Consider the following 288,358-nt stretch of genomic DNA (forward strand, 5'->3'; position numbering starts at 1 on the left):
CTGTATTTTTATTGCATTTTATGCTTCGGGCGTTGACTTCTAAGGCCCTGACTATTCAATCTGTTGTAGCAACGCCCTAGAGTGAAGCCTAGGTTGCTCGGAATGTAGAAATAACCATAGCTTTCACACTGGTTGCAATTATTCGTTTTATACGATGGAAAAACTGTTGTATTTATATTGTATTTTATGCTTCTGGCGTTCACTTCTTAGGCCCTAACTATTGGATCTGGTGGAACAACGCCCTAGGGTGAAGCCTAGGTTGCCCGGAACGTAGAAATGACCATAACTTTTACACTGGTAGCAATTATTCGTTTTATACAATGGAAAAACTGTTCTATTTATTTTGCATTTTGTGCTTCGGGCGTTGACTTCTAAGGCCCTAACTATTCAATCTGTTGGACCAACGCGCTAGAGTGATGCCTAGGTTGCTCGGAATGTAGAAATGACCATAGCTTTCACACTGGTTGCAATTATCCGTTTTATACGATGGAAAAGCTGTTGTATTTATATTGTATTTTATGCTTCTGGCGTTCACTTCTTGGGCCCTAACTATTCGATCTGGTGGAACAACGCCCTAGGGTGAAGCCTAGGTTGCCCGGAACCTGGAAATGACCATAACCTTCACACTGGTAGCAATTATTCGTTTTATACATGGAAAAACTGTTGTATTTATTTTGTATTTTATGCTTCTGGCGCTGACTTCTAAGGCCGTACCTATTCGATCTGGCGGAGCAACACCCTACAGTGAAGCCTAGGTTGCTCGGAACGTAGAAATGACCATTACCTTCACACTGTTTGCAATAATTCATTTTTTACGATGGAAAGCTGTTGTATTTATATTGTATTTTATGCTTCTGGCGGTGACTTCTAAGGCCCTATATCTTCGATTTGGTGGAGCAACGCCTCAGAGTTACGCCTAGGATGCCCGAAACGTCGAAATGGTCATTACCTTCGCACTGGTTGCAATTAGTCATGCTATACGATGGAAAATCAGTTGCATTTTTATTGTATTTTACGCTTCTTGCGTTAGCTTCTGAGGCTGTAGCTTTTAGCTGCGGTGGAGCAGCGCCGTAGAGTGACGCCTAGGTTGCCCGGCACGTAGAAATGAACATTACTTTCACAATGTTTGCAATAATTCATTTTGTACGATGGTAATCTGTTGTACTTATATTGCATTTAACTCTTCTGGCGTCGACTTCTTAGGCCCTAACTATTCAACCTGGTGGAGCAGGGCCCTAGAGTGAAGCCTAGGTTGCCAGGAACGTAGAAATGACCAGTACTTTCACACTGGTTGCAGTTATTCGTTTTATACAATGAAAAACTGTTGTATTTATTATGAATTTTATGCTTCGGGCTCTGACTTCTAAGGCCCTAACTATTCGATCTGGTGGAGCAACGCCCTAGAGTGAAGCCTAGGTTGCCCGGAACGTAGAAATGACCATTACTTTCACACTGTTTGCAAATATACATTATATACGATGGAAAAGCTGTTGCACTTATATTGTAATTTATGCTTCGGGCGTTGACTTGTAAGGCCCTAGCTATTCGATCTGGTGGAGCAGCGGCCTAGAGTGAAGCCTAGGTTGCCCGGAACGTAGAAATGACCATAACATTCACACTGGAAGCAATTATTCGTTTTATACATGGAAAAGCTGCTCTATTTATTTTGTATGTTATGCTTCGGGCGTTGACTTCTAAGGCCCTAACTATTCGATCTGTTGGAGCAACACCCTAGAGTGAAGCCTCGGTTGCCCGGAACGTAGAAATGACTATAACTTTTACACTGGCATCAATTATTCATGCTATACGATGGAAAAGCTGTTGCATTTATATCGTATTTTATGCTTCTGGCGTCGACTTCTTAGGCCCCAACTATTCTATCTGGTGGAACAACGCCCTATGGTGAAGCCTAGGTTGCTCGGAACGTAGAAACGACCATTACTTTCACAATGTCTGCAATTATTCGTTTTCTACGATGGAAAAGCTGTTGTATTTGTATCGTATTTTATGCTTCTGGCGTTGACTTCTTAGGCACTAACTATTCCATCTGGTGGAACAACGCCCTGGGGTCAAGCCTAGGTTGCCCGGAACGTAGAAATGACCATTTCTTTCACAATGTTCGCAATCATTCATTTTATACGATGGAAAAACTGTTGTACTTATATTGTAATTTATGCTTCGGGCGTTTACTTCTAAGGCCCTAACTATTCGATCTGGTGGAGCAACGCACTAGAGTGAAGCCTAGGTTGCCCGGGAAGTAGAAATGACCATAACAATCACATGGTTGCAATTATTCCTGTTACACGATGGAAAAACTGTTGCACCTTTATTGTATTTTATGCTTCTGGCGTTGACTTCATAGGCCCTAACTATTCGATCTGGTGGAGCAACGTCCTAGAGTGAAACCTAGGTTACCCGGAACGTAGAAATGACCAGTACTTTCACACTGGTTGCAGTTATTCGTTTTATACAATGGAAAAACTGTTCTATTTATTTTGCATTTTATGCTTCAGGCGTTGACTTCTAAGGCCCTAACTATTCGAGCTGGTGGAGCAACGCCCTAGAGTGAAGCCTAGGTTGCCCGGAACGTAGAAATGACCATAACTTTCACACTGGTTACCATTATTCGTTTTATACGATGGAAAAGCTGTTGTATATATATCGTATTTTATGCTTCTGGCGTTGACTTCTAGGGCCCTAGCTATTCCATCTGGTGGAACAACGCCCTAGGGTGAAGCCTAGGTTGCCCGGAACGTAGAAATGACCATAACTTTCACACTGGTTGCCATTATTCGTTTTACACATGGAAAAACTGTTCTATTTTTTTGTATTTTATGCTTCGGGCGTTGACTTCTAAGGCCCTAGCTATTCGATCTGGTGGAGCAACGCCCTAGAGTGAAACCTAGGTTACCCGGAACGTAGAAATGACTAGTACTTTCACACTGTTTGCTGTTATTCCTGTTGTACGATGGAAAAACAGTTGCATCTTTATTGTATTTCATGCTTCTGGCGTCGACTTCTAAGGCCCTAACTATTCGATCTGGTGAGTAACGCCCTAGAGTGACGCCTAGGTTACCCGGAACGTAGAAATGACCATCACTTTCACAATGGTTGGAATTATTCCTGTTATACGATGGTAAACCTGTTGTATTTTTATTGTATTGTATGCTTCAGGCGATGACTTCTAAGGCCCTAACTATTCGATCTGGTGTAGCAACGCCCTAGTGTGAAGCCTAGGTTACCCGGAACGTAGAAATGACCAGTACTTTCACACTGGTTGCAGTTATTCGTTTTATACAATGGAAAAACTGTTCTATTTATTTTGCATTTTATGCTTCAGGCGTTGACTTCTAAGGCCCTAACTATTCGAGCTGGTGGAGCAACACCCTAGAGTGAAGCCTAGGTTGCCCGGAACGTAGAAATGACCATAACTTTCACACTGGTTACCATTATTCGTTTTATACGATGGAAAAGCTGTTGTATATATATCGTATTTTATGCTTCTGGCGTTGACTTCTAGGGCCCTAGCTATTCCATCTGGTGGAACAACGCCCTAGGGTGAAGCCTAGGTTGCCCGGAACGTAGAAATGACCATAACTTTCACACTGGTTGCCATTATTCGTTTTACACATGGAAAAACTGTTCTATTTTTTTGTATTTTATGCTTCGGGCGTTGACTTCTAAGGCCCTAGCTATTCGATCTGGTGGAGCAACGCCCTAGAGTGAAACCTAGGTTACCCGGAACGTAGAAATGACTAGTACTTTCACACTGTTTGCAGTTATTCCTGTTGTACTATGGAAAAACAGTTGCATCTTTATTGTATTTCATGCTTCTGGCGTCGACTTCTAAGGCCCTAACTATTCGATCTGGAGGAGTAACGCCCTAGAGTGACGCCTAGGTTACCCGGAACATAGAAATGGCCATTACTTTCACACTGTTTGCAATTATTCGTTTTATACGATTGGAAAACTGTTGCACCTTTATTGTATTTCATGCATCTGGCGTTGACATCTAAGGCCCTAACTATTCGATCTGGTGGAGCAGGGCCCTAGAGTGAAGCCTAGGTTGCCCGGAACGTAGAAATGACCAGTACTTTCACACTGGTTGCAGTTATTCGTTTTATACAATGAAAAACTGTTCTATTTATTATGAATTTTATGCTTCGGGCTCTGACTTCTAAGGCCCTAACTATTCGATCTGGTGGAGCAACGCCCTAGAGTGAAGCCTAGGTTGACCGGAACGTAGAAATGACCATAACTTTTACACTGGGAGCAATTATTCGTTTTATACAATGGAAAAACTGTTCTATTTATTTTGTATTTTATGCTTCGGGCGTTGACTTCTTAGGACCTAACTATTCGATCTGGTGGAACAACGCCCTAGGGTGAAGCCTAGGTTGCCCGGAACGTAGAAATGACAATAAGTTTCATAATGGCTGCAATCATTCGTTTTATACAATGGAAAAACTGTTGTATTTATATTGTATTTTATGCTTCTGGCGTTGACTTCTTAGGCCCTAACTATTCCATCTGGTGGAACAACGCCCTAGAGTGAAGCCTAGGTTGCCCGGAACGTAGAACATACTATTACCTTCACACTGGTTGCAATTATTCCTGTTATGCGATGGAAAAACTGTTGCACCTTTATTGTATTTTATGCTTCTGGCGCTGACTTCATAGGCCCTAACTATTCGATCTGGTGGAGCAACGTCCTAGAGTGAAGCCTAGGTTGACCGGAACGTAGAAATGACCATAACTTTTACACTGGGAGCAATTATTCGTTTTATACAATGGAAAAACTGTTCTATTTATTTTGTATTTTATGCTTCGGGCGTTGACTTCTTAGGACCTAACTATTCGATCTGGTGGAACAACGCCCTAGGGTGAAGCCTAGGTTGCCCGGAACGTAGAAATGACCATAAGTTTCATAATGGCTGCAATCATTCGTTTTATACAATGGAAAAACTGTTGTATTTATATTGTATTTTATGCTTCTGGCGTTGACTTCTTAGGCCCTAACTATTCGATCTGGTGGAGCAATGCCTCAGAGTTAAGTCTAGGATGCCCGAAACGCCGAAATGATCATTACTTACACGCTTGTTGCAATTATTCCTGTTATACGATGAAAAGACCGTTGTATTTTTATTGTATTTTATGCTTCAGGCGTAGGCTTCTAAGGCCGTAGCTATTCGATATGGTGGAGCACCGCCCTAGAGTGAAGCCTAGGTTGCTCGGAATATAGAAATGACCATAACTTTCACACTGGTTGCAATTATTCGTTTTCTACGATGGAAAAACTGTTGTATTTATATTGTATTTTATGCTTCTGGCGCTCACTTCTTAGGGCCTAACTGTTCGATCTGATGGAACAATGCCCTAGGATGAAGCCTAGGTTGCCCGGAACGTAGAAATGACCATAACTTTTACGCAGGTAGCAATTATTCGTTTTATACAATGGAAAAACTGTTCTATTTATTTTGTATTTTATGCTTCGGGCGTTGACTTCTAAGGACCTAACTGTTTGATCTGGTGGAGCAACGCCCTAGAGTGAAGCCTAGGTTGCCCGGAACGTAGAAATGACAATTACTTTCACACTGTTCGCAATTATTCCTTTTATACGATGCAAAAGCTGTTGTACTTATATCGTATTTTATGCTTCTGGCGTTGACTTCTAAGGACCTAACTATTCGATCTGGTGGAGCAACGCCCTAGAGTGAAGCCTAGGTTGCTCGGAATGTAGAAATAACCATAACCTTCACACTGGTTGCAATTATTCGTTTTTTACGATGGAAAAGCTGTTGTATTTATATTGTATTTAATGACTCTGGCGTTGACTTCTAAGGCCCTAGCTATTCGATCTAGTGGAGCAACGCCCTAGAGTGAAGCCTAGGTTGCCCGGAACGTAGAAATGACCATCACTTTCAAACTGGTTGCAATTAATCCTGTTATACGATGTAAAAGCTGTTGTATTTTTATTGCATTTTATGCTTCGGGCGTTGACTTCTAAGGCCCTGACTATTCAATCTGTAGTAGCAACGCCCTAGAGTGAAGCCTAGGTTGCTCGGAATGTAGAAATGACCATAGCTTTCACACTGGTTGCAATTATTCGTTTTATACGATGGAAAAACTGTTGTATTTATATTGTATTTTATGCTTCTGGCGTTCACTTCTTAGGACCTAACTATTCGCTCAGGTGGAACAACGCCCTAGGGTGAAGCCTAGGTTGTTCGGAACGTAGAAATGACCATAAGCTTCATAATGGTTGCAATTATTCGTTTTATACGATGGAAAAACTGTTGCATTTCTATTGTATTTTATGCTTCCGGCGTTGACTTCTTAGGCCCTATCACTTCGATCTGGTGGAGCAACGCCCTACAGAGAAGCCTAGGTTGCCCGGAACGTAGATATGACCATAACCTTCACACAGGTTGCAATTATTCGTTTTATACGATGGAAAAACTGTTGTATTTATATTGTATTTTATGCTTCTGGCGTTCACTTCTTGGGCCCTAACTATTCGATCGGGTGGAACAACGCCCTAGGCTGAAGCCTAGGTTGCCCGGAACGTAGAAATGACCATAACATTTACACTGGTAGCAATTATTCGTTTTATACAATGGAAAAACTGTTCTTTTTATTTTGTATTTTATGCTTCGGGCGTTGACTTCTAAGGCCCTAACTGTTTGATCTGGTGGAGCAACGCCCTAGAGTGAAGCCTAGGTTGCCCGGAACGTAGAAATGACCATTACTTTAACACTGTTTGCAATTATTCCTTTTATACGATGGAAAAACTGTTCTATTTATTTTGTATTTTATGCTTCAGGCATTGACTTCTTTGGCCCTAACAATTCGATCTGGTGGAGCAGCGCCCTAGAGTGAAGCCTAGGTTGCCTGGAACGTACAAATGACAATCACTTTCACACGGATTGCAATTGTTCCTGTTATAGGATGGATAGACTGTTGTATCTTTATTGCATTTTATGCTTCTGGCGTTCACTTCTTAGGTCCTAACTATTCGACCTGGTGGAACAACGACCTAGAGTGAAGCCTAGGTTGCTCGGAACGTAGAAATGACCATTACCTTCACACTGTTTGCAATTAATCGTTTTATCCAATGGAAAAACTGTTCTATTTATTTTGTATTTTATGCTTCGGGCGTTGACTTCTAAGGCCCTAACTGTTTGATCTGGTGGAGCAACGCCCTAGAGTGAAGCATAGGTTGCTCGGAATGTAGAAATAACCATAACCTTCACACTGGTTGCAATTATTCGTTTTTTACGATGGAAAAGCTGTTGTATTTATATTGTATTTTATGACTCTGGCGTTTACTTCTAAGGCCCTAGCTATTCGATCTAGTGGAGCAACGCCCTAGAGTGAAGCCTAGGTTGCCCGGAACGTAGAAATGACAATAAGTTTCATAATGGTTGCAATCATTCGTTTTCTACAATGGAAAAACTGTTGTATTTATATTGTATTTTATGCTTCTGGCGTTGACTTCTTAGGCCCTAACTATTCGATCTGGTGGAGCAATGCCTCAGAGTTAAGTCTAGGATGCCAGAAACGCCGAAATGATCATTACTTACACGCTTGTTGCAATTATTCCTGTTATACGATGAAAAGACCGTTGTATTTTTATTGTATTTTATGCTTCAGGCGTAGGCTTCTAAGGCCGTAGCTATTCGATATGGTGGAGCACCGCCCTAGAGTGAAGCCTAGGTTGCTCGGAATATAGAAATGACCATCACTTTCAAACAGGTTGCAATTAATCCTGTTATACGATGGAAAAGCTGCTGTATTTTTATTGCATTTTATGCTTCGGGCGTTGACTTCTAAGGCCCTGACTATTCAATCTGTTGTAGCAACGCCCTAGAGTGAAGCCTAGGTTGCTCGGAATGTAGAAATAACCATAGCTTTCACACTGGTTGCAATTATTCGTTTTATACGATGGAAAAACTGTTGTATTTATATTGTATTTTATGCTTCTGGCGTTCACTTCTTAGGCCCTAACTATTGGATCTGGTGGAACAACGCCCTAGGGTGAAGCCTAGGTTGCCCGGAACGTAGAAATGACCATAACTTTTACACTGGTAGCAATTATTCGTTTTATACAATGGAAAAACTGTTCTATTTATTTTGCATTTTGTGCTTCGGGCGTTGACTTCTAAGGCCCTAACTATTCAATCTGTTGGACCAACGCGCTAGAGTGATGCCTAGGTTGCTCGGAATGTAGAAATGACCATAGCTTTCACACTGGTTGCAATTATCCGTTTTATACGATGGAAAAGCTGTTGTATTTATATTGTATTTTATGCTTCTGGCGTTCACTTCTTGGGCCCTAACTATTCGATCTGGTGGAACAACGCCCTAGGGTGAAGCCTAGGTTGCCCGGAACCTGGAAATGACCATAACCTTCACACTGGTAGCAATTATTCGTTTTATACATGGAAAAACTGTTGTATTTATTTTGTATTTTATGCTTCTGGCGCTGACTTCTAAGGCCGTACCTATTCGATCTGGCGGAGCAACACCCTACAGTGAAGCCTAGGTTGCTCGGAACGTAGAAATGACCATTACCTTCACACTGTTTGCAATAATTCATTTTTTACGATGGAAAGCTGTTGTATTTATATTGTATTTTATGCTTCTGGCGGTGACTTCTAAGGCCCTATATCTTCGATTTGGTGGAGCAACGCCTCAGAGTTACGCCTAGGATGCCCGAAACGTCGAAATGGTCATTACCTTCGCACTGGTTGCAATTAGTCATGCTATACGATGGAAAATCAGTTGCATTTTTATTGTATTTTACGCTTCTTGCGTTAGCTTCTGAGGCTGTAGCTTTTAGCTGCGGTGGAGCAGCGCCGTAGAGTGACGCCTAGGTTGCCCGGCACGTAGAAATGAACATTACTTTCACAATGTTTGCAATAATTCATTTTGTACGATGGTAATCTGTTGTACTTATATTGCATTTAACTCTTCTGGCGTCGACTTCTTAGGCCCTAACTATTCAACCTGGTGGAGCAGGGCCCTAGAGTGAAGCCTAGGTTGCCAGGAACGTAGAAATGACCAGTACTTTCACACTGGTTGCAGTTATTCGTTTTATACAATGAAAAACTGTTGTATTTATTATGAATTTTATGCTTCGGGCTCTGACTTCTAAGGCCCTAACTATTCGATCTGGTGGAGCAACGCCCTAGAGTGAAGCCTAGGTTGCCCGGAACGTAGAAATGACCATTACTTTCACACTGTTTGCAAATATACATTATATACGATGGAAAAGCTGTTGCACTTATATTGTAATTTATGCTTCGGGCGTTGACTTGTAAGGCCCTAGCTATTCGATCTGGTGGAGCAGCGGCCTAGAGTGAAGCCTAGGTTGCCCGGAACGTAGAAATGACCATAACATTCACACTGGAAGCAATTATTCGTTTTATACATGGAAAAGCTGCTCTATTTATTTTGTATGTTATGCTTCGGGCGTTGACTTCTAAGGCCCTAACTATTCGATCTGTTGGAGCAACACCCTAGAGTGAAGCCTCGGTTGCCCGGAACGTAGAAATGACCATAACTTTTACACTGGCATCAATTATTCATGCTATACGATGGAAAAGCTGTTGCATTTATATCGTATTTTATGCTTCTGGCGTCGACTTCTTAGGCCCCAACTATTCTATCTGGTGGAACAACGCCCTATGGTGAAGCCTAGGTTGCTCGGAACGTAGAAACGACCATTACTTTCACAATGTCTGCAATTATTCGTTTTCTACGATGGAAAAGCTGTTGTATTTGTATCGTATTTTATGCTTCTGGCGTTGACTTCTTAGGCACTAACTATTCCATCTGGTGGAACAACGCCCTGGGGTCAAGCCTAGGTTGCCCGGAACGTAGAAATGACCATTTCTTTCACAATGTTCGCAATCATTCATTTTATACGATGGAAAAACTGTTGTACTTATATTGTAATTTATGCTTCGGGCGTTTACTTCTAAGGCCCTAACTATTCGATCTGGTGGAGCAACGCACTAGAGTGAAGCCTAGGTTGCCCGGGAAGTAGAAATGACCATAACAATCACATGGTTGCAATTATTCCTGTTACACGATGGAAAAACTGTTGCACCTTTATTGTATTTTATGCTTCTGGCGTTGACTTCATAGGCCCTAACTATTCGATCTGGTGGAGCAACGTCCTAGAGTGAAACCTAGGTTACCCGGAACGTAGAAATGACCAGTACTTTCACACTGGTTGCAGTTATTCGTTTTATACAATGGAAAAACTGTTCTATTTATTTTGCATTTTATGCTTCAGGCGTTGACTTCTAAGGCCCTAACTATTCGAGCTGGTGGAGCAACGCCCTAGAGTGAAGCCTAGGTTGCCCGGAACGTAGAAATGACCATAACTTTCACACTGGTTACCATTATTCGTTTTATACGATGGAAAAGCTGTTGTATATATATCGTATTTTATGCTTCTGGCGTTGACTTCTAGGGCCCTAGCTATTCCATCTGGTGGAACAACGCCCTAGGGTGAAGCCTAGGTTGCCCGGAACGTAGAAATGACCATAACTTTCACACTGGTTGCCATTATTCGTTTTACACATGGAAAAACTGTTCTATTTTTTTGTATTTTATGCTTCGGGCGTTGACTTCTAAGGCCCTAGCTATTCGATCTGGTGGAGCAACGCCCTAGAGTGAAACCTAGGTTACCCGGAACGTAGAAATGACTAGTACTTTCACACTGTTTGCTGTTATTCCTGTTGTACGATGGAAAAACAGTTGCATCTTTATTGTATTTCATGCTTCTGGCGTCGACTTCTAAGGCCCTAACTATTCGATCTGGTGGAGTAACGCCCTAGAGTGACGCCTAGGTTACCCGGAACGTAGAAATGACCATCACTTTCACAATGGTTGGAATTATTCCTGTTATACGATGGTAAACCTGTTGTATTTTTATTGTATTGTATGCTTCAGGCGATGACTTCTAAGGCCCTAACTATTCGATCTGGTGTAGCAACGCCCTAGTGTGAAGCCTAGGTTACCCGGAACGTAGAAATGACCAGTACTTTCACACTGGTTGCAGTTATTCGTTTTATACAATGGAAAAACTGTTCTATTTATTTTGCATTTTATGCTTCAGGCGTTGACTTCTAAGGCCCTAACTATTCGAGCTGGTGGAGCAACACCCTAGAGTGAAGCCTAGGTTGCCCGGAACGTAGAAATGACCATAACTTTCACACTGGTTACCATTATTCGTTTTATACGATGGAAAAGCTGTTGTATATATATCGTATTTTATGCTTCTGGCGTTGACTTCTAGGGCCCTAGCTATTCCATCTGGTGGAACAACGCCCTAGGGTGAAGCCTAGGTTGCCCGGAACGTAGAAATGACCATAACTTTCACACTGGTTGCCATTATTCGTTTTACACATGGAAAAACTGTTCTATTTTTTTGTATTTTATGCTTCGGGCGTTGACTTCTAAGGCCCTAGCTATTCGATCTGGTGGAGCAACGCCCTAGAGTGAAACCTAGGTTACCCGGAACGTAGAAATGACTAGTACTTTCACACTGTTTGCAGTTATTCCTGTTGTACTATGGAAAAACAGTTGCATCTTTATTGTATTTCATGCTTCTGGCGTCGACTTCTAAGGCCCTAACTATTCGATCTGGAGGAGTAACGCCCTAGAGTGACGCCTAGGTTACCCGGAACATAGAAATGGCCATTACTTTCACACTGTTTGCAATTATTCGTTTTATACGATTGGAAAACTGTTGCACCTTTATTGTATTTCATGCATCTGGCGTTGACATCTAAGGCCCTAACTATTCGATCTGGTGGAGCAGGGCCCTAGAGTGAAGCCTAGGTTGCCCGGAACGTAGAAATGACCAGTACTTTCACACTGGTTGCAGTTATTCGTTTTATACAATGAAAAACTGTTCTATTTATTATGAATTTTATGCTTCGGGCTCTGACTTCTAAGGCCCTAACTATTCGATCTGGTGGAGCAACGCCCTAGAGTGAAGCCTAGGTTGCCCGGAACGTAGAACATACGATTACCTTCACACTGGTTGCAATTATTCCTGTTATACGATGGAAAAACTGTTGCACCATTATTGTATTTTATGCTTCTGGCGTTGACTTCATAGGCTCTAACTATTTGATCTGGTGGAGCAACGCCCTAGAGTAAAACATAGGTTACCAGGAACGTAGAAATGACCAGTACTTTCACACTGGTTGCAGTTATTCGTTTTATGTAATGGAAAAACTGTTCTATTTATTTTGCATTTTATGCTTCGGGCGTTGACTTCTAAGGCCCTAACTATTCGCTCTGGTGGAGCAACGACCTATAGTGAAGCCTAGTTTGCCCGGAACGTAGAAATGACCAGAACTTTCACACTGGTTGCCATTATTCGTTTTATACGATGGAAAAGCTGTTGTATTTATATCGTATTTTATGCTTCTGGCGTCGACTTCTTAGGCCCCAACTATTCCATCTGGTGGAACAACGCCCTATGGTGAAGCCTAGGTTGCCCGGGACGTAGAAATGACCATAACTTTCACACTGGAAGCAATTACTCGTTTTATACATGGAAAAGCTGTTCTTTTTATTTTGTATGTTATGCTTCTGGCGCTGACTTCTAGGACCCTAACTATTCCATCTGGTGGAACAACGCCCTAGGGTGAAGCCTAGGTTGCCCGGAACGTAGAAATGACCATAACTTTCACACTGGTAGCAATTATTCGTTTTATACATGGAAAAACTGTTCTATTTATTTTGTATTTTATGCTTTCGGCGTTGACTTCTAAGGTCCTACCTATCCGATTTGGCGGAGCAACGCCCTCGAGTGAAGCCTAGGTTGCCCGGAACGTAGAAATGACCATAACTTCACACTGGTTGCTATTATTCGTTTTATACGATGAAAAATCTGTAATATTTATATTGCATTTTATGCTTCTGGCGTTGACTTCTTAGGCCCTAGCTATTCGATCTGGTGGAACAACGCCCTAGAGTGAAGCCTGCGATGCCCGGGACGTAGAAATGATCATTACCTTCACGCCTGTTGCAATTATTCCTGTTATACGATGAAAAAACTGTTGTATTTTTATTGCATTTTTTCCTTCAGGCGTTGACTTCTAAGGCCGTAGCTATTCGATGTGGTGGAGCAACGCCCTAGAGTGACGTCTAGGTTGCCAGGAACGTAGAAATGACCATTACTTTCACAATGTTTGCAATTATTCACTTTATACAATGGAAAAACTGTTGTACTTATATAGTATTTTATTCTCCTGCCGTTGACTTCTTAGGCCCTGTCTGTTCGATCTGGTGTCACAGCGCCCTAGAATGAAGCCTAGGTTGCCCGGAACGTAGAAATGACCATAACTTTCTCACTGGTTACCATTATTCGTTTTATACGATCGAAAAGCTGTTGTATTTACATCGTATTTTATGCTTCTGGCGTTGACTTCTTAGGCCCTAACAGTTCCATCTGGTGGAACAACGCACTAGAGTGAAGCGTGCGATGCCCGGAACGTAGAAATGATCATTACCTTCACGCTTGTTGCAATTATTCCAGTTATACGATGAAAAAACTGTTGTATTTTTATTGCAATTTTTTGCTTCAGGCGTTGACTTCTAAGATCGTAGCTATTCGATGTGGTGGAGCAACGCCCTAGAGTGACGCCTAGGTTGCCTGGAACGTAGAAATGACCATTACTTTCACAATGTATGCAATTACTCATTTTATACGATGGAAAAACTGTTGTACTTATATTGCATTTTATTCTTCTGCCGTTGACTTCTAAGGCAGCTAACTATTCGATCTGGTGGAGCAACGGCCGAGAGTGAAGCCACGGTTGCCCGGAACGTAGAAATGACCATAAATTTCACACTGGAAACAATTATTCATTTTTTACATGGAACAGCTGTTCTATTTATTTTGTATTTTATGCTTCGGGCGTTGACTTCTATGGCCCTACCTATTCGATCTGGCGGAGCAACACCCTACAGTGAAGCCTAGTTTGTCCGGAACGTAGATACGACCATAACCATCACACAGGTTGCAATTATTCGTTTTATACGATTGAAAGACTGTTGTATTTATTTTGTAGTTTATGATTCTGGCGTTGAATTCCAAGGCCCTAACACTTCGACCTGGTGGAGCAATGCCTCAGAGTTCAGTCTAGGATGCCCGAAACGTCGAAATGATCGTTACTTTCACACTCGTTGCAATTATTCATGCTATACGATTGAAGAGCTGTTGCATTTTTATTGTATTTTCTGCTTCTGTATTTGAATTCAAAGGTCCTAGCTATTCGACCTGGTGGGGCAACGTCCAAGAGTGAAGCATAGGTTGCCCGGAACGTTGCTATGACCATATCTTTCACACTAGTTGCAATTATTCCTGTTATGCGATGGAACAACTGTTGTATTTATATTGTATTTTATACTTCTGGCGTTGACTTCTAAGGCCCTAACTATCCGATCTGGTGGAGCAACGCCCAAGAGTGATGCCTAGGTTGCCCGGAACGTAGAAATGACCACTACCTTCACGCTTGCTGCAATTATTCCTGTTATACGATGAAAAAACTGTTGTATTTTTATTGCATTTTATGCTTCAGGTGTTGACTTCTACGGCCGTAGCTATTCGATGTGGCGGAGTAACGCCCTAGAGTGAAACCTGGGTTACCCGGATCGTAGAAATGACCATCACTTTCACAATGGTTGGAATTATTCCTGTTATACGATGGTAAACCTGTTGTATTTTTATTGCATTTTATGCTTCGGGCGTTGACTTCTAAGGCCCTGACTATTCAATCTGTTGTAGCAACGCCCTAGAGTGAAGCCTAGGTTGCTCGGAATGTAGAAATAACCATAGCTTTCACACTGGTTGCAATTATTCGTTTTATACGATGGAAAAACTGTTGTATTTATATTGTATTTTATGCTTCTGGCGTTCACTTCTTAGGCCCTAACTATTGGATCTGGTGGAACAACGCCCTAGGGTGAAGCCTAGGTTGCCCGGAACGTAGAAATGACCATAACTTTTACACTGGTAGCAATTATTCGTTTTATACAATGGAAAAACTGTTCTATTTATTTTGCATTTTGTGCTTCGGGCGTTGACTTCTAAGGCCCTAACTATTCAATCTGTTGGACCAACGCGCTAGAGTGATGCCTAGGTTGCTCGGAATGTAGAAATGACCATAGCTTTCACACTGGTTGCAATTATCCGTTTTATACGATGGAAAAGCTGTTGTATTTATATTGTATTTTATGCTTCTGGCGTTCACTTCTTGGGCCCTAACTATTCGATCTGGTGGAACAACGCCCTAGGGTGAAGCCTAGGTTGCCCGGAACCTGGAAATGACCATAACCTTCACACTGGTAGCAATTATTCGTTTTATACATGGAAAAACTGTTGTATTTATTTTGTATTTTATGCTTCTGGCGCTGACTTCTAAGGCCGTACCTATTCGATCTGGCGGAGCAACACCCTACAGTGAAGCCTAGGTTACTCGGAACGTAGAAATGACCATTACCTTCACACTGTTTGCAATAATTCATTTTTTACGATGGAAAGCTGTTGTATTTATATTGTATTTTATGCTTCTGGCGGTGACTTCTAAGGCCCTATATCTTCGATTTGGTGGAGCAACGCCTCAGAGTTACGCCTAGGATGCCCGAAACGTCGAAATGGTCATTACCTTCGCACTGGTTGCAATTAGTCATGCTATACGATGGAAAATCAGTTGCATTTTTATTGTATTTTACGCTTCTTGCGTTAGCTTCTGAGGCTGTAGCTTTTAGCTGCGGTGGAGCAGCGCCGTAGAGTGACGCCTAGGTTGCCCGGCACGTAGAAATGAACATTACTTTCACAATGTTTGCAATAATTCATTTTGTACGATGGTAATCTGTTGTACTTATATTGCATTTAACTCTTCTGGCGTCGACTTCTTAGGCCCTAACTATTCAACCTGGTGGAGCAGGGCCCTAGAGTGAAGCCTAGGTTGCCAGGAACGTAGAAATGACCAGTACTTTCACACTGGTTGCAGTTATTCGTTTTATACAATGAAAAACTGTTGTATTTATTATGAATTTTATGCTTCGGGCTCTGACTTCTAAGGCCCTAACTATTCGATCTGGTGGAGCAACGCCCTAGAGTGAAGCCTAGGTTGCCCGGAACGTAGAAATGACCATTACTTTCACACTGTTTGCAAATATACATTATATACGATGGAAAAGCTGTTGCACTTATATTGTAATTTATGCTTCGGGCGTTGACTTGTAAGGCCCTAGCTATTCGATCTGGTGGAGCAGCGGCCTAGAGTGAAGCCTAGGTTGCCCGGAACGTAGAAATGACCATAACATTCACACTGGAAGCAATTATTCGTTTTATACATGGAAAAGCTGCTCTATTTATTTTGTATGTTATGCTTCGGGCGTTGACTTCTAAGGCCCTAACTATTCGATCTGTTGGAGCAACACCCTAGAGTGAAGCCTCGGTTGCCCGGAACGTAGAAATGACCATAACTTTTACACTGGCATCAATTATTCATGCTATACGATGGAAAAGCTGTTGCATTTATATCGTATTTTATGCTTCTGGCGTCGACTTCTTAGGCCCCAACTATTCTATCTGGTGGAACAACGCCCTATGGTGAAGCCTAGGTTGCTCGGAACGTAGAAACGACCATTACTTTCACAATGTCTGCAATTATTCGTTTTCTACGATGGAAAAGCTGTTGTATTTGTATCGTATTTTATGCTTCTGGCGTTGACTTCTTAGGCACTAACTATTCCATCTGGTGGAACAACGCCCTGGGGTCAAGCCTAGGTTGCCCGGAACGTAGAAATGACCATTTCTTTCACAATGTTCGCAATCATTCATTTTATACGATGGAAAAACTGTTGTACTTATATTGTAATTTATGCTTCGGGCGTTTACTTCTAAGGCCCTAACTATTCGATCTGGTGGAGCAACGCACTAGAGTGAAGCCTAGGTTGCCCGGGAAGTAGAAATGACCATAACAATCACATGGTTGCAATTATTCCTGTTACACGATGGAAAAACTGTTGCACCTTTATTGTATTTTATGCTTCTGGCGTTGACTTCATAGGCCCTAACTATTCGATCTGGTGGAGCAACGTCCTAGAGTGAAACCTAGGTTACCCGGAACGTAGAAATGACCAGTACTTTCACACTGGTTGCAGTTATTCGTTTTATACAATGGAAAAACTGTTCTATTTATTTTGCATTTTATGCTTCAGGCGTTGACTTCTAAGGCCCTAACTATTCGAGCTGGTGGAGCAACGCCCTAGAGTGAAGCCTAGGTTGCCCGGAACGTAGAAATGACCATAACTTTCACACTGGTTACCATTATTCGTTTTATACGATGGAAAAGCTGTTGTATATATATCGTATTTTATGCTTCTGGCGTTGACTTCTAGGGCCCTAGCTATTCCATCTGGTGGAACAACGCCCTAGGGTGAAGCCTAGGTTGCCCGGAACGTAGAAATGACCATAACTTTCACACTGGTTGCCATTATTCGTTTTACACATGGAAAAACTGTTCTATTTTTTTGTATTTTATGCTTCGGGCGTTGACTTCTAAGGCCCTAGCTATTCGATCTGGTGGAGCAACGCCCTAGAGTGAAACCTAGGTTACCCGGAACGTAGAAATGACTAGTACTTTCACACTGTTTGCTGTTATTCCTGTTGTACGATGGAAAAACAGTTGCATCTTTATTGTATTTCATGCTTCTGGCGTCGACTTCTAAGGCCCTAACTATTCGATCTGGTGGAGTAACGCCCTAGAGTGACGCCTAGGTTACCCGGAACGTAGAAATGACCATCACTTTCACAATGGTTGGAATTATTCCTGTTATACGATGGTAAACCTGTTGTATTTTTATTGTATTGTATGCTTCAGGCGATGACTTCTAAGGCCCTAACTATTCGATCTGGTGTAGCAACGCCCTAGTGTGAAGCCTAGGTTACCCGGAACGTAGAAATGACCAGTACTTTCACACTGGTTGCAGTTATTCGTTTTATACAATGGAAAAACTGTTCTATTTATTTTGCATTTTATGCTTCAGGCGTTGACTTCTAAGGCCCTAACTATTCGAGCTGGTGGAGCAACACCCTAGAGTGAAGCCTAGGTTGCCCGGAACGTAGAAATGACCATAACTTTCACACTGGTTACCATTATTCGTTTTATACGATGGAAAAGCTGTTGTATATATATCGTATTTTATGCTTCTGGCGTTGACTTCTAGGGTCCTAGCTATTCCATCTGGTGGAACAACGCCCTAGGGTGAAGCCTAGGTTGCCCGGAACGTAGAAATGACCATAACTTTCACACTGGTTGCCATTATTCGTTTTACACATGGAAAAACTGTTCTATTTTTTTGTATTTTATGCTTCGGGCGTTGACTTCTAAGGCCCTAGCTATTCGATCTGGTGGAGCAACGCCCTAGAGTGAAACCTAGGTTACCCGGAACGTAGAAATGACTAGTACTTTCACACTGTTTGCAGTTATTCCTGTTGTACTATGGAAAAACAGTTGCATCTTTATTGTATTTCATGCTTCTGGCGTCGACTTCTAAGGCCCTAACTATTCGATCTGGAGGAGTAACGCCCTAGAGTGACGCCTAGGTTACCCGGAACATAGAAATGGCCATTACTTTCACACTGTTTGCAATTATTCGTTTTATACGATTGGAAAACTGTTGCACCTTTATTGTATTTCATGCATCTGGCGTTGACATCTAAGGCCCTAACTATTCGATCTGGTGGAGCAGGGCCCTAGAGTGAAGCCTAGGTTGCCCGGAACGTAGAAATGACCAGTACTTTCACACTGGTTGCAGTTATTCGTTTTATACAATGAAAAACTGTTCTATTTATTATGAATTTTATGCTTCGGGCTCTGACTTCTAAGGCCCTAACTATTCGATCTGGTGGAGCAACGCCCTAGAGTGAAGCCTAGGTTGCCCGGAACGTAGAACATACGATTACCTTCACACTGGTTGCAATTATTCCTGTTATACGATGGAAAAACTGTTGCACCATTATTGTATTTTATGCTTCTGGCGTTGACTTCATAGGCTCTAACTATTTGATCTGGTGGAGCAACGCCCTAGAGTAAAACATAGGTTACCAGGAACGTAGAAATGACCAGTACTTTCACACTGGTTGCAGTTATTCGTTTTATGTAATGGAAAAACTGTTCTATTTATTTTGCATTTTATGCTTCGGGCGTTGACTTCTAAGGCCCTAACTATTCGCTCTGGTGGAGCAACGACCTATAGTGAAGCCTAGTTTGCCCGGAACGTAGAAATGACCAGAACTTTCACACTGGTTGCCATTATTCGTTTTATACGATGGAAAAGCTGTTGTATTTATATCGTATTTTATGCTTCTGGCGTCGACTTCTTAGGCCCCAACTATTCCATCTGGTGGAACAACGCCCTATGGTGAAGCCTAGGTTGCCCGGGACGTAGAAATGACCATAACTTTCACACTGGAAGCAATTACTCGTTTTATACATGGAAAAGCTGTTCTATTTATTTTGTATGTTATGCTTCTGGCGCTGACTTCTAGGACCCTAACTATTCCATCTGGTGGAACAACGCCCTAGGGTGAAGCCTAGGTTGCCCGGAACGTAGAAATGACCATAACTTTCACACTGGTAGCAATTATTCGTTTTATACATGGAAAAACTGTTCTATTTATTTTGTATTTTATGCTTTCGGCGTTGACTTCTAAGGTCCTACCTATCCGATTTGGCGGAGCAACGCCCTCGAGTGAAGCCTAGGTTGCCCGGAACGTAGAAATGACCATAACTTCACACTGGTTGCTATTATTCGTTTTATACGATGAAAAATCTGTAATATTTATATTGCATTTTATGCTTCTGGCGTTGACTTCTTAGGCCCTAGCTATTCGATCTGGTGGAACAACGCCCTAGAGTGAAGCCTGCGATGCCCGGGACGTAGAAATGATCATTACCTTCACGCCTGTTGCAATTATTCCTGTTATACGATGAAAAAACTGTTGTATTTTTATTGCATTTTTTCCTTCAGGCGTTGACTTCTAAGGCCGTAGCTATTCGATGTGGTGGAGCAACGCCCTAGAGTGACGTCTAGGTTGCCAGGAACGTAGAAATGACCATTACTTTCACAATGTTTGCAATTATTCACTTTATACAATGGAAAAACTGTTGTACTTATATAGTATTTTATTCTCCTGCCGTTGACTTCTTAGGCCCTGTCTGTTCGATCTGGTGTCACAGCGCCCTAGAATGAAGCCTAGGTTGCCCGGAACGTAGAAATGACCATAACTTTCTCACTGGTTACCATTATTCGTTTTATACGATCGAAAAGCTGTTGTATTTATATCGTATTTTATGCTTCTGGCGTCGACTTCTTAGGCCCCAACTATTCCATCTGGTGGAACAACGCCCTATGGTGAAGCCTAGGTTGCCCGGGACGTAGAAATGACCATAACTTTCACACTGGAAGCAATTACTCGTTTTATACATGGAAAAGCTGTTCTATTTATTTTGTATGTTATGCTTCTGGCGCTGACTTCTAGGACCCTAACTATTCCATCTGGTGGAACAACGCCCTAGGGTGAAGCCTAGGTTGCCCGGAACGTAGAAATGACCATAACTTTCACACTGGTAGCAATTATTCGTTTTATACATGGAAAAACTGTTCTATTTATTTTGTATTTTATGCTTTCGGCGTTGACTTCTAAGGTCCTACCTATCCGATTTGGCGGAGCAACGCCCTCGAGTGAAGCCTAGGTTGCCCGGAACGTAGAAATGACCATAACTTCACACTGGTTGCTATTATTCGTTTTATACGATGAAAAATCTGTAATATTTATATTGCATTTTATGCTTCTGGCGTTGACTTCTTAGGCCCTAGCTATTCGATCTGGTGGAACAACGCCCTAGAGTGAAGCCTGCGATGCCCGGGACGTAGAAATGATCATTACCTTCACGCCTGTTGCAATTATTCCTGTTATACGATGAAAAAACTGTTGTATTTTTATTGCATTTTTTCCTTCAGGCGTTGACTTCTAAGGCCGTAGCTATTCGATGTGGTGGAGCAACGCCCTAGAGTGACGTCTAGGTTGCCAGGAACGTAGAAATGACCATTACTTTCACAATGTTTGCAATTATTCACTTTATACAATGGAAAAACTGTTGTACTTATATAGTATTTTATTCTCCTGCCGTTGACTTCTTAGGCCCTGTCTGTTCGATCTGGTGTCACAGCGCCCTAGAATGAAGCCTAGGTTGCCCGGAACGTAGAAATGACCATAACTTTCTCACTGGTTACCATTATTCGTTTTATACGATCGAAAAGCTGTTGTATTTACATCGTATTTTATGCTTCTGGCGTTGACTTCTTAGGCCCTAACAGTTCCATCTGGTGGAACAACGCACTAGAGTGAAGCGTGCGATGCCCGGAACGTAGAAATGATCATTACCTTCACGCTTGTTGCAATTATTCCAGTTATACGATGAAAAAACTGTTGTATTTTTATTGCAATTTTTTGCTTCAGGCGTTGACTTCTAAGATCGTAGCTATTCGATGTGGTGGAGCAACGCCCTAGAGTGACGCCTAGGTTGCCTGGAACGTAGAAATGACCATTACTTTCACAATGTATGCAATTACTCATTTTATACGATGGAAAAACTGTTGTACTTATATTGCATTTTATTCTTCTGCCGTTGACTTCTAAGGCAGCTAACTATTCGATCTGGTGGAGCAACGGCCGAGAGTGAAGCCACGGTTGCCCGGAACGTAGAAATGACCATAAATTTCACACTGGAAACAATTATTCATTTTTTACATGGAACAGCTGTTCTATTTATTTTGTATTTTATGCTTCGGGCGTTGACTTCTATGGCCCTACCTATTCGATCTGGCGGAGCAACACCCTACAGTGAAGCCTAGTTTGTCCGGAACGTAGATACGACCATAACCATCACACAGGTTGCAATTATTCGTTTTATACGATTGAAAGACTGTTGTATTTATTTTGTAGTTTATGATTCTGGCGTTGAATTCCAAGGCCCTAACACTTCGACCTGGTGGAGCAATGCCTCAGAGTTCAGTCTAGGATGCCCGAAACGTCGAAATGATCGTTACTTTCACACTCGTTGCAATTATTCATGCTATACGATTGAAGAGCTGTTGCATTTTTATTGTATTTTCTGCTTCTGTATTTGAATTCAAAGGTCCTAGCTATTCGACCTGGTGGGGCAACGTCCAAGAGTGAAGCATAGGTTGCCCGGAACGTTGCTATGACCATATCTTTCACACTAGTTGCAATTATTCCTGTTATGCGATGGAACAACTGTTGTATTTATATTGTATTTTATGCTTCTGGCGTTGACTTCTAAGGCCCTAACTATCCGATCTGGTGGAGCAACGCCCAAGAGTGATGCCTAGGTTGCCCGGAACGTAGAAATGACCACTACCTTCACGCTTGCTGCAATTATTCCTGTTATACGATGAAAAAACTGTTGTATTTTTATTGCATTTTATGCTTCAGGTGTTGACTTCTACGGCCGTAGCTATTCGATGTGGCGGAGTAACGCCCTAGAGTGAAACCTGGGTTACCCGGATCGTAGAAATGACCATCACTTTCACAATGGTTGGAATTATTCCTGTTATACGATGGTAAACCTGTTGTATTTTTATTGTATTGTATGCTTCAGGCGATGACTTCTAAGGCCCTAACTATTCGATCTGGTGTAGCAACGCCCTAGTGTGAAGCCTAGATTGCCCGGAACGTTGAAATGACCATAACCTTCACACTGGTTGCTAATATTCGTTTTATACGGTGGAAAAACTGTTATATTTATATTGTATTTTATACTTATGGCGTTGAATTCTAAGTCCCTAGCTATTTGATCTGGTGGAGCAACGCCCTAGAGTGAAACCTAGGTTACCCGGAACGTAGAAATGACCAGTACTTTCACACTGTTTGCAGTTATTCCTGTTATACGATGGAAAAACTGTTGCACCTTTATTGTATTTTATGCTTCTGGCGTTGACTTCTAAGGCCCTAACTATTCGATCAGGTGGAGCAACGCCCTAGAGTGAAACCTAGGTTGGTCGAAATGTAGAAATGACCATCACTTTCACAATGGTTGGAATTATTCCTGTTATACGATGGTAAACCTGTTGTATTTTTATTGTATTGTATGCTTCAGGCGATGACTTCTAAGGCCCTAACTATTCGATCTGGTGTAGCAACGCCCTAGTGTGAAGCCTAGATTGCCCGGAACGTTGAAATGACCATAACTTTCACACTGGTCGCTATTATTCGTTTTATACGATGGAAAAACCGTTCTATTTATTTTGTATTTTATGCTTCGGGCGTTGACTTCTAAGGCCCTAAATGTTTGATCTGGTGGAGCAACGACCTAGAGTGAAGCCTAGGTTGCCAGGAACGTAGAAATGACCATAACTTTCACACTGGATGCTATTATTCGTTCTATACGGTGGAAAGACTGTTATATTTATATTGTATCTTATGCTTCTGGCGTTGACTTCTTAGGCCTTAACAATTCGATCTGGTGGAACAACGCCCTAGAGTGAAGCCTAGGTTGCCTGGAACGTACAAATGACCATCACTTTCACACGGGTTGCAATTATTAATGTTATAGGCTGGAAAGACTGTTGTATTTTTATTGTATTTTATGCTTCAGGCGTTGACTTCTGAGGCCGTAGCTATTCGATGTCGTGGAAGAACGCCATAGAGTGAAGCCTAGGTTGCCCGGAACGTAGAAATGACCATAACTTTCATACTGGTTGCAATCATTCGTTTTATATGATGGAAGAACTGTTGTATTTATATTGTATTTTATGCTGCTGGCGTTCACTTCTTAGGCCCTAACTATTCGATCTGGTGGAACAACGCCCTGTGGTGAAGCCTAGGTTGCCGGGAACGTAGAAATGATCATAACTTTCACACTGGTCGCTATTATTCGTTTTATACGATGGAGAAACTGTTATATTTATCTTGTATTTTATGCTTCTGGCGTTCACTTCTTAGGCCCTAACTATTCGATCTGGTGGAACAACGCCCTAGGGTGAAGCCTAGGTTGCCCGGAACGTAGAAATGACCATCACTTTCATACTGGTTGCAATTACTCGTTTTATATGATGGAAAAACTGTTGTATTTATATTGTATTTTATGCTGCTGGCGTTCACTTCTTAGGCCCTAACTATTCGATCTGGTGGAACAACGCCCTGGGGTGAAGCCTAGGCTGCCCGGAACGTAGAAATGACCATAACTTTGACACTGGTTGCTATTATTCGTTTTATACGATGGAAAAACTGTTCTATTTATTTTCTACTTTATGCTTCGGGCGTTGGCTTCTAACGCCCTAACTATTCAATCTGTTGGAGCAAAGCCCTAGGGTGTAGCCTAGGTTGCCCGGAAAGTAGAAATGACCACAACTTTCATACTGGTTGCAATTACTCGTTTTATATGATGGAAAAACTGTTGTATTTATATTGTATTTTATGCTTCTGGCGTTCACTTCTTAGGCCCTAACTATTCGATCTGGTGGAACAACGCCCTAGGGTGAAGCCTAGGTTGCCCGGAACGTAGAAATGACCATCACTTTCAAACTGGTTGCAATTAATCCTTTTATACGATGGAAAAAATGTTGTATTTTTATTGCATTTTAAGCTTCCGGCGTTGACTTCTAAGGCGCTAACTATTCAATCTGTTGGAGCAACGCCCTAGGGTGATGCCTAGGTTGCCCGGAAAGTAGAAATGACGTTAACTTCCATACTGGTTGCAATTATTCGTTTTATACGGTGGAAAAACTGTTGTATTTATATTGTATTTTATGCATCTGGCGTTCACTTCTTAGGCCCTACCTATTCGATCTGGTGGAACAACGCCCTATGGTGAAGCCTAGGTTGACCGGAACGTATAAATGACCATAACTTTCACACCGGTAGCAATTATTCGTTTTACACGATGGAAAAGCTATTGTATTCATATTGTATTTTATGCTGCTGGCGTTCACTTCTTAGGCCCTAACTATTCGATCTGGTGGAACAACGCCCTGGGGTGAAGCCTAGGTTGCCGGGAACGTAGAAGTGACCATAACTTTCACACTGGTCGCTATTATTCGTTTTATACGATGGAGAAACTGTTATATTTATATTGTATTTTATGCTTCTGGCGTTGCCTTCTTAGGCCCTAGCTGTTCGATCTGGTGGAACATCGCCCTAGAGTGAAGCCTAGGTTGCCCGGAACGTAGAAATGACCATAACTTTCACACTGGTTGCTTTTATTCGTTCTATACGGTGGAAAATCTGTTATATTTATATTGTATCTTATGCTTCTGGCGTTGACTTCTTAGGCCCTAACAATTCGATCTGGTGGAACAACGCCCTAGAGTGAAGCCTAGGTTGCCTGGAACGTACAAATGACCATCACTTTCACACGGGTTGCAATTATTCCTATTATAGGATGGAAAGACTGTTGTATTTTTATTGTATTTTATGCTTCAGGCGTTGACTTCTGAGGCCGGAGCTATTCAATGTGGTGGAAGAACGCCATAGAGTGAAGCCTAGGTTGCCCGGAACGTAGAAGTGACCATAACTTTCATACTGGTTGCAATCATTCGTTTTATATGATGGAAGAACTGTTGCATTTATATTGTATTTTATGCTGCTGGCATTGACTTCTTAGGCCCTGACAATTCGATCTGGTGGAACAACGCCCTAGAGTGAAGCCTAGGTTGCCTGGAACGTACAAATGACCATCACTTTCACACGGGTTGCAATTATTCCTATTATAGGATGGAAAGACTGTTGTATTTTTATTGTATTTTATGCTTCAGGCTTTGACTGCTGAGGCCGTAGCTATTCGATGTGGCGGAAGAACGCCATAGAGCGAAGCCTAGGTTGCCCGGAACGTACAAATGACCATAACTTTCATACTGGTTACAATCATTCGTTTTATATGATGGAAGAACTGTTGTATTTATATTGAATTTTATGCTGCTGGTGTTCACTTCTTAGGCCCTAACTATGCTATCTGCTGGAGCAACGCCCTGGGGTGAAGCCTAGGTTGCCCGGAACGTAGAAATGACTATAACTTTGACACTGGTTGCTATTATTCGTTTTATACGATGGAAAAACTGTTCTGTTTATTTTGTATTTTATGCTTCGGCCGTTGACTTCTAAGGCCCTAACTGTTTGATCTGCTGGATCAACGACCTAGAGTGAAGCCTAGGTTGCCAGGAACGTAGAAATGACCATAACTTTCACACTGGATGCTATTTTTCGTTGTATACGATGGAAAGACTGTTATATTTATATTGTATCTTATGCTTCTGGCGTTCACTTCTTAGGCCCTAACAATTCGATCTGGTGGAACAACGCCCTCGAGTGAAGCCTAGGTTGCCTGGAACGTACAAATGACCATCACTTTCACACGGGTTGCAATTATTCCTGTTATAGGATGGAAAGACTGTTGTATTTTTCTTGTATTTTATGCTTCAGGCGTTGACTTCTGAGGCCGTAGCTATTCGATGTGGTGGAAGAACGCCATAGAGTGAAGCCTAGGTTGCCCGGAACGTAGAAATGACCATAACTTATACACTGGTAGCAATTATTCGTTTTATACAATGGAAAAACTGTTCTATTTATTTTGTATTTTATGCTTCGGGCGTTGACTTCTGAGGCCCTAACTGTTTGATCTGGTGGAGCAACGCCCTAGAGTAAAGCCTAGGTTGCCCGGAACGTAGAAATGACCATAGCTTTCACACTGGTTGCTATTATTCGTTCTATACGATGGAAAAACTGTTATATTTATATTGTATCTTATGCTTCTGGCGTTGACATGATAGGCCCTAACAATTCGATCTGGTGGAACAACGCCCTAGAGTGAAGCCTAGGTTGCCTGGAACGTACAAATGACCATCCCCTTGACACTGGTTGCTATTATTCGTTTTATACGATGGAAAAACTGTTCTATTTATTTTGTATTTTATGCTTCGGGCGTTGACTTCTAAGGCCCTAACTATTCAATCTGTTGGAGCAAAGCCCTAGGGTGAAGCCTAGGTTGCCCGGAAAGTAGAAATGACGTTCACTTCCATACTGGTTGCAATTATTCGTTTTATACGATGGAAAAACTGTTGTATTTTTATTGCATTTTATGCTTCCGGCGTTGACTTCTAAGGCGCTAACTATTCAATCTGTTGGAGCAACGCCCTAGGGTGAAGCCTAGGTTGCCCGGAAAGTAGAAATGACGTTCACTTCCAGACTGGTTGCAATTATTCGTTTTATACGATGGAAAAGCTGTTGTATTTATCTTGCATTTTATGCTTCTGGCGTTGACTTCTAAGGCACTCACTATTCGATCTAGTGGAGCAACGCCCTAGAGTGAAGCCTATGTTGCCCGGAACGTTGAAATTACCATCACTTTCAAACTGGTTGCAAATATTCCTGTTATATGATGGAAAAACTGTTGTATTTTTATTGCATTTTATGCTTCGGGCAATGACTTCTAAGGCCCTAACTATTCAATCAGTAGGAGCAACGCCCTATGGTGTAGTCTAGGTAGCCCGTAAAGTAGAAATGACCATAGCTTTCATACTGGTTGCAATTATACGTTTTATATGATGGAAAAACTGTTGTATTTATATTGTATTTTATGCTTCTGGCGTTCACTTCTTAGGCCCAAACTATTCGATCTGGTGGAACAACGCCCTATGGTGAGGCCTAGGTTGACCGGAACGTAGAAATGACCATAACTTTCACACCGGTAGCAATTATTCGTTTTACACGATGGAAAAGCTATTGTATTTATATTGTATTTTATGCTTCTGGCGTTCACTTCTTAGGCCCTAACTATTCGATCTGGTGGAACAACGCCCTAGGGTGAAGCCTAGGTTGCCCGGAACGTAGAAATGACCATCACTTTCAAACTGGTTGCAATTAATCCTTTTATACGATGGAAAAACTGTTGTATTTTTATTGCATTTTATGCTTCTGGCGTTGACTTCTTAGGCCCTAACTATTCAATTTGTTGGAGCAACGCCCTAGGGTGAAGCCTAGGTTGCTCGGAAAGTAGGAATGGCCATAAGTTTCATACTGGTTGCAATTATTCGTTTTATACGATGGAAAAACTGTTGTATTTATGTTGTATTTTAAGCTTCTGGCGTCGACTTCTAAGGCACTAGCTATTCGATCTGGTGGAGCAACGCAATAGAGTGAAGCCTAGGTTGCCCGGAACGTAGAATTGGCCATCACTTTCAAACTGGTTGCAATTATTCCTGTTATATGATGGAAACAGTGTTGTATTTTTATTGCATTTTATGCTTCGGGCGATGTCTTCTGAGGCCGTTGCTATTCGATGTAGTGGAAGAACGCCATAGAGTGAAGCCTATGTTGCCCGGAACGTAGAAATCACCATAACATTCATACTGGTTGCAATTATTCGTTTTATACGATGGAAAAACTGTTATATTTATATTGTATTTTATGCTTCTGGCGTTGACTTATAAGGCACTAACTATTCGATCTGGTGGAGCAACGCCCTAGAGTGAAGCCTAGGTTGCCCGGAACGTAGAAATGACCATCACTTTCAAACTGGTTGCAATTATTCCTGTTATATGATGGAAAAACTGTTGTATTTATATTGTATTTTATGCTTCGTGCGTTGACTGCTAAGGCCCTAACTATTCAAACTGTTGGCTCAACGCCCTAGAGTGAAGCCTAGGTTGCTCGGAATGTAGAAATGACCATAAGATTCACACTGGTTGAAATTATTCGTTTAATACGGTGGAAAAACTGTTGTATTTATATTGTATTTTATGCTTCGGGCGTTGACTTCTAAGGCCCTACCTATTCGATCTGGCGGAGCAACACCCTACAGTGAAGCCTAGGTTGCTCGGAACGTAGAAATGACCATTACATTCACACTGGTTGCAATTATTCCTGTTATACGATGGAAAAACTGTTGCATCTTTATTGTATTTTATGCTTCTGGCGTTGACTTCTTAGGCCCTAACTATTCGATCTGGTCTAGCAACGCACTGAGGTGAAGCCTAGGTTGCCCGGAACGTGGACATGACCATAACTTTCACACTGTTTGCCATTATTCGTTTTATACGATGGAAAAGCTGTTGTATTTATTTCATATTTTATGCTTCTGGCGTTGACTTCTTAGGTCCCAACTATTCCATCTGGTGGAACGACGCCCTCGGGTGAAGCCTAGGTTGCCGGAACGTAGAAATGACCATAACTTTCACACAGGAAGCAATTATTCGTTTTATACATGGAAAAGCTGTTCTATTAATTTTGTATTTTATGCTTCGGGCGTTGACTTCTAAAGCCCTAGCTATTCCATCTGGTGGAGCAACGGCCTAGAGAGAAGCCTAGGTTGCCCGGAACGTAGAAATGACCATAACTTTCACACTGGTTGCCATTATTCGTTTTATACGATGGAAAATCTGTTATATCTATATCGTATTTTATGCTTCTGGCGTTGAAATCTTAGGCCCCAACTATTCCATCTGGTGGAACAACGCCCTATGGTGAAGCCTAGGTTGCCCGGAACGTAGAAATGATCATAACTTTCACGCTGGAAACAATTATTCGTTTTATACATGGAACAGCTGTTCTATTTATTTTGTATTTTATGTTTCGGGCGTTGACTTCTAAGGCCCTAACTATTGGATCGGGTGGAGCAACAGCCTAGAGTGAAGCCTAGGTTGCCCAGAACGTAGAAATGACCATAGCTTTCACACTGGTTGCTATTATTCGTTTTATACGATGAAAAAAGTGTAATATTTATATTGCATTTTATGCTTCTAGCGTTGACTCCTTAGGCCCTAACTATTCGATCTGTTGGAACAACGCCCTAGAGTGAAGCCTGCGATGCCCGGAACGTAGAAATGATCATTACCTTCACGCTTGTTGCAATTATTCCTGTTATACGATGAAAAAACTGTTGTATTTTTATTGCTTTTTTTCCTTCAGGCGTTGACTTCTAAGGCCGTAGCTATTCGATGTGGTGGAGCAACGTCCTACAGTGACGTCCAGGTTGCCCGGAACGTAGAAATGATGATTACTTTCACAATGTTTGCAATTATTCACTTTACACAATGGAAAAACTGTTGTACTTATATCGTATTTTATTCTTCTGGCGTTGACTTCTTAGGCCCTGTCTGTTCGATCTGGTGGAACAGCGCCCTACAATGAAGCCTAGGTAGCCCGGAACGTAGAAATGACAATTACTTTCACAATGTTTGCAATTATTCACTTTATACAATGGAAAAACTGTTGTACTTATATCGTATTTTATTCTTCTGGCGTTGACTTCTTAGGCCCTGTCTGTTCGATCTGGTGGAACAGCGCCCTAGAATGAAGCCTAGGTAGCCAGGAACGTAGAAATGACTATTACTTTCACACTGTTTGCAAATATACATTATATACGATGGAAAAGCTGTTGCACTTGTATTGTAATTTATGCATCGGGCGTTGACTTCTAAGGCCCTTGCTATTCGATCTGGCGGATCAACGCCCTCGAGTGAAGCCTAGGTTGCCCGGAACGTAGAAATGACCATAACTTTCACACTGGTTGCCATTATTCGTTTTATACGATGGAAAAGCTGTTGTATTTATGTCGTATTTTATGATTCTGTTGTCGACTTCTTAGGCCCCAACTATTCCATCTGGTGGAACAACGCCCTATGGTGAAGCCTAGGTTGCCCGGGACGTAGAAATAACCATTACATTCACACTGGTTACCATTATTCGTCTTATATGATGGATAAGCTGTTGTATTTATATCGTATTTTATGCTTCTGGCGTTGACCTCATAGGCCCTAACTATTCCATCTGGTGGAACAACGCACTAGGGTGATGCCTAGGTTGTCCGTAACGTAGAAATGTCCATAACCTTCACACTGGTAGCAATTATTCGTTTTATACATGGAAGAACTGTTCTATTTATTTAGTATTTTATGCTTCTGGCGTTGACTTCTAAAGCCCTAACTATTCGATCTGGTGGTACAACGCCCTAGAGTGAAGCCTAGGTTGCCCGTTACGTAGAAATGACCATCACTTTCACACTGGTTGCAATTATTCCTGTTATACGATGGAAAAACTCTTGTATATTTATTGTATTTTATGCTCGGGGGTTGACTTCTATGGCCCTACCTATTCGATCTGGTGGAGCAACACCCTACAGTGAAGCCTAGTTTGTCAGGAACGTAGATATGACCATAACCTTCACACAGGTTGCAATTATTCGTTTTATACGATTGAAAGACTGTTGCATTTATTTTGTAGTTTATGTTTCTGGCGTTGAATTCCAAGGCCCTAACACTTCGACCTGGTGGAGCAATGCCTCAGAGTTAAGTCTAGGATGCCCGAAACGTCGAAATGATCATTAATTTCTCACTGGTTGCAACTATTCATGCCATACGATGGAAAAACTGTTGCATTTTTATTGTTTTTTCTGCTTCTGGCTTTGACTTCTAAGGTCCTAGCTATTCGATCAGGTGAGGCAACGTCCAAGAGGGAAGCCTACGTTGCCCGGAACGTAGAAATGACCATAACTTTCACACTGGTAGCTATTATTCGTTTTATACATGGAAAAACTGTTCTACTTATTTTGTATTTTATGCTTCTGGCGTTGACTTCTAAGGCCCTACCTATTCGATCTGGCGGAGCAACACCCTACAGTGAAGCCTAGGTTGCTCGGAACGTAGAAATGACCATTACTTTCACACTGTTTGCTAATATACATTATACACGATGGAAAGGCGGTTGTATTTATATTTTATTTTATACTTCTGGCGTTGACTTCTTAGGCTCTAACTATTTAACCTGGTGGAGCACCGCCCTAGAGTGAAGAGTAGTTTGCCCGGAACGTAGAACATACCATTACCTTCACACTGGTTGCAATTATTCCTGTTATACGATGGAAAAACTGTAGCATCTTTATTGTATTTTATGCTTCAGGCGTTGAGTTCTCAGGCCCCAAGTATTCGATCTGGTGGAACAACGCCCTAGGGTGAAGCCTAGGTTGCCCGGAACGTAGAAATGACCAACTCTTTGACACTGGTAGCAATTACTCGTTTTATACATGGAAAATCTGTTGTATTTATTTTGTATTTTATGCTTCTGGCGTTGACTTCTAAGGCACTAACTATTCGATCAGGTGGAGCAACGCCCTAGAGTGAAGCCTAGGTTGTCCGGAACGTACAAATGACCATTACATTCACACTGGTTGCAATTATTCCTGTTATACGGTGGAAAAACTGTTGCATCTTTATTGTATTTTATGCTTCTGGCGTTGACTTCTTAGGCCCTAACTATTCGATCTGGTGGAGCAACGTCCTAGAGTGAAGCCTAGGTTGCCCGGAACGTAGAAATGACCATAACTTTCACACTGGTTACCATTATTCGTTTTATATGATGGATAAGCTGTTGTATTTATATCGTATTTTATGCTTCTGGCGTTGACCTCTTAGGCCCTAACTATTCCATCTGGTGGAACAACGCACTAGGGTGATGCCTAGGTTGCCCGGAACGTAGAAATGACCATAACTTTCACACTGGTAGCAATTATTCGTTTTATACATGGAAAAACTGTTCTATTTATCTTGTATTTTATGCTTTCGGCGTTGACTTCTAAGGCCCTACTTATCCGATCTGGCGGAGCAACGCCCTCGAGTGAAGCCTAGGTTGCCCGGAACGTAGAAATGACCATAACTTCACACTGGTTGCTATTATTCGTCTTATACGATGAAAAAACTGTTATATTTATATTGCATTTTATGCTTCTAGCGTTGACTTCTTAGGCCCTAACTATTCGATCTGTTGGAACAACGCCCTAGAGTGAAGCCTGCGATGCCCGGAACGTAGAAATGATCATTACCTTCACGCTTGTTGCAATTATTCCTGTTATACGATGAAAAAACTGTTGTATTTTTATTGCTTTTTTTCCTTCAGGCGTTGACTTCTAAGGCCGTAGCTATTCGATGTGGTGGAGCAACGTCCTACAGTGACGTCTAGGTTGCCCGGAACGTAGAAATGATGATTACTTTCACAATGTTTGCAATTATTCACTTTATACAATGGAAAAACTGTTGTACTTATATCGTATTTTATTCTTCTGGCGTTGACTTCTTAGGCCCTGTCTGTTCGATCTGGTGGAACAGCGCCCTAGAATGAAGCCTAGGTAGCCCGGAACGTAGAAATGACTATTACTTTCACACTGTTTGCAAATATACATTATATACGATGGAGAGGCTGTTGCACTTATATTGTAATTTATGCTTCGGGCGTTGACTTCTAAGGCCCTAGCCATTCGATCTGGTGGAGCAACGGCCTAGAGTGAAGCCTAGGTTGCCCGGAATGTAGAAATGACCATAACTTTCACACTGGTTGCCATTATTCGTTTTATACGATGGAAAAGCTGTTGTATTTATGTCGTATTTTATGCTTCTGACGTCGACTTCTTAGGCCCCAACTATTCCATCTGGTGGAACAACGCCCTATGGTGAAGCCTAGGTTGCCCGGGACGTAGAAATGACCATAACCTTCACACTGGAAGCAATTATTCGTTTTATACATGGAAAAACTGTTCAACTTATTTTGCATTTTATTCTTCTGCCGTTGACTTCTTAGGCCCTTCCTATTCGATCTGGTGGAGCAACACCCTGGAGTGAAGCCTCGGTTGCCCGGAACGTGGAAATGACCATAACTTTCACACTGTTTGCCATTATTCGTTTTATACGATGGAAAAGCTGTTGTATTTATATCGTATTTTATGCTTCTGGCGTTGACTCCTTAGGCCCTAACTATTCCATCTGGAGGAACAACGCACTAGGGTGAAGCCTAGGTTGCCCGGAACGTACAAATGACCATAACTTTCACACTGGGTGCAATTATTCGTTTTATACGATGGAAAAGCTATTGTATTTATATTGTATTTTATGCTCCTGGCGTTGACTTCTTAGGCCCTAAGTATTCGATCTTGTGGAGCAATGCCTCATAGTTAAGTCTGGGATGCCCGAAACGGCGAAATGATCGTTACTTTCACACTGGTTGCAATTATTCATGCTATACGATTGAAGAACTGTTGCATTTTAATTGTATATTCTGCTTCTGTATTTGAATTCTAAGGTCCTAGCTATTCGATCTGGTGGGGCAACGCCTCAGAGTTAAGCCTAGGATGCCCGAAACGTCGAAATGGTCATTACTTTCGCACTGGTTGCAATTATCCCTGTTATACGATGGTAAAACTGTTGTATTTTTATTGTATTGTATGCTTCAGGCGATGACTTCTAAGGCCCTAACTATTCGATCTGGTGTAGCAACGCACTAGGGTGAAGCCTAGGTTGCCCGGAACGTGGAAATGACCATAACTTTCACACTGTTTGCCATTATTCGTTTTATACGATGGAAAAGCTGTTGTATTTATATCATATTTTATGCTTCTGGCGTTGACTTCTTAGGTCCCAACTATTCTATCTGGTGGAACGACGCCCTCGGGTCAAGCCTAGGTTGCCCGGAACGTAGAAGTGACCATTACTTTCACACTGGTAGCAATTATACGTTTTATACGATGGAAAGACTGTTGTATTTATTTTGTAGTTTATGCTTATGGCGTAGACTTCTAAGGCCCTAACTCTTCGATCCGGTGGAGCAACGCCTCAGAGTTAAGCCTAGGATGCGCGAAACGTCGATATGATCATTACTTACGCACTGGTTGCAATTAGTCATGCTATACGATGGAAAAACTGTTGCATTTTTTTGTATTTTATGCTTCTGGCGTTGACTTCTAAGGCCGTAGCTATTAGCTGTGGTGGAGCAACGCCCTACAGTGACGTCTAGGTTGCCCGGAACGTAGAAATGACCATTACTTTCACAATGTTTGCAATTATTCGTTTTATACGATGGAAAAGCTGTAGTATTTATATCGTATTTTATGCTTCTGGCGTTGACCTCTTAGGCCCTAACTATTCCGTCTGGTGGAACAACGCCCTGGAGTGAAGCCTAGGTTGCCCGGAACGTAGAAATGACCATAACTTTCACACTGGTAGCAATTATTCGTTTTATACATGGAAAAACTGTTCTATTTATCTTGTATTTTATGCTTTCGGCGTTGACTTCTAAGGCCCTACCTATCCGATCTGGCGGAGCAACGCCCTCGAGTGAAGCCTAGGTTGCCCGGAACGTAGAAATGACCATAACTTCACACTGGTTGCTATTATTCGTCTTATACGGTGAAAAAACTGTTATATTTATGTTGCATTTTATGCTTCTGGCGTTGACTTCTTAGGCCCTAACTATTCGATCTGTTGGAACAACGCCCTAGAGTGAAGCCTGCGATGCCCGGAACGTAGAAATGATCATTACCTTCACGCTTGTTGCAATTATTCCTGTTATACGATGAAAAAACTGTTGTATTTTTATTGCTTTTTTAACTTCAGGCGTTGACTTCTAAGGCCGTAGCTATTAGCTGTGGTGGAGCAACGCCCTACACTGACGTCTAGGTTGCCCGGAACGTAGAAATGACCATTACTTTCACAATGTTTGCAATTTTTCACTTTATACAATGGAAAAACTGTTGTACTTATATCGTATTTTATTCTTCTGGCGTTGACTTCTTAGGCCCTGTCTGTTCGATCTGGTAGAACAGCGCCCTAGAATGAAGCCTAGGTAGCCCGGAACGTAGAAATGACTATTACTTTCACACTGTTTGCAAATATACATTATATACGATGGAAAAGCTGTTGAACTTATATTGTAATTTATGCTTCGGGCGTTGACTTCTAAGGCCCTAGCTATTCGATCTGGTGGAGCAACGGCCTAGAGTGAAGCCTAGGTTGCCCGGAACGTAGAAATGACCATAACTTTCACAATGGTTGCCATTATTCGTTTTATACGATGGAAAAGCTGTTGTATTTATATCGTATTTTATGCTTCTGGCGTCGACTTCTTAGGCCCCAACTATTCCATCTGGTGGAGCAACGCCCTAGGGTGAGGCCTAGGTTGCCCGGAACGTAGAAATGACCATTACCTTCACACTGGTTGCAATTATTCCTGTTATACGATGGAAATACTGTTGCATCTTTATTGTATTTTATGCATCTGGCGTTGACTTCTTAGGCCCCAACTATTCGATCTGGTGGAGCAACGTCCTAGAGTGAAGCCTAGGTTGCCCGGAACGTACAAATGACCATAACATTCACACTGGTTACCATTATTCGTTTTATACGATGGAAAAGCTGTTGTATTTATATCGTATTTTATGCTTCTGGCGCTGACTTCTTAGGCCCTAACTATTCGATCTGGTGGAACAACGCCCTAGAGTGAAGCCTGCGATGCCCGGAACGTAGAAATGATCATTACCTTCACGCTTGTTGCAATTATTCCTGTTATACGATGAAAAAACTGTTGTATTTTTATTGCATTTTTTCCTTCAGGCGTTGACTTCTAAGGCCGTAGCTATTCGATGTGGTGGAGCAACGTCCTAGAGTGACGTCTAGGTTGCCCGGAACGTAGAAATGACCATTACTTTCACACTGTTTGCAAATATACATTAGATACGATGGAAACGCTGTTGCATTTATATTGTATTTTATGCTTCTGGCGTTGACTTCTTAGGCCCTAACTATTTGGTCTGGTGGAGCAACGCCCTAGAGTGACGCTTAGGTTGCCCGGAACGTCGAACGTACCATTACCTTCACACTGGTTGCAATTATTCCTGTTATACGATAGAAAAGCTGTTGCATCTTTATTGTATTTTATGCTTCTGGCGTTGACTTCTTAGGACCTAACCATTCGATCTGGTGGAGCAACGCCCTAGAGTGAAACCTAGGTTACACGGAACGTAGAAATGACCATTACTTTCACAATGTTTGCAATTATTCGTTTTATACGATGGAAAAGCTGTAGTATTTATATCGTATTTTATGCTTCTGGCGTTGACCTCTTAGGCCCTAACTATTCCATCTGTTGGAACAACGCCCTGGAGTGAAGCCTAGGTTGCCCGGAACGTAGAAATGACCATAACTTTCACACTGGTAGCAATTATTCGTTTTATACATGGAAAAACTGTTCTATTTATCTTGTATTTTATGCTTTCGGCGTTGACTTCTAAGGCCCTACCTATCCGATCTGGCGGAGCAACGCCCTCGAGTGAAGCCTAGGTTGCCCGGAACGTAGAAATGACCATAACTTTCACACTGTTTGCCATTATTCGTTTTATACGATGGAAGAGCTGTTGTATTTATATCGTATTTTATGCTTCTGGCGTTGACTCCTTAGGCCCTAACTATTCCATCTGGTGGAACAACGCACTAGGGTGAAGCCTAGGTTGTCCGGAACGTAGAAATGACCATAGCTTTCGCACTGGTAGCAATTATTCGTTTTATACTTGTAAGAACTGTTCTATTTATTTTGTATTTTATGCTTCTGGCGTTGACTTCTAAGGCCCTAAATATTCGATCTGGTGGTAGAACGCCCTAGAGTGAAGCCTAGGTTGCCCGGAACGTAGAAATGACCATTACTTTCACACTGGTTGCAATTATTCCTGTTATACGATGGAAAAACTCTTTTATATTTATCGTATTTTTAGCTTCGGGCGTTGACTTGTATGGCCCTACCTATTCGATCTGGTGGAGCAACACCCTACAGTGAAGCCTAGGTTGTCCGGAACGTAGATATGACCATAACCTTCACACAGGTTGCAATTATTCGTTTTATACGATTGAAAGACTGTTGTATTTATTTTGTAGTTTATGCTTCTGGCGTTGAATTCCAAGGCCCTAACACTTCGACCTGGTGGAGCAATGCCTCAGAGTTAAGTCTAGGATGCCGGAAACATCGAAATGATCATTAATTTCTCACTGGTTGCAACTACTCATGCTAAACGATGGAAAAACTGTTGCATTTTTATTGTTTTTCTGCTTCTGGCTTTGACTTCTAAGGTCCTAGCTATTCGATCAGGTGAGGCAACGTCCAAGAGGGAAGCCTATGTTGCCCGGAACGTAGAAATGACCATAACTTTCACACTGGGTGCAATTATTCGTTTTATACGATGGAAAAGCTATTGTATTTATATTGTATTTTATGCTCCTGGCGTTGACTTCTTAGGCCCTAACTATTCGATCTTGTGGAGCAATGCCTCATAGTTAAGTCTGGGATGCCCGAAACGGCGAAATGATCGTTACTTTCACACTGGTTGCAATTATTCATGCTATACGATTGAAGAACTGTTGCATTTTAATTGTATTTTCTGCTTCTGTATTTGAATTCTAAGGTCCTAGCTATTCGATCTGGTGGGGCAACGCCTCAGAGTTAAGCCTAGGATGCCCGAAACGTCGAAATGGTCATTACTTTCGCACTGGTTGCAATTATCCCTGTTATACGATGGTAAAACTGTTGTATTTTTATTGTATTGTATGCTTAAGGCGATGACTTCTAAGGCCCTAACTATTCGATCTGGTGTAGCAACGCACTAGGGTGAAGCCTAGGTTGCCCGGAACGTGGAAATGACCATAACTTTTACACTGTTTGCCATTATTCGTTTTATACGATGGAAAAGCTGTTGCATTTATATCATATTTTATGCTTCTGGCGTTGACTTCTTAGGTCCCAACTATTCCATCTGGTGGAACGACGCCCTCGGGTCAAGCCTAGGTTGCCCGGAACGTAGAAGTGACCATTACTTTCACACTGGTAGCAATTATACGTTTTATACGATGGAAAGACTGTTGTATTTATTTTGTAGTTTATGCTTATGGCGTTGGCTTCTAAGGCCCTAACTCTTCGATCCGGTGGAGCAACACCTCAGAGTTAAGCCTAGGATGCGCGAAACGTCGATATGATCATTACTTACGCACTGGTTGCAATTAGTCATGCTATACGATGGAAAAACTGTTGCATTTTTTTGTATTTTATGCTTCTGGCGTTGACTTCTAAGGCCGTAGCTATTAGCTGTGGTGGAGCAACGCCCTACCGTGACATCTAGGTTGCCCGGAACGTAGAAATGACCATTACTTTCACAATGTTTGCAATTATTCGTTTTATACGATGGAATAGCTGTAGTATTTATATCGTATTTTATGCTTCTGGCGTTGACCTCTTAGGCCCTAACTATTCCATCTGGTGGAACAACGCCCTGGAGTGAAGCCTAGGTTGCCCGGAACGTAGAAATGACCATAACTTTCACACTGGTAGCAATTATTCGTTTTATACATGGAAAAACTGTTCTATTTATCTTGTATTTTATGCTTTCGGCGTTGACTTCTAAGGCCCTACCTATCCGATCTGGCGGAACAACGCCCTAGAGTGAAGCCTGCGATGCCCGGAACGTAGAAATGATCATTACCTTCACGCTTGTTGCAATTATTCCTGTTATACGATGAAAGAACTGTTGTATTTTTATTGCTTTTTTAACTTCAGGCGTTGACTTCTAAGGCCGTAGCTATTCGATGTGGTGGAGCAACGTCCTACAGTGACGTCTAGGTTGCGCGGAACGTAGAAATGATGATTACTTTCACAATGTTTGCAATTATTCACTTTATACAATGGAAAAACTGTTGTACTTATATCGTATTTTAGTCTTCTGGCGTTGACTTCTTAGGCCCTGTCTGTTCGATCTGGTGGAACAGCGCCCTAGAATGAAGCCTAGGTAGCCAGGAACGTAGAAATGACTATTACTTTCACACTGTTTGCAAATATACATTATATACGATGGAAAAGCTGTTGCACTTGTATTGTAATTTATGCTTCGGGCGTTGACTTCTAAGGCCCTTGCTATTCGATCTGGTGGAGCAACGGCCTAGAGTGAAGCCTAGGTTGCCCGGAACGTAGAAATGACCATAACTTTCACACTGGTTGCCATTATTCGTTTTATACGATGGAAAAGCTGTTGTATTTATGTCGTATTTTATGATTCTGTTGTCGACTTCTTAGGCCCCAACTATTCCATCTGGTGGAACAACGCCCTATGGTGAAGCCTAGGTTGCCCGGAACGTAGAAATGACCATAACTTTCACACTGGTTACCATTATTCGTCTTATATGATGGATAAGCTGTTGTATTTATATCGTATTTTATGCTTCTGGCGTTGACCTCTTAGGCCCTAACTATTCCATCTGGTGGAACAACGCACTAGGGTGATGCCTAGGTTGTCCGTAACGTAGAAATGTCCATAACTTTCACACTGGTAGCAATTATTCGTTTTATACATGGAAGAACTGTTCTATTTATTTAGTATTTTATGCTTCTGGCGTTGACTTCTAAAGCCCTAACTATTCGATCTGGTGGTACAACGCCCTAGAGTGAAGCCTAGGTTGCCCGGTACGTAGAAATGACCATCACTTTCACACTGGTTGCAATTATTCCTGTTATACGATGGAAAAACTCTTGTATATTTATCGTATTTTATGCTCGGGCGTTGACTTCTATGGCCCTACCTATTCGATCTGGTGGAGCAACACCCTACAGTGAAGCCTAGTTTGTCAGGAACGTAGATATGACCATAACCTTCACACAGGTTGCAATTATTCGTTTTATACGATTGAAAGACTGTTGCATTTATTTTGTAGTTTATGCTTCTGGCGTTGAATTCCAAGGCCCTAACACTTCGACCTGGTGGAGCAATGCCTCAGAGTTAAGTCTAGGATGCCCGAAACGTCGAAATGATCATTAATTTCTCACTGGTTGCAACTATTCATGCCATACGATGGAAAAACTGTTGCATTTTTATTGTTTTTTGTGCTTCTGGCTTTGACTTCTAAGGTCCTAGCTATTCGATCAGGTGAGGCAACGTCCAGGAGGGAAGCCTACGTTGCCCGGAACGTAGAAATGACCATAACATTCACACTGGTAGCAATTATTCGTTTTATACATGGAAAAACTGTTCTACTTATTTTGTATTTTATGCTTCTGGCGTTGACTTCTAAGGCCCTACCTACTCGATCTGGCGGAGCAACACCCTACAGTGAAGCCTAGGTTGCTCGGAACGTAGAAATGACCATTACTTTCACACTGTTTGCTAATATACATTATACACGATGGAAAGGCTGTTGTATTTATATTTTATTTTATACTTCTGGCGTTGACTTCTTAGGCTCTAACTATTTAACCTGGTGGAGCACCGCCCTAGAGTGAAGAGTAGTTTGCCCGGAACGTAGAACATACCATTACCTTCACACTGGTTGCAATTATTCCTGTTATACGATGGAAAAACTGTTGCATCTTTATTGTATTTTATGCTTCTGGCGTTGAGTTCTCAGGCCCCAAGTATTCGATCTGGTGGAACAACGCCCTAGGGTGAAGCCTAGGTTGCCCGGAACGTAGAAATGACCAACTCTTTGACACTGGTAGCAATTATTCGTTCTATACATGGAAAATCTGTTGTATTTATTTTGTATTTTATGCTTCTGGCGTTGACTTCTAAGGCACTAACTATTCGATCAGGTGGAGCAACGCCCTAGAGTGAAGCCTAGGTTGTCCGGAACGTACAAATGACCGTTACATTCACACTGGTTGCAATTATTCCTGTTATACGGTGGAAAAACTGTTGCATCTTTATTGTATTTTATGCTTCTGGCGTTGACTTCTTAGGCCCTAACTATTCGATCTGGTGGAGCAACGTCCTAGAGTGAAGCCTAGGTTGCCCGGAACGTAGAAATGGCCATAACTTTCACACTGGTTACCATTATTCGTTTTATATGATGGATAAGCTGTTGTATTTATATCGTATTTTATGCTTCTGGCGTTGACCTCTCAGGCCCTAACTATTCCATCTGGTGGAACAACGCACTAGGGTGATGCCTAGGTTGCCGGAACGTAGAAATGACCATAACTTTCACACTGGTTGCTATTATTCGTTTTATACGATGGAAAAACTGTTTTATTTATTTTGTATTTTATGCTTCGGTCGTTGACTTCTAAATAACTAACTGATTGATCTGGTGGAGCAACGCCCTACAGTGAAGCCTAGGTGGCCCGGAACGTAGAAATGACCATAACTTTCACACTGGATGCTATTATTCGTTCTATACGATGGAAAAACTGTTATATTTATATTGTATCTTATGCTGCTGGCGTTGGCTTCATAGGCCCTAACAATTCGTTCTGGTGGAACAACGCCCTAGAGTGATGCCTAGGTTGCCTGGAACGTACAAATGACCATCACTTTCACACGGGTTGCAATTATTCCTGTTATAGGATGGAAAGACGGTTGTATTTTTATTGTATTTTATGCTTCAGGCGTTGACTTCTGAGGCCGTAGCCATTCGATGTGGTGGAAGAACGCCATAGGGTGAAGCCTAGGTTGCCCGGAACGTAGAAATGACCGTAACTTTCATACTGGTGGAAATTATTCGTTTTATATGATGGAAGAACTGTTGTATTTATATTGTATTTTATGCTTCTGGCGTTGATTTCTTAGGCCTTAACTATTCAATCTGGTGGAACAACGCCCTAGTGTGAGGCCTAGGTTGCCCGGAACGTAGAAGTGACGATAACTTTCACACTGGTTGCTATTATTCGTTCCATACGATGGAAAAACTGTTATATTTATATTGTATTTTATGCTTCGGGCGTTGACTTCTAAGGCCCTAGCTGTTTGATCTGGTGGAGCAACGCCCTAGAGTGAAGCCCAGGTTCCCCGAACGTAGAAATGACCATAACGTTCACACTGGTTGCTATTATTCGTTTTATACAATGGAAGAACAGTTCTATTTATTTTGTATTTTATGCTTCGGTCGTTGACTTCTAAGGACCTAACTGTTTGATCTGGTGGAGCAACGCCCTAGAGTGAAGCCTAGGTTGCCCGGAACGTTGAAGTGACCATAACTTTCACACTGGTTGCTATTATTCGTTCTATACGATGGAAAAACTGTTATATTTATATTGTATCTTATGCTTCTGGCGTTGACTTCTTAGGCCCTAACAATTCGATCAGGTGGAACAACGCCCTAGAGTGAAGCCTAGGTTGCCTGGAACGTACAAATGACCATCACTTTCACACGGGTTGCAATTATTCCTGTTATAGGACGGAAAGACTGTTGTACTTTTATTGTATTTTATGCTTCAGGCATTGACTTCTGAGGCCGTTGCTATTCCATGTAGTGGAACAACGCCCTAGAGTGAGGCCTAGGTTGCCCGGAACGTAGAAATGGCCATCACTTCCATACTGGTAGCAATTATTCGTTTTATACGATGGAAAAACTGTTCTATTTAATATGTATTTTATGCTTCGGGCGTTGACTTCTAAGGCCCTAAATATTCAATCTGTTGAAGCAACGCCCTAGGGTGAAGCCGAGGTTACCCGGAAAGTAGAAATGACCATAACTTTCACACTGGATGCTATTATACGTTCTATACGATGGAAAAACTGTTATATTTATATTGTATCTTATGCTTCTGGCGTTGACTTCTAAGGCACTAACTATTCGATCTGGTGGAGCAACGCAATAGAGTGAGGCCTAGGTTGCCCGGAACGTACAATTGGCCATCACTTTCAAACTGGTTGCAATTGTTCGTTTTATACGATGGAAAGACTGTTGTATTTTTATTGTATTTTATGCTTCAGGCGTTGACTTCTGAGGCCGTAGCTATTCGATGTGGTGGATCAACGCTCTAGAGTGTAGCCTAGGTTGCTCGGAATGTAGAAATGACCATAACATTCACACTGGTTGAAATTATTCGTTTTATACGATGGAAAGACTGTTGTATTTTTATTGTATTTTATGCTTCAGGCGTTGACTTCTGAGGCCGTAGCTATTCGATGTGGTGGATCAACGCTCTAGAGTGTAGCCTAGGTTGCTCGGAATGTAGAAATGACGTTAACTTTCATACTGGTTGCAATTAATCCTTTTATACGATGGAAAAACTGTTGTATTTTTATTGCATTTTATGCTTCGGGCATTGACTTCTAAGGCTCTAACTATTCAATCTGCTCGAGCAACGCCCTATGGTGTAGCCTAGGTTGCCCGGAAAGTAGAAATGACCATAACTTTCATACTGGTTGCAACTATTCGTTTTATATGATGGAAAAACTGTTGTATTTATATTGCATTTTATGCTGCTGGCGTTCACTTCTTAGGCCCTAACTATTCAATCTGGTGGAACAACGCTCTGTGGTGAACCCTGGGTTGCCCGGAACGTAGAAATGACCATAACTTTCACACTGGTTGCAATTATTCGTTTTATATGATGGAAAAACTGTTGTATTTATATTGTATTTTATGCTGCTGGCGTTCACTTCTTAGGCCCTAACTATTCGATCTGGTGGAACAACAGCCTGGGGTGAAGGCTAGGTTGCCCGGAACGTAGAAATGACCATAACTTTCACACCGGTTGCTATTATTCGTTTTATACGATGGAAAAACTGTTATATTTATATTGTATTTTATGCTTCTGGCGTTGACTTCTTAGGCTCTAACTATTTAACCTGGTGGAGCACCGCCCTAGAGTGAAGAGTAGTTTGCCCGGAACGTAGAACATACCATTACCTTCACACTGGTTGCAATTATTCCTGTTATAGGATGGAAAGACTGTTGTATTTTTATTGTATTTTATGCTTCAGGCGTTGACTTCTGAGGCCGTAGCCATTCGATGTGGTGGAAGAACGCCATAGGGTGAAGCCTAGGTTGCCCGGAACGTAGAAATGACCATAACTTTCATACTGGTGGAAATTATTCGTTTTATATGATGGAAGAACTGTTGTATTTATATTGTATTTTATGCTTCTGGCGTTGATTTCTTAGGCCTTAACTATTCAATCTGGTGGAACAACGCCCTAGTGTGAGGCCTAGGTTGCCCGGAACGTAGAAGTGACGATAACTTTCACACTGGTTGCTATTATTCGTTCCATACGATGGAAAAACTGTTATATTTATATTGTATTTTATGCTTCGGGCGTTGACTTCTAAGGCCCTAGCTGTTTGATCTGGTGGAGCAACGCCCTAGAGTGAAGCCCAGGTTCCCCGAACGTAGAAATGACCATAACGTTCACACTGGTTGCTATTATTCGTTTTATACAATGGAAGAACAGTTCTATTTATTTTGTATTTTATGCTTCGGTCGTTGACTTCTAAGGACCTAACTGTTTGATCTGGTGGAGCAACGCCCTAGAGTGAAGCCTAGGTTGCCCGGAACGTTGAAGTGACCATAACTTTCACACTGGTTGCTATTATTCGTTCTATACGATGGAAAAACTGTTATATTTATATTGTATCTTATGCTTCTGGCGTTGACTTCTTAGGCCCTAACAATTCGATCAGGTGGAACAACGCCCTAGAGTGAAGCCTAGGTTGCCTGGAACGTACAAATGACCATCACTTTCACACGGGTTGCAATTATTCCTGTTATAGGACGGAAAGACTGTTGTACTTTTATTGTATTTTATGCTTCAGGCATTGACTTCTGAGGCCGTTGCTATTCGATGTAGTGGAACAACGCCCTAGAGTGAGGCCTAGGTTGCCCGGAACGTAGAAATGGCCATCACTTCCATACTGGTAGCAATTATTCGTTTTATACGATGGAAAAACTGTTCTATTTAATTTGTATTTTATGCTTCGGGCGTTGACTTCTAAGGCCCTAAATATTCAATCTGTTGAAGCAACGCCCTAGGGTGAAGCCGAGGTTGCCCGGAAAGTAGAAATGACCATAACTTTCACACTGGATGCTATTATACGTTCTATACGATGGAAAAACTGTTATATTTATATTGTATCTTATGCTTCTGGCGTTGACTTCTAAGGCACTAACTATTCGATCTGGTGGAGCAACGCAATAGAGTGAGGCCTAGGTTGCCCGGAACGTACAATTGGCCATCACTTTCAAACTGGTTGCAATTGTTCGTTTTATACGATGGAAAGACTGTTGTATTTTTATTGTATTTTATGCTTCAGGCGTTGACTTCTGAGGCCGTAGCTATTCGATGTGGTGGATCAACGCTCTAGAGTGTAGCCTAGGTCGCTCGGAATGTAGAAATGACCATAACATTCACACTGGTTGAAATTATTCGTTTTATACGATGGAAAGACTGTTGTATTTTTATTGTATTTTATGCTTCAGGCGTTGACTTCTGAGGCCGTAGCTATTCGATGTGGTGGATCAACGCTCTAGAGTGTAGCCTAGGTTGCTCGGAATGTAGAAATGACGTTAACTTTCATACTGGTTGCAATTAATCCTTTTATACGATGGAAAAACTGTTGTATTTTTATTGCATTTTATGCTTCGGGCATTGACTTCTAAGGCTCTAACTATTCAATCTGCTCGAGCAACGCCCTATGGTGTAGCCTAGGTTGCCCGGAAAGTAGAAATGACCATAACTTTCATACTGGTTGCAATTATTCGTTTTATATGATGGAAAAACTGTTGTATTTATATTGCATTTTATGCTGCTGGCGTTCACTTCTTAGGCCCTAACTATTCAATCTGGTGGAACAACGCTCTGTGGTGAACCCTAGGTTGCCCGGAACGTAGAAATGATCATAACTTTCACACTGGTTGCAATTATTCGTTTTATATGATGGAAAAACTGTTGTATTTATATTGTATTTTATGCTGCTGGCGTTCACTTCTTAGGCCCTAACTATTCGATCTGGTGGAACAACGGCCTGGGGTGAAGGCTAGGTTGCCCGGAACGTAGAAATGACCATAACTTTCACACTGGTTGCTATTATTCGTTTTATACGATGGAAAAACTGTTGTGTTTATATTGTTTTTTATTCTTCTGGCGTTGACTTCTAAGGCACTGACTATTCGATCTGGTGGAGCAACGCCCTAGAGTAAAGCCTAGGTTGCCCGTAAAGTAGAAATGACCATAGCTTTCATACTGGTTGCAATTATTCGTTTTGTATGATGGAAAAACTGTTGTATTTATATTGTATTTTATGCTTCTGGCGTTCACTTCTTAGGCCCTAACTATTCGATCTGGTGGAACAACGCCCTATGGTGAAGCCTAGGTTGACCGGAACGTAGAAATGACCATAACTTTCACACCGGTAGCAATTATTCGTTTTACACGATGGAAAAACTGTTGCATTTTTATTGCATTTTATGCGTCGGGCGTTGTCTTCTAAGGCCCTAACTATTCAATCTGTTGGAGCGACGCCCTATGGTGAAGCCTAGGTTGACCGGAACGTAGAAATGACCATAACTTTCACACCGGTAGCAATTATTCGTTTTACACGATGGAAAAACTGTTATATTTATTTTGTATTTTATGCATCGGGCGTTGACTTCTAAGGCCCTAACTATTCAATCTGTTGGAGCAACGCCCTAGGGTGTAGCCTAGGTTGCCCGGAAAGTAGAAATGACGTTATCTTTCATACTGGTTGCTATTATTCGTTTTATACGATGGAAAAACTGTTGTATTTATATTGTATCTTATGCTTCTGGCGTTGACTTCTAAGGCACTAACTATTCGATCTGGTGGAGCAACGCCCTAGAGTGAAGCCTAAGTTGCCCGGAACGTAGCAATTACCATCACTTTCAAACTGGTTGCAAATATTCCTGTTATATGATGGAAAAACTGTTGTATTTTTATTGCATTTTATGCTTCGGGCATTGACTTCTAAGGCCCTAACTATTCAATCTGTAGGAGCATCGCCCTAGGGTGTAGCCTAGGTTGCCCGTAAAGTAGAAATGACCATAACTTTCACACCGGTAGCAATTATTCGTTTTACACGATGGAAAAACTGTTATATTTATTTTGTATTTTATGCTTCTGGCGTTGACTTCTAAGGCACTAACTATTCGATCTGGTGGAGCAACGCCCTAGAGTGAAGCCTAGGTTGCCCGGAACGTAGAATTGGCCATCACTTTCAAACTGGTCGAAATTATTCCTGTTATATGATGGAAACACTGTTGTATTTTTTTTGCATTTTATGGTTCGGCCGTTCACTTCTAAGGTCCTAACTATTCAATCTGTTGGAGCAACGCCCTAGAGTGAAGCCTAGGTTGCCCGCAACGTAGAATTGGCCATCACTTTCCTAATTGGTCGCAATTATTCCTGTTATATGATGGTAACACTGTTGTATTTTTTTTGCATTTTATGGTTCGGGCTTTGACTTCTAAGGCCCTAACTATTCAATCTGTTGGAGCAAGGCCCTAGGGTGAAGCCTAGGTTGCTCGGAAAGTAGAAATGACCAGAAGTTTCATACTGGTTGCAATTATTCGTTTTATACGATGGAAAAACTGTTGTATTTATATTGTATTTTATGCTTCTGGCGTTGACTTCTAAGGCACTATCTATTCGATCTGGTGGAGCAACGCCCTAGATAGAAGCCTAGTTTGCCCGGAACGTAGAATTGTCCATCACTTTCAAACTGGTTGCATTTATTCCTGTTATATGATGGAAACACTGTTGTATTTTTTTTGCATTTTATGGTTCGGGCGTTCACTTCTAAGGTCCTAACTATTCAATCTGTTGGAGGAACGCCCTAGGGTGAAGCCTAGCTTGCTCGGAAAGTAGAAATGACCATAAGTTTCATACTGGTTGCAATTATTCGTTTTATACGATGGAAACACTGTTGTATTTTTATTGCATTTTATGCTTCGGGCGTTGACTTCTAAGGCCCTAACTATTCAATCAGTTGGAGCAACGCCCTAGGGTGAAGCCTAGCTTGCCTGGAACGTAGAAATGACCATTACTTTCACACTGTTTGCAATTATTCCTTTTATACAATGGAAAAGCTGTTGTATTTATATCGTATTTTATGCTTCTGGCGTTTACTTCTAAGGACCTAACTATTCGATCTGGTGGAGCAACGCCCTAGAGTGAATCCTAGGTTGCTCGGATTGTAGAAATGACCATAACTTTCACACTGGTTGCAATTATTCGTTTTATACGATGGAAACGCCGTTGTATATATATTGTACTTTATGCCTCTGGCGTTGACTTCTAAGGCCGTAGCTATTAGATGTGGTGGAGGAACGCCCTAGAGTGACTCCTAGGGTGCTCGGAACGTAGGAATGACCATTACTTTCACACTGGTTGCAATTATTCGTTTTATACGATGGAAGAGCTGTTGTATTTACATCGTATTTTATGCTTCTGGCGTTGACTTCTAAGGCACTAACTATTCGTTCTGGTGGAGCAACGCCCTAGAGTGAAGCCTAGGTTGCCCGGAACGTAGAATTGGCCATCATCTTCAAACAGGTCGAAATTATTCCTGTTATATGATGGAAACACTGTTGCATTTTTTTTGTATTTTATGGTTCGGTCGTAGACTTCTAAGGCCCTAACTATTCAATATGTTGGAGCAACGCCCTAGGGTGAAGCCTAGGCTGCTCGGAAAGTAGAAATGACAATAAGTTTCATACTGGTTGCAATTATTCGTTTTATACGATGGAAAAGCTGTTGTATTTATATTGTATTTTATGCTTCTGGTGTTGACTTCTAAGGCACTAACTATTCGATCTGGTGGAGCAACGCCCTAGAGTGAAGCCTAGGTTTTTCGGAATGTAGAAGTGACCATAACATTCACACTTGTTGCAATTATTCGTTTTATACGATGGAAACGCTGTTGTATTTGTTTTGCATTTTATGGTTCGGGCGTTGAGTTCTAAGGCCCTAACTATTCAATCCGTTGGAGCAACGCCCTAGGGTGAAGCCTAGCTTGCTCGGAAAGTAGAAATGAACATAAGTTTCATACTGGTTGCAATTATTCGTTTTATACGATGGAAAAGCTGTTGTGTTTATATCGTATTTTATGCTTCTGGCGTTGAGTTCTTAGGCCGTAACCATTCGGCCTGGTGGAGCAACGCACTGGAGTGGAACCTAGGTTGCCCGGAACGTAGAATTGGCCATCACTTTCAAACTGGTTGCAATTATTTTTGTTATATGATGGAAACACTGATGTATTTTTTTTGCATTTTATGGTTCGGGCGTTGACTTCTAAGGCCCTAACTATTCAATCCGTTGGACGAACGCCCTAGGGTGAAGCCTAGGTTGCTCGGAAAGTAGAAATAACCATATGTTTCATACTGGTTGCAATTATTTGTTTCATACGATGGAAAAACTGTTGTATTTATATTGTATTTTATGCTTCTGGCGTTGACTTCTAAGGCACTAACTATTCGATCTGGTGGAGCAACGCCCTAGAGTGAAGCCTAGGTTGCCCGGAACGTAGAATTGGCCATCACTTTCAAACTGGTCGAAATTATTCCTGTTATATGATGGAAACACTGTTGTATTTTTTTTGCATTTTATGGTTCGGCCGTTCACTTCTAAGGTCCTAACTATTCAATCTGTTGGAGCAACGCCCTAGAGTGAAGCCTAGGTTGCCCGGAACGTAGAATTGGCCATCACTTTCCTAATTGGTCGCAATTATTCCTGTTATATGATGGTAACACTGTTGTATTTTTTTTGCATTTTATGGTTCGGGCTTTGACTTCTAAGGCCCTAACTATTCAATCTGTTGGAGCAAGTCCCTAGGGTGAAGCCTAGGTTGCTCGGAAAGTAGAAATGACCATAAGTTTCATACTGGTTGCAATTATTCGTTTTATACGATGGAAAAACTGTTGTATTTATATTGTATTTTATGCTTCTGGCGTTGACTTCTAAGGCACTATCTATTCGATCTGGTGGAGCAACGCCCTAGATAGAAGCCTAGTTTGCCCGGAACGTAGAATTGTCCATCACTTTCAAACTGGTTGCAATTATTCCTGTTATATGATGGAAACACTGTTGTATTTTTTTTGCATTTTATGGTTCGGGCGTTCACTTCTAAGGTCCTAACTATTCAATCTGTTGGAGGAACGCCCTAGGGTGAAGCCTAGCTTGCTCGGAAAGTAGAAATGACCATAAGTTTCATACTGGTTGCAATTATTCGTTTTATACGATGGAAACACTGTTGTATTTTTATTGCATTTTATGCTTCGGGCGTTGACTTCTAAGGCCCTAACTATTCAATCAGTTGGAGAAACGCCCTAGGGTGAAGCCTAGCTTGCCTGGAACGTAGAAATGACCATTACTTTCACACTGTTTGCAATTATTCCTTTTATACAATGGAAAAGCTGTTGTATTTATATCGTATTTTATGCTTCAGGCGTTTACTTCTAAGGACCTAACTATTCGATCTGGTGGAGCAACGCCCTAGAGTGAATCCTAGGTTGCTCGGAATGTAGAAAAGACCATAACTTTCACACTGGTTGCAATTATTCGTTTTATACGATGGAAACGCCGTTGTATATATATTGTACTTTATGCCTCTGGCGTTGACTTCTAAGGCCGTAGCTATTAGATGTGGTGGAGGAACGCCCTAGAGTGACGCCTAGGGTGCTCGGAACGTAGGAATGACCATTACTTTCACACTGGTTGCAATTGTTCGTTTTATACGATGGAAGAGCTGTTGTATTTACATCGTATTTTATGCTTCTGGCGTTGACTTCTAAGGCACTAACTATTCGATCTGGTGGAGCAACGCCCTAGAGTGAAGCCTAGGTTGCCCGGAACGTAGAATTGGCCATCACTTTCAAACTGGTCGAAATTATTCCTGTTATATGATGGAAACAGTGTTGTATTTTTTTTTGCATTTTATGGTTCGGGCGTTGACTTCTAAGGCCCTAACTATTCAATCTGTTGGAGCAGCGCCCTAGGGTGAAGCCTAGGTTGCTCGGAAAGTAGGAATGACCATAAGTTTCATACTGGTTGCAATTATTCGTTTTATACGATGGAAATGCTGTTGTATTTATATCGTATTTTATGCTTCTGTCGTTTACTTCTGAGGACCTAACTATTCGATCTGGTGGAGCAACGCCCTAGAGCGAGTCCTAGGTTGCTCGGAATGTAGAAATGACCATAACTTTCACACTGGTTGCAATTATTCGTTTTAGACGATGGAAACGCTGTTGTATATATATCGTATTTTATGCTTCTGTCGTTTACGTCTAAGGACCTAAATATTCGATCTGGTGGAGCAACGCCCTAGAGTGAATCCTAGGTTGCTCGGAATGTAGAAATGACCATAACATTCACACTTGTTGCAATTATTCGTTTTATACGATGGAAACGCTGTTGTATTTGTTTTGCATTTTATGGTTCGGGCGTTGACTTCTAAGGCCCTAACTATTCAATCCGTTGGAGCAACGCCCTAGGGTGAACCCTAGGTTGCTCGGAAAGTAGAAATGACCATAAGTTTCATACTGGTTGCAATTATTTGTTTTATACGATGCAAAAACTGTTGTATTTATATTGTATTTTATGCATCTGGCGTTGACTTCTAAGGCACTAACTATTCGATCTGGTGGAGCAACGCAATAGTGTGAAGCCAAGGTTGCCCGGAACGTAGAATTGGCCATCACTTTCAAAGTGGTTGCAATTATTCCTGTTATATGATGGAAGCAGTGTTGTATTTTTTTTGTATTTTATGGTTCGGGCGTTGACTTCTAAGGCCCTAGCTATTCAATCTGTTGGAGCAGCGCCCTAGCGTGAAGCCTAGGTTGCTCGAAAAGTAGAAATGACCATAAGTTTCATACTGGTTGCAGTTATCCGTTTTATACGATGGAAAAGCTGTTGTATTTATATTGTATTTTATGCTTCTGGCGTTGACTTCTAAGGACCTAACTATTCGATCTGGTGGAGCAACGAACTAGAGTGAACCCTAGGTTGCTCGGAATGTAGAAATGACCATAACTTTCACACTGGTTGCAATTATTCGTTTTAGACGATGGAAACGCTGTTGTATTTATATTGTACTTTATGCCTCTGGCGTTGACTTCTAAGGCACTAACTATTCTATCTGGTGGAGCAACGCCCTATGGTGAAGCCTAGCTTGCACGGAAAGTAGAAATGACCATAAGTTTCATACTGGTTGCAATTATTCGTTTTATACGATCGAAACACTGTTGTATTTTTATTGCATTTTATGGTTCGGGCGTTGACTTCTAAGGCCCTAACCATTCAATCTGTTGGAGCAACGCCCTTGGGTGGTGCCTAACTTGCTCGGAAAGTAGAAATGACCATAAGTTTCATACTGGTTGCAAGTATTCGTTTTACACGATGGACAAACTGTTGTATTTATATTGTATTTTATGCTTCTGGCGTTTACTTCTAAGGACCTAACTATTCGATCTGGTGGAGCAACGCCCTAGAGTGAATCCTAGGTTGCTCGGAATGTAGAAATGACCATAACTTTCACACTGGTTGCAATTATTCGTTTTATACGATGGAAACGCTGTTGTATATATATTGTACTTTATGCCTCTGGCGTTGACTTCTAAGGCCGTAGCTATTAGATGTGGTGGAGCAACGCCCTAGAGTGACGCCTAGGGTGCTCGGAACGTAGGAATGACCATTACTTTCACACTGGTTGCAATTATTCGTTTTATACGATGGAAGAGCTGTTGTATTTACATCGTATTTTATGCTTCTGGCGTTGACTTCTAAGGCACTAACTATTCGATCTGGTGGAGCAACGCCCTAGAGTGACGCCTAGGGTGCTCGGAACGTAGGAATGACCATTACTTTCACACTGGTTGCAATTATTCGTTTTATACGATGGAAGAGCTGTTGTATTTACATCGTATTTTATGCTTCTGGCGTTGACTTCTAAGGCACTAACTATTCGATCTGGTGGAGCAACGCCCTAGAGTGAAGCCTAGGTTGCCCGGAACGTAGAATTGGCCATCACTTTCAAACTGGTCGAAATTACTCCTGTTATATGATGGAAACAGTGTTGTATTTTTTTTGCATTTTATGGTTCGGGCGTTGACTTCTAAGGCCCTAACTATTCAATCTGTTGGAGCAGCGCCCTAGGGTGAAGCCTAGGTTGCTCGGAAAGTAGAAATGACCATAAGTTTCATACTGGTTGCAATTATTCGTTTTATACGATGGAAATGCTGTTGTATTTATATCGTATTTTATGCTTCTGTCGTTTACTTCTAAGGACCTAACTATTCGATCTGGTGGAGCAACGCCCTAGAGTGAATCCTAGGTTGCTCGGAATGTAGAAATGACCATAACTTTCACACTGGTTGCAATTATTCGTTTTATACCATGGAAACGCTGTTGTATTTATATTGTACTTTATGCCTCTGGCGTTGACTTCTAAGGCCATAGCTATTAGATGTGGTGGAGCAACGCCCTAGAGTGACGCCTAGGGTGCTCGGAACGTAGCAATGACCATTACTTTCACACTGGTTGCAATTATTCGTTTTATACGATGGAAAAGCTGTTGTATTTATATCGTATTTTATGCTTCTGGCGTTTACTTCTAAGGACCTAACTATTCGATCTGGTGGAGCAACGCCCTAGAGTGAATCCTAGGTTGCTCGGAATATAGAAATGACCATAACTTTCACACTGGTTGCAATTATTCGTTTTAGACGATGGAAACGCTGTTGTATTTATGTTGTACTTTATGCCTCTGGCGTTGACTTCTAAGGCACTAACTATTCTATCTGGTGGAGCAACGCCCTATGGTGAATCCTAGCTTGCTCGGAAAGTAGATATGACCATAAGTTTCATACTGGTTGCAATTATTCGTTTTATACGATGGAAACACTGCTGTATTTTTATTGCATTTTATGCTTCGGGCGTTGACTTCTAAGGCCCTAACCATTCAATCTGTTGGAGCAACGCCCTAGGGTGCAGCCTAACTTGCTCGAAAAGTAGAAATGACCATAAGTTTCATACTGGTTGCAATTATTCGTTTTATACGATGGAAAGACTGTTGTATTTATATTGTATTTTATGCCTCTGGCGTTGACTTCTAAGGCACTAACTATTCTATCTGGTGGAGCAACGCACTAGAGGGAATCCTAGGTTGCTCGGAATGTAGAAATGACCATAACTTTCACACTGGATGCAATTAATCCTTTTATACGATGGAAAAGCTGTTGTATTTATATCGTATTTTATGCTTCTGGCGTTGACTTCTATGGCACTAACTATTCGATCTGGTGGAGCAACGCCCTAGAGTGAAGCCTAGGTTGCCCGGAAAGGAGAAATGACCATCACGTTCAAACTGGTTGCAATTAATCCTTTTATACGATGGAAAAGCTGTTGTATTTATATCGTATTTTATGCTTCTGGCGTTGACTTCTAAGGCACTAACTATTCGATCTGGTGGAGCAACGCCCTAGAGTGAAGCCTAGGTTTCCCGGAACGTAGAATTGGCCATCACTTTCAAACTGGTTGCAATTATTCCTGTTATATGATGGAAACACTGTTGTATTTTAATTGCATTTTATGCTTCGGGCGTTGTCTTCTAAGGCCCTAACTAATCAATCTGTTGGAGCAACGCCCTAGGGTGAAGCCTAGCTTGCTCGGAAAGTAGAAATGAACATAAGTTTCATACTGGTTGCAATTATTCGTTTTATACGATGGAAAAGCTGTTGTGTTCATATCGTATTTTATGCTTCTGGCGTTGAGTTCTTAGGCCGTAACCATTCGGCCTGGTGGAGCAACGCACTGGAGTGAAACCTAGGTTGCCCGGAACGTAGAATTGGCCATCACTTTCAAACTGGTTGCAATTATTTTTGTTATATGATGGAAACACTGTTGTATTTTTTTTGCATTTTATGGTTCGGGCGTTGACTTCTAAGGCCCTAACTATTCAATCCGTTGGACGAACGCCCTAGGGTGAAGCCTAGGTTGGTCGGAAAGTAGAAATGACCATATGTTTCATACTTGTTGCAATTATTGGTTTCATACGATGGAAAAACTGTTGTATTTATATTGTATTTTATGCTTCTGGCGTTGACTTCTAATGCACTAACTATTCGATCTGGTGGAGCAACGCCCTAGAGTGAAGCCTAGGTTGCCCGGAACGTAGAATTGGCCATCACTTTCAAACTGGTTGCAATTATTCCTGTTATATGATGGAAACACTGTTGTATTTTTTTTGCATTTTATGGTTTGGGCGTTCACTTCTAAGGTCCTAACAATTCAATCTGTTGGAGCAACGCCCTAGGGTGAAGCCTAGCTTGCTCGGAAAGTAGGAATGACCATAAGTTTCATACTGGTTGCAATTATTCGTTTTATACGATGGAAACACTGTTGTATTTTTTTTGCATTTTATGGTTCGGGCGTTGACTTCTAAGGCCCTAACTATTCAATCCGTTGGAGCAACGCACTAGGGTGAAGCCTAGGTTGCTCGGAAAGTAGAAATGACCATAGGATTCATACTGGTTGCAATTATTTGTTTTATACGATGGAAAAACTGTTGTATTTATATTGTATTTTATGCTTCTGGCGTTGACTTCTAAGGCACTAACTATTCGGTCTGGTGGAGCAACGCCCTAGAGTGAAGCCTAGGTTGCCCGGAAAGGACAAATTACCATCACTTTCAAACTGGTTGCAATTAATCTTGTTATACGATGGAAAAACTGTTGTATTTTTATTGCATTTTATGCTTCTGGCGTTCACTTCTTAGGCCCTAACTATTTGATCTGGTGGAACAACAGCCTAGGGTGAAGCCTAGCTTGCCCGGAACGTAGAAATGACCATTACTTTCACACTGTTTGCAATTATTCCTTTTATACGATGGAAAAGCTGTTGTATTTATATCGTATTTTATGCTGCTGGCGTTTACTTCTAAGGACCTAACTATTCGATCTGGTGGAGCAACGCCCTAAAGTGAATCCTAGGTTGCTCGGAATGTAGAAATGACCATAACTTTCACACTGGTTGCAATTATTCGTTTTATACGATGGAAACGCTGTTGTATTTATATTGTACTTTATGCCTCTGGCGTTGACTTCTAAGGCCATAGCTATTAGATGTGGTGGAGCAACGCCCTAGAGTGACGCCTAGGGTGCTCGGAACGTAGAAATGACCATTACTTTCACACGGGTTGCAATTATTCGTTTTATACGATGGAAAAGCTGTTGTATTTATATCGTATTTTATGCTTCTGGCGTTTACATCTAAGGACCTAACTATTCGATCTGGTGGAGCAACGCCCTAGAGTGAATCCTAGGTTGCTCGGAATGTAGAAATGACCATAACTTTCACACTGGTTGCAATTATTCGTTTTAGACGATGGAAACGCTGTTGTATTTATATTGTACTTTATGCCTCTGGCGTTGACTTCTAAGGCACTAACTATTCTATCTGGTGGAGCAACGCCCTATGGTGAAGCCTAGCTTGCTCGGAAAGTAGAAATGACCATAAGTTTCATACTGGTTGCAATTATTCGTTTTATACGATCGAAACACTGTTGTATTTTTATTGCATTTTATGCTTCGGGCGTTGACTTCTAAGGCCCTAACCATTCAATCTGTTGGAGCAACGCCCTAGGGTGAAGCCTAACTTGCTCGGAAAGTAGAAATGACCATAAGTTTCATACTGGTTGCAATTATTCGTTTTATACGATGGAAAAACTGTTGTATTTATCTTGTATTTTATGCTTCTGGCGTTTACTTCTAAGGACCTAACTATTCGATCTGGTGGAGCAACGCCCTAGAGTGAATCCTAGGTTGCTGGGAATGTAGAAATGACCATAACTTTCACACTGGTTGCAATTATTCGTTTTATACGATGGAAACGCCGTTGTATATATATTGTACGATTATGCCTCTGGCGTTGACTTTTAAGGCCGTAGCTATTAGATGTGGTGGAGGAACGCCCTAGAGTGACGCCTAGGGTGCTCGGAACGTAGGAATGACCATTACTTTCACACTGGTTGCAATTATTCGTTCTATACGATGGAAGAGCTGTTGTATTTACATCGTATTTTATGCTTCTGGCGTTGACTTCTAAGGCACTAACTATTCGATCTGGTGGAGCAACGCCCTAGAGTGAAGCCTAGGTTGCCCGGAACGTAGAATTGGCCATCACTTTCAAACTGGTTGCAATTATTCCTGTAATATGATGGAAACGCTGTTGTATTTTTTTTGCATTTTATGGTTCGGGCATTGACTTCTAAGGCCCTAACTATTCAATCCGTTGGAGCAACGCCCCAGGGTGAAGCTTAGGTTGTTTGGAACGTAGAAATGACCATAAGTTTCATACTGATTGCAATTATTTGTTTCATGCGATGGAAAAACTGTTGTATTTATATTGTATTTTATGCTTCTGGCGTTGACTTCTACGGCATTAACTATTCGATCTAGTGGAGCAACGCCCTAGAGTGAAGCCTAGGTTGCCCGGAAAGGAGAAATGACCATCACGTTCAAACTGGTTGCAATTAATCCTTTTATACGATGGAAAAGCTGTTGTATTTATATTGTATTTTATGCTTCTGGCGTTGACTTCTAAGGCACTATCTATTCGATCTGGTGGAGCAACGCCCTAGATAGAAGCCTAGTTTGACCGGAACGTAGAATTGGCCATCACTTTCAAACTGGTCGAAATTATTCCTGTTATATGATGGAAACACTGTTGTATTTTTTTTGCATTTTATGGTTCGGGCGTTCACTTCTAAGGTCCTAACTATTCAATCTGTTGGAGCAACGCCCTAGAGTGAAGCCTAGGTTGCCCGGAACGTAGAATTGGCCATCACTTTCCTAATTGGTCGCAATTATTCCTGTTATATGATGGAAACACTGTTGTATTTTTTTTGCATTTTATGGTTCGGGCGTTGACTTCTAAGGCCCTAACTATTCAATCTGTTGGAGCAAGGCCCTAGGGTGAAGCCTAGGTTGCTCGGAAAGTAGAAATGACCATAAGTTTCATACTGGTTGCAATTATTCGTTTTATACGATGGAAAAACTGTTGTATTTATATTGTATTTTATGCTTCTGGCGTTGACTTCTAAGGCACTATCTATTCGATCTGGTGGAGCAACGCCCTAGATAGAAGCCTAGTTTGCCCGGAACGTAGAATTGGCCATCACTTTCAAACTGGTTGCAATTATTCCTGTTATATGATGGAAACACTGTTGTATTTTTTTTGCATTTTATGGTTCGGGCGTTCACTTCTAAGGTCCTAACTATTCAATCTGTTGGAGCAACGCCCTAGGGTGAAGCCTAGCTTGCTCGGAAAGTAGGAATGACCATAAGTTTCATACTGGTTGCAATTATTCGTTTTATACGATGGAAACACTGTTGTATTTTTATTGCATTTTATGCTTTGGGCGTTGACTTCTAAGGCCCTAACTATTCAATCAGTTGGAGCAACGCCCTAGGGTGAAGCCTAGGTTGCTCGGAAAGTAGAAATGACCATAAGTTTCATACTGGTTGCAATTATTCGTTTTATACGATGGAAAAGCTGTTGTATTTATATTGTATTTTATGCTTCTGGCGTTGACCTCTGAGGCACTAACTATTCGATCTGGTGGAGCAACGTCCTAGAGTGAAGCCTAGGTTGCTCGGAATGTAGAAATGACCATAACTTTCACACTTGTTGCAATTATTCGTTTTATACGATGGAAACGCTGTTGTATTTTTTTTGCATTTTATGGTTCGGGCGTTGACTTCTAAGGCCCTAACTATTCAATCCGTTGGAGCAACGCACTAGGGTGAAGCCTAGGTTGCTCGGAAAGTAGAAATGACCATAGGATTCATACTGGTTGCAATTATTTGTTTTATACGATGGAAAAACTGTTGTATTTATATTGTATTTTATGCTTCTGGCGTTGACTTCTAAGGCACTAACTATTCGATCTGGTGGAGCAACGCCCTAGAGTGAAGCCTAGGTTGCCCGGAAAGGACAAATTACCATCACTTTCAAACTGGTTGCAATTAATCTTGTTATACGATGGAAAAACTGTTGTATTTTTATTGCATTTTATGCTTCTGGCGTTCACTTCTTAGGCCCTAACTATTTGATCTGTTGGAGCAACGCCCTAGGGTGAAGCCTAACTTGCTCGGAAAGTAGAAATGACCATAAGTTTCATACTGGTTGCAATTATTCGTTTCATACGATGGAAAAACTGTTGTATTTATATTGTATTTTATGCTTCTGGCGTTTACTTCTAAGGACCTAACTATTCGATCTGGTGGAGCAACGCCCTAGAGTGAATCCTAGGTTGCTGGGAATGTAGAAATGACCATAACTTTCACACTGGTTGCAATTATTCGTTTTATACGATGGAAACGCCGTTGTATATATATTGTACGATTATGCCTCTGGCGTTGACTTTTAAGGCCGTAGCTATTAGATGTGGTAGAGGAACGCCCTAGAGTGACGCCTAGGGTGCTCGGAACGTAGGAATGACCATTACTTTCACACTGGTTGCAATTATTCGTTCTATACGATGGAAGAGCTGTTGTATTTACATCGTATTTTATGCTTCTGGCGTTGACTTCTAAGGCACTAACTATTCGATCTGGTGGAGCAACGCCCTAGAGTGAAGCCTAGGTTGCCCGGAACGTAGAATTGGCCATCACTTTCAAACTGGTTGCAATTATTCCTGTTATATGATGGAAACGCTGTTGTATTTTTTTTGCATTTTATGGTTCGGGCATTGACTTCTAAGGCCCTAACTATTCAATCCGTTGGAGCAACGCCCCAGGGTGAAGCTTAGGTTGCTCGGAACGTAGAAATGACCATAAGTTTCATACTGATTGCAATTATTTGTTTCATGCGATGGAAAAACTGTTGTATTTATATTGTATTTTATGCTTCTGGCGTTGACTTCTACGGCATTAACTATTCGATCTAGTGGAGCAACGCCCTAGAGTGAAGCCTAGGTTGCCCGGAAAGGAGAAATGACCATCACGTTCAAACTGGTTGCAATTAATCCTTTTATACGATGGAAAAGCTGTTGTATTTATATCGTATTTTATGCTTCTGGCGTTGACTTCTAAGGCACTAACTATTCGATCTGGTGGAGCAACGCCCTAGAGTGAAGCCTAGGTTTCCCGGAACGTAGAATTGGCCATCACTTTCAAACTGGTTGCAATTATTCCTGTTATATGATGGAAACACTGTTGTATTTTAATTGCATTTTATGCTTCGGGCGTTGTCTTCTAAGGCCCAAAGTAATCAATCGGTTGGAGCAACGCCCTAGGGTGAAGCCTAGCTTGCTCGGAAAGTAGAAATGAACATAAGTTTCATACTGGTTGCTATTATTCGTTTTATACGATGGAAAAGCTGTTGTGTTTATATCGTATTTTATGCTTCTGGCGTTGAGTTCTTAGGCCGTAACCATTCGGCCTGGTGGAGCAACGCACTGGAGTGAAACCTAGGTTGCCCGGAACGTAGAATTGGCCATCACTTTCAAACTGGTTGCAATTATTTTTGTTATATGATGGAAACACTGTTGTATTTTTTTTGCATTTTATGGTTCGGCCGTTCACTTCTAAGGTCCTAACTATTCAATCTGTTGGAGTAACGCCCTAGAGTGAAGCCTAGGTTGCCCGGAACGTAGAATTGGCCATCACTTTCCTAATTGGTCGCAATTATTCCTGTTATATGATGGTAACACTGTTGTATTTTTTTTGCATTTTATGGTTCGGGCTTTGACTTCTAAGGCCCTAACTATTCAATCTGTTGGAGCAAGGCCCTAGGGTGAAGCCTAGGTTGCTCGGAAAGTAGAAATGACCATAAGTTTCATACTGGTTGCAATTATTCGTTTTATACGATGGAAAAACTGTTGTATTTATATTGTGTTTTATGCTTCTGGCGTTGACTTCTAAGGCACTATCTATTCGATCTGGTGGAGCAACGCCCTAGATAGAAGCCTAGTTTGCCCGGAACGTAGAATTGTCCATCACTTTCAAACTGGTTGCAATTATTCCTGTTATATGATGGAAACACAGTTGTATTTTTTTTGCATTTTATGGTTCGGGCGTTCACTTCTAAGGTCCTAACTATTCAATCTGCTGGAGGAACGCCCTAGGGTGAAGCCTAGCTTGCTCGGAAAGTAGAAATGACCATAAGTTTCATACTGGTTGCAATTATTCGTTTTATACGATGGAAACACTGTTGTATTTTTATTGCATTTTATGCTTCGGGCGTTGACTTCTAAGGCCCTAACTAGTCAATCAGTTGTAGCAACGCCCTAGGGTGAAGCCTAGCTTGCCTGGAACGTAGAAATGACCATTACTTTCACACTGTTTGCAATTATTCCTTTTATACAATGGAAAAGCTGTTGTATTTATATCGTATTTTATGCTTCTGGCGTTTACTTCTAAGGACCTAACTATTCGATCTGGTGGAGCAACGCCCTAGAGTGAGTCCTAGGTTGCTCGGAATGTAGAAATGACCATAACTTTCACACTGGTTGCAATTATTCGTTTTAGACGATGGAAACGCTGTTGTATTTATATTGTACTTTATGCCTCTGGCGTTGACTTCTAAGGCACTAACTATTCTATCTGGTGGAGCAACGCCCTAGACTGAAGCCTAGGTTTTCCGGAATGTAGAAATGACCATAACATTCACACTGGTTGCAATTATTCGTTTTAGACGATGGAAACGCTGTTGTATTTATATTGTACTTTATGCCTCTGGCGTTGACTTCTAAGGCACTAACTATTCTATCTGGTGGAGCAACGCCCTAGAGTGAAGCCTAGGTTTTCCGGAATGTAGAAATGACCATAACATTCACACTTGTTGCAATTATTCGTTTTATACGATGGAAACGCTGTTGTATTTGTTTTGCATTTTATGGTTCGGGCGTTGACTTCTAAGGCCCTAACTATTCAATCCGTTGGAGCAACGCCCTAGGGTGAACCCTAGGTTGCTCGGAAAGTAGAAATGACCATAAGTTTCATACTGGTTGCAATTATTTGTTTTATACGATGCAAAAACTGTTGTATTTATATTGTATTTTATGCATCTGGCGTTGACTTCTAAGGCACTAACTATTCGATCTGGTGGAGCAACGCAATAGTGTGAAGCCAAGGTTGCCCGGAACGTAGAATTGGCCATCACTTTCAAAGTGGTTGCAATTATTCCTGTTATATGATGGAAGCAGTGTTGTATTTTTTTTGTATTTTATGGTTCGGGCGTTGACTTCTAAGGCCCTAGCTATTCAATCTGTTGGAGCAGCGCCCTAGCGTGAAGCCTAGGTTGCTCGGAAAGTAGAAATGACCATAAGTTTCATACTGGTTGCAGTTATCCGTTTTATACGATGGAAAAGCTGTTGTATTTATATTGTATTTTATGCTTCTGGCGTTGACTTCTAAGGACCTAACTATTCGATCTGGTGGAGCAACGCACTAGAGTGAATCCTAGGTTGCTCGGAATGTAGAAATGACCATAACTTTCACACTGGTTGCAATTATTCGTTTTAGACGATGGAAACGCTGTTGTATTTATATTGTACTTTATGCCTCTGGCGTTGACTTCTAAGGCACTAACTATTCTATCTGGTGGAGCAACGCCCTATGGTGAAGCCTAGCTTGCACGGAAAGTGGAAATGACCATAAGTTTCATACTGGTTGCAATTATTCGTTTTATACGATCGAAACACTGTTGTATTTTTATTGCATTTTATGGTTCGGGCGTTGACTTCTAAGGCCCTAACCATTCAATCTGTTGGAGCAACGCCCTTGGGTGGTGCCTAACTTGCTCGGAAAGTAGAAATGACCATAAGTTTCATACTGGTTGCAAGTATTCGTTTTATACGATGGACAAACTGTTGTATTTATATTGTATTTTATGCTTCTGGCGTTTACTTCTAAGGACCTAACTATTCGATCTGGTGGAGCAACGCCCTAGAGTGAATCCTAGGTTGCTCGGAATGTAGAAATGACCATAACTTTCACACTGGTTGCAATTATTCGTTTTATACGATGGAAACGCTGTTGTATATATATTGTACTTTATGCCTCTGGCGTTGACTTCTAAGGCCGTAGCTATTAGATGTGGTGGAGCAACGCCCTAGAGTGACGCCTAGGGTGCTCGGAACGTAGGAATGACCATTACTTTCACACTGGTTGCAATTATTCGTTTTATACGATGGAAGAGCTGTTGTATTTACATCGTATTTTATGCTTCTGGCGTTGACTTCTAAGGCACTAACTATTCGACCTGGTCGAGCAACGCCCTAGAGTGACGCCTAGGGTGCTCGGAACGTAGGAATGACCATTACTTTCACACTGGTTGCAATTATTCGTTTTATACGATGGAAGAGCTGTTGTATTTACATCGTATTTTATGCTTCTGGGGTTGACTTCTAAGGCACTAACTATTCGATCTGGTGGAGCAACGCCCTAGAGTGAAGCCTAGGTTGCCCGGAACGTAGAATTGGCCATCACTTTCAAACTGGTCGAAATTATTCCTGTTATATTATGGAAACAGTGTTGTATTTTTTTTGCATTTTATGGTTCGGGCGTTGACTTCTAAGGCCCTAACTATTCAATCTGTTGGAGCAGCGCCCTAGGGTGAAGCCTAGGTTGCTCGGAAAGTAGAAATGACCATAAGTTTCATACTGGTTGCAATTATTCGTTTTATACGATGGAAATGCTGTTGTATTTATATCGTATTTTATGCTTCTGTCGTTTACTTCTAAGGACCTAACTATTCGATCTGGTGGAGCAACGCCCTAGAGTGAATCCTAGGTTGCTCGGAATGTAGAAATGACCATAACTTTCACACTGGTTGCAATTATTCGTTTTATATCATGGAAACGCTGTTGTATTTATATTGTACTTTATGCCTCTGGCGTTGACTTCTAAGGCCATAGCTATTAGATGTGGTGGAGCAACGCCCTAGAGTGACGCCTAGGGTGCTCGGAACGTAGCAATGACCATTACTTTCACACTGGTTGCAATTATTCGTTTTATACGATGGAAAAGCTGTTGTATTTATATCGTATTTTATGCTTCTGGCGTTTACTTCTAAGGACCTAACTATTCGATCTGGTGGAGCAACGCCCTAGAGTGAATCCTAGGTTGCTCGGAATATAGAAATGACCATAACTTTCACACTGGTTGCAATTATTCGTTTTAGACGATGGAAACGCTGTTGTATTTATGTTGTACTTTATGCCTCTGGCGTTGACTTCTAAGGCACTAACTCTTCTATCTGGTGGAGCAACGCCCTATGGTGAATCCTAGCTTGCTCGGAAAGTAGAAATGACCATAAGTTTCATACTGGTTGCAATTATTCGTTTTATACGATGGAAACACTGTTGTATTTTTATTGCATTTTATGCTTCGGGCGTTGACTTCTAAGGCCCTAACCATTCAATCTGTTGGAGCAACGCCCTAGGGTGAAGCCTAACTTGCTCGAAAAGTAGAAATGACCATAAGTTTCATACTGGTTGCAATTATTCGTTTTATACGATGGAAAGACTGTTGTATTTATATTGTATTTTATGCCTCTGGCGTTGACTTCTAAGGCACTAACTATTCTATCTGGTGGAGCAACGCACTAGAGGGAATCCTAGGTTGCTCGGAATGTAGAAATGACCATAACTTTCACACTGGTTGCAATTATTCGTTTTATACGATGTGAAACGCTGTTGTATTTATATTGTACTTTATGCCTCTGGCGTTGACTTCTAAGGCCATTGCTATTAGATGTGGTGGAGCAACGCCCTAGAGTGACGCCTAAGGTGCTCGGAACGTAGAAATGACCATTACTTTCACACTGGTTGCAATTATTCGTTTTATACGATGGAAAAGCTGTTGTATTTACATCGTATTTTATGCTTCTGGCGTTTACTTCTAAGGACCTAACTATTCGATCTGGTGGAGCAACGCCCTAGAGTGAATCCTAGGTTGCTCGGAATGTAGAAATGACCATAACTTTCACACTGGTTGCAATTATTCGTTTTAGACGATGGAAACGCTGTTGTATTTATATTGTACTTTATGCCTCTGGCGTTGACTTCTAAGGCACTAACTATTCTATCTGGTGGAGCAACGCCCTAGAGTGAAGCCTAGGTTTTTCGGAATGTAGAAATGACCATAACATTCACACTTGTTGCAATTATTCGTTTTATACGATGGAAACGCTGTTGTATTTATGTTGTACTTTATTCCTCTGGCGTTGACTTCTAAGGCACTAACTCTTCTATCTGGTGGAGCAACGCCCTATGGTGAATCCTAGCTTGCTCGGAAAGTAGAAATGACCATAAGTTTCATACTGGTTGCAATTATTCGTTTTATACGATGGAAACACTGTTGTATTTTTATTGCATTTTATGCTTCGGGCGTTGACTTCTAAGGCCCTAACCATTCAATCTGTTGGAGCAACGCCCTAGGGTGAAGCCTAACTTGCTCGAAAAGTAGAAATGACCATAAGTTTCATACTGGTTGCAATTATTCGTTTTATACGATGGAAAGACTGTTGTATTTATATTGTATTTTATGCCTCTGGCGTTGACTTCTAAGGCACTAACTATTCTATCTGGTGGAGCAACGCACTAGAGTGAATTCTAGGTTGCTCGGAATGTAGAAATGACCATAACTTTCACACTGGATGCAATTATTCGTTTTATACGATGGAAATGCTGTTGTATTTATATCGTATTTTATGCTTCTGTCGTTTACGTCTAAGGACCTAAATATTCGATCTGGTGGAGCAACGCGCTACAGTGAATCCTAGGTTGCTCGGAATGTAGAAATGACCATAACTTTCACACTGGTTGCAATTATTCGTTTTATACGATGTGAAACGCTGTTGTATTTATATTGTACTTTATGCCTCTGGCGTTGACTTCTAAGGCCATTGCTATTAGATGTGGTGGAGCAACGCCCTAGAGTGACGCCTAAGGTGCTCGGAACGTAGAAATGACCATTACTTTCACACTGGTTGCAATTATTCGTTTTATACGATGGAAAAGCTGTTGTATTTACATCGTATTTTATGCTTCTGGCGTTTACTTCTAAGGACCTAACTATTCGATCTGGTGGAGCAACGCCCTAGAGTGAATCCTAGGTTGCTCGGCATGTAGAAATGACCATAACTTTCACACTGGTTGCAATTATTCGTTTTAGACGATGGAAACGCTGTTGTATTTATATTGTACTTTATGCCTCTGGCGTTGACTTCTAAGGCACTAACTATTCTATCTGGTGGAGCAACGCCCTAGAGTGAAGCCTAGGTTTTTCGGAATGTAGAAATGACCATAACATTCACACTTGTTGCAATTATTCGTTTTATACGATGGAAACGCTGTTGTATTTATATTGTACTTTATGCCTCTGGCGTTGACTTCTAAGGCACTAACTATTCTATCTGGTGGAGCAACGCCCTATGGTGAATCCTAGCTTGCTCGGAAAGTAGAAATGACCATAAGTTTCATACTGTTTGCAATTATTCGTTTTATACGATGGAAACACTGTTGTATTTTTATTGCATTTTATGCTTCGGGCGTTGACTTCTAAGGCCCTAACCATTCAATCTGTTGGAGCAACGCCCTAGGGTGAAGCCTAACTTGCTCGAAAAGTAGAAATGACCATAAGTTTCATACTGGTTGCAATTATTCGTTTTATACGATGGAAAAACTGTTGTATTTATATTGTATTTTATGCCTCTGGCGTTGACTTCTAAGGCACTAACTATTCTATCTGGTGGAGCAACGCACTAGAGGGAATCCTAGGTTGCTCGAAATGTTGAAATGACCATAACTTTCACACTGGATGCAATTATTCGTTTTATACGATGGAAATGCTGTTGTATATATATCGTATTTTATGCTTCTGTCGTTTACGTCTAAGGACCTAAATATTCGATCTGGTGGAGCAACGCCCTAGAGTGAATCCTAGGTTGCTCGGAATGTAGAAATGACCATAACTTTCACACTGGTTGCAATTATTCGTTTTATACGATGTGAAACGCTGTTGTATTTATATTGTACTTTATGCCACTGGCGTTGACTTCTAAGGCCATTGCTATTAGATGTGGTGGAGCAACGCCCTAGAGTGACGCCTAGGGTGCTCGGAACGTAGAAATGACCATTACTTTCACACCGGTTGCAATTATTCGTTTTATACGATGGAAAAGCTGTTGTATTTATATCGTATTTTATGCTTCTGGCGTTTACTTCTAAGGACCTAACTATTCGATCTGGTGGAGCAACGCCCTAGAGTGAATCCTAGGTTGCTCGGAATGTAGAAATGACCATAACTTTCACACTGGTTGCAATTATTCGTTTTAGACGATGGAAACGCTGTTGTATTTATATTGTACTTTATGCCTCTGGCGTTGACTTCTAAGGCACTAACTACTCTATCTGGTGGAGCAACGCCCTAGAGTGAAGCCTAGGTTTTTCGGAATGTAGAAATGACCATAACATTCACACTTGTTGCAATTATTCGTTTTATACGATGGAAACACTGTTGCATTTTTTTTGTATTTTATGGTTCGGTCGTAGACTTCTAAGGCCCTAACTATTCAATATGTTGGAGCAACGCCCTAGGGTGAAGCCTAGGCTGCTCGGAAAGTAGAAATGACAATAAGTTTCATACTGGTTGCAATTATTCGTTTTATACGTTGGAAAAGCTGTTGTATTTATATTGTATTTTATGCTTCTGGTTTTGACTTCTAAGGCACTAACTATTCGATCTGGTGGAGCAACGCCCTAGAGTGAAGCCTAGGTTTTTCGGAATGTAGAAATGACCATAACATTCACACTTGTTGCAATTATTCGTTTTATACGATGGAAACGCTGTTGTATTTGTTTTGCATTTTATGGTTCGGGCGTTTACTTCTAAGGCCCTAACTATTCAATCCGTTGGAGCAACGCCCTAGGGTGAACCCTAGGTTGCTCGGAAAGTAGAAATGACCATAAGTTTCATACTGGTTGCAATTATTTGTTTTATACGATGGAAAAACTGTTGTATTTATATTGTATTTTATGCATCTGGCGTTGACTTCTAAGGCACTAACTATTCGATCTGGTGGAGCAACGCAATAGTGTGAAGCCAAGGTTGCCCGGAACGTAGAATTGGCCATCACTTTCGAAGTGGTTGCAATTATTCCTGTTATATGATGGAAGCAGTGTTGTATTTTTTTTGTATTTTATGGTTCGGGCGTTGACTTCTAAGGCCCTAGCTATTCAATCTGTTGGAGCAGCGCCCTAGGGTGAAGCCTAGGTTGCTCGGAAAGTAGAAATGACCATAAGTTTCATACTGGTTGCAGTTATCCGTTTTATACGATGGAAAAGCTGTTGTATTTATATTGTATTTTATGCTTCTGGCGTTGACTTCTAAGGACCTAACTATTCGATCTGGTGGAGCAACGCACTAGAGTGAATCCTAGGTTGCTCGGAATGTAGAAATGACCATAACTTTCACACTGGTTGCAATTATTCGTTTTAGACGATGGAAACGCTGTTGTATTTATATTGTACTTTATGCCTCTGGCGTTGACTTCTAAGGCACTAACTATTCTATCTGGTGGAGCAACGCCCTATGGTGAAGCCTAGCTTGCTCGGAAAGTAGAAATGACCATAAGTTTCATACTGGTTGCAATTATTCGTTTTATACGATCGAAACACTGTTGTATTTTTATTGCATTTTATGGTTCGGGCGTTGACTTCTAAGGCCCTAACCATTCAATCTGTTGGAGCAACGCCCTTGGGTGAAGCCTAACTTGCTCGGAAAGTAGAAATGACCATAAGTTTCATACTGGTTGCAATTATTCGTTTTATACGATGGACAAACTGTTGTATTTATATTGTATTTTATGCTTCTGGCGTTTACTTCTAAGGACCTAACTATTCGATCTGGTGGAGCAACGCCCTAGAGTGAATCCTAGGTTGCTCGGAATGTAGAAATGACCATAACTTTCACACTGGTTGCAATTACTCGTTTTATACGATGGAAACGCTGTTGTATATGTATTGTACTTTATGCCTCTGGCGTTGACTTCTAAGGCCGTAGCTATTAGATGTGGTGGAGCAACGCCCTAGAGTGACGCCTAGGGTGCTCGGAACGTAGGAATGACCATTACTTTCACACTGGTTGCAATTATTCGTTTTATACGATGGAAGAGCTGTTGTATTTACATCGTATTTTATGCTTCTGGCGTTGACTTCTAAGGCACTAACTATTCGATCTGGTGGAGCAACGCCCTAGAGTGAATCCTAGGTTGCTCGGAATGTAGAAATGACCATAACTTTCACACTGGTTGCAATTATTCGTTTTATACGATGGAAACGCTGTTGTATTTATATTGTACTTTATGCCTCTGGCGTTGACTTCTAAGGCCGTAGCTATTAGATGTGGTGGAGCAACGCCATAGAGTGACGCCTAGGGTGCTCGGAACGTTGAATGACAAGTACCTTCACACTGGTTGCAATTATTCGTTTTATACGATGGAAAAGCTGTTGTATTTATATCGTATTTTATGCTTCTGGCGTTGACTTCTAAGGCACTAACTATTCGATCTCGTGGAGCAACGCCCTAGAGTGAAGCCTAGGTTGCCCGGAACGTACAATTGGCCATCACTTTCAAACTGGTCGAAATTATTCCTGTTATATGATGGAAACACTGTTGTACTTTTTTTGTATTTTATGGTTCGGTCGTAGACTTCTAAGGCTCTAACTATTCAACATGTTGGAGCAACGCCCTAGGGTGAAGCCTAGGTTGCTCGGAAAGTAGAAATGACCATAAGTTTCATACTGGTTGCAATTATTCGTTTTATACGATGGAAACGCTGTTGTATATATATTGTACTTTATGCCTCTGGCGTTGACTTCTAAGGCCGTAGCTATTAGATGTGGTGGAGCAACGCCCTAGAGTGACGCCTAGGGTGCTCGGAACGTAGGAATGACCATTACTTTCACACTGGTTGCAATTATTCGTTTTATACGATGGAAGAGCTGTTGTATTTACATCGTATTTTATGCTTCTGGCGTTGACTTCTAAGGCACTAACTATTCGATCTGGTGGAGCAACGCCCTAGAGTGAATCCTAGGTTGCTCGGAATGTAGAAATGACCATAACTTTCACACTGGTTGCAATTATTCGTTTTATACGATGGAAGAGCTGTTGTATTTACATCGTATTTTATGCTTCTGGCGTTGACTTCTAAGGCACTAACTATTCGATCTGGTGGAGCAACGCCCTAGAGTGAAGCCTAGGTTGCCCGGAACGTAGAATTGGCCATCACTTTCAAACTGGTCGAAATTATTCCTGTTATATGATGGAAACAGTGTTGTATTTTTTTTGCATTTTATGGTTCGGGCGTTGACTTCTAAGGCCCTAACTATTCAATCTGTTGGAGCAGCGCCCTAGGGTGAAGCCTAGGTTGCTCGGAAAGTAGAAATGACCATAAGTTTCATACTGGTTGCAATTATTCGTTTTATACGATGGAAATGCTGTTGTATTTATATCGTATTTTATGCTTCTGTCGTTTACTTCTAAGGACCTAACTATTCGATCTGGTGGAGCAACGCCCTAGAGTGAATCCTAGGTTGCTCGGAATGTAGAAATGACCATAACTTTCACACTGGTTGCAATTATTCGTTTTATATCATGGAAACGCTGTTGTATTTATATTGTACTTTATGCCTCTGGCGTTGACTTCTAAGGCCATAGCTATTAGATGTGGTGGAGCAACGCCCTAGAGTGACGCCTAGGGTGCTCGGAACGTAGCAATGACCATTACTTTCACACTGGTTGCAATTATTCGTTTTATACGATGGAAAAGCTGTTGTATTTATATCGTATTTTATGCTTCTGGCGTTTACTTCTAAGGACCTAACTATTCGATCTGGTGGAGCAACGCCCTAGAGTGAATCCTAGGTTGCTCGGAATATAGAAATGACCATAACTTTCACACTGGTTGCAATTATTCGTTTTAGACGATGGAAACGCTGTTGTATTTATGTTGTACTTTATGCCTCTGGCGTTGACTTCTAAGGCACTAACTCTTCTATCTGGTGGAGCAACGCCCTATGGTGAATCCTAGCTTGCTCGGAAAGTAGAAATGACCATAAGTTTCATACTGGTTGCAATTATTCGTTTTATACGATGGAAACACTGTTGTATTTTTATTGCATTTTATGCTTCGGGCGTTGACTTCTAAGGCCCTAACCATTCAATCTGTTGGAGCAACGCCCTAGGGTGAAGCCTAACTTGCTCGAAAAGTAGAAATGACCATAAGTTTCATACTGGTTGCAATTATTCGTTTTATACGATGGAAAGACTGTTGTATTTATATTGTATTTTATGCCACTGGCGTTGACTTCTAAGGCCATTGCTATTAGATGTGGTGGAGCAACGCCCTAGAGTGACGCCTAGGGTGCTCGGAACGTAGAAATGACCATTACTTTCACACTGGTTGCAATTATTCGTTTTATACGATGGAAAAGCTGTTGTATTTATATCGTATTTTATGCTTCTGGCGTTTACTTCTAAGGACCTAACTATTCGATCTGGTGGAGCAACGCCCTAGAGTGAATCCTAGGTTGCTCGGAATGTAGAAATGACCATAACTTTCACACTGGTTGCAATTATTCGTTTTAGACGATGGAAACGCTGTTGTATTTATATTGTACTTTATGCCTCTGGCGTTGACTTCTGAGGCACTAACTATTCTATCTGGTGGAGCAACGCCCTAGAGTGAAGCCTAGGTTTTTCGGAATGTAGAAATGACCATAACATTCACACTTGTTGCAATTATTCGCTTTATACGATGGAAACACTGTTGCATTTTTTTTGTAGTTTATGGTTCGGTCGTAGACTTCTAAGGCCCTAACTATTCAATATGTTGGAGCAACGCCCTAGGGTGAAGCCTAGGCTGCTCGGAAAGTAGAAATGACAATAAGTTTCATACTGGTTGCAATTATTCGTTTTATACGTTGGAAAAGCTGTTGTATTTATATTGTATTTTATGCTTCTGGTTTTGACTTCTAAGGCACTAACTATTCGATCTGGTGGAGCAACGCCCTAGAGTGAAGCCTAGGTTTTTCGGAATGTAGAAATGACCATAACATTCACACTTGTTGCAATTATTCGTTTTATACGATGGAAACGCTGTTGTATTTGTTTTGCATTTTATGGTTCGGGCGTTGACTTCTAAGGCCCTAACTATTCAATCTGTTGGAGCAGCGCCCTAGGGTGAAGCCTAGGTTGCTCGGAAAGTAGAAATGACCATAAGTTTCATACTGGTTGCAGTTATCCGTTTTATACGATGGAAAAGCTGTTGTATTTATATTGTATTTTATGCTTCTGGCGTTGACTTCTAAGGACCTAACTATTCGATCTGGTGGAGCAACGCACTAGAGTGAATCCTAGGTTGCTCGGAATGTAGAAATGACCATAACTTTCACACTGGTTGCAATTATTCGTTTTAGACGAGTGGAAACGCTGTTGTATTTATATTGTACTTTATGCCTCTGGCGTTGACTTCTAAGGCACTAACTATTCTATCTGGTGGAGCAACGCCCTATGGTGAAGCCTAGCTTGCTCGGAAAGTAGAAATGACCATAAGTTTCATACTGGTTGCAATTATTCGTTTTATACGATCGAAACACTGTTGTACTTTTATTGCATTTTATGGTTCGGGCGTTGACTTCTAAGGCCCTAACCATTCAATCTGTTGGAGCAACGCCCTTGGGTGAAGCCTAACTTGCTCGGAAAGTAGAAATGACCATAAGTTTCACACTGGTTGCAATTATTCGTTTTATACGATGGAAAAGCTGTTGTATTTATATCGTATTTTATGCTTCTGGCGTTTACTTCTAAGGACCTAACTATTCGATCTGGTGGAGCAACGCCCTAGAGTGAAGCCTAGGTTGCTCGGAATGTAGAAATGACCATAACTTTCACACTGGTTGCAATTATTCGTTTTATACGATGGAAACGCTGTTGTATTTATATTGTACTTTATGCCTCTGGCGTTGACTTCTAAGGCACTAACTATTCTATCTGGTGGAGCAACGCCCTATGGTGAATCCTAGCTTGCTCGGAAAGTAGAAATGACCATATGTTTCATACTGTTTGCAATTATTCGTTTTATACGATGGAAACACTGTTGTATTTTTATTGCATTTTATGCTTCGGGCGTTGACTTCTAAGGCCCTAACCATTCAATCTGTTGGAGCAACGCCCTAGGGTGAAGCCTAACTTGCTCGAAAAGTAGAAATGACCATAAGTTTCATACTGGTTGCAATTATTCGTTTTATACGATGGAAAAACTGTTGTATTTATATTGTATTTTATGCCTCTGGCGTTGACTTCTAAGGCACTAACTATTCTATCTGGTGGAGCAACGCACTAGAGGGAATCCTAGGTTGCTCGAAATGTAGAAATGACCATAACTTTCACACTGGATGCAATTATTCGTTTTATACGATGGAAATGCTGTTGTATATATATCGTATTTTATGCTTCTGTCGTTTACGTCTAAGGACCTAAATATTCGATCTGGTGGAGCAACGCCCTAGAGTGAATCCTAGGTTGCTCGGAATGTAGAAATGACCATAACTTTCACACTGGTTGCAATTATTCGTTTTATACGATGTGAAACGCTGTTGTATTTATATTGTACTTTATGCCACTGGCGTTGACTTCTAAGGCCATTGCTATTAGATGTGGTGGAGCAACGCCCTAGAGTGACGCCTAGGGTGCTCGGAACGTAGAAATGACCATTACTTTCACACTGGTTGCAATTATTCGTTTTATACGATGGAAAAGCTGTTGTATTTATATCGTATTTTATGCTTCTGGCGTTTACTTCTAAGGACCTAACTATTCGATCTGGTGGAGCAACGCCCTAGAGTGAATCCTAGGTTGCTCGGAATGTAGAAATGACCATAACTTTCACACTGGTTGCAATTATTCGTTTTAGACGATGGAAACGCTGTTGTATTTATATTGTACTTTATGCCTCTGGCGTTGACTTCTAAGGCACTAACTATTCTATCTGGTGGAGCAACGCCCTAGAGTGAAGCCTAGGTTTTTCGGAATGTAGAAATGACCATAACATTCACACTTGTTGCAATTATTCGTTTTATACGATGGAAACACTGTTGCATTTTTTTTGTATTTTATGGTTCGGTCGTAGACTTCTAAGGCCCTAACTATTCAATATGTTGGAGCAACGCCCTAGGGTGAAGCCTAGGCTGCTCGGAAAGTAGAAATGACAATAAGTTTCATACTGGTTGCAATTATTCGTTTTATACGTTGGAAAAGCTGTTGTATTTATATTGTATTTTATGCTTCTGGTTTTGACTTCTAAGGCACTAACTATTCGATCTGGTGGAGCAACGCCCTAGAGTGAAGCCTAGGTTTTTCGGAATGTAGAAATGACCATAACATTCACACTTGTTGCAATTATTCGTTTTATACGATGGAAACGCTGTTGTATTTGTTTTGCATTTTATGGTTCGGGCGTTTACTTCTAAGGCCCTAACTATTCAATCCGTTGGAGCAACGCCCTAGGGTGAACCCTAGGTTGCTCGGAAAGTAGAAATGACCATAAGTTTCATACTGGTTGCAATTATTTGTTTTATACGATGGAAAAACTGTTGTATTTATATTGTATTTTATGCATCTGGCGTTGACTTCTAAGGCACTAACTATTCGATCTGGTGGAGCAACGCAATAGTGTGAAGCCAAGGTTGCCCGGAACGTAGAATTGGCCATCACTTTCGAAGTGGTTGCAATTATTCCTGTTATATGATGGAAGCAGTGTTGTATTTTTTTTGTATTTTATGGTTCGGGCGTTGACTTCTAAGGCCCTAGCTATTCAATCTGTTGGAGCAGCGCCCTAGGGTGAAGCCTAGGTTGCTCGGAAAGTAGAAATGACCATAAGTTTCATACTGGTTGCAGTTATCCGTTTTATACGATGGAAAAGCTGTTGTATTTATATTGTATTTTATGCTTCTGGCGTTGACTTCTAAGGACCTAACTATTCGATCTGGTGGAGCAACGCACTAGAGTGAATCCTAGGTTGCTCGGAATGTAGAAATGACCATAACTTTCACACTGGTTGCAATTATTCGTTTTAGACGATGGAAACGCTGTTGTATTTATATTGTACTTTATGCCTCTGGCGTTGACTTCTAAGGCCGTAGCTATTAGTAGTGGTGGAGCAACGCCATAGAGTGACGCCTAGGGTGCTCGGAACGTTGAATGACAAGTACCTTCACACTGGTTGCAATTATTCGTTTTATACGATGGAAAAGCTGTTGTATTTATATCGTATTTTATGCTTCTGGCGTTGACTTCTAAGGCACTAACTATTCGATCTCGTGGAGCAACGCCCTAGAGTGAAGCCTAGGTTGCCCGGAACGTACAATTGGCCATCACTTTCAAACTGGTCGAAATTATTCCTGTTATATGATGGAAACACTGTTGTATTTTTTTTGTATTTTATGGTTCGGTCGTAGACTTCTAAGGCTCTAACTATTCAACATGTTGGAGCAACGCCCTAGGGTGAAGCCTAGGTTGCTCGGAAAGTAGAAATGACCATAAGTTTCATACTGGTTGCAATTATTCGTTTTATACGATGGAAACGCTGTTGTATTTATATTGTACTTTATGGCTCTGGCGTTGACTTCTAAGGCACTATCTATTCTATCTGGTGGAGCAACGCCCTATGGTGAATCCTAGCTTGCTCGGAAAGTAGAATTGACCATAAGTTTCATACTGTTTGCAATTATTCGTTTTATACGATGGAAACACTGTTGTATTTTTATTGCATTTTATGCTTCGGGCGTTGAGTTCTAAGGCCCTAACCATTCAATCTGTTGGAGCAACGCCCTAGGGTGAAGCCTAACTTGCTCGAAAAGTAGAAATGACCATAAGTTTCATACTGGTTGCAATTATTCGTTTTATACGATGGAAAAACTGTTGTATTTATATTGTATTTTATGCCTCTGGCGTTGACTTCTAAGGCACTAACTATTCTATCTGGTGGAGCAACGCACTAGAGGGAATCCTAGGTTGCTCGAAATGTAGAAATGACCATAACTTTCACACTGGATGCAATTATTCGTTTTATACGATGGAAATGCTGTTGTATATATATCGTATTTTATGCTTCTGTCGTTTACGTCTAAGGACCTAAATATTCGATCTGGTGGAGCAACGCCCTAGAGTGAATCCTAGGTTGCTCGGAATGTAGAAATGACCATAACTTTCACACTGGTTGCAATTATTCGTTTTATACGATGTGAAACGCTGTTGTATTTATATTGTACTTTATGCCACTGGCGTTGACTTCTAAGGCCATTGCTATTAGATGTGGTGGAGCAACGCCCTAGAGTGACGCCTAGGGTGCTCGGAACGTAGAAATGACCATTACTTTCACACTGGTTGCAATTATTCGTTTTATACGATGGAAAAGCTGTTGTATTTATATCGTATTTTATGCTTCTGGCGTTTACTTCTAAGGACCTAACTATTCGATCTGGTGGAACAACGCCCTAGAGTGAATCCTAGGTTGCTCGGAATGTAGAAATGACCATAACTTTCACACTGGTTGCAATTATTCGTTTTAGACGATGGAAACGCTGTTGTATTTATATTGTACTTTATGCCTCTGGCGTTGACTTCTGAGGCACTAACTATTCTATCTGGTGGAGCAACGCCCTAGAGTGAAGCCTAGGTTTTTCGGAATGTAGAAATGACCATAACATTCACACTTGTTGCAATTATTCGCTTTATACGATGGAAACACTGTTGCATTTTTTTTGTATTTTATGGTTCGGTCGTAGACTTCTAAGGCCCTAACTATTCAATATGTTGGAGCAACGCCCTAGGGTGAAGCCTAGGCTGCTCGGAAAGTAGAAATGACAATAAGTTTCATACTGGTTGCAATTATTCGTTTTATACGTTGGAAAAGCTGTTGTATTTATATTGTATTTTATGCTTCTGGTTTTGACTTCTAAGGCACTAACTATTCGATCTGGTGGAGCAACGCCCTAGAGTGAAGCCTAGGTTTTTCGGAATGTAGAAATGACCATAACATTCACACTTGTTGCAATTATTCGTTTTATACGATGGAAACGCTGTTGTATTTGTTTTGCATTTTATGGTTCGGGCGTTTACTTCTAAGGCCCTAACTATTCAATCCGTTGGAGCAACGCCCTAGGGTGAACCCTAGGTTGCTCGGAAAGTAGAAATGACCATAAGTTTCATACTGGTTGCAATTATTTGTTTTATACGATGGAAAAACTGTTGTATTTATATTGTATTTTATGCATCTGGCGTTGACTTCTAAGGCACTAACTATTCGATCTGGTGGAGCAACGCAATAGTGTGAAGCCAAGGTTGCCCGGAACGTAGAATTGGCCATCACTTTCGAAGTGGTTGCAATTATTCCTGTTATATGATGGAAGCAGTGTTGTATTTTTTTTGTATTTTATGGTTCGGGCGTTGACTTCTAAGGCCCTAGCTATTCAATCTGTTGGAGCAGCGCCCTAGGGTGAAGCCTAGGTTGCTCGGAAAGTAGAAATGACCATAAGTTTCATACTGGTTGCAGTTATCCGTTTTATACGATGGAAAAGCTGTTGTATTTATATTGTATTTTATGCTTCTGGCGTTGACTTCTAAGGACCTAACTATTCGATCTGGTGGAGCAACGCACTAGAGTGAATCCTAGGTTGCTCGGAATGTAGAAATGACCATAACTTTCACACTGGTTGCAATTATTCGTTTTAGACGATGGAAACGCTGTTGTATTTATATTGTACTTTATGCCTCTGGCGTTGACTTCTAAGGCACTAACTATTCTATCTGGTGGAGCAACGCCCTATGGTGAAGCCTAGCTTGCTCGGAAAGTAGAAATGACCATAAGTTTCATACTGGTTGCAATTATTCGTTTTATACGATCGAAACACTGTTGTATTTTTATTGCATTTTATGGTTCGGGCGTTGACTTCTAAGGCCCTAACCATTCAATCTGGTGGAGCAACGCCCTTGGCTGAAGCCTAACTTGCTCGGAAAGTAGAAATGACCATAAGTTTCATACTGGTTGCAATTATTCGTTTTATACGATGGACAAACTGTTGTATTTATATTGTATTTTATGCTTCTGGCGTTTACTTCTAAGGACCTAACTATTCGATCTGGTGGAGCAACGCCCTAGAGTGAATCCTAGGTTGCTCGGAATGTAGAAATGACCATAACTTTCACACTGGTTGCAATTATTCGTTTTATACGATGGAAACGCTGTTGTATATGTATTGTACTTTATGCCTCTGGCGTTGACTTCTAAGGCCGAAGCTATTAGATGTGGTGGAGCAACGCCCTAGAGTGACGCCTAGGGTGCTCGGAACGTAGGAATGACCATTACTTTCACACTGGTTGCAATTATTCGTTTTATACGATGGAAGAGCTGTTGTATTTACATCGTATTTTATGCTTCTGGCGTTGACTTCTAAGGCACTAACTATTCGATCTGGTGGAGCAACGCCCTAGAGTGAATCCTAGGTTGCTCGGAATGTAGAAATGACCATAACTTTCACACTGGTTGCAATTATTCGTTTTATACGATGGAAACGCTGTTGTATTTATATTGTACTTTATGCCTCTGGCGTTGACTTCTAAGGCCGTAGCTATTACATGTGGTGGAGCAACGCCATAGAGTGACGCCTAGGGTGCTCGGAACGTTGAATGACAAGTACCTTCACACTGGTTGCAATTATTCGTTTTATACGATGGAAAAGCTGTTGTATTTATATCGTATTTTATGCTTCTGGTGTTGACTTCTAAGGCACTAACTATTCGATCTCGTGGAGCAACGCCCTAGAGTGAAGCCTAGGTTGCCCGGAACGTACAATTGGCCATCACTTTCAAACTGGTCGAAATTATTCCTGTTATATGATGGAAACACTGTTGTATTTTTTTTGTATTTTATGGTTCGGTCGTAGACTTCTAAGGCTCTAACTATTCAACATGTTGGAGCAACGCCCTAGGGTGAAGCCTAGGTTGCTCGGAAAGTATAAATGACCATAAGTTTCATACTGGTTGCAATTATTCGTTTTATACGATGGAAACGCTGTTGTATATATATTGTACTTTATGCCTCTGGCGTTGACTTCTAAGGCCGTAGCTATTAGATGTGGTGGAGCAACGCCCTAGAGTGACGCCTAGGGTGCTCGGAACGTAGGAATGACCATTACTTTCACACTGGTTGCAATTATTCGTTATATACGATGGAAGAGCTGTTGTATTTACATCGTATTTTATGCTTCTGGCGTTGACTTCTAAGGCACTAACTATTCGATCTGGTGGAGCAACGCCCTAGAGTGAATCCTAGGTTGCTCGGAATGTAGAAATGACCATAACTTTCACACTGGTTGCAATTATTCGTTTTATACGATGGAAACGCTGTTGTATTTATATTGTACTTTATACCTCTGGCGTTGACTTCTAAGGCCGTAGCTATTAGATGTGGTGGAGCAACGCCATAGAGTGACGCCTAGGGTGCTCGGAACGTTGAATGACAATTACCTTCACACTGGTTGCAATTATTCGTTTTATACGATGGAAAAGCTGTTGTATTTATATCGTATTTTATGCTTCTGGCGTTGACTTCTAAGGCACTAACTATTCGATCTCGTGGAGCAACGCCCTAGAGTGAAGCCTAGGTTGCCCGGAACGTACAATTGGCCATCACTTTCAAACTGGTCGAAATTATTCCTGTTATATGATGGAAACACTGTTGTATTTTTTTTGTATTTTATGGTTCGGTCGTAGACTTCTAAGGCTCTAACTATTCAACATGTTGGAGCAACGCCCTAGGGTGAAGCCTAGGTTGCTCGGAAAGTAGAAATGACCATAAGTTTCATACTGGTTGCAATTATTCGTTTTATACGATGTGAAACGCTGTTGTATTTATATTGTACTTTATGCCTCTGGCGTTGACTTCTAAGGCCATTGCTATTAGATGTGGTGGAGCAACGCCCTAGAGTGACGCCTAGGGTGCTCGGAACGTAGAAATGACCATTACTTTCACACTGGTTGCAATTATTCGTTTTATACGATGGAAAAGCTGTTGTATTTATATCGTATTTTATGCTTCTGGCGTTTACTTCTAAGGACCTAACTATTCGATCTGGTGGAGCAACGCCCTAGAGTGAATCCTAGGTTGCTCGGAATGTAGAAATGACCATAACTTTCACACTGGTTGCAATTATTCGTTTTAGACGATGGAAACGCTGTTGTATTTATATTGTACTTTATGCCTCTGGCGTTGACTTCTAAGGCACTAACTATTCTATCTGGTGGAGCAACGCCCTAGAGTGAAGCCTAGGTTTTTCGGAATGTAGAAATGACCATAACATTCACACTTGTTGCAATTATTCGTTTTATACGATGGAAACGCTGTTGTACTTATATTGTACTTTATGCCTCTGGCGTTGACTTCTAAGGCACTAACTATTCTATCTGGTGGAGCAACGCCCTATGGTGAATCCTAGCTTGCTCGGAAAGTAGAAATGACCATAAGTTTCATACTGTTTGCAATTATTCGTTTTATACGATGGAAACACTGTTGTATTTTTATTGCATTTTATGCTTCGGGCGTTGACTTCTAAGGCCCTAACCATTCAATCTGTTGGAGCAACGCCCTAGGGTGAAGCCTAACTTGCTCGAAAAGTAGAAATGACCATAAGTTTCATACTGGTTGCAATTATTCGTTTTATACGATGGAAAAACTGTTGTATTTATATTGTATTTTATGCCTCTGGCGTTGACTTCTAAGGCACTAACTATTCTATCTGGTGGAGCAACGCACTAGAGGGAATCCTAGGTTGCTCGAAATGTAGAAATGACCATAACTTTCACACTGGATGCAATTATTCGTTTTATACGATGGAAATGCTGTTGTATATATATCGTATTTTATGCTTCTGTCGTTTACGTCTAAGGACCTAAATATTCGATCTGGTGGAGCAACGCCCTAGAGTGAATCCTAGGTTGCTCGGAATGTAGAAATGACCATAACTTTCACACTGGTTGCAATTATTCGTTTTATACGATGTGAAACGCTGTTGTATTTATATTGTACTTTATGCCACTGGCGTTGACTTCTAAGGCCATTGCTATTAGATGTGGTGGAGCAACGCCCTAGAGTGACGCCTAGGGTGCTCGGAACGTAGAAATGACCATTACTTTCACACTGGTTGCAATTATTCGTTTTATACGATGGAAAAGCTGTTGTATTTATATCGTATTTTATGCTTCTGGCGTTTACTTCTAAGGACCTAACTATTCGATCTGGTGGAGCAACGCCCTAGAGTGAATCCTAGGTTGCTCGGAATGTAGAAATGACCATAACTTTCACACTGGTTGCAATTATTCGTTTTAGACGATGGAAACGCTGTTGTATTTATATTGTACTTTATGCCTCTGGCGTTGACTTCTAAGGCACTAACTATTCTATCTGGTGGAGCAACGCCCTAGAGTGAAGCCTAGGTTTTTCGGAATGTAGAAATGACCATAACATTCACACTTGTTGCAATTATTCGTTTTATACGATGGAAACACTGTTGCATTTTTTTTGTATTTTATGGTTCGGTCGTAGACTTCTAAGGCCCTAACTATTCAATATGTTGGAGCAACGCCCTAGGGTGAAGCCTAGGCTGCTCGGAAAGTAGAAATGACAATAAGTTTCATACTGGTTGCAATTATTCGTTTTATACGTTGGAAAAGCTGTTGTATTTATATTGTATTTTATGCTTCTGGTTTTGACTTCTAAGGCACTAACTATTCGATCTGGTGGAGCAACGCCCTAGAGTGAAGCCTAGGTTTTTCGGAATGTAGAAATGACCATAACATTCACACTTGTTGCAATTATTCGATTTATACGATGGAAACGCTGTTGTATTTGTTTTGCATTTTATGGTTCGGGCGTTGACTTCTAAGGCCCTAACTATTCAATCCGTTGGAGCAACGCCCTAGGGTGAACCCTAGGTTGCTCGGAAAGTAGAAATGACCATAAGTTTCATACTGGTTGCAATTATTTGTTTTATACGATGGAAAAACTGTTGTATTTATATTGTATTTTATGCATCCGGCGTTGACTTCTAAGGCACTAACTATTCGATCTGGTGGAGCAACGCAATAGTGTGAAGCCAAGGTTGCCCGGAACGTAGAATTGGCCATCACTTTCAAAGTGGTTGCAATTATTCCTGTTATATGATGGAAGCAGTGTTGTATTTTTTTTGTATTTTATGGTTCGGGCGTTGACTTCTAAGGCCCTAGCTATTCAATCTGTTGGAGCAGCGCCCTAGGGTGAAGCCTAGGTTGCTCGGAAAGTAGAAATGACCATAAGTTTCATACTGGTTGCAGTTATCCGTTTTATACGATGGAAAAGTTGTTGTATTTATATTGTATTTTATGCTTCTGGCGTTGACTTCTAAGGACCTAACTATTCGATCTGGTGGAGCAACGCACTAGAGTGAATCCTAGGTTGCTCTGAATGTAGAAATGACCATAACTTTCACACTGGTTGCAATTATTCGTTTTAGACGATGGAAACGCTGTTGTATTTATATTGTACTTTATGCCTCTGGCGTTGACTTCTAAGGCACTAACTATTCTATCTGGTGGAGCAACGCCCTATGGTGAAGCCTAGCTTGCTCGGAAAGTAGAAATGACCATAGGTTTCATACTGGTTGCAATTATTCGTTTTATACGATCGAAACACTGTTGTATTTTTATTGCATTTTATGGTTCGGGCGTTGACTTCTAAGGCCCTAACCATTCAATCTGTTGGAGGAACGCCCTTGGGTGAAGCCTAACTTGCTCGGAAAGTAGAAATGACCATAAGTTTCACACTGGTTGCAATTATTCGTTTTATACGATGGAAAAGCTGTTGTATTTATATCGTATTTTATGCTTCTGGCGTTTACTTCTAAGGACCTAACTATTCGATCTGGTGGAGCAACGCCCTAGAGTGAATCCTAGGTTGCTCGGAATGTAGAAATGACCATAACTTTCACACTGGTTGCAATTATTCGTTTTAGACGATGGAAACGCTGTTGTATTTATATTGTACTTTATGCCTCTGGCGTTGACTTCTAAGGCACTAACTATTCTATCTGGTGGAGCAACGCCCTAGAGTGAAGCCTAGGTTTTTCGGAATGTAGAAATGACCATAACATTCACACTTGTTGCAATTATTCGTTTTATACGATGGAAACACTGTTGCATTTTTTTTGTATTTTATGGTTCGGTCGTAGACTTCTAAGGCCCTAACTATTCAATATGTTGGAGCAACGCCCTAGGGTGAAGCCTAGGCTGCTCGGAAAGTAGAAATGACAATAAGTTTCATACTGGTTGCAATTATTCGTTTTATACGTTGGAAAAGCTGTTGTATTTATATTGTATTTTATGCTTCTGGTTTTGACTTCTAAGGCACTAACTATTCGATCTGGTGGAGCAACGCCCTAGAGTGAAGCCTAGGTTTTTCGGAATGTAGAAATGACCATAACATTCACACTTGTTGCAATTATTCGATTTATACGATGGAAACGCTGTTGTATTTGTTTTGCATTTTATGGTTCGGGCGTTGACTTCTAAGGCCCTAACTATTCAATCCGTTGGAGCAACGCCCTAGGGTGAACCCTAGGTTGCTCGGAAAGTAGAAATGACCATAAGTTTCATACTGGTTGCAATTATTTGTTTTATACGATGGAAAAACTGTTGTATTTATATTGTATTTTATGCATCTGGCGTTGACTTCTAAGGCACTAACTATTCGATCTGGTGGAGCAACGCAATAGTGTGAAGCCAAGGTTGCCCGGAACGTAGAATTGGCCATCACTTTCAAAGTGGTTGCAATTATTCCTGTTATATGATGGAAGCAGTGTTGTATTTTTTTTGTATTTTATGGTTCGGGCGTTGACTTCTAAGGCCCTAGCTATTCAATCTGTTGGAGCAGCGCCCTAGGGTGAAGCCTAGGTTGCTCGGAAAGTAGAAATGACCATAAGTTTCATACTGGTTGCAGTTATCCGTTTTATACGATGGAAAAGCTGTTGTATTTATATTGTATTTTATGCTTCTGGCGTTGACTTCTAAGGACCTAACTATTCGATCTGGTGGAGCAACGCACTAGAGTGAATCCTAGGTTGCTCGGAATGTAGAAATGACCATAACTTTCACACTGGTTGCAATTACTCGTTTTAGACGATGGAAACGCTGTTGTATTTATATTGTACTTTATGCCTCTGGCGTTGACTTCTAAGGCACTAACTATTCTATCTGGTGGAGCAACGCCCTATGGTGAAGCCTAGCTTGCTCGGAAAGTAGAAATGACCATAAGTTTCATACTGGTTGCAATTATTCGTTTTATACGATCGAAACACTGTTGTATTTTTATTGCATTTTATGGTTCGGGCGTTGACTTCTAAGGCCCTAACCATTCAATCTGTTGGAGCAACGCCCTTGGGTGAAGCCTAACTTGCTCGGAAAGTAGAAATGACCATAAGTTTCATACTGGTTGCAATTATTCGTTTTATACGATGGACAAACTGTTGTATTTATATTGTATTTTATGCTTCTGGCGTTTACTTCTAAGGACCTAACTATTCGATCAGGTGGAGCAACGCCCTAGAGTGAATCCTAGGTTGCTCGGAAAGTAGAAATGACCATAAGTTTCATACTGGTTGCAATTATTCGTTTTATACGATGGAAACGCTGTAGTATATATATTGTACTTTATGCCTCTGGCGTTGACTTCTAAGGCCGTAGCTATTAGATGTGGTGGAGCAACGCCCTAGAGTGACGCCTAGGGTGCTCGGAACGTAGGAATGACCATTACTTTCACACTGGTTGCAATTATTCGTTTTATACGATGGAAGAGCTGTTGTATTTACATCGTATTTTATGCTTCTGGCGTTGACTTCCAAGGCACTAACTATTCGATCTGGTGGAGCAACGCCCTAGAGTGAATCCTAGGTTGCTCGGAATGTAGAAATGACTATAACTTTCACACTGGGTGCAATTATTCGTTTTATACGATGGAAACGCTGTTGTATTTATATTGTACTTTATGCCTCTGACGTTGACTTCTAAGGCCGTAGCTATTAGATGTGGTGGAGCAACGCCATAGATTGACGCCTAGGGTGCTCGGAACGTTGAATGACAATTACCTTCACACTGGTTGCAATTATTCGTTTTATACGATGGAAAAGCTGTTGTATTTATATCGTATTTTATGCTTCTGGCGTTGACTTCTAAGGCACTAACTATTCGATCTCGTGGAGCAACGCCCTAGAGTGAAGCCTAGGTTGCCCGGAACGTACAATTGGCCATCACTTTCAAACTGGTCGAAATTATTCCTGTTATATGATGGAAACACTGTTGTATTTTTTTTGTATTTTATGGTTCGGTCGTAGACTTCTAAGGCTCTAACTATTCAACATGTTGGAGCAACGCCCTAGGGTGAAGCCGAGGTTGCTCGGAAAGTAGAAATGACCATAAGTTTCATACTGGTTGCAATTACTCGTTTTATAGGATGGAAAAGCTGTTGTATTTATATCGTGTTTTATGCTTCTGGCGTTGACTTCTTAGGCCGTAACCATTCGGTCTGGTGGAGCAACGCACTGGAGTGAAACCTAGGTTGCCCGGAACGTAGAATTGGCCATCACTTTCAAACTGGTTGCAATTATTTTTGTTATATGATGGAAACACTGTTGTATTTTTTTTGCATTTTATGGTTCGGGCGTTGACTTCTAAGGCCCTAACTATTCAATCTGTTGGAGCAAGGCCCTAGGGTGAAGCCTAGGTTGCTCGGAAAGTAGAAATGACCATAAGTTTCATACTGGTTGCAATTATTCGTTTTATACGATGGAAAAACTGTTGTATTTATATTGTATTTTATGCTTCTGGCGTTGACTTCTAAGGCACTATCTATTCGATCTGGTGGAGCAACGCCGTAGATAGAAACCTAGTTTGCCCGGAACGTAGAATTGGCCATCACTTTCAAACTGGTTGCAATTATTCCTGTTATATGATGGAAACACTGTTGTATTTTTTTTGCATTTTATGGTTCGGGCGTTCACTTCTAAGGTCCTAACTATTCAATCTGTTGGAGCAACGCCCTAGAGTGAAGCCTAGGTTGCCCGGAACGTAGAATTGGCCATCACTTTCCTAATTGGTCGCAATTATTCCTGTTATATGATGGAAACACTGTTGTATTTTTTTTGCATTTTATGGTTCGGGCGTTGACTTCTAAGGCCCTAACTATTCAATCTGTTGGAGCAAGGCCCTAGGGTGAAGCCTAGGTTGCTCGGAAAGTAGAAATGACCATAAGTTTCATACTGGTTGCAATTATTCATTTTATACGATGGAAAAACTGTTGTATTTATATTGTATTTTATGCTTCTGGCGTTGACTTCTAAGGCACTATCTATTCGATCTGGTGGAGCAACGCCCTAGATAGAAGCCTAGTTTGCCCGGAACGTAGAATTGGCCATCACTTTCAAACTGGTTGCAATTATTCCTGTTATATGATGGAAACACTGTTGTATTTTTTTTGCATTTTATGGTTCGGGCGTTCACTTCTAAGGTCCTAACTATTCAATCTGTTGGAGCAACGCCCTAGGGTGAAGCCTAGCTTGCTCGGAAAGTAGGAATGACCATAAGTTTCATACTGGTTGCAATTATTCGTTTTATACGATGGAAACACTGTTGTATTTTTATTGCATTTTATGCTTCTGGCGTTGACTTCTAAGGCACTAACTATTCGATCTGGTGGAGCAACGCCCTAGAGTGAAGCCTAGGTTGCCCGGAAGGTAGAATTGGCCATTACTTTCAAACTGGTTGCAATTATTCGTTTTATACGATGGAAAAACTGTTGTATTTATATTGTATTTTATGCTTCTGGCGTTGACTTCTAAGGCACTAACTATTCTATCTGGTGGAGCAACGCCCTATGGTGAAGCCTAGCTTGCTCGGAAAGTAGAAATGACCATAAGTTTCATACTGGTTGCAATTATTCGTTTTATACGATGGAAACACTGTTGTATTCTTATTGCATTTTATGCTTCGGGCGTTGACTTCTAAGGCCCTAACCATTCAATCTGTTGGAGCAACGCCCTAGGGTGAAGCCTAACATGCTCGGAAAGTAGAAATGACCATAAGTTTCATACTGGTTGCAATTATTCGTTTTATACGATGGAAAAACTGTTGTATTTATATTGTATTTTATGCTTCTGGCGTTGACTTCTAAGGCCCTAGCTATTCGATCTAGTGGAGCAACGCCCTAGAGTGAAGCCTAGGTTGCCCGGAAAGGACAAATTACCATCACTTTCAAACTGGTTGCAATTAATCTTGTTATACGATGGAAAAACTGTTGTATTTTTATTGCATTTTATGCTTCTGGCGTTCACTTCTTAGGCCCTAACTATTCGATCTGGTGGAACAACAGCCTAGGGTGAAGCCTAGCTTGCCCGGAACGTAGAAATGACCATTACTTTCACACTGTTTGCAATTATTCCTTTTATACGATGGAAAAGCTGTTGTATTTATATCGTATTTTATGCTGCTGGCGTTTACTTCTAAGCACCTAACTATTCGATCTGGTGGAGCAACGCCCTAAAGTGAATCCTAGGTTGCTCGGAATGTAGAAATGACCATAACTTTCACACTGGTTGCAATTATTCGTTTTATACGATGGAAACGCTGTTGTATTTATATTGTACTTTATGCCTCTGGCGTTGACTTCTAAGGCCATAGCTATTAGATGTGGTGGAGCAACGCCCTAGAGTGACGCCTAGGGTGCTCGGAACGTAGAAATGACCATTACTTTCACACTGGTTGCAATTATTCGTTTTATACGATGGAAAAGCTGTTGTATTTATATCGTATTTTATGCTTCTGGCGTTTACTTCAAAGGACCTAACTATTCGATCTGGTGGAGCAACGCCCTAGAGTGAATCCTAGGTTGCTCGGAATGTAGAAATGACCATAACTTTCACACTGGTTGCAATTATTCGTTTTAGACGATGGAAACGCTGTTGTATTTATATTGTACTTTATGCCTCTGGCGTTGACTTCTAAGGCACTAACTATTCTATCTGGTGGAGCAACGCCCTATGGTGAAGCCTAGCTTGCTCGGAAAGTAGAAATGACCATAAGTTTCATACTGGTTGCAATTATTCGTTTTATACGATCGAAACACTGTTGTATTTTTATTGCATTTTATGCTTCGGGCGTTGACTTCTAAGGCCCTAACCATTCAATCTGTTGGAGCAACGCCCTAGGGTGAAGCCTAACATGCTCGGAAGGTAGAAATGACCATAAGTTTCATACTGGTTGCCATTATTCCTTTTATACGATGGAAAAGCTGTTGTATTTATATCGTATTTTATACTGCTGGCGTTTACTTCTAAGGACCTAACTATTCGATCTGGTGGAGCAACGCCTTAGAGTGAATCCTAGGTTGCTCGGAATGTAGAAATGACCATAACTTTCACACTGGTTGCAATTATTCGTTTTATACGATGGAAACGCTGCTGTATTTATATCGTATTTTATTCTTCTGGCGTTTACTTCTAAGGACCTAACTATTCGATCTGGTGGAGCAACGCACTAGAGTGAATCCTAGGTTGCTCGGAATGTAGAAATGACCATAACTTTCACACTGGTTGCAATTACTCGTTTTATACGATGGAAATGCTGTTGTATTTATATCGTATTTTATGCTTCTGTCGTTTACTTCTAAGGACCGAACTATTCGATCTGGTGGAGCAACGCCCTAGAGTGAATCCTAGGTTGCTCGGAATGTAGAGATGACCATTACTTTCACACTGGTTGCAATTATTCGTTTTATACGATGGAAAAGCGGTTGTATTTATATCGTATTTTATGCTTCTGGCGTTGGCTTCTTAGGCCGTAACTATTCGGTCTGGTGGAGCAATGCCCTGGAGTGAAACCTAGGTTGCCCGGACCGTAGAATTGGCCATCACTTTCAAACTGGTTGCAATTATTCCTGTTATATGATGCAAACACTATTGTATTTTTTTTGCATTTTATGGTTCGGGCGTTGACTTCTAAGGCCCTAACTATTCAATCTGTTGGAGCAACGCCCTAGGGTGAAGCCTAGGTTGCTCGGAAAGTAGAAATGTCCATAAGTGTCATTCTGGTTGCAATTGTTCGTTTTATGCGATGGAAAAACTGTTGTATTTATATCGTATTTTATGCTTCTGGCGTTGACTTCTTAGGCCGTATCTATTCGGTCTGGTGGAGCAACGCCCTGGATTGAAACCTAGGTTGCCCGGAACGGAGAAATGACCATAACTTTCACACCGGTAGCAATTATTCTTTTTATACGATGGAAAAACTGTTCTATCTATTTTGTATTTTATGCTTCGGGCGTTGACTTCTAAGGCCCTAACTATTCAATCTGTTGGTGCACCGCCCAAGGGTGAAGCCTATGTTGCCCGGAAAGTAGAAATGACGTTAACTTTAATACTGGTTGCAATTATTCGTTTTATACGAGGGAAAAACTGTTTTATTTATTTTGTATTTTATGCTTCGGGCGTTGACTTCTAAGGCCCTAACCATTCGATCTGGTGGCGGAACGCCCTAGGGTGTAGCATAGGTTGCCCGGAACGTAGAAATGACCATAACTTTCACACTGGTTGCAATTATTCGTTTTATACGATGGAAAAACTGTTCTATTTATTTTGTATTTTATGCTTCGGGCGTTGATTTCTAAGGCCCTAACTATTCGATCTGGTGCCGCAACGCCCTAGAGTGAAGCTGAGGTTGCCCGGCACGTAGAAATGACCATAATTTACACACTGTTTGCAGTTATTCCTGTTATACGATGGAAAAACTTTTGCATCTTTATTGTACTTTATGCTTCTGGCGTTGACTTCTAAGGCCCTAGCTACTCGATTTGGTGGAGCAACACCCGAGAGTGAAGCCTAGGTTCCCCGGAACGTAGAAATGACCATTACATTCACACCGGTTGCAATTATTCCCCTTATACGATGGAAAAGCTGTTGTATTTATATCGTATTTTATGCTTCTGGCGTTGACTTCTAAGGCCCTAACTATTTGATCTTGCGGCGCAACGCCCTAGAGTGAAGCCTAGGTTGCCCGGAACGTAGAAATGACCATAACTTTCACACTGGTTGCTATCATTCGTTTTATACGATGGAAAAACTGTTATATTTATATTGTATTTTATGCTTCTGGCGTTGACTTCTTAGGCCCTAACTGTTCGATCAGGTGGAACGACGCCCTAGGGTGAGTCCTAGGATGCCCGGAAAGTAGAAATGACCATAACTTTCACACTGGTTGCAATTATTCGTTTTATACGATTGAAAAACTGTTCTATTTATTTTGTATTTAATGCGTCTGGCGTTGACTTCTAAGGCCCTAACTATTCAATCTGTTGGTGCAACGCCCAAGGGTGAAGCCTATGTTGCCCGGAAAGTAGAAATGACGTTAACTTTCATACTGGTTGCAATTATTCGTTTTATACGAGGGAAAAACTGTCTTATTTATTTTGTATTTTATGCTTCGGGCGTTGATTTCTAAGGCCCTAACTATTCGATCTGGTGCCGCAACGCCCTAGAGTGAAGCTGAGGTTGCCCGGCACGTAGAAATGACCATAATTTTCACACTGTTTGCAGTTATTCCTGTTATACGATGGAAAAACTTTTGCATCTTTATTGTACTTTATGCTTGTGCCGTTGACTTCTAAGGCCCTAGCTATTCGATTTGGTGTAGCAACACCCGAGAGTGAAGCCTAGGTTGCCCGGAACGTAGAAATGACCATTACATTCACACCGGTTGCAATTATTCCCCTTAAACGATGGAAAAGCTGTTGTATTTATATCGTATTTTATGCTTCTGGCGTTTACTTCTAAGGACCTAACTATTCGATCTGGTGGAGCAACGCCCTAGAGTGAAGCCTAGGTTCCTCGGAATGTGGAAATGACCATAACTTTCACACTGGTTGCAATTATTCGTTTTATACGACGGAAACGCTGTTGTATTTATATTGTATTTTATGCCTCTGGCGTTGACTTCTAAGGCCGTAGCTATTAGATGTGGTGGAGCAACGCCCTAGAGTGACGCCTAGGGTGCTTGGAACGTAGAAATGACCATTACTTTCAAACTGGTTGCAATTATTCCTGTTATATGATGGAAACACTGTTGTATTTATATCGTATTTTATGCTTCTGGCGTTGACTTCTTAGGCCGTAACTATTCGGTCTGGTGGAGCAATGCCCTGGAGTGAACCCTAGGTTGCCCGGAACGTAGAATTGGCCATCACTTTCAAACTGGTTGCAATTATTCCTGTTATATGATGGAAACACTGTTGTATTTTTTTTGCATTTTATGGTTCGGGCGTTGACTTCTAAGGCCCTAACTATTCAATCCGTTGGAGCAACGCCCTAGGATGAAGCCTAGGTGGCTCGGAAAGTAGAAATGACCATAAGTTTCGTACTGGTTGCAATTATTCGTTTTATACGATGGAAAAACTGTTGTATTTATATTGTATTTAATGCTTCTGGCGTTGACTTCTAAGGCCCTAGCAGTTCGATCTAGTGGAGCAACGCCGTAGAGTGAAGCCTAGGTTGCCCGGAAGGTAGAATTGGCCTTCACTTTCAAACTGGTTGCAATTATTCGTTTTATACGATGGAAAAACTGTTGTATTTAAATAGTATTTTATGCTTCTGGCGTTGACTTCTAAGGCACTAACTATTCGATCTGGTGGAGCAACGCCGTAGAGTGAAGCCTAGGTTGCCCGGAACGTAGAATTGGCCATCACTTTCAAACTGGTTGCAATTATTCCTGTTATATGATGGAAACACTGTTGTATTTTTATAGCATTTTATGCATCGGGCGTTGACTTCTAAGGCCCTAACTATTCAATCTGTTGGAGCAACACCCTAGGGTGAAGCCTAGCTTGCTCGGAAAGTAGAAATGACCATAAGTTTCATACTGGTTGCAATTATTCGTTTTATACGGTGGAACAGCTATTGTATTTATATCGTATTTTATGCTTCTGGCGTTGACTTCTTAGGCCGTAACTATTTGGTCTGTTGGAGCAACGCCCTAGAGTGAAGTCTAGGTTTCCCGGAACGTAGAATTGGCCATCACTTTCAAACTGGTTGCAATTATTCCTGATATATGATGGAAACACTGTTGTATTTTTTTTGCATTTTATGGTTCGGCCGTTGACTTCTAAGGCCCTAACTATTCAAGCTGTTGGAGCAACGCCCTAGGCTGAAGCCTAGGTTGCTCTGAAATTAGAAATGTCCGTAAGGTTCATACTGGTTGCAATTATTCGTTTTATACGATGGAAAAACTGTTGTATTTATATTGTATTTTATGCTTCTGGCGTTGACTTCTAAGGCCGTAGCTATTAGATGTGGTGGAGCAACGCCCTAGAGTGACGCCTAGGGTGCTTGGAACGTAGAAATGACCATTACTTTAACACTGGTTGCAATTATTCGTTTTATACAATGGAAAAGCTGTTTTATTTATATCGTATTTTATGCTTCTGGCGTTGACTTCTTAGGCCGTAACTATTCGGTCTGTTGGAGCAATGCCCTGGAGTGAACCCTAGGTTGCCCGGAACGTAGAATTGGCCATCACTTTCAAACTGGTTGCAATTATTCCTGTTATATGATGGAAACACTGTTGTATTTTTTTTGCATTTTATGGTTCGGGCGTTGACTTCTAAGGCCCTAACTATTCAATCCGTTGGAGCAACGCCCTAGGGTGAAGCCTAGTTGGCTCGGAAAGTAGAAATGACCATAAGTTTCATACTGGTTGCAATTATTCGTTTTATACGATGGAAAAACTGTTGTATTTATATTGTATTTTATGCTTCTGGCGTTGACTTCTAAGGCCCTAGCAGTTCGATCTAGTGGAGCAACGCCGTAGAGTGAAGCCTAGGTTGCCCGGAAGGTAGAATTGGCCTTCACTTTCAAACTGGTTGCAATTATTCGTTTTATACGATGGAAAAACTGTTGTATTTATATTGTATCTTATGCTTCTGGCGTTGACTTCTAAGGCACTAACTATTCGATCTGGTGGAGCAACGCCCTAGAGTGAAGCCTAGGTTGCCCGGAACGTAGAATTGGCCATCACTTTCAAACTGGTTGCAATTATTCCTGATATATGATAGAAACACTGTTGTATTTTTTTTGCATTTTATGGTTCGGGCGTTGACTTCTAAGGCCCTAACTATTCAATCTGTTGGAGCAACGCCATAGGGTCAAGCCTAGCTTGCTCGGAAAGTAGAAATGGCCATAAGTTTCATACTGGTTGCAATTATTCGTTTTATACGATGGAAATGCTGTTGTATTTATATCGTATTTTATGCTTCTGGCGTTGACTTCTTAGGCCGTAACTATTCGGTCTGGTGGAGCAACGCGCTGGAGTGAAACCTAGGCTGCCCGGAACGTAGAATTGGCCATCACTTTCAAACTGGTTGCAATTATTCCTGTTATATGATGGAAACACTGTTGTATTTTTTTTGCATTTTATGGTTCGGGCGTTGACTTCTAAGGCCCTAACTATTCAATCCGTTGGAGCAACGCCCTAGGGTGAAGCCTAGGTGGCTCGGAAAGTAGAAATGACCATAAGTTTCATACTGGTTGCAATTATTCGTTTTATACGATGGAAAAACTGTTGTATTTATATTGTATTTAATGCTTCTGGCGTTGACTTCTAAGGTCCTAGCAGTTCGATCTAGTGGAGCAACGCCGTAGAGAAAGCCTAGGTTGCCCGGAAGGTAGAATTGGCCATCACTGTCAAACTGGTTGCAATTATTCGTTTTATACGATGGAAAAACTGTTGTATTTATATAGCATTTTATGCTTCTGGCGTTGACTTCTAAGGCACTAACTATTCGATCTGGTGGAGCAACGCCCTAGAGTGAAGCCTAGGTGGCCCGGAAGGTAGAATTGGCCATCACTGTCAAACTGGTTGCAATTATTCGTTTTATACGATGGAAAAACTGTTGTATTTATATTGTACTTTATGCTTCTGGCGTTGACTTCTAAGGCCCTAGCTGTTCGATCTAGTGGAGCAACGCCCTAGAGTGAAGCCTACGTTGCCCGGAAAGGAGAAATGACCATCACGTTCAAACTGGTTGCAATTAATCCTTTTATACGATGGAAAAGCTGTTGTATTTATATCGTATTTTATGCTTCTGGCGTTTACTTCTAAGGACCTAACTATTCGATCTGGTGGAGCAACGCCCTAGAGTGAAGCCTAGGTTCCTCGGAATGTGGAAATGACCATAACTTTCACACTGGTTGCAATTATTCGTTTTATACGATGGAAACGCTGTTGTATTTATATTGTATTTTATGCCTTTGGCGCTGACTTCTAAGGCCGTAGCTATTAGATGTGGTGGAGCAACGCCCTAGAGTGACGCCTAGGGTGCTTGGAACGTAGAAATGACCATTACTTTCACACTGGTTGCAATTATTCGTTTTATACGATGGAAAAGCTGTTGTATTTATATCGTATTTTATGCTTCTGGCGTTGACTTCTTAGGCCGTAACTAATCGGTCTGGTGGAGCAATGCCCTGGAGTGAACCCTAGGTTGCCCGGAACGTAGAATTGGCCATCACTTTCAAACTGGTTGCAATTATTCCTGTTATATGATGGAAGCACTGTTGTATTTTTTTTGCATTTTATGGTTCGGGCGTTGACTTCTAAGGCCCTAACTATTCAATGCGTTGGAGCAACGCCCTAGGGTGAAGCCTAGGTGGCTCGGAAAGTAGAAATGACCATAAGTTTCATACTGGTTGCAATTATTCGTTTTATACGATGGAAAAACTGTTGTATTTATATTGTATTTTATGCTTCTGGCGTTGACTTCTAAGGCACTAACTATTCGGTCTGGTGGAGCAACGCGCTGGAGTGAAACCTAGGTTGCCCGGAACGTAGAATTGGCCATCACTTTCAAACTGGTTGCAATTATTCCTGATATATGATGGAAACACTGTTGTATTTTTTTTGCATTTTATGGTTCGGGCGTTGACTTCTAAGGCCCTAACTATTCAATCTGTTGGAGCAACGCCCTAGGGTGAAGCCTAGGTTGCTCAGAAAGTAGAAATGACCATAAGTTTCATACTGGTTGCAATTATTCGTTTTATACGATGGAAAAACTGTTGTATTTATATTGTATTTTATGCTTCTGGCGTTGACTTCTAAGGCACTATCTACTCGATCTGGAGGAGCAACGCCCTAGAGCGAAGCCTAGGTTGCCCGGAACGTAGAATTGGCCATCACTTCCAAACTGGTTGCAATTATTCCTGTTATATGATGGAAACACTGTTGTATTTTTTTTGCATTTTATGGTTCGGGCGTTGACTTCTAAGGCCCTAACTATTCAATCCGTTGGAGCAACGCCCTAGGGTGAAGCCTAGGTGGCTCGGAAAGTAGAAATGACCATAAGTTTCATACTGGTTGCAATTATTCGTTTTATACGATGGAAAAACTGTTGTATTTATATTGTATTTAATGCTTCTGGCGTTGACTTCTAAGGTCCTAGCAGTTCGATCTAGTGGAGCAACGCCGTAGAGTGAAGCCTAGGTTGCCCGGAAGGTAGAATTGGCCATCACTGTCAAACTGGTTGCAATTATTCGTTTTATACGATGGAAAAACTGTTGTATTTATATAGCATTTTATGCTTCTGGCGTTGACTTCTAAGGCCCTAGCTGTTCGATCTAGTGGAGCAACGCCCTAGAGTGAAGCCTACGTTGCCCGGAAAGGAGAAATGACCATCACGTTCAAACTGGTTGCAATTAATCCTTTTATACGATGGAAAAGCTGTTGTATTTATATCGTATTTTATGCTTCTGGCGTTTACTTCTAAGGACCTAACTATTCGATCTGGTGGAGCAACGCCCTAGTGTGAAGCCTAGGTTCCTCGGAATGTGGAAATGACCATAACTTTCACACTGGTTGCAATTATTCGTTTTATACGATGGAAACGCTGTTGTATTTATATTGTATTTTATGCCTCTGGCGTTGACTTCTAAGGCCGTAGCTATTAGATGTGGTGGAGCAACGCCCTAGAGTGACGCCTAGGGTGCTTGGAACGTAGAAATGACCAATACTTTCACACTGGTTGCAATTATTCGTTTTATACGATGGAAAAGCTGTTGTATTTATATCGTATTTTATGCTTCTGGCGTTGACTTCTTAGGCCGTAACTATTCGGTCTGGTGGAGCAATGCCCTGGAGTGAACCCTAGGTTGCCCGGAACGTAGAATTGGCCATCACTTTCAAACTGGTTGCAATTATTCCTGTTATATGATCGAAGCACTGTTGTATTTTTTTTGCATTTTATGGTTCGGGCGTTGACTTCTAAGGCCCTAACTATTCAATCCGTTGGAGCAACGCCCTAGGGTGAAGCCTAGGTGGCTCGGAAAGTAGAAATGACCATAAGTTTCATACTGGTTGCAATTATTCGTTTTATACGATGGAACAGCTATTGTATTTATATCGTATTTTATGCTTCTGGCGTTGACTTCTTAGGCCGTAACTATTTGGTCTGGTGGAGCAACGCCCTAGAGTGAAGTCTAGGTTTCCCGGAACGTAGAATTGGCCATCACTTTCAAACTGGTTGCAATTATTCCTGATATATGATGGAAACACTGTTGTATTTTTTTTGCATTTTATGGTTCGGCCGTTGACTTCTAAGGCCCTAACTATTCAATCTGTTGGAGCAACGCCCTAGGCTGAAGCCTAGGTTGCTCTGAAATTAGAAATGTCCATAAGGTTCATACTGGTTGCAATTATTCGTTTTATACGATGGAAAAACTGTTGTATTTATATTGTATTTTATGCTTCTGGCGTTGACTTCTAAGGCACTAACTATTCGATCTGGTGGAGCAACGCCCTAGAGTGAAGCCTAGGTGGCCCGGAAGGTAGAATTGGCCATCACTGTCAAACTGGTTGCAATTATTCGTTTTATACGATGGAAAAACTGTTGTATTTATATTGTATTTTATGCTTCTGGCGTTGACTTCTAAGGCACTAACTGTTCGATCTGGTGGAGCAACGCCCTAGAGTGAAGCCTAGGTTGCCCGGAACGTAGAAATGGCCATCACATTCAAACTGGTTGCAATTATTCCTGCATTCCTGCTTATTAATTGCATTTTATGGTTCGGGCGTTGACTTCTAAGGCCCTAACTATTCAATCCGTTGGAGCAACGCCCTAGGGTGAAGCCTCGGTGGCTCGGAAAGTAGAAATAACCATAAGTTTCATACTGGTTGCAATTATTCGTTTTATACGATGGAAAAACTGTTGTATTTATGTCGTATTTTATGCTTCTGGCGTTGACTTCTAAGGCCCTAGCTGTTCGATCTAGTGGAGCAACGCCCTAGAGTGAAGCCTACGTTGCCCGGAAAGGAGAAATGACCATCACGTTCAAACTGGTTGCAATTAATCCTTTTATACGATGGAAAATCTGTTGTATTTATATCGTATTTTATGCTTCTGGCGTTTACTTCTAAGGACCTAACTATTCGATCTGGTGGAGCAACGCACTAGAGTGAAGCCTAGGTTCCTCGGAATGTGGAAATGTCCATAACTTTCACACTGGTTGCAATTATTCGTTTTATACGATGGAAACGCTGTTGTATTTATATTGTATTTTATGCCTCTGGCGTTGACTTCTAAGGCCGTAGCTATTAGATGTGGTGGAGCAACGCCCTAGAGTGACGCCTAGGGTGCTTGGAACGTAGAAATGACCATTACTTTCACACTGGATGCAATTATTCGTTTTATACAATGGAAAAGCTGTTTTATTTATATCGTATTTTATGCTTCTGGCGTTGACTTCTTAGGCCGTAACTATTCGGTCTGTTGGAGCAATGCCCTGGAGTGAACCCTAGGTTGCCCGGAACGTAGAATTGGCCATCACTTTCAAACTGGTTGCAATTATTCCTGATATATGATGGAAACACTGTTGTATTTTTTTTGCATTTTATGGTACGGGCGTTGACTTCTAAGGCCCTAACTATTCAATCTGTTGGAGCAACGCCATAGGGTCAAGCCTAGCTTGCTCGGAAAGTAGAAATGGCCATAAGTTTCATACTGCTTGCAATTATTCGTTTTATACGATGGAAAAACTGTTGTATTTATATTGTATTTTATGCTTCTGGCGTTGACTTCTAAGGCACTAACTATTCGATCTAGTGGAGCAACGCCCTAGAGTGAAGCCTAGGTTGCCCGGAAGGTAGAATTGGCCATCACTGTCAAACTGGTTGCAATTATTCGTTTTATACGATGGAAAAACTGTTGCATTTATATTGTATTTTATGCTTCTGGCGTTGACTTCTAAGGCACTAACTATTCGATCTGGTGGAGCAACGCCCTAGAGTGAAGCCTAGGTTGCCCGGAAGGTAGAATTGGCCATCACTGTCAAACTGGTTGCAATTATTCGTTTTATACGATGGAAAAACTGTTGCATTTATATTGTATTTTATGCTTCTGGCGTTGACTTCTAAGGCACTAACTATTCGATCTGGTGGAGCAACGCCCTAGAGTGAAGCCTAGGTGGCCCGGAAGGTAGAATTGGCCATCACTGTCAAACTGGTTGCAATTATTCGTTTTATACGATGGAAAAACTGTTGTATTTATGTTGTATTTTATGCTTCTGGCGTTGACTTCTAAGGCACTAACTATTCGATCTGTTGGAGCAACGCCCTAGAGTGAAGCCTAGGTTGCCCGGAAGGTAGAATTGGCCATCACTGTCAAACTGGTTGCAATTATTCGTTTTATACGATGGAAAAACTGTTGTGTTTATATTGTATTTTATGCTTCTGGCGTTGACTTCTAAGGCACTAACTATTCGATCTGGTGGAGCAACGCCCTATAGTGAAGCCTAGGTTGCCCGGAACGTAGAATTGGCCATCACTTTCAAACTGGTTGCAATTATTCCTGTTATGTGATGGAAACACTGTTGTATTTTAATTGCATTTTATGGTTCGGGCGTTGACTTCTAAGGCCCTAACTATTCAATCCGTTGGAGCAACGCCCTAGGGTGAAGCCTAGGTGGCTCGGAAAGTAGAAATGACCATAAGTTTCATACTGGTTGCAATTATTCGTTTTATACGATGGAAAAACTGTTGTATTTATATCGTATTTTATGCCTCTGGCGTTGACTTCTAAGGCCGTAGCTATTAGATGTGGTGGAGCAACGCCATAGAGTGACGCCTAGGGTGCTTGGAACGTAGGAATGACCATTACTTTCACACTGGTTGCAATTATTCGTTTTATACAATGGAAAAGCTGTTGTATTTATATCGTATTTTATGCTTCTGGCGTTGACTTCTTAGGCCGTAACTATTCGGTCAGTTGGAGCAATGCCCTGGAGTGAACCCTAGGTTGCCCGGAACGTAGAATTGGCCATCACTTTCAAACAGGTTGCAATTATTCCTGTTATATGATGGAAACACTGTTGTATTTTTTTTGCATTTTATGGTTCGGGCGTTGACTTCTAAGGCCCTAACTATTCAATCCGTTGGAGCAACGCCCTAGGGTGAAGCCTAGGTGGCTCGGAAAGTAGAAATGACCATAAGTTTCATACTGGTTGCAATTATTCGTTTTATACGATGGAAAAACTGTTGTATTTATATTGTATTTTATGCTTCTGGCGTTGACTTCTAAGGCCCAAGCAGTTCGATCTAGTGGAGCAACGCCGTAGAGTGAAGCCTAGGTTGCCCGGATGGTAGAATTGGCCTTCACTTTCAAACTGGTTGCAATTATTCGTTTTATACGATGGAAAAACTGTTGTATTTATATTGTATCTTATGCTTCTGGCGTTGACTTCTAAGGCACTAACTATTCGATCTGGTGGAGCAACGCCCTGGAGTGAAGCCTAGGTTGCCCGGAACGTAGAATTGGCCATCACTTTCAAACTGGTTGCAATTATTCCTGATATATGATGGAAACACTGTTGTATTTTTTTTGCATTTTATGGCTCGGGCGTTGACATCTAAGGCCCTAACTATTCAATCTGTTGGAGCAACGCCATAGGGTCAAGCCTAGCTTGCTCGGCAAGTAGAAATGGCCATAAGTTTCATACTGGTTGCAATTATTCGTTTTATACGATGGAAATGCTGTTGTATTTATATCGTATTTTATGCTTCTGGCGTTGACTTCTTAGGCCATAACTATTCGGTCTGGTGGAGCAACGCGCTGGAGTGAAACCTAGGTTGCCCGGAACGTAGAATTGGCCATCACTTTCAAACTGGTTGCAATTATTCCTGATATATGATGGAAACACTGTTGTATTTTTTTTGCATTTTATGGTTCGGGCGTTGACTTCTAAGGCCCTAACTATTCAATCTGTTGGAGCAACGCCCTAGGGTGAAGCCTAGGTTGCTCGGAAAGTAGAAATGACCATAAGTTTCATACTGGTTGCAATTATTCGTTTTATACGATGGAAAAACTGTTGTATTTATATTGTATTTTAAGCTTCTGGCGTTGACTTCTAAGGCACTATCTATTCGATCTGGAGGAACAACGCCCTAGAGCGAAGCCTAGGTTGCCCGGAACGTAGAATTGGCCATCACTTCCAAACTGGTTGCAATAATTCCTGTTATATGATGGAAACACTGTTGTATTTTTTTTGCATTTTATGGTTCGGGCGTTGACTTCTAAGGCCCTAACTATTCAATCCGTTGGAGCAACGCCCTAGGGTGAAGCCTAGGTTGCTCGGAAAGTAGAAATGACCAGAAGTTTCATACTGGTTGCAATTAACCTTGTTATACGATGGAAAAACTGTTGTATTTTTATAGCATTTTATGCTTCTGGCGTTCACTTCTTAGGCCCTAACTATTCGATCTGATGGAACAACAGCCTAGGGTGAAGCCTAGCTTGCCCGGAACGTAGAAATGACCATTACTTTCATACTGGTTGCAATTATTCGTTTTATACGATGGAAATGCTGTTGTATTTATATCGTATTTTATGCTTCTGGCGTTGACTTCTTAGGATGTAACTATTCAATCCGTTGGAGCAACGCCCTAGGGTGAAGCCTAGGTGGCTCGGAAAGTAGAAATGACCATAAGTTTCATACTGGTTGCAATTATTCGTTTTATACGATGGAAAAACTGTTGTATTTATATGGTATTTTATGCTTCTGGCGTTGACTTCTAAGGCCCTAGCAGTTCGATCTAGTGGAGCAACGCCGTAGAGTGAAGCCTAGGTTGCCTGGAAGGTAGAATTGGCCTTCACTTTCAAACTGGTTGCAATTATTCGTTTTATACGATGGAAAAACTGTTGTATTTATATTGTACTTTATGCTTCTGGCGTTGACTTCTAAGGCACTAACTATTCGATCTGGTGGAGCAACGCCCTAGAGTGAAGCCTAGGTGGCCCGGAAGGTAGAATTGGCCATCACTGTCAAACTGGTTGCAATTATTCGTTTTATACGATGGAAAAACTGTTGTATTTATATTGTATTTTATGCTTCTGGCGTTGACTTCTAAGGCCCTAGCTGTTCGATCTAGTGGCGCAACGCCCTAGAGTGAAGCCTACGTTGCCCGGAAAGGAGAAATGACCATCACGTTCAAACTGGTTGCAATTAATCCTTTTATACGATGGAAAAGCTGTTGTATTTATATTGTATTTTATGCTTCTGGCGTTTACTTCTAAGGACCTAACTATTCGATCTGGTGGAGCAACGCCCTAGAGTGAAGCCTAGGTTCCTCGGAATGTGGAAATGACCATAACTTTCACACTGGTTGCAATTATTCGTTTTATACGACGGAAACGCTGTTGTATTTATATTGTAATTTATGCCTCTGGCGTTGACTTCTAAGGCCGTAGCTATTAGATGTGGTGGAGCAACGCCCTAGAGTGACGCCTAGGGTGCTTGGAACGTAGAAATGACCATTACTTTCAAACTGGTTGCAATTATTCCTGTTATATGATGGAAACACTGTTGTATTTATATCGTATTTTATGCTTCTGGCGTTGACTTCTTAGGCCGTAACTATTCGGTCTGGTGGAGCAATGCCCTGGAGTGAACCCTAGGTTGCCCGGAACGTAGAATTGGCCATCACTTTCAAACTGGTTGCAATTATTCCTGTTATATGATGGAAACACTGTTGTATTTTTTTTGCATTTTATGGTTCGGGCGTTGACTTCTAAGGCCCTAACTATTCAATCCGTTGGAGCAACGCCCTAGGATGAAGCCTAGGTGGCTCGGAAAGTAGAAATGACCATAAGTTTCATACTGGTTGCAATTATTCGTTTTATACGATGGAAAAACTGTTGTATTTATATTGTATTTAATGCTTCTGGCGTTGACTTCTAAGGCCCTAGCAGTTCGATCTAGTGGAGCAACGCCGTAGAGTGAAGCCTAGGTTGCCCGGAAGGTAGAATTGGCCTTCACTTTCAAACTGGTTGCAATTATTCGTTTTATACGATGGAAAAACTGTTGCATTTATATTGTATTTTATGCTTCTGGCGTTGACTTCTAAGGCACTAACTATTCGATCTGGTGGAGCAACGCCGTAGAGTGAAGGCTAGGTTGCCCGGAACGTAGAATTGGCCATCACTTTCAAACTGGTTGCAATTATTCCTGTTATATGATGGAAACACTGTTGTATTTTTATAGCATTTTATGCATCGGGCGTTGACTTCTAAGGCCCTAACTATTCAATCTGTTGGAGCAACACCCTAGGGTGAAGCCTAGCTTGCTCGGAAAGTAGAAATGACCATAAGTTTCATACTGGTTGCAATTATTCGTTTTATACGGTGGAACAGCTATTGTATTTATATCGTATTTTATGCTTCTGGCGTTGACTTCTTAGGCCGTAACTATTTGGTCTGGTGGAGCAACGCCCTAGAGTGAAGTCTAGGTTTCCCGGAACGTAGAATTGGCCATCACTTTCAAACTGGTTGCAATTATTCCTGATATATGATGGAAACACTGTTGTATTTTTTTTGCATTTTATGGTTCGGCCGTTGACTTCTAAGGCCCTAACTATTCAATCTGTTGGAGCAACGCCCTAGGCTGAAGCCTAGGTTGCTCTGAAATTAGAAATGTCCATAAGGTTCATACTGGTTGCAATTATTCGTTTTATACGATGGAAAAACTGTTGTATTTATATTGTATTTTATGCTTCTGGCGTTGACTTCTAAGGCACTAACTATTCGATCTGGTGGAGCAACGCCCTAGAGTGAAGCCTAGGTGGCCCGGAAGGTAGAATTGGCCATCACTGTCAAACTGGTTGCAATTATTCGTTTTATACGATGGAAAAACTGTTGTATTTATATTGTATTTTATGCTTCTGGCGTTGACTTCTAAGGCACTAACTATTCGATCTGTTGGAGCAACGCCCTATAGTGAAGCCTAGGTTGCCCGGAAGGTAGAATTGGCCATCACTGTCAAACTGGTTGCAATTATTCGTTTTATACGATGGAAAAACTGTTGCATTTATGTTGTATTTTATGCTTCTGGCGTTGACTTCTATGGCACTAACTATTCGATCTGGTGGAGCAACGCCCTAGAGTGAAGCCTAGGTTGCCCGGAACGTAGAATTGGACATCACTTTCAAACTGATTGCAATTATTCCTGTTATGTGATGGAAACACTGTTGTATTTTAATTGCATTTTATGGTTCGGGCGTTGACTTCTAAGGCCATAACTATTCAATCCGTTGGAGCAACGCCCTAGGGTGAAGCCTAGGTGGCTCGGAAAGTAGAAATGACCATAAGTTTCATACTGGTTGCAATTATTCGTTTTATACGATGGAAAAACTGTTGTATTTATATTGTATTTTATGCTTCTGGCGTTGACTTCTAAGGCCCTAGCTGTTTGATCGAGTGGAGCAACGCCGTAGAGTGAAGCCTAGGCTGCCCGGAAGGTAGAATTGGCCATCACTTTCAAACTGGTTGCCATTATTCGTTTTATACGATGGAAAAACTGTTGTATTTATATTGTATTTTATGCTTCTGTCGTTGACTTCTAAGGCACTAACTATTCGATCTGGTGGAGCAACGCCCTAGAGTGAAGCCTAGGTTGCCCGGAACGTAGAATTGGCCATCACTTTCAAACTGGTTGCAATTAATCTTGTTATACGATGGAAAAACTGTTGTATTTTTATTGCATTTTATGCTTCTGGCGTTCACTTCTTAGGCCCTAACTATTCGATCTGATGGAACAACAGCCTAGGGTGAAGCCTAGCTTGCCCGGAACGTAGAAATGACCATTACTTTCATACTGGTTGCAATTATTCGTTTTATACGATGGAAATGCTGTTGTATTTATATCGTATTTTATGCTTCTGGCGTTGACTTCTTAGGACGTAACTATTCAATCCGTTGGAGCAACGCCCTAGGGTGAAGCCTAGGTGGCTCGGAAAGTAGAAATGACCATAAGTTTCATACTGGTTGCAATTATTCGTTTTATACGATGGAAAAACTGTTGTATTTATATGGTATTTTATGCTTCTGGCGTTGACTTCTAAGGCCCTAGCAGTTCGATCTAGTGGAGCAACGCCGTAGAGTCAAGCCTAGGTTGCCTGGAAGGTAGAATTGGCCTTCACCTTCAAACTGGTTGCAATTATTCGTTTTATACGATGGAAAAACTGTTGTATTTATATTGTACTTTATGCTTCTGGCGTTGACTTCTAAGGCACTAACTATTCGATCTGGTGGAGCAACTCCCTAGAGTGAAGCCTAGGTTCCTCGGAATGTGGAAATGACCATAACTTTCACACTGGTTGCAATTATTCGTTTTATACGTTGGAAACGCTGTTGTATTTACATTGTATTTTATGCCTCTGGCGTTGACTTCTAAGGCCGTAGCTATTAGATGTGGTGGAGCAACGCCCTAGAGTGACGCCTAGGGTGCTCGGAAAGTAGAAATGACCATAAGTTTCATACTGGTTGCAATTATTCGTTTTATACGGTGGAAATGCTGTTGTATTTATATCGTATTTTATGCTTCTGGCGTTGACTTCTTAGGCCGTAACTATTCGGTCTGGTGGAGCAACGCCCTGGAGTGAAAACTAGGTTGCCCGGAACGTAGAATTGGCCATCACTTTCAAACTGGTTGCAATTATTCCTGTTATATGATGGAAACACTGTTGTGTTTTTTTTGCATTTTATGGTTCGGGCGTTGACTTCTAAGGCCCTAACTATTCAATCCGTTGGAGCAACGCCCTAGGGTGAAGCCTAGGTGGCACGGAAAGTAGAAATGACCATAAGTTTCATACTGGTTGCAATTATTCGTTTTATACGATGGAAAAACTGTTTAATTTATATTGTATTTAATGCTTCTGGCGTTGACTTCTAAGGCCCTAGCAGTTCGATCTAGTGGAGCAACGCCGTAGAGTGAAGCCTAGGTTGCCCGGAAGGCAGAATTGGCCATCACTGTCAAACTGGTTGCAATTATTCGTTTTATACGATGGAAAAACTGTTGTATTTATATAGCATTTTATGCTTCTGGCGTTGACTTCTAAGGCACTAACTATTCGATCTGGTGGAGCAACGCCCTAGAGTGAAGCCTAGGTGGCCCGGAAGGTAGAATTGGCCATCACTGTCAAACTGGTTGCAATTATTCGTTTTATACGATGGAAAAACTGTTGTATTTATATTGTATTTTATGCTTCTGGCGTTGACTTCTAAGGCCCTAGCTGTTCGATCTAGTGGCGCAACGCCCTAGAGTGAAGCCTACGTTGCCCGGAAAGGAGAAATGACCATCACGTTCAAACTGGTTGCAATTAATCCTTTTATACGATGGAAAAGCTGTCGTATTTATATTGTATTTTATGCTTCTGGCGTTTACTTCTAAGGACCTAACTATTCGATCTGGTGGAGCAACGCCCTAGAGTGTAGCCTAGGTTCCTCGGAATGTGGAAATGACCATAACTTTCACACTGGTTGCAATTATTCGTTTTATACGACGGAAACGCTGTTGTATTTATATTGTATTTTATGCCTCTGGCGTTGACTTCTAAGGCCGTAGCTATTAGATGTGGTGGAGCAACGCCCTAGAGTGACGCCTAGGGTGCTTGGAACGTAGAAATGACCATTACTTTCAAACTGGTTGCAATTATTCCTGTTATATGATGGAAACACTGTTGTATTTATATCGTATTTTATGCTTCTGGCGTTGACTTCTTAGGCCGTAACTGTTCGGTCTGGTGGAGCAATGCCCTGGAGTGAACCCTAGGTTGCCCGGAACGTAGTATTGGCCATCACTTTCAAACTGGTTGCAATTATTCCTGTTATATGATGGAAACACTGTTGTATTTTTTTTGCATTTTATGGTTCGGGCGTTGACTTCTAAGGCCCTAACTATTCAATCCGTTGGAGCAACGCCCTAGGATGAAGCCTAGGTGGCTCGGAAAGTAGAAATGACCATAAGTTTCATACTGGTTGCAATTATTCGTTTTATACGATGGAAAAACTGTTGTATTTATATTGTATTTTATGCTTCTGGCGTTGACTTCTAAGGCCCTAGCAGTTCGATCTAGTGGAGCAACGCCGTAGAGTGAAGCCTAGGTTATCGGGAAGGTAGAATTGGCCTTCACTTTCAAACTGGTTGCAATTATTCGTTTTATACGATGGAAAAACTGTTGTATTTATATTGTATCTTATGCTTCTGGCGTTGACTTCTAAGGCACTAACTATTCGATCTGGTGGAGCAACGCCGTAGAGTGAAGCCTAGGTTGCCCGGAACGTAGAATTGGCCATCACTTTCAAACTGGTTGCAATTATTCCTGATATATGATGGAAACACTGTTGTATTTTTTTTGCATTTTATGGTTCGGGCGTTGACTTCTAAGGCCCTAACTATTCAATCTGTTGGAGCAACGCCATAGGGTCAAGCCGAGCTTGCTCGGAAAGTAGAAATGGCCATAAGTTTCATACTGGTTGCAATTATTCGTTTTATACGATGGAAATGCTGTTGTATTTATATCGTATTTTATGCTTCTGGCGTTGACTTCTTAGGCCGTAACTATTCGGTCTGGTGGAGCAACGCGCTGGAGTGAAACCTAGGTTGCCCGGAACGTAGAATTGGCCATCACTTTCAAACTGGTTGCAATTATTCCTGATATATGATGGAAACACTGTTGTATTTTTTTTGCATTTTATGGTTCGGGCGTTGACTTCTAAGGCCCTAACTATTCAATCCGCTGGAGCAACGCCCTAGGGTGAAGCCTAGGTGGCTCGGAAAGTAGAAATGACCATAAGTTTCATACTGGTTGCAATTATTCGTTTTATACGATGGAAAAACTGTTGTATTTATATTGTATTTAATGCTTCTGGCGTTGACTTCTAAGGTCCTAGCAGTTCGATCTAGTGGAGCAACGCCGTAGAGTGAAGCCTAGGTTGCCCGGAAGGTAGAATTGGCCATCACTGTCAAACTGGTTGCAATTATTCGTTTTATACGATGGAAAAACTGTTGTATTTATATAGCATTTTATGCTTCTGGCGTTGACTTCTAAGGCACTAACTATTCGATCTGGTGGAGCAACGCCCTAGAGTGAAGCCTAGGTGGCCCGGAAGGTAGAATTGGCCATCACTGTCAAACTGGTTGCAATTATTCGTTTTATACGATGGAAAAACTGTTGTATGTATATTGTACTTTATGCTTCTGGCGTTGACTTCTAAGGCCCTATCTGTTCGATCTAGTGGAGCAACGCCCTAGAGTGAAGCCTACGTTGCCCGGAACGTAGAAATGACCATAACTTTCACACTGGTAGCAATTATTCATTTTATACGATGGAAAAACTGTTGTATTTATTTTATATTTTATGCTTCGGGCGTTTACTTCTAAGGCCCTAACTATTCGATCTGGTGGAGCAACGCCCTAGAGTGAAGCCTAGGTTGCCCGGTACGTAGAAATAACCATCACTTTCAGACTGGTTGCAATTATTTGTTTTATACGATGGAGAAGCTGTTGTATTTATATCGTATTTTACGCTACTGGCGCTGACTTCTTAGGCCCTAACTATTTCATCTGGTGGAACAACGCCCTAGGGTGAAGCCAAGGTTGCCCGGAAAGTAGAAATGACCATAACTTTCACACTGGTAGCAATTCTTCCTTTTATACGATGGAAAAACTGTTCTGTTTATTTTGTATTTTATGCTTCTGGCGTTCACTTCTTAGGCCCTAACTATTCGATCTGGTGGAACAACGGCCTAGGGTGAAGTCTAGGTTGCCCGGAACGTAGAAATGACCATAACTTTTACACTGGTAGCAATTATTCGTTTTATACAATGGAAAAACTGTTTTATTTATTTTGTATTTTATGCTTCGGGCGTTGACTTCTGAGGCCGTTGCTATTCGATGTGGTGGAAGAACGCCATAGAGTGAAGCCTAGGTAACCCGGATCGTAGAAACGTCCATATCTTTCACACTGTTTGCAATTTTTCGTTTTGTACGATGGAAAAACTGTTTTATTTATTTTGTATTTTATGCTTCGGGCGTTGACTTCTAAGGCCCTAACTATTCGATCTGGTGGAGCAACGCCCTAGAGTGCAGCCTAGATTGCCCGGAACGTAGAAATGACCATAACTTTCACACTGGTTGCTATCATACGTTTTATATGATGGAATAACTGTTGTATTTATATTGTATTTTATGCTTCTGGCGTTCACTTCTTAGGCCCTAACTATTCGATCTGGTGGAACAACGGCCTAGGGTGAAGACTAGGTTTCCCGGAACGTAGAAATGACCATAACTTTTACACTGGTAGCAATTATTCGTTTTATACAATGGAAAAACTGTTTTATTTATTTTGTATTTTATGCTTCGGGCGTTGACTTCTGAGGCCCTAACTGTTTGATCTGGTGGAGCAACGCCCTAGAGTGAAGCCTAGGTTGCCTGGAACGTAGAAATGACCATCCCTTTCACACGGGTTGCAATTACTCCTGTTATAGGATGGAAAGACTGTTGTATTTTTATTGTATTTTATACTTCAGGCGTTGACTTCTGAGGCCGTAGCCATCCGATGTGGTGGAAGAACGCCATACAGTGAAGCCTAGGTTGCCCGGAACGTAGAAATGACCATAACTTTCACACGGCTTGCAATTATTTGTTTTATACGATGGAAAAGCTGTTGTATTTATATCGTATTTTATGCTTCTGGCGTTGACTTCTGAGGCCGTTGCTATTCGATGTGGTGGAAGAACGCCATAGAGTGAAGCCTAGGTTGCCCGGAACGTAGAAATGACCATAACTTTCACACTGGTTGCTATCATTCGTTTTATATGATGGAAAAACTGTTGTATTTATATTGTATTTTATGCTTCTGGCGTTCACTTCTTAGGCCCTAACTATTCGATCTGGTGGAACAACGGCCTAGGGTGAAGCCTATGTTGCCCGGAACGTAGAAATGACCATAACTTTCACACTGGTAGCAATTATTCGTTTTATACGATGGAAAAACTGTTATATTTATTTTATATTTTATGCTTCGGGCGTTTACTTCTAAGGCCCTAACTATTCGATCTGGTGGAGCAACGCCCTAGAGTGAAGCCTAGGTTGCCCGGTACGTAGAAATGACCATAACTTTCACACGGCTTGCAATTATTTGTTTTATACGATGGAAAAGCTGTTGTATTTATATCGTATTTTATGCTTCTGGCGTTGACTTCTTAGGCCCTAACTATTCCATCTGGTGGAACAACACCCTAGAGTAAAGCCCAGGTTGCGCGGAACGTAGTAATGACCATAACTTTCACACTGGTAGCAATTATTCGTTTGATACAATGGAAAAACCGTTCTATTTATTTTGTATTTTATGCTTCGGGCGTTGACTTCTAATGCCCTATCTGTTTGATGTGGTGGAGCATCGCCGTAGAGTGAAGCCTAGGTTGCCCGGAACGTAGAAATGACCATAACCTTCACACTGGTTGCTATTATTCGTTTTATACGATGGAAAAACTGTTATGTTTATATTGTATTTAAGCTTCTGGCGTTGACTTCTGAGGCCGTTGCTATTCGATGTGGTGGAAGAACGCCATAGAGTGAAGCCTAGGTAGCCCGGATCGTAGAAACGTCCATATCTTTCACACTGCTTGCAATTTTTCGTTTTGTACGATGGAAAAACTGTTTTATTTATTTTGTATTTTATGCTTCGGGCGTTGACTTCTAAGGCCCTAACTATTCGATCTGGTGGAGCAACGCCCTAGAGTGCAGCCTAGATTGCCCGGAACGTAGAAATGACCATAACTTTCACACTGGTTGCTATCATTCGTTTTATATGATGGAAAGACTGTTGTATTTATATTGTATTTTATGCTTCTGGCGTTCACTTCTTAGGCCCTAACTATTCGATCTGGTGGAACAACACCCTAGAGTACAGCCCAGGTTTCGCGGAACGTAGTAATGACCATAACTTTCACACTGGTAGCAATTATTCGTTTGATACAATGGAAAAACTGTTCTATTTATTTTGTATGTAATGCTTCGGGCGTTGACTTCTAAGGCCCTAACTATTCGATCAGGTGGAGCAACGCCCTAGAATGAAGCCTAGGTTGCTCGAAATGTAGAAATGACCATAACATTCACACTGGTTGCTATCATTCGTTTTATATGATGGAAAGACTGTTGTATTTATATTGTATTTTATGCTTCTGGCGTTCACTTCTTAGGCCCTAACTATTCGATCTGGTGGAACAACGGCCTAGGGTGAAACCTAGGTTGCCCAGAACGTAGAAATGACCATAACTTTTACACTGGTAGCAATTATTCGTTTTATACAATGGAAAAACTGTTCAATTTATTTTGTATTTAATGCTTCGGGCGTTGACTTCTAAGGCCCCAACTGTTTGATCTGGTGGAGCAACGCCCTAGAGTGAAGCCTAGGTTGCCTGGAACGTAGAAATGACCATCACTTTCACGCGGTTTGCAATTATTCCTGTTATAGGATGGAAAGACTGTTGTATTTTTATTGTATTTTATACTTCAGGCGCTGACTTCTGAGGCCGTAGCTATTCGATGTGGTGGAAGAACGCCATACAGTGAAGCCTAGGTTTCCCGGAACGTAGAAATGACCATAACTTTCACACTGGTTGCAATTATTTGTTTTATACGATGGAAAAGCTGTTGTATTTATATCGTATTTTATGCTTCAGGCGTAGACTTCTGAGGCCGTTGCTATTCGATGTGGTGGAAGAACGCCATAGAGTGAAGCCTAGCTTGCTCGAAATGTAGAAATGACCATAGCTTTCACACTGGTTGCTATCATTCGTTTTATATGATGGAAAAACTGTTGTATTTATATTGTATTTTATGCTTCTGGCGTTCACTTCTTAGGCCCTAACTATTCGATCTGGTGGAACAACGGCCTAGGGTGAAGCCTAGCTTGCCCAGAACGTAGAAATGACCATAACTTTCACACTGGTAGCAATTATTCGTTTTATACAATGGAAAAACTGTTCTATTTATTTTGTATTTAATGCTTCGGGCGTTGACTTCTAAGGCACCAGCTGTTTGATCTGGTGGAGCAACGCCCTAGAGTGAAGCCTAGGTTGCCTGGAACGTAGAAATGTCCATCACTTTCACACGGGTTGCAATTATTCCTGTTATAGGATGGAAAGACTGTTGTATTTTTATTGTATTTTATACTTCAGGCGCTGACTTCTGAGGCCGTAGCTATTCGATGTGGTGGAAGAACGCCATACAGTGAAGCCTAGGTTGCCCGGAACGTAGAAATGACCATAACTTTCACACTGGTTGCAGTTATTTGTTTTATACGATGGAAAAGCTGTTGTATTTATATCGTGTTTTATGCTTCTGGCGTTGACTTCTGAGGCCGTTGCTATTCGATGTGGTGGAAGAACGCCATAGAGTGAAGGCTAGGTAGCCCGGATCGTCGAAATGTTCATATCTTTCACAATGTTTGCAATTTTTCGTTTTATACGATGGAAAAACTGTTTTATTTATTTTATATTTTATGCTTCGGGCGTTGACTTCTAAGGCCCTAACTATTCGATCTGGTAGAGCAACGCCCTAGAGTGATGCCTAGGTTGCCCGGATCGTAGAAATGTCCATATCTTTCACACTACTTGCAATTTTTCGTTTTATACGATGGAAAAACTGTTTTATTTATTTTGAATTTTATGCTTCGGGCGTTGACTTCTAAGGCCCTAACTATTCGATCTGGTGGAGCAACGACCTAGAGATATGCCTAGGTTGCCCGGAACGTACAAATGAAAATTACTTTCACACTGTTTGGTATTATTCATTTTGTACGATGGAAAAGCTGTTGTATTTATATTGTACTTTATGCCTCTGGCGTTGACTTGTAAGGCCGTAGCTATTAGATGCGGTGGAGCAACGCCCTAGAGTGACGCCTAGGTTGCCCGGAACATAGAAATGACTATAACTTTCACACTGGTTGCTATCATTCGTTTTATACGATGGAAAAACTGTTATATTTATATTGTATTTTATACTTCAGGCGTTGACTTCTGAGGCCGTAGCTATCCCATGTGGTGGAAGAACGCCATACAGAGAAGCCTATGTTGCCCGGAACGTAGAAATGACCATAACCTTCACACTGGTTGCAATTATTTGTTTTATACGATGGAAAAGCTGTTGTATTTATATCGTATTTTATGCTTCTGGCGTTGACTTCCTAGGCCCTAACTATTCCATCTGGTGGAACAACGCCCTAGGGTGAAGCCTAGGTTGCCCGGAACGTAGAAATGACCATAGCTTTTACACTGGCAGCAATTATTCGTTTTATACAATGGAAAAACCGTTCTATTTATTTTGTATTTTATGCTTCGGGCGTTGACTTCTAAGGCCCTAACTGTTTGATCTGGTGGAGCATCGCTGTAGAGTGGAGCCTAGGTTGCCCGGAACGTAGAAATGACCATACCTTTCACACTGGTTGCTATTGTTCGTTTTATACGATGGAAAAACTGTTATATTTATATTGTATTTAAACTTCTGGCGTTGACTTCTGAGGCCGTTGCTATTCGATGTGGTGGAAGAACGCCATAGAGTGAAGCCTAGGTAGCCCGAATCGTAGAAATGTCCAGATCTTTCACACTGTTTGCAATTTTTCGTTTTATACGATGGAAAAACTGTTTTATTTAATTTGTATTTTATGCTTCGGGCGTTGACTTCTAAGGCCCTAGCTATTCGATCTAGTGGAGCAACGCCCTAGAGTGCAGCCTAGGTTGCCCGGAACGTAGAAATGACCATAACTTTCACACTGGTTGCTATCATTCGTTTTATATGATGGAAAAACTGTTGTATTTATATTGTATTTTATGCTTCTGGCGTTCACTTCTTAGGCCCTAACTATTCGATCTGGTGGAACAACGGCCTAGGGTGAAGCCTAGGTTGCCCGGAACGTAGAAATGACCATAACTTTTACACTGGTAGGAATTATTCGTTTTATACAATGGAAAAACTGTTCTATTTATTTTGTATTTTATGCTTCGGGCGCTGTCTTCTAAGGCCCTAACTATTCTATCTGGTGGTACAACGCCCTAGGGTGAAGCCTAGGTTGCCCGGAACGTAGAAATGACCATAACTTTTACACTGGCAGCAATTATTCGTTTTATACAATGGAAAAACCGTTCTATTTATTTTGTATTTTATGTGTCGGGCGTTGACTTCTAAGGCCCTAACTGTTTGATCTGGTGGAGCATCGCCGTAGAGTGAAGCCTAGGTTGCCCGGTACGTAGAAATAACCATAACTTTCACACTGGTTGCTATCATTCGTTTTATATGATGGAAAAACTGTTGTATTTATATTGTATTTTATGCTTCTGGCGTTCACTTCTTAGGCCCTAACTATTCGATCTGGTGGAACAACGGCCTAGGGTGAAGCCTATGTTGCCCGGAACGTAGAAATGACCATAACTTTCACACTGGTAGCAATTATTCGTTTTATACGATGGAAAAACTGTTGTATTTATTTTATATTTTATGCTTCGGGCGTTTACTTCTAAGGCCCTAACTATTCGATCTGGTGGAGCAACGCCCTAGAGTGAAGCCTAGGTTGCCCGGTACGTAGAAATGACCATAACTTTCACACGGCTTGCAATTATTTGTTTTATACGATGGAAAAGCTGTTGTATTTATATCGTATTTTATGCTTCTGGCGTTGACTTCTTAGGCCCTAACTATTCCATCTGGTGGAACAACACCCTAGAGTAAAGCCCAGGTTGCGCGGAACGTAGTAATGACCATAACTTTCACACTGGTAGCAATTATTCGTTTGATACAATGGAAAAACCGTTCTATTTATTTTGTATTTTATGCTTCGGGCGTTGACTTCTAATGCCCTATCTGTTTGATGTGGTGGAGCATCGCCGTAGAGTGAAGCCTAGGTTGCCCGGAACGTAGAAATGACCATAACCTTCACACTGGTTGCTATTATTCGTTTTATACGATGGAAAAACTGTTATGTTTATATTGTATTTAAGCTTCTGGCGTTGACTTCTGAGGCCGTTGCTATTCGATGTGGTGGAAGAACGCCATAGAGTGAAGCCTAGGTAGCCCGGATCGTAGAAACGTCCATATCTTTCACACTGCTTGCAATTTTTCGTTTTGTACGATGGAAAAACTGTTTTATTTATTTTGTATTTTATGCTTCGGGCGTTGACTTCTAAGGCCCAAACTATTCGATCTGGTGGAGCAACGCCCTAGAGTGCAGCCTAGATTGCCCGGAACGTAGAAATGACCATAACTTTCACACTGGTTGCTATCATTCGTTTTATATGATGGAAAGACTGTTGTATTTATATTGTATTTTATGCTTCTGGCGTTCACTTCTTAGGCCCTAACTATTCGATCTGGTGGAACAACACCCTAGAGTACAGCCCAGGTTTCGCGGAACGTAGTAATGACCATAACTTTCACACTGGTAGCAATTATTCGTTTGATACAATGGAAAAACTGTTCTATTTATTTTGTATGTAATGCTTCGGGCGTTGACTTCTAAGGCCCTAACTATTCGATCAGGTGGAGCAACGCCCTAGAATGAAGCCTAGGTTGCTCGAAATGTAGAAATGACCATAACATTCACACTGGTTGCTATCATTCGTTTTATATGATGGAAAGACTGTTGTATTTATATTGTATTTTATGCTTCTGGCGTTCACTTCTTAGGCCCTAACTATTCGATCTGGTGGAACAACGGCCTAGGGTGAAACCTAGGTTGCCCAGAACGTAGAAATGACCATAACTTTTACACTGGTAGCAATTATTCGTTTTATACAATGGAAAAACTGTTCTATTTATTTTGTATTTAATGCTTCGGGCGTTGACTTCTAAGGCCCCAACTGTTTGATCTGGTGGAGCAACGCCCTAGAGTGAAGCCTAGGTTGCCTGGAACGTAGAAATGACCATCACTTTCACACGGTTTGCAATTATTCCTGTTATAGGATGGAAAGACTGTTGTATTTTTATTGTATTTTATACTTCAGGCGCTGACTTCTGAGGCCGTAGCTATTCGATGTGGTGGAAGAACGCCATACAGTGAAGCCTAGGTTTCCCGGAACGTAGAAATGACCATAACTTTCACACTGGTTGCAATTATTTGTTTTATACGATGGAAAAGCTGTTGTATTTATATCGTATTTTATGCTTCAGGCGTAGACTTCTGAGGCCGTTGCTATTCGATGTGGTGGAAGAACGCCATAGAGTGAAGCCTAGCTTGCTCGAAATGTAGAAATGACCATAGCTTTCACACTGGTTGCTATCATTCGTTTTATATGATGGAAAAACTGTTGTATTTATATTGTATTTTATGCTTCTGGCGTTCACTTCTTAGGCCCTAACTATTCGATCTGGTGGAACAACGGCCTAGGGTGAAGACTAGCTTGCCCAGAACGTAGAAATGACCATAACTTTCACACTGGTAGCAATTATTCGTTTTATACAATGGAAAAACTCTTCTATTTATTTTGTATTTAATGCTTCGGGCGTTGACTTCTAAGGCACCAGCTGTTTGATCTGGTGGAGCAACGCCCTAGAGTGAAGCCTAGGTTGCCTGGAACGTAGAAATGTCCATCACTTTCACACGGGTTGCAATTATTCCTGTTATAGGATGGAAAGACTGTTGTATTTTTATTGTATTTTATACTTCAGGCGCTGACTTCTGAGGCCGTAGCTATTCGATGTGGTGGAAGAACGCCATACAGTGAAGCCTAGGTTGCCCGGAACGTAGAAATGACCATAACTTTCACACTGGTTGCAATTATTTGTTTTATACGATGGAAAAGCTGTTGTATTTATATCGTGTTTTATGCTTCTGGCGTTGACTTCTGAGGCCGTTGCTATTCGATGTGGTGGAAGAACGACATAGAGTGAAGCCTAGGTAGCCCGGATCGTCGAAATGTTCATATCTTTCACAATGTTTGCAATTTTTCGTTTTATACGATGGAAAAACTGTTTTATTTATTTTATATTTTATGCTTCGGGCGTTGACTTCTAAGGCCCTAACTATTCGATCTGGTAGAGCAACGCCCTAGAGTGATGCCTAGGTTGCCCGGATCGTAGAAATGTCCATATCTTTCACACTACTTGCAATTTTTCGTTTTATACGATGGAAAAACTGTTTTATTTATTTTGAATTTTATGCTTCGGGCGTTGACTTCTAAGGCCCTAACTATTCGATCTGGTGGAGCAACGACCTAGAGATATGCCTAGGTTGCCCGGAACGTACAAATGACAATTACTTTCACACTGTTTGGTATTATTCATTTTGTACGATGGAAAAGCTGTTGTATTTATATTGTACTTTATGCCTCTGGCGTTGACTTCTAAGGCCGTAGCTATTAGATGCGGTGGAGCAACGCCCTAGAGTGACGCCTAGGTTGCCCGGAACATAGAAATGACTATAACTTTCACACTGGTTGCTATCATTCGTTTTATACGATGGAAAAACTGTTATATTTATATTGTATTTTATACTTCAGGCGTTGACTTCTGAGGCCGTAGCTATCCCATGTGGTGGAAGAACGCCATACAGAGAAGCCTATGTTGCCCGGAACGTAGAAATGACCATAACCTTCACACTGGTTGCAATTATTTGTTTTATACGATGGAAAAGCTGTTGTATTTATATCGTATTTTATGCTTCTGGCGTTGACTTCCTAGGCCCTAACTATTCCATCTGGTGGAACAACGCCCTAGGGTGAAGCCTAGGTTGCCCGGAACGTAGAAATGACCATAGCTTTTACACTGGCAGCAATTATTCGTTTTATACAATGGAAAAACCGTTCTATTTATTTTGTATTTTATGCTTCGGGCGTTGACTTCTAAGGCCCTAACTGTTTGATCTGGTGGAGCATCGCTGTAGAGTGGAGCCTAGGTTGCCCGGAACGTAGAAATGACCATACCTTTCACACTGGTTGCTATTGTTCGTTTTATACGATGGAAAAACTGTTATATTTATATTGTATTTAAACTTCTGGCGTTGACTTCTGAGGCCGTTGCTATTCGATGTGGTGGAAGAACGCCATAGAGTGAAGCCTAGGTAGCCCGAATCGTAGAAATGTCCAGATCTTTCACACTGTTTGCAATTTTTCGTTTTATACGATGGAAAAACGGTTTTATTTAATTTGTATTTTATGCTTCGGGCGTTGACTTCTAAGGCCCTAGCTATTCGATCTAGTGGAGCAACGCCCTAGAGTGCAGCCTAGGTTGCCCGGAACGTAGAAATGACCATAACTTTCACACTGGTTGCTATCATTCGTTTTATATGATGGAAAAACAGTTGTATTTATATTGTATTTTATGCTTCTGGCGTTCACTTCTTAGGCCCTAACTATTCGATCTGGTGGAACAACGGCCTAGGGTGAAGCCTAGGTTGCCCGGAACGTAGAAATGACCATAACTTTTACACTGGTAGGAATTATTCGTTTTATACAATGGAAAAACTGTTCTATTTATTTTGTATTTTATGCTTCGGGCGCTGTCTTCTAAGGCCCTAACTATTCTATCTGGTGGTACAACGCCCTAGGGTGAAGCCTAGGTTGCCCGGAACGTAGAAATGACCATAACTTTTACACTGGCAGCAATTATTCGTTTTATACAATGGAAAAACCGTTCTATTTATTTTGTATTTTATGTGTCGGGCGTTGACTTCTAAGGCCCTAACTGTTTGATCTGGTGGAGCATCGCCGTAGAGTGAAGCCTAGGTTGCCCGGTACGTAGAAATAACCATAACTTTCACACTGGTTGCTATCATTCGTTTTATATGATGGAAAGACTGTTGTATTGATATTGTATTTTATGCTTCTGGCGTTCACTTCTTAGGCCCTAACTATTCGATATGGTAGAACAACACCCTAGAGTAAAGCCCAGGTTTCGCGGAACGTAGTAATGACCATAACTTTCACACTGGTAGCAATTATTCGTTTGATACAATGGAAAAACTGTTCTATTTATTTTGTATGTAATGCTTCGGGCGTTGACTTCTAAGGCCCTAACTATTCGATCAGGTGGAGCAACGCCCTAGAGTGAAGCCTAGGTTGCTCGAAATGTAGAAATGACCATAACATTCACACTGGTTGCTATCATTCGTTTTATATGATGGAAAAGCTGTTGTATTTATATCGTATTTTATGCTTCTGGCGTTGACTTCTAAGGACCTAACTGTTTGATCTGGTGGAGCAACGCCCTAGAGTGAAGCCTAGGTTGCCCGGAACGTAGAAATGACTATAACTTTCACACGGGTTGCAATTATTCCTGTTATAGGATGGAAAGACTGTTGTATTTTTATTGTATTTTATACTTCAGGCGTTGACTTCTGAGGCCGTAGGTATCCGATGTGGTGGAAGAACTCCATACAGTCAACCCTAGGTTGCCCGGAACGTAGAAATGACCATAACTTTCACACTGGTTGCAATTATTCGTTTTATACGATGGAAAAGCTGTTGTATTTATATCGTATTTTATGCTTCTGGCGTTGACTTCCTAGGCCCTAACAATTCCATCTGGTGGAACAACGCCCTAGGGTGATGTCTAGGTTGCCCGGAAAGTAGAAATGACCATAACTTTCACACTGGTAGCAATTATTCGTTTTATACGATGGAAAGACTGTTATATTTATATTGCATTTTATGCTTCTGGCGTTGACTTCTTAGGCCCTAACTGTCCGATCTGGTGGAACAACGCCCTAGGGTGAAGCCTAGGTTGCCGGGAAAGTAGAAATGACCATAACTTTCACACTGGTTGCAATTATTCGTTTTATACGATGGAAAAGCTGTGGCATCTTTATTGTATTTTATTCATCTGGGGCTGACTTCTAAGGCCGTAGCTATTAGATGTGGTGGAGCAACGCCCTAAATTTGAAGACTAGGTTGCCCGGAACATGGAAATGACCATTACTTTCAGACTGTTTGCAAATATACATTTTTTACGATGGAAAAGCTGTTGTATTTATGTTGTATTTTATGTTTCTGGCGTTGACTTCTTAGGCCCTAACTACTTAATCTGGTAGAGCACCGCCCTAGAGTGTTGCATAGGTTGCCCGGAACGTAGAAATGACCATAACTTTCACACCGGTAGCAACTATTCGTTTTATACGATGGAAAAACTGTTCTATTTATTTTGTATTTTATGCTTCAGGCGTTGACTTCTGAGGCCCTAACTATTCAATCTGTTGGTGCAACGCCCTAGGGTGAAGCCTAGGTTTCCCGGAACGTAGAAATGACCATAACTTTCACACTGGTTGCTATTATTCGTTTTATACGATGGAAACCCTGTTCGATTTATTTTGTATTTTATGCTTCGGGCGTTGACTTCTAAGGCCCTAACTGTTTGATCTGGTGGATCAACGCCCTAGAATGAAGCCTAGGTTGCCCGGAACGTAGAAATGACCAGTACATTCACACTGGTTGCAGTTATTCCTGTAAAACGATGGAAAAACTGTTGTATTTTAATTCTATTTTATGCTTTTAGCGATGAATTCTAAGTCCCTAGCTATTCGATCTGGTGGAGCAATGCCCTCGAGTGACGCCTAGGTTGCTCTGAACGTAGAAATGACCATTACTTTCACACTGGTTGCAATTATTCGTTTTATACGATGGAAAAGCTGTTGTAATTATGTCATATTTTATGCTTCTGGCGTTGACTTCTTATGACCTAACTATTCGATCTGGTGGAGCAACGCCCTGGAGTGAAACCTAGGTTGCCCGGAACGTAGGAATGACCATTACTTTCAAACTGGTTGCAATTATTCCTGTTATACGGTGGAAAAACTGTTGTATTTTTATTGCATTTTATGCTTCGGGCATAGACTTTTAAGGCCCTAACTATTCAATCTGTTGGAGCAACGCCCTAGGGTGAAGCCTAGGTTGCCCGGACCGTAGAAATGAGCATAACTATCACACTGGTTGCAATTATTCGTTTTATACGATGGAAAAGCTGCCGTATTTATATCGTATTTTATGGTTCCGGCGTTGACTTCTTAGGCCCTAACTATTCCATTTGGTGGAACAACGCCCTAGGGTGACGCCTAGGTTGCCCGGAAAGTAGAAATGACCATAACTTTCACACTGGTAGCAATTATTCGTTTTATACGATGGAAAAGCTGTTGTATTTATATCGTATTTTATGCTTCTGGCGTTGACTTCTTAGGCCCTAACTATTCCATCTGGTGGAACAACGCCCTGGAGTAAAGCCCATGTTGCGCGGAACGTAGAAATGACCATAACTTTCACACTGGTAGCAATTATTCGTTTTATACAATGGAAAAACTGTTCTATTTATATTGTATTATATGCTTCTGGCGTTAACTACTTAAGCCCTAACTATTCGATCTTGTGGAACAACGCCCTAGAGTGAAGCCTAGGTTGCCTGGAACGTACAAATGACCACCACCTTCACACGGGTTGCAGTTATTCCTGTTATAGGATGGAAAGACTGTTGTATTTTTATTGTACTTTATTCTTCTGGTGTTGACTTCTTAGGCCCTAACTATTCGATCTGGTGGAACAACGCCGTAGAGTGAAGCCTAGGTTGCCCGGAACGTAGAAATGACCATAACTTTCACACTGGTAGCAATTATTCGTTTTATACAATGGAAAAACTGTTCTATTTATTTTGTATTTAATGCTTCGGTCGTTGACTTCTAAGGCGCTAACTGTTTGATCTGGTGGAGCAACGCCCTAGAGTGAAGCGTAGGTTGCCTGGAACGTAGAAATGACCATCACCTTCACACGGGTTGCAATTACTCCTGTTATAGGATGGAAAGACAGTTGTATTTTTATTGTATTTTATACTTCAGGCGTTGACTTCTGAGGCCGTAGCTATCCCATGTGGTGGAAGAACGCCATACAGTGAAGCCTATGTTGCCCGGAACGTAGAAATGACCATAACCTTCACACTGGTTGCAATTATTTGTTTTATACGATGGAAAAGCTGTTGTATTTATATCGTATTTTATGCTTCTGGCGTTGACTTCCTAGGCCCTAACTATTCCATCTGGTGGAACAACGCCCTAGGGTGAAGCCTAGGTTGCCCGGAACGTAGAAATGACCATAGCTTTTACACTGGCAGCAATTATTCGTTTTATACAATGGAAAAACCGTTCTATTTATTTTGTATTTTATGCTTCGGGCGTTGACTTCTAAGGCCCTAACTGTTTGATCTGGTGGAGCATCGCCGTAGAGTGAAGCCTAGGTTGCCCGGAACGTAGAAATGACCATACCTTTCACACTGGTTGCTATTGTTCGTTTTATACGATGGAATAACTGTTATATTTATATTGTATTTAAACTTCTGGCGTTGACTACTGAGGCCGTTGCTATTCGATGTGGTGGAAGAACGCCATAGAGTGAAGCCTAGGTAGCCCGAATCGTAGAAATGTCCAGATCTTTCACACTGTTTGCAATTTTTCGTTTTATACGATGGAAAAACTGTTTTATTTATTTTGTATTTTATGCTTCGGGCGTTGAGTTCTAAGGCCCTAGCTATTCGATCTAGTGGAGCAACGCCCTAGAGTGCAGCCTAGGTTGCCCGGAACATAGAAATGACCATAACTTTCACAGTGGTTGCTATCATTCGTTTTATATGATGGAAAAACTGTTGTATTTATATTGTATTTTATGCTTCTGGCGTTCACTTCTTAGGCCCTAACTATTCGATCTGGTGGAACAACGGCCTAGGGTGAAGCCTAGGTTGCCCGGAACGTAGAAATGACCATAACTTTTACACTGGTAGGAATTATTCGTTTTATACAATGGAAAAACTGTTCTATTTATTTTGTATTTTATGCTTCGGGCGCTGTCTTCTAAGGCCCTAACTATTCTATCTGGTGGTACAACGCCCTAGGGTGAAGCCTAGGTTGCCCGGAACGTAGAAATGACCATAACTTTTACCCTGGCAGCAATTATTCGTTTTATACAATGAAAAAACCGTTCTATTTATTTTGTATTTTATGTGTCGGGCGTTGACTTCTAAGGCCCTAACTGTTTGATCTGGTGGAGCATCGCCGTAGAGTGAAGCCTAGGTTGCCCGGTACGTAGAAATAACCATAACTTTCACACTGGTTGCTATCATTCGTTTTATATGATGGAAAGACTGTTGTATTTATATTGTATTTTATGCTTCTGGTGTTCACTTCTTAGGCCCTAACTATTCGATCTGGTGGAACAACACCCTAGAGTAAAGCCCAGGTTTCGCGGAACGTAGTAATGACCATAACTTTCACACTGGTAGCAATTATTCGTTTGATACAATGGAAAAACTGTTCTATTTATTTTGTATGTAATGCTTCGGGCGTTGACTTCTAAGGCCCTAACTATTCGATCAGGTGGAGCAACGCCCTAGAGTGAAGCCTAGGTTGCTCGAAATGTAGAAATGACCATAACATTCACACTGGTTGCTATCATTCGTTTTATATGATGGAAAGACTGTTGTATTTATATTGTATTTTATGCTTCTGGCGGTCACTTCTTAGGCCCTAACTATTCGATCTGGTGGAACAACGGCCTAGGGTGAAACCTAGGTTGCCCAGAACGTAGAAATGGCCATAACTTTTACACTGGTAGCAATTATTCGTTTTATACAATGGAAAAACTGTTCTATTTATTTTGTATTTAATGCTTCGGGCGTTGACTTCTAAGGCCCCAACTGTTTGATCTGGTGGAGCAACGCCCTAGAGTGAAGCCTAGGTTGCCTGGAACGTAGAAATGACCATCACTTTCACACGGTTTGCAATTATTCCTGTTATAGGATGGAAAGACTGTTGTATTTTTATTGTATTTTATACTTCAGGCGCTGACTTCTGAGGCCGTAGCTATTCGATGTGGTGGAAGAACGCCATACAGTGAAGCCTAGGTTTCCCGGAACGTAGAAATGACCATAACTTTCACACTGGTTGCAATTATTTGTTTTATACGATGGAAAAGCTGTTGTATTTATATCGTATTTTATGCTTCAGGCGTTGACTTCTGAGGCCGTTGCTATTCGATGTGGTGGAAGAACGCCATAGAGTGAAGCCTAGCTTGCTCGAAATGTAGAAATGACCATAGCTTTCACACTGGTTGCTATCATTCGTTTTATATGATGGAAAAACTGTTGTATTTATATTGTATTTTATGCTTCTGGCGTTCACTTCTTAGGCCCTAACTATTCGATCTGGTGGAACAACGGCCTAGGGTGAAACCTAGGTTGCCCAGAACGTAGAAATGACCATAACTTTTACACTGGTAGCAATTATTCGTTTTATACGATGGAAAAACTGTTCTATTTATTTTATATTTTATGCTTCGGGCGTTGACTTCTAAGGCCCTAACTATTCGATCTGGTGGAGCAACGCCCTAGAGTGAAGCCTAGGTTGTCCGGTACGTAGAAATGACCATCACTTTCAAACTGGTTGCAATTATTTGTTTTATACGATGGAAAAGCTGTTGTATTTATATCGTATTTTATGCTACTAGCGTTGACTTCTTAGGCCCTAACTATTCCATCTGGTGGAACAACGGCCTAGGGTGAGGACAAGGTTGCCCGGAACCTAGAAATGACCATAACTTTTACACTGGTAGCAATTATTCGTTTTATACAATGGAAAAACTGTTCTATTTATTTTGTATTTAATGCTTCGGGCGTTGACTTCTAAGGCGCTAACTGTTTGATCTGGTGGAGCAACGCCCTAGAGTGAAGCGTAGGTTGCCTGGAACGTAGAAATGACCATCACCTTCACACGGGTTGCAATTACTCCTGTTATAGGATGGAAAGACAGTTGTATTTTTATTGTATTTTATACTTCAGGCGTTGACTTCTGAGGCCGTAGCTATCCCATGTGGTGGAAGAACGCCATACAGTGAAGCCTATGTTGCCCGGAACGTAGAAATGACCATAACCTTCACACTGGTTGCAATTATTTGTTTTATACGATGGAAAAGCTGTTGTATTTATATCGTATTTTATGCTTCTGGCGTTGACTTCCTAGGCCCTAACTATTCCATCTGGTGGAACAACGCCCTAGGGTGAAGCCTAGGTTGCCCGGAACGTAGAAATGACCATAGCTTTTACACTGGCAGCAATTATTCGTTTTATACAATGGAAAAACCGTTCTATTTATTTTGTATTTTATGCTTCGGGCGTTGACTTCTAAGGCAATAACTGTTTGATCTGGTGGAGCATCGCTGTAGAGTGAAGCCTAGGTTGCCCGGAACGTAGAAATGACCATACCTTTCACACTGGTTGCTATTGTTCGTTTTATACGATGGAAAAACTGTTATATTTATATTGTATTTAAACTTCTGGCGTTGACTTCTGAGGCCGTTGCTATTCGATCTGGTGGAACAACGGCCTAGGGTGAAGCCTAGGTTGCCCGGAACGTAGAAATGACCATAACTTTTACACTGGTAGTAATTATTCGTTTTATACAATGGAAAAACTGTTCTATTTATTTTGTATTTTATGCTTCGGGCGCTGTCTTCTAAGGCCCTAACTATTCTATCTGGTGGTACAACGCCCTAGGGTGAAGCCTAGGTTGCCCGGAACGTAGAAATGACCATAACTTTTACACTGGCAGCAATTATTCGTTTTATACAATGGAAAAACCGTTCTATTTATTTTGTATTTTATGTGTCGGGCGTTGACTTCTAAGGCCCTAACTGTTTGATCTGGTGGAGCATCGCCGTAGAGTGAAGCCTAGGTTGCCCGGTACGTAGAAATAACCATAACTTTCACACTGGTTGCTATCATTCGTTTTATATGATGGAAAGACTGTTGTATTTATATTGTATTTTATGCTTCTGGCGTTCACTTCTTAGGCCCTAACTATTCGATCTGGTAGAACAACACCCTAGAGTAAAGCCCAGGTTTCGCGGAACGTAGTAATGACCATAACTTTCACACTGGTAGCAATTATTCGTTTGATACAATGGAAAAACTGTTCTATTTATTTTGTATGTAATGCTTCGGGCGTTGACTTCTAAGGCCCTAACTATTCGATCAGGTGGAGCAACGCCCTAGAGTGAAGCCTAGGTTGCTCGAAATGTAGAAATGACCATAACATTCACACTGGTTGCTATCATTCGTTTTATATGATGGAAAGACTGTTGTATTTATATTGTATTTTATGCTTCTGGCGTTCACTTCTTAGGCCCTAACTATTCGATCTGGTGGAACAACGGCCTAGGGTGAAACCTAGGTTGCCCAGAACGTAGAAATGACCATAACTTTTACACTGGTAGCAATTATTCGTTTTATACAATGGAAAAACTGTTCTATTTATTTTGTATTTAATGCTTCGGGCGTTGACTTCTAAGGCCCCAACTGTTTGATCTGGTGGAGCAACGCCCTAGAGTGAAGCCTAGGTTGCCTGGAACGTAGAAATGACCATCACTTTCACACGGTTTGCAATTATTCCTGTTATAGGATGGAAAGACTGTTGTATTTTTATTGTATTTTATACTTCAGGCGCTGACTTCTGAGGCCGTAGCTATTCGATGTGGTGGAAGAACGCCATACAGTGAAGCCTAGGTTTCCCGGAACGTAGAAATGACCATAACTTTCACACTGGTTGCAATTATTTGTTTTATACGATGGAAAAGCTGTTGTATTTATATCGTATTTTATGCTTCAGGCGTTGACTTCTGAGGCCGTTGCTATTCGATGTGGTGGAAGAACGCCATAGAGTGAAGCCTAGCTTGCTCGAAATGTAGAAATGACCATAGCTTTCACACTGGTTGCTATCATTCGTTTTATATGATGGAAAAACTGTTGTATTTATATTGTATTTTATGCTTCTGGCGTTCACTTCTTAGGCCCTAACTATTCGATCTGGTGGAACAACGGCCTAGGGTGAAGCCTAGCTTGCCCAGAACGTACAAATGACCATAACTTTCACACTGGTAGCAATTATTCGTTTTATACAATGGAAAAACTGTTCTATTTATTTTGTATTTAATGCTTCGGGCGTTGACTTCTAAGGCACCAGCTGTTTGATCTGGTGGAGCAACGCCCTAGAGTGAAGCCTAGGTTGCCTGGAACGTAGAAATGACCATCACTTTCACACGGGTTGCAATTATTCCTGTTATAGGATGGAAAGACTGTTGTATTTTTATTGTATTTTATACTTCAGGCGCTGACTTCTGAGGCCGTAGCTATTCGATGTGGTGGAAGAACGCCATACAGTGAAGCCTAGGTTGCCCGGAACGTAGAAATGACCATAACTTTCACACTGGTTGCAATTATTTGTTTTATACGATGGAAAAGCTGTTGTATTTATATCGTGTTTTATGCTTCTGGCGTTGACTTCTGAGGCCGTTGCTATTCGATGTGGTGGAAGAACGCCATAGAGTGAAGCCTAGGTAGCCCGGATCGTCGAAATGTTCATATCTTTCACAATGTTTGCAATTTTTCGTTTTATACGATGGAAAAATTGTTTTATTTATTTTATATTTTATGCTTCGGGCGTTGACTTCTAAGGCCCTAACTATTCGATCTGGTAGAGCAACGCCCTAGAGTGATGCCTAGGTTGCCCGGATCGTAGAAATGTCCATATCTTTCACACTACTTGCAATTTTTCGTTTTATACGATGGAAAAACTGTTTTATTTATTTTGAATTTTATGCTTCGGGCGTTGACTTCTAAGGCCCTAACTATTCGATCTGGTGGAGCAACGACCTAGAGATATGCCTAGGTTGCCCGGAACGTACAAATGACAATTACTTTCACACTGTTTGGTATTATTCATTTTGTACGATGGAAAAGCTGTTGTATTTATATTGTACTTTATGCCTCTGGCGTTGACTTCTAAGGCCGTAGCTATTAGATGCGGTGGAGCAACGCCCTAGAGTGACGCCTAGGTTGCCCGGAACATAGAAATGACTATAACTTTCACACTGGTTGCTATCATTCGTTTTATACGATGGAAAAACTGTTATATTTATATTGTATTTTATGCTTCAGACGTTGACTTCTGAGACCGTAGCTATTCGATGTGGTGGAAGAACGCCATACAGTGAAGCCTAGGTTGCCCGGAACGTAGAAATGACCATTACTTTCACACTGTTTGCAATTATTCCTTTTATACGATGGAAAAGCTGTTGTATTTATATTGTATTTTATGCTTCAGGCGTTGACTTCTGAGGCCGTAGGTATCCGATGTGGTGGAAGAACTCCATACAGTCAACCCTAGGTTGCCCGGAACGTAGAAATGACCATAACTTTCACACTGGTTGCAATTATTCGTTTTATACGATGGAAAAGCTGTTGTATTTATATCGTATTTTATGCTTCTGGCGTTGACTTCTTAGGCCCTAACTGTCCGATCTGGTGGAACAACGCCCTAGGGTGAAGCCTAGGTTGCCGGGAAAGTAGAAATGACCATAACTTTCACACTGGTTGCAATTATTCGTTTTATACGATGGAAAAGCTGTGGCATCTTTATTGTATTTTATTCACCTGGGGCTGACTTCTAAGGCCGTAGCTATTAGATGTGGTGGAGCAACGCCCTAGAGTGACGACTAGGTTGCCCGGAACGTAGAAATGACCATTATTTTCACAATGTTTGCAATTATTCATTTTATACGATGGAAAAACTTTTGTACTTATATTGTATTTTATTCTTCTGGCGTTGACTTCTTAGGCCCTAACTATTCGATCTGGGGGAACAACGCCCTAGAGTGAAGACTAGGTTGCCCGGACCATGGAAATGACCATTACTTTCAGACTGTTTGCAAATATACATTTTTTACGATGGAAAAGCTGTTGTATTTATGTTGTATTTTATGTTTCTGGCGTTGACTTCTTAGGCCCTAACTACTTAATCTGGTAGAGCACCGCCCTAGAGTGAAGCATAGGTTGCCCGGAACGTAGAAATGACCATAACCTTCACACCGGTAGCAACTATCCGTTTTATACGATGGAAAAACAGTTCTATTTATTTTGTATTTTATGCTTCGGGCGTTGACTTCTGAGGCCCTAACAATTCAATCTGTTTGTGTAACGCCCTAGGGTGAAGCCTAGGTTGCCCGGAACGTAGAAATGACCATAGCCTTCACACTGGTTTGTATTATTCGTTTTATATGACACAAAAGCTGTTATATTTATATTGTATTTTATGCTTCTGGCGTTGACTTCTTTGGCCCTAACTATTCCATCTTGTGGAACAACGCCCTAGGGTGAAGCCTAGGTTGCCTGGAACGTAGAAATCACCATAACTTTCACACGGGTTGCAATTATTCCTGTTATAGGATGGAAAGACTGTTGTATTTTTATTGTATTTTATACTTCAGGCGTTGACTTCTGAGGCCGTAGCTATTCGATGTGGTGGAAGAACGCCATACAGTGAAGCCTAGGTTTCCCGGAACGTAGAAATGACCATAACTTTCACACTGGTTGCAATTATTTGTTTTATACGATGGAAAAGCTGTTGTATTTATATCGTATTTTATGCTTCTGGCGTTGACTTCTGAGGCCGTTGCTATTCGATGTGGTGGAAGAACGCCATAGAGTGAAGCCTAGGTAGCCCAGATCGTAGAAATGTCCATATCTTTCACAATGTTTGCAATTTTTCGTTTTATACGATGGAAAAACTGTTTTATTTATTTTGTATTTTATGCTTCGGGCGTTGACTTCTAAGGCCCTAACTATTCGATCTAGTGGAGCAACGCCCTAGAGTGCAGCCTAGGTTGCCCGGAACGTAGAACTGACCATAACTTTCACAATGGTAGCAATTATTCGTTTTATACGATGGAAAAACTGATTTATTTATTTTGTATGTAATGCTTCGAGCGTTGACTTCTAAGGCCCTAACTATTCGATCAGGTGGAGCAACGCCCTAGAGTGAAGCCTAGGTTGCTCGAAATGTAGAAATGACCATAACTTTCACACTGGTTGCTATCATTCGTTTTATATGATGGAAAGACTGTTGTATTTATATTGTATTTTATGCTTCTGGCGTTCACTTCATAGGCCCTAACTATTCGATCTGGTGGAACAACGGCCTAGGGTGAAGCCTAGGTTGCCCAGAACGTAGAAATGACCATAACTTTTACACTGGTAGCAATTATTCGTTTTATACAATGGAAAAACTGTTCTATTTATTTTGTATTTAATGCTTCGGTCGTTGACTTCTAAGGCCCCAACTGTTCGATCTGGTGGAGCAACGCCCTAGAGTGAAGCCTAGGTTGCCTGGAACGTAGAAATGACCATCACTTTCACACGTGTTGCAATTATTCCTGTTATAGGATGGAAAGACTGTTGTATTTTTATTGTATTTTATACTTCAGGCGCTGACTTCTGAGGCCGTAGCTATTCGATGTGGTGGAAGAACGCCATACAGTGAAGCCTAGGTTTCCCGGAACGTAGAAATGACCATAACTTTCACACTGGTTGCAATTATTTGTTTTATACGATGGAAAAGCTGTTGTACTTATATCGTATTTTATGCTTCTGGCGTTGACTTCTGAGGCCGTTGCTATTCGATGTGGTGGAAGAACGCCATAGAGTGAAGCCTAGCTTGCTCGAAATGAAGAAATGACCATAACTTTCACACTGGTAGCTATCATTTGTTTTATATGATGGAAAGACTGTTGTATTTATATTGTATTTTATGCTTCTGGCGTTCACTTCATAGGCCCTAACTATTCGATCTGGTGGAACAACGGCCTAGGGTGAAGCCTAGGTTGCCCAGAACGTAGAAATGACCATAACTTTTACACTGGTAGCAATTATTCGTTTTATACAATGGAAAAACTGTTCTATTTATTTTGTATTTAATGCTTCGGTCGTTGACTTCTAAGGCCCCAACTGTTCGATCTGGTGGAGCAACGCCCTAGAGTGAAGCCTAGGTTGCCTGGAACGTAGAAATGACCATCACTTTCACACGTGTTGCAATTATTCCTGTTATAGGATGGAAAGACTGTTGTATTTTTATTGTATTTTATACTTCAGGCGCTGACTTCTGAGGCCGTAGCTATTCGATGTGGTGGAAGAACGCCATACAGTGAAGCCTAGGTTTCCCGGAACGTAGAAATGACCATAACTTTCACACTGGTTGCAATTATTTGTTTTATACGATGGAAAAGCTGTTGTACATATATCGTATTTTATGCTTCTGGCGTTGACTTCTGAGGCCGTTGCTATTCGATGTGGTGGAAGAACGCCATAGAGTGAAGCCTAGCTTGCTCGAAATGAAGAAATGACCATAACTTTCACACTGGTAGCTATCATTCGTTTTATATGATGGAAAAACTGTTGTATTTATATTGTATTTTATGCTTCTGGCGTTCACTTCTTAGGCCCTAACTATTCGATCTGGTGGAACAACGGCCTATGGTGAAGCCTAGCTTGCCCAGAACGTAGAAATGACCATAACTTTTACACTGGTAGCAATGATTCGTTTTATACAATGGAAAAACTGTTCTATTTATTTTGTATTTAATGCTTCGGGCGTTGACTTCTAAGGCCCCAGCTGTTTGATCTGGTGGAGCAACGCCCTAGAGTGAAGCCTAGGTTGACAGGAACGTAGAAATGACCATTACTTTCACACTGTTTGCAAATATACATTATATACGATGGAAACGCTGTTGCATTTATATTGTATTTTATGCTTCTGGCGTTGACTTCTTAGGCCCTAACTATTTGGTCTGGTGGAGCAACGCCCTAGAGTGACGCCTAGGTTGCCCGGAACGTCGAACGTACCATTACCTTCACACTTGTTGCAATTATTCCTGTTACACGATAGAAAAGCTGTTGCATCTTTATTGTATTTTATGCTTCTGGCGTTGACTTCTTAGGACCTAAATATTCGATCTGGTGGAGCAAGGCCCTAGAGTGAAGCCTAGGTTGCTCGGAACGTAGAAATGACCATAACTTTCTCACTGGTTACCATTATTCGTTTTATACGATGGAAAAGCTGTTGTATTCACATCGTATTTTATGCTTCTGGCGTTGTCTTCTTAGGCCCTAACTGTTCCATCTGGTGGAACAACGCACTAGGGTGAAGCCTAGGTTGCCCGGAACGTCGAAATGTCCATAACTTTCACTCTGGTAACAATTATTCGTTTTATACAATGGAAAAACTGTTCTATTTAGTTTGCATTTTATGCTTCGGGCGTTGACTTCTAAGGGCCTAACTATTCGATCTGGTGGACCAACGCCCTAGAGTGAAGCCTAGGTTGCCCGGAACGTAGAACATACGATTACCTTCACACAGGTTGCAATTATTCCTGTTATACGATGGAAAAACTGTTGCACCATTATTGTATTTTATGCTTCTGGCGTTGACTTCTTAGGCCCTAACTATTTGGTCTGGTGGAGCAACGCCCTAGAGTGACGCCTAGGTTGCCCGGAACGTCGAACGTACCATTACCTTCACACTGGTTGCAAATATTCCTGTTATACGATAGAAAAGCTGTTGCATCTTTATTGTATTTTATGCTTCTGGCGTTGACTTCTTAGGACCTAACCATTCGATATGGTGCAGCAAGGCCCTAGAGTGAAACCTAGGTTACACGGAACGTAGAAATGACCAGTACTTTCACACTGGTTGCAGTTATTCGTTTTATACTATGGAAAGACTGTTCTATTTATTTTGCATTTTATGCTTCGGGCGTTGACTTCTAAGGCCCCAAATATTCGATCTGGTGGAGCAACGCCCTAGAGTGAAGCCTAGGTTGCCCGGAACGTAGAAATGACCATAACTTTCACACTGGTTACCATTATTCGTTTTATACGATGGAAAAGCTGTTGTATTTATATCGTATATTATGCTTCTGGCGTTGACTTCTAAGGCCCTAACTATTCGATCTGGTGGAGCAACGGCCTAGAGTGAAGCCTAGGTTGCCCGGAACGTAGAAATGTCCATAACTTTCACACTGGTTGCCATTATTCGTTTTATACGATGGAAAAGCTGTTGTATTTATATCGTATTTTATGCTTATGGCGTCGACTTCTTGGGCCCCAACTATTCCATCTGGTGGAACAACGCCCTATGGTGAAGCCTAGGTTGCCCGGGACGTAGAAATGACCATAACTTTCACACTGGAAACAATTTTTCGTTTTATACATGGAAAAGCTGTTCTATTTATTTTGTATGTTATGCTTCGGGCGTTGACTTCTAATGCCCTAACTGTTCGATCTGTTGGAGGAACACCCTAGAGTGGAGCCTCGGTTGCCCGGAACGTAGAAATGACCATAACTTTCACACTGTCAGCAATTATTCATGCTATACGATGGAAAAGCTGTTGTATTTATATCGTATTTTATGCTTCTGGCGCTGACTTCTTAGACCCTAACTATTCCATCTGGTGGAACAACGCCCTAGGGTGAAGCCTAGGTTGCCGGGAAAGTAGAAATGACCATAACTTTCACACTGGTAGCAATTATTCGTTTTATACGATGGAAAAGCTGTAGTATTTATATCGTATTTTATGCTTCTGGCGTTGACTTCTTAGGCCCTAACTATTCCATCTGGTGGAACAACGCCCTGGACTGAAGTCTAGGTTGCCCGGAACGTGGAAATGACTATAACTTTCTCACTGGTAGCAATTATTCGTTTTATACATGGAAAAACTGTTCTGTTGATTTTGTATTTTATGCTTCTGGCGCTGAATTCAAAGGCCCTACCTATTCGATCTGGTGGAGCAACGCCCTAGAGTGAAGCCTAGGTTGCCCTGAACGTACAAATGACCATAACATTCACACTGGTTACCATTATTCGTTTTTTACGATGGAAAAGCTGTTGTATTTATATCGTATTTTATGCTTCTGGCGCTGACTTCTTAGACCCTAACTATTCCATCTGGTGGAACAACGCCCTAGGGTGAAGCCTAGGTTGCCGGGAACGTAGAAATGACCATAACTTTCACACTGGTAGCAATTATTCGTTTTATACGATGGAAAAGCTGTAGTATTTTATCGTATTTTATGCTTCTGGCGTTGACTTCTTAGGCCCTAACTATTCCATCTGGTGGAACAACGCCCTGGAGTGAAGTCTAGGTTGCCCGGAACGTGGAAATGACCATAACTTTCACACTGGTAGCAATTATTCGTTTTATACATGGAAAAACTGTTCTGTTTATTTTGTATTTAATGCTTCGGGCGTTGACTTCTAAGGCGCTAACTGTTTGATCTGGTGGAGCAACGCCCTAGAGGGAAGCGTAGGTTGCCTGGAACGTAGAAATGACCATCACCTTCACACGGGTTGCAATTACTCCTGTTATAGGATGGAAAGACAGTTGTATTTTTATTGTATTTTATACTTCAGGCGTTGACTTCTGAGGCCGTAGCTATCCCATGTGGTGGAAGAACGCCATACAGTGAAGCCTATGTTGCCCGGAACGTAGAAATGACCATAACCTTCACACTGGTTGCAATTATTTGTTTTATACGATGGAAAAGCTGTTGTATTTATATCGTATTTTATGCTTCTGGCGTTGACTTCTTAGGCCCTAACTATTCCATCTGGTGGAACAACGCCCTGGAGTGAAGTCTAGGTTGCCCGGAACGTGGAAATGACCATAACTTTCACACTGGTAGCAATTATTCGTTTTATACATGGAAAAACTGTTCTGTTTATTTTGTATTTAATGCTTCGGGCGTTGACTTCTAAGGCGCTAACTGTTTGATCTGGTGGAGCAACGCCCTAGAGTGAAGCGTAGGTTGCCTGGAACGTAGAAATGACCATCACCTTCACACGGGTTGCAATTACTCCTGTTATAGGATGGAAAGACAGTTGTATTTTTATTGTATTTTATACTTCAGGCGTTGACTTCTGAGGCCGTAGCTATCCCATGTGGTGGAAGAACGCCATACAGTGAAGCCTATGTTGCCCGGAACGTAGAAATGACCATAACCTTCACACTGGTTGCAATTATTTGTTTTATACGATGGAAAAGCTGTTGTATTTATATCGTATTTTATGCTTCTGGCGTTGACTTCCTAGGCCCTAACTATTCCATCTGGTGGAACAACGCCCTAGGGTGAAGCCTAGGTTGCCCGGAACGTAGAAATGACCATAGCTTTTACACTGGCAGCAATTATTCGTTTTATACAATGGAAAAACCGTTCTATTTATTTTGTATTTTATGCTTCGGGCGTTGACTTCTAAGGCCCTAACTGTTTGATCTGGTGGAGCATCGCCGTAGAGTGAAGCCTAGGTTGCCCGGAACGTAGAAATGACCATACCTTTCACACTGGTTGCTATTGTTCGTTTTATACGATGGAATAACTGTTATATTTATATTGTATTTAAACTTCTGGCGTTGACTACTGAGGCCGTTGCTATTCGATGTGGTGGAAGAACGCCATAGAGTGAAGCCTAGGTAGCCCGAATCGTAGAAATGTCCAGATCTTTCACACTGTTTGCAATTTTTCGTTTTATACGATGGAAAAACTGTTTTATTTATTTTGTATTTTATGCTTCGGGCGTTGAGTTCTAAGGCCCTAGCTATTCGATCTAGTGGAGCAACGCCCTAGAGTGCAGCCTAGGTTGCCCGGAACATAGAAATGACCATAACTTTCACACTGGTTGCTATCATTCGTTTTATATGATGGAAAAACTGTTGTATTTATATTGTATTTTATGCTTCTGGCGTTCACTTCTTAGGCCCTAACTATTCGATCTGGTGGAACAACGGCCTAGGGTGAAGCCTAGGTTGCCCGGAACGTAGAAATGACCATAACTTTTACACTGGTAGGAATTATTCGTTTTATACAATGGAAAAACTGTTCTATTTATTTTGTATTTTATGCTTCGGGCGCTGTCTTCTAAGGCCCTAACTATTCTATCTGGTGGTACAACGCCCTAGGGTGAAGCCTAGGTTGCCCGGAACGTAGAAATGACCATAACTTTTACCCTGGCAGCAATTATTCGTTTTATACAATGAAAAAACCGTTCTATTTATTTTGTATTTTATGTGTCGGGCGTTGACTTCTAAGGCCCTAACTGTTTGATCTGGTGGAGCATCGCCGTAGAGTGAAGCCTAGGTTGCCCGGTACGTAGAAATAACCATAACTTTCACACTGGTTGCTATCATTCGTTTTATATGATGGAAAGACTGTTGTATTTATATTGTATTTTATGCTTCTGGTGTTCACTTCTTAGGCCCTAACTATTCGATCTGGTGGAACAACACCCTAGAGTAAAGCCCAGGTTTCGCGGAACGTAGTAATGACCATAACTTTCACACTGGTAGCAATTATTCGTTTGATACAATGGAAAAACTGTTCTATTTATTTTGTATGTAATGCTTCGGGCGTTGACTTCTAAGGCCCTAACTATTCGATCAGGTGGAGCAACGCCCTAGAGTGAAGCCTAGGTTGCTCGAAATGTAGAAATGACCATAACATTCACACTGGTTGCTATCATTCGTTTTATATGATGGAAAGACTGTTGTATTTATATTGTATTTTATGCTTCTGGCGTTCACTTCTTAGGCCCTAACTATTCGATCTGGTGGAACAACGGCCTAGGGTGAAACCTAGGTTGCCCAGAACGTAGAAATGGCCATAACTTTTACACTGGTAGCAATTATTCGTTTTATACAATGGAAAAACTGTTCTATTTATTTTGTATTTAATGCTTCGGGCGTTGACTTCTAAGGCCCCAACTGTTTGATCTGGTGGAGCAACGCCCTAGAGTGAAGCCTAGGTTGCCTGGAACGTAGAAATGACCATCACTTTCACACGGTTTGCAATTATTCCTGTTATAGGATGGAAAGACTGTTGTATTTTTATTGTATTTTATACTTCAGGCGCTGACTTCTGAGGCCGTAGCTATTCGATGTGGTGGAAGAACGCCATACAGTGAAGCCTAGGTTTCCCGGAACGTAGAAATGACCATAACTTTCACACTGGTTGCAATTATTTGTTTTATACGATGGAAAAGCTGTTGTATTTATATCGTATTTTATGCTTCAGGCGTTGACTTCTGAGGCCGTTGCTATTCGATGTGGTGGAAGAACGCCATAGAGTGAAGCCTAGCTTGCTCGAAATGTAGAAATGACCATAGCTTTCACACTGGTTGCTATCATTCGTTTTATATGATGGAAAAACTGTTGTATTTATATTGTATTTTATGCTTCTGGCGTTCACTTCTTAGGCCCTAACTATTCGATCTGGTGGAACAACGGCCTAGGGTGAAACCTAGGTTGCCCAGAACGTAGAAATGACCATAACTTTTACACTGGTAGCAATTATTCGTTTTATACGATGGAAAAACTGTTCTATTTATTTTATATTTTATGCTTCGGGCGTTGACTTCTAAGGCCCTAACTATTCGATCTGGTGGAGCAACGCCCTAGAGTGAAGCCTAGGTTGTCCGGTACGTAGAAATGACCATCACTTTCAAACTGGTTGCAATTATTTGTTTTATACGATGGAAAAGCTGTTGTATTTATATCGTATTTTATGCTACTAGCGTTGACTTCTTAGGCCCTAACTATTCCATCTGGTGGAACAACGGCCTAGGGTGAAGACAAGGTTGCCCGGAACCTAGAAATGACCATAACTTTTACACTGGTAGCAATTATTCGTTTTATACAATGGAAAAACTGTTCTATTTATTTTGTATTTAATGCTTCGGGCGTTGACTTCTAAGGCGCTAACTGTTTGATCTGGTGGAGCAACGCCCTAGAGTGAAGCGTAGGTTGCCTGGAACGTAGAAATGACCATCACCTTCACACGGGTTGCAATTACTCCTGTTATAGGATGGAAAGACAGTTGTATTTTTATTGTATTTTATACTTCAGGCGTTGACTTCTGAGGCCGTAGCTATCCCATGTGGTGGAAGAACGCCATACAGTGAAGCCTATGTTGCCCGGAACGTAGAAATGACCATAACCTTCACACTGGTTGCAATTATTTGTTTTATACGATGGAAAAGCTGTTGTATTTATATCGTATTTTATGCTTCTGGCGTTGACTTCCTAGGGCCTAACTATTCCATCTGGTGGAACAACGCCCTAGGGTGAAGCCTAGGTTGCCCGGAACGTAGAAATGACCATAGCTTTTACACTGGCAGCAATTATTCGTTTTATACAATGGAAAAACCGTTCTATTTATTTTGTATTTTATGCTCGGGCGTTGACTTCTAAGGCAATAACTGTTTGATCTGGTGGAGCATCGCTGTAGAGTGAAGCCTAGGTTGCCCGGAACGTAGAAATGACCATACCTTTCACACTGGTTGCTATTGTTCGTTTTATACGATGGAAAAACTGTTATATTTATATTGTATTTAAACTTCTGGCGTTGACTTCTGAGGCCGTTGCTATTCGATCTGGTGGAACAACGGCCTAGGGTGAAGCCTAGGTTGCCCGGAACGTAGAAATGACCATAACTTTTACACTGGTAGGAATTATTCGTTTTATACAATGGAAAAACTGTTCTATTTATTTTGTATTTTATGCTTCGGGCGCTGTCTTCTAAGGCCCTAACTATTCTATCTGGTGGTACAACGCCCTAGGGTGAAGCCTAGGTTGCCCGGAACGTAGAAATGACCATAACTTTTACACTGGCAGCAATTATTCGTTTTATACAATGGAAAAACCGTTCTATTTATTTTGTATTTTATGTGTCGGGCGTTGACTTCTAAGGCCCTAACTGTTTGATCTGGTGGAGCATCGCCGTAGAGTGAAGCCTAGGTTGCCCGGTACGTAGAAATAACCATAACTTTCACACTGCTTGCTATCATTCGTTTTATATGATGGAAAGACTGTTGTATTTATATTGTATTTTATGCTTCTGGCGTTCACTTCTTAGGCCCTAACTATTCGATCTGGTAGAACAACACCCTAGAGTAAAGCCCAGGTTTCGCGGAACGTAGTAATGACCATAACTTTCACACTGGTAGCAATTATTCGTTTGATACAATGGAAAAACTGTTCTATTTATTTTGTATGTAATGCTTCGGGCGTTGACTTCTAAGGCCCTAACTATTCGATCAGGTGGAGCAACGCCCTAGAGTGAAGCCTAGGTTGCTCGAAATGTAGAAATGACCATAACATTCACACTGGTTGCTATCATTCGTTTTATATGATGGAAAGACTGTTGTATTTATATTGTATTTTATGCTTCTGGCGTTCACTTCTTAGGCCCTAACTATTCGATCTGGTGGAACAACGGCCTAGGGTGAAACCTAGGTTGCCCAGAACGTAGAAATGACCATAACTTTTACACTGGTAGCAATTATTCGTTTTATACAATGGAAAAACTGTTCTATTTATTTTGTATTTAATGCTTCGGGCGTTGACTTCTAAGGCCCCAACTGTTTGATCTGGTGGAGCAACGCCCTAGAGTGAAGCCTAGGTTGCCTGGAACGTAGAAATGACCATCACTTTCACACGGTTTGCAATTATTCCTGTTATAGGATGGAAAGACTGTTGTATTTTTATTGTATTTTATACTTCAGGCGCTGACTTCTGAGGCCGTAGCTATTCGATGTGGTGGAAGAACGCCATACAGTGAAGCCTAGGTTTCCCGGAACGTAGAAATGACCATAACTTTCACACTGGTTGCAATTATTTGTTTTATACGATGGAAAAGCTGTTGTATTTATATCGTATTTTATGCTTCAGGCGTTGACTTCTGAGGCCGTTGCTATTCGATGTGGTGGAAGAACGCCATAGAGTGAAGCCTAGCTTGCTCGAAATGTAGAAATGACCATAGCTTTCACACTGGTTGCTATCATTCGTTTTATATGATGGAAAAACTGTTGTATTTATATTGTATTTTATGCTTCTGGCGTTCACTTCTTAGGCCCTAACTATTCGATCTGGTGGAACAACGGCCTAGGGTGAAGCCTAGCTTGCCCAGAACGTAGAAATGACCATAACTTTCACACTGGTAGCAATTATTCGTTTTATACAATGGAAAAACTGTTCTATTTATTTTGTATTTAATGCTTCGGGCGTTGACTTCTAAGGCACCAGCTGTTTGATCTGGTGGAGCAACGCCCTAGAGTGAAGCCTAGGTTGCCTGGAACGTAGAAATGACCATCACTTTCACACGGGTTGCAATTATTCCTGTTATAGGATGGAAAGACTGTTGTATTTTTATTGTATTTTATACTTCAGGCGCTGACTTCTGAGGCCGTAGCTATCCGATGTGGTGGAAGAACGCCATACAGTGAAGCCTAGGTTGCCCGGAACGTAGAAATGACCATAACTTTCACACTGGTTGCAATTATTTGTTTTATACGATGGAAAAGCTGTTGTATTTATATCGTGTTTTATGCTTCTGGCGTTGACTTCTGAGGCCGTTGCTATTCGATGTGGTGGAAGAACGCCATAGAGTGAAGCCTAGGTAGCCCGGATCGTCGAAATGTTCATATCTTTCACAATGTTTGCAATTTTTCGTTTTATACGATGGAAAAATTGTTTTATTTATTTTATATTTTATGCTTCGGGCGTTGACTTCTAAGGCCCTAACTATTCGATCTGGTAGAGCAACGCCCTAGAGTGATGCCTAGGTTGCCCGGATCGTCGAAATGTCCATATCTTTCACACTACTTGCAATTTTTCGTTTTATACGATGGAAAAACTGTTTTATTTATTTTGAATTTTATGCTTCGGGCGTTGACTTCTAAGGCCCTAACTATTCGATCTGGTGGAGCAACGAGCTAGAGATATGCCTAGGTTGCCCGGAACGTACAAATGACAATTACTTTCACACTGTTTGGTATTATTCATTTTGTACAATGGAAAAGCTGTTGTATTTATATTGTACTTTATGCCTCTGGCGTTGACTTCTAAGGCCGTAGCTATTAGATGCGGTGGAGCAACGCCCTAGAGTGACGCCTAGGTTGCCCGGAACATAGAAATGACTATAACTTTCACACTGGTTGCTATCATTCGTTTTATACGATGGAAAAACTGTTATATTTATATTGTATTTTATGCTTCAGACGTTGACTTCTGAGACCGTAGCTATTCGATGTGGTGGAAGAACGCCATACAGTGAAACCTAGGTTGCCCGGAACGTAGAAATGACCATTACTTTCACACTGTTTGCAATTATTCCTTTTATACGATGGAAAAGCTGTTGTATTTATATTGTATTTTATGCTTCAGGCGTTGACTTCTGAGGCCGTAGGTATCCGATGTGGTGGAAGAACTCCATACAGTCAACCCTAGGTTGCCCGGAACGTAGAAATGACCATAACTTTCACACTGGTTGCAATTATTCGTTTTATACGATGGAAAAGCTGTTGTATTTATATCGTATTTTATGCTTCTGGCGTTGACTTCTTAGGCCCTAACTGTCCGATCTGGTGGAACAACGCCCTAGGGTGAAGCCTAGGTTGCCGGGAAAGTAGAAATGACCATAACTTTCACACTGGTTGCAATTATTCGTTTTATACGATGGAAAAGCTGTGGCATCTTTATTGTATTTTATTCACCTGGGGCTGACTTCTAAGGCCGTAGCTATTAGATGTGGTGGAGCAACGCCCTAGAGTGACGACTAGGTTGCCCGGAACGTAGAAATGACCATTATTTTCACAATGTTTGCAATTATTCATTTTATACGATGGAAAAACTTTTGTACTTATATTGTATTTTATTCTTCTGGCGTTGACTTCTTAGGCCCTAACTATTCGATCTGGGGGAACAACGCCCTAGAGTGAAGACTAGGTTGCCCGGACCATGGAAATGACCATTACTTTCAGACTGTTTGCAAATATACATTTTTTACGATGGAAAAGCTGTTGTATTTATGTTGTATTTTATGTTTCTGGCGTTGACTTCTTAGGCCCTAACTACTTAATCTGGTAGAGCACCGCCCTAGAGTGAAGCATAGGTTGCCCGGAACGTAGAAATGACCATAACCTTCACACCGGTAGCAACTATCCGTTTTATACGATGGAAAAACAGTTCTATTTATTTTGTATTTTATGCTTCGGGCGTTGACTTCTGAGGCCCTAACAATTCAATCTGTTTGTGTAACGCCCTAGGGTGAAGCCTAGGTTGCCCGGAACGTAGAAATGACCATAGCCTTCACACTGGTTTGTATTATTCGTTTTATATGACACAAAAGCTGTTATATTTATATTGTATTTTATGCTTCTGGCGTTGACTTCTTTGGCCCTAACTATTCCATCTTGTGGAACAACGCCCTAGGGTGAAGCCTAGGTTGCCTGGAACGTAGAAATCACCATAACTTTCACACGGGTTGCAATTATTCCTGTTATAGGATGGAAAGACTGTTGTATTTTTATTGTATTTTATACTTCAGGCGTTGACTTCTGAGGCCGTAGCTATTCGATGTGGTGGAAGAACGCCATACAGTGAAGCCTAGGTTTCCCGGAACGTAGAAATGACCATAACTTTCACACTCGTTGCAATTATTTGTTTTATACGATGGAAAAGCTGTTGTATTTATATCGTATTTTATGCTTCTGGCGTTGACTTCTGAGGCCGTTGCTATTCGATGTGGTGGAAGAACGCCATAGAGTGAAGCCTAGGTAGCCCAGATCGTAGAAATGTCCATATCTTTCACAATGTTTGCAATTTTTCGTTTTATACGATGGAAAAACTGTTTTATTTATTTTGTATTTTATGCTTCGGGCGTTGACTTCTAAGGCCCTAACTATTCGATCTAGTGGAGCAACGCCCTAGAGTGCAGCATAGGTTGCCCGGAACGTAGAACTGACCATAACTTTCACAATGGTAGCAATTATTCGTTTTATACGATGGAAAAACTGATTTATTTATTTTGTATGTAATGCTTCGAGCGTTGACTTCTAAGGCCCTAACTATTCGATCAGGTGGAGCAACGCCCTAGAGTGAAGCCTAGGTTGCTCGAAATGTAGAAATGACCATAACTTTCACACTGGTTGCTATCATTCGTTTTATATGATGGAAAGACTGTTGTATTTATATTGTATTTTATGCTTCTGGCGTTCACTTCATAGGCCCTAACTATTCGATCTGGTGGAACAACGGCCTAGGGTGAAGCCTAGGTTGCCCAGAACGTAGAAATGACCATAACTTTTACACTGGTAGCAATTATTCGTTTTATACAATGGAAAAACTGTTCTATTTATTTTGTATTTAATGCTTCGGTCGTTGACTTCTAAGGCCCCAACTGTTCGATCTGGTGGAGCAACGCCCTAGAGTGAAGCCTAGGTTGCCTGGAACGTAGAAATGACCATCACTTTCACACGTGTTGCAATTATTCCTGTTATAGGATGGAAAGACTGTTGTATTTTTATTGTATTTTATACTTCAGGCGCTGACTTCTGAGGCCGTAGCTATTCGATGTGGTGGAAGAACGCCATACAGTGAAGCCTAGGTTTCCCGGAACGTAGAAATGACCATAACTTTCACACTGGTTGCAATTATTTGTTTTATACGATGGAAAAGCTGTTGTACTTATATCGTATTTTATGCTTCTGGCGTTGACTTCTGAGGCCGTTGCTATTCGATGTGGTGGAAGAACGCCATAGAGTGAAGCCTAGCTTGCTCGAAATGTAGAAATGACCATAGCTTTCACACTGGTTGCTATCATTCGTTTTATATGATGGAAAAACTGTTGTATTTATATTGTATTTTATGCTTCTGGCGTTCACTTCTTAGGCCCTAACTATTCGATCTGGTGGAACAACGGCCTAGGGTGAAGCCTAGCTTGCCCAGAACGTAGAAATGACCATAACTTTTACACTGGTAGCAATGATTCGTTTTATACAATGGAAAAACTGTTCTATTTATTTTGTATTTAATGCTTCGGGCGTTGACTTCTAAGGCCCCAGCTGTTTGATCTGGTGGAGCAACGCCCTAGAGTGAAGCCTAGGTTGACAGGAACGTAGAAATGACCATTACTTTCACACTGTTTGCAAATATACATTATATACGATGGAAACGCTGTTGCATTTATATTGTATTTTATGCTTCTGGCGTTGACTTCTTAGGCCCTAACTATTTGGTCTGGTGGAGCAACGCCCTAGAGTGACGCCTAGGTTGCCCGGAACGTCGAACGTACCATTACCTTCACACTTGTTGCAGTTATTCCTGTTACACGATAGAAAAGCTGTTGCATGTTTATTGTATTTTATGCTTCTGGCGTTGACTTCTTAGGACCTAAATATTCGATCTGGTGGAGCAAGGCCCTAGAGTGAAGCCTAGGTTGCTCGGAACGTAGAAATGACCATAACTTTCTCACTGGTTACCATTATTCGTTTTATACGATGGAAAAGCTGTTGTATTCACATCGTATTTTATGCTTCTGGCGTTGTCTTCTTAGGCCCTAACTGTTTCATCTGGTGGAACAACGCACTAGGGTGAAGCCTAGGTTGCCCGGAACGTCGAAATGTCCATAACTTTCACTCTGGTAACAATTATTCGTTTTATACAATGGAAAAACTGTTCTATTTAGTTTGCATTTTATGCTTCGGGCGTTGACTTCTAAGGGCCTAACTATTCGATCTGGTGGACCAACGCCCTAGAGTGAAGCCTAGGTTGCCCGGAACGTAGAACATACGATTACCTTCACACAGGTTGCAATTATTCCTGTTATACGATGGAAAAACTGTTGCACCATTATTGTATTTTATGCTTCTGGCGTTGACTTCTTAGGCCCTAACTATTTGGTCTGGTGGAGCAACGCCCTAGAGTGACGCCTAGGTTGCCCGGAACGTCGAACGTACCATTACCTTCACACTGGTTGCAAATATTCCTGTTATACGATAGAAAAGCTGTTGCATCTTTATTGTATTTTATGCTTCTGGCGTTGACTTCTTAGGACCTAACCATTCGATATGGTGCAGCAAGGCCCTAGAGTGAAACCTAGGTTACACGGAACGTAGAAATGACCAGTACTTTCACACTGGTTGCAGTTATTCGTTTTATACTATGGAAAGACTGTTCTATTTATTTTGCATTTTATGCTTCGGGCGTTGACTTCTAAGGCCCCAAATATTCGATCTGGTGGAGCAACGCCCTAGAGTGAAGCCTAGGTTGCCCGGAACGTAGAAATGACCATAACTTTCACACTGGTTACCATTATTCGTTTTATACGATGGAAAAGCTGTTGTATTTATATCGTATATTATGCTTCTGGCGTTGACTTCTAAGGCCCTAACTATTCGATCTGGTGGAGCAACGGCCTAGAGTGAAGCCTAGGTTGCCCGGAACGTAGAAATGTCCATAACTTTCACACTGGTTGCCATTATTCGTTTTATACGATGGAAAAGCTGTTGTATTTATATCGTATTTTATGCTTATGGCGTCGACTTCTTGGGCCCCAACTATTCCATCTGGTGGAACAACGCCCTATGGTGAAGCCTAGGTTGCCCGGGACGTAGAAATGACCATAACTTTCACACTGGAAACAATTTTTCGTTTTATACATGGAAAAGCTGTTCTATTTATTTTGTATGTTATGCTTCGGGCGTTGACTTCTAATGCCCTAACTGTTCGATCTGTTGGAGGAACACCCTAGAGTGGAGCCTCGGTTGCCCGGAACGTAGAAATGACCATAACTTTCACACTGTCAGCAATTATTCATGCTATACGATGGAAAAGCTGTTGTATTTATATCGTATTTTATGCTTCTGGCGCTGACTTCTTAGACCCTAACTATTCCATCTGGTGGAACAACGCCCTAGGGTGAAGCCTAGGTTGCCGGGAAAGTAGAAATGACCATAACTTTCACACTGGTAGCAATTATTCGTTTTATACGATGGAAAAGCTGTAGTATTTATATCGTATTTTATGCTTCTGGCGTTGACTTCTTAGGCCCTAACTATTCCATCTGGTGGAACAACGCCCTGGACTGAAGTCTAGGTTGCCCGGAACGTGGAAATGACCATAACTTTCTCACTGGTAGCAATTATTCGTTTTATACATGGAAAAACTGTTCTGTTGATTTTGTATTTTATGCTTCTGGCGCTGAATTCTAAGGCCCTACCTATTCGATCTGGTGGAGCAACGCCCTAGAGTGAAGCCTAGGTTGCCCTGAACGTACAAATGACCATAACATTCACACTGGTTACCATTATTCGTTTTATACGATGGAAAAGCTGTTGTATTTATATCGTATTTTATGCTTCTGGCGCTGACTTCTTAGACCCTAACTATTCCATCTGGTGGAACAACGCCCTAGGGTGAAGCCTAGGCTGCCGGGAACGTAGAAATGACCATAACTTTCACACTGGTAGCAATTATTCGTTTTATACGATGGAAAAGCTGTAGTATTTTATCGTATTTTATGCTTCTGGCGTTGACTTCTTAGGCCCTAACTATTCCATCTGGTGGAACAACGCCCTGGAGTGAAGTCTAGGTTGCCCGGAACGTGGAAATGACCATAACTTTCACACTGGTAGCAATTATTCGTTTTATACATGGAAAAACTGTTCTGTTTATTTTGTATTTTATGCTTCTGGCGCTGACTTCTAAGGCCCTACCTATCCGATCTGGCGGAGCAACGCCCTCGAGTGAAGCCTAGGTTGCCCGGAACGTAGAAATGACCATAACTTCACACTGGTTGCTATTATTCGTCTTATACGATGAAAAAACTGTTATATTTATATTGCATTTTATGCTTCTAGCGTTGACTTCTTAGGCCCTAACTATTCGCTCTGGTGGAACAACGCCCTAGAGTGAAGCCTGCGATGCCCGGAACGTAGAAATGACCATTACTTTCACAACGTATGCAATTTTTCGTTTTATACGATGGAAAAACTGTTGTACTTATATTGTAGTTTATGCTTATGGCGTTGACTTCTAAGGCCCTAACCCTTCGATCCGGTGGAGCAACGCCTCAGAGTTGAGCCTAGGATGCCCGAAACGTCGAAATGATCATTACATTCGCACTGGTTGCAATTAGTCATGCTATACAATGGAAAAACTGTTGCATTTTTATTGTATTTTATGCTTCTGGCGTTGACTTCTAAGGCCGTAGCTATTATCTGTGGTGCAGGAACGCTCTACAGTGACGTCTAGGTTGCCCGGAACGTAGAAATGACAATTACTTTCACAATGTTTGCAATTATTCACTTTATACAATGGAAAAACTGTTCTACTTATATCGTGTTTTATTCTTCTGGCGTTGACTTCTTAGGCCCTGTCTGTTCGATCTGGTGGAACAGCGCCCTAGAATGAAGCCTAGGTTGCCCGGAACGTAGAAATGACTATTACTTTCACACTGTTTGCAAATATACATTATATACGATGGAAAAGCTGTTGCACTTATATTGTAATTTATGCTTCGGGAGTTGACTTCTAAGGCCCTACCTATTCGATCTGGTGGAGCAACGGCCTAGAGTGAAGCCTAGGTTGCCCGGAACGTAGAAATGACCATAACTTTCACACTGGTTGCTATTATTCGTTTTATACGATGGAAAAGCTGTTGTATTTATATCGTATTTTATGCTTCTGGCGTCGACTTCTTGGGCCACAACTATTCCATCTGGTGGAACAACGCCCTATGGTGAAGCCTAGGTTGCCCGGGACGTAGAAATGACCATAACCTTCACACTGGAAGCAATTATTCGTTTTATACATGGAAAAGCTGTTCTATTTATTGTGTATGTTATGCTCCGGGCGTTGACTTCTAAGGCCCTAACTATTCGATCTGTTGGAGCAACACCCTAGAGTGAAGCCTCGGTTGCCCGGAACGTAGAAATGACCATAACTTTCACACTGGCAGCAATTATTCATGCTATACGATTGAAAAGCTGTTGTATTTATATCGTATTTTATGCTGCTGGCGTTGACTTCTTAGGCCCTAACTATTCTATCTGGTGGAGCAACGCCCTAGGGTGAGGCCTAGCTTGCCCGGAACGTAGAAATGACCATTACCTTCACACTGGTTGCAATTATTCCTGTTATACGATGGAAAAACTGTTGCATCTTTATTGTATTTTATGCTTCTGGCGGTAACTTCTAAGGCCCTATCTCTTCGATTTGGTGGAGCAAAGCCTCAGAGTTAAGCCTAGGATGCCCGAAACGTCGAAATGGTCATTACTTTCGCACTGGTTGCAATTAGTCATGCTATACGATGGAAAATCAGTTGCATTTTTATTGTATTTTATGCTTCTGGCGTTAGCTTCTAAGGCTGTAGCTTTTAGCTGTGGTGGAGCAACGCCGTAGAGTGACGCCTAGGTTGCCCGGAACGTGGAAATGACCATAACTTTCTCACTGGTAGCAATTATTCGTTTTATACATGGAAAAACTGTTCTGCTGATTTTGTATTTTATGCTTCTGGCGTTAGCTTCTAAGGCTGTAGCTTTTAGCTGTGGTGGAGCAACGCCCTAGAGTGAAGCCTAGGTTGCCCGGAACGTACAAATGATCATAACATTCACACTGGTTACCATTATTCGTTTTATACGATGGAAAAGCTGTTGTATTTATATCGTATTTTATGCTTCTGGCGCTGACTTCTTAGACCCTAACTATTCCATCTGGTGGAACAACGCCCTAGGGTGAAGCCAAGGTTGCCGGGAACGTAGAAATGACCATAACTTTCACACTGGTAGCAATTATTCGTTTTATACGATGGAAAAGCTGTAGTATTTTATCGTATTTTATGCTTCTGGCGTTGACTTCTTAGGCCCTAACTATTCCATCTGGTGTAACAACGCCCTGGAGTGAAGTCTAGGTTGCCCGGAACGTGGAAATGACCATAACTTTCACACTGGTAGCAATTATTCGTTTTATACATGGAAAAACTGTTCTGTTTATTTTGTATTTTATGCTTCTGGCGCTGACTTCTAATGCCCTACCTATCCGATCTGGCGGAGCAACGCCTCAGAGTTGAGCCTAGGATGCCCGATACGTCGAAATGATCATTACATTCGCACTGGTTGCAATTAGTCATGCTATACGATGGAAAAACTGTTGCATTTTTATTGTATTTTATGCTTCTGGCGTTGACTTCTAAGGCTGTAGCTATTATCTGTGGTGCAGGAACGCTCTAGAGTGACGTCTAGGTTGCCCGGAACGTAGAAATGACAATTACTTTCACAATGTTTGCAATTATTCACTTTATACAATGGAAAAACTGTTGTACTTATATCGTATTTTATTCTTCTGGCGTTGACTTCTTAGGCCCTGTCTGTTCGATCTGGTGGAACAGCGCCCTGGAATGAAGCCTAGGTTGCCCGGAACGTAGAAATGACTATTACTTTCACACTGTTTGCAAATATACATTATATACGATGGAAAAGCTGTTGCACTTATATTGTAATTTATGCTTCGGGAGTTGACTTCTAAGGCCCTACCTATTCGATCTGGTGGAGCAACGGCCTAGAGTGAAGCCTAGGTTGCCCGGAACGTAGAAATGACCATAACTTTCACACTGGTTGCTATTATTCGTTTTATACGATGGAAAAGCTGTTCTATTTATATCGTATTTTATGCTTCTGGCGTCGACTTCTTGGGCCACAACTATTCCATCTGGTGGAACAACGCCCTATGGTGAAGCCTAGGTTGCCCGGGACGTAGAAATGACCATAACCTTCACACTGGAAGCAATTATTCGTTTTATACATGGAAAAGCTGTTCTATTTATTGTGTATGTTATGCTCCGGGCATTGACTTCTAAGGCCCTACCTATCCGATCTGGTGGAGCAACGACCTCGAGTGAAGCCTAGGTTGCCCGGAACGTAGAAATGACGATTACTTTCACAATGTATGCAATTATTCATTTTATACGATGGAAAAACTGTTGTACTTATAATGCATTTTATTCTTCTGGCGTTGACTTCTTAGGCCCTGTCTGTTCGATCTGGTGGCACAGCGCCCTAGAATGAAGCCTAGGTTGCCCGGAACGTAGAAATGACCATTACTTTCACACTGTTTGCAAATATACATTATATACGATGGAAACGCTGTTGCATTTATATTGTATTTTATGCTTCTGGCGTTGACTTCTTAGGCCCTAACTATTTGGTATGGTGGAGCAACGCCCTAGAGTGACGCCTAGGTTGCCCGGAACGTCGAACGTACCATTACCTTCACACTGGTTGCAAATATTCCTGTTATACGATAGAAAAGCTGTTGCATCTTTATTGTATTTTATGCTTCTGGCGTTGACTTCTTAGGACCTAACCATTCGATCTGGTGCAGCAAGGCCCTAGAGTGAAGCCTAGGTTGCCCGGAACGTAGAAATGACCATAACTTTCTCACTGGTTGCAATTATTCCTGTTATACGATGGAAAAACTGTTGCACCATTATTGTATTTTATGCTTTCGGCGTTGACTTCTAAGGCCCTACCTATCCGATCTGGCGGAGCAACGCCCTCGAGTGACGCCTAGGTTGCCCGGAACGTAGAAATGACCATTACTTTCACAATGTATGCAATTATACATTTTATACGATGGAAAAACTGTTGTACTTATATAGCATTTTATTCTTCTGGCCTTGACTTCTTAGGCCCTAACTATTCGATCTGGTGGAACAACGCCCTAGAGTGAAGCCTGCGATGACCGGAACGTAGAAATGATCATTACCTTCACGCGTGTTGCAATTATTCCTGTTATAAGATGAAAAAACTGTTGTATTTTTATTGCATTTTTTGCTTCAGGCGCTGACTTCTAAGATCGTAGCTATTCGATGTGGTGGAGCAACGCCCTAGAGTGACGCCTAGGTTGCCTGGAACGTAGAAATGACCATTACTTTCACAATGTAAGCAATTATTCATTTTATACGATGGAAAAACTGTTGTACTTATATTGCATTTTATTCTTCTGCCGTTGGCTTCTAAGGCCCTAACTATTCGATCTGGTGGAGCAACGGCCTAGAGTGAAGCCTCGGTTGCCCGGAACGTAGAATTGACCATAACTTTCACACTGGAAACAATTATTCATTTTATACATGGAACAGCTGTTCTATTTATTTTGCATTTTATGCATCGGGCGTTGACTTCTATGGCCCTACCTATTCGATCTGGTGGAGCAACACCCTACATTGAAGCCTAGTTTGTCCGGAACGTAGATATGACCATAACCTTCACACAGGTTGCAATCATTCGTTTTATACGATTGAAAGACTGTTGTATTTATTTTGTAGTTTATGCTTCTGGCGTTGAATTCCAAGGCCCTAACACTTCGACCTGGTGGAGCAATGCCTCAGAGTTAAGTCTAGGATGCCCGAAACGTCGAAATGATCGTTACTTTCACACTGGTTGCAATTAGTCATGCTATACGATGGAAAATCAGTTGCATTTTTATTGTATTTTATGCTTCGGGCGTTAGCTTCTAAGGCTGTAGCTTTTAGCTGTGGCGGAGCAACGCCGTAGAGTGACGCCTATGTTGCCCGGCTCGTAGAAATGGCCATTACTTTCACAATGTTTGCAATTATTCATTTTATACGATGGTAATCTCTTGTACTTATATTGCATTTTATTCTTCTGGCGTTGACTTCTTAGGCCCTAGCTATTCGATCTGGTGGAACAACGATCTAGAGTGAAGCCCAGGTTGCCAGGGACGTAGAAATGACCATTACTTTCACACTGTTTGCTAATACACATTATATACGATGGAAAGGCTGTTGTATTTATATTGTATTTTATGCTTCTGGCGTTGACTTCTTAGGGCCTAACTATTTAACCTGGTGAAGCACCGCGCTAGAGTGAAGAGTAGGTTGCCCGGAACGTAGAACATACCATTACCTTCACACTGGTTGCAATTATTCCTGTTATACGATGGAAAAACTGTTGCATCTTTATTGTGTTTTATGCTTCTGGCGTGGACTTCTTAGGCCCTAACCATTCGATCTGGTGGAACAACGCCCTAGGGTGAAGCCTAGGTTGCCCGGAACGTAGAAATGACCATAAGTTTCACACTGGTAGCAATTATTCGTTTTATACGATGGCAAAGCTGTAGTATTTATATCGTATTTTATGCTTCTGGCGTTGACCTCTTAGGCCCTAACTATTCCATCTGGTGGAACAACGCCCTGGAGTGAAGCATAGGTTGCCCGGAACGTGGAAATGACCATAACTTTCACACTGGTATCAATTATTCGTTTTATACATGGAAAAACTGTTCTATTCATTTTGTATTTTATGCTTTCGGCGTTGACTTCTAAGGCCCTACCTATCCGATCTGGCGGAGCAACGCCCTCGAGTGAAGCCTAGGTTGCCCGGAACGTAGAAATGACCATAACTTCACACTGGTTGCTATTATTCGTCTTATACGATGAAAAAACTGTGATATTTATATTGCATTTTATGCTTCTGGCGTTGACTTCTTAGGCCCTAACTATTCGATCTGGTGGAGCAACGCCCTAGAGTGAAGCCTGCGATGCCCGGAACGTAGAAATGATCATTACCTTCACGCTTGTTGCAATTATTCCTGTTATACGATGAAAAAACTGTTGTATTTTTATTGCATGTTTTCCTTCAGGCGTTGACTTCTAAGGCCGTAGCTATTCGATGTGGTGGACCAGCGCCCTAGAGTGACGCCTAGGTTGCCCGGAACGTAGAAATGACCATTACTTTCACAATGTATGCAATTATACATTTTATACGATGGAAAAACTGTTGTACTTATATAGCATTTTATTCTTCTGGCCTTGACTTCTTAGGCCCTAACTATTCGATCTGGTGGAACAACGCCCTAGAAAGAAGCCTGCGATGCCCGGAACGTAGAAATGATCATTACCTTCACGCTTGTTGCAATTATTCCTGTTATACGATGGAAAAACTCTTGTATATTTATCGTATTTTATGCTTCGGGCGTTGTCTTCTATGGCCCTACCTATTCGATCTGGTGGAGCAACACCCTACAGTGAAGCCTAGGTTGTCCGGAACGTAGATATGACCATAGCCTTCACACAGGTTGCAATTATTCGTTTTATACATGGAAAAACTGATCTACTTATTTTGCATTTTATTCTTCTGCCGTTGACTTCTTAGGCCCTACCTACTCGATCTGGTGGAGCAACACCCTACAGTGAAGCCTAGGTTGGTCGGAACGTAGATATGACCATAACCTTCACCCAGGTTGCAATTATTCGTTTTATACATGGAAAAACTGTTCCATTTATTTTGTATTTTATGCTTCTGGCGTTGACTTCTAAGGCCCTAACTTTTCGATCTGGTGGAGCAACGTCCTAGAGTGAAGCCTAGGTTGCCCGGAACGTACAAATGATCATAACATTCACACTGGTTACCATTATTCGTTTTATACGATGGAGAAGCTGTTGTATTTATATCGTATTTTATGCTTCTGGCGCTGACTTCTTAGACCCTAACTATTCCATCTGGTGGAACAACGCCCTAGGGTGAAGCCTAGGTTGCCGGGAACGTAGAAATGACCATAACTTTCACACTGGTAGCAATTATTCGTTTTATACATGGAAAAACTGTTCCATTTATTTTGTATTTTATGCTTCTGGCGTTGACTTCTAAGGCCCTACCTATCCGATCTAGCGGAGCAACGACCTCGAGTGAAGCCTATGTTGCCCGGAACGTAGAAATGACCATAACTTTCACACTGGTAGCAATTATTCGTTCTATACATGGAAAAGCTGTTCTATTTATTTTGTATTTTATGCTTCTGGCGTTTACTTCTAAGGCCCTACCTATCCGATCTGGTGGAGCACCGACCTCGAGTGAAGCCTAGGTTGCCCGGAACGTAGAAATGACGATTACTTTCACAATGTATGCAATTATTCATTTTATACGATGGAAAAACTGTTGTACTTATAATGCATTTTATTCTTCTGGCGTTGACTTCTTAGGCCCTGTCTGTTCGATCTGGTGGCACAGCGCCCTAGGATGAAGCCTAGGTTGCCCGGAACGTAGAAATAACCATTACTTTCACACTGTTTGCAAATATACATTATATACGATGGAAACGCTGTTGCATTTATATTGTATTTTATGCTTCTGGCGTTGACTTCTTAGGCCCTAACTATTTAACCTGGTGAAGCACCGCGCTAGAGTGAAGAGTAGGTTGCCCGGAACGTAGAACATACCATTACCTTCACACTGGTTGCAATTATTCCTGTTATACGATGGAAAAACTGTTGCATCTTTATTGTGTTTTATGCTTCTGGCGTGGACTTCTTAGGCCCTAACCATTCGATCTGGTGGAACAACGCCCGAGGGTGAAGCCTACGTTGCCCGGAACGTATAAATGACCATAACTTTCACACTGGTAGCAATTATTCGTTTTATACGATGGAAAAGCCTTAGTATTTATATCGTATTTTATGCTTCTGGCGTTGACCTCTTAGGCCCTAACTATTCCATCTGGTGGAACAGCGCCCTGGAGTGAAGCCTATGTTGCCCGGAACGTAGAAATGACCATAACTTTCACACTGGTAGCAATTATTCGTTCTATACATGGAAAAGCTGTTCTATTTATTTTGTATTTTGTGCTTCTGGCGTTGACTTCTAAGGCCCTACCTATCCGATCTGTTGGAGCAACGACCTCGAGTGAAGCCTAGGTTGCCCGGAACGTAGAAATGACGATTACTTTCACAATGTATGCAATTATTCATTTTATACGATGGAAAAACTGTTGTACTTATAATGCATTTTATTCTTCTGGCGTTGACTTCTTAGGCCCTGTCTGTTCGATCTGGTGGCACAGCGCCCTAGAATGAAGCCTAGGTTGCCCGGAACGTAGAAATGACCATTACTTTCACACTGTTTGCAAATATACATTATATACGATGGAAACGCTGTTGCATTTATATTGTATTTTATGCTTCTGGCGTTGACTTCTTAGGCCCTAACTATTTGGTCTGGTGGAGCAACGCCCTAGAGTGACGCCTAGGTTGCCCGGAACGTCGAACGTACCATTACCTTCACACTGGTTGCAAATATTCCTGTTATACGATAGAAAAGCTGTTGCATCTTTATTGTATTTTATGCTTCTGGCGTTGACTTCTTAGGACCTAACCATTCGATCTGGTGGAGCAAGGCCCTAGAGTGAAGCCTAGGTTGCCCGGAACGTAGAAATGACCATAACTTTCTCACTGGTTACCATTATTCGTTTTATACGATGGAAAACCTGTTGTATTTACATCGTATTTTATGCTTCTGGCGTTGTCTTCTTAGGCCCTAACTGTTCCATCTGGTGGAACAAGGCACTAGGGTGAAGCCTAGGTTGCCCGGAACGTCGAAATGTCCATAACTTTCACTCTGGTAACAATTATTCGTTTTATACAATGGAAAAACTGTTCTATTTATTTTGCATTTTATGCTTCGGGCGTTGACTTCTAAGGCCCTAACTATTCGATCTGGTGGAGCCACGCCCTAGAGTGAAGCCTAGGTTGCCCGGAACGTAGAACATACGATTACCTTCACACTGGTTGCAATTATTCCTGTTATACGATGGAAAAACTGTTGCACCATTATTGTATTTTATGCTTTCGGCGTTGACTTCTAAGGCCCTACCTATCCGATCTGGCGGAGCAACGCCCTCGAGTGAAGCCTGCGATGCCCGGAACGTAGAAATGATCATTACCTTCACGCTTGTTGCAATTATTCCTGTTATACGATGAAAAAACTGTTGTATTTTTATTGCATTTTTGCCTTCAGGCGATGACTTCTAAGGCCGTAGCTATTCGATGTGGTGGACCAGCGCCCTAGTGTGACGCCTAGGTTGCCCGGAACGTAGAAATGACCATTACTTTCACAATGTATGCAATTATACATTTTATACGATGGAAAAACTGTTGTACTTATATAGCATTTTATTCTTCTGGCCTTGACTTCTTAGGCCCTAACTATTCGATCTGGCGGAACAACGCCCTAGAGTGAAGCCTGCGATGACCGGAACGTAGAAATGATCATTACCTTCACGCTTGTTGCAATTATTCCTGTTATAAGATGAAAAAACTGTTGTATTTTTATTGCATTTTTTGCTTCAGGCGCTGACTTCTAAGATCGTAGCTATTCGATGTGGTGGAGCAACGCCCTAGAGTGACGCCTAGGTTGCCTGGAACGTAGAAATGACCATTACTTTCACAATGTATGCAATTATACATTTTATACGATGGAAAAACTGTTGTACTTATATAGCATTTTATTCTTCTGGCCTTGACTTCTTAGGCCCTAACTATTCGATCTGGTGGAACAACGCCCTAGAGTGAAGCCTGCGATGCCCGGAACGTAGAAATGATCATTACCTTCACGCTTGTTGCAATTATTCCTGTTATACGATGGAAAAACTCTTGTATATTTATCGTATTTTATGCTTCGGGCGTTGTCTTCTATGGCCCTACCTATTCGATCTGGTGGAGCAACACCCTACAGTGAAGCCTAGGTTGTCCGGAACGTAGATATGACCATAGCCTTCACACAGGTTGCAATTATTCGTTTTATACATGGAAAAACTGATCTACTTATTTTGCATTTTATTCTTCTGGCCTTGACTTCTTAGGCCCTAACTATTCGATCTGGCGGAACAACGCCCTAGAGTGAAGCCTGCGATGACCGGAACGTAGAAATGATCATTACCTTCACGCTTGTTGCAATTATTCCTGTTATAAGATGAAAAAACTGTTGTATTTTTATTGCATTTTTTGCTTCAGGCGCTGACTTCTAAGATCGTAGCTATTCGATGTGGTGGAGCAACGCCCTAGAGTGACGCCTAGGTTGCCTGGAACGTAGAAATGACCATTACTTTCACAATGTAAGCAATTATTCATTTTATACGATGGAAAAACTGTTGTACTTATATTGCATTTTATTCTTCTGCCGTTGACTTCTAAGGCCCTAACTATTCGATCTGGTGGAGCAACGGCCTAGAGTGAAGCCCCGGTTGCCCGGAACGTAGAATTGACCATAACTTTCACACTGGAAACAATTATTCATTTTATACATGGAACAGCTGTTCTATTTATTTTGCATTTTATGCATCGGGCGTTGACTTCTATGGCCCTACCTATTCGATCTGGTGGAGCAACACCCTACATTGAAGCCTAGTTTGTCCGGAACGTAGATATGACCATAACCTTCACACAGGTTGCAATCATTCGTTTTATACGATTGAAAGGCTGTTGTATTTATTTTGTAGTTTATGCTTCTGGCGTTGAATTCCAAGGCCCTAACACTTCGACCTGGTGGAGCAATGCCTCAGAGTTAAGTCTAGGATGCCCGAAACGTCGAAATGATCGTTACTTTCACACTGGTTGCAATTAGTCATGCTATACGATGGAAAATCAGTTGCATTTTTATTGTATTTTATGCTTCGGGCGTTAGCTTCTAAGGCTGTAGCTTTTAGCTGTGGTGGAGCAACACCGTAGAGTGACGCCTAGGTTGCCCGGCTCGTAGAAATGGCCATTACTTTCACGATGTTTGCAATTATTCATTTTATACGATGGTAATCTCTTGTACTTATATTGCATTTTATTCTTCTGGCGTTGACTTCTTAGGCCCTAACTATTCGATCTGGTGGAACAACGATCTAGAGTGAAGCCTAGGTTGCCAGGGACGTAGAAATGACCAGTACTTTCACACTGTTTGCTAATACACATTATATACGATGAAAAGGCTGTTGTATTTATATTGTATTTTATGCTTCTGGCGTTGACTTCTTAGGGCCTAACTATTTAACCTGGTGAAGCACCGCGCTAGAGTGAAGAGTAGGTTGCCCGGAACGTAGAACATACCATTACTTTCACACTGGTTGCAATTATTCCTGTTATACGATGGAAAAACTGTTGCATCTTTATTGTGTTTTATGCTTCTGGCGTGGACTTCTTAGGCCCTAACCATTCGATCTGGTGGAACAACGCCCTAGGGTGAAGCCTAGGTTGCCCGGAACGTAGAAATGACCATAACTTTCACACTGGTAGCAATTATTCGTTTTATACGATGGAAAAGCCTTAGTATTTATATCGTATTTTATGCTTCTGGCGTTGACCTCTTAGGCCCTAACTATTCCATCTGGTGGAACAACGCCCTGGAGTGAAGCCTATGTTGCCCGGAACGTAGAAATGACCATAACTTACACACTGGTAGCAATTATTCGTTCTATACATGGAAAAGCTGTTCTATTTATTTTGTATTTTATGCTTCTGGCGTTGACTTCTAAGGCCCTAACTATTCGATCTGGTGGAGCAACGACCTCGAGTGAAGCCTAGGTTGCCCGGAACGTAGAAATGACCATAACTTTCACACTGGAAACAATTATTCATTTTATACATGGAACAGCTGTACTATTTATTTTGCATTTTATGCATCGGGCGTTGACTTCTATGGCCCTACCTATTCGATCTGGTGGAGCAACACCCTACATTGAAGCCTAGTTTGTCCGGAACGTAGATATGACCATAACCTTCACACAGGTTGCAATCATTCGTTTTATACGATTGAAAGACTGTTGTATTTATTTTGTAGTTTATGCTTCTGGCGTTGAATTCCAAGGCCCTAACACTTCGACCTGGTGGAGCAATGCCTCAGAGTTAAGTCTAGGATGCCCGAAACGTCGAAATGATCGTTACTTTCACACTGGTTGCAATTAGTCATGCTATACGATGGAAAATCAGTTGCATTTTTATTGTATTTTATGCTTCGGGCGTTAGCTTCTAAGGCTGTAGCTTTTAGCTGTGGTGGAGCAACACCGTAGAGTGACGCCTAGGTTGCCCGGCTCGTAGAAATGGCCATTACTTTCACAATGTTTGCAATTATTCATTTTATACGATGGTAATCTCTTGTACTTATATTGCATTTTATTCTTCTGGCGTTGACTTCTTAGGCCCTAACTATTCGATCTGGTGGAACAACGCTCTAGAGTGAAGCCTAGGTTGCCAGGGACGTAGAAATGACCATTACTTTCACACTGTTTGCTAATACACATTATATACGATGTAAAGGCTGTTGTATTTATATTGTATTTTATGCTTCTGGCGTTGACTTCTTAGGGCCTAACTATTTAACCTGGTGAAGCACCGCGCTAGAGTGAAGAGTAGGTTGGCCGGAACGTAGAACATACCATTACCTTCACACTGGTTGCAATTATTCCTGTTATACGATGGAAAAACTGTTGCATCTTTATTGTGTTTTATGCTTCTGGCGTGGACTTCTTAGGCCCTAACCATTCGATCTGGTGGAACAACGCCCTAGGGTGAAGCCTAGGTTGCCCGGAACGTAGAAATGACCATAACTTTCACACTGGTAGCAATTATTCGTTTTATACGATGGAAAAGCCTTAGTATTTATATCGTATTTTATGCTTCTGGCGTTGACCTCTTAGGCCCTAACTATTCCATCTGGTGGAACAACGCCCTGGAGTGAAGCCTATGTTGCCCGGAACGTAGAAATGACCATAACTTTCACACTGGTAGCAATTATTCGTTCTATACATGGAAAAGCTGTTCTATTTATTTTGTATTTTATGCTTCTGGCGTTGACTTCTAAGGCCCTACCTATCCGATCTGGTGGAGCAACGACCTCGAGTGAAGCCTAGGTTGCCCGGAACGTAGAAATGACCATTACTTTCACAATGTATGCAATTATTCATTTTATACGATGGAAAAACTGTTGTACTTATAATGCATTTTATTCTTCTGGCGTTGACTTCTTAGGCCCTGTCTGTTCGATCTGGTGGCACAGTGCCCTAGAATGAAGCCTAGGTTGCCCGGAACGTAGAAATGACCATTACTTTCACACTGTTTGCAAATATACATTATATACGATGGAAAGGCTGTTGTATTTATATTGTATTTTATGCTTCTGGCGTTGACTACTTAGGCCCTAACTATTCCATCTGGTGGAGCAACGCCCTAGGGTGAAGCCTAGGTTGCCGGGAAAGTAGAAATGACCATAACTTTCACACTGGTAGCAATTATTCGTTTTATACGATGGAAAAACTGTTCTATTTATTTTGTATTTTATGCTTCGGGCGTTGACTTCTAAGGCCCTAACTATTCGATCTGTTGGAGCAACACCCTAGAGTGGAGCATCGGTTGCCCGGAACGTAGAAATGACCATAACTTTCACACTGGCAGCAATTATTCATGCTATACGATGGAAAAGCTGTTGTATTTATATCGTATTTTATGCTTCTGGCGCTGACTTCTTAGACCCTAACTATTCCATCTGGTGGAACAACGCCCTAGGGTGAAGCCTAGGTTGCCGGGAAAGTAGAAATGACCATAACTTTCACACTGTTTGCTAATATACATTATATACGATGGAAAGGCTGTTGTATTTATATTGTATTTTATGCTTCTGGCGTTGACTTCTTAGGCCCTAACTATTTAACCTGGTGAAGCACCGCGCTAGAGTGAAGAGTAGGTTGCCCGGAACGTAGAACATACCATTACCTTCACACTGGTTGCAATTATTCCTGTTATACGATGGAAAAACTGTTGCATCTTTATTGTGTTTTATGCTTCTGGCGTGGACTTCTTAGGCCCTAACCATTCGATCTGGTGGAACAACGCCCTAGGGTGAAGCCTACGTTGCCCGGAACGTAGAAATGACCATAACTTTCACACTGGTAGCAATTATTCGTTTTATACAATGGAAAAACTGTTCTATTTATTTTGCATTTTATGCTTCGGGCGTTGACTTCTAAGGCCCTAACTATTCGATCTGGTGGAGCCACGCCCTAGAGTGAAGCCTAGGTTGCCCGGAACGTAGAACATACGATTACCTTCACACTGGTTGCAATTATTCCTGTTATACGATGGAAAAACTGTTGCACCATTATTGTATTTTATGCTTTCGGCGTTGACTTCTAAGGCCCTACCTATCCGATCTGGCGGAGCAACGCCCTCGAGTGAAGCCTAGGTTGCCCGGAACGTAGAAATGACCATAACTTCACACTGGTTGCTATTATTCGTCTTATACGATGAAAAAACTGTTATATTTATATTGCATTTTATGCTTCTGGCGTTGACTTCTTAGGCCCTAACTATTCGATCTGGTGGAGCAACGCCCTAGAGTGAAGCCTGCGATGCCCGGAACGTAGAAATGATCATTACCTTCACGCTTGTTGCAATTATTCCTGTTATACGATGAAAAAACTGTTGTATTTTTATTGCATTTTTGCCTTCAGGCGATGACTTCTAAGGCCGTAGCTATTCGATGTGGTGGACCAGCGCCCTAGTGTGACGCCTAGGTTGCCCGGAACGTAGAAATGACCATTACTTTCACAATGTATGCAATTATACATTTTATACGATGGAAAAACTGTTGTACTTATATAGCATTTTATTCTTCTGGCCTTGACTTCTTAGGCCCTAACTATTCGATCTGGTGGAACAACGCCCTAGAGTGAAGCCTGCGATGACCGGAACGTAGAAATGATCATTACCTTCACGCTTGTTGCAATTATTCCTGTTATAAGATGAAAAAACTGTTGTATTTTTATTGCATTTTTTGCTTCAGGCGCTGACTTCTAAGATCGTAGCTATTCGATGTGGTGGACCAACGCCCTAGAGTGACGCCTAGGTTGCCTGGAACGTAGAAATGACCATTACTTTCACAATGTAAGCAATTATTCATTTTATACGATGGAAAAACTGTTGTACTTATATTGCATTTTATTCTTCTGCCGTTGACTTCTAAGGCCCTAACTATTCGATCTGGTGGAGCAACGGCCTAGAGTGAAGCCCCGGTTGCCCGGAACGTAGAATTGACCATAACTTTCACACTGGAAACAATTATTCATTTTATACATGGAACAGCTGTTCTATTTATTTTGCATTTTATGCATCGGGCGTTGACTTCTATGGCCCTACCTATTCGATCTGGTGGAGCAACACCCTACATTGAAGCCTAGTTTGTCCGGAACGTAGATATGACCATAACCTTCACACAGGTTGCAATCATTCGTTTTATACGATTGAAAGGCTGTTGTATTTATTTTGTAGTTTATGCTTCTGGCGTTGAATTCCAAGGCCCTAACACTTCGACCTGGTGGAGCAATGCCTCAGAGTTAAGTCTAGGATGCCCGAAACGTCGAAATGATCGTTACTTTCACACTGGTTGCAATTAGTCATGCTATACGATGGAAAATCAGTTGCATTTTTATTGTATTTTATGCTTCGGGCGTTAGCTTCTAAGGCTGTAGCTTTTAGCTGTGGTGGAGCAACACCGTAGAGTGACGCCTAGGTTGCCCGGCTCGTAGAAATGGCCATTACTTTCACGATGTTTGCAATTATTCATTTTATACGATGGTAATCTCTTGTACTTATATTGCATTTTATTCTTCTGGCGTTGACTTCTTAGGCCCTAACTATTCGATCTGGTGGAACAACGATCTAGAGTGAAGCCTAGGTTGCCAGGGACGTAGAAATGACCAGTACTTTCACACTGTTTGCTAATACACATTATATACGATGGAAAGGCTGTTGTATTTATATTGTATTTTATGCTTCTGGCGTTGACTTCTTAGGGCCTAACTATTTAACCTGGTGAAGCACCGCGCTAGAGTGAAGAGTAGGTTGCCAGGAACGTAGAACATACCATTACCTTCACACTGGTTGCAATTATTCCTGTTATACGATGGAAAAACTGTTGCATCTTTATTGTGTTTTATGCTTCTGGCGTGGACTTCTTAGGCCCTAACCATTCGATCTGGTGGAACAACGCCCTAGGGTGAAGCCTAGGTTGCCCGGAACGTAGAAATGACCATAACTTTCACACTGGTAGCAATTATTCGTTTTATACGATGGAAAAGCCTTAGTATTTATATCGTATTTTATGCTTCTGGCGTTGACCTCTTAGGCCCTAACTATTCCATCTGGTGGAACAACGCCCTGGAGTGAAGCCTATGTTGCCCGGAACGTAGAAATGACCATAACTTACACACTGGTAGCAATTATTCGTTCTATACATGGAAAAGCTGTTGTATTTATTTTGTATTTTATGCTTCTGGCGTTGACTTCTAAGGCCCTAACTATTCGATCTGGTGGAGCAACGACCTCGAGTGAAGCCTAGGTTGCCCGGAACGTAGAAATGACCATTACTTTCACAATGTATGCAATTATTCATTTTATACGATGGAAAAACTGTTGTACTTATAATGCATTTTATTCTTCTGGCGTTGACTTCTTAGGCCCTGTCTGTTCGATCTGGTGGCACAGTGCCCTAGAATGAAGCCTAGGTTGCCCGGAACGTAGAAATGACCATTACTTTCACACTGTTTGCAAATATACATTATATACGATGGAAAGGCTGTTGTATTTATATTGTATTTTATGCTTCTGGCGTTGACTACTTAGGCCCTAACTATTCCATCTGGTGGAGCAACGCCCTAGGGTGAAGCCTAGGTTGCCGGGAAAGTAGAAATGACCATAACTTTCACACTGGTAGCAATTATTCGTTTTATACGATGGAAAAACTGTTCTATTTATTTTGTATTTTATGCTTCGGGCGTTGACTTCTAAGGCCCTAACTATTCGATCTGTTGGAGCAACACCCTAGAGTGGAGCATCGGTTGCCCGGAACGTAGAAATGACCATAACTTTCACACTGGCAGCAATTATTCATGCTATACGATGGAAAAGCTGTTGTATTTATATCGTATTTTATGCTTCTGGCGCTGACTTCTTAGACCCTAACTATTCCATCTGGTGGAACAACGCCCTAGGGTGAAGCCTAGGTTGCCGGGAAAGTAGAAATGACCATAACTTTCACACTGTTTGCTAATATACATTATATACGATGGAAAGGCTGTTGTATTTATATTGTATTTTATGCTTCTGGCGTTGACTTCTTAGGCCCTAACTATTTAACCTGGTGAAGCACCGCGCTAGAGTGAAGAGTAGGTTGCCCGGAACGTAGAACATACCATTACCTTCACACTGGTTGCAATTATTCCTGTTATACGATGGAAAAACTGTTGCATCTTTATTGTGTTTTATGCTTCTGGCGTGGACTTCTTAGGCCCTAACCATTCGATCTGGTGGAACAACGCCCTAGGGTGAAGCCTACGTTGCCCGGAACGTAGAAATGACCATAACTTTCACACTGGTAGCAATTATTCGTTTTATACGATGGAAAAGCCTTAGTATTTATATCGTGTTTTATGCTTCTGGCGTTGACCCCTTAGGCCCTAACTATTCTATCTGGTGGAACAACGCCCTGGAGTGAAGCCTATGTTGCCCGGAACGTAGAAATGACCATAACTTTCACACTGGTAGCAATTATTCGTTCTATACACGGAAAAGCTGTTCTATTTATTTTGTACTTTATGCTTCTGGCGATGACTTCTAAGGCCCTACCTATCCGATCTGGTGGAGCAACGACCTCGAGTGAAGCCTAGGTTGCCCGGAACGTAGAAATGACCATTACTTTCACAATGCATGCAATTATTCATTTTATACGATGGAAAAACTGTTGTACTTATAATGCATTTTATCCTTCTGGCGTTGACTTCTTAGGCCCTGTCTGTTCGATCTGGTGGCACAGCGCCCTAGAATGAAGTCTAGGTTGCCCGGAACGTAGAAATGACCATTACTTTCACACTGTTTGCAAATATACATTATATACGATGGAAACGCTGTTGCATTTATATTGTATTTTATGCTTCTGGCGTTGACTTCTTAGGCCCTAACTATTTGGTCTGGTGGAGCAAAGCCCTAGAGTGACGCCTAGGTTGCCCGGAACGTCGAACGTACCATTACCTTCACACTGGTTGCAATTATTCCTGTTACACGATAGAAAAGCTGTTGCATCTTTATTGTATTTTATGCTTCTGGCGTTGACTTCTTAGGACCTAACTATTCCATCTGGTGGAACAACGCCCTGGAGTGAAGTCTAGGTTGCCCGGAACGTGGAAATGACCATAACTTTCACACTGGTAGCAATTATTCGTTTTATACATGGAAAAACTGTTGTGTTTATTTTGTATTTTATGCTTCTGGCGCTGACTTCTAAGGCCCTACCTATTCGATCTGGCGGAGCAACACCCTACAGTGAAGCCTAGGTTGCTCGGAACGTAGAACTGACCATTACCTTCTCACTGTTTGCAATAATTCATTTTATACGATGGCAAAGCTGTTGTATTTATATTGTATTTTATGCTTCTGGCGTTGACTTCTAAGGCCCTATTTCTTCGACCTGGTGGAGCAATGCCTCAGAGTTAAGTCTAGGATGCCCGAAACGTCGAAATGATCGTTACTTTCACACTGGTTGCAATTAGTCATGCTATACGATGGAAAATCAGTTGCATTTTTATTGTATTTTATGCTTCGGGCGTTAGCTTCTAAGGCTGTAGCTTTTAGCTGTGGTGGAGCAACACCGTAGAGTGACGCCTAGGTTGCCCGGCTCGTAGAAATGGCCATTACTTTCACAATGTTTGCAATTATTCATTTTATACGATGGTAATCTCTTGTACTTATATTGCATTTTATTCTTCTGGCGTTGACTTCTTAGGCCCTAACTATTCGATCTGGTGGAACAACGCTCTAGAGTGAAGCCTAGGTTGCCAGGGACGTAGAAATGACCATTACTTTCACACTGTTTGCTAATACACATTATATACGATGTAAAGGCTGTTGTATTTATATTGTATTTTATGCTTCTGGCGTTGACTTCTTAGGGCCTAACTATTTAACCTGGTGAAGCACCGCGCTAGAGTGAAGAGTAGGTTGCCCGGAACGTAGAACATACCATTACCTTCACACTGGTTGCAATTATTCCTGTTATACGATGGAAAAACTGTTGCATCTTTATTGTGTTTTATGCTTCTGGCGTGGACTTCTTAGGCCCTAACCATTCGATCTGGTGGAACAACGCCCTAGGGTGAAGCCTAGGTTGCCCGGAACGTAGAAATGACCATAACTTTCACACTGGTAGCAATTATTCGTTTTATACGATGGAAAAGCCTTAGTATTTATATCGTATTTTATGCTTCTGGCGTTGACCTCTTAGGCCCTAACTATTCCATCTGGTGGAACAACGCCCTGGAGTGAAGCCTATGTTGCCCGGAACGTAGAAATGACCATAATTTTCACACTGGTAGCAATTATTCGTTCTATACATGGAAAAGCTGTTCTATTTATTTTGTATTTTATGCTTCTGGCGTTGACTTCTAAGGCCCTACCTATCCGATCTGGTGGAGCAACGACCTCGAGTGAAGCCTAGGTTGCCCGGAACGTAGAAATGACCATTACTTTCACAATGTATGCAATTATTCATTTTATACGATGGAAAAACTGTTGTACTTATAATGCATTTTATTCTTCTGGCGTTGACTTCTTAGGCCCTGTCTGTTCGATCTGGTGGCACAGTGCCCTAGAATGAAGCCTAGGTTGCCCGGAACGTAGAAATGACCATTACTTTCACACTGTTTGCAAATATACATTATATACGATGGAAAGGCTGTTGTATTTATATTGTATTTTATGCTTCTGGCGTTGACTACTTAGGCCCTAACTATTCCATCTGGTGGAGCAACGCCCTAGGGTGAAGCCTAGGTTGCCGGGAAAGTAGAAATGACCATAACTTTCACACTGGTAGCAATTATTCGTTTTATACGATGGAAAAACTGTTCTATTTATTTTGTATTTTATGCTTCGGGCGTTGACTTCTAAGGCCCTAACTATTCGATCTGTTGGAGCAACACCCTAGAGTGGAGCATCGGTTGCCCGGAACGTAGAAATGACCATAACTTTCACACTGGCAGCAATTATTCATGCTATACGATGGAAAAGCTGTTGTATTTATATCGTATTTTATGCTTCTGGCGCTGACTTCTTAGACCCTAACTATTCCATCTGGTGGAACAACGCCCTAGGGTGAAGCCTAGGTTGCCGGGAAAGTAGAAATGACCATAACTTTCACACTGTTTGCTAATATACATTATATACGATGGAAAGGCTGTTGTATTTATATTGTATTTTATGCTTCTGGCGTTGACTTCTTAGGCCCTAACTATTTAACCTGGTGAAGCACCGCGCTAGAGTGAAGAGTAGGTTGCCCGGAACGTAGAACATACCATTACCTTCACACTGGTTGCAATTATTCCTGTTATACGATGGAAAAACTGTTGCATCTTTATTGTGTTTTATGCTTCTGGCGTGGACTTCTTAGGCCCTAACCATTCGATCTGGTGGAACAACGCCCTAGGGTGAAGCCTACGTTGCCCGGAACGTAGAAATGACCATAACTTTCACACTGGTAGCAATTATTCGTTTTATACGATGGAAAAGCCTTAGTATTTATATCGTGTTTTATGCTTCTGGCGTTGACCCCTTAGGCCCTAACTATTCTATCTGGTGGAACAACGCCCTGGAGTGAAGCCTATGTTGCCCGGAACGTAGAAATGACCATAACTTTCACACTGGTAGCAATTATTCGTTCTATACACGGAAAAGCTGTTCTATTTATTTTGTACTTTATGCTTCTGGCGATGACTTCTAAGGCCCTACCTATCCGATCTGGTGGAGCAACGACCTCGAGTGAAGCCTAGGTTGCCCGGAACGTAGAAATGACCATTACTTTCACAATGCATGCAATTATTCATTTTATACGATGGAAAAACTGTTGTACTTATAATGCATTTTATCCTTCTGGCGTTGACTTCTTAGGCCCTGTCTGTTCGATCTGGTGGCACAGCGCCCTAGAATGAAGTCTAGGTTGCCCGGAACGTAGAAATGACCATTACTTTCACACTGTTTGCAAATATACATTATATACGATGGAAACGCTGTTGCATTTATATTGTATTTTATGCTTCTGGCGTTGACTTCTTAGGCCCTAACTATTTGGTCTGGTGGAGCAAAGCCCTAGAGTGACGCCTAGGTTGCCCGGAACGTCGAACGTACCATTACCTTCACACTGGTTGCAATTATTCCTGTTACACGATAGAAAAGCTGTTGCATCTTTATTGTATTTTATGCTTCTGGCGTTGACTTCTTAGGACCTAACTATTCCATCTGGTGGAACAACGCCCTGGAGTGAAGTCTAGGTTGCCCGGAACGTGGAAATGACCATAACTTTCACACTGGTAGCAATTATTCGTTTTATACATGGAAAAACTGTTGTGTTTATTTTGTATTTTATGCTTCTGGCGCTGACTTCTAAGGCCCTACCTATTCGATCTGGCGGAGCAACACCCTACAGTGAAGCCTAGGTTGCTCGGAACGTAGAACTGACCATTACCTTCTCACTGTTTGCAATAATTCATTTTATACGATGGCAAAGCTGTTGTATTTATATTGTATTTTATGCTTCTGGCGTTGACTTCTAAGGCCCTATTTCTTCGATTTGGTGGAGCAACGCCTCAGAGTTAAACCTAGGATGCCCGAAACGTCGAAATGGTCATTACTTGCGCACTGGATGCAATTAGTCATGCTATACGATGGAAAATCAGTTGCATTTTTATTGTATTTTATGCTTCGGGCGTTAGGTTCTAAGGCTGTAGCTTTTAGCTGTGGTGGAGCAACGCCGTAGAGTGACGCCTAGGTTGCCCGGCTCGTAGAAATGACCATTACTTTCACAATGTTTGCAATTATTCATTTTATACGATGGTAATCTGTTGTACTTATATTGCATTTTATTCTTCTGGCGTTGACTTCTTAGGCCCTAACTATTCGATCTGGCGGAACAACGATCTAGAGTGAAGCCTAGGTTGCCAGGGACGTAGAAATGACCATTACTTTCACACTGTTTGTTAATATACATTATATACGAAGGAAAGGCTGTTGTATTTATATTGTATTTTATGCTTCTGGCGTTGACTTCTTAGGCCCTAACTATTTAACCTGGTGAAGCACCGCGCTAGAGTGAAGAGTAGGTTGCCCGGAATGTAGAACATACCATTACCTTCACACTGGTTGCAATTATTCCTATTATACGATGGAAAAACTGTTGTATTTTTATTGCATTTTATGCTTCGGGCGTTGACTTCTAAGGCCCTAACTATTCAATCTGTTGGAGCAACGCCCTAGGGTGAAGCCTAGGTTGCCTCGAAAGTAGAAATGTCCATAACTTTCATACTGGTTGCAATTATTCGTTCTATACGATGGAAAATCTGTTGTATTTATATTGTATTTTATGCTTCTGACGTTGACTTCTAAGGCACCAACTATTCGATCTGGTGGACCAACGCCCTAGAGTGACGCCTAGGTTGCACGGAACGTAGAAATGACCATTACCTTCGCACTGTTTGCAATTATTCCTGTTATACGGTGGAAAAACTGTTGTATTTTTATTGTATTTTATGCTTCGGGTGTTGACTTCTAAGCCCCTAACTATTCGATATGGTGGAGCCACATCCTGGGGTGAAGCCTAGGTTGACCGGAAAGTAGAAATGTCCATAACTTTCATACTGGTTGCAATTATTCGTTTTATACGATGGAAGAACTGTTGTATTTATACTGTATTTTATGCTTCTGACGTAGACTTCTAAGGCACTACCTATTCGATCTGGTGGAGCTACGCCCTAGAGTGAAGCCTAGGTTGCCCGGAACGTAGAAATGACCATAACTTTCACACTGGTTGCAATTATTCGTTTTGTACGATGGAAAAACTGTTGTATTTGTATTGTATTTTATGCTTCTGGCGTTCACTTCTTAGGCCCTAACTATTCGATCGGGTGGAACAACGCCCTAGGATGAAGCCTAGGTTGCCCGGAACGTAGAAATGACCATAACTTTCACACTGGTAGCAATTATTCGTTTTATACAATGGAAAAACTGTTCTATTTATTTTGCATTTTATGCTTCGGGCGTTGACTTCTAAGGCCCTAACTATTCGATCTGGTGGAGCCACGCCCTAGAGTGAAGCCTAGGTTGCCCGGAACGTAGAACATACCATTACCTTCACACTGGTTGCAATTATTCCTGTTATACGATGGAAAAACTGTTGCATCTTTATTGTGTTTTATGCTTCTGGCGTGGACTTCTTAGGCCCTAACCATTCGATCTGGTGGAACAACGCCCTAGGGTGAAGCCTACGTTGCCCGGAACGTAGAAATGACCATAACTTTCACACTGGTAGCAATTATTCGTTTTATACAATGGAAAAACTGTTCTATTTATTTTGCATTTTATGCTTCGGGCGTTGACTTCTAAGGCCCTAACTATTCGATCTGGTGGAGCCACGCCCTAGAGTGAAGCCTAGGTTGCCCGGAACGTAGAACATACGATTACCTTCACACTGGTTGCAATTATTCCTGTTATACGATGGAAAAACTGTTGCACCATTATTGTATTTTATGCTTTCGGCGTTGACTTCTAAGGCCCTACCTATCCGATCTGGCGGAGCAACGCCCTCGAGTGAAGCCTAGGTTGCCCGGAACGTAGAAATGACCATAACTTCACACTGGTTGCTATTATTCGTCTTATACGATGAAAAAACTGTTATATTTATATTGCATTTTATGCTTCTGGCGTTGACTTCTTAGGCCCTAACTATTCGATCTGGTGGAGCAACGCCCTAGAGTGAAGCCTGCGATGCCCGGAACGTAGAAATGATCATTACCTTCACGCTTGTTGCAATTATTCCTGTTATACGATGAAAAAACTGTTGTATTTTTATTGCATTTTTGCCTTCAGGCGATGACTTCTAAGGCCGTAGCTATTCGATGTGGTGGACCAGCGCCCTAGTGTGACGCCTAGGTTGCCCGGAACGTAGAAATGACCATTACTTTCACAATGTATGCAATTATACATTTTATACGATGGAAAAACTGTTGTACTTATATAGCATTTTATTCTTCTGGCCTTGACTTCTTAGGCCCTAACTATTCGATCTGGTGGAACAACGCCCTAGAGTGAAGCCTGCGATGACCGGAACGTAGAAATGATCATTACCTTCACGCTTGTTGCAATTATTCCTGTTATAAGATGAAAAAACTGTTGTATTTTTATTGCATTTTTTGCTTCAGGCGCTGACTTCTAAGATCGTAGCTATTCGATGTGGTGGAGCAACGCCCTAGAGTGACGCCTAGGTTGCCTGGAACGTAGAAATGACCATTACTTTCACAATGTAAGCAATTATTCATTTTATACGATGGAAAAACTGTTGTACTTATATTGCATTTTATTCTTCTGCCGTTGACTTCTAAGGCCCTAACTATTCGATCTGGTGGAGCAACGGCCTAGAGTGAAGCCCCGGTTGCCCGGAACGTAGAATTGACCATAACTTTCACACTGGAAACAATTATTCATTTTATACATGGAACAGCTGTTCTATTTATTTTGCATTTTATGCATCGGGCGTTGACTTCTATGGCCCTACCTATTCGATCTGGTGGAGCAACACCCTACATTGAAGCCTAGTTTGTCCGGAACGTAGATATGACCATAACCTTCACACAGGTTGCAATCATTCGTTTTATACGATTGAAAGGCTGTTGTATTTATTTTGTAGTTTATGCTTCTGGCGTTGAATTCCAAGGCCCTAACACTTCGACCTGGTGGAGCAATGCCTCAGAGTTAAGTCTAGGATGCCCGAAACGTCGAAATGATAGTTACTTTCACACTGGTTGCAATTAGTCATGCTATACGATGGAAAATCAGTTGCATTTTTATTGTATTTTATGCTTCGGGCGTTAGCTTCTAAGGCTGTAGCTTTTAGCTGTGGTGGAGCAACACCGTAGAGTGACGCCTAGGTTGCCCGGCTCGTAGATATGGCCATTACTTTCACGATGTTTGCAATTATTCATTTTATACGATGGTAATCTCTTGTACTTATATTGCATTTTATTCTTCTGGCGTTGACTTCTTAGGCCCTAACTATTCGATCTGGTGGAACAACGATCTAGAGTGAAGCCTAGGTTGCCAGGGACGTAGAAATGACCAGTACTTTCACACTGTTTGCTAATACACATTATATACGATGGAAAGGCTGTTGTATTTATATTGTATTTTATGCTTCTGGCGTTGACTTCTTAGGGCCTAACTATTTAACCTGGTGAAGCACCGCGCTAGAGTGAAGAGTAGGTTGCCCGGAACGTAGAACATACCATTACCTTCACACTGGTTGCAATTATTCCTGTTATACGATGGAAAAACTGTTGCATCTTTATTGTGTTTTATGCTTCTGGCGTGGACTTCTTAGGCCCTAACCATTCGATCTGGTGGAACAACGCCCTAGGGTGAAGCCTAGGTTGCCCGGAACGTAGAAATGACCATAACTTTCACACTGGTAGCAATTATTCGTTTTATACGATGGAAAAGCCTTAGTATTTATATCGTATTTTATGCTTCTGGCGTTGACCTCTTAGGCCCTAACTATTCCATCTGGTGGAACAACGCCCTGGAGTGAAGCCTATGTTGCCCGGAACGTAGAAATGACCATAACTTTCATACTCGTTGCAATTATACGTTTTATACGATGGAAAAGCTGTTGTATTTATATTGTATTTTATGCTTCTTGCGCTCACTTCTTAGGCCCTAACTATTCGATCTGGTGGAACATCGCCCTAGGGTGAAGCCTAGGTTTCCCGGAACGTAGAGATGACCGTAACTTTCACAGTTGTAGCAATTATTCGATTTATACAATGGAAAAACTGTTCTATTAATTTTGTTTTTTATGTTTCGGGCGTCGACTTCTAAGGCACTAACTATTCGATCTGGTGGAGCAACGCCCTAGAGTGAAGCCTAAGATGCCCGGAACGTAGAAATGACCATAACGTTCACACTGATTGCAATTATTCGTTTTATACGATGGAAAAGCTGTTGTATTTATATTGTATTTTATGCTTCTAGCGTTCACTTCTTAGGCCTTAACTATTCGATCTGGTGGAACAACGCACTAGTGTGAAACCTAGGTTTCCCGGAACGTAGAAATGGCCATAACTTTCACACTGGTAGCAATTATTCGAAATATACAATGGAAAAACTGTTCTACCTATTTTTTGTTTTATGTTTCGCGCGTTGACTTCTAAGGCCCTAACTATTCGATCTAGTGGAGCAATGCCCTAGTGTGAAGCCTAGGTTGCCTGGAAAGTAGAAATGTCCATAACTTTCATACTGGTTTTAATTACTCGTTTTATACGATGGAAGAACTGTTGTATTTATACTATATTTTATGCTTCTGACGTTGACTTCTAAGGCACTAACTATTCGATCTGGTGGAGCTACACCCTAGAGTGAAACATTCGTTGCCCGGAACGTAGAAATGACCATTACTTTCACACTCTTTGCAATTATTCATTTTATGCGATGGAAAAGCTGTTGCATTTATACTGTATTTTATGTTACTGGCGTTGACTTCTTGGGCCCTAACTATTCGATCTGGTGGAGCAACGCCCTAAGGAGAATCCTAGATTGACCGGGAAGTAGAAATGACCATAACTTTCATACTGGTAGCAATTATTCGATTTATACAATGGAAAAACAGTTCTATTAATTTTGTTTTTTATGTTTCGGGCGTCGACTTCTAAGGCACTAACTATTCGATCTGGTGGAGCAACGCCCTAGAGTAAAGCCTAAGATGCCCGGAACGTAGAAATGACCATAACGTTCACACTGATCGCAATTATTCGTTTTATACGATGGAAAAGCTGTTGTATTTATATTGTATTTTATGCTTCTGGCGTTCACTTCTTAGGCCTTAACTATTCGATCTGGTGGAGCAACGCCCTAGAGTGATACCTAGGTTGCCCGGACCGTAGAAATGACCATATCTTTCACACTGGTTGCAATTGTTCCTGTTATACGATGGAAAATATGTTGTATTTATATTGTACCTTATGCATCTGGCGTTGACTTCTAAGGCCCTAACTATTCGATCTGGTGGAGCAACGCCCTAGAGTGAAGCCTAGGTTGCCCGGAACGTAGAATTGACCATAACTTTCACACTGGTTGCAATTATTCGTTTTATACGATGGAAAAACTGTTGTATTTATATTGTATTTTATGCTTCTGGCGTTTTCTTCTTAGGCCCTAACTATTCGATCGGGTGGAACAACGCCCTAGGGTGAAGCCTAGGTTGCCCGGAAAGTAGAAATGACCATAACTTTCAAACTGGTTGCAATTATTCCTGTTATACGATGGAAAAACTGTTGTGTTTATATTGTATTTTATGCTTCTGGCGTTGACTTCTAAGGCACTAAGAATTCGATCAGGTGGAGCAACGCCCTAGTGTGAAGCTTAGGTTGCCCGGAACATAGAAATGACCATAACCTTCACACTGGTGGCTATTATTCGTTTTATTCGATGGAAAAACTGTTATATTTATAATGTATTTTATGCTTCCGGCGCTGACTTCTAAGGCCCTAACTATTCGATCTGGTGGAACAACGCCCTAGAGTGAAGTCTAGGTTGCCCGAAACGTAGAAATGACCATCACTTTCATACTGGTTGCAATTATTCGTTTTATACGATGGAAAAACTGTTGCACTTATATTGTATTTTATGCTTGTGGCGTTGAATTCTACGGCACTAACTATTCGATCTGTTGGAGCAACGCCCTAGAGTGAAGCCTAGGGTGCCCGGAACGTAGAAATGACCTTCACTTTCAAACTGGTTGCAACTATCCCAGTTATATGATGGAAAAACTGTTGTATTTTTATTGCATTTTATGCTTCGGGCGCTGACTTCCAAGGCCCTAACTGTCCAATCTGTTGGAGCAACGCCCTAGGGTGAAGCCTAGGTTGCCCGGAAAGTAGAAATGACCATAACTTTCATACTCGTTGCAATTATACGTTTTATACGATGGAAAAGCTGTTGTATTTATATTGTATTTTATGCTTCTTGCGCTCACTTCTTAGGCCCTAACTATTCGATCTGGTGGAACATCGCCCTAGGGTGAAGCCTAGGTTTCCCGGAACGTAGAGATGACCATAACTTTCACAGTTGTAGCAATTATTCGATTTATACAATGGAAAAACAGTTCTATTAATTTTGTTTTTTATGTTTCGGGCGTCGACTTCTAAGGCACTAACTATTCGATCTGGTGGAGCAACGCCCTAGAGTGAAGCCTAAGATGCCCGGAACGTAGAAATGACCATAACGTTCACACTGATTGCAATTATTCGTTTTATACAATGGAAAAGCTGTTGTATTTATATTGTATTTTATGCTTCTAGCGTTCACTTCTTAGGCCTTAACTATTCGATCTGGTGGAACAACGCACTAGTGTGAAGCCTAGGTTTCCCGGAACGTAGAAATGGCCATAACTTTCACACTGGTAGCAATTATTCGGAATATGCAATGGAAAAACTGTTCTACCTATTTTGTGTTTTATGTTTCGCGCGTTGACTTCTAAGGCCCTAACTATTCGATCTAGTGGAGCAATGCCCTAGTGTGAAGCCTAGGTTGCCTGGAAAGTAGAAATGTCCGTAACTTTCATACTGGTTTTAATTACTCGTTTTATACGATGGAAGAACTGTTGTATTTATACTATATTTTATGCTTCTGACGTTGACTTCTAAGGCACTAACTATTCGATCTGGTGGAGCTACACCCTAGAGTGAAACCTAGGTTGCCCGGAACGTAGAAATGACCATTACTTTCACACTCTTTACAATTTGTCATTTTATACGATGGAAAAGCTGTTGCATTTATATTGTATTATATGCTTCTGGCGTTGACTTCTTAGGCCCTAAATATTCGATCTGGTGGAGCAACGCCTTAGAGTGACGCATAGGTTGCCCGCACCGTAGAAATGACCATAACCTTCACACTGGTGGCTATTATTCGTTTTATTCGATGGAAAAACTGTTATATTTATATTGTATTTTATGCTTGCGGCGCAGACTTCTAAGGCCCTAACTATTCGATCTGGTGGAACAACGCCCTAGAGTGAAGTCTAGGTTGCCCGAAACGTAGAAATGACCATCACTTTCACACTGGTTGCAATTATTCATATTATAGGATGGAAAAACTGTTGTATTTATATTGTATTTTATGCTTCTGGCGTTCACTTCTTAGGCCTTAACTATTCAATCTAGTGGAGCAACGCCCTAGGGTGAAGCCTAGGTTGCCTGGAAAGTAGAAATGTCCATAACTTTCATACTGGTTGCAATTATTCGTTTTATACGATGGAAGAACTGTTGTATTTATACTGTATTTTATGCTTCTGGCGTTGACTTCTAAGGCCCTAACTATTCGATCTGGTGGAGCAACGCCCTAGAGTGAAGCCTAGGTTGCTCGGAATGTAGAAATGTCCATAACTTTCCAGCTGGTTGCAATTATTAGTTTTATACGATGGAAAAGCTGTTGTATTTATGTTGTATTTCATGCTTCTGGCGTTGACTTCTAAGGCCCTAACTATTCGATCTAGTGGAGCAACGCCCTAGGGTGAAGCCTAGGTTGCCTGGAAAGTAGAAATGTCCACAACTTTCATACTGGTTGCAATTACTCGTTTTATACGATGGAAGAACTGTTGTATTTATACTGTATTTTATGCTTCTGACGATGACTTCTAAGGCACTAACTATTCGATCTGGTGGAGCTACGCCCTGGGGTGAAGCCTAGGTTGCCCGGCAAGTAGAAATGACCATAACTTTCAAACTGGTTGCAATTATTCCTGTTATACGATGGAAAAACTGTTGTATTTATATTGTATTTTATGCTTCTGGCGTTGACTTCTAAGGCACTAAGTATTCGATATGGTGGAGCAACGCCCTAGAGTGAAGCCTAGGGTGCCCGGAACGTAGAAATGACCATCACTTTCAAACTGGATGCAATTACTCCTGTTATATCATGGAAAAACTGTTGTATTTTTATTGCATTTTATGCTTCGGGCGTTGACTTCTAAGGCACTAACTATTCAAACTGTTGGAGCAACGCCCTAGGGTGAATCCTAGGTTGCCCGGAAAGTAGAAATGACCATAACTTTCATACTGGTTGCAATTATCCGTTTTATACGATGGTAAAGCTGTTGTATGTATATTGTATTTTATGCTTCTGGCGTTCACTCCTTAGGCCTTAACTATTCGATCTGGTGGAACAACGCACTAGGGTGAAGCCTAGGTTGCCCGGAACGTAGAAATGACCATAACTTTCACACTGGTTGCAATTATTCGTTTTATACGATGGAAAAACTGTTGTATTTATATTGTATTTTATGCTTCCGGCGTTGACTTCTAAGGCACTAAGTATTCGATATGGTGGAGCAACGCCCTAGAGTGAAGCCTAGGGTGCCCGGAACGTAGAAATGACCATCACTTTCAAACTGGTTGCAATTACTCCTGTTATATGATGGAAAAACAGTTGTATTTTTATTGCATTTTATGCTTCGGGCGTTGACTTCTAAGGCACTAACTATTATATCTTTTGGAGCAACGCCCTAGGGTGAATCCTAGGTTGCCCGGAAAGTAGAAATGACCATAACTTTCATACTGGTTGCAATTATCTGGTTTATAGGATGGAAAAACTGTTGTATTTATATTGTATTTTATGCTTCTGGCGTTCACTTCTTAGGCCTTAACTATTCGATCTGGTGGAGCTACGCCGTAGAGTGAAATCTAGGTTGCCCGGAACGTAGAAATGACTATTACTTTCACACTCTTTGCAATTATTCATTTTATACGATGGAAAAGCTGTTGCATTTATATTGTATTTTATGCTTCTGGCGTTGACTTCTTAGGCCTAACTATTCGATCTGTTGGAGCAACGCCTTAGAATGAAGCCTTGGTTTCCCGGAACGTAGAAATGACCATCACTTTCATACTGGTTACAATTATTCGTTTTATACGATGGAAAAACTGTTGTACTTATATTGTATTTTATGCTTGTGGCGTTGAATTCTAAGGCACTAACTATTCGATCTGTTGGAGCAACGCCCTAGAGTGAAGCCTAGGGTGCCCGGAACGTAGAAATGACCATCACTTTCAAACTGGTTGCAACTATACGTTTTATACGATGGAAAAGCTGTTGTATTTATATTGTATTTTATGCTTCTTGCGCTCACTTCTTAGGCCCTAACTATTCGATCTGGTGGAACATCGCCCTAGGGTGAAGCCTAGGTTTCCCGGAACGTAGAGATGACCATAACTTTCACAGTTGTAGCAATTATTCGATTTATACAATGGAAAAACAGTTCTATTAATTTTGTTTTTTATGTTTCGGGCGTCGACTTCTAAGGCACTAACTATTCGATCTGGTGGAGCAACGCCCTAGAGTGAAGCCTAAGATGCCCGGAACGTAGAAATGACCATAACGTTCACACTGATTGCAATTATTCGTTTTATACGATGGAAAAGCAGTTGTATTTATATTGTATTTTATGCTTCTAGCGTTCACTTCTTAGGCCTTAACTATTCGATCTGGTGGAACAACGCACTAGTGTGAAGCCTAGGTTTCCCGGAACGTAGAAATGGCCATAACTTTCACACTGGTAGCCATTATTCGAAATATACAATGGAAAAACTGTTCTACCTATTTTGTGTTTTATGTTTCGCGCGTTGACTTCTAAGGCCCTAACTATTCGATCTAGTGGAGCAATGACCTAGTGTGAAGCCTAGGTTGCCTGGAAAGTAGAAATGTCCATAACTTTCATACTGGTTTTAATTACTCGTTTTATACGATGGAAGAACTGTTGTATTTATACTATATTTTATGCTTCTGACGTTGACTTCTAAGGCACTAACTATTCGATCTGGTGGAGCTACGCCCTAGAGTGAAACATACGTTGCCCGGAACGTAGAAATGACCATTACTTTCACACTCTTTGCAATTATTCATTTTATGCGATGGAAAAGCTGTTGCATTTATATTGTATTTTATGCTACTAGCGTTGACTTCTTGGGCCCTAACTATTCGATCTGGTGGAGCAACGCCCTAAGGAGAATCCTAGATTGACCGGGAAGTAGAAATGACCATAACTTTCATACTGGTAGCAATTATTCGATTTATACAATGGAAAAACAGTTCTATTAATTTTGTTTTTTATGTTTCGGGCGTCGACTTCTAAGGCACTAACTATTCGATCTGGTGGAGCAATGCCCTAGAGTGAAGCCTAAGATGCCCGGAACGTAGAAATGACCATAACGTTCACACTGATAGCAATTATTCGTTTTATACGATGGAAGCGCTGTTGTATTTATATTGTATTTTATGCTTCTGGCGTTCACTTCTTAGGCCTTAACTATTCGATCTGGTGGAACAACGCACTAGTGTGAACCCTAGGTTTCCCGGAACGTAGAAATGGCCATAACTTTCACACTGGTAGCAATTATTCGAAATATACAATGGAAAAACTGTTCTACCTATTTTGTGTTTTATGTTTCGCGCGTTGACTTCTAAGGCCCTAGCTATTCGATCTAGTGGAGCAACGCCCTAGTGTGAAGCCTAGGTTGCCTGGAAAGTAGAAATGTCCATAACTTTCATACTGGTTTTAATTACTCGTTTTATACGATGGAAGAACTGTTGTATTTATACTATATTTTATGCTTCTGACGTTGACTTCTAAGGCACTAACTATTCGATCTGGTGGAGCTACGCCCTAGAGTGAAACATACGTTGCCCGGAACGTAGAAATGACCATTACTTTCACACTCTTTGCAATTATTCATTTTATGCGATGGAAAAGCTGTTGCATTTATATTGTATTTTATGCTACTGGCGTTGACTTCTTGGGCCCTAACTATTCGATCTGGTGGAGCAACGCCCTAAGGAGAATCCTAGATTGACCGGGAAGTAGAAATGACCATAACTTTCATACTGGTAGCAACTATTCGATTTATACAATGGAAAAACTGTTGTATTTATACTGTATTTTATGCTTCTGACGTTGACTTCTAACGCACTAACTATTCGATCTGGTGGAGCAACGCCCTAGAGTGAAACCTAGGTTGCCCGGAACGTAGAAATGACCATTACTTTCACACTCTTTACAATTTGTCATTTTATACGATGGAAAAGCTGTTGCATTTATATTGTATTATATGCTTCTGGCGTTGACTTCTTAGGCCCTAACTATTCGATCTGGTGGAGCAACGCCTTAGAGTGACGCCTAGGTTGCCCGGAACGTAGAAATGACCATATCTTTCACACTGGTTGCAATTGTTCCTGTTATACGATGGAAAAGATGTTGTATTTATATTGTACCTTATGCATCTGGCGTTGACTTCTAAGGCCCTAACTATTCGATCTGGTGGAGCAACGCCCTAGAGTGAAGCCTAGGTTGCCCGGAACGTAGAAATGACCATAACTTTCACACTGGTTGCAATTATTCGTTTTATACGATGGAAAAACTGTTGTATTTATATTGTATTTTATGCTTCTGGCGTTTTCTTCTTAGGCCCTAACTATTCGATCTGGTGGAGCAACGCCCTAGAGTGAAGCCTAGGTTGCCCGGAACGTAGAAATGACCATCACTTTCAAACTGGTTACAATTATTCCTGTTATACGATGGAAAAACTGTTGTATTTTTATTGCATCTTATGCTTCGGGCGTCGACTTCTAAGGCCCTAACTATCCAATCCGTTGGAGCAACGCACTATGGTAAAGCCTAGGTTGCCCGGAACGTAGAAATGACCAGAACTTTCACACTGGTAGCAATTATTCGATTTATACGATGGAAAAACTGTTCTATTTATTTTGTGTTTTATGTTTCGCGCGTTGACATCTAAGGCCCTAACTATTCGATCTGGTGGAGCATCGCCCTAGGGTGAAGCCTAGGTTGCCCGGAAAGTAGAAATGTCCATAACTTTCACACTGCTTGCAATTATTCGTTTTATACGATGGAAAAACTGTTGTATTTATATTGTATTTTATGCTTCTAGCGTTCACTTCTTAGGCCCTAACTATTCGATCGGGTGGAACAGCGCCCTAGGGTGAAGCCTAGGTTGCCCGGAAAGTAGAAGTGACCATAACTTTCAAAGTGGTAGCAACTATTCCTGTTATACGATGGAAAAACTGTTGCATTTATATTGTATTTTATGCTTCTGGCGTTGACTTCTTAGGCCCTAACTATTCGATCTGGTGGAGCAACGTCTTAGAGTGACGCCTAGGTTGCCGGGAACGTAGAAATGACCATATCTTTCACACTGGTTGCTATTGTTCCTGTTATACCATGGAAAAGCTGTTGTATTTATATTGTACCTTATGGTTCTGGCGTTGACTTCTAAGGCCCTAACTATTCGATCTGGTGGACTAACGCCCTAGAGTGAAGCCTAGGTTGCCCGGAAAGTAGAAATGTCCATAACTTTCATACTCGTTGCAATTATTCGTTTTATACAATGGAAAAACTGTTGTATTTATATTGTATTTTATGCTTCTGGCGTTCACTTCTTAGGCCTTAACTATTCAATCTAGTGGAGCAACGCCCTAGGGTGAAGCCTAGGTTGCCTGGAAAGTAGAAATGTCCATAACTTTCATACTGGTTGCAATTATTCGTTTTATACGATGGAAAAACTGTTGTACTTATATTGTATTTTATGCTTGTGGCGTTGAATTCTAAGGCGCTAACTATTCGATCTGTTGGAGCAACGCCCTAGAGTGAAGCCTAGGGTGCCCGGAACGTAGAAATGACCATCACTTTCAAACTGGTTGCAACTATCCCAGTTATATGATGGAAAAACTGTTGCATTTTTATTGCATTTTATGCTTCGGGCGCTGACTTCCAAGGCCCTAACTGTCCAATCTGTTGGAGCTACGCCCTAGGGTGAAGCCTAGGTTGCCCGGAAAGTAGAAATGACCATAACTTTCATACTCGTTGCAATTATACGTTTTATACGATGGAAAAGCTGTTGTATTTATATTGTGTTTTATGCTTCTTGCGCTCACTTCTTAGGCCCTAACTATTCGATCTGGTGGAACATCGCCCTAGGGTGAAGCCTAGGTTTCCCGGAACGTAGAGATGACCATAACATTCAAAGTTGTAGCAATTATTCGATTTATACAATGGAAAAACAGTTCTATTAATTTTGTTTTTTATGTTTCGGGCGTCGACTTCTAAGGCACTAACTATTCGATCTGGTGGAGCAACGCCCTAGAGTGAAGCCTAAGATGCCCGGAACGTAGAAATGACCATAACGTTCACGCTGATTGCAATTATTCGTTTTATACGATGGAAAAGCTGTTGTATATATATTGTATTTTATGCTTCTGGCGTTCACTTCTTAGGCCTTAACTATTCGATCTGGTGGAACAACGTACTAGTGTGAAGCCTAGGTTTCCCGGAACGTAGAAATGGCCATAACTTTCACACTGGTAGCAATTATTCGAAATATACAATGGAAAAACTGTTCTAACTATTTTGTGTTTTATGTTTCGCGCGTTGACTTCTAAGGCCCTAACTATTCGATCTAGTGGAGCAATGCCCTAGTGTGAAGCCTAGGTTGCCTGGAAAGTAGAAATGTCCATAACTTTCATACTGGTTTTAATTACTCGTTTTATACGATGGAAGAACTGTTGTATTTATACTATATTTTATGCTTCTGACGATGACTTCTAAGGCACTAACTATTCGATCTGGAGGAGCTACGCCCTAGAGTGAAACATACGTTGCCCGGAACGTAGAAATGACCATTACTTTCACACTCTTTGCAATTATTCATTTTCTGCGATGGAAAAGCTGTTGCATTTATATTGTATTTTATGCTACTGGCGTTCACTTCTTGGGCCCTAACTATTCGATCTGGTGGAGCAACGCCTTAGAGTGACGCCTAGGTTGCCCGGAACGTAGAAATGACCATATCTTTCACACTGGTTGCAATTGTTCCTGTTATACGATGGAAAAGATGTTGTATTTATATTGTACCTTATGCATCTGGCGTTGACTTCTAAGGCCCTAACTATTCGATCTGGTGGAGCAACGCCCTAGAGTGAAGCCTAGGTTGCCCGGAACGTAGAAATGACCATAACTTTCACACTGGTTGCAATTATTCGTTTTATACGATGGAAAAACTGTTGTATTTATATTGTATTTTATGCTTCTAGCGTTTTCTTCTTAGGCCCTAACTATTCGATCGGGTGGAACAACGCCCTAGGGTGAAGCCTAGGTTGCCCGGAAAGTAGAAATGACCATAACTTTCAAACTGGTTGCAATTATTCCTGTTATACGATGGAAAAACTGTTGTGTTTATATTGTATTTTATGCTTCTGGCGTTGACTTCTAAGGCACTAAGAATTCGATCAGGTGGAGCAACGCCCTAGAGTGAAGCTTAGGTTGCCCGGAACATAGAAATGACCATAACCTTCACACTGGTGGCTATTATTCGTTTTATTCGATGGAAAAACTGTTATATTTATATTGTATTTTATGCTTCCGGCGCTGACTTCTAAGGCCCTAACTATTCGATCTGGTGGAACAACGCCCTAGAGTGAAGTCTAGGTTGCCCGAAACGTAGAAATGACCATCACTTTCACACTGGTTGCAATTATTCATATTATAGGATGGAAAACCTGTTGTATTTATATTGTATTTTATGCTTCTAGCGTTCACTTCTTAGGCCCTAACTATTCGATCGGGTGGAACAGCGCCCTAGGGTGAAGCCTAGGTTGCCCGGAAAGTAGAAGTGACCATAACTTTCAAAGTGGTAGCAATTATTCCTGATATACGATGGAAAAACTGTTGCATTTATATTGTATTTTATGCTTCTGGCGTTGACTTCTTAGGCCCTAACTATTCGATCTGGTGGAGCAACGTCTTAGAGTGACGCCTAGGTTGCCGGGAACGTAGAAATGACCATATCTTTCACACTGGTTGCTATTGTTCCTGTTATACCATGGAAAAGCTGTTGTATTTATATTGTACCTTAGGCTTCTGGCGTTGACTTCTAAGGCCCTAGCTATTCGATCTGGTGGACTAACGCCCTAGAGTGAAGCCTAGGTTGCCCGGAAAGTAGAAATGTCCATAACTTTCATACTCGTTGCAATTATTCGTTTTATACGATGGAAAAACTGTTGTATTTATATTGTATTTTATGCTTCTGGCGTTCACTTCTTAGGCCTTAACTATTCAATCTAGTGGAGCAACGCCCTAGGGTGAAGCCTAGGTTGCCTGGAAAGTAGAAATGTCCATAACTTTCATACTGGTTGCAATTATTCGTTTTATACGATGGAAGAACTGTTGTATTTATACTGTATTTTATGCTTCTGGCGTTGACTTCTAAGGCCGTAACTATTCGATATAGTGGAGCAACGCCCTAGAGTGAAGCCTAGGGTGCCCTGAACGTAGAAATGACCATCACTTTCAAACTGGTTGCAATTACTCCTGTTATATCATGGAAAAACTGTTGTATTTTTATTGCATTTTATGCTTCGGGCGTTGACTTCTAAGGCACTAACTATTCAAACTGTTGGAGCAACGCCCTAGGGTGAATCCTAGGTTGCCCGGAAAGTAGAAATGACCATAACTTTCATACTGGTTGCAATTATCTGGTTTATAGGATGGAAAAACTGTTGTATTTATATTGTATTTTATGCTTCTGGCGTTCACTTCTTAGGCCTTAACTATTCGATCTGGTGGAGCTACGCCCTAGAGTGAAATCTAGGTTGCCCGGAACGTAGAAATGACCATTACTTTCACACTCTTTGCAATTATTCATTTTATACGATGGAAAAGCTGTTGCATTTATATTGTATTTTATGCTTCTGGCGTTGACTTCTTAGGCCCTAACTATTCGATCTGTTGGAGCAACGCCTTAGAGTGAAGCCTTGGTTTCCCGGAACGTAGAAATGACCATCACTTTCATACTGGTTGCAATTATTCGTTTTATACGATGGAAAAACTGTTGTACTTATATTGTATTTTATGCTTGTGGCGTTGAATTCGAAGGCGCTAACTATTCGATCTGTTGGAGCAACGCCCTAGAGTGAAGCCTAGGGTGCCCGGAACGTAGAAATGACCATCACTTTCAAACTGGTTGCAACTATCCCAGTTATATGATGGAAAAACTGTTGCGTTTTTATTGCATTTTATGCTTCGGGCGCTGACTTCCAAGGCCCTAACTGTCCAATCTGTTGGAGCAACGCCCTAGGGTGAAGCCTAGGTTGCCCGGAAAGTAGAAATGACCATAACTTTCATACTCGTTGCAATTATACGTTTTATACGATGGAAAAGCTGTTGTATTTATATTGTATTTTATGCTTCTTGCGCTCACTTCTTAGGCCCTAACTATTCGATCTGGTGGAACATCGCCCTAGGGTGAAGCCTAGGTTTCCCGGAACGTAGAGATGACCATAACTTTCACAGTTGTAGCAATTATTCGATTTATACAATGGAAAAACAGTTCTATTAATTTTGTTTTTTATGTTTCGGGCGTCGACTTCTAAGGCACTAACTATTCGATCTGGTGGAGCAACGCCCTACAGTGAAGCCTAGGTTGCCCGGAACGTAGAAATGGCCATAACTTTCACACTGGTAGCAATTATTCGAAATATACAATGGAAAAACTGTTCTACCTATTTTGTGTTTTATGTTTCGCGCGATGACTTCTAAGGCCCTAACTACTCGATCTAGTGGAGCAACGCCCTAGTGTGAAGCCTAGCTTGCCTGGAAAGTAGAAATGTCCATAACTTTCATACTGGTTTTAATTACTCGTTTTATACGATGGAAGAACTGTTGTATTTATACTATATTTTATGCTTCTGACGTTGACTTCTAAGGCACTAACTATTCGATCTGGTGGAGCTACGCCCTAGAGTGAAACATACGTTGCCCGGAACGTAGAAATGACCATTACTTTCACACTCTTTGCAATTATTCATTTTATGCGATGGAAAAGCTGTTGCATTTATATTGTATTTTATGCTACTGGCGTTGACTTCTTGGGCGCTAACTATTCGATCTGGTGGAGCAACGCCCTAAGGAGAATCCTAGATTGACCGGGAAGTAGAAATGACCTTAACTTTCATACTGGTAGCAATTATTCGATTTATACAATGGAAAAACTGTTGTATTTATACTGTATTTTATGCTTCTGACGTTGACTTCTAACGCACTAACTATTCGATCTGGTGGAGCAATGCCCTAGAGTGAAACCTAGGTTGCCCGGAACGTAGAAATGACCATTACTTTCACACTCTTTACAATTTGTCATTTTATACGATGGGAAAGCTGTTGCATTTATATTGTATTATATGCTTCTGGCGTTGACTTCTTAGGCCCTAACTATTCGATCTGGTGGAACAACGCCCTAGAGTGAAGTCTAGGTTGCCCGAAACGTAGAAATGACCATCACTTTCACACTGGTTGCAATTATTCATATTATAGGATGGAAAACCTGTTGTATTTATATTGTATTTCATGCTCCTGGTGTTGACTTCTTAGGCCCTAACTATTCGATCTGGTGGAGCAACGCCCTAGAGTGAAGCCTAGGTTGCCCGGAACGTAGAAATGACCATCACTTTCAAACTGGTTACAATTATTCCTGTTATACGATGGAAAAACTGTTGTATTTTTATTGCATCTTATGCTTCGGGCGTCGACTTCTAAGGCCCTAACCATCCAATCCGTTGGAGCAACGCACTATGGTAAAGCCTAGGTTGCCCGGAACGTATAAATGACCATAACTTTCACACTGGTAGCAATTATTCGATTTATACGATGGAAAAACTGTTCTATTTATTTTGTGTTTTATGTTTCGCGCGTTGACTTCTAAGGCCCTAACTATTCGATCTGGTGGAGCATCGCCCTAGGGTGAAGCCTAGGTTGCCCGGAAAGTAGAAATGTCCATAACTTTCACACTGCTTGCAATTATTCGTTTTATACGATGGAAAAACTGTTGTATTTATATTGTATTTTATGCTTCTAGCGTTCACTTCTTAGGCCCTAACTATTCGATCGGGTGGAACAGCGCCCTAGGGTGAAGCCTAGGTTGCCCGGAAAGTAGAAGTGACCATAACTTTCAAAGTGGTAGCAATTATTCCTGATATACGATGGAAAAACTGTTGCATTTATATTGTATTTTATGCTTCTGGCGTTGACTTCTTAGGCCCTAACTATTCGATCTGGTGGAGCAACGTCTTAGAGTGACGCCTAGGTTGCCGGGAACGTAGAAATGACCATATCTTTCACACTGGTTGCTATTGTTCCTGTTATACCATGGAAAAGCTGTTGTATTTATATTGTAACTTAGGCTTCTGGCGTTGACTTCTAAGGCCCTAGCTATTCGATCTGGTGGACTAACGCCCTAGAGTGAAGCCTAGGTTGCCCGGAAAGTAGAAATGTCCATAACTTTCATACTCGTTGCAATTATTCGTTTTATACGATGGAAAAACTGTTGTATTTATATTGTATTTTATGCTTCTGGCGTTCACTTCTTAGGCCTTAACTATTCAATCTAGTGGAGCAACGCCCTAGGGTGAAGCCTAGGTTGCCTGGAAAGTAGAAATGTCCATAACTTTCATACTGGTTGCAATTATTCGTTTTATACGATGGAAGAACTGTTGTATTTATACTGTATTTTATGCTTCTGGCGTTGACTTCTAAGGCCGTAACTATTCGATATAGTGGAGCAACGCCCTAGAGTGAAGCCTAGGGTGCCCGGAACGTAGAAATGACCATCACTTTCAAACTGGTTGCAATTACTCCTGTTATATCATGGAAAAACTGTTGTATTTTTATTGCATTTTATGCTTCGGGCGTTGACTTCTAAGGCACTAACTATTCAAACTGTTGGAGCAACGCCCTAGGGTGAATCCTAGGTTGCCCGGAAAGTAGAAATGACCATAACTTTCATACTGGTTGCAATTATCTGGTTTATAGGATGGAAAAACTGTTGTATTTATATTGTATTTTATGCTTCTGGCGTTCACTTCTTAGGCCTTAACTATTCGATCTGGTGGAGCTACGCCCTAGAGTGAAATCTAGGTTGCCCGGAACGTAGAAATGACCATTACTTTCACACTCTTTGCAATTATTCATTTTATACGATGGAAAAGCTGTTGCATTTATATTGTATTTTATGCTTCTGGCGTTGACTTCTTAGGCCCTAACTATTCGATCTGTTGGAGCAACTCCTTAGAGTGAAGCCTTGGTTTCCCGGAACGTAGAAATGACCATCACTTTCATACTGGTTGCAATTATTCGTTTTATACGATGGAAAAACTGTTGTACTTATATTGTATTTTATGCTTGTGGCGTTGAATTCGAAGGCGCTAACTATTCGATCTGTTGGAGCAACGCCCTAGAGTGAAGCCTAGGGTGCCCGGAACGTAGAAATGACCATCACTTTCAAACTGGTTGCAACTATCCCAGTTATATGATGGAAAAACTGTTGCATTTTTATTGCATTTTATGCTTCGGGCGCTGACTTCCAAGGCCCTAACTGTCCAATCTGTTGGAGCAACGCCCTAGGGTGAAGCCTAGGTTGCCCGGAAAGTAGAAATGACCATAACTTTCATACTCGTTGCAATTATACGTTTTATACGATGGAAAAGCTGTTGTATTTATATTGTATTTTATGCTTCTTGCGCTCACTTCTTAGGCCCTAACTATTCGATCTGGTGGAACATCGCCCTAGGGTGAAGCCTAGGTTTCCCGGAACGTAGAGATGACCATAACTTTCACAGTTGTAGCAATTATTCGATTTATACAATGGAAAAACAGTTCTATTAATTTTGTTTTTTATGTTTCGGGCGTCGACTTCTAAGGCACTAACTATTCGATCTGGTGGAGCAACGCCCTACAGTGAAGCCTAGGTTGCCCGGAACGTAGAAATGGCCATAACTTTCACACTGGTAGCAATTATTCGAAATATACAATGGAAAAACTGTTCTACCTATTTTGTGTTTTATGTTTCGCGCGATGACTTCTAAGGCCCTAACTACTCGATCTAGTGGAGCAACGCCCTAGTGTGAAGCCTAGCTTGCCTGGAAAGTAGAAATGTCCATAACTTTCATACTGGTTTTAATTACTCGTTTTATACGATGGAAGAACTGTTGTATTTATACTATATTTTATGCTTCTGACGTTGACTTCTAAGGCACTAACTATTCGATCAGGTGGAGCTACGCCCTAGAGTGAAACATACGTTGCCCGGAACGTAGAAATGACCATTACTTTCACACTCTTTGCAATTATTCATTTTATGCGATGGAAAAGCTGTTGCATTTATATTGTATTTTATGCTACTGGCGTTGACTTCTTGGGCGCTAACTATTCGATCTGGTGGAGCAACGCCCTAAGGAGAATCCTAGATTGACCGGGAAGTAGAAATGACCTTAACTTTCATACTGGTAGCAATTATTCGATTTATACAATGGAAAAACTGTTGTATTTATACTGTATTTTATGCTTCTGACGTTGACTTCTAACGCACTAACTATTCGATCTGGTGGAGCAATGCCCTAGAGTGAAACCTAGGTTGCCCGGAACGTAGAAATGACCATTACTTTCACACTCTTTACAATTTGTCATTTTATACGATGGGAAAGCTGTTGCATTTATATTGTATTATATGCTTCTGGCGTTGACTTCTTAGGCCCTAACTATTCGATCTGGTGGAACAACGCCCTAGAGTGAAGACTAGGTTGCCCGAAACGTAGAAATGACCATCACTTTCACACTGGTTGCAATTATTCATATTATAGGATGGAAAACCTGTTGTATTTATATTGTATTTCATGCTCCTGGTGTTGACTTCTTAGGCCCTAACTATTCGATCTGGTGGAGCAACGCCCTAGAGTGAAGCCTAGGTTGCCCGGAACGTAGAAATGACCATCACTTTCAAACTGGTTACAATTATTCCTGTTATACGATGGAAAAACTGTTGTATTTTTATTGCATCTTATGCTTCGGGCGTCGACTTCTAAGGCCCTAACCATCCAATCCGTTGGAGCAACGCACTATGGTAAAGCCTAGGTTGCCCGGAACGTAGAAATGACCATAACTTTCACACTGGTAGCAATTATTCGATTTATACGATGGAAAAACTGTTCTATTTATTTTGTGTTTTATGTTTCGCGCGTTGACTTCTAAGGCCCTAACTATTCGATCTGGTGGAGCATCGCCCTAGGGTGAAGCCTAGGTTGCCCGGAAAGTAGAAATGTCCATAACTTTCACACTGCTTGCAATTATTCGTTTTATACGATGGAAAAACTGTTGTATTTATATTGTATTTTATGCTTCTAGCGTTCACTTCTTAGGCCCTAACTATTCGATCGGGTGGAACAGCGCCCTAGGGTGAAGCCTAGGTTGCCCGGAAAGTAGAAGTGACCATAACTTTCAAAGTGGTAGCAATTATTCCTGATATACGATGGAAAAACTGTTGCATTTATATTGTATTTTATGCTTCTGGCGTTGACTTCTTAGGCCCTAACTATTCGATCTGGTGGAGCAACGGCTTAGAGTGACGCCTAGGTTGCCGGGAACGTAGAAATGACCATATCTTTCACACTGGTTGCTATTGTTCCTGTTATACCATGGAAAAGCTCTTGTATTTATATTGTACCTTAGGCTTCTGGCGTTGACTTCTAAGGCCCTAGCTATTCGATCTGGTGGACTAACGCCCTAGAGTGAAGCCTAGGTTGCCCGGAAAGTAGAAATGTCCATAACTTTCATACTCGTTGCAATTATTCGTTTTATACGATGGAAAAACTGTTGTATTTATATTGTATTTTATGCTTCTGGCGTTCACTTCTTAGGCCTTAACTATTCAATCTAGTGGAGCAACGCCCTAGGGTGAAGCCTAGGTTGCCTGGAAAGTAGAAATGTCCATAACTTTCATACTGGTTGCAATTATTCGTTTTATACGATGGAAGAACTGTTGTATTTATACTGTATTTTATGCTTCTGGCGTTGACTTCTAAGGCCGTAACTATTCGATATAGTGGAGCAACGCCCTAGAGTGAAGCCTAGGGTGCCCGGAACGTAGAAATGACCATCACTTTCAAACTGGTTGCAATTACTCCTGTTATATCATGGAAAAACTGTTGTATTTTTATTGCATTTTATGCTTCGGGCGTTGACTTCTAAGGCACTAACTATTCAAACTGTTGGAGCAACGCCCTAGGGTGAATCCTAGGTTGTCCGGAAAGTAGAAATGACCATAACTTTCATACTGGTTGCAATTATCTGGTTTATAGGATGGAAAAACTGTTGTATTTATATTGTATTTTATGCTTCTGGCGTTCACTTCTTAGGCCTTAACTATTCGATCTGGTGGAGCTACGCCCTAGAGTGAAATCTAGGTTGCCCGGAACGTAGAAATGACCATTACTTTCACACTCTTTGCAATTATTCATTTTATACGATGGAAAAGCTGTTGCATTTATATTGTATTTTATGCTTCTGGCGTTGACTTCTTAGGCCCTAACTATTCGATCTGTTGGAGCAACGCCTTAGAGTGAAGCCTTGGTTTCCCGGAACGTAGAAATGACCATCACTTTCATACTGGTTGCAATTATTCGTTTTATACGATGGAAAAACTGTTGTACTTATATTGTATTTTATGCTTGTGGCGTTGAATTCGAAGGCGCTAACTATTCGATCTGTTGGAGCAACGCCCTAGAGTGAAGCCTAGGGTGCCCGGAACGTAGAAATGACCATCACTTTCAAACTGGTTGCAACTATCCCAGTTATATGATGGAAAAACTGTTGCATTTTTATTGCATTTTATGCTTCGGGCGCTGACTTCCAAGGCCCTAACTGTCCAATCTGTTGGAGCAACGCCCTAGGGTGAAGCCTAGGTTGCCCGGAAAGTAGAAATGACCATAACTTTCATACTCGTTGCAATTATACGTTTTATACGATGGAAAAGCTGTTGTATTTATATTGTATTTTATGCTTCTTGCGCTCACTTCTTAGGCCCTAACTATTCGATCTGGTGGAACATCGCCCTAGGGTGAAGCCTAGGTTTCCCGGAACGTAGAGATGACCATAACTTTCACAGTTGTAGCAATTATTCGATTTATACAATGGAAAAACAGTTCTATTAATTTTGTTTTTTATGTTTCGGGCGTCGACTTCTAAGGCACTAACTATTCGATCTGGTGGAGCAACGCCCTACAGTGAAGCCTAGGTTGCACGGAACGTAGAAATGGCCATAACTTTCACACTGGTAGCAATTATTCGAAATATACAATGGAAAAACTGTTCTACCTATTTTGTGTTTTATGTTTCGCGCGATGACTTCTAAGGCCCTAACTACTCGATCTAGTGGAGCAACGCCCTAGTGTGAAGCCTAGCTTGCCTGGAAAGTAGAAATGTCCATAACTTTCATACTGGTTTTAATTACTCGTTTTATACGATGGAAGAACTGTTGTATTTATACTATATTTTATGCTTCTGACGTTGACTTCTAAGGCACTAACTATTCGATCTGGTGGAGCTACGCCCTAGAGTGAAACATACGTTGCCCGGAACGTAGAAATGACCATTACTTTCACACTCTTTGCAATTATTCATTTTATGCGATGGAAAAGCTGTTGCATTTATATTGTATTTTATGCTACTGGCGTTGACTTCTTGGGCGCTAACTATTCGATCTGGTGGAGCAACGCCCTAAGGAGAATCCTAGATTGACCGGGAAGTAGAAATGACCTTAACTTTCATACTGGTAGCAATTATTCGATTTATACAATGGAAAAACTGTTGTATTTATACTGTATTTTATGCTTCTGACGTTGACTTCTAACGCACTAACTATTCGATCTGGTGGAGCAATGCCCTAGAGTGAAACCTAGGTTGCCCGGAACGTAGAAATGACCATTACTTTCACACTCTTTACAATTTGTCATTTTATACGATGGGAAAGCTGTTGCATTTATATTGTATTATATGCTTCTGGCGTTGACTTCTTAGGCCCTAACTATTCGATCTGGTGGAGCAGCGCCTTAGAGTGACGCCTAGGTTGCCCGGAACGTAGAAATGACCATATCTTTCACACTGGTTGCAATTATTCGTTTTATACGATGGAAAAACTGTTGTATTTATATTGTATTTTATGCTTCTGGCGTTTTCTTCTTAGGCCCTAACTATTCGATCGGGTGGAACAACGCCCTAGGGTGAAGCCTAGGTTGCCCGGAAAGTAGAAATGACCATAACTTTCAAACTGGTTGCAATTATTCCTGTTATACGATGGAAAAACTGTTGTACTTATATTGTATTTTATGCTTGTGGCGTTGAATTCGAAGGCGCTAACTATTCGATCTGTTGGAGCAACGCCCTAGAGTGAAGCCTAGGGTGCCCGGAACGTAGAAATGACCATCACTTTCAAACTGGTTGCAACTATCCCAGTTATATGATGGAAAAACTGTTGCATTTTTATTGCATTTTATGCTTCGGGCGCTGACTTCCAAGGCCCTAACTGTCCAATCTGTTGGAGCAACGCCCTAGGGTGAAGCCTAGGTTGCCCGGAAAGTAGAAATGACCATAACTTTCATACTCGTTGCAATTATACGTTTTATACGATGGAAAAGCTGTTGTATTTATATTGTATTTTATGCTTCTTGCGCTCACTTCTTAGGCCCTAACTATTCGATCTGGTGGAACATCGCCCTAGGGTGAAGCCTAGGTTTCCCGGAACGTAGAGATGACCATAACTTTCACAGTTGTAGCAATTATTCGATTTATACAATGGAAAAACAGTTCTATTAATTTTGTTTTTTATGTTTCGGGCGTCGACTTCTAAGGCACTAACTATTCGATCTGGTGGAGCAACGCCCTACAGTGAAGCCTAGGTTGCCCGGAACGTAGAAATGGCCATAACTTTCACACTGGTAGCAATTATTCGAAATATACAATGGAAAAACTGTTCTACCTATTTTGTGTTTTATGTTTCGCGCGATGACTTCTAAGGCCCTAACTACTCGATCTAGTGGAGCAACGCCCTAGTGTGAAGCCTAGCTTGCCTGGAAAGTAGAAATGTCCATAACTTTCATACTGGTTTTAATTACTCGTTTTATACGATGGAAGAACTGTTGTATTTATACTATATTTTATGCTTCTGACGTTGACTTCTAAGGCACTAACTATTCGATCTGGTGGAGCTACGCCCTAGAGTGAAACATACGTTGCCCGGAACGTAGAAATGACCATTACTTTCACACTCTTTGCAATTATTCATTTTATGCGATGGAAAAGCTGTTGCATTTATATTGTATTTTATGCTACTGGCGTTGACTTCTTGGGCGCTAACTATTCGATCTGGTGGAGCAACGCCCTAAGGAGAATCCTAGATTGACCGGGAAGTAGAAATGACCTTAACTTTCATACTGGTAGCAATTATTCGATTTATACAATGGAAAAACTGTTGTATTTATACTGTATTTTATGCTTCTGACGTTGACTTCTAACGCACTAACTATTCGATCTGGTGGAGCAATGCCCTAGAGTGAAACCTAGGTTGCCCGGAACGTAGAAATGACCATTACTTTCACACTCTTTACAATTTGTCATTTTATACGATGGGAAAGCTGTTGCATTTATATTGTATTATATGCTTCTGGCGTTGACTTCTTAGGCCCTAACTATTCGATCTGGTGGAGCAGCGCCTTAGAGTGACGCCTAGGTTGCCCGGAACGTAGAAATGACCATATCTTTCACACTGGTTGCAATTATTCGTTTTATACGATGGAAAAACTGTTGTATTTATATTGTATTTTATGCTTCTGGCGTTTTCTTCTTAGGCCCTAACTATTCGATCGGGTGGAACAACGCCCTAGGGTGAAGCCTAGGTTGCCCGGAAAGTAGAAATGACCATAACTTTCAAACTGGTTGCAATTATTCCTGTTATACGATGGAAAAACTGTTGTGTTTATATTGTATTTTATGCCTCTGGCGTTGACTTCTAAGGCACTAAGTATTCGATATGGTGGAGCAACGCCCTAGAGTGAAGCCTAGGGTGCCCGGAACGTAGAAATGACCATCACTTTCAAACTGGTTGCAATTACTCCTGTTATATCATGGAAAAACTGTTGTATTTTTATTGTATTTTATGCTTCGGGCGTTGACTTCTAAGGCACTAACTATTCAAACTGTTGCAGCAACGCCCTAGGGTGAATCCTAGGTTGCCCGGAAAGTAGAAATGACCATAACTTTCATACTGGTTGCAATTATCCGTTTTATACGATGGTAAAGCTGTTGTATGTATATTGTATTTTATGCTTCTGGCGTTCACTCCTTAAGCCTTAACTATTCGATCTGGTGGAACAACGCACTAGGGTGAAGCCTAGGTTGCCCGGAACGTAGAAATGACCATAACTTTCACACTGGTTGCAATTCGTTTTATACGATGGTAAAGCTGTTGTATGTATATTGTATTTTATGCTTCTTGCGCTCACTTCTTAGGCCCTAACTATTCGATCTGGTGGAACATCGCCCTAGGGTGAAGCCTAGGTTTCCCGGAGCGTAGAGATGACCATAACTTTCACAGTTGTAGCAATTATTCGATCTATACAATGGAAAAACAGTTCTATTAATTTTGTTTTTTATGTTTCGGGCGTCGACTTCTAAGGCACTAACTATTCGATCTGGTGGAGCAACGCCCTAGAGTGAAGCCTAAGATGCCCGGAACGTAGAAATGACCATAACGTTCACACTGATTGCAATTATTCGTTTTATACGATGGAAAAGCTGTTGTATTTATATTGTATTTTATGCTTCTGGCGTTCACTTCTTAGGCCTTAACTATTCGATTTGGTGGAACAACGCACTAGTGTGAAGCCTAGGTTTCCCGGAACGTAGAAATGGCCATAACTTTCACACTGGTAGCAATTATTCGAAATATACAATGGAAAAACTGTTCTACCTATTTTGTGTTTTATGTTTCGCGCGTTGACTTCTAAGGCCCTAACTATTCGATCTAGTGGAGCAATGCCCTAGTGTGAAGCCTAGGTTGCCTGGAAAGTAGAAATGTCCATAACTTTCATACTGGTTTTAATTACTCGTTTTATACGATGGAAGAACTGTTGTATTTATACTATATTTTATGCTTCTGACGTTGACTTCTAAGGCACTAACCATTCGATCTGGTGGAGCTACGCCCTAGAGTGAAACATACGTTGCCCGGAACGTAGAAATGACCATTACTTTCACACTCTTTGCAATTATTCATTTTATGCGATGGAAAAGCTGTTGCATTTATATTGTATTTTATGCTACTGGCGTTGACTTCTTGGGCCCTAACTATTCGATCTGGTGGAGCAACGCCCTAAGGAGAATCCTAGATTGACCGGGAAGTAGAAATGACCATAACTTTCATACTGGTAGCAATTATTCGATTTATACAATGGAAAAACAGTTCTATTAATTTTGTTTTTTATGTTTCGGGCGTCGACTTCTAAGGCACTAGCTATTCGATCTGGTGGAGCAACGCCCTAGAGTGAAGCCTAAGATGCCCGGAACGTAGAAATGACCATAACGATCACACTGATTGCAATTATTCGTTTTATACGATGGAAAAGCTGTTGTATTTATATTGTATTTTATGCTTCTGGCGTTCACTTCTTAGGCCTTAACTATTCGATCTGGTGGAACAACGCACTAGTGTGAAGCCTAGGTTTCCCGGAACGTAGAAATGGCCATAACTTTCACACTGGTAGCAATTATTCGAAATATACAATGGAAAAACTGTTCTACCTATTTTGTGTTTTATGTTTCGCGCGTTGACTTCTAAGGCCCTAACTATTCGATCTAGTGGAGCAACGCCCTAGTGTGAAGCCTAGGTTGCCTGGAAAGTAGAAATGTCCATAACTTTCATACTGGTTTTAATTACTCGTTTTATACGATGGAAGAACTGTTGTATTTATACTATATTTTATGCTTCTGACGTTGACTTCTAAGGCACTAACTATTCGATCTGGTGGAGCCACGCCCTAGAGTGAAACATACGTTGCCCGGAACGTAGAAATGACCATTACTTTCACACTCTTTGCAATTATTCATTTTATGCGATGGAAAAGCTGTTGCATTTATATTGTATTTTATGCTACTGGCGTTGACTTCTTGGGCCCTAACTATTCGATCTGGTGGAGCAACGCCCTAGAGTGAAGCCTAGGTTGCCCGGAACGTAGAAATGACCATCACTTTCAAACTGGTTACAATTATTCCTGTTATACGATGGAAAAACTGTTGTATTTTTATTGCATCTTATGCTTCGGGCGTCGACTTCTAAGGCCCTAACTATCCAATCCGTTGGAGCAACGCACTATGGTAAAGCCTATGTTGCCCGGAACGTAGAAATGACCAGAACTTTCACACTGGTAGCAATTATTCGATTTATACGATGGAAAAACTGTTCTATTTATTTTGTGTTTTATGTTTCGCGCGTTGACATCTAAGGCCCTAACTATTCGATCTGGTGGAGCATCGCCCTAGGTTGAAGCCTAGGTTGCCCGGAAAGTAGAAATGTCCATAACTTTCACACTGCTTGCAATTATTCGTTTTATACGATGGAAAAACTGTTGTATTTATATTGTATTTTATGCTTCTAGCGTTCACTTCTTAGGCCCTAACTATTCGATCGGGTGGAACAGCGCCCTAGGGTGAAGCCTAGGTTGCCCGGAAAGTAGAAGTGACCATAACTTTCAAAGTGGTAGCAATTATTCCTGTTATACGATGGAAAAACTGTTGCATTTATATTGTATTTTATGCTTCTGGCGTTGACTTCTTAGGCCCTAACTATTCGATCTGGTGGAGCAACGTCTTAGAGTGACGCCTAGGTTGCCGGGAACGTAGAAATGACCATATCTTTCACACTGGTTGCTATTGTTCCTGTTATACCATGGAAAAGCTGTTGTATTTATATTGTACCTTATGGTTCTGGCGTTGACTTCTAAGGCCCTAACTATTCGATCTGGTGGACTAACGCCCTAGAGTGAAGCCTAGGTTGCCCGGAAAGTAGAAATGTCCATAACTTTCATACTGGTTGCAATTATCTGGTTTATAGGATGGAAAAACTGTTGTATTTATATTGTATTTTATGCTTCTGGCGTTCACTTCTTAGGCCTTAACTATTCGATCTGGTGGAGCTACGCCCTAGAGTGAAATCTAGGTTGCCCGGAACGTAGAAATGACCATTACTTTCACACTCTTTGCAATTATTCATTTTATACGATGGAAAAGCTGTTGCATTTATATTGTATTTTATGCTTCTGGCGTTGACTTCTTAGGCCCTAACTATTCGATCTGGTGGAGCAGCGCCTTAGAGTGACGCCTAGGTTGCCCGGAACGTAGAAATGACCATATCTTTCACACTGGTTGCAATTATTCGTTTTATACGATGGAAAAACTGTTGTATTTATATTGTATTTTATGCTTCTGGCGTTTTCTTCTTAGGCCCTAACTATTCGATCGGGTGGAACAACGCCCTAGGGTGAAGCCTAGGTTGCCCGGAAAGTAGAAATGACCATAACTTTCAAACTGGTTGCAATTATTCCTGTTATACGATGGAAAAACTGTTGTGTTTATATTGTATTTTATGCCTCTGGCGTTGACTTCTAAGGCACTAAGTATTCGATATGGTGGAGCAACGCCCTAGAGTGAAGCCTAGGGTGCCCGGAACGTAGAAATGACCATCACTTTCAAACTGGTTGCAATTACTCCTGTTATATCATGGAAAAACTGTTGTATTTTTATTGCATTTTATGCTTCGGGCGTTGACTTCTAAGGCACTAACTATTCAAACTGTTGCAGCAACGCCCTAGGGTGAATCCTAGGTTGCCCGGAAAGTAGAAATGACCATAACTTTCATACTGGTTGCAATTATCCGTTTTATACGATGGTAAAGCTGTTGTATGTATATTGTATTTTATGCTTCTGGCGTTCACTCCTTAAGCCTTAACTATTCGATCTGGTGGAACAACGCACTAGGGTGAAGCCTAGGTTGCCCGGAACGTAGAAATGACCATAACTTTCACACTGGTTGCAATTCGTTTTATACGATGGTAAAGCTGTTGTATGTATATTGTATTTTATGCTTCTTGCGCTCACTTCTTAGGCCCTAACTATTCGATCTGGTGGAACATCGCCCTAGGGTGAAGCCTAGGTTTCCCGGAGCGTAGAGATGACCATAACTTTCACAGTTGTAGCAATTATTCGATCTATACAATGGAAAAACAGTTCTATTAATTTTGTTTTTTATGTTTCGGGCGTCGACTTCTAAGGCACTAACTATTCGATCTGGTGGAGCAACGCCCTAGAGTGAAGCCTAAGATGCCCGGAACGTAGAAATGACCATAACGTTCACACTGATTGCAATTATTCGTTTTATACGATGGAAAAGCTGTTGTATTTATATTGTATTTTATGCTTCTGGCGTTCACTTCTTAGGCCTTAACTATTCGATTTGGTGGAACAACGCACTAGTGTGAAGCCTAGGTTTCCCGGAACGTAGAAATGGCCATAACTTTCACACTGGTAGCAATTATTCGAAATATACAATGGAAAAACTGTTCTACCTATTTTGTGTTTTATGTTTCGCGCGTTGACTTCTAAGGCCCTAACTATTCGATCTAGTGGAGCAATGCCCTAGTGTGAAGCCTAGGTTGCCTGGAAAGTAGAAATGTCCATAACTTTCATACTGGTTTTAATTACTCGTTTTATACGATGGAAGAACTGTTGTATTTATACTATATTTTATGCTTCTGACGTTGACTTCTAAGGCACTAACCATTCGATCTGGTGGAGCTACGCCCTAGAGTGAAACATACGTTGCCCGGAACGTAGAAATGACCATTACTTTCACACTCTTTGCAATTATTCATTTTATGCGATGGAAAAGCTGTTGCATTTATATTGTATTTTATGCTACTGGCGTTGACTTCTTGGGCCCTAACTATTCGATCTGGTGGAGCAACGCCCTAAGGAGAATCCTAGATTGACCGGGAAGTAGAAATGACCATAACTTTCATACTGGTAGCAATTATTCGATTTATACAATGGAAAAACAGTTCTATTAATTTTGTTTTTTATGTTTCGGGCGTCGACTTCTAAGGCACTAGCTATTCGATCTGGTGGAGCAACGCCCTAGAGTGAAGCCTAAGATGCCCGGAACGTAGAAATGACCATAACGATCACACTGATTGCAATTATTCGTTTTATACGATGGAAAAGCTGTTGTATTTATATTGTATTTTATGCTTCTGGCGTTCACTTCTTAGGCCTTAACTATTCGATCTGGTGGAACAACGCACTAGTGTGAAGCCTAGGTTTCCCGGAACGTAGAAATGGCCATAACTTTCACACTGGTAGCAATTATTCGAAATATACAATGGAAAAACTGTTCTACCTATTTTGTGTTTTATGTTTCGCGCGTTGACTTCTAAGGCCCTAACTATTCGATCTAGTGGAGCAACGCCCTAGTGTGAAGCCTAGGTTGCCTGGAAAGTATAAATGTCCATAACTTTCATACTGGTTTTAATTACTCGTTTTATACGATGGAAGAACTGTTGTATTTATACTATATTTTATGCTTCTGACGTTGACTTCTAAGACACTAACTATTCGATCTGGTGGAGCCACGCCCTAGAGTGAAACATACGTTGCCCGGAACGTAGAAATGACCATTACTTTCACACTCTTTGCAATTATTCATTTTATGCGATGTAAAAGCTGTTGCATTTATATTGTATTTTATGCTACTGGCGTTGACTTCTTGGGCCCTAACTATTCGATCTGGTGGAGCAACGCCCTAGGGTGAAGCCTAGGTTGCCCGGAAAGTAGAAATGACCATAACTTTCAAACTGGTTGCAATTATTCCTGTTATACGATGGAAAAACTGTTGTGTTTATATTGTATTTTATGCCTCTGGCGTTGACTTCTAAGGCACTAAGTATTCGATATGGTGGAGCAACGCCCTAGAGTGAAGCCTAGGGTGCCCGGAACGTAGAAATGACCATCACTTTCAAACTGGTTGCAATTACTCCTGTTATATCATGGAAAAACTGTTGTATTTTTATTGCATTTTATGCTTCGGGCGTTGACTTCTAAGGCACTAACTATTCAAACTGTTGCAGCAACGCCCTAGGGTGAATCCTAGGTTGCCCGGAAAGTAGAAATGACCATAACTTTCATACTGGTTGCAATTATCCGTTTTATACGATGGTAAAGCTGTTGTATGTATATTGTATTTTATGCTTCTGGCGTTCACTCCTTAGGCCTTAACTATTCGATCTGGTGGAACAACGCACTAGGGTGAAGCCTAGGTTGCCCGGAACGTAGAAATGACCATAACTTTCACACTGGTTGCAATTCGTTTTATACGATGGTAAAGCTGTTGTATGTATATTGTATTTTATGCTTCTTGCGCTCACTTCTTAGGCCCTAACTATTCAATCTGGTGGAACATCGCCCTAGGGTGAAGCCTAGGTTTCCCGGAGCGTAGAGATGTCCATAACTTTCACAGTTGTAGCAATTATTCGATCTATACAATGGAAAAACAGTTCTGTTAATTTTGTTTTTTATGTTTCGGGCGTCGACTTCTAAGGCACTAACTATTCGATCTGGTGGAGCAACGCCCTAGAGTGAAGCCTAAGATGCCCGGAACGTAGAAATGACCATAACGTTCACACTGATTGCAATTATTCGTTTTATACGATGGAAAAGCTGTTGTATTTATATTGTATTTTATGCTTCTGGCGTTCACTTCTTAGGCCTTAACTATTCGATTTGGTGGAACAACGCACTAGTGTGAAGCCTAGGTTTCCCGGAACGTAGAAATGGCCATAACTTTCACACTGGTAGCAATTATTCGAAATATACAATGGAAAAACTGTTCTACCTATTTTGTGTTTTATGTTTCGCGCGTTGACTTCTAAGGCCCTAACTATTCGATCTAGTGGAGCAATGCCCTAGTGTGAAGCCTAGGTTGCCTGGAAAGTAGAAATGTCCATAACTTTCATACTGGTTTTAATTACTCGTTTTATACGATGGAAGAACTGTTGTATTTATACTATATTTTATGCTTCTGACGTTGACTTCTAAGGCACTAACCATTCGATCTGGTGGAGCTACGCCCTAGAGTGAAACATACGTTGCCCGGAACGTAGAAATGACCATTACTTTCACACTCTTTGCAATTATTCATTTTATGCGATGGAAAAGCTGTTGCATTTATATTGTATTTTATGCTACTGGCGTTGACTTCTTGGGCCCTAACTAGTCGATCTGGTGGAGCAACGCCCTAAGGAGAATCCTAGATTGACCGGGAAGTAGAAATGACCATAACTTTCATACTGGTAGCAATTATTCGATTTATACAATGGAAAAACAGTTCTATTAATTTTGTTTTTTATGTTTCGGGCGTCGACTTCTAAGGCACTAACTATTCGATCTGGTGGAGCAACGCCCTAGAGTGAAGCCTAAGATGCCCGGAACGTTGAAATGACCATAACGATCACACTGATTGCAATTATTCGTTTAATACGATGGAAAAGCTGTTGTATTTATATTGTATTTTATGCTTCTGGCGTTCACTTCTTAGGCCTTAACTATTCGATCTGGTGGAACAACGCACTAGTGTGAAGCCTAGGTTTCCCGGAACGTAGAAATGGCCATAACTTTCACACTGGTAGCAATTATTCGAAATATACAATGGAAAAACTGTTCTACCTATTTTGTGTTTTATGTTTCGCGCGTTGACTTCTAAGGCCCTAACTATTCGATCTAGTGGAGCAACGCCCTAGTGTGAAGCCTAGGTTGCCTGGAAAGTAGAAATGTCCATAACTTTCATACTGGTTTTAATTACTCGTTTTATACGATGGAAGAACTGTTGTTTTTATACTATATTTTATGCTTCTGACGTTGACTTCTAAGGCACTAACTATTCGATCTGGTGGAGCCACGCCCTAGAGTGAAACATACGTTGCCCGGAACGTAGAAATGACCATTACTTTCACACTCTTTGCAATTATTCATTTTATGCGATGGAAAAGCTGTTGCATTTATATTGTATTTTATGCTACTGGCGTTGACTTCTTGGGCCCTAACTATTCGACCTGGTGGAGCAACGCCCTAAGGAGAATCCTAGATTGACCGGGAAGTAGAAATGACCATAACTTTCATACTGGTAGCAATTATTGGATTTATACAATGGAAAAACTGTTGTATTTATACTGTATTTTATGCTTCTGACGTTGACTTCTAACGCACTAACTATTCGATCTGGTGGAGCAACGCCCTAGAGTGAAACCTAGGTTGCCCGGAACGTAGAAATGACCATTACTTTCACACTCTTTACAATTTGTCATTTTATACGATGGAAAAGCTGTTGCATTTATATTGTATTATATGCTTCTGGCGTTGACTTCTTAGGCCCTAACTATTCGATCTGGTGGAGCAACGCCTTAGAGTGACGCCTAGGTTGCCCGGAACGTAGAAATGACCATATCTTTCACACTGGTTGCAATTACTCCTGTTATGCGATTGAAAAACTGTTGTATCTTTATTGTACTTTATGCTCCGAGCTTTGACTTCTAAGGCGCTAACTATTCGATCTGGTGGAGCAACGCATTAGAGTGAAGCATAGGTTGCCCGGAACGCAGAAGTGGCCATTACTTTCAAACTGGATGCAATTATTCGTTCTATACGATGGACGAACTGTTGTATTTATATTGTATTTTATGCTTCTTGCATTGACTTCTTAGGCCCTAGCTGTTCGATCTGGTGGAACAACCACCTAGATTGAAGCCTAGGTTGCCCCGAACGTAGAAAAGACCATTACCTTCACACTGGTTGCAATTATTCGTTTCATACGATGGAAAAACCGTTGTATTTTTATTCTATTTTATGCTTCTGGCGTTGACTTCTTAGGCCCTAACTATTCGATCTGGTGGAGCAACGCCCTAGAGTGGTGCCTAGGTTGCACGGAATGTGGAAATGACCATTACTTTCACACTGTTTGCAATTATTCATTTTATACGATGGAAAAGTTGTTGTATTTATATTGTATTTTATGCTTCTGGCGTTGACTTCTAACTCCGTGGCTATTCGGTCTGGTGGAACAACTCCCTATATTGAAGCCTAGGTTGCCCGAAACGTGGACATGACCATAACCTTCACGCTGGATGCAATTGCTCCTGTCATACGATTGAAAATCTGTTGTATCTTTACTGTATTTTATGCTTCGGGCGTTGACTTCTAAGGCCCTAACTATTCGATCTGTTGGAGCAACGCCCTAGAGTGAAGCCTAGGTTGCCCGCAACGTAGAAATGGCCATTACTTTCACACTGTATGCAATTACTCAATTTATACGCTGGAAAAGCTGTTGTATTTATATTGTATTTTATGCTTCTGACGTTGGCTTCTAAGGCCGTAGCTATTCCATGTGGTGGAGCAACGCCCTATAGTGAAGCCTAGGCGGCCCGGAACGTAGAAATGACCAGTACTTTCACACTGTTTGCAATTATTCATTTTATACGATGAAAAGACTGTTGTACTTATATTGTATTTTATGCTTCTGGCGTTGACTTCATAGGCCCTGACTATTCGATCTGGTGGAACAACGCCCTAGAGTGAGTCCTAGGTTGCTCTGAACGTAGAAATGACCATATCTTTCACACTGGTTGCTATTATTCCTGTTATACGATGGAAAAGCTGCTGTATTTATATTGTATTTTATGCTTCTGCCGTTGACTTCTAAGGCCCTAACTATTCGATCTGGTGGAGCAACGCCATAGAGTGAAGCCTAGGTTGCCCGGTACTTAGAAATGACCATCACTTTCAAACTGGTTGCAATTATTCGTTTTATACGCTGGCAAAGCTGTTGTATTTATATTGTATTTTATTCTTCTGGCGTTGACTTCTTAGGCCCTGTCTATTCGATCTGGTGGAGCAACGCCTCAGAGTTAAGCCTAGGTCACCCGGAACGTAGAAATGACCAGTACTTTCACAGTGTTTGCAGTTATTCCTGTTATACGTTGGAAAATCTGTTGCATCTTTATTGTATTGTATGCTTCAGGCGTTGACTTCTAAGGCCCTAACTACTCGATCTGGTGGAGCACCGTCCTAGAGTGAAGCCTAGGTTGCCCCCAACGTAGAAGTGACCACTACTTTCGCAATGTTTGCAATTATTCATTTTATACGATGGAAAAACTGTTGTACTTATATTGCATTTCATCCTTCTGGCGTTGAATTCTAAGTCCCTAGCTATTCTATCTGGTGGAGTAACGCCCTAGAGTGAAACCTAGGTTACCCTGAACGTAGAAATGTCCAGAACCTTCACACTGGTTGCAGTTATTCCTGTTATACGATGGAAAAACTGTTATATTCATAATGTATTTTATTCTTCTGGCGTTGATTTCTTAGGGCCCAACTATTCCATCTGGTGGAACAATTCCCTAGAGTGAAGCCTAGGTTGTCCGGAACGTAGAAATGACCATTACTTTCACACTGCTTGCAATTATTCATTTTATACGATGGAAAAACTGTTGCACTTTTATTGTATTTTATGCTTCTGGCGTTGACTTCTAAGGCCGTAGCTATTAGATATGGTGGAGCAACGCCCTAGAGTGACGCCTAGGTTACCCGGATCGTAGAAATGACCAGTACTTTCACACTGGTTGCAGTTATTCATGTTATACGATGGAAGAACTGATTCATCTTTATTGTATTTTATGCTTCTGGCGTTGACTTCTTCGGCCCTAGATATTTGATCTGGTGGAGCACCGCCCTAGAGTGAAGCCTAGGTTGCCCGGAACGATGAAATGACCATTACTTTCACACTGTTTGCCAATATACATTTTATACGATGGAAAAGCCGTTGTGCTTAAATTGTAATTTATGCTTCTGGCGTTGACTTCTTAGGCCCTAACTATTTGATCTGGTGGAGCACCGCCCGAGAGTGAAGCCTAGGTTGCTCGGAATGTAGAAATGACCATTACCTTCACACTGTTTGCAATTATTCATTTTATACGATGGCAAAGCTGTTGTATTTATATTGTATTGTATTCTTCTGGCGTTGACTTCTTAGGCCCTGTCTATTCGATCTGGCGGAGCAACGCCTCATAGTTAAGCCTAGGATGCCCGAAACGTCGAAATGATCATTACTTTCGCACTGGTTGCAATTAGTCATGCTATACGATGGAAAAACTGTTGCATTTTTATTGTATTTTATGCTTCTGGCGTTGACTTCTTAGGCCCTAACCATTGGATCTGGTGGAGCAAGGCCCTAGAGTGAAGCCTAGGTTACCCGGAACGTAGATATGACCATAGCCTTCGCACAGGATGCAATTACTCGTTTTATACGATGGAAAGACTGTTGTATTTATTTTGTAGCTTATGCTTCTGTCGTTGACTTCTAAGGCCCTAACTCTTCGATATGGTGGAGCAACGCCTCAGAGTTAAGCCTAGGATGCCCGGAACGTCGAAATGGTCATTACTTTCGCACTGGTTGCAATTAGTCATGCTATACGATGGGAAAGCTGTTGCAGTTTTATTGTATTTTATGCTTCTAGCGTTGACTTCTTAGGCCCTAACATTTCGATCTGGTGGAACAACGCCCTAGAGTGAAGCCTAGGTTGCCCAGAACGTAGAAATGACCATTACTTTCACACTGGTTGCCATTATTCGTTTTATACGATGGAAAAGCTGTTGTATTTACATCGTGTTTAAGCTTCTGGCGTTGACTTCTTAGGCCCTAAATATTCCATCTGGTGGAACAACGCCCTGGGGTGAAGCCCAGGTTGCACGGAACGTAGAAATGACCATAACTTTCACACTGATAGCAATTATTCGTTTTATACATGGAAAAACTGTTCTATTTATTTTGTATTTTATGCTTCGGGCGTTGACTTCTAAGGCCCTAACTATTGGATCTGGTGGTCCAACTGCCTAGAGTGAAGCCTAGGTTGCACGGAACGTAGAAATGCACATTACTTTCACACTGGTTGCAATTATTCCTGGTATACGATGGAACAGCTGTTTATTTTTATTGTATTTTATGCTTCTGGCGCTGACTTCTAAGGCCCTAACAATTCGATCTGTTGGAGCAACGCCCTAGAGTGAAGCCTTGGTTTCCCGGAACGTAGAAATGACCACAACTTTCACACTGGTCGCAATCATTCGTTTTATACAATGGAAAAACTGTTGTATTTATATTGTATTTTATGCTTCTGTCGTTGACTCCTAAGGCTCGAACTATTCGATCTGGTGGAGCAACGCCCTAGAGTGAAACCTAGGTTGCCCGGAACGTAGAAATGACCATAACTTTCACACTGGTTGCAATTATACGTTTTATACGATGGAAAAACTGTTGTATTTATATTGTATTTTATGCTTCTGGCGTTCACTTCTTAGGCCCTAACTATTCGATCGGGTGGAACAACGCCCTAGGGTGAAGCCTATGTTGCCCGGCAAGCAGAAATGACAATAACTTTCAAACTGGTTGCAATTATTCCTGTTATACGATGGAAAAACTGTTGTATTTATATTGTATTTTATGCTTCTGGCGTTGACTGCTGAGGCCCTATCTATTCAATCTGTTGGAGCATCGCCCAAGGGTGAATCCTAGGTTGCCCGGTAAGTAGAAATGACCATAACTTTCATACTGGTGGCAATTATCCGTTTTACACGATGGAAAAACTTTTGTATTTATATTGTATTTTATGCTTCTGGCGTTAACTTCTTAGGCCTTAACTATTCGATCTGGTGGAACAACGCACTAGGGTGAAGCCTAGGTTGCCCGGAACGTAGAAATGAGCATTACTTTCAAACTGGTTGCAGTTACTCCTGTTATACGATGGAAAAACCGTTGCGTTTTTATTGTATTTTATGCTTCTGACGTTGGCCTATAAGGTCCTAACTATTCGATCTCGTGGGGCAACGTCCAAGAGTGAAGCGTATGTTGCCCGAAAAGTAGGAATGACCATTACTTTCACACTGGTTGCAATTATTCATTTTATACGATTGAAAAACTGTTGTACTTATATTGTATTTTATTCTTCTGGCGTTGAACTCTAAGTCCCTAGCTATTCGATCTGGTGGAGCAACGCCCTAGAGTGAAGGCTCTGTTGCCCGGAACGTAGAAATGACCATAACCTTCACACTGGTTTCAATTATTCATGCTATACGATGGAAAACCTGTTGTATTTTTATTGTATTTTATGCTTCTTGCGCTGACTTCTAAGGTCCGAGCTACTCGATCTCGTCGGTCAACGTCCAAGGGTGAAGCCTATGTTGTCCGTAACGTAGAAATGACCATATCTTTCACACTGGTTGCAATTATTGGAGATATACAATGGAAAAACTTCTTTATTTATATTGTATTTTATGCTTCTGGCGTTGACACCAAAGATCCTAGCTATTCGATCACGTTGGGCAACATCCAAGAGTAAAGCGTATGTTTCCCGAAACGTAAAAATGACCATTACTTTCACACTGGTTGCAATTATACTTATTATACGATGGAAAAACTGTTGTATTTTTACTGTATTTTATGCGTCTGGAGTTGTTTTCTAAGACTCTAACTATTCGACCTGGTGGTGCAACGTCAAATAGTAAAGCGTATGTCTTCCGAAACGTAAAAATGACCATTACATTCACACTGGTGCAATTATTCGTTTTATACGATGGAAAAACTGTTGTATTTATTTTGTATTTGGTGCTTCTGGCGTTGACTTCATAGGCCCTAACTATTGGATCTGGAGGTCCAACAACCTAGAGTGAAGCCTATGTTGCACGGAACGTAGGAATGCACATTACTTTCACACTGGTTGCAATTATTCCTGGTATTCGATGGAACAACTGTTTATTTTTATTGTATTTTATGCTTCTGGCGCTGACTTCTAAGGCCCTAACAATTCGATCTGTTGGAGCAACGCCCTAGAGTGAAGCCTTGGTTTCCCGGAACGTAGAAATGACCATGACTTTCATACTGGTTGCAATTATTCGTTTTATACGATGGAAAAACTGTTGTATTTATATTGTATTTTATGCCTCCAGCGTTGACTTCTAAGGCTCGAACTATTAGATCTGGTGGAGCAACGCCCTAGAGTGAAACATAGGTTGCCCGGAACGTAGAAATGACCATAACCTTCACACTGGTTGCAATTATTCGTTTTTTACGATGGAAAAACTGTTGTATTTATATTGTATTTTATGCTTCTGGCGTTCACTTCTTAGGCCCTAACTATTCGATCGGGTGGAACAACGTCCTAGGGTGAAGCCTATGTTGCCCGGAAAGCAGAAATGACCATAACTTTCAAACTGGTGGCAATTATTCCTGTTATACGATGGAAAAACTGTTGTATTTATATTGTATTTTATGCTTCTGGCGTTGACTTCTTAGGCCCTAACCATTCGATCTGGTGGAGCAAGGCCCTAGAGTGAAGCCTAGGTTGCCCGGAACGTAGATATGACCATAGCCTTCACACAGGATGCAATTACTCGTTTTATACGATGGAAAGACTGTTGTATTTATTTTGTAGCTTATGCTTCTGTCGTTGACTTCTAAGGCCCTAACTCTTCGATATGGTGGAGCAACGCCTCAGAGTTAAGCCTAGGATGCCCGGAACGTCGAAATGGTCATTACTTTCGCACTGGTTGCAATTAGTCATGCTATACGATGGGAAAGCTGTTGCAGTTTTATTGTATTTTATGCTTCTAGCGTTGACTTCTTAGGCCCTAACATTTCGATCTGGTGGAACAACGCCCTAGAGTGAAGCCTAGGTTGCCCAGAACGTAGAAATGACCATTACCTTCACACTGGTTGCCATTATTCGTTTTATACGATGGAAAAGCTGTTGTATTTACATCGTGTTTTAAGCTTCTGGCGTTAACTTCTTAGGCCCTAAATATTCCATCTGGTGGAACAACGCCCTGGGGTGAAGCCCAGGTTGCACGGAACGTAGAAATGACCATAACTTTCACACTGATAGCAATTATTCGTTTTATACATGGAAAAACTGTTCTATTTATTTTGTATTTTATGCTTCGGGCGTTGACTTCTAAGGCCCTAACTATTGGATCTGGTGGTCCAACTCCCTAGAGTGAAGCCTAGGTTGCACGGAACGTAGAAATGCACATTACTTTCACACTGGTTGCAATTATTCCTGGTATACGATGGAACAACTGTTTATTTTTATTGTATTTTATGCTTCTGGCGCTGACTTCTAAGGCCCTAACAATTCGATCTGTTGGAGCAACGCCCTAGAGTGAAGCCTTGGTTTCCCGGACCGTAGAAATGACCATGACTTTCATACTCGTTGCAATTATTCGTTTTATACGATGGAAAAACTGTTGTATTTATATTGTATTTTATGCCTCTAGCATTGGCTTCTAAGGCACTAACTGTTCGATCTGGTGGAGCAACGCCCTAGAGTGAAGCTTAGGTTGCCCGGTACATAGAAATGACCATAACTTTCACACTGGTGGCTATTATTCGTCTTATTCGATGGAAAAACTGTTATATTTATAAGTACCTTATTCTTCTGGCGTTGACTTCTAGGGCCCTAACTATTCGATCTGGTGGAGCAACGCCCTAGGGTGAAGCCTAGGTTGCCCGGATAGTAGAAATGACCATAACTTTCATAGTGGTTGCAATTATTCGCTTTATACGATGGAAAAACTGTTGTATTTATATTGTATTTTATGCTTCTGGCATTGATTTCTGAGGCCCTAACTATTCGATCTGTTGGAGCAACGCCCTAGAGTGAAGCCTTGGTATCCCGGAACGTAGAAATGACCATGACTTTCATACTGGTTGCAATTATTCGTTTTATACGATGGAAAAACTGTTGTATTTCTATTGTATTTTATGCTTCGCGCGTTGACTTCTAAGGCCCTAATCTTTCGATCTGGTGGAGCAACGCCCTACAGTGAAGCGTAGGTGGCTCGGAACGTAGAAATGACCATCACTTTCACACTGTTTGCAAATATACATTATGTACGATGGAAAAGCTGTTGTACTTATATTGTAATTTATGCTTCTGGCGTTGACTTCTTAGGCCCTAACTATTTGATCTGGTGACGCACCGCCCTAGAGTGAAGCCTAGGTTGCCCGGAACGTAGAACATACCGTTACCTTCACACTGGTTGCAGTTATTCCTGTTATACGATGGAAAAACTGTTTCATCTTTATTGTATTTTATGCTTCTGGCGTTGACTTCTTAGGACCTAACATTTCGATGTGGTGGAACAACGCCCTAGAGTGAAGCCTAGGTTGCCCAGAACGTAGAAATGGCCATTACTTTCACACTGGTTGCCGTTATTCGTTTTATACGATGGAAAAGCTGTTGTATTTATATCGTATTTTATGCTTCTGGCGTTGACTTCTTAGGCCCTAACTATTCCATCTGGTGGAACAACGCCCTAGAGTGAAGCCTAGGCTGCCCGGAACGTAGAAATGACCATCACTTTCAAACTGGTTACTATTATTCCTGTTATACGATGGAAAAACTGTTGTATTTTTGTTGCATTTTATTCTTCGGGCGTTGACTTCTAAGGCCCTAACTATTCGATCTGGTGGAGCAACGCCCTAGGGTGAAGCCCAGGTTGCCCGGAAAGTAGAAATGTCCATAACTTTCATATTGGTTGCAATTATTCGTTTTATACGATGGAAAAACTGTTGTATTTATACTGTATTTTATGCTTCTGACGTTGTCTTCTAAGTCACTAATTATTCGATCTGGTGGAGCAACGCCCTAGAGTGAAACCTAGGTTGCCCGGAACGTAGAAATGACCATTACTTTCACACTCTTTACAATTATTCATTTTATACGATGGAAAAGCTGTTGCATTTTTATTGTATTTTATGCTTCTGGCGCTGACTTCTAAGGCCCTAACAATTCGATCTGTTGGAGCAACGCCCTAGAGTGAAGCCTGGGTTTCCCGGATCGTAGAAATGACCATGACTTTCATACTGGTTGCAATTATTCGTTTCATACGATGGAATAACTGTTGTATTTAAATTGTATTTTATGCTTCTGGCGTTGACTTCTAAGGCACTAACTGTTCGATCTGTTGGAGCAACGCCCTAGAGTGAAGCTTAGGTTGCCCGGAACATAGAAATGACCATAACCTTCACACTGGTGTCTATTATTCGTCTTATTCGATGGAAAAACTGTTATATTTATAAATACCTTATGCTTCTGGCGTTGACTTCTAAGGCCCTAACTATTCGATCTGGTGGAGCAACGCCCTAGTGTGAAGCCTAGGTTGCCCGGATAGTAGAAATGACCATAACTTTCATATTGGTTGCAATTATTCGCTTTATACGATGGAAAAACTGTTGTATTTATATTGTATTTTATGCTTCTGGCGCTGACTTCTGAGGCCCTAACTATTCGATCTGCTGGAGCAACGCCCTAGAGTGAAGCCTTGGTTTCCCGGAACGTAGAAATGACCATGACTTTCATACTGGTTGCAATTATTCGCTTTATACGATGGAAAAACTGTTGTATTTATTTTGTATTTTATGCTTCTGGCGTTGACATCTGAGGCCCTAACTATTTAATCTGTTGGAGCAATGCCCTAGGGTGAAGCCTAGGTTGCCCGGAACGTAGAAAAGACCATAACTTCCATACTGGTTGCAATTATTCGTTTTATTCGATGGAAAAACTGTTGTATTTATACTGTGTTTTATGCTTCTGACGTTGACTTCTAACGCACTAACTATTCGATCTGGTGGAGCAACGCCCTAGAGTGAAACCTAGGTTGCCCGGAACGTAGAAATGACCATTACTTTCACACTCTTTGCAATTATTCATTTTATACGATGGAAAAACTGTTGTATTTATATTGTATTTTATACTTCTGGCGTTGACTTCTAAGGCCCTAGTTATTCGATCTGGTGGAGCAACGCCCTAGGGTGAAGCCTAGGTTGCCCGGATAGTAGAAATGACCATAACTTTCATAGTGGTTGCAATTATTCGCTTTCTACGATGGAAAAACTGTTGTATTTATATTGTATTTTATGCTTCTGGCATTGATTTCTGAGGCCCTAACTATTCGATCTGTTGGAGCAACGCCCTAGAGTGAAGCCTTGGTTTCCCGGAACGTAGAAATGACCGTGACTTTCATACTGGTTGCAATTATTCGTTTTATACGATGGAAAAACTGTTGTATTTCTATTGTATTTTATGCTTCGCGCGTTGATTTCTAAGGCCCTAATCTTTCGATCTGGTGGAGCAACGCCCTACAGTGAAGCGTAGGTGGCTCGGAACGTAGAAATGACCATCACTTTCACACTGTTTGCAAATATACATTATGTACGATGGAAAAGCTGTTGTACTTATATTGTAATTTATGCTTCTGGCGTTGACTTCTTAGGCCCTAACTATTTGATCTTGTGACGCACCGCCCTAGAGTGAAGCCTAGGTTGCCCGGAACGTAGAACATACCGTTACCTTCACACTGGTTGCAGTTATTCCTGTTATACGATGGAAAAACTGTTTCATCTTTATTGTATTTTATGCTTCTGGCGTTGACTTCTTAGGACCTAACATTTCGATGTGGTGGAACAACGCCCTAGAGTGAAGCCTAGGTTGCCCAGAACGTAGAAATGGCCATTACTTTCACACTGGTTGCCGTTATTCGTTTTATACGATGGAAAAGCTGTTGTATTTATATCGTATTTTATGCTTCTGGCGTTGACTTCTTAGGCCCTAACTATTCCATCTGGTGGAACAACGCCCTAGAGTGAAGCCTAGGCTGCCCGGAACGTAGAAATGACCATCACTTTCAAACTGGTTACTATTATTCCTGTTATACGATGGAAAAACTGTTGTATTTTTGTTGCATTTTATTCTTCGGGCGTTGACTTCTAAGGCCCTAACTATTCGATCTGGTGGAGCAACGCCCTAGGGTGAAGCCCAGGTTGCCCGGAAAGTAGAAATGTCCATAACTTTCATATTGGTTGCAATTATTCGTTTTATACGATGGAAAAACTGTTGTATTTATACTGTATTTTATGCTTCTGACGTTGTCTTCTAAGTCACTAATTATTCGATCTGGTGGAGCAACGCCCTAGAGTGAAACCTAGGTTGCCCGGAACGTAGAAATGACCATTACTTTCACACTCTTTACAATTATTCATTTTATACGATGGAAAAGCTGTTGCATTTTTATTGTATTTTATGCTTCTGGCGCTGACTTCTAAGGCCCTAACAATTCGATCTGTTGGAGCAACGCCCTAGAGTGAAGCCTGGGTTTCCCGGATCGTAGAAATGACCATGACTTTCATACTGGTTGCAATTATTCGTTTCATACGATGGAATAACTGTTGTATTTAAATTGTATTTTATGCTTCTGGCGTTGACTTCTAAGGCACTAACTGTTCGATCTGTTGGAGCAACGCCCTAGAGTGAAGCTTAGGTTGCCCGGAACATAGAAATGACCATAACCTTCACACTGGTGTCTATTATTCGTCTTATTCGATGGAAAAACTGTTATATTTATAAATACCTTATGCTTCTGGCGTTGACTTCTAAGGCCCTAACTATTCGATCTGGTGGAGCAACGCCCTAGTGTGAAGCCTAGGTTGCCCGGATAGTAGAAATGACCATAACTTTCATATTGGTTGCAATTATTCGCTTTATACGATGGAAAAACTGTTGTATTTATATTGTATTTTATGCTTCTGGCGCTGACTTCTGAGGCCCTAACTATTCGATCTGCTGGAGCAACGCCCTAGAGTGAAGCCTTGGTTTCCCGGAACGTAGAAATGACCATGACTTTCATACTGGTTGCAATTATTCGCTTTATACGATGGAAAAACTGTTGTATTTATTTTGTATTTTATGCTTCTGGCGTTGACATCTGAGGCCCTAACTATTTAATCTGTTGGAGCAATGCCCTAGGGTGAAGCCTATGTTGCCCGGAACGTAGAAAAGACCATAACTTCCATACTGGTTGCAATTATTCGTTTTATTCGATGGAAAAACTGTTGTATTTATACTGTATTTTATGCTTCTGACGTTGACTTCTAACGCACTAACTATTCGATCTGGTGGAGCAACGCCCTAGAGTGAAACCTAGGTTGCCCGGAACGTAGAAATGACCATTACTTTCACACTCTTTGCAATTATTCATTTTATACGATGGAAAAGCTGTTGCATTTATATTGCATTTTATGCTTCTGGCGTTGACTTCTTAGGCCCTAACTATTCGATCTGGTGGAGGAACGCCTTAGAGTGACGCCTAGGTTGCCCGGAACGTAGAAATGACCATATCTTTCACACTGGTGGCTATTATTCGTCTTATTCGATGGAAAAACTGTTATATTTATAAGTACCCTATGCTTCCTGCGTTGACTTCTAAGGCCCTAACTATTCGATCTGGTGGAGCAACGCCCTAGGGTGAAGCCTAGGTTGCCCGGATAGTAGAAATGACCATAACTTTCATAGTGGTTGCTATTATTCGCTTTCTACGATGGAAAAACTGTTGTATTTATATTGTATTTTATGCTTCTGGCATTGAGTTCTGAGGCCCTAACTATTCTATCTGTTGGAGCAACGCCCTAGAGTGGAGCCTTGGTTTCCCGGAACGTAGAAATGACCATGACTTTCATACTGGTTGCAATTATTCGTTTTATACGATGGAAAAACTGTTGTATTTATATTGTATTTTATGCTTCTGACGTTGACTTCTAAGGCTCGAACCATTCGATCTGGTGGAGCAACGCCTTAGAGTGAAACCTAGGTTGCGCGGAACGTAGAAATGACCATAACTTTCACACTGGTTGCAATTATTCATTTTATACGATGGAAAAACTGTTGTATTTATATTTTATTTTATGCTTCTGGCGTTAACTTCTTAGGCCTTAACTATTCGATCTGGTGGAACAACGCACTAGGGTGAAGCCTAGGTTGCCCGGAACGTAGAAATGAGCATTACTTTCAAACTGGTTGCAGTTACTCCTGTTATACGATGGAAAAACCGTTGCGTTTTTATTGTATTTTATGCTTCTCACGTTGGCCTATAAGGTCCTAACTATTCGATCTCGTGGGGCAACGTCCAAGAGTGAAGCGTATGTTGCCCGAAAAGTAGGAATGACCATTACTTTCACACTGGTTGCAATTATTCATTTTATACGATTGAAAAACTGTTGTACTTATATTGTATTTTATTCTTCTGGCGTTGAACTCTAAGTCCCTAGCTGTTCGATCTGGTGGAGCAACGCCCTAGAGTGAAGGCTCTGTAGCCCGGAACGTAGAAATGACCATGACTTTCATACTGGTTGCAATTATTCGTTTTATACGATGGAAAAACTGTTGTATTTATATTGTATTTTATGCCTCTAGAGTTGACTTCTAAGGCTCGAACTATTAGATCTGGTGGAGCAACGCCCTAGAGTGAAACATAGGTTGCCCGGAACGTAGAAATGACCATAACCTTCACACTGGTTGCAATTATTCGTTTTATACGATGGAAAAACTGTTGTATTTATATTGTATTTTATGCTTCTGGCGTTCACTTCTTAGGCCCTAACTATTCGATCGGGTGGAACAACGTCCTAGGGTGAAGCCTATGTTGCCCGGAAAGCAGAAATGACCATAACTTTCAAACTGGTTGCAATTATTCCTGTTATACGATGGAAAAACTGTTGTATTTATATTGTATTTTATGCTTCTGGCGTTGACTTCTGAGGCCCTAACTATTTAATCTGTTGGAGCAACGCCCTAGGGTGAAGCCTAGGTTGCCCGGAACGTAGAAATGACCATTACTTTCACACTCTTTGCAATTATTCATTTTATACGATGGAAAAGCTGTTGCATTTATATTGCATTTCATGCTTCTGGCGTTGACTTCTTAGGCCCTAACTATTCGATCTGGTGGAGCAACGCCTTAGAGTGACGCCTAGGTTGCCCGGAACGTAGAAATGACCATAACTTTCACACTGGTTGCAATTATTCATTTTATACGATGGAAAAACTGTTGTATTTATATTGTATTTTATGCTTCTGGCGTTCACTTCTTAGGCCCTAACTATTCGATCGGGTGGAACAACGCCCTAGGGTGAAGCCTAGGTTGCCCGGAAAGCAGAAATGACCATAACTTTCAAACTGGTTGCAATTATTCCTGTTATACGATGGAAAAACTGTTGTATTTATACTGTATTTTATGCTTCTGACGTTGACTTCTAACGCACTAACTATTCCATCTGGTGGAGCAACGCCCTAGAGTGAAACCTAGGTTGCCCGGAACGAAGAAATGACCATTATTTTCAAACTCTTTGCAATTATTCATTTTATACGATGGAAAAGCAGTTGCATTTATATTGCATTTTATGCTTCTGTCGTTGACTTCTTAGGCCCTGACTATTCGATCTGGTGGAGCAACGCCTTAGAGTGACGCCTAGGTTGCCCGGAACGTAGAAATGACCATATCTTCCACACTGGTGGCTATTAGCGTCTTATTCGATGGAAAAACTGTTATACTTATAAGTACCCTATGCTTCTGGCGTTGACTTCTAAGGCCCTAACTATTCGATCTGGTGGAGCAACGCCCTAGGGTGAAGCCTAGGTGGCCCGGATAGTAGAAATGACCATAACTTTCATAGTGGTTGCTATTATTCGCTTTCTACGATGGAAAAACTGTTGTATTTATATTGTATTTTATGCTTCTGGCATTGAGTTCTGAGGACCAAACTATTCGATCTGTTGGAGCAACGCCTTAGAGTGACGCCTAGGTTGCCCGGAACGTAGAAATGACCATATCTTTCACACTGGTTGCAATTACTCGTTTTATACGATGGAAAAACTGTTGTATTTATATTGTATTTTATGCTTCTGGCGTTCACTTCTTAGACCCTAACTATTCGATCTGTTGGAGCAACGCCCTAGAGTGAAGCCTAGGTTGCCCGGAACGTAGAAATGACCATATCTTTCACACTGGTGGCTATTATTCGTCTTATTCGATGGAAAAACTGTTATATTTATATTGTATTTTATGCTTCTGGCGTTGACTTCTAAGGCACTAACTGTTCGATTTGGTGGACCAACGCCCTAGAGTGAAGCTTAGGTTTCGCGGAACATAGAAATGACCATACCTTTCACACTGGTAGAAATTATTCGATTTATACAATGGAAAAACTGTACTATTTATTTTGTGTTTTATGTTTCGCGCGTTGACTTCTAAGGCCCTAACTATTCGATCTGGTGGAGCATCGCCCTAGGGTGAAGCCTAGGTTGCCCGGAAAGTAGAAATGTCCATAACTTTCATACTGGTTGCAATTATTCGTTTTATACGATGGAAAAACTGTTGCATTTATACTGTATTTTACGCTTCTGACGTTCACTTCTTAGGCCTTAGCTATTCGATCTGGTGGAACAACGCACTAGGGTGAATCCTAGGCTGCCCGGAACGTAGAAATGACCATCACTTTCAAACTGGTTACTATTATTCCTGTTATACGATGGAAAAACTGTTGTATTTTTGTTGCATTTTATTCTTCGGGCGTTGACTTCTAAGGCCCTAACTATTCGATCTGGTGGAGCAACGCCCTAGGGTGAAGCCCAGGTTGCCCGGAAAGTAGAAATGTCCATAACTTTCATATTGGTTGCAATTATTCGTTTTATACGATGGAAAAACTGTTGTATTTATACTGTATTTTATGCTTCTGACGTTGTCTTCTAAGTCACTAATTATTCGATCTGGTGGAGCAACGCCCTAGAGTGAAACCTAGGTTGCCCGGAACGTAGAAATGACCATTACTTTCACACTCTTTACAATTATTCATTTTATACGATGGAAAAGCTGTTGCATTTTTATTGTATTTTATGCTTCTGGCGCTGACTTCTAAGGCCCTAACAATTCGATCTGTTGGAGCAACGCCCTAGAGTGAAGCCTGGGTTTCCCGGATCGTAGAAATGACCATGACTTTCATACTGGTTGCAATTATTCGTTTCATACGATGGAATAACTGTTGTATTTAAATTGTATTTTATGCTTCTGGCGTTGACTTCTAAGGCACTAACTGTTCGATCTGTTGGAGCAACGCCCTAGAGTGAAGCTTAGGTTGCCCGGAACATAGAAATGACCATAACCTTCACACTGGTGTCTATTATTCGTCTTATTCGATGGAAAAACTGTTATATTTATAAATACCTTATGCTTCTGGCGTTGACTTCTAAGGCCCTAACTATTCGATCTGGTGGAGCAACGCCCTAGTGTGAAGCCTAGGTTGCCCGGATAGTAGAAATGACCATAACTTTCATATTGGTTGCAATTATTCGCTTTATACGATGGAAAAACTGTTGTATTTATATTGTATTTTATGCTTCTGGCGCTGACTTCTGAGGCCCTAACTATTCGATCTGCTGGAGCAACGCCCTAGAGTGAAGCCTTGGTTTCCCGGAACGTAGAAATGACCATGACTTTCATACTGGTTGCAATTATTCGCTTTATACGATGGAAAAACTGTTGTATTTATTTTGTATTTTATGCTTCTGGCGTTGACATCTGAGGCCCTAACTATTTAATCTGTTGGAGCAATGCCCTAGGGTGAAGCCTAGGTTGCCCGGAACGTAGAAAAGACCATAACTTCCATACTGGTTGCAATTATTCGTTTTATTCGATGGAAAAACTGTTGTATTTATACTGTGTTTTATGCTTCTGACGTTGACTTCTAACGCACTAACTATTCGATCTGGTGGAGCAACGCCCTAGAGTGAAACCTAGGTTGCCCGGAACGTAGAAATGACCATTACTTTCACACTCTTTGCAATTATTCATTTTATACGATGGAAAAACTGTTGTATTTATATTGTATTTTATACTTCTGGCGTTGACTTCTAAGGCCCTAGTTATTCGATCTGGTGGAGCAACGCCCTAGGGTGAAGCCTAGGTTGCCCGGATAGTAGAAATGACCATAACTTTCATAGTGGTTGCAATTATTCGCTTTCTACGATGGAAAAACTGTTGTATTTATATTGTATTTTATGCTTCTGGCATTGATTTCTGAGGCCCTAACTATTCGATCTGTTGGAGCAACGCCCTAGAGTGAAGCCTTGGTTTCCCGGAACGTAGAAATGACCGTGACTTTCATACTGGTTGCAATTATTCGTTTTATACGATGGAAAAACTGTTGTATTTCTATTGTATTTTATGCTTCGCGCGTTGATTTCTAAGGCCCTAATCTTTCGATCTGGTGGAGCAACGCCCTACAGTGAAGCGTAGGTGGCTCGGAACGTAGAAATGACCATCACTTTCACACTGTTTGCAAATATACATTATGTACGATGGAAAAGCTGTTGTACTTATATTGTAATTTATGCTTCTGGCGTTGACTTCTTAGGCCCTAACTATTTGATCTTGTGACGCACCGCCCTAGAGTGAAGCCTAGGTTGCCCGGAACGTAGAACATACCGTTACCTTCACACTGGTTGCAGTTATTCCTGTTATACGATGGAAAAACTGTTTCATCTTTATTGTATTTTATGCTTCTGGCGTTGACTTCTTAGGACCTAACATTTCGATGTGGTGGAACAACGCCCTAGAGTGAAGCCTAGGTTGCCCAGAACGTAGAAATGGCCATTACTTTCACACTGGTTGCCGTTATTCGTTTTATACGATGGAAAAGCTGTTGTATTTATATCGTATTTTATGCTTCTGGCGTTGACTTCTTAGGCCCTAACTATTCCATCTGGTGGAACAACGCCCTAGAGTGAAGCCTAGGCTGCCCGGAACGTAGAAATGACCATCACTTTCAAACTGGTTACTATTATTCCTGTTATACGATGGAAAAACTGTTGTATTTTTGTTGCATTTTATTCTTCGGGCGTTGACTTCTAAGGCCCTAACTATTCGATCTGGTGGAGCAACGCCCTAGGGTGAAGCCCAGGTTGCCCGGAAAGTAGAAATGTCCATAACTTTCATATTGGTTGCAATTATTCGTTTTATACGATGGAAAAACTGTTGTATTTATACTGTATTTTATGCTTCTGACGTTGTCTTCTAAGTCACTAATTATTCGATCTGGTGGAGCAACGCCCTAGAGTGAAACCTAGGTTGCCCGGAACGTAGAAATGACCATTACTTTCACACTCTTTACAATTATTCATTTTATACGATGGAAAAGCTGTTGCATTTTTATTGTATTTTATGCTTCTGGCGCTGACTTCTAAGGCCCTAACAATTCGATCTGTTGGAGCAACGCCCTAGAGTGAAGCCTGGGTTTCCCGGATCGTAGAAATGACCATGACTTTCATACTGGTTGCAATTATTCGTTTCATACGATGGAATAACTGTTGTATTTAAATTGTATTTTATGCTTCTGGCGTTGACTTCTAAGGCACTAACTGTTCGATCTGTTGGAGCAACGCCCTAGAGTGAAGCTTAGGTTGCCCGGAACATAGAAATGACCATAACCTTCACACTGGTGTCTATTATTCGTCTTATTCGATGGAAAAACTGTTATATTTATAAATACCTTATGCTTCTGGCGTTGACTTCTAAGGCCCTAACTATTCGATCTGGTGGAGCAACGCCCTAGTGTGAAGCCTAGGTTGCCCGGATAGTAGAAATGACCATAACTTTCATATTGGTTGCAATTATTCGCTTTATACGATGGAAAAACTGTTGTATTTATATTGTATTTTATGCTTCTGGCGCTGACTTCTGAGGCCCTAACTATTCGATCTGCTGGAGCAACGCCCTAGAGTGAAGCCTTGGTTTCCCGGAACGTAGAAATGACCATGACTTTCATACTGGTTGCAATTATTCGCTTTATACGATGGAAAAACTGTTGTATTTATTTTGTATTTTATGCTTCTGGCGTTGACATCTGAGGCCCTAACTATTTAATCTGTTGGAGCAATGCCCTAGGGTGAAGCCTATGTTGCCCGGAACGTAGAAAAGACCATAACTTCCATACTGGTTGCAATTATTCGTTTTATTCGATGGAAAAACTGTTGTATTTATACTGTATTTTATGCTTCTGACGTTGACTTCTAACGCACTAACTATTCGATCTGGTGGAGCAACGCCCTAGAGTGAAACCTAGGTTGCCCGGAACGTAGAAATGACCATTACTTTCACACTCTTTGCAATTATTCATTTTATACGATGGAAAAGCTGTTGCATTTATATTGCATTTTATGCTTCTGGCGTTGACTTCTTAGGCCCTAACTATTCGATCTGGTGGAGGAACGCCTTAGAGTGACGCCTAGGTTGCCCGGAACGTAGAAATGACCATATCTTTCACACTGGTGGCTATTATTCGTCTTATTCGATGGAAAAACTGTTATATTTATAAGTACCCTATGCTTCCTGCGTTGACTTCTAAGGCCCTAACTATTCGATCTGGTGGAGCAACGCCCTAGGGTGAAGCCTAGGTTGCCCGGATAGTAGAAATGACCATAACTTTCATAGTGGTTGCTATTATTCGCTTTCTACGATGGAAAAACTGTTGTATTTATATTGTATTTTATGCTTCTGGCATTGAGTTCTGAGGCCCTAACTATTCTATCTGTTGGAGCAACGCCCTAGAGTGGAGCCTTGGTTTCCCGGAACGTAGAAATGACCATGACTTTCATACTGGTTGCAATTATTCGTTTTATACGATGGAAAAACTGTTGTATTTATATTGTATTTTATGCTTCTGACGTTGACTTCTAAGGCTCGAACCATTCGATCTGGTGGAGCAACGCCTTAGAGTGAAACCTAGGTTGCGCGGAACGTAGAAATGACCATAACTTTCACACTGGTTGCAATTATTCATTTTATACGATGGAAAAACTGTTGTATTTATATTTTATTTTATGCTTCTGGCGTTAACTTCTTAGGCCTTAACTATTCGATCTGGTGGAACAACGCACTAGGGTGAAGCCTAGGTTGCCCGGAACGTAGAAATGAGCATTACTTTCAAACTGGTTGCAGTTACTCCTGTTATACGATGGAAAAACCGTTGCGTTTTTATTGTATTTTATGCTTCTCACGTTGGCCTATAAGGTCCTAACTATTCGATCTCGTGGGGCAACGTCCAAGAGTGAAGCGTATGTTGCCCGAAAAGTAGGAATGACCATTACTTTCACACTGGTTGCAATTATTCATTTTATACGATTGAAAAACTGTTGTACTTATATTGTATTTTATTCTTCTGGCGTTGAACTCTAAGTCCCTAGCTGTTCGATCTGGTGGAGCAACGCCCTAGAGTGAAGGCTCTGTAGCCCGGAACGTAGAAATGACCATGACTTTCATACTGGTTGCAATTATTCGTTTTATACGATGGAAAAACTGTTGTATTTATATTGTATTTTATGCCTCTAGAGTTGACTTCTAAGGCTCGAACTATTAGATCTGGTGGAGCAACGCCCTAGAGTGAAACATAGGTTGCCCGGAACGTAGAAATGACCATAACCTTCACACTGGTTGCAATTATTCGTTTTATACGATGGAAAAACTGTTGTATTTATATTGTATTTTATGCTTCTGGCGTTCACTTCTTAGGCCCTAACTATTCGATCGGGTGGAACAACGTCCTAGGGTGAAGCCTATGTTGCCCGGAAAGCAGAAATGACCATAACTTTCAAACTGGTTGCAATTATTCCTGTTATACGATGGAAAAACTGTTGTATTTATATTGTATTTTATGCTTCTGGCGTTGACTTCTGAGGCCCTAACTATTTAATCTGTTGGAGCAACGCCCTAGGGTGAAGCCTAGGTTGCCCGGAACGTAGAAATGACCATTACTTTCACACTCTTTGCAATTATTCATTTTATACGATGGAAAAGCTGTTGCATTTATATTGCATTTCATGCTTCTGGCGTTGACTTCTTAGGCCCTAACTATTCGATCTGGTGGAGCAACGCCTTAGAGTGACGCCTAGGTTGCCCGGAACGTAGAAATGACCATAACTTTCACACTGGTTGCAATTATTCATTTTATACGATGGAAAAACTGTTGTATTTATATTGTATTTTATGCTTCTGGCGTTCACTTCTTAGGCCCTAACTATTCGATCGGGTGGAACAACGCCCTAGGGTGAAGCCTAGGTTGCCCGGAAAGCAGAAATGACCATAACTTTCAAACTGGTTGCAATTATTCCTGTTATACGATGGAAAAACTGTTGTATTTATACTGTATTTTATGCTTCTGACGTTGACTTCTAACGCACTAACTATTCCATCTGGTGGAGCAACGCCCTAGAGTGAAACCTAGGTTGCCCGGAACGAAGAAATGACCATTATTTTCAAACTCTTTGCAATTATTCATTTTATACGATGGAAAAGCAGTTGCATTTATATTGCATTTTATGCTTCTGTCGTTGACTTCTTAGGCCCTGACTATTCGATCTGGTGGAGCAACGCCTTAGAGTGACGCCTAGGTTGCCCGGAACGTAGAAATGACCATATCTTCCACACTGGTGGCTATTAGCGTCTTATTCGATGGAAAAACTGTTATACTTATAAGTACCCTATGCTTCTGGCGTTGACTTCTAAGGCCCTAACTATTCGATCTGGTGGAGCAACGCCCTAGGGTGAAGCCTAGGTGGCCCGGATAGTAGAAATGACCATAACTTTCATAGTGGTTGCTATTATTCGCTTTCTACGATGGAAAAACTGTTGTATTTATATTGTATTTTATGCTTCTGGCATTGAGTTCTGAGGACCAAACTATTCGATCTGTTGGAGCAACGCCTTAGAGTGACGCCTAGGTTGCCCGGAACGTAGAAATGACCATATCTTTCACACTGGTTGCAATTACTCGTTTTATACGATGGAAAAACTGTTGTATTTATATTGTATTTTATGCTTCTGGCGTTCACTTCTTAGACCCTAACTATTCGATCTGTTGGAGCAACGCCCTAGAGTGAAGCCTAGGTTGCCCGGAACGTAGAAATGACCATATCTTTCACACTGGTGGCTATTATTCGTCTTATTCGATGGAAAAACTGTTATATTTATATTGTATTTTATGCTTCTGGCGTTGACTTCTAAGGCACTAACTGTTCGATTTGGTGGACCAACGCCCTAGAGTGAAGCTTAGGTTTCGCGGAACATAGAAATGACCATACCTTTCACACTGGTAGAAATTATTCGATTTATACAATGGAAAAACTGTACTATTTATTTTGTGTTTTATGTTTCGCGCGTTGACTTCTAAGGCCCTAACTATTCGATCTGGTGGAGCATCGCCCTAGGGTGAAGCCTAGGTTGCCCGGAAAGTAGAAATGTCCATAACTTTCATACTGGTTGCAATTATTCGTTTTATACGATGGAAAAACTGTTGCATTTATACTGTATTTTACGCTTCTGACGTTCACTTCTTAGGCCTTAGCTATTCGATCTGGTGGAACAACGCACTAGGGTGAATCCTAGGTTGCCCGGTAAGTAGAAATGACCATAACTTTCATACTGGTGGCATTATCCGTTTTATACGATGGAAAAACTGTTGTATTTATATTGTATTTTATGCTTCTGGCGTTCACTTCTTAGGCCTTAACTATTCGATCTGGTGGAACAACGCACTAGTGTGAAGCCTAGGTTGCCCGTAGCATAGAAAAGACCATACCTTTCACACTGGTAGAAATTATACGATTTATACAATGGAAAAACTGTTCTATTTATTTTGTGTTTTATGTTTCGCGCGTTGACTTCTAAGGCCCTAACTATTCGATCTGGTGGAGCATCGCCCTAGGGTGAAGCCTAGGTTGCCCGGAAAGTAGAAATCTCCATAACTTTCATACCGGTTGCAATTATTTGTTTTATACGATGGAAAAACTGTTGTATTTATACTGTATTTTATGCTTCTGACGTTGACTTCTAACGCACTAACTATTCGATCTGGTGGAGCAACGCCCTAGAGTGAAACCTAGGTTGCCCGGAACGAAGAAATGACCATTACTTTCACACTCTTTGCAATTATTCATTTTATACGATGGAAAAGCAGTTGCATTTATATTGCATTTTATGCTTCTGGCGTTGACTTCTTAGGCCCTAACTATTCGATCTGGTGGAGCAACGCCTTAGAGTGACGCCTAGGTTGCCCGGAACGTAGAAATGACCATATCTTCCACACTGGTGGCTATTAGCGTCTTATTCGATGGAAAAACTGTTATACTTATAAGTACCCTATGCTTCTGGCGTTGACTTCTAAGGCCCTAACTATTCGATCTGGTGGAGCAACGCCCTAGGGTGAAGCCTAGGTTGCCCGGATAGTAGAAATGACCATAACTTTCATAGTGGTTGCTATTATTCGCTTTCTACGATGGAAAAACTGTTGTATTTATATTGTATTTTATGCTTCTGGCATTGAGTTCTGAGGACCAAACTATTCGATCTGTTGGAGCAACGCCCTAGAGTGGAGCCTTGGTTTCCCGGAACGTAGAAATGACCATGACTTTCATACTGGTTGCAATTATTCGTTTTATACGATGGAAAAACTGTTGTATTTATATTGTATTTTATGCTTCTGACGTTGACTTCTAAGGCTCGAACCATTCGATCTGGTGGAGCAACTCCCTAGAGTGAAACCTAGGTTGCGCGGAACGTAGAAATGACCATAACTTTCACACTGGTTGCAATTATTCATTTTATACGATGGAAAAACTGTTGTATTTATATTGTATTTTATGCTTCTGGCGTTCACTTCTTAGGCCCTAACTATTCGATCGTGTGGAACAACGCCCTAGGGTGAAGCCTAGGTTGCCCGGAAAGCAGAAATGACCATAACTTTCAAACTGGTTGCAATTATTCCTGTTATACGATGGAAAAACTGTTGTATTTATATTGTATTTTATGCTTCTGGCGTTGACTTCTGAGGCCCTAACTATTCAAACTGTGGGAGCAACGCGCTATGGTGAATCCTAGGTTGTCCGGTAAGTAGAAATGACCATATCTTTCACACTGGTTGCAATTATTCGTTTTATACGATGGAAAAACTGTTGTATTTATATTGTATTTTATGCTTCTGGCGTTCACTTCTTAGACCCTAACTATTCGATCGGGTGGAACAACGCCCTAGGGTGAAGCTTAGGTTGCCCGGAAAGCAGAAATGACCATAACTTTCAAACTGGTTGCAATTATTCCTGTTATACGATGGAAAAACTGTTGTATTTATATTGTATTTTATGCTTCTGGCGTTGACTTCTGAGGCCCTAACTATTCGATCTGTTGGAGCAACGACCTAGAGTGACGCCTAGGTTGCCCGGAACGTGGAAATGACCATACATTTCACACTGGTTGCTATTGTTCCTGTTATACGATGGAAAAGCTGTTGTATATATATTGTACCTTATGCTTCTGGCGTTGACTTCTACGGCCCTAACTATTCGATCTGGTGGAGCAACGCCCTAGAGTGAAACTTAGGTTGCCCGGAACGCAGAAATGACCATTACTTTCACACTCTTTGCAATTATTCATTTTATACGATGGAAAAGCTGTTGCATTTATATTGCATTTTATGCTTCTGGCGTTGACTTCTTAGGCCCCAACTATTCGATCTGGTGGAGCAACGCCTTAGAGTGACGCCTAGGTTGCCCGGAACGTAGAAATGACCATATCTTTCACACTGGTGGCTATTATTCGTCTTATTCGATGGAAAAACTGTTATATTTATAAGTACCCTATGCTTCTGGCGTTGACTTCTAAGGCTCGAACCATTCGATCTGGTGGAGCAACGCCCTAGAGTGAAACCTAGGTTGCGCGGAACGTAGAAATGACCATAACTTTCACACTGGTTGCAATTACTCGTTTTATACGATGGAAAAACTGTTGTATTTATATTGTATTTTATGCTTCTGGCGTTCACTTCTTAGACCCTAACTATTCGATCGGGTGGAACAACGCCCTAGGGTGAAGCCTAGGTTGCCCGGAAAGCAGAAATGGCCATAACTTTCAAACTGGTTGCAATTATTCCTGTTATACGATGGAAAAACTGTTGTATTTATATTGTATTTTATGCTTCTGGCGTTGACTTCTGAGGCCCTAACTATTCGATCTGTTGGAGCAACGCCCTAGAGTGAAGCCTAGGTTGCCCGGAACGTAGAAATGACCATATCTTTCACACTGGTGGCTATTATTCGTCTTATTCGATGGAAAAACTGTTATATTTATATTGTATTTTATGCTTCTGGCGTTGACTTCTAAGGCACTAACTGTTCGATTTGGTGGACCAACGCCCTAGAGTGAAGCTTAGGTTTCGCGGAACATAGAAATGACCATACCTTTCACACTGGTAGAAATTATTCGATTTATACAATGGAAAAACTGTACTATTTATTTTGTGTTTTATGTTTCGCGCGTTGACTTCTAAGGCCCTAACTATTCGATCTGGTGGAGCATCGCCCTAGGGTGAAGCCTAGGTTGCCCGGAAAGTAGAAATGTCCATAACTTTCATACTGGTTGCAATTATTCGTTTTATACGATGGAAAAACTGTTGCATTTATACTGTATTTTACGCTTCTGACGTTCACTTCTTAGGCCTTAACTATTCGATCTGGTGGAACAACGCACTAGGGTGAATCCTAGGTTGCCCGGTAAGTAGAAATGACCATAACTTTCATACTGGTGGCATTATCCGTTTTATACGATGGAAAAACTGTTGTATTTATATTGTATTTTATGCTTCTGGCGTTCACTTCTTAGGCCTTAACTATTCGATCTGGTGGAACAACGCACTAGGGTGAAGCCTAGGTTGCCCGGAACATAGAAAAGACCATACCTTTCACACTGGTAGAAATTATTCGATTTATACAATGGAAAAACTGTTCTATTTATTTTGTGCTTTATGTTTCGCGCGTTGACTTCTAAGGCCCTAACTATTCGATCTGGTGGGGCATCGCCCTAGGGTGAAGCTTAGGGTGCCCGGAACGTAGAAATCACCATAACTTTCACACTGGTTGCAATTATTCGTTTTATACGATTGAAAAACTGTTGTATTTATATTGTATTTTATGCTTCTGGCGTTCACTTCTTAGGCCTTAACTATTCGATCTGGTGGAACAACGCACTAGGGTGAAGCCTAGGTTTCCCGGAACGTAGAAATGGCCATAACTTTCATACTGGTAGCAATTATTCGATTTATACAATGGAAAAACTGTTCTATTTATTTTCTGTTTTATGCTTCGCGCGTTGACTTCTAAGGCCCTAACTATTCGATCTAGTGGAGCAACGCCCTAGGGTGAAGCCTAGGTTGCCTGGAAAGTAGAAATGTCCATAACTTTCATACTGGTTGCAATTATTCGTTTTATACGATGGAAGAACTGTTGTATTTATACTGTACTTTATGCTTCTGACGTTGACTTCTAAGGCACTAACTATTCGATCTGGTGGAACTACGCCCTAGAGTGAAACCTAGGTTGCCCGGAACGTAGAAATGACCATTACTTTCACACTCTTTGCAATTAATCATTTTATACGATGGAAAACCTGTTGCATTTATATTGTATTTTATGCTTCTGGCGTTGACTTCTTAGGCCCTAACTATTCGATCTGGTGGAGCAACGCCTTAGAGTGAAGCCTAGGGTGCCCGGAACGTAGAAATGACCATCACTTTCAAACTGGTAGCAACTATCCCTGTTATATGATGGAAAAACTGTTGCTTTTTTATTGCATTTTATGCTTCGGGCGTTGACTTCCAAGGCCCTAACTGTCCAATCTGTTGGAGCAACGCCCTAGGGTGAGTCCTAGGCTGCCCGGAAAGTAGAACTGACCATAACTTTCATACTCGTTGCAATTATTCGTTTTATACGATGGAAAATTTGTTGTATTTATACTGTATTTTATGCTTCTGACGTTGACTTATAAGGCACTAACTATTCGATCTGGTGGAGCAACGCCCTAGAGTGAAACCTAGGTTACCCGGAACGTAGAAATGACCATTACTTTCACACTCTTTGCAATTATTCATTTTATACGATGGAAAAGCTGTTGTATTCATATTGTACCTTATGCTTCTGGCGTTGACTTCTAAGGCCCTAACTATTCGATCTGGTGGAGCAACGCCCTAGGGTGAAGCCTAGGTTGCCCGGAACGTAGAAATGACCATCACTTTCACACTGGTTGCAATTATTCCTGTTATACGATGGAAAAACTGTTGTATTTTTTTGCATTTTATGCTTCGGGCGTTGACTTCTAAGGCCCTAACTATTCAGTCTGTTGGAGCAACGCCCTAGGGTGAAGCCTAGGTTGCCCGGAAAGTAGAAATGACCATTACGTTCACACACTTTGCAATTATTCATTTTATACGATGGAAAAGCTGTTGCATTTATATTGTATTTTAAGCTTCTGGCGTTGACTTCTTAGGCCCTAACTATTCGATCTGGTGGGGCAACGCCTTAGAGTGAAGCCTTGGTTTCCCGGAACGTAGTAATGACCATCACTTTCATACTGGTTGCGACTATTCGTTTTATACGATGGAAAAACTGTTGTGCTTATATTGTATTTTATGCTTGTGGCGTTGAATTCTAAGGCACTAACTATTCGATCGGGTGGAACAACGCCCTAGGGTGAAGCCTAGGTTGCCCGGAAAGCAGAAATGACCATAACTTTCAAACTGGTTGCAATTATTCCTGTTATACGATGGAAAAACTGTTGTATTTATATTGTATTTTATGCTTCTGGCGTTGACTTCTGAGGCCCTAACTATTCGATCTGTTGGAGCAACGCCCTAGAGTGAAGCCTAGGTTCCCCGAACGTAGAAATGACCATATCTTTCACACTGGTGGCTATTATTCGTCTTATTCGATGGAAAAACTGTTATATTTATATTGTATTTTATGCTTCTGGCGTTGACTTCTAAGGCACTAACTGTTCGATTTGGTGGACCAACGCCCTAGAGTGAAGCTTAGGTTTCGCGGAACATAGAAATGACCATACCTTTCACACTGGTAGAAATTATTCGATTTATACAATGGAAAAACTGTACTATTTATTTTGTGTTTTATGTTTCGCGCGTTGACTTCTAAGGCCATAACTATTCGATCTGGTGGAGCATCGCCCTAGGGTGAAGCCTAGGTCGCCCGGAAAGTAGAAATGTCCATAACTTTCATACTGGTTGCAATTATTCGTTTTATACGATGGAAAAACTGTTGCATTTATACTGTATTTTACGCTTCTGACGTTCACTTCTTAGGCCTTAACTATTCGATCTGGTGGAACAACGCACTAGGGTGAATCCTAGGTTGCCCGGTAAGTAGAAATGACCATAACTTTCATACTGGTGGCATTATCCGTTTTATACGATGGAAAAACTGTTGTATTTATATTGTATTTTATGCTTCTGGCGTTCACTTCTTAGGCCTTAACTATTCGATCTGGTGGAACAACGCACTAGGGTGAAGCCTAGGTTGCCCGGAACATAGAAAAGACCATACCTTTCACACTGGTAGAAATTATTCGATTTATACAATGGAAAAACTGTTCTATTTATTTTGTGTTTTATGTTTCGCGCGTTGACTTCTAAGGCCCTAACTATTCGAACTGGTGGGGCATCGCCCTAGGGTGAAGCCTAGGTTGCCCGGAAATTAGAAATGTTCATAACTTTCATACTGGTTACAATTATTCGTTTTATACGATGGAAAAACTGTTGTATTTTTATTGCATTTTATTCTTCGGGCGTTGACTTCTAAGGACCTAACTATTCGATCTGGTGGAGCAACGCCCTAGGGTGAAGCCTAGGTTGCCCGGAAAGTAGAAATGTCCATAACTGGACATTTCTACTTTATAACATGGCAAAACTGTTGTATTTATACTGTATTTTATGCTTCTGACGTTGACTTCTAAGTCACTGTCCATCCAAGACAATGTCCATAACTGGACATTTCTACTTTATAACATGGCAAAACTGTTGTATTTATAGTGTATTTTATGCTTCTGACATTGACTTCTAAGTCACTAACTATTCGATCTGGTGGAGCAACGCCCTAGAGTGAAGCCTAGATTGCCCGGAAGGTAGAAATGACCATTACTTTCACACTCTTTGCAATTATTCATTTTATGCGGTGGAAAAGTTGTTGCATTTTTATTGTATTTTATGCTTCTGTCGCTGACTTCTAAGGCCCTAACAATTCGATCTGTTTGAGCAACGCCCTAGAGTGAAGCCTTGGTTTCCTGGAGCATAGAAATGACCATGGCCTTCACGCTGGTGGCTATTATTCGTCTTATTCGATGGAAAAACTGTTATATTTATAAGTACCTTATGCTTCTGGCGTCGACTTCTAAGGCCCTAACTATTCGATCTGGTGGAGCAACGCCCTAGGGTGAAGCCTAGGTTGCCCGGATAGTAGAAATGACCATAACTTTCATAGTGGTTGCAATTATTCGCTTTATACGATGGAAAAACTGTTGTATTTATATTGTATTTTATGCTTCCGGCGTTGACTTCTGAGGCCCTAACTATTCAATCTGTTGGAGCAACGCCCTAGGGTGAATCCTAGGTTGCCCGGTAAGTAGAAATGACCATAACTTTCATACTGGTGGCAATTATCCGTTTTATACGATGGAAAAACTGTTGTAATTATATTGTATTTTATGCTTCTGGCGTTCACTTCTTAGGCCTTAACTATTCGATCTGGTGGAACAACGCACTAGGGTGAAGCCTAGGTTTTCCGGAACGTAGAAAAGACCATAACTTTCACACTGGTAGAAATTATTCGATTTATACAATGGAAAAACTGTTCTATTTATTTTGAGTTTTATGTTTCGCGCGTTGACTTCTAAGGCCCTAACTATTCGATCTGGTGGAGCATCGCCCTAGGGTGAAGCCTAGGTTGCCCGGAAAGTAGAAATGACCATAACTTTCATACTGGTTGCAATTATTCGTTTTATACGATGGAAAAACTGTTGTATTTATATTGTATTTTATGCTTCTGACGTTGACTTCTAAGGAACCAACTATTCGATCTGTTGGAGCAACGCCCTAGAGTGAAGCCTAGGTTGCCCGGAACGTAGAAATGACCATAACTTTCACACTGGTTGCAATTATTCGTTTTATACGATGGAAAAACTGTTGTATTTATATTGTATTATATGCTTCTGGCGTTCACTTCTTAGGCCCTAACTATTCGATCCGGTGGAACAACGCCCTAGGGTGAAGCCTAGTTTGCCCGGATAGTAGAAATGACCATAACTTTCATAGTGGTTGCAATTAGTCGTTTTATACGATGGAAAAACTGTTGTATTTCTATTGTATTTTATGCTTCGCGCGTTGACTTCTAAGGCCCTAACCTTTCCATCTGGTGGAGCAACGCCCTAGAGTGAAGCGTAGGTGGCTCGGAACGTAGACATAACCATTACTTTCACACTGGTTGCAATTATTGATGTTATAGGATGGAAATCCTGTTGTATTTATATTGTATTTTATGCTCCTGGTGTTGACTTCTTAGGCCCTAACTATTCGTTCTGGTGGAGCAACGGCCTAGAGTGAAGCTTAGGGTGCCCGGAACGTAGAAATGACCATAACTTTCACACTGGTTGCAATTATTCGTTTTATACGATGGAAAAACTGTTGTATTTATATTGTATTTTATGCTTCTGGCGTTCACTTCTTAGGCCTTAACTATTCGATCTGGTGGAACAACGCACTAGGGTGAAGCCTAGGTATCCCGGAACGTAGAAATGGCCATAACTTTCATACTGGTAGCAATTATTCGATTTATACAATGGAAAAACTGTTCTATTTATTTTCTGTTTTATGCTTCGCGCGTTGACTTCTAAGGCCCTAACTATTCGATCTAGTGGAGCAACGCCCTGGGGTGAAGCCTAGGTTGCCTGGAAAGTAGAAATGTCCATAACTTTCATACTGGTTGCAATTATTCGTTTTATACGATGGAAGAACTGTTGTATTTATACTGTACTTTATGCTTCTGACGTTGACTTCTAAGGCACTAACTATTCGATCTGGTGGAACTACGCCCTAGAGTGAAACCTAGGTTGCCCGGAACGTAGAAATGACCATTACTTTCACACTCTTTGCAATTAATCATTTCATACGATGGAAAACCTGTTGCATTTATATTGTATTTTATGCTTCTGGCGTTGACTTCTTAGGCCCTAACTATTCGATCTGGTGGAGCAACGCCTTAGAGTGAAGCCTTGGTTTCCCGGAACGTAGAAGTGTCCATCACTTTCATACTGGATGCAATTATTCGTTTTATACGATGGAAAAACTGTTGTGCTTATATTGTATTTTATGCTTGTGGCGTTGAATTCTAAGGCACTAACTATTCGATCTGGTGGAGCAACGCCCTAGAGTGAAGCCTAGGGTGCCCGGAACGTAGAAATGACCATCACTTTCAAACTGGTAGCAACTATCCCTGTTATATGATGGAAAAACTGTTGCTTTTTTATTGCATTTTATGCTTCGGGCGTTGACTTCCAAGGCCCTAACTGTCCAATCTGTTGGAGCAACGCCCTAGGGTGAGTCCTAGGCTGCCCGGAAAGTAGAACTGACCATAACTTTCATACTCGTTGCAATTATTCGTTTTATACGATGGAAAATTTGTTGTATTTATACTGTATTTTATGCTTCTGACGTTGACTTATAAGGCACTAACTATTCGATCTGGTGGAGCAACGCCCTAGAGTGAAACCTAGGTTACCCGGAACGTAGAAATGACCATTACTTTCACACTCTTTGCAATTATTCATTTTATACGATGGAAAAGCTGTTGTATTCATATTGTACCTTATGCTTCTGGCGTTGACTTCTAAGGCCCTAACTATTCGATCTGGTGGAGCAACGCCCTAGGGTGAAGCCTAGGTTGCCCGGAACGTAGAAATGACCATCACTTTCACACTGGTTGCAATTATTCCTGTTATACGATGGAAAAACTGTTGTATTTTTTTGCATTTTATGCTTCGGGCGTTGACTTCTAAGGCCCTAACTATTCAGTCTGCTGGAGCAACGCCCTAGGGTGAAGCCTAGGTTGCCCGGAAAGTAGAAATGACCATTACGTTCACACTCTTTGCAATTATTCATTTTATACGATGGAAAAGCTGTTGCATTTATATTGTATTTTAAGCTTCTGGCGTTGACTTCTTAGGCCCTAACTATTCGATCTGGTGGGGCAACGCCTTAGAGTGAAGCCTTGGTTTCCCGGAACGTAGAAATGACCATCACTTTCATACTGGTTGCAACTATTCGTTTTATACGATGGAAAAATTGTTGTGCTTATATTGTATTTTATGCTTGTGGCGTTGAATTCTAAGGCACTAACTATTCGATCGGGTGGAACAACGCCCTAGGGTGAAGCCTAGGTTGCCCGGAAAGCAGAAATGACCATAACTTTCATACTGGTTGCAATTATTCGTTTTATACGATGGAAAAACTGTTGCATTTTTATTGCATTTTATTCTTCGGGCGTTGACTTCTAAGGACCTAACTATTCGATCTGGTGGAGCAACGCCCTAGGGTGAAGCCTAGGTTGCCCGGAAAGTAGAAATGTCCATAACTGGACATTTCTACTTTATAACATGGCAAAACTGTTGTATTTATACTGTATTTTATGCTTCTGACGTTGACTTCTAAGTCACTGTCCATCCAAGACAATGTCCATAACTGGACATTTCTACTTTATAACATGGCAAAACTGTTGTATTTATAGTGTATTTTATGCTTCTGACATTGACTTCAAAGTCACTAACTATTCGATCTGGTGGAGCAACGCCCTAGAGTGAAGCCTAGGTTGCCCGGAAGGTAGAAATGACCATTACTTTCACACTCTTTGCAATTATTCATTTTATGCGGTGGAAAAGCTGTTGCATTTATATTGTATTTTATGCTTCTGGCGTTGACTTCTTAGGCCCTAACTATTCGATCTGGCGGAGCAACGCCTTAGAGTGAAGCCTTGGTTTCCCGGAACGTAGAAGTGTCCATCACTTTCATACTGGATGCAATTATTCGTTTTATACGATGGAAAAACTGTTGTGCTTATATTGTATTTTATGCTTGTGGCGTTGAATTCTAAGGCACTAACTATTCGATCTGGTGGAGCAACGCCCTAGAGTGAAGCCTAGGGTGCCCGGAACGTAGAAATGACCATCACTTTCAAACTGGTAGCAACTATCCCTGTTATATGATGGAAAAACTGTTGCTTTTTTATTGCATTTTATGCTTCGGGCGTTGACTTCCAAGGCCCTAACTGTCCAATCTGTTGGAGCAACGCCCTAGGGTGAGTCCTAGGCTGCCCGGAAAGTAGAACTGACCATAACTTTCATACTCGTTGCAATTATTCGTTTTATACGATGGAAAATTTGTTGTATTTATACTGTATTTTATGCTTCTGACGTTGACTTATAAGGCACTAACTATTCGATCTGGTGGAGCAACGCCCTAGAGTGAAACCTAGGTTACCCGGAACGTAGAAATGACCATTACTTTCACACTCTTTGCAATTATTCATTTTATACGATGGAAAAGCTGTTGTATTCATATTGTACCTTATGCTTCTGGCGTTGACTTCTAAGGCCCTAACTATTCGATCTGGTGGAGCAACGCCCTAGGGTGAAGCCTAGGTTGCCCGGAACGTAGAAATGACCATCACTTTCACACTGGTTGCAATTATTCCTGTTATACGATGGAAAAACTGTTGTATTTTTTTGCATTTTATGCTTCGGGCGTTGACTTCTAAGGCCCTAACTATTCAGTCTGCTGGAGCAACGCCCTAGGGTGAAGCCTAGGTTGCCCCGAAAGTAGAAATGACCATTACGTTCACACTCTTTGCAATTATTCATTTTATACGATGGAAAAGCTGTTGCATTTATATTGTATTTTAAGCTTCTGGCGTTGACTTCTTAGGCCCTAACTATTCGATCTGGTGGGGCAACGCCTTAGAGTGAAGCCTTGGTTTCCCGGAACGTAGAAATGACCATCACTTTCATACTGGTTGCAACTATTCGTTTTATACGATGGAAAAACTGTTGTGCTTATATTGTATTTTATGCTTGTGGCGTTGAATTCTAAGGCACTAACTATTCGATCGGGTGGAACAACGCCCTAGGGTGAAGCCTAGGTTGCCCGGAAAGCAGAAATGACCATAACTTTCATACTGGTTGCAATTATTCGTTTTATACGATGGAAAAACTGTTGCATTTTTATTGCATTTTATTCTTCGGGCGTTGACTTCTAAGGACCTAACTATTCGATCTGGTGGAGCAACGCCCTAGGGTGAAGCCTAGGTTGCCCGGAAAGTAGAAATGTCCATAACTGGACATTTCTACTTTATAACATGGCAAAACTGTTGTATTTATACTGTATTTTATGCTTCTGACGTTGACTTCTAAGTCACTGTCCATCCAAGACAATGTCCATAACTGGACATTTCTACTTTATAACATGGCAAAACTGTTGTATTTATAGTGTATTTTATGCTTCTGACATTGACTTCAAAGTCACTAACTATTCGATCTGGTGGAGCAACGCCCTAGAGTGAAGCCTAGGTTGCCCGGAAGGTAGAAATGACCATTACTTTCACACTCTTTGCAATTATTCATTTTATGCGGTGGAAAAGCTGTTGCATTTTTATTGTATTTTATGCTTCTGGCGCTGACTTCTAAGGCCCTAACAATTCGATCTGTTTGAGCAACGCCCTAGAGTGAAGCCTTGGTTTCCCGGAACATAGAAATGACCATGGCCTTCACGCTGGTGGCTATTATTCGTCTTATTCGATGGAAAAACTGTTATATTTATAAGTACCTTATGCTTCTGGCGTCGACTTCTAAGGCCCTAACTATTCGATCTGGTGGAGCAACGCCCTAGGGTGAAGCCTAGGTTGCCCGGATAGTAGAAATGACCATAACTTTCATAGTGGTTGCAATTATTCGCTTTATACGATGGAAAAACTGTTGTATTTATATTGTATTTTATGCTTCCGGCGTTGACTTCTGAGGCCCTAACTATTCAATCTGTTGGAGCAACGCCCTAGGGTGAATCCTAGGTTGCCCGGTAAGTAGAAATGACCATAACTTTCATACTGGTGGCAATTATCCGTTTTATACGATGGAAAAACTGTTGTAATTATATTGTATTTTATGCTTCTGGCGTTCACTTCTTAGGCCTTAACTATTCGATCTGGTGGAACAACGCACTAGGGTGAAGCCTAGGTTTTCCGGAACGTAGAAAAGACCATAACTTTCACACTGGTAGAAATTATTCGATTTATACAATGGAAAAACTGTTCTATTTATTTTGAGTTTTATGTTTCGCGCGTTGACTTCTAAGGCCCTAACTATTCGATCTGGTGGAGCATCGCCCTAGGGTGAAGCCTAGGTTGCCCGGAAAGTAGAAAAGTCCATAACTTTCATACTGGTTGCAATTATTCGTTTTATAGGATGGAAAAACTGTTGTATTTATATTGTATTTTATGCTTCTGACGTTGACTTCTAAGGAACCAACTATTCGATCTGTTGGAGCAACGCCCTAGAGTGAAGCCTAGGTTGCCCGGAACGTAGAAATGACCATAACTTTCACACTGGTTGCAATTATTCGTTTTATACGATGGAAAAACTGTTGTATTTATATTGTATTATATGCTTCTGGCGTTCACTTCTTAGGCCCTAACTATTCGATCCGGTGGAACAACGCCCTAGGGTGAAGCCTAGTATGCCCGGATAGTAGAAATGACCATAACTTTCATAGTGGTTGCAATTAGTCGTTTTATACGATGGAAAAACTGTTGTACTTCTATTGTATTTTGTGCTTCGCGCGTTGACTTCTAAGGCCCTAACCTTTCCATCTGGTGGAGCAACGCCCTAGAGTGAAGCGTAGGTGGCTCGGAACGTAGACATAACCATTACTTTCACACTGGTTGCAATTATTGATGTTATAGGATGGAAATCCTGTTGTATTTATATTGTATTTTATGCTCCTGGTGTTGACTTCTTAGGCCCTAACTATTCGTTCTGGTGGAGCAACGGCCTAGAGTGAAGCTTAGGGTGCCCGGAACGTAGAAATGACCATAACTTTCACACTGGTTGCAATTATTCGTTTTATACGATGGAAAAACTGTTGTATTTATATTGTATTTTATGCTTCTGGCGTTCACTTCTTAGGCCTTAACTATTCGATCTGGTGGAACAACGCACTAGGGTGAAGCCTAGGTTTCCCGGAACGTAGAAATGGCCATTACTTTCACACTCTTTGCAATTAATCATTTCATACGATGGAAAACCTGTTGCATTTATATTGTATTTTATGCTTCTGGCGTTGACTTCTTAGGCCCTAACTATTCGATCTGGTGGAGCAACGCCTTAGAGTGAAGCCTTGGTTTCCCGGAACGTAGAAGTGTCCATCACTTTCATACTGGATGCAATTATTCGTTTTATACGATGGAAAAACTGTTGTGCTTATATTGTATTTTATGCTTGTGGCGTTGAATTCTAAGGCACTAACTATTCGATCTGGTGGAGCAACGGCCTAGAGTGAAGCCTAGGGTGCCCGGAACGTAGAAATGACCATCACTTTCAAACTGGTAGCAACTATCCCTGTTATATGATGGAAAAACTGTTGCTTTTTTATTGCATTTTATGCTTCGGGCGTTGACTTCTAAGGCCCTAACCTTTCCATCTGGTGGAGCAACGCCCTAGAGTGAAGCGTAGGTGGCTCGGAACGTAGACATAACCATTACTTTCACACTGGTTGCAATTATTGATGTTATAGGATGGAAATCCTGTTGTATTTATATTGTATTTTATGCTCCTGGTGTTGACTTCTTAGGCCCTAACTATTCGATCTGGTGGTCCAGCGCCCTAGAGTGAAGCCTTGGTTGCCCGGAACGTAGAAATGACCAGTACTTTCACACTGTTTGCAATTATTCCTGTTATGCGATGGAAAAACAGTTGTATTTTTATCGTATTTTATGATTCTGGCGATTAATTCTAAGTCCCTAACTATTCGTTCTGGTGGAGCAACGCCCTAGAGTGAACCCTAGATTACCCGGAACGTAGGAATGGCAAGTACTTTCACACTGTTTGCAATTATTCATTTTATACGATGAAAAGACTGTTGAACTTATATTGTATTTTATGCTTCTGGCGTTGACTTCATTGGCCCTACCTATTCGATCTGGTGGAACAACGCCCTAGAGTGAACGCTAGGTTGCTCTGAATGTAGAAATGACCATATCTTTCACACTGGTTGCTATTATTCCTGTTATACCATGGAAAAGCTGCTGTATTTATATTGTATTTTATGCTTCTGGCGTTGACTTCTAAGGCCCTAACTATTCGATCTGCTGGAGCAACGCCCTAGAGTGAAGCCTAGGTTGCCCGGAACTTAGAAATGACCATCACTTTCAAACTGGTTGCAATTATTAGTTTTATACGATGGAAAAGCTGTTGTATTTATATTGTATTTTATGCTTCTGTCGTTCTCTTCTTAGGCGCTAACTATTCGATCTGGTGGAACAACGCCCTGGGGTGAAGTCTATGTTGTCCGGAACGTAGAAATGACCATAGCTTTCACACTGGTAGCAATTATTCGTTTTATACAATGGAAAAACTGTTCTATTTATTTGGTATTTTATGCTACGGGCATTGACTTCTAAGCCCCTGACTATTCGATCTGGTAGAGCAGCGCACTAGAGTGAAACCTAGGTTACCCGGAACGTAGAAATGACCAGTACTTTCACACTGGTTTCTATTATTCGTTTTATACAATGGAAAAACTGTTATATTTATATTGTATTTTATGCTTCTGACGTTGACTTCTAAGGCACTAACTATTCGATCTGGTGGAACTACGCCCTAGAGTGAAACCTAGGTTGCCCGGAACGTAGAAATGACCATTACTTTCACACTCTTTGCAATTAATCATTTTATACGATGGAAAACCTGTTGCATTTATATTGTATTTTATGCTTCTGGCGTTGACTTCTTAGGCCCTAACTATTCGATCTGGTGGAGCAACGCCTTAGAGTGAAGCCTTGGTTTCCCGGAACGTAGAAGTGTCCATCACTTTCATACTGGATGCAATTATTCGTTTTATACGATGGAAAAACTGTTGTGCTTATATTGTATTTTATGCTTGTGGCGTTGAATTCTAAGGCACTAACTATTCGATCTGGTGGAGCAACGCCCTAGAGTGAAGACTAGGGTGCCCGGAACGTAGAAATGACCATCACTTTCAAACTGGTAGCAACTATCCCTGTTATATGATGGAAAAACTGTTGCTTTTTTATTGCATTTTATGCTTCGGGCGTTGACTTCCAAGGCCCTAACTGTCCAATCTGTTGGAGCAACGCCCTAGGGTGAGTCCTAGGCTGCCCGGAAAGTAGAACTGACCATAACTTTCATACTCGTTGCAATTATTCGTTTTATACGATGGAAAATTTGTTGTATTTATACTGTATTTTATGCTTCTGACGTTGACTTATAAGGCACTAACTATTCGATCTGGTGGAGCAACGCCCTAGGGTGAAGCCTAGGTTGCCCGGAACGTAGAAATGACCATCACTTTCACACTGGTTGCAATTATTCCTGTTATACGATGGAAAAACTGTTGTATTTTTTTGCATTTTATGCTTCGGGCGTTGACTTCTAAGGCCCTAACTATTCAGTCTGCTGGAGCAACGCCCTAGGGTGAAGCCTAGGTTGCCCGGAAAGTAGAAATGACCATTACGTTCACACTCTTTGCAATTATTCATTTTATACGATGGAAAAGCTGTTGCATTTATATTGTATTTTAAGCTTCTGGCGTTGACTTCTTAGGCCCTAACTATTCGATCTGGTGGGGCAACGCCTTAGAGTGAAGCCTTGGTTTCCCGGAACGTAGAAATGACCATCACTTTCATACTGGTTGCAACTATTCGTTTTATACGATGGAAATACTGTTGTGCTTATATTGTATTTTATGCTTGTGGCGTTGAATTCTAAGGCACTAACTATTCGATCGGGTGGAACAACGCCCTAGGGTGAAGCCTAGGTTGCCCGGAAAGCAGAAATGACCATAACTTTCAAACTGGTTGCAATTATTCCTGTTATACGATGGAAAAACTGTTGTATTTATATTGTATTTTATGCTTCTGGCGTTGACTTCTGAGGCCCTAACTATTCGATCTGTTGGAGCAACGCCCTAGAGTGAAGCCTAGGTTGCCCGGAACGTAGAAATGACCATTACTTTCACACTGTTTGCAAATATACATTATATACGATGGAAAAGCTGTTGTATTTATATCGTATTTTATGCTTCTGGCATTAACTTCTTAGGCCCTAACCTTTTGATCTGGTGGAGCACCGCCCTAGAGTGAAGCCTAGGTTGCCCGAAACGCCAAAATGATCATTACTTTCCCACTGGTTGCAATTATTCATGCTATACGATGGAAAAACTGTTGCATTTTTGTTGTATTTTCTGCTTCTGGCATCGACATCTAAGGTGCTAGCTATTCGATCTGGCGGGGCAACGTCCAAGAGTGAAGCCTATGTTGCCCGGAACGTAGAAATGACCATAACTTTCACACTGGTCGCAATCATTCGTTTTATACAATGGAAAAGCTGTTGTATTTATATTGTATTTTATGCTTCTGTCGTTGACTCCTAAGGCTCGAACTATTCGATCTGGTGGAGCAACGCCCTAGAGTGAAACCTATGTTGCCCGGAACGTAGAAATGACCATAACTTTCACACTGGTTGAAATTATACGTTTTATACAATGGAAAAACTGTTGTATTTATATTGTATTTTATGCTTCTGGCGTTCCCTTCTTAGGCCCTAACTATTCGATCGGGTGGAACAACGCCCTAGGGTGAAGCCTATGTTGCCCGGCAAGCAGAAATGACAATAACTTTCAAACTGGTTGCAATTATTCCTGTTATACGATGGAAAAACTGTTGTATTTATATTGTATTTAATGCTTCTGGCGTTGACTTCTGAGGCCCTATCTATTCAATCTGTTGGAGCAACGCCCAAGGGTGAATCCTAGGTTGCCCGGTAAGTAGAAATGACCATAACTTTCATACTGGTGGCAATTATCCGTTTTATACGATGGAAAAACTTTTGTATTTATATTGTATTTTATGCTTCTGGCGTTAACTTCTTAGGCATTAACTATTCGATCTGGCGGAACAACGCACTAGGGTGAAGCCTAGGTTGCCCGGAACGTAGAAATGAGCATTGCTTTCAAACTGGTTGCAGATACTCCTGTTATACGATGGAAAAACCGTTGCGTTTTTATTGTATTTTATGCTTCTGACGTTGGCCTATAAGGTCCTAACTATTCGATCTCGTGGGGCAACGTCCAAGAGTGAAGCGTATGTTGCCCGAAAAGTAGGAATGACCATTACTTTCACACTGGTTGCAATTATTCATTTTATACGATTGAAAAACTGTTGTACTTATATTGTATTTTATTCTTCTGGCGTTGAACTCTAAGTCCCTAGCTATTCGATCTGGTGGAGCAACGCCCTAGAGTGAAGGCTCTGTTGCCCGGAACGTAGAAATGACCAGTACTTTCACACTGGTTTCTATTATTCGTTTTATACAATGGAAAAACTGTTATATTTATATTGTATTTTATGCTTCTGGCGTTGATTTCTTAGGGCCTAACTATTTCATCTGGAGAAACAACGCCCTAGAGTGAAGCCTAGGTTGCCCCCAACGTAGAAATGACCATCACTTTCACACTGGTTGCAATAATTCCTGTTATGCGATGGAAAAACTGTTGTATTTTTACCGTATTTTATGATTCTGGCGATTAATTCTAAGTCCCTAGCTATTCGTTCTGGTGGAGCAACGCCCTAGAGTGAAACCTAGGTTACCCGGAACGTAGAAATGACCAGTACTTTCACACTGTTTGCAATTATTCATTTTATACGATGAAAAGACTGTTGTACTTATATTGTATTTTATGCTTCTGGCGTTGACTTCATAGGCCCTGACTATTCGATCTGGTGGAACAACGCCCTAGAGTGAGTCCTAGGTTGCTCTGAACGTAGAAATGACCATACCTTTCACACTGGTTGCTATTATTCGTTTTATACGATGGAAAAACTGTTGTATTTATATTGTATTTTATGCTTCTGACGTTGACTTCTAAGGAACCAACTATTCGATCTGTTGGAGCAACGCCCTAGAGTGAAGCCTAGGTTGCCCGGAACGTAGAAATGACCATAACTTTCATACTGGTGGCAATTATCCGTTTTATACGATGGAAAAACTTTTGTATTTATATTGTATTTTATGCTTCTGGCGTTGACTTCTTAGGCCTTAACTATTCGATCTGGTGGAACAACGCACTAGGGTGAAGCCTAGGTTTTCCGGAACGTAGAAAAGACCATAACTTTCACACTGGTTGAAATTATTCGATTTATACAATGGAAAAACTGTTCTATTTATTTTGAGTTTTATGTTTCGCGCGTTGACTTCTAAGGCCCTAACTATTCGATCTGGTGGAGCATCGCCCTAGGGTGAAGCCTAGGTTGCCCGGAAAGTAGAAATGTCCATAACTTTCATACTGGTTGCAATTATTCGTTTTATACGATGGAAAAACTGTTGTATTTATATTGTATTTTATGCTTCTGACGTTGACTTCTAAGGAACCAACTATTCGATCTGTTGGAGCAACGCCCTAGAGTGAAGCCTAGGTTGCCCGGAACGTAGAAATGACCATAACTTTCACACTGGTTGCAATTATTCGTTTTATACGATGGAAAAACTGTTGTATTTATATTGTATTATATGCTTCTGGCGTTCACTTCTTAGGCCCTAACTATTCGATCCGGTGGAACAACGCCCTAGGGTGAAGCCTAGTATGCCCGGATAGTAGAAATGACCATAACTTTCATAGTGGTTGCAATTAGTCGTTTTATACGATGGGAAAACTGTTGTATTTCTATTGTATTTTATGCTTCGCGCGTTGACTTCTAAGGCCCTAACCTTTCCATCTGGTGGAGCAACGCCCTAGAGTGAAGCGTAGGTGGCTCGGAACGTAGACATAACCATTACTTTCACACTGGTTGCAATTATTGATGTTATAGGATGGAAATCCTGTTGTATTTATATTGTATTTTATGCTCCTGGTGTTGACTTCTTAGGCCCTAACTATTCGTTCTGGTGGAGCAACGGCCTAGAGTGAAGCTTAGGGTGCCCGGAACGTAGAAATGACCATAACTTTCACACTGGTTGCAATTATTCGTTTTATACGATGGAAAAACTGTTGTATTTATATTGTATTTTATGCTTCTGGCGTTCACTTCTTAGGCCTTAACTATTCGATCTGGTGGAACAACGCACTAGGGTGAAGCCTAGGTTTCCCGGAACGTAGAAATGGCCATAACTTTCATACTGGTAGCAATTATTCGATTTATACAATGGAAAAACTGTTCTATTTATTTTCTGTTTTATGCTTCGCGCGTTGACTTCTAAGGCCCTAACTATTCGATCTAGTGGAGCAACGCCCTGGGGTGAAGCCTAGGTTGCCTGGAAAGTAGAAATGTCCATAACTTTCATACTGGTTGCAATTATTCGTTTTATACGATGGAAGAACTGTTGTATTTATACTGTACTTTATGCTTCTGACGTTGACTTCTAAGGCACTAACTATTCGATCTGGTGGAACTACGCCCTAGAGTGAAACCGAGGTTGCCCGGAACGTAGAAATGACCATTACTTTCACACTCTTTGCAATTAATCATTTCATACGATGGAAAACCTGTTGCATTTATATTGTATTTTATGCTTCTGGCGTTGACTTCTTAGGCCCTAACTATTCGATCTGGTGGAGCAACGCCTTAGAGTGAAGCCTTGGTTTCCCGGAACGTAGAAGTGTCCATCACTTTCATACTGGATGCAATTATTCGTTTTATACGATGGAAAAACTGTTGTGCTTATATTGTATTTTATGCTTGTGGCGTTGAATTCTAAGGCACTAACTATTCGATCTGGTGGAGCAACGCCCTAGAGTGAAGCCTAGGGTGCCCGGAACGTAGAAATGACCATCACTTTCAAACTGGTAGCAACTATCCCTGTTATATGATGGAAAAACTGTTGCTTTTTTATTGCATTTTATGCTTCGGGCGTTGACTTCCAAGGCCCTAACTGTCCAATCTGTTGGAGCAACGCCCTAGGGTGAGTCCTAGGTTGCCCGGAAAGTAGAAATGACCATAACTTTCATACTCGTTGCAATTATTCGTTTTATACGATGGAAAAACTGTTGTATTTATACTGTATTTTATGCTTCTGACGTTGACTTATAAGGCACTAACTATTCGATCTGGTGGAGCAACGCCCTAGAGTGAAACCTAGGTTACCCGGAACGTAGAAATGACCATTACTTTCACACTCTTTGCAATTATTCATTTTATACGATGGAAAAGCTGTTGTATTCATATTGTACCTTATGCTTCTGGCGTTGACTTCTAAGGCCCTAACTATTCGATCTGGAGGAGCAACGCCCTAGAGTGAAGCTTAGGTTGCCCGGAACGTAGAAATGACCATTACTTTCACACTGGATGCAATTATTCACTTTATACGATGGAACGACTGTTGTACTGATATTGTATTTTATTCTTCTGGCGTTGACTTCTAAGTCCCTACCTATTCGATCTCGTGGAGCAACGCCCTAGAATGAAGCCTAGGTTGCCCGGAACGTAGAAATGACCATTACTTTCACACTGTTTGCAAATATACATTATATACGATGGAAAAGCTGTTGCATTTATATCGTATTTTATGCTTCTGGCATTAACTTCTTAGGCCCTAACCTTTTGATCTGGTGGAGCACCGCCCTAGAGTGAAGCCTAGGTTGCCCGAAACGCCAAAATGATCATTACTTTCCCACTGGTTGCAATTATTCATGCTATACGATGGAAAAACTGTTGCATTTTTGTTGTATTTTCTGCTTCTGGCATCGACATCTAAGGTGCTAGCTATTCGATCTGGCGGGGCAACGTCCAAGAGTGAAGCCTATGTTGCCCGGAACGTAGAAATGACCATAACTTTCACACTGGTCGCAATCATTCGTTTTATACAATGGAAAAACTGTTGTATTTATATTGTATTTTATGCTTCTGTCGTTGACTCCTAAGGCTCGAACTATTCGATCTGGTGGAGCAACGCCCTAGAGTGAAACCTAGGTTGCCCGGAACGTAGAAATGAGCATTGCTTTCAAACTGGTTGCAGATACTCCTGTTATACGATGGAAAAACCGTTGCGTTTTTATTGTATTTTATGCTTCTGACGTTGGCCTATAAGGTCCTAACTATTCGATCTCGTGGGGCAACGTCCAAGAGTGAAGCGTATGTTGCCCGAAAAGTAGGAATGACCATTACTTTCACACTGGTTGCAATTATTCATTTTATACGATTGAAAAACTGTTGTACTTATATTGTATTTTATTCTTCTGGCGTTGAACTCTAAGTCCCTAGCTATTCGATCTGGTGGAGCAACGCCCTAGAGTGAAGGCTCTGTTGCCCGGAACGTAGAAATGACCAGTACTTTCACACTGGTTTCTATTATTCGTTTTATACAATGGAAAAACTGTTATATTTATATTGTATTTTATGCTTCTGGCGTTGATTTCTTAGGGCCTAACTATTTCATCTGGAGAAACAACGCCCTAGAGTGAAGCCTAGGTTGCCCCCAACGTAGAAATGACCATCACTTTCACACTGGTTGCAATAATTCCTGTTATGCGATGGAAAAACTGTTGTATTTTTACCGTATTTTATGTTTCTGGCGATTAATTCTAAGTCCCTAGCTATTCGTTCTGGTGGAGCAACGCCCTAGAGTGAAACCTAGGTTACCCGGAACGTAGAAATGACCAGTACTTTCACACTGTTTGCAATTATTCATTTTATACGATGAAAAGACTGTTGTACTTATATTGTATTTTATGCTTCTGGCGTTGACTTCATAGGCCCTGACTATTCGATCTGGTGGAACAACGCCCTAGAGTGAGTCCTAGGTTGCTCTGAACGTAGAAATGACCATACCTTTCACACTGGTTGCTATTATTCGTTTTATACGATGGAAAAACTGTTGTATTTATATTGTATTTTATGCTTCTGACGTTGACTTCTAAGGAACCAACTATTCGATCTGTTGGAGCAACGCCCTAGAGTGAAGCCTAGGTTGCCCGGAACGTAGAAATGACCATAACTTTCATACTGGTGGCAATTATCCGTTTTATACGATGGAAAAACTTTTGTATTTATATTGTATTTTATGCTTCTGGCGTTGACTTCTTAGGCCTTAACTATTCGATCTGGTGGAACAACGCACTAGGGTGAAGCCTAGGTTTTCCGGAACGTAGAAAAGACCATAACTTTCACACTGGTAGAAATTATTCGATTTATACAATGGAAAAACTGTTCTATTTATTTTGAGTTTTATGTTTCGCGCGTTGACTTCTAAGGCCCTAACTATTCGATCTGGTGGAGCATCGCCCTAGGGTGAAGCCTAGGTTGCCCGGAAAGTAGAAATGTCCATAACTTTCATACTGGTTGCAATTATTCGTTTTATACGATGGAAAAACTGTTGTATTTATATTGTATTTTATGCTTCTGACGTTGACTTCTAAGGAACCAACTATTCGATCTGTTGGAGCAACGCCCTAGAGTGAAGCCTAGGTTGCCCGGAACGTAGAAATGACCATAACTTTCACACTGGTTGCAATTATTCGTTTTATACGATGGAAAAACTGTTGTATTTATATTGTATTATATGCTTCTGGCGTTCACTTCTTAGGCCCTAACTATTCGATCCGGTGGAACAACGCCCTAGGGTGAAGCCTAGTATGCCCGGATAGTAGAAATGACCATAACTTTCATAGTGGTTGCAATTAGTCGTTTTATACGATGGGAAAACTGTTGTATTTCTATTGTATTTTATGCTTCGCGCGTTGACTTCTAAGGCCCTAACCTTTCCATCTGGTGGAGCAACGCCCTAGAGTGAAGCGTAGGTGGCTCGGAACGTAGACATAACCATTACTTTCACACTGGTTGCAATTATTGATGTTATAGGATGGAAATCCTGTTGTATTTATATTGTATTTTATGCTCCTGGTGTTGACTTCTTAGGCCCTAACTATTCGTTCTGGTGGAGCAACGGCCTAGAGTGAAGCTTAGGGTGCCCGGAACGTAGAAATGACCATAACTTTCACACTGGTTGCAATTATTCGTTTTATACGATGGAAAAACTGTTGTATTTATATTGTATTTTATGCTTCTGGCGTTCACTTCTTAGGCCTTAACTATTCGATCTGGTGGAACAACGCACTAGGGTGAAGCCTAGGTTTCCCGGAACGTAGAAATGGCCATAACTTTCATACTGGTAGCAATTATTCGATTTATACAATGGAAAAACTGTTCTATTTATTTTCTGTTTTATGCTTCGCGCGTTGACTTCTAAGGCCCTAACTATTCGATCTAGTGGAGCAACGCCCTGGGGTGAAGCCTAGGTTGCCTGGAAAGTAGAAATGTCCATAACTTTCATACTGGTTGCAATTATTCGTTTTATACGATGGAAGAACTGTTGTATTTATACTGTACTTTATGCTTCTGACGTTGACTTCTAAGGCACTAACTATTCGATCTGGTGGAACTACGCCCTAGAGTGAAACCGAGGTTGCCCGGAACGTAGAAATGACCATTACTTTCACACTCTTTGCAATTAATCATTTCATACGATGGAAAACCTGTTGCATTTATATTGTATTTTATGCTTCTGGCGTTGACTTCTTAGGCCCTAACTATTCGATCTGGTGGAGCAACGCCTTAGAGTGAAGCCTTGGTTTCCCGGAACGTAGAAGTGTCCATCACTTTCATACTGGATGCAATTATTCGTTTTATACGATGGAAAAACTGTTGTGCTTATATTGTATTTTATGCTTGTGGCGTTGAATTCTAAGGCACTAACTATTCGATCTGGTGGAGCAACGCCCTAGAGTGAAGCCTAGGGTGCCCGGAACGTAGAAATGACCATCACTTTCAAACTGGTAGCAACTATCCCTGTTATATGATGGAAAAACTGTTGCTTTTTTATTGCATTTTATGCTTCGGGCGTTGACTTCCAAGGCCCTAACTGTCCAATCTGTTGGAGCAACGCCCTAGGGTGAGTCCTAGGTTGCCCGGAAAGTAGAAATGACCATAACTTTCATACTCGTTGCAATTATTCGTTTTATACGATGGAAAAACTGTTGTATTTATACTGTATTTTATGCTTCTGACGTTGACTTATAAGGCACTAACTATTCGATCTGGTGGAGCAACGCCCTAGAGTGAAACCTAGGTTACCCGGAACGTAGAAATGACCATTACTTTCACACTCTTTGCAATTATTCATTTTATACGATGGAAAAGCTGTTGTATTCATATTGTACCTTATGCTTCTGGCGTTGACTTCTAAGGCCCTAACTATTCGATCTGGAGGAGCAACGCCCTAGAGTGAAGCTTAGGTTGCCCGGAACGTAGAAATGACCATTACTTTCACACTGGATGCAATTATTCACTTTATACGATGGAACGACTGTTGTACTGATATTGTATTTTATTCTTCTGGCGTTGACTTCTAAGTCCCTACCTATTCGATCTCGTGGAGCAACGCCCTAGAATGAAGCCTAGGTTGCCCGGAACGTAGAAATGACCATTACTTTCACACTGTTTGCAAATATACATTATATACGATGGAAAAGCTGTTGCATTTATATCGTATTTTATGCTTCTGGCATTAACTTCTTAGGCCCTAACCTTTTGATCTGGTGGAGCACCGCCCTAGAGTGAAGCCTAGGTTGCCCGAAACGCCAAAATGATCATTACTTTCCCACTGGTTGCAATTATTCATGCTATACGATGGAAAAACTGTTGCATTTTTGTTGTATTTTCTGCTTCTGGCATCGACATCTAAGGTGCTAGCTATTCGATCTGGAGGGGCAACGTCCAAGAGTGAAGCCTATGTTGCCCGGAACGTAGAAATGACCATAACTTTCACACTGGTCGCAATCATTCGTTTTATACAATGGAAAAACTGTTGTATTTATATTGTATTTTATGCTTCTGTCGTTGACTCCTAAGGCTCGAACTATTCGATCTGGTGGAGCAACGCCCTAGAGTGAAACCTAGGTTGCCCGGAACGTAGAAATGAGCATTGCTTTCAAACTGGTTGCAGATACTCCTGTTATACGATGGAAAAACCGTTGCGTTTTTATTGTATTTTATGCTTCTGACGTTGGCCTATAAGGTCCTAACTATTCGATCTCGTGGGGCAACGTCCAAGAGTGAAGCGTATGTTGCCCGAAAAGTAGGAATGACCATTACTTTCACACTGGTTGCAATTATTCATTTTATACGATTGAAAAACTGTTGTACTTATATTGTATTTTATTCTTCTGGCGTTGAACTCTAAGTCCCTAGCTATTCGATCTGGTGGAGCAACGCCCTAGAGTGAAGGCTCTGTTGCCCGGAACGTAGAAATGACCAGTACTTTCACACTGGTTTCTATTATTCGTTTTATACAATGGAAAAACTGTTATATTTATATTGTATTTTATGCTTCTGGCGTTGATTTCTTAGGGCCTAACTATTTCATCTGGAGAAACAACGCCCTAGAGTGAAGCCTAGGTTGCCCCCAACGTAGAAATGACCATCACTTTCACACTGGTTGCAATAATTCCTGTTATGCGATGGAAAAACTGTTGTATTTTTACCGTATTTTATGTTTCTGGCGATTAATTCTAAGTCCCTAGCTATTCGTTCTGGTGGAGCAACGCCCTAGAGTGAAACCTAGGTTACCCGGAACGTAGAAATGACCAGTACTTTCACACTGTTTGCAATTATTCATTTTATACGATGAAAAGACTGTTGTACTTATATTGTATTTTATGCTTCTGGCGTTGACTTCATAGGCCCTGACTATTCGATCTGGTGGAACAACGCCCTAGAGTGAGTCCTAGGTTGCTCTGAACGTAGAAATGACCATACCTTTCACACTGGTTGCTATTATTCGTTTTATACGATGGAAAAACTGTTGTATTTATATTGTATTTTATGCTTCTGACGTTGACTTCTAAGGAACCAACTATTCGATCTGTTGGAGCAACGCCCTAGAGTGAAGCCTAGGTTGCCCGGAACGTAGAAATGACCATAACTTTCATACTGGTGGCAATTATCCGTTTTATACGATGGAAAAACTTTTGTATTTATATTGTATTTTATGCTTCTGGCGTTGACTTCTTAGGCCTTAACTATTCGATCTGGTGGAACAACGCACTAGGGTGAAGCCTAGGTTTTCCGGAACGTAGAAAAGACCATAACTTTCACACTGGTAGAAATTATTCGATTTATACAATGGAAAAACTGTTCTATTTATTTTGAGTTTTATGTTTCGCGCGTTGACTTCTAAGGCCCTAACTATTCGATCTGGTGGAGCATCGCCCTAGGGTGAAGCCTAGGTTGCCCGGAAAGTAGAAATGTCCATAACTTTCATACTGGTTGCAATTATTCGTTTTATACGATGGAAAAACTGTTGTATTTATATTGTATTTTATGCTTCTGACGTTGACTTCTAAGGAACCAACTATTCGATCTGTTGGAGCAACGCCCTAGAGTGAAGCCTAGGTTGCCCGGAACGTAGAAATGACCATAACTTTCACACTGGTTGCAATTATTCGTTTTATACGATGGAAAAACTGTTGTATTTATATTGTATTATATGCTTCTGGCGTTCACTTCTTAGGCCCTAACTATTCGATCCGGTGGAACAACGCCCTAGGGTGAAGCCTAGTATGCCCGGATAGTAGAAATGACCATAACTTTCATAGTGGTTGCAATTAGTCGTTTTATACGATGGGAAAACTGTTGTATTTCTATTGTATTTTATGCTTCGCGCGTTGACTTCTAAGGCCCTAACCTTTCCATCTGGTGGAGCAACGCCCTAGAGTGAAGCGTAGGTGGCTCGGAACGTAGACATAACCATTACTTTCACACTGGTTGCAATTATTGATGTTATAGGATGGAAATCCTGTTGTATTTATATTGTATTTTATGCTCCTGGTGTTGACTTCTTAGGCCCTAACTATTCGTTCTGGTGGAGCAACGGCCTAGAGTGAAGCTTAGGGTGCCCGGAACGTAGAAATGACCATAACTTTCACACTGGTTGCAATTATTCGTTTTATACGATGGAAAAACTGTTGTATTTATATTGTATTTTATGCTTCTGGCGTTCACTTCTTAGGCCTTAACTATTCGATCTGGTGGAACAACGCACTAGGGTGAAGCCTAGGTTTCCCGGAACGTAGAAATGGCCATAACTTTCATACTGGTAGCAATTATTCGATTTATACAATGGAAAAACTGTTCTATTTATTTTCTGTTTTATGCTTCGCGCGTTGACTTCTAAGGCCCTAACTATTCGATCTAGTGGAGCAACGCCCTGGGGTGAAGCCTAGGTTGCCTGGAAAGTAGAAATGTCCATAACTTTCATACTGGTTGCAATTATTCGTTTTATACGATGGAAGAACTGTTGTATTTATACTGTACTTTATGCTTCTGACGTTGACTTCTAAGGCACTAACTATTCGATCTGGTGGAACTACGCCCTAGAGTGAAACCGAGGTTGCCCGGAACGTAGAAATGACCATTACTTTCACACTCTTTGCAATTAATCATTTCATACGATGGAAAACCTGTTGCATTTATATTGTATTTTATGCTTCTGGCGTTGACTTCTTAGGCCCTAACTATTCGATCTGGTGGAGCAACGCCTTAGAGTGAAGCCTTGGTTTCCCGGAACGTAGAAGTGTCCATCACTTTCATACTGGATGCAATTATTCGTTTTATACGATGGAAAAACTGTTGTGCTTATATTGTATTTTATACTTGTGGCGTTGAATTCTAAGGCACTAACTATTCGATCTGGTGGAGCAACGCCCTAGAGTGAAGCCTAGGGTGCCCGGAACGTAGAAATGACCATCACTTTCAAACTGGTAGCAACTATCCCTGTTATATGATGGAAAAACTGTTGCTTTTTTATTGCATTTTATGCTTCGGGCGTTGACTTCCAAGGCCCTAACTGTCCAATCTGTTGGAGCAACGCCCTAGGGTGAGTCCTAGGTTGCCCGGAAAGTAGAAATGACCATAACTTTCATACTCGTTGCAATTATTCGTTTTATACGATGGAAAAACTGTTGTATTTATACTGTATTTTATGCTTCTGACGTTGACTTATAAGGCACTAACTATTCGATCTGGTGGAGCAACGCCCTAGAGTGAAACCTAGGTTACCCGGAACGTAGAAATGACCATTACTTTCACACTCTTTGCAATTATTCATTTTATACGATGGAAAAGCTGTTGTATTCATATTGTACCTTATGCTTCTGGCGTTGACTTCTAAGGCCCTAACTATTCGATCTGGAGGAGCAACGCCCTAGAGTGAAGCTTAGGTTGCCCGGAACGTAGAAATGACCATTACTTTCACACTGGATGCAATTATTCACTTTATACGATGGAACGACTGTTGTACTGATATTGTATTTTATTCTTCTGGCGTTGACTTCTAAGTCCCTACCTATTCGATCTCGTGGAGCAACGCCCTAGAATGAAGCCTAGGTTGCCCGGAACGTAGAAATGACCATTACTTTCACACTGTTTGCAAATATACATTATATACGATGGAAAAGCTGTTGCATTTATATCGTATTTTATGCTTCTGGCATTAACTTCTTAGGCCCTAACCTTTTGATCTGGTGGAGCACCGCCCTAGAGTGAAGCCTAGGTTGCCCGAAACGCCAAAATGATCATTACTTTCCCACTGGTTGCAATTATTCATGCTATACGATGGAAAAACTGTTGCATTTTTGTTGTATTTTCTGCTTCTGGCATCGACATCTAAGGTGCTAGCTATTCGATCTGGCGGGGCAACGTCCAAGAGTGAAGCCTATGTTGCCCGGAACGTAGAAATGACCATAACTTTCACACTGGTCGCAATCATTCGTTTTATACAATGGAAAAACTGTTGTATTTATATTGTATTTTATGCTTCTGTCGTTGACTCCTAAGGCTCGAACTATTCGATCTGGTGGAGCAACGCCCTAGAGTGAAACCTAGGTTGCCCGGAACGTAGAAATGAGCATTGCTTTCAAACTGGTTGCAGATACTCCTGTTATACGATGGAAAAACCGTTGCGTTTTTATTGTATTTTATGCTTCTGACGTTGGCCTATAAGGTCCTAACTATTCGATCTCGTGGGGCAACGTCCAAGAGTGAAGCGTATGTTGCCCGAAAAGTAGGAATGACCATTACTTTCACACTGGTTGCAATTATTCATTTTATACGATTGAAAAACTGTTGTACTTATATTGTATTTTATTCTTCTGGCGTTGAACTCTAAGTCCCTAGCTATTCGATCTGGTGGAGCAACGCCCTAGAGTGAAGGCTCTGTTGCCCGGAACGTAGAAATGACCAGTACTTTCACACTGGTTTCTATTATTCGTTTTAGACAATGGAAAAACTGTTATATTTATATTGTATTTTATGCTTCTGGCGTTGATTTCTTAGGGCCTAACTATTTCATCTGGAGAAACAACGCCCTAGAGTGAAGCCTAGGTTGCCCCCAACGTAGAAATGACCATCACTTTCACACTGGTTGCAATAATTCCTGTTATGCGATGGAAAAACTGTTGTATTTTTACCGTATTTTATGTTTCTGGCGATTAATTCTAAGTCCCTAGCTATTCGTTCTGGTGGAGCAACGCCCTAGAGTGAAACCTAGGTTACCCGGAACGTAGAAATGACCAGTACTTTCACACTGTTTGCAATTATTCATTTTATACGATGAAAAGACTGTTGTACTTATATTGTATTTTATGCTTCTGGCGTTGACTTCATAGGCCCTGACTATTCGATCTGGTGGAACAACGCCCTAGAGTGAGTCCTAGGTTGCTCTGAACGTAGAAATGACCATACCTTTCACACTGGTTGCTATTATTCGTTTTATACGATGGAAAAACTGTTGTATTTATATTGTATTTTATGCTTCTGACGTTGACTTCTAAGGAACCAACTATTCGATCTGTTGGAGCAACGCCCTAGAGTGAAGCCTAGGTTGCCCGGAACGTAGAAATGACCATAACTTTCATACTGGTGGCAATTATCCGTTTTATACGATGGAAAAACTTTTGTATTTATATTGTATTTTATGCTTCTGGCGTTGACTTCTTAGGCCTTAACTATTCGATCTGGTGGAACAACGCACTAGGGTGAAGCCTAGGTTTTCCGGAACGTAGAAAAGACCATAACTTTCACACTGGTAGAAATTATTCGATTTATACAATGGAAAAACTGTTCTATTTATTTTGAGTTTTATGTTTCGCGCGTTGACTTCTAAGGCCCTAACTATTCGATCTGGTGGAGCATCGCCCTAGGGTGAAGCCTAGGTTGCCCGGAAAGTAGAAATGTCCATAACTTTCATACTGGTTGCAATTATTCGTTTTATACGATGGAAAAACTGTTGTATTTATATTGTATTTTATGCTTCTGACGTTGACTTCTAAGGAACCAACTATTCGATCTGTTGGAGCAACGCCCTAGAGTGAAGCCTAGGTTGCCCGGAACGTAGAAATGACCATAACTTTCACACTGGTTGCAATTATTCGTTTTATACGATGGAAAAACTGTTGTATTTATATTGTATTATATGCTTCTGGCGTTCACTTCTTAGGCCCTAACTATTCGATCCGGTGGAACAACGCCCTAGGGTGAAGCCTAGTATGCCCGGATAGTAGAAATGACCATAACTTTCATAGTGGTTGCAATTAGTCGTTTTATACGATGGGAAAACTGTTGTATTTCTATTGTATTTTATGCTTCGCGCGTTGACTTCTAAGGCCCTAACCTTTCCATCTGGTGGAGCAACGCCCTAGAGTGAAGCGTAGGTGGCTCGGAACGTAGACATAACCATTACTTTCACACTGGTTGCAATTATTGATGTTATAGGATGGAAATCCTGTTGTATTTATATTGTATTTTATGCTCCTCGTGTTGACTTCTTAGGCCCTAACTATTCGTTCTGGTGGAGCAACGGCCTAGAGTGAAGCTTAGGGTGCCCGGAACGTAGAAATGACCATAACTTTCACACTGGTTGCAATTATTCGTTTTATACGATGGAAAAACTGTTGTATTTATATTGTATTTTATGCTTCTGGCGTTCACTTCTTAGGCCTTAACTATTCGATCTGGTGGAACAACGCACTAGGGTGAAGCCTAGGTTTCCCGGAACGTAGAAATGGCCATAACTTTCATACTGGTAGCAATTATTCGATTTATACAATGGAAAAGCTGTTCTATTTATTTTCTGTTTTATGCTTCGCGCGTTGACTTCTAAGGCCCTAACTATTCGATCTAGTGGAGCAACGCCCTGGGGTGAAGCCTAGGTTGCCTGGAAAGTAGAAATGTCCATAACTTTCATACTGGTTGCAATTATTCGTTTTATACGATGGAAGAACTGTTGTATTTATACTGTACTTTATGCTTCTGACGTTGACTTCTAAGGCACTAACTATTCGATCTGGTGGAACTACGCCCTAGAGTGAAACCGAGGTTGCCCGGAACGTAGAAATGACCATTACTTTCACACTCTTTGCAATTAATCATTTCATACGATGGAAAACCTGTTGCATTTATATTGTATTTTATGCTTCTGGCGTTGACTTCTTAGGCCCTAACTATTCGATCTGGTGGAGCAACGCCTTAGAGTGAAGCCTTGGTTTCCCGGAACGTAGAAGTGTCCATCACTTTCATACTGGATGCAATTATTCGTTTTATACGATGGAAAAACTGTTGTGCTTATATTGTATTTTATGCTTGTGGCGTTGAATTCTAAGGCACTAACTATTCGATCTGGTGGAGCAACGCCCTAGAGTGAAGCCTAGGGTGCCCGGAACGTAGAAATGACCATCACTTTCAAACTGGTAGCAACTATCCCTGTTATATGATGGAAAAACTGTTGCTTTTTTATTGCATTTTATGCTTCGGGCGTTGACTTCCAAGGCCCTAACTGTCCAATCTGTTGGAGCAACGCCCTAGGGTGAGTCCTAGGTTGCCCGGAAAGTAGAAATGACCATAACTTTCATACTCGTTGCAATTATTCGTTTTATACGATGGAAAAACTGTTGTATTTATACTGTATTTTATGCTTCTGACGTTGACTTATAAGGCACTAACTATTCGATCTGGTGGAGCAACGCCCTAGAGTGAAACCTAGGTTACCCGGAACGTAGAAATGACCATTACTTTCACACTCTTTGCAATTATTCATTTTATACGATGGAAAAGCTGTTGTATTCATATTGTACCTTATGCTTCTGGCGTTGACTTCTAAGGCCCTAACTATTCGATCTGGAGGAGCAACGCCCTAGAGTGAAGCTTAGGTTGCCCGGAACGTAGAAATGACCATTACTTTCACACTGGATGCAATTATTCACTTTATACGATGGAACGACTGTTGTACTGATATTGTATTTTATTCTTCTGGCGTTGACTTCTAAGTCCCTACCTATTCGATCTCGTGGAGCAACGCCCTAGAATGAAGCCTAGGTTGCCCGGAACGTAGAAATGACCATTACTTTCACACTGTTTGCAAATATACATTATATACGATGGAAAAGCTGTTGCATTTATATCGTATTTTATGCTTCTGGCATTAACTTCTTAGGCCCTAACCTTTTGATCTGGTGGAGCACCGCCCTAGAGTGAAGCCTAGGTTGCCCGAAACGCCAAAATGATCATTACTTTCCCACTGGTTGCAATTATTCATGCTATACGATGGAAGAACTGTTGCATTTTTGTTGTATTTTCTGCTTCTGGCATCGACATCTAAGGTGCTAGCTATTCGATCTGGCGGGGCAACGTCCAAGAGTGAAGCCTATGTTGCCCGGAACGTAGAAATGACCATAACTTTCACACGGGTCGCAATCATTCGTTTTATACAATGGAAAAACTGTTGTATTTATATTGTATTTTATGCTTCTGTCGTTGACTCCTAAGGCTCGAACTATTCGATCTGGTGGAGCAACGCCCTAGAGTGAAACCTAGGTTGCCCGGAACGTAGAAATGAGCATTGCTTTCAAACTGGTTGCAGATACTCCTGTTATACGATGGAAAAACCGTTGCGTTTTTATTGTATTTTATGCTTCTGACGTTGGCCTATAAGGTCCTAACTATTCGATCTCGTGGGGCAACGTCCAAGAGTGAAGCGTATGTTGCCCGAAAAGTAGGAATGACCATTACTTTCACACTGGTTGCAATTATTCATTTTATACGATTGAAAAACTGTTGTACTTATATTGTATTTTATTCTTCTGGCGTTGAACTCTAAGTCCCTAGCTATTCGATCTGGTGGAGCAACGCCCTAGAGTGAAGGCTCTGTTGCCCGGAACGTAGAAATGACCAGTACTTTCACACTGGTTTCTATTATTCGTTTTATACAATGGAAAAACTGTTATATTTATATTGTATTTTATGCTTCTGGCGTTGATTTCTTAGGGCCTAACTATTTCATCTGGAGAAACAACGCCCTAGAGTGAAGCCTAGGTTGCCCCCAACGTAGAAATGACCATCACTTTCACACTGGTTGCAATAATTCCTGTTATGCGATGGAAAAACTGTTGTATTTTTACCGTATTTTATGTTTCTGGCGATTAATTCTAAGTCCCTAGCTATTCGTTCTGGTGGAGCAACGCCCTAGAGTGAAACCTAGGTTACCCGGAACGTAGAAATGACCAGTACTTTCACACTGTTTGCAATTATTCATTTTATACGATGAAAAGACTGTTGTACTTATATTGTATTTTATGCTTCTGGCGTTGACTTCATAGGCCCTGACTATTCGATCTGGTGGAACAACGCCCTAGAGTGAGTCCTAGGTTGCTCTGAACGTAGAAATGACCATACCTTTCACACTGGTTGCTATTATTCGTTTTATACGATGGAAAAACTGTTGTATTTATATTGTATTTTATGCTTCTGACGTTGACTTCTAAGGAACCAACTATTCGATCTGTTGGAGCAACGCCCTAGAGTGAAGCCTAGGTTGCCCGGAACGTAGAAATGACCATAACTTTCATACTGGTGGCAATTATCCGTTTTATACGATGGAAAAACTTTTGTATTTATATTGTATTTTATGCTTCTGGCGTTGACTTCTTAGGCCTTAACTATTCGATCTGGTGGAACAACGCACTAGGGTGAAGCCTAGGTTTTCCGGAACGTAGAAAAGACCATAACTTTCACACTGGTAGAAATTATTCGATTTATACAATGGAAAAACTGTTCTATTTATTTTGAGTTTTATGTTTCGCGCGTTGACTTCTAAGGCCCTAACTATTCGATCTGGTGGAGCATCGCCCTAGGGTGAAGCCTAGGTTGCCCGGAAAGTAGAAATGTCCATAACTTTCATACTGGTTGCAATTATTCGTTTTATACGATGGAAAAACTGTTGTATTTATATTGTATTTTATGCTTCTGACGTTGACTTCTAAGGAACCAACTATTCGATCTGTTGGAGCAACGCCCTAGAGTGAAGCCTAGGTTGCCCGGAACGTAGAAATGACCATAACTTTCACACTGGTTGCAATTATTCGTTTTATACGATGGAAAAACTGTTGTATTTATATTGTATTATATGCTTCTGGCGTTCACTTCTTAGGCCCTAACTATTCGATCCGGTGGAACAACGCCCTAGGGTGAAGCCTAGTATGCCCGGATAGTAGAAATGACCATAACTTTCATAGTGGTTGCAATTAGTCGTTTTATACGATGGGAAAACTGTTGTATTTCTATTGTATTTTATGCTTCGCGCGTTGACTTCTAAGGCCCTAACCTTTCCATCTGGTGGAGCAACGCCCTAGAGTGAAGCGTAGGTGGCTCGGAACGTAGACATAACCATTACTTTCACACTGGTTGCAATTATTGATGTTATAGGATGGAAATCCTGTTGTATTTATATTGTATTTTATGCTCCTGGTGTTGACTTCTTAGGCCCTAACTATTCGTTCTGGTGGAGCAACGGCCTAGAGTGAAGCTTAGGGTGCCCGGAACGTAGAAATGACCATAACTTTCACACTGGTTGCAATTATTCGTTTTATACGATGGAAAAACTGTTGTATTTATATTGTATTTTATGCTTCTGGCGTTCACTTCTTAGGCCTTAACTATTCGATCTGGTGGAACAACGCACTAGGGTGAAGCCTAGGTTTCCCGGAACGTAGAAATGGCCATAACTTTCATACTGGTAGCAATTATTCGATTTATACAATGGAAAAACTGTTCTATTTATTTTCTGTTTTATGCTTCGCGCGTTGACTTCTAAGGCCCTAACTATTCGATCTAGTGGAGCAACGCCCTGGGGTGAAGCCTAGGTTGCCTGGAAAGTAGAAATGTCCATAACTTTCATACTGGTTGCAATTATTCGTTTTATACGATGGAAGAACTGTTGTATTTATACTGTACTTTATGCTTCTGACGTTGACTTCTAAGGCACTAACTATTCGATCTGGTGGAACTACGCCCTAGAGTGAAACCGAGGTTGCCCGGAACGTAGAAATGACCATTACTTTCACACTCTTTGCAATTAATCATTTCATACGATGGAAAACCTGTTGCATTTATATTGTATTTTATGCTTCTGGCGTTGACTTCTTAGGCCCTAACTATTCGATCTGGTGGAGCAACGCCTTAGAGTGAAGCCTTGGTTTCCCGGAACGTAGAAGTGTCCATCACTTTCATACTGGATGCAATTATTCGTTTTATACGATGGAAAAACTGTTGTGCTTATATTGTATTTTATGCTTGTGGCGTTGAATTCTAAGGCACTAACTATTCGATCTGGTGGAGCAACGCCCTAGAGTGAAGCCTAGGGTGCCCGGAACGTAGAAATGACCATCACTTTCAAACTGGTAGCAACTATCCCTGTTATATGATGGAAAAACTGTTGCTTTTTTATTGCATTTTATGCTTCGGGCGTTGACTTCCAAGGCCCTAACTGTCCATGCTGTTGGAGCAACGCCCTAGGGTGAGTCCTAGGTTGCCCGGAAAGTAGAAATGACCATAACTTTCATACTCGTTGCAATTATTCGTTTTATACGATGGAAAAACTGTTGTATTTATACTGTATTTTATGCTTCTGACGTTGACTTATAAGGCACTAACTATTCGATCTGGTGGAGCAACGCCCTAGAGTGAAACCTAGGTTACCCGGAACGTAGAAATGACCATTACTTTCACACTCTTTGCAATTATTCATTTTATACGATGGAAAAGCTGTTGTATTCATATTGTACCTTATGCTTCTGGCGTTGACTTCTAAGGCCCTAACTATTCGATCTGGTGGAGCAACGCCCTAGAGTGAAGCCTAGGTTGCCCGGAACGTAGAAATGACCATTACTTTCACACTGGATGCAATTATTCACTTTATACGATGGAACGACTGTTGTACTGATATTGTATTTTATTCTTCTGGCGTTGACTTCTAAGTCCCTACCTATTCGATCTCGTGGAGCAACGCCCTAGAATGAAGCCTAGGTTGCCCGGAACGTAGAAATGACCATTACTTTCACACTGTTTGCAAATATACATTATATACGATGGAAAAGCTGTTGCATTTATATCGTACTTTATGCTTCTGGCATTAACTTCTTAGGCCCTAACCTTTTGATCTGGTGGAGCACCGCCCTAGAGTGAAGCCTAGGTTGCCCGAAACGCCAAAATGATCATTACTTTCCCACTGGTTGCAATTATTCATGCTATACGATGGAAAAACTGTTGCATTTTTGTTGTATTTTCTGCTTCTGGCATCGACATCTAAGGTGCTAGCTATTCGATCTGGCGGGGCAACGTCCAAGAGTGAAGCCTATGTTGCCCGGAACGTAGAAATGACCATAACTTTCACACTGGTCGCAATCATTCGTTTTATACAATGGAAAAACTGTTGTATTTATATTGTATTTTATGCTTCTGTCGTTGACTCCTAAGGCTCGAACTATTCGATCTGGTGGAGCAACGCCCTAGAGTGAAACCTAGGTTGCCCGGAACGTAGAAATGACCATAACTTTCACACTGGTTGAAATTATACGTTTTATACAATGGAAAAACTGTTGTATTTATATTGTATTTTATGCTTCTGGCGTTCCCTTCTTAGGCCCTAACTATTCGATCGGGTGGAACAACGCCCTAGGGTGAAGCCTATGTTGCCCGGCAAGCAGAAATGACAATAACTATCAAACTGGTTGCAATTATTCCTGTTATACGATGGAAAAACTGTTGTATTTATATTGTATTTTATGCTTCTGGCGTTGACTTCTGAGGCCCTATCTATTCAATCTGTTGGAGCAACGCCCAAGGGTGAATCCTAGGTTGCCCGGTAAGTAGAAATGACCATAACTTTCATACTGGTGGCAATTATCCGTTTTATACGATGGAAAAACTTTTGTATTTATATTGTATTTTATGCTTCTGGCGTTAACTTCTTAGGCCTTAACTTTTCGATCTGGTGGAACAACGCACTAGGGTGAAGCCTAGGTTGCCCGGAACGTAGAAATGAGCATTGCTTTCAAACTGGTTGCAGATACTCCTGTTATACGATGGAAAAACCGTTGCGTTTTTATTGTATTTTATGCTTCTGACGTTGGCCTATAAGGTCCTAACTATTCGATCTCGTGGGGCAACGTCCAAGAGTGAAGCGTATGTTGCCCGAAAAGTAGGAATGACCATTACTTTCACACTGGTTGCAATTATTCATTTTATACGATTGAAAAACTGTTGTACTTATATTGTATTTTATTCTTCTGGCGTTGAACTCTAAGTCCCTAGCTATTCGATCTGGTGGAGCAACGCCCTAGAGTGAAGGCTCTGTTGCCCGGAACGTAGAAATGACCAGTACTTTCACACTGGTTTCTATTATTCGTTTTATACAATGGAAAAACTGTTATATTTATATTGTATTTTATGCTTCTGGCGTTGATTTCTTAGGGCCTAACTTTTCATCTGGAGAAACAACGCCCTAGAGTGAAGCCTAGGTTGCCCCCAACGTAGAAATGACCATCACTTTCACACTGGTTGCAATAATTCCTGTTATGCGATGGAAAAACTGTTGTATTTTTATCGTATTTTATGATTCTGGCGATTAATTCTAAGTCCCTAGCTATTCGTTCTGGTGGAGCAACGCCATAGAGTGAAGCCTAGGTTGCCCGGTACTTAGAAATGACCATCACTTTCAAACTGGTTGCAATTATTCGTTTTATACGCTGGCAAAGCTGTTGTATTTATATTGTATTTTATTCTTCTGGCGTTGACTTCTTAGGCCCTGTCTATTCGATCTGGTGGAGCAACGCCTCAGAGTTAAGCCTAGGTCACCCGGAACGTAGAAATGACCAGTACTTTCACAGTGTTTGCAGTTATTCCTGTTATACGTTGGAAAATCTGTTGCATCTTTATTGTATTGTATGCTTCTGGCGTTGACTTCTAAGGCCCTAACTACTCGATCTGGTGGAGCAACGCCCTAGCGTGAAGCCAAGGTTGCTCGGAATGTAGAAATGACCATTACCTTCACACTGTTTGCAATTATTCATTTTATACGCTGGCAAAGCTGTTGTATTTATACTGTATTTTATTCTTCTGGCGTTGACTTCTTAGGCCCTGTCTATTCGATCTGGTGGAGCAACGCCTCAGAGTTAAGCCTAGGATGCCCGGAACGTCGAAATGGTCATTACTTTCGCACTGGTTGCAATTAGTCATGCTATACGATGGAAAAGCTGTTGCATTTTTATTGTATTTTATGCTTCTGGCGTTGACTTCTTAGGCCCTAACTATTTGATCTGGTGGAGCACCGTCCTAGAGTGAAGCCTAGATCGCCCCGAACGTAGAAATGACCACTACTTTCGCAATGTTTGCAATTATTCATTTTATACGATGGAAAAACTGTTGTACTTATATTGCATTTCATCCTTCTGGCGTTGAATTCTAAGTCCCTAGCTATTCTATCTGGTGGAGTAACGCCCTAGAGTGAAACCTAGGTTACCCTGAACGTAGAAATGACCAGAACCTTCACACTGGTTGCAGTTATTCCTGTTATACGATGGAAAAACTGTTGTATTCATAATGTATTTTATGCTTCTGGCGTTGATTTCTTAGGGCCCAACTATTCCATCTGGTGGAACAATTCCCTAGAGTGAAGCCTAGGTTGTCCGGAACGTAGAAATGACCATTACTTTCACACTGCTTGCAATTATTCATTTTATACGATGGAAAAACTGTTGCACTTTTATTGTATTTTATGCTTCTGGCGTTGACTTCTAACGCCGTAGCTATTAGATATGGTGGAGCAACGCCCTAGAGTGACGCCTAGGTTGCCCGGAACGTAGAAATGACCATTACTTTCACACTGGTCGCAATCATTCGTTTTATACAATGGAAAAACTGTTGTATTTATATTTTATTTTATGCTTCTGTCGTTGACTCCTAAGGCTCGAACTATTCGATCTGGTGGAGCAACGCCCTAGAGTGAAACCTAGGTTGCCCGGAACGTAGAAATGACCATAACTTTCACACTGGTTGCAATTATACGTTTTATACGATGGAAAAACTGTTGTATTTATATTGTATTTTATGCTTCTGGCGTTCACTTCTTAGGCCCTAACTATTCGATCGGGTGGAACAACGCCCTAGGGTGAAGCCTATGTTGCCCGGCAAGCAGAAATGACAATAACTTTCAAACTGGTTGCAATTATTCCTGTTATACGATGGCAAAACTGTTGTATTTCTATTGTATTTTATGCTTCGCGCGTTGACTTCTAAGGCCCTAATCTTTCGATCTGGTGGAGCAACGCCCTAGAGTGAAGCGTAGGTGGCTCGGAACGTAGAAATGACCATCACTTTCACACTGTTTGCAAATATACATTACGTACGATGGAAAAGCTGTTGTTCTTATATTGTAATTTATGCTTCTGGCGTTGACTTCTTAGGCCCTAACTATTTGATCTGGTGACGCACCGCCCTAGAGTGAAGCCTAGGTTGCCCGGAACGTAGAACATACCGTTATCTTCACACTGGTTGCAATTATTCCTGTTATACGATGGAAAAACTGTTTCATCTTTATTGTATTTTATGCTTCTGGCGTTGACTTCTTAGGACCTAACATTTCGATATGATGGAACAACGCCCTAGAGTGAAGCCTAGGTTGCCCAGAACGTAGAAATGGCCATTACTTTCACACTGGTTGCCGTTATTCGTTTTATACGATGGAAAAGCTGTTGTATTTATATCGTATTTTATGCTTCTGGCGTTGACTTCTTAGGCCCTAACTATTCCATCTGGTGGAACAACGCCCTGGGGTGAAGCCTAGGTTGCCCGGAACGTAGAAATGACCATAACTTTCACACTGATAGCAATTATTCGTTCTATACATAGAAAAACTGTTCTATTTATTTTGTATTTTATGCTTCGGGCTTTGACTTCTAAGGCCCTAACTATTCGATCTGGTGGAGGAACGCCCTAGAGTGAAGCCTAGGTAGACCGGAACGTAGAAATGACCATAACTTTCACACTGGCTGCTATTGTTCGTTTTATACGATGGAAAAACTGTTATATTTATATTGTATATTATGCTTCTGGCGTTGACTTCTAAGGCCGCAGCTCTTCGATCTGGTGGAGCAACGCCTCAGAGTTAAGCCTAGGATGCCCGAAACGTCGAAATGATCATTACCTTCGCACTGGTTGCAATTAGTCATGCTATACGATGGAAAAACTGTTGCATTTTTTTGTATTTTACGCTTCTGGCGTTGACTTCTTAGGCCCTAACTGTTTGATCTGGTGGGGCACCGCCCGAGAGTGAAGCCTAGATTGACCGGAACGTAGAAATGACCATTACCTTCACGCTTGTTGCAATTATTCCTGTTATGCAATGAAAAAACTGTTGTTTTATTATTGTATTTTATGCTTCTAGCGTTGACTTCTAATGCCGTAGCTATTCGATGTGGTGGAGCAACGCCCAAGAATGCAGACTAGGATGCCCGGAACGTAGAAATGACCATTACTTTCACAATGGTTGCAGTTACTGCTGTTACACGAAGGAAAACCTGTCGTATTTTTACTGTATTTTATGCGTCTGGAGTTGTTTTCTAAGACTCTAACTATTCGACCTGGTGGTGCAACGTCAAAGAGTAAAGCGTATGTTTCCCGAAACGTAAAAATGACCATAACATTCACACTGGTGCAATTATTCGTTTTATACGATGGAAAAACTGTTAGATTCATATTGTATTTTATGCTTCTGGCGTTGACTTCTTAGGCCCTAACTATTCGATCTGTTTGAGCAACGCCCTAGAGTGAAGCCTTGGTTTCCCGGAACATAGAAGTGACCATAGCCTTCACACTGGTGGCTATTATTCGTCTTATTCGATGGAAAAACTGTTATATTTATAAGTACCTTATGCTTCTGGCGTCGACTTCTAAGACCCTAACTATTCGATCTGGTGGAGCAACGCCCTAGGGTGAAGCCTAGGTTGCCCGGATAGTAGTAATGACCATAACTTTAATAGTGGTTGCAATTATTCGCTTTATACGATGGAAAAACTGTTGTATTTATATTGTATTTTATGCTTCCGGCGTTGACTTCTGAGGCCCTAACTGTTCGATCTGTTGGAGCAACGCCCTAGAGTACAGCCCTGGTTTACCGGAACGTAGAAAGGACCATGACTTTCATACTGGTTGCAATTATTCGTTTTATACGATGGAAAAACTGTTCTATTTATTTTGTATTTTATGCCTCGCGCGTTGACTTCTAAGGCCCTAACCTTTCGATCTGGTGGAGCAACGCCCTAGAGTGAAGCGTAGGTGGCTCGGAACGTAGAAATAATCATTACTTTCACACTGGTTGCAATTATTGATGTTATAGGATGGAAAACCTGTTGTATTTATATTGTGTTTTATGCTCCTGGTGTTGACTTCTAAGGCCCTAACAATTCGATCTGTTGGAGCAACGCCCTAGAGTGAAGCCTTAGTTTCCCGGAACGTAGAAATCACCATGACTTTCATACTGGTTGCAATTATTCGTTTTATACGATGGAATAACTGCTGTATTTATATTGTATTTTATGCTTCTGGCGTTGACTTCTAAGGCACTAACTGTTCAATCTGGTGGAGCAACGCCCTAGAGTGAAGCTTAGGTTGCCCGGAACATAGAAATGACCATAACCTTCATAGTGGTTGCAATTATTCGCTTTATACGATGGAAAAACTGTTGTATTTATATTGTATTTTATGCTTCTGGCGCTGACTTCTGAGGCCCTAACTATTCGATCTGCTGGAGCAACGCCCTAGAGTGAATCCTTGGTTTCCCGGAACGTAGAAATGACCATGACTTTCATACTGGTTGCAATTATTCGCTTTATACGGTGGAAAAACTGTTGTATTTATATTGTATTTTATGCTTCTGGCGTTGACATCTGAGGCCCTAACTATTTAATCTGTTGGAGCAACGCCCTAGGGTGAAGCCTAGGTTGCCCGGAACGTAGAAAAGACCATAACTTTCACACTGGTAGAAATTATTCGATTTATACAATGGAAAAACTGTTCTATTTATTTTGTGTTTTATGCTTCGCGCGTTGATTTTTAAGGCTCTAACTATTCGATCTGGTGGAGCATCGCCCTAGGGTGAAGCCTAGGATGCCCGGATAGTAGAAATGTCCATAACTTTCATACTGGTTGCAATTACTCGTTTTATACGATGGAAAAACTGTTGTATTTATACTGTATTTTATGCTTCTGACGTTGACTTCTAACGCACTAACTATTCGATCTGGTGGAGCAACGCCCTAGAGTGAAACCTAGGTTGCCCGGAACGTAGAAATGACCATTACTTTCATACTGGTTGCAATTATTCGTTTTATACGATGGAAAAACTGTTGTATTTATATTGTATTTTATGCTTCTGACGTTGACTTCTAAGGCTCGAACCATTCGATCTGGTGGAGCAACGCCCTAGAGTGAAACCTAGGTTGCGCGGAACGTAGAAATGACCATAACTTTCACACTGGTTGCAATTATTCATTTTATACGATGGAAAAACTGTTGTATTTATTTTGTATTTGGTGCTTCTGGCGTTGACTTCATAGGCCCTAACTATTGGATCTGGAGGTCCAACAACCTAGAGTGAAGCCTATGTTGCACGGAACGTAGAAATGCACATTACTTTCACACTGGTTGCAATTATTCCTGGTATGCCATGGAACAACTGTTTATTTTTATTGTATTTTATGCTTCTGGCGCTGACTTCTAAGGCCCTAACAATTCGATCTGTTGGAGCAACGCCCTAGAGTGAAACCCTGGTTTCCCGGAACGTAGAAATGACCATGACTGTCATACTGGTTGCAATTATTCGTTTTATACGATGGAAAAACTGTTGTATTTATATTGTATTTTATGCCTCTAGAGTTGACTTCTAAGGCTCGAACTATTAGATCTGGTGGAGCAACGCCCTAGAGTGAAACATAGGTTGCCCGGAACGTAGAAATGACCATAACCTTCACACTGGTTGCAATTATTCGTTTTATACGATGGAAAAACTGTTGTATTTATATTGTATTTTATGCTTCTGGCGTTGACTTCTTAGGCCCTAACCATTCGATCTGGTGGAGCAAGGACCTAGAGTGAAGCCTAGGTTGCCCAGAACGTAGAAATGACCATTACTTTCACACTGGTTGCCATTATTCGTTTTATACGATGGAAAAGCTGTTGTATTTACATCGTGTTTTAAGCTTCTGGCGTTGACTTCTTAGGCCCTGAATATTCCATCTGGTGGAACAACGCCCTGGGGTGAAGCCCAGGTTGCACGGAACGTAGAAATGACTATAGCTTTCGCACTGATAGCAATTATTCGTTTTATACATGGAAAAACTGTTCTATTTATTTTGTATTTTATGCTTCGGGCGTTGACTTCTAAGGCCCTAACTATTCGATCTGGTGGAACAACGCCCTAGAGTGAAGCCTAGATTGCCCAGAACGTAGAAATGGCCATTACTATCACACTGGTTGCCATTATTCGTTTTATACGATGGAAAAGCTGTTGTATTTATATCGTATTTTATGCTTCTGGCGTTGACTTCTTAGGCCCTAACTATTCCATCTGGTGGAACAACGCCCTGGGGTGAAGCCTAGGTTGCCCGGAACGTAGAAATGACCATAACTTACACACTGATAGCAATTATTCGTTCTATACATACAAAAACTGTTCTATTTATTTTGTATTTTATGCTTCTGGCGTTGACTTCTTAGGCCCTAACCATTCGATCTGGTGGAGCAAGGCCCTAGAGTGAAGCCTAGGTTGCCCGGAACGTAGATATGACCATAGCCTTCACACAGGATGCAATTACTCGTTTTATACGATGGAAAGACTGTTGTATTTATTTTGTAGCTTATGCTTCTGTCGTTCACTTCTAAGTCCCTAACTCTTCGATATGGTGGAGCAACGCCTCAGAGTTAAGCCTAGGATGCCCGGAACGTCGAAATGGTCATTACTTTCGCACTGGTTGCAATTAGTCATGCTATACGATGGAAAAGCTGTTGCAGTTTTATTGTATTTTATGCTTCTGGCGTTGACTTCTTAGGCCCTAACATTTCGGTCTGGTGGAACAACGCCCTAGAATGAAGCCTAGGTTGCCCAGAACGTAGAAATGACCATTACTTTCACACTGGTTGCCATTATTCGTTTTATACGATGGAAAAGCTGTTGTATTTACATCGTCTTTTAAGCTTCTGGCGTTGACTTCTTAGGCCCTAAATATTCCATCTGGTGGAACAACGCCCTGGGGTGAAGCCCAGGTTGCACGGAACGTAGAAATGACCATAACTTTCACACTGATAGCAATTATTCGTTTTATACATGGAAAAACTGTTCTATTTATTTTGTATTTTATGCTTCGGGCGTTGACTTCTAAGGCCCTAACTATTCGATCTGGTGGAACAACGCCCTAGAGTGAAGCCTAGGTTGCCCAGAACGTTGAAATGACCATTACTATCACACTGGTTGCCGTTATACGTTTTATACGATGGAAAAGCTGTTGTATTTATATCGTATTTTATGCTTCTGGCGTTGACTTCTTAGGCCCTAACTATTCCATCTGGTGGAACAACGCACTGGGGTGAAGTCTAGGTTGCCCGGAACGTAGAAATGACCATAACTTTCACACTGATAGCAATTATTCGTTCTTTACATGGAAAAACTGTTGTATTTATTTTGCATTTTATGCTTCGGGCGTTGACTTGTAAGGCCCTAACTATTCGATCTGGTGGTCCAACTCCCTAGAGTGAAGCCTAGGTTGCACGGAACGTAGAAATGCACATTACTTTCACACTGGTTGCAATTATTCCTGGTATACGATGGAACAACTGTTTATTTTTATTGTATTTTATGCTTCTGGCGCTGACTTCTAAGGCCCTGACAATTCGATCTGTTGGAGCAACGCCCTAGAGTGAAGCCTTGGTTTCCCGGAACGTAGAAATGACCATGACTTTCATACTGGTTGCAATTATTCGTTTTATACGATGGAAAAACTGTTGTATTTATATTGTATTTTATGCCTCTAGCATTGACTTCTAAGGCACTAACTGTTCGATCTGGTGGAGCAACGCCCTAGAGTGAAGCTTAGGTTGCCCGGAACATAGAAATGACCATAACTTTCACACTGGTGGCTATTATTCGTCTTATTCGATGGAAGAACTGTTATGTTTATAAGTACCTTATTCTTCTGGCGTTGACTTCTAGGGCCCTAACTATTCGATCGGGTGGAACAACGCCCTAGGGTGAATCCTAGGTTGCCCGGAAAGCAGAAATGACCATAACTTTCAAACTGGTTGCAATTATTCCTGTTATACGATGGAAAAACTGTTGTATTTATATTGTATTTTATGCTTCTGGCGTTGACTTCTGAGGCCCTAACTATTTAATCTGTTGGAGCAACGCCCTAGGGTGAAGCCTATGTTGCCCGGAAAGCAGAAATGACCATAACTTTCAAACTGGTTGCAATTATTCTTGTTATACGATGGAAAAACTGTTGTATTTATATTGTATTTTATGCTTCTGGCGTTGACTTCTGAGGCCCTAACTATTCGATCTGGTGGAGCAACGCCCTAGAGTGAAGCTTAGGTTGCCCGGAACATAGAAATGACCATAACTTTCACACTGGTGGCTATTATTCGTCTTATTCGATGGAAGAACTGTTATGTTTATAAGTACCTTATTCTTCTGGCGTTGACTTCTAGGGCCCTAACTATTCGATCGGGTGGAACAACGCCCTAGGGTGAATCCTAGGTTGCCCAGAAAGCAGAAATGACCATAACTTTCAAACTGGTTGCAATTATTCCTGGTATACGATGGAACAACTGTTTATTTTTATTGTATTTTATGCTTCTGGCGCTGACTTCTAAGGCCCTGACAATTCGATCTGTTGGAGCAACGCCCTAGAGTGAAGCCTTGGTTTCCCGGAACGTAGAAATGACCATATCTTTCACACCGGTGGCTATTATTCGTCTTATTCGATGGAAAAACTGTTATATTTATATGTACCCTATGCTTCTGGCGTTGACTTCTAAGGCCCTAGCTATTCGATCTGGTGGAGCAACGCCCTAGGGTGAAGCCTAGGTTGCCCAGAACGTAGAAATGGCCATTACTTTCACACTGGTTGCCGTTATTCGTTTTATACGATGGAATAGCTGTTGTATTTATATCGTATTTTATGCTTCTGGCGTTGACTTCTTAGGCCCTAACTATTCCATCTGGTGGAACAACGCCCTGGGGTGAAGCCTAGGTTGCCCGGAACGTAGAAATGACCATAACTTTCACACTGATAGCAATTATTCGTTCTATACATAGAAAAACTGTTCTATTTATTTTGTATTTTATGCTTCGGGCGTTGACTTCTAAGGCCCTAACTATTCGATCTGGTGGAGGAACGCCCTAGAGTGAAGCCTAGGTAGACCGGAACGTAGAAATGACCATAACTTTCACACTGGTTGCTATTGTTCGTTTTATACGATGGAAAAACTGTTATATTTATATTGTATATTATGCGTCGGGCGTTGACTTCTAAGGCCGTAGCTCTTCGATCTGGTGGAGCAACGCCTCAGAGTTAAGCCTAGGATGCCCGAAACGTCGAAATGATCATTACTTTCGCACTGGTTGCAATTAGTCATGCTATACGATGGAAAAACTGTTGCATTTTTTTGTATTTTACGTTTCTGGCGTTGACTTCTTAGGACCTAACATTTCGATCTGGTGGAACAACGCCCTAGAGTGAAGCCTAGGTTGCCCAGAACGTAGAAATGACCATTACTTTCACACTGGTTTCCATTATTCGTTTTATACGATGGAAAAGCTGTTGTATTTACATCGCATTTTATGCTTCTGGCGTTGACTTCTTAGGCCCTAAATATTCCATCTGGTGGAACAACGCCCTGGGGTGAAGTCTAGGTTGCCCGGAACGTAGAAATGACCATAACTTTCACACTGATAGCAATTATTCGTTCTTTACATGGAAAAACTGTTGTATTTATTTTGTATTTTATGCTTCGGGCGTTGACTTCTAAGGCCCTAACTATTCGATCTGGTGGAGCAACGCCCTAGAGTGAAGCCTAGGTAGCCCGGATCGTAGAAATGACCATAACTTTCACATTGATAGCAATTATTCGTTCTATACATGGAAAAACTGTTCTATTTATTTTGTATTTTATGCTTCGGGCGTTGACTTCTAAGGCCCTAACTATTCGATCTGGTGGAGCAACGCCCTAGAATGACGCCTAGGTTGCCCGGAACGTAGAAATGACCATTACTTTCACAATGTTTGCAATTATTCACTTTATACGGTGGAACAACTGTAGTACTGATATTGTATTTTATTCTTCTGGCGTTGACTTCTTAGGCCCTGTCTATTCGATCTGGTGGAACAGCGCCCTAGATTGAAGCCTAGGTAGCGTGGAACGTAGAAATGACCATAGCTTTCACACTGATAGCAATTATTCGTTCTATACATGGAAAGACTGTTGTATTTATATTGTATTTTATGCTTCTGGCGTTCACTTCTTAGGCCCTAACTATTCGATCGGGTGGAACAACGTCCTAGGGTGAAGCCTATGTTGCCCGGAAAGCAGAAATGACCATAACTTTCAAACTGGTTGCAATTATTCCTGTTATACGATGGAAAAACTGTTGTATTTATATTGTATTTTATGCTTCTGGCGTTGACTTCTGAGGCCCTCACTATTTAATCTGTTGGAGCAACGCCCTAGGGTGAAGCCTAGGTTGTCCGGAACGTAGAAATGACCATTACATTCACACTGGTGCAATTATTCGTTTTATACGATGGAAAAACTGTTGTATTTATTTTGTATTTGGTGCTTCCGGCGTTGACTTCATAGGCCCTAACTATTGGATCTGGAGGTCCAACAACCTAGAGTGAAGCCTATGTTGCACGGAACGTAGAAATGCACATTACTTTCACACTGGTTGCAATTATTCCTGGTATACGATGGAACAACTGTTTATTTTTATTGTATTTTATGCTTCTGGCGCTGACTTCTAAGGCCCTAACAATTCGATCTGTTGGAGCAACGCCCTAGAGTGAAGCCTTGGTTTCCCGGAACGCAGAAATGACCATGACTTTCATACTGGTTGCAATTATTCGTTTTATACGATGGAAAAACTGTTGTATTTATATTGTATTTTATGCCTCTAGAGTTGACTTCTAAGGCTCGAACTATTAGATCTGGTGGAGCAACGCCCTAGAGTGAAACATAGGTTGCCCGGAACGTAGAAATGACCATAACCTTCACACTGGTTGCAATTATTCGTTTTATACGATGGAAAAACTGTTGTATTTATATTGTATTTTATGCTTCTGGCGTTCACTTCTTAGGCCCTAACTATTCGATCGGGTGGAACAACGTCCTAGGGTGAAGCCTATGTTGCCCGGAAAGCAGAAATGACCATAACTTTCACACTGGTTGCTATTATTCGTTTTATACGATGGAAAAACTGTTAGATTCATATTGTACTTTATGCTTCTGGCGTTGATTTCTTAGGGCCTAACTATTCCATCTGGTGGAACACCTCCCTAGAGTGAAGCCTAGGTTGTCCGGAACGTAGAAATGACCATTACTTTCACACTGCTTGCAATTATTCATTTTATACGATGGAAAAACTGTTGCACTTTTATTGTATTTTATGCTTCTGGCGTTGCCTTCTAATGCCGTAGCTATTAGATATGGTGGAGCAACGCCCTAGAGTGACGCCTAGGTTACCCGGATCGTAGAAATGACCAGTACTTTCACACTGGTTGCAGTTATTCATGTTATACGATGGAAGAACTGTTGCATCTTTATTGTATTTTATGCTTCTGGCGTTCACTTCTTAGGCCCTAACTATTCGATCGGGTCGAACAACGCCCTAGGGTGAAGCCTATGTTGCCCGGCAAGCAGAAATGACAATAACTTTCAAACTGGTTGCAATTATTCCTGTTATACGATGGAAAAACTGTTGTATTTATATTGTATTTTATGCTTCTGGCGTTGACTTCTGAGGCCCTATCTATTCAAACTGTTGGAGCAACCCCCAAGGGTGAATCCTAGGTTGCCCGGTAAGTAGAAATGACCATAACTTTCATACTGGTGGCAATTATCCGTTTTATACGATGGAAAAACTGTTGTATTTATATTGTATTTTATGCTTCTGGCGTTAACTTCTTAGGCCTTAACTATTCGATCTGGTGGAACAACGCACTAGGGTGAAGCCTAGGTTGCCCGGAACGTAGAAATGAGCATTACTTTCAAACTGGTTGCAGTTACTCCTGTTATACGATGGAAAAACCGTTGCGTTTTTATTGTATTTTATGCTTCTGACGTTGGCCTATAAGGTCCTAACTATTCGATCTCGTGGGGCAACGTCCAAGAGTGAAGCGTATGTTGCCCGAAAAGTAGGAATGACCATTACTTTCACACTGGTTGCAATTATTCATTTTATACGATTGAAAAACTGTTGTACTTATATTGTATTTTATTCTTCTGGCGTTGAACTCTAAGTCCCTAGCTATTCGATCTGGTGGAGCAACGCCCTAGAGTGAAGGCTCTGTTGCCCGGAACGTAGAAATGACCATAACCTTCACACTGGTTTCAATTATTCATGCTATACGATGGAAAACCTGTTGTATTTTTATTGTATTTTATGCTTCTTGCGCTGACATCTAAGGTCCGAGCTACTCGATCTCGTCGGGCAACGTCCAAGGGTGAAGCCTATGTTGCCCGTAACGTAGAAATGACCATATCTTTCACACTGGTTGCAATTATTGGAGATATACAATGGAAAAACTTCTTTATTTATATTGCATTTTATGCTTCTGGCGTTGACACCAAAGATCCTAGCTTTTCGATCTCGTTGGGCAACGTCCAAGAGTAAAGCGTATGTTTCCCGAAACGTAAAAATGACCATTACTTTCACACTGGTTGCAATTATACTTATTATACGATGGAAAAACTGTTGTATTTTTACTGTATTTTATGCGTCTGGAGTTGTTTTCTAAGACTCTAACCATTCGACCTGGTGGTGCAACGTCAAAGAGTAAAGTGTATGTTTCCCGAAACGTAAAAATGACCATTACATTCACACTGGTGCAATTATTCGTTTTATACGATGGAAAAACTGTTGTATTTATTTTGTATTTGGTGCTTCCGGCGTTGACTTCATAGGCCCTAACCATTGGATCTGGAGGTCCAACAACCTAGAGTGAAGCCTATGTTGCACGGAACGTAGAAATGCACATTACTTTCACACTGGTTGCAATTATTCCTGGTATACGATGGAACAACTGTTTATTTTTATTGTATTTTATGCTTCTGGCGCTGACTTCTAAGGCCCTAACAATTCGATCTGTTGGAGCAACGCCCTAGAGTGAAGCCTCGGTTTCCCGGAACGTAGAAATGACCATGGCTTTCATACTGGTTGCAATTATTCGTTTTATACGATGGAAAAACTGTTGTATTTATATTGTATTTTATGCCTCTAGAGTTGACTTCTAAGGCTCGAACTATTAGATCTGGTGGAGCAACGCCCTAGAGTGAAACATAGGTTGCCCGGAACGTAGAAATGACCATAACCTTCACACTGGTTGCAATTATTCGTTTTATACGATGGAAAAACAGTTGTATTTATATTGTATTTTATGCTTCTGGCGTTCACTTCTTAGGCCCTAACTATTCGATCGGGTGGAACAACGTCCTAGAGTGAAGCCTATGTTGCCCGGAAAGCAGAAATGACCATAACTTTCAAACTGGTTGCAATTATTCCTGTTATACGATGGAAAAACTGTTGTATTTATATTGTATTTTATGCTTCTGGCGTTGACTTCTGAGGCCCTAACTATTTAATCTGTTGGAGCAACGCCCTAGGGTGAAGCCTAGGTTGACCGGAAAGTAGAAATGTCCATAACTTTCATACTGGTTGCAATTATTCGTTTTATACGATGGAAATACTGTTGTATTTATACTGTATTTTATGTTTCTGACGTTGACTTCTTAGGCCCTAACTATTCGATCTGGTCGAGCAACGCCTTAGAGTGACGCCTAGGTTGCCCGGAACGTAGAAAATGACCATATCATTCACACTGGTGGCTATTATTCGTCTTATTCGATGGAAAAACTGTTATATTTATAAGTACCCTATGCTTCTGGCGTTGACTTCTAAGGCCCTAGCTATTCGATCTGGTGGAGCAACGCCCTAGGGTGAAGCCTAGGTTGCCCAGAACGTAGAAATGGCCATTACTTTCACACTGGTTGCCGTTATTCGTTTTATACGATGGAAAAGCTGTTGTATTTACATCGCATTTTATGCTTCTGGCGTTGACTTCTTAGGCCCTAAATATTCCATCTGGTGGAACAACGCCATGGGGTGAAGTCTAGGGTGCCCGGAACGTAGAAATGACCATAACTTTCACACTGATAGCAATTATTCGTTCTTTACATGGAAAAACTGTTGTATTTATTTTGTATTTTATGCTTCGGGCGTTGACTTCTAAGGCCCTAACTATTCGATCTGGTGGAGCAACGCCCTAGAGTGAAGCCTAGGTAGCCCGGATCGTAGAAATGACCATAACTTTCACATTGATAGCAATTATTCGTTCTATACATGAAAAAACTGTTCTATTTATTTTGTATTTTATGCTTCGGGCGTTGACTTCTAAGGCCCTAACTATTCGATCTGGTGGAGCAACGCCCTAGAATGACGCCTAGGTTGCCCGGAACGTAGAAATGACCATTACTTTCACAATGTTTGCAATTATTCACTTTATACGGTGGAACAACTGTAGTACTGATATTGTATTTTATTCTTCTGGCGTTGACTTCTTAGGCCCTGTCTATTCGATCTGGTGGAACAACGCCCTAGATTGAAGCCTAGGTAGCGTGGAACGTAGAAATGACCATAGCTTTCACACTGATAGCAATTATTCGTTCTATACATGGAAAAACTGTTTTATTTATTTTGTATTTTATGCTTCGGGCGTTGACTTCTAAGGCCCTAACTATTCGATCTGGTGGAGCAACGCCCTAGAATGACGCCTAGGTTGCTCGGAACGTAGAAATGACCATAACTTTCACACTGGTTGCTATTATTCGTTTTATACGATGGAAAAACTGTTAGATTCATATTGTACTTTATGCTTCTGGCGTTGATTTCTTAGGCCCTAACTATTCCATCTGGTGGAACAACGCCCTGGGGTGAAGCCTAGGTTGCCCGGAACGTAGAAATGACCATAACTTTCACACTGATAGCAATTATTCGTTCTATACATAGAAAAACTGTTCTATTTATTTTGTATTTTATGCTTCGGGCGTTGACTTCTAAGGCCCTAACTATTCGATCTGGTGGAGGAACGCCCTAGAGTGAAGCCTAGGTAGACCGGAACGTAGAAATGACCATAACTTTCACACTGGTTGCTATTGTTCGTTTTATACGATGGAAAAACTGTTATATTTATATTGTATATTATGCGTCGGGCGTTGACTTCTAAGGCCGTAGCTCTTCGATCTGGTGGAGCAACGCCTCAGAGTTAAGCCTAGGATGCCCGAAACGTCGAAATGATCATTACTTTCGCACTGGTTGCAATTAGTCATGCTATACGATGGAAAAACTGTTGCATTTTTTTGTATTTTACGTTTCTGGCGTTGACTTCTTAGGACCTAACATTTCGATCTGGTGGAACAACGCCCTAGAGTGAAGCCTAGGTTGCCCAGAACGTAGAAATGACCATTACTTTCACACTGGTTTCCATTATTCGTTTTATACGATGGAAAAGCTGTTGTATTTACATCGCATTTTATGCTTCTGGCGTTGACTTCTTAGGCCCTAAATATTCCATCTGGTGGAACAACGCCCTGGGGTGAAGTCTAGGTTGCCCGGAACGTAGAAATGACCATAACTTTCACACTGATAGCAATTATTCGTTCTTTACATGGAAAAACTGTTGTATTTATTTTGTATTTTATGCTTCGGGCGTTGACTTCTAAGGCCCTAACTATTCGATCTGGTGGAGCAACGCCCTAGAGTGAAGCCTAGGTAGCCCGGATCGTAGAAATGACCATAACTTTCACATTGATAGCAATTATTCGTTCTATACATGGAAAAACTGTTCTATTTATTTTGTATTTTATGCTTCGGGCGTTGACTTCTAAGGCCCTAACTATTCGATCTGGTGGAGCAACGCCCTAGAATGACGCCTAGGTTGCCCGGAACGTAGAAATGACCATTACTTTCACAATGTTTGCAATTATTCACTTTATACGGTGGAACAACTGTAGTACTGATATTGTATTTTATTCTTCTGGCGTTGACTTCTTAGGCCCTGTCTATTCGATCTGGTGGAACAGCGCCCTAGATTGAAGCCTAGGTAGCGTGGAACGTAGAAATGACCATAGCTTTCACACTGATAGCAATTATTCGTTCTATACATGGAAAGACTGTTGTATTTATATTGTATTTTATGCTTCTGGCGTTCACTTCTTAGGCCCTAACTATTCGATCGGGTGGAACAACGTCCTAGGGTGAAGCCTATGTTGCCCGGAAAGCAGAAATGACCATAACTTTCAAACTGGTTGCAATTATTCCTGTTATACGATGGAAAAACTGTTGTATTTATATTGTATTTTATGCTTCTGGCGTTGACTTCTGAGGCCCTCACTATTTAATCTGTTGGAGCAACGCCCTAGGGTGAAGCCTAGGTTGTCCGGAACGTAGAAATGACCATTACATTCACACTGGTGCAATTATTCGTTTTATACGATGGAAAAACTGTTGTATTTATTTTGTATTTGGTGCTTCCGGCGTTGACTTCATAGGCCCTAACTATTGGATCTGGAGGTCCAACAACCTAGAGTGAAGCCTATGTTGCACGGAACGTAGAAATGCACATTACTTTCACACTGGTTGCAATTATTCCTGGTATACGATGGAACAACTGTTTATTTTTATTGTATTTTATGCTTCTGGCGCTGACTTCTAAGGCCCTAACAATTCGATCTGTTGGAGCAACGCCCTAGAGTGAAGCCTTGGTTTCCCGGAACGCAGAAATGACCATGACTTTCATACTGGTTGCAATTATTCGTTTTATACGATGGAAAAACTGTTGTATTTATATTGTATTTTATGCCTCTAGAGTTGACTTCTAAGGCTCGAACTATTAGATCTGGTGGAGCAACGCCCTAGAGTGAAACATAGGTTGCCCGGAACGTAGAAATGACCATAACCTTCACACTGGTTGCAATTATTCGTTTTATACGATGGAAAAACTGTTGTATTTATATTGTATTTTATGCTTCTGGCGTTCACTTCTTAGGCCCTAACTATTCGATCGGGTGGAACAACGTCCTAGGGTGAAGCCTATGTTGCCCGGAAAGCAGAAATGACCATAACTTTCACACTGGTTGCTATTATTCGTTTTATACGATGGAAAAACTGTTAGATTCATATTGTACTTTATGCTTCTGGCGTTGATTTCTTAGGGCCTAACTATTCCATCTGGTGGAACACCTCCCTAGAGTGAAGCCTAGGTTGTCCGGAACGTAGAAATGACCATTACTTTCACACTGCTTGCAATTATTCATTTTATACGATGGAAAAACTGTTGCACTTTTATTGTATTTTATGCTTCTGGCGTTGCCTTCTAATGCCGTAGCTATTAGATATGGTGGAGCAACGCCCTAGAGTGACGCCTAGGTTACCCGGATCGTAGAAATGACCAGTACTTTCACACTGGTTGCAGTTATTCATGTTATACGATGGAAGAACTGTTGCATCTTTATTGTATTTTATGCTTCTGGCGTTCACTTCTTAGGCCCTAACTATTCGATCGGGTCGAACAACGCCCTAGGGTGAAGCCTATGTTGCCCGGCAAGCAGAAATGACAATAACTTTCAAACTGGTTGCAATTATTCCTGTTATACGATGGAAAAACTGTTGTATTTATATTGTATTTTATGCTTCTGGCGTTGACTTCTGAGGCCCTATCTATTCAAACTGTTGGAGCAACCCCCAAGGGTGAATCCTAGGTTGCCCGGTAAGTAGAAATGACCATAACTTTCATACTGGTGGCAATTATCCGTTTTATACGATGGAAAAACTGTTGTATTTATATTGTATTTTATGCTTCTGGCGTTAACTTCTTAGGCCTTAACTATTCGATCTGGTGGAACAACGCACTAGGGTGAAGCCTAGGTTGCCCGGAACGTAGAAATGAGCATTACTTTCAAACTGGTTGCAGTTACTCCTGTTATACGATGGAAAAACCGTTGCGTTTTTATTGTATTTTATGCTTCTGACGTTGGCCTATAAGGTCCTAACTATTCGATCTCGTGGGGCAACGTCCAAGAGTGAAGCGTATGTTGCCCGAAAAGTAGGAATGACCATTACTTTCACACTGGTTGCAATTATTCATTTTATACGATTGAAAAACTGTTGTACTTATATTGTATTTTATTCTTCTGGCGTTGAACTCTAAGTCCCTAGCTATTCGATCTGGTGGAGCAACGCCCTAGAGTGAAGGCTCTGTTGCCCGGAACGTAGAAATGACCATAACCTTCACACTGGTTTCAATTATTCATGCTATACGATGGAAAACCTGTTGTATTTTTATTGTATTTTATGCTTCTTGCGCTGACATCTAAGGTCCGAGCTACTCGATCTCGTCGGGCAACGTCCAAGGGTGAAGCCTATGTTGCCCGTAACGTAGAAATGACCATATCTTTCACACTGGTTGCAATTATTGGAGATATACAATGGAAAAACTTCTTTATTTATATTGCATTTTATGCTTCTGGCGTTGACACCAAAGATCCTAGCTTTTCGATCTCGTTGGGCAACGTCCAAGAGTAAAGCGTATGTTTCCCGAAACGTAAAAATGACCATTACTTTCACACTGGTTGCAATTATACTTATTATACGATGGAAAAACTGTTGTATTTTTACTGTATTTTATGCGTCTGGAGTTGTTTTCTAAGACTCTAACCATTCGACCTGGTGGTGCAACGTCAAAGAGTAAAGTGTATGTTTCCCGAAACGTAAAAATGACCATTACATTCACACTGGTGCAATTATTCGTTTTATACGATGGAAAAACTGTTGTATTTATTTTGTATTTGGTGCTTCCGGCGTTGACTTCATAGGCCCTAACCATTGGATCTGGAGGTCCAACAACCTAGAGTGAAGCCTATGTTGCACGGAACGTAGAAATGCACATTACTTTCACACTGGTTGCAATTATTCCTGGTATACGATGGAACAACTGTTTATTTTTATTGTATTTTATGCTTCTGGCGCTGACTTCTAAGGCCCTAACAATTCGATCTGTTGGAGCAACGCCCTAGAGTGAAGCCTCGGTTTCCCGGAACGTAGAAATGACCATGGCTTTCATACTGGTTGCAATTATTCGTTTTATACGATGGAAAAACTGTTGTATTTATATTGTATTTTATGCCTCTAGAGTTGACTTCTAAGGCTCGAACTATTAGATCTGGTGGAGCAACGCCCTAGAGTGAAACATAGGTTGCCCGGAACGTAGAAATGACCATAACCTTCACACTGGTTGCAATTATTCGTTTTATACGATGGAAAAACAGTTGTATTTATATTGTATTTTATGCTTCTGGCGTTCACTTCTTAGGCCCTAACTATTCGATCGGGTGGAACAACGTCCTAGAGTGAAGCCTATGTTGCCCGGAAAGCAGAAATGACCATAACTTTCAAACTGGTTGCAATTATTCCTGTTATACGATGGAAAAACTGTTGTATTTATATTGTATTTTATGCTTCTGGCGTTGACTTCTGAGGCCCTAACTATTTAATCTGTTGGAGCAACGCCCTAGGGTGAAGCCTAGGTTGACCGGAAAGTAGAAATGTCCATAACTTTCATACTGGTTGCAATTATTCGTTTTATACGATGGAAATACTGTTGTATTTATACTGTATTTTATGTTTCTGACGTTGACTTCTTAGGCCCTAACTATTCGATCTGGTCGAGCAACGCCTTAGAGTGACGCCTAGGTTGCCCGGAACGTAGAAAATGACCATATCATTCACACTGGTGGCTATTATTCGTCTTATTCGATGGAAAAACTGTTATATTTATAAGTACCCTATGCTTCTGGCGTTGACTTCTAAGGCCCTAGCTATTCGATCTGGTGGAGCAACGCCCTAGGGTGAAGCCTAGGTTGCCCAGAACGTAGAAATGGCCATTACTTTCACACTGGTTGCCGTTATTCGTTTTATACGATGGAAAAGCTGTTGTATTTACATCGCATTTTATGCTTCTGGCGTTGACTTCTTAGGCCCTAAATATTCCATCTGGTGGAACAACGCCATGGGGTGAAGTCTAGGGTGCCCGGAACGTAGAAATGACCATAACTTTCACACTGATAGCAATTATTCGTTCTTTACATGGAAAAACTGTTGTATTTATTTTGTATTTTATGCTTCGGGCGTTGACTTCTAAGGCCCTAACTATTCGATCTGGTGGAGCAACGCCCTAGAGTGAAGCCTAGGTAGCCCGGATCGTAGAAATGACCATAACTTTCACATTGATAGCAATTATTCGTTCTATACATGAAAAAACTGTTCTATTTATTTTGTATTTTATGCTTCGGGCGTTGACTTCTAAGGCCCTAACTATTCGATCTGGTGGAGCAACGCCCTAGAATGACGCCTAGGTTGCCCGGAACGTAGAAATGACCATTACTTTCACAATGTTTGCAATTATTCACTTTATACGGTGGAACAACTGTAGTACTGATATTGTATTTTATTCTTCTGGCGTTGACTTCTTAGGCCCTGTCTATTCGATCTGGTGGAACAACGCCCTAGATTGAAGCCTAGGTAGCGTGGAACGTAGAAATGACCATAGCTTTCACACTGATAGCAATTATTCGTTCTATACATGGAAAAACTGTTTTATTTATTTTGTATTTTATGCTTCGGGCGTTGACTTCTAAGGCCCTAACTATTCGATCTGGTGGAGCAACGCCCTAGAATGACGCCTAGGTTGCTCGGAACGTAGAAATGACCATAACTTTCACACTGGTTGCTATTATTCGTTTTATACGATGGAAAAACTGTTAGATTCATATTGTACTTTATGCTTCTGGCGTTGATTTCTTAGGGCCTAACTATTCCATCTGGTGGAACAACTCCCTAGAGTGAAGCCTAGGTTGTCCGGAACGTAGAAATGACCATTACTTTCACACTGCTTGCAATTATTCATTTTATACGATGGAAAAACTGTTGCACGTTTATTGTATTTTATGCTTCTGGCGTTGCCTTCTAATGCCGTAGCTATTAGATATGGTGGAGCAACGCCCTAGAGTGACGCCTAGGTTACCCGGATCGTAGAAATGACCAGTACTTTCACACTGGTTGCAGTTATTCGTGTTATACGATGGAAGAACTGTTGCATCTTTATTGTATTTTATGCTTCTGGCGTTTACTTCTTAGGTCCTAGATATTTGATCTGGTAGAGCACCGGCCTCGAGTGAAGCCTAGGTTGCCCGGAACGTAGAAATGACCATTACTTACACACTGTTTGCCAATATACATTTTATACGATGGAAAAGCCGTTGCACTTATATTGTAATTTATGCTCCTGGCGTTGACTTCTTAGGCCCTAACTGTTTGCTCTGGTGGGGCACCGCCCGAGAGTGAAGCCTAGATTGCCCGGAACGTAGAAATGACCATTACCTTCACGCTTGTTGCAATTATTCCTGTTATGCAATGAAAAAACTGTCGTTTTATTATTGTATTTTATGCTTCTAGCGTTGACTTCTAAGGCCGTAGCTATTCGATGTGGCGGAGCAACGCCCAAGAATGCAGACTAGGATGCTCGGAACGTAGAAATGACCATTACTTTCACAATGGTTGCAGTTACTGCTGTTATACGAAGGAAAACCTGTTGTATTTTTACTGTATTTTATGCGTCTGGAGTTGTTTTCTAAGACTCTAACTATTCGACCTGGTGGTGCAACGTCAAAGAGTAAAGCGTATGTTTCCCGAAACGTAAAAATGACCATAACATTCACACTGGTGCAATTATTCGTTTTATACGATGGAAAAACTGTTAGATTCATATTGTATTTTATGCTTCTGGCGTTGACTTCTTAGGCCCTAACTATTCGAACTGGTGGAGCAACGCCCTAGGGTGAAGCCTAGGTTGCCCGGATAGTAGAAATGACCATAACTTTCATAGTGGTTGCAATTATTCGCTTTCTACGATGGAAAAACTGTTGTATTTATATTGTATTTTATGCTTCCGGCGTTGACTTCTGAGGCCCTAACTATTCGATCTGTTGGAGCAACGCCCTAGAGTACAGCCCTGGTTTCCCGGTACGTAGAAAGGACCATGACTTTCATACTGGTTGCAATTATTCGTTTTATACGATGGAAAAACTGTTCTATTTATTTTGTATTTTATGCCTCGCGCGTTGACTTCTAAGGCCCTAACCTTTCGATCTGGTGGAGCAACGCCCTAGAGTGAAGCGTAGGTGGCTCGGAACGTAGAAATAACCATTACTTTCACACTGGTTGCAATTATTGATGTTATAGGATGGAAAACCTGTTGTATTTATATTGTATTTTGTGCTCCTGGTGTTGACTTCTTAGGCCCTAACTATTCGATCCGGTGGAGCAACGCCCTAGAGTGAAGCCTAGGCTGCCCGGAACGTAGAAATGACCATCACTTTCAAACTGGTTACAATTATTCCTGTTATACGATGGAAAAACTGTTGTATTTTTGTTGCATTTTATTCTTCGGGCGTTGACTTCTAAGGCCCTAACTATTCGATCTGGTGGAGCAACGCCCTAGGGTGAAGCCTAGGTTGCCCGGAACGTAGAAATGACCATTACTTTCACACTCTTTACAATTATTCATTTTATACGGTGGAAAAGCTGTTGCATTTTTATTGTATTTTATGCTTCTGGCGCTGACTTCTAAGGCCCTAACAATTCGATCTGTTGGAGCAACGCCCTAGAGTGAAGCCTTGGTTTCCCGGAACGTAGAAATGACCATGACTTTCATACTGGTTGCAATTATTCGTTTCATACGATGGAATAACTGTTGTATTTAAATTGTATTTTATGCTTCTGGCGTTGACTTCTAAGGCACTAACTGTTCGATCTGTTGGAGCAACGCCCTAGAGTGAAGCTTAGGTTGCCCGGAACATAGAAATGACCATAACCTTCACACTGGTGGCTATTATTCGTCTTATTCGATGGAAAAACTGTTATATTTATAAATACCTTATGCTTCTGGCGTTGACTTCTAAGGCCCTAACTATTCGATCTGGTGGAGCAACGCCCTAGTGTGAAGCCTAGGTTGCCCGGATAGTAGAAGTGACCATAACTTTCATAGTGGTTGCAATTATTCGCTTTATACGATGGAAAAACTGTTGTATTTATATTGTATTTTATGCTTCTGGCGTTGACATCTGAGGCCCTAACTATTTAATCTGTTGGAGCAACGCCCTAGGGTGAAGCCTAGGTTTCCCGGAACGTAGAAAAGACCATAACTTTCACACTTGTAGAAATTATTCGATTTATACAATGGAAAAACTGTTTTATTTATTTTGTGTTTTATGCTTCGCGCGTTGATTTCTAAGGCCCTAACTATTCGATCTGGTGGAGCATCGCCCTAGGGTGAAGCCTAGGTTGCCCGGAAAGTAGAAATGTCCATCACTTTCATACTGGTTGCAATCATTCGTTTTGTACGATGGAAAAACTGTTGTATTTATACTGTATTTTATGCTTCTGACGTTGACTTCTAACGCACTAACTATTCGATCTGGTGGAGCAACACCCTAGAGTGAAACCTAGGTTGCCCGGAACGTAGAAATGACCATTACTTTCACACTCTTTGCAATTATACATTTTATACGATGGAAAAGCTGTTGCATTTATATTGCATTTCATGCTTCTGGCGTTGACTTCTTAGGCCCTAACTATTCGATCTGGTGGAGCAACGCCTTAGAGTGACGCCTAGGTTGCCCGGAACGTAGAAATGACCATATCTTTCACACTGGTGGCTATTATTCGTCTTATTCGATGGAAAAACTGTTATATTTATAAGTACCCTATGCTTCTGGCGTTGACTTCTAAGGCCCTAACTATTCGATCTGGTGGAGCAACGCCCTAGGGTGAAGCCTAGGTTGCCCGGATAGTAGAAATGACCATAACTTTCATAGTGGTTGCTATTATTCGCTTTCTACGATGGAAAAACTGTTGTATTTATATTGTATTTTATGCCTCTGGCATTGAGTTCTGAGGCCCTAACTATTCGATCTGTTGGAGCAACGCCCTAGAGTGGAGCCTTGGTTTCCCGGAACGTAGAAATGACCATGACTTTCATACTGGTTGCAATTATTCGTTTTATACGATGGAAAAACTGTTGTATTTATACTGTATTTTATGCTTCTGACGTTGACTTCGAACGCACTAACTATTCGATCTGGTGGAGCAACGCCCTAGAGTGAAACCTAGGTTGCCCGGAACGAAGAAATGACCATTACTTTCACACTCTTTGCAATTATTCATTTTATACGATGGAAAAGCAGTTGCATTTATATTGCATTTTATGCTTCTGGCGTTGACTTCTTAGGCCCTAACTATTCGATCTGGTGGAGCAACGCCTTAGAGTGACGCCTAGGTTGCCCGGAACGTAGAAATGACCATATCTTTCACACTCTTTACAATTATTCATTTTATACGGTGGAAAAGCTGTTGCATTTTTATTGTATTTTATGCTTCTGGCGCTGACTTCGAAGGCCCTAACAATTCGATCTGTTGGAGCAACGCCCTAGAGTGAAGCCTTGGTTTCCCGGAACGTAGAAATGACCATGACTTTCATACTGGTTGCAATTATTCGTTTCATACGATGGAATAACTGTTGTATTTAAATTGTATTTTATGCTTCTGGCGTTGACTTCTAAGGCACTAACTGTTCGATCTGTTGGAGCAACGCCCTAGGGTGAAGCTTAGGTTGCCCGGAACATAGAAATGACCATAACCTTCACACTGGTGGCTATTATTCGTCTTCTTCGATGGAAAAACTGTTATATTTATAAATACCTTATGCTTCTGGCGTTGACTTCTAAGGCCCTAACTATTCGATCTGGTGGAGCAACGCCCTAGTGTGAAGCCTAGGTTGCCCGGATA

Source organism: Calliopsis andreniformis, unplaced genomic scaffold (genome assembly GCF_051401765.1).
Source record: "Calliopsis andreniformis isolate RMS-2024a unplaced genomic scaffold, iyCalAndr_principal scaffold0002, whole genome shotgun sequence".
Classification (NCBI taxonomy): Eukaryota; Metazoa; Arthropoda; class Insecta; order Hymenoptera; family Andrenidae; genus Calliopsis; species Calliopsis andreniformis.